Here is a 250908-nt window from a genome sequence, read left to right on the forward strand (position 1 = left end):
AGATCACGGAGAAAAGTCGGTGTTTCGTACGAGCACGCACAGTGAGTTGAACTGCACAAGCCTGTGGTCGGCGCCGCAGTCTTCAGTCTGAAAATCACGCCGGCCCTCAGACCCTCTTGCAGAGCGCAGAAATAGCCAAGCTAATGTGGAAGGCCGAGGGGGTAAACAGGAAATATTACAGACGTTAGCGCTGCCTTTATCTGCCGTTCATTCCCCCAGCAGGGCAGTCAAAACAACACACATGTCTCTTTGGTTTCTTAGGGAGAAACGTGTTGGAATCTGGATTGTGCAACAAAACAAATATTCGATACAAAACATTTTTTTTTTTTTTAAATCCCTCCAAAGTAAAACAACATAGCGAAGCGTTGCTGTTATTTTAGCCCACGCTGCGACCTTTTCCGTTGAGCTCTGCAATATTGAATTAGGGAGGGGGGGGGGGAGAGATCAGGAGTTCTTTACACAATTTGTATCCGTTGACATTTTATGGGCTCACAGGTTGCGCGCTGACCCCCACAACACCACCTCCCCACCCGCCCCCCCCCCCTTCACCGACAGAGAGAAAGAGAGCAATCAATGCACCTCAGCAGTTCTCTGTGGACCGGCTCCGCTCTGCTCTGCAGTACAGGGAGCGTGTTCACCGCACATGTTACCGTGCCCCCCACCGCTGCCGCCACCACCACCACCACCACCACCCCCCGGGACAGGTAATGAACACGCACAACGCCGCAGAGGTGAAAAACGTGGCCGAGATGCCGCTTTTCCCCTTTTCGCCATATTCCGCTCACGCTCCAACCTGTGTGTGCCCGACGTGTGTGCATGTGTGTGTGCGCACAGCTGACCCCTAAATGTCACGAAGGAGGGGAGGGGTAAGGGGGGCTGGGATGCGACACCTTATCTCCATGGCAACGCCGCCCCTGTAATATTTGATCCGATCAGCCAGAAAGGCTCCGGCGAGACTCCCCTCACCTGCTCTCTCCACCCCGCCCCTCCCAGGTGAGCGGACAGGAAACCGGCGCTAGATTGAGTCGGCGCCGCTCCGGGGAGCCGGAGGGATTAAGTTTTAATCTGGAGTTGCGAGGCGGAGGGAAGGCTAGAAGGAAACGAGCAACCCGACCGGTGATGTATCTCCCGACGATAAATCAAATGCATTTTAAATGCGTCGCACCCCCCCCCCCCCTGCTGACCCGTCGCCGGACTGCGGCTGTGTTTCGAGTGGGAGAAGTTCCATAGTTCCATCAGCATTCACCAGCGTGCGACTAATATCTTGTTACGGGGGGGGGGGGTGTTATATCACAGGTTGCACGTGCACGGTTTGCACGTTTTGCACGTTTACCTTTTTCTCTTTTCCTTCCTCTGCTTCCACCGCTGCCCTCAAAGGTAAAGGAGACAAAAGAAAGCAGACAAAGCGATGTCAGACAATAAACATATGAACATTGTACCTCTTTATTCCAAAGCATCCATGGCTTCGGCTGACATCATTACACCACCTCTACATCACCGTCCCGGCGCTTGTTAAACATGTGAAGTGTCACAGTGCACACTTAATTTCAGACTATTACACTGCATTTTTCACACACAATTATTATTATTTATTTATTTTTTAGAGTGAACACACTTCAGGCACTTTAGTACTCAATTTATCCAGCAGTGGTGGTGGAGGAGGAGGTGGGCTGAGAGGGGGTGTATGTGATTTTCAACCCCCCTTCTTGGGAAAGTGTTAATTGAGTCCAAATATACCAGTGAGTGGCATGTGAGACGAGCTCCTACACCTGTTCGAACCAGTCCCAAGTGATTCACCGGTGATGGGTCGTCTGATTGGACGGTTTGCCAGGAAATCAAGGTATCCATAATTAATGGCCGAGCATGATGCATGCATGATGGACGGTGTAGGTACAGAATCAGTCCGGGGCTACGGAATGTGTCCGGGGTCCTACGGCAACTCTTTTAGGACAAACCACATTGCGGTCTGATAAATAGATAGAAAAGTAGATAGATGGATGGATATAATCATATTATACATATGTATGTGGATAGAACGAACTAACAATAGATAGATATAGATAGAATAATAGATAGATGGCCTATCTATCTAACAACCGTTTGTTTGTTTTTCCGTTTGTTCGTTCGGCCGCTATGTAGTTTGTCGTAATACTTCACATAACATAAGTCTATTATGACAAAATGGCAAAAACAAATGATCTATCTATCAATCTATCATTCTATCTATCTATCTATCTATCTATCTATCTATCTATCTATCTATCTATCTATCTATCTATCTATCTATCGTTGGTTCATTTGTTCGTTCTATCTATTATATACTGTATATGTATAATATGACTATATCCATCTGTCTATCTACTTTTCTATCTATTTATCCGACCGGGATGTAGTTTGTCCTAATAAGTTGCCGTAGGACCCGGACACATTCCGTAGCCCCGGACTTATTCTGTACCTGCACCGGTCAAGCAGCGTCGGTGGGTTCGGGGTGGAGGTGGGTGTCGACTGATTTGCTCTTCTGCAATGAAGCAAGATGTTTTTTAATAAGGAAAAAAAAAGTCATACCGAAGAGCTTTCAGTATTTCTGGCCACAGACGCTCGTGATGAGAGTCGATGACCTCACATTGTTTTCCGCCATGTTTATACGAAAAATCCAGCACCTCTATTATGAAATGAGGAATTTGGAGGAACCAGGCCCAGAAACCTATGCAAGGTAAAGCTACTTAATCTTCCCTTAAATCCATACATGGCCTCCACTGGATGTTGGAGCCATTCCAATGAAATTATGGCCACACGGGGGGAAAAATAAAATCCCCAACCAACTCACACAGGGTTCCTACTTCCCGGATCTCTCTTACTGCGGGAAAAAACATCCCACCACACTGGGAATCGCCTTCCTTTGCCGTCGCAGCACTGCACAGTCACGGCTCTAATGCGCCTCGTGAATGACATCACTTCCAGAACAGCAACACCTGAGCTCCACAGAGCAACATCAGTTTCACCACATCCAATAAGAACCAGGGCCCCCTCCGCAGCCGCCTGCAATACGACCCCCCTCGTCTAGACGTCCATTACCTGCCTGCACCTAAAACAGCCCAATCAATACCGGCGCTGGGAGTCGTAATGGCCCAATTACTGTTTGTAAGTTTGTCAATGCGGCGTCTCCGAGGACGCCCGCTAAAGGCCACCGCGAGCGCAGCGGCGCAGGGAGTAATGCCGCCGCTCATTTGCAATAATGTAAGCAAACGCGCGTACGTGCGTGCTTGAGTGTGGGCACGTCAGCCAGTTTCTGTAGGTTTTTCTACATTCCAGCCTGTATCCCTGTGACATTTAAGAGAAGCAGGTAGCCAAGTCTCGGTTATATTGTTGCCCCACAGCTCCAAACAAACAACCAACAAAAAAACAAAACAAAAACAAAACGTTTCATGGTCGACTTATTTATTTTCAAATGTAATATAGAAGTCAGATTTTATTTCTCCTCCTCGAGAGGAAAACTAATGCTCGTTTCCTTCGAGTGAGTTAAACAGAGGGCTGGTGGAGGTTTTTCTTATGAAATTGCTACAAGGAAAAAAAAATGGAGACGTGAAATATTGTGTTATTGTGACGTAAAAATGCTAACGCTGCACCACGATGTATGGCGACTATTTGCAAACAAAGTGCACTCAAGACTTTGAATCTGACGTTCTTTTTTCCAACAGCCTCAGAGAGACCCTTTTCCACTGTATATTGAAAAATTGCCTGTACGCCCTGATGCAACCAGTGCAAACATTTTAGTGTACTGAAACCGTCCAGAAATTCAACGCATTTCACCAACTAACTCACACACCCCATACTGCGCTGACGTTGCACAGGAACCGAGCTGATTGGTTCCCTTCGCCCACTTGGCTTCTCTCTCTGTGGGCTTTTGGCCCACAAACATAAGACAACTCTAAAGGGCAAAGGAAATGTGCCATCTGGCGAGCCGGCGTTACACTTTGGTAGAAAGTCGTGTTTTTGCTTCGTGCAGAAAAAGAAACAGGCTCCTCGTGTTGAGACCGTTTCTTTCACCTCAGCACTTTGTGTTGCTCCGTTTGCGCAGCGCGAAACCTCTCCAGAGGTCGGCGTGAATGTCATTGTAATCGTTACTCTAATAATGTATGAATGAGAGTCATTTAGTGTTATACTATGTCATTAATTAGTGAGTTGCTGTGTGCGTGTGCGTGTGTGTGTGTGTGCTTGCCTTCCCTGAATCGGGACTTTTGCCGCTCTCCATCCTTCATCCTCCTCTTCCCTCGCTCCTCGCCCCTCCTCCCCCTCCCTCACCTGCCGGTGACGAATTGCCGCTTGCGAGCTGCATAAATCAACGCGCCTCCCTCCGTCTGAGGAACGCACCGCCCGACCCAACGTACGGACGCGGGAGCTGCAGCTAGAAAAGCACCTTTTATTCCCCCTTCCTCCCCTCCCCCGCCGCAGGTACCTCACCTGTGCTTGAGTGACGGCGAGGTGCGAGCAGCGGTGCGGACGCTCGCCAGCCCGCCCACCACGCCGCTGGAGGTGTAGCGTCCCCGCTGAGGCAGCCGTAATAGAACAGGCAGCCCGTAAGAGGCTTCTTTTTAGGACCATTAGTCAAAGGCTGGGACACCATCAAGGCTTTGATTACAATGGTGCTGCGGAATATTCCCCCGGGGTTCTCTCCTCTTCATTCATATTCTGCTCTTTAAACATCCCATTCATCAATTACCAGCGCCGCTGCCGCACCATTGTCTGTATGCCTTCGCAGCATCGCGCGCGCACTCAGACACACACACACACACACACACACACACACACACACACACACACACATGGGAGGGAGCACGCACACATTATGCAGGCTTCGCATTAACAACCCCCAACACGCGTGCACACACACACACACACACACACACACACACACACACACACACACACACACTCGTCTTTCACGGTATTCATGCAGGAGGGGTACAACAATTTTCAAGGCTGTTTATGAGCGTGTAGGGTCATAAAACAGCAGGATGTAGGATGGAATGGGTTTCAACCACTATGTGTATGTATGTATATACTCAAATAGTGGTTGAAACCTAACCCATGTTCTGTGTTTCCTGTCTTATTTTGAAATCTGGTTAGTCTGTTGTCAGCGTCGTTAGTTTTACTTCCTGTGTCCTTTTCTTGACGTTTGTCACCTGCATGTCTTGTTTTCAGCCCTGCCCTTGATTGTTCTCAACTGTTCTCCTGATCGAGTGTATAAATAGTCCATGTCTCCCTTTGTCTTTGTGGGATCACTGTGTTATTGTCATGCTGTTCCTCGGGTTCCCCAAGTGTTCAGTCGCTCTCTGGTCTGTGCTTGTTTTTCCTTAGTTACTGGTTACGTCTTTCTTTTGTACATGCCAATAGTTTACTTTGTCATTTAAAATAAACCTTTTTGTCTGCAAACCTGAGTGGTCCACATCTGGGTCCTTCCTCCAAATCCCCCAAAATGTAGGCGTACACTGAATGGCTACTTAATTAGGCACACCCAGCAAGTACCTGGTACCTAATCAAGTGGCCAGTGGGTGTACGCACCAAATATAGATTTTATTTTGTTTGGCACCAACATCTGTCAACTCTAGAGATGGTTGCAATGTTTGCGTCAGTAAGCGATCGAACACCTTGTACCTAATAAAGTGGCCTGTGAGTGTACATCCCAATTCTTCAAACCAGGAATCATGCTGCTGGATCTGCAGCGTAGCAGCGACTCTACTCTGGAACACGTCCGCTAGCTGTAGCGGCAGCTGGCTAATGTCCGTGTGTGTGTGTGTGTGTGTGTGTGTGTGTGTGTGTGTGTGTGTGTGTGTGTGTGTGTATATATAAAAACAAAAAACAGACCAAACAATAAAGCTCAGTGGCACCTCACGATGCAGAGCTGCACTTCCTGCTCCCTCTCCGGGCGGCAGCTTCAGGTTTCATTTGTCAGGCCACAGATCACTGACTCGTCTAAGAGCCACAGGGAGGCCGAGGAGCCGAACCTGGCGGAGCAATGTGACAAATGTGATGACGGGCTGGACGAATGGGAGGGGAGGGGAAGTGGGGGGTGTCAAGAAAGAGGAAGGTGTTTGAGATTTTGCGGAGACAGTTGGGATAATTCTTTGACTCTCTGAGGGCCTCATTGTTCTGCTTAGCTGAGAGAAATTATCGCTCACCCGAGGGCCTGAAAAACTCGGAAGGCCATTCTCCAAACACATGGTACATTTCCCACACGGTCATTAAAATAGTTTTGTGAAAAACGAGAGTCACGATTTCAAAACAACAACACATTAAGTGACATTGTTATCATGACAATGTTCATATTAAAATCCCCCAGCAACTGGTCCACCGACGGTCATAAAACAGCCTGGAACTGTCGTGACAGTGGCTCTTCACTTCGGTCGTGTTTGATTTTCACAATTTAAGATGAGTTAAAGTAGCAACACAGAGAATCATTTTCAAGACATTGTGGTTGTGCACTGCATGAACACCAACACAAAACAACTTTCAATCCACTAGAAGAGCCAAATCCCTTATTTCCTTGATGCATTTGTAACAATAACCATCATGATAATTGTTGTTGTTGTTTTTATGGAAATTGTCATCATCAAAAATGGAATTTTCTTCCTTGGTTTCACCAAACTGCTGAGATAAATGTTAAATCCCACTGTACCTTCTGATTTGTGTACAGAGGGACCACCGAGGCTGTGTTCAGACTGCAGGTGAATCTGATTCAAACCAGATTCCTCCTCAAGTCTGATTTTTAGGGGCTGACTGTCCACACTGGTTTTTTTTTTTTAGAAAATGCCCAAATGGGTTCTGGCTCTGTTCGGACTGGGCCACATTATTGACCCATCTGACAGGTTGCTGTGGCAAAGACGTCGGAGCGGAGGCGTCGTCCAGCGTAGCGTGCAGTGTGTGACATCATATCATTGCGACAGCGGCACTTGTTGCCATACATGGCCTGGAGCTTGGCTTGAATGGAGCTACAGTATCTCCCCACACACCGATGAGCCAATGAGCTTCCTCCTCTGTCCAGGGACTGCTGTTTTCTACTTCTTCTACAGCTCCACACCTGGAATGGCGCCCTCTGGTGGCGCATTGGGTCTTGCGTCGCGTAGAGTGACGTCACGGACAGTCAAAACCCGTCGGTGTGTTTGGAACTGTTCACACTGAGACACATCTGTCCAAATGCCATTTGAAACAACCTCCCGAAGGCGGTTTCAATCTGTCTTGCACAAATCGTATTTCATGTGATTTGTGACTGTTCAGACGACAAAAGAGCCATCCGGTTTCAATCTGGATGGGCTGAAAATTGGATTCTGGCTGGCAGTCTGAACGCGGCCTAAGTGACTCCCACACTAGAGAAGGCAGACGTGAAAAACAAGACACAGGTGAGGCTCATCAGGTAATCAACTAAAACAGGAAGTAAAGTGGAGACCAGTCCGAGGAGCGTCGAGACTTCAAAATAAAACAGGAAATGACTCCCTCCTGCTTTCCTGATCATCACCCGTCTCCTCTCCGTTGCATCGCAATGACTCACATTGTGCAGCCGGCAACAGAAGCTGCTCTCCGGGCGCACATGGAGATTGAATGCGCAACGCCGGTCGCTTTGCAAGCCGGAGCAACAATTACGACCATAATTCATCCGGGATACGTAGGGACTTGAGAGGACAGTCACGAGCAAACATGGACATATAGGCAATGATGTGCAGTATGTAATTCCTATGAATAATAGATGGCCCACTGACACCGACACAAACATGAGCCCTGCATAGCGATGAGGGCGAAGGGAGAGGCAATTAAAAGGGACTGTGTACCGGAGCAGATAAAGACGAGCCGCAAAATAAAAAGCAAACATTAAACCTGCGAAATGTTGCCTTGCTCCAACTTGGACAAACAGTCGGCGCCCCCCCCCTCTCTTCCCCACACACACACACACACACACACACACACACACACACACAGCGCAACCCCCCACCGTCACCAGCCTGTTTGCTCCTGACGTCACTTCCATGTGATGGCTGAAGTGCAGTTGGAGGACAGGAGGTCGTTTTCTGGAGCAGAAGCGGGCGAACAAGCACTCATTATGCCGAAACGACATGTCGACTGGATGTTCATTTTTTTTTTTTTTTTTATAACCACTGAGTGGTGGCCGAGATTATTGGTAACAAAAGGGCGGAAATGTATGAAGCAGAGCGAAAAACGGCCAGTCCCCACGTGTTTCATGTCCACTTTGTCAAAACTGCATTTTGCGGATTTGTTTGTGTGAATATACAAAAAAAAAATTACGTGAATAAATAATGGACGTTACACATATGTTCCTTTACTCTGTAGCACTGAAGTTACAGTAGTTTCTTTATTTGCCTTGGTGGAACTTTGAACCTCAACTAGGCCACATCTCAGTTTCCCTCTTTAACAAGAAAAACAACAAAACACAACAAAAGTTTGTTAAATATGGATATTTTGCCTATTCAGCACCTCATGTCTTTTATTTTGTAGATCAGATTTTTTATTAGTTGGACTCTTATGTTATGTCTCATGCATAATCTTATTTTTTTTAAAGACGTTTCATGGATGTACAGACAAAAAACAACTTGTGTGTTATGAACTGTTTCCATAAAAATCAATAAAAATTGAAATGATTTTAGAAAAATTGTTATGCTGTCGTCCAGGGCTGACGACCATCCCCACACAGGAAACAGGAAGTAGGTGGTACCACACGCTCTAGCCACGCCACTTGACTGTCCCCCCCGACCGTCTCAATCAGCAGAGAGCCTTCATCCAATCACGTCCTTCCTCCTCTTCCTCTTCCTCCCCAGACTGAAACCCTCTCCTTCATGTTCTCCGTTTATTACCGTCACTGCACCCCCGTCTCTCCCCCCCCCCTCCCAGCTTGTGCAACACCCTCCTCCCCCCTGCTCCCACCCCACCCGCACCCGCCTCTGTTTGCCTGCTCTCGGAGCCGCCCAGGTGGGCCGGACGTGGGCGAATCGCAGCGCGCTCTGTGGAGGTTTGTCTGTGGAGCGGAGATAAGGTTGGGGGTCAGGACTCATTTAGAGTAATAACACCTGGGAGGCCCCCTCGGAGCGAGGGAGCGAGGGAGGGAGGGTGGAGGGGGGGGCGTGTGTGTGTGTGGCCGTGGACATTATGGGCATCATTTATTCAGTTTTCGGCCTTTAGGTGGCCCACAGAGGAGGCGCCTCACCAAAACCCAAACCAAACAAACGCATGAATAAATTATACACACTCACTGGCAGCGAATCGCACAGGCCGACATTAAATGGAGCCGCCTTCCAGTGGTGGAAGTCTCGAATTGCGAAGGCACCGTTCCCATTTTTGATCAAATCCTTTGTCCCTGTTTGTGCTTGACTGTAGCCATTTCCAAACCACCTCCACTTGCACCAAGGATTCAAGCTTCTTCTTTCATCACAATCACAGCTTTCACATTCAAATGGCCTCACTCACTGATGTGATGGGTGACAGTGGGCAAACCTTTTGACTGGTGGGGCCACAATGGGCTCTGAAATTTGGGCTTAGGAGCCAGAACAGGAGCAGATGCATGGTGACCCATCATGTATATTATGGGATACGTAAAAAAAAAAAAAAAAAAAAAAGGAAAAAAAAGCTTTAATGTCAATTGAAAATGAAGCAAAGTGTTACAACAGTATTTAGCTCTTTATTGAAATGACTTTTAAAACACTAAAAATGTTATTTTATGAATCACTTTTTAACTTGCTAACAGCATAATTTCTGCAAGTTCAGCGGGCCGGATTAACAAGCTCAACGGGCCTCACATGGCCCCCAGGTCCGTAGTTTGCCCATGCCTGGCTGGCGTAGCTAGTTATCCACCTCATGCGGAGAGACTCAGCATCAAAGGTGGACGGGATTCGCAGGAGCTCGTGGCTCGTTTGACGCCTCCTCTTGAATCCACCTCCTCTCCTCCCTTGGTGTCAGCGGCCCGGCCGTCCAGGTCCGTGTCGAGTGTCCCGCTTTGAGAGGTTCCCGACGAGACTCCAAGTCACCCCGCTCCCTTATTTATATTTATTTCATTTCTTCTTCTTTCAACCACCCTCCACCCGCCACCCCCCCCACACACACACACACATTTTCCCGCTGTCACCTTTGTCTTTGTGTCTGCCACAGTTCTCCGCGTTTGACAGGCTGACACCAAAGCCCTGTTTTATTCCTGCTCCTCAAGCCGCGGCTGACACTTCATTCAGGTGGAGGGGCCTGCAGCGCCTGACACGTTACCGCCGACGAACAGCGGGAGCCAGAATATACATGATATTTCAACCCGAGGCGAAGCCGGGGCAAGGCGGTGACGGACGAAAAAAAAAGAAAGAAAAGAAAACGAAGGCTGCGGTGACGGAACGCACACAAAGGAAAGCAAAGGCTCGACCCAAGTGAAGGCGAAAGTGAGCCGCCGTTGACCTGAGCAAGAGGGCCCATTTCTTCCCCCTGGAAAAATACTGCACGTTCTAACAGCGTCTAACAGTCATCTTCCATGCAATATGTGGTTAATATATGTTTTCATTCTGGTTTCCAGTGAAACATGACCCACAAGATCAGTTTCAATAGGCCCTCTCTCAGATGGAGACAATTAAATCCTTTGCATTTAATTATCTCCATCTGGGAAGAAACCCCATTAGTAAATAACCTGGGGGGGCCCATTTAAAAACTCCTGCATCTGATTGGTTTAAACTATCTAAATAAAAGCAATCTTTTTTTTTTCTTCCCCCCTTTAACTCACAGTTGAGCCTTTTTTTTTTTTTTAAGAATCTCCGTTGTTCTTGCAAAAGTGCCATCCAGCTCTGACAATTCCTGTTGCGTTATTCCCCAGGTTCGTCGCAACTAAACGGACGCTGGTCAGAAACACAGCGCTCACACCGACTGAAAATGCTTCAACTGCGGCAGGGCCAGTGTGAAACGGGCAAGATTTTGGAGTTTAACTGCAGCTACCTGGTCGGGGCCTGACGAGACAATTGCATTAGCCAATTTCATTATTAATAATAATATTATCTTCTTCCCAGAAATACGAAAAGCCTATCTTTCACCTTTTTGACTTTTCAGAGGCAGTGAGCCACCGCAGCCACTTCAGGAAATTAGCACATGCTCATTCGACCCTCCTAAGTCCACCTGGTTCTTATTATCTTCCAAACATGTGGACCAAGTCTGTCCAAGAAGCCTTTTGCTTCTGCAAACATTAGCGCTCGAAATTATATTGCATAGTAATATATAGCTATATATTTCAGCGAATAATTTATGGCCTCATATTCTCAGTTCTTGCACACTAGGATTCGCATTCTTAAAAGGATTCTCAATGAGGGGAAGATACGTGACGGCTCCGCACCCAGCAGCCAATCAGAAGTCAGAGTGGCTGCTCTGCTGCTCGGAGACTGAGAAGATTGGCTGCCGTCGCCGGTCGCTGACCGTCTAGTCGTATGCGGACGCTAACTATCCCTGACTTGAGCCACTCATTGGAAATTGACTTCCCATCAGTTGATTAGGAAACCAACAGTGGCGAAGGAGAGTCCGTCTCCACCGCCCGGGACACCCGATCAATTAAAATCCCCGCGTCAAGGCGCATAATTGCGCCGGTTATTTAAATGGAAATCACCCCCTGTAATTAGGACTGCGGATCGGCCCCGCTGGGTTCCTGCTTCCTGTGTGCGGGTCAGGGGGAAATATCTTTGTTGCAAAGACGTGGCCTTTCAGGAAACACCTAATTGCTATTGGCTGTTTTCATTCAGCGTGACATTTATGAAAACTTTATAGACAGCAGTCGCTCCGGCGTGTGACATTTTGGATTCCCTTCAAAGCTGCAAAAATGACGTTTTCCTCTCTCTCTCTCTCTCTCTCTCTCTCTCTCTCTCTCTCCCTCTCCCTCTCTCTCTCTCTCTCTCTCTCTCTCTCTCTCTCTCTCTCCACCTTGTGGGCCACGGAGTTCCAAATGAAAACAACGTCAGCACCCACACAGAGTAAAATGAATAAATGAAAGCGCGATGACAGAGAAGATAGTGACATTGTTTTCAGTCTGTGAGGGAGGAAAAAAAAAAAAAGGCCCATAAATATGATGGATCTTGATGGAGACGACTCTCCCGCCGCTGAAAAGCCCCCCCCCCGTTCACAACGTAGCCGCGCCTCGCAGGTAATAGCCAAAATAATAAATGGATGTTCCAGCTTGTGAAAAGCCAAGTGTGATAGAACTTGGCTCGGGTCTGATGTGGGTTTGTGAAAAGACATCAGTTTGGGGGGTGAAATTGCATCAATTTGAATCTCGTTTCGCTCACGTTTTTTGACACAGCAAACCACTCCGGCGGCGTAATCGAACGTTTCCCCGGAGCCGAGGATGAAAGCCCGATCAGCTGTCGGCTTCTAAAGTGCCGGTTCCGTATCGTCTGAAACGGCTCTTTTAGCATCTTTCGCTCGGCTCCGCTGTGACAGATGGGGGCTGTAATCTTTGCAAAAACATAGAGGAAAAGTTGCAGTCAAAGACAAAGAAGATGTGGCTGTGCGGGGAAATAATGGGCCTGACTACTTCAGAGTAGCTTGGTGGTGGTGGGTGGTTGGGGGTAAGTGGTGCACATATCACTTTGGACATAGACGTTCTTCAATTTTTCCCATGTTATGCATGTACCAAAAATATGTCTTTATTTTCAAAGAACATCCAAGAATTAAGAATTAAGATTTGATTAAGATCCTTAATTAATAGGTAATAAGTCCACTATACGATGCTGATTAACATTATTATGTGTTTATAAGACTACATGAGTGTTAGCAACACCATTATAATATAGCTAAAATCAGACATCGATGCACTTGCTAACAGTTAATTATGCTTTTTGCAGCTACCGGATCTAAAGCGTTACAAATTCATGCTTTAAGTTTTTTTCCCAGCAAATTTTTTCCATGAAGCAACAATCTGTGCGGGTTTTTTTTTTTTTTCACAAGCAACGTCACCGTAGCTAAGTCGGCATGCAGCTCCTTGCAAACAGCCTCTGTCTCTCAGTTAAGACGTACAGCCAAACATTAGAGAGGCATTCATAATCCCGTCTCAGCCTTGAAAGAGAAAGACTGAGGATCTGCGGATCCACCGAGGATCCTCGGAGGTGCGCTGGCCGACAGACAATGGGGCCGTCAGAAAGGGGGGGAACATCATCTTTTAGAGTCCACAATGAGCGACATGCTAATTCATGCTTGGGGTCGTCTGGGGTCAACGCTAACGTTCCCACCAGCGCGCCGTCGTCTGCGTTTTCAGGGGGGGGTTTTTTGCGCATGTTTGGACGGCGCTTTGCCGCCGCCAGACACCGTGTCCAATGGGAGCGGTTGGCGTGACGGACACGGCGCGTTGGATCAATGGGATCCTGAACACACCGGCTTTGATATGGATCAGAGGGAGAGAAACAGTCGCATCGCCCAATAAAAAGAAAAAAAACCCGCGGTGGCGTCCCGTCCGGGTTCGACTGCCTGCCGCACAAGCTAGCTAGTCGAGCATCAGCTACTCCCGCTTCTGTCACCTCAAACTGGCTCCGCCGTTAGAAGCCAGTGGTGTGTTGGGGGCTCGGCGGAGTGTTTCCCCTGCATCCTTCATTTACATACTGGATCAGATTATATATTCCAAGGACGAGTCTCTGCGTGATGGATGCGCCGTGCACTCAAGTAATCTGCGCCAAGGTGCTACGTCCAGCCTCATATTTCTGCCCGGGAAAACCCAACAGTGCTAATGCGCTGCTATTGCTGCATCAGGGTCGAGACTTTAGAGGGAGGCTCATCAGTCAGGACCAAAAACACAGGCGGGGTTTACATCTTATTGTTTTAAAAGTCCAGTGTGTACATTTTCAAGGAAGCCCACCTGAGAGTGCCTTTCATAACAAGGGCACGGCAGGCAGGCTTCTTTAAATACCAGACTTCCTTAAAAATGGTTTGGCAAGATGGACACTAACTACAATAGGAGCAAGACCCTTGCTCAATGTAAATTCTTATATATTTATCTACACATATCTATATATATCTATATCTATATACATGAAAACTGTTCCATGGGAAAACCAAAATTACAGATTTTTTTGTACTGTATTTTATTGTAATGTAGACTTATTAATGTATTTGGGGGCAGTATGTTGAACTTCTACCAATATAAAATTCATGAATCAAGCCAAACTTTACACGCTGGACCTTTAAAACCCACACTGTGTAAATCAGTGCATGAATCGGGACAGAAACGCAAGCAGCCAGAGGGAAAAAACTGTTTTGTTTTTTTTCAAAATGAAATATGATTTATTAACAAGTTTATAAAACAGTGATTTAGTTACATAAATAAATCAGTGTATCAAATCTCAGTTTCAACTTCATCATGAGCATGTTGACATGGTTGTACAATCATTTTCTCTAACCAAACAAAGAAAACAAAAACAACTTCCAAACAGAACGCCGCTACAAAAACGCTTCTAATGAGGAGGGGTGGGGGGGTAGAACAGGAGACGAAACGGAGAAGGAAACACGCGAGGTGAGCTTTTTCAAAGCGCGGGACGCACAGCCGCTTCGGCTAAAAATATTAAAAAGACACTAGAGAGGTTTTTCTTTTTTCTTTTTTTCTTCTTTTTTTTTTCTTTTATAACCGAAAGACAGTCGGCGACGGCTGAGCAGAGTTTTGGTGGTTAGAAAATCCCATTTGGTTACTTTAAAGCGTTAAGACAAGGCAAGAAAGAAGAAGGCTGTTCTTGTGTGAGGAGTTTCAAGAGAGAAAGCAAGAGACATAAAAAAAAAAAAAGGATGTTTAGAGAGAGACGGGACGCAAAGGAAGAGGAAGAAGAAAAAGCGGAAGAGTGGAGGACCTTTAGTCAAGAGCAGAGGTGGGCAAACTTCTTGACTGGTGGGGCCACAATGGGTTGTAAAATGTGACAGAGGGGCCGGCCGGAGCAGGAGCAGATGGATGGATGGAGTTGTTTCAATGTAACAACAGTGTTACGACAAAATATGTGTCTTTGAAGCCCCACTGTGTTTAGTTTTCCATTGAAATGACCCCTAAAACGCTGGAAAAAATGGATGAAATACAGCTGTTTTATTACTTACTATGAATATAATTTCTCAAAAGTTTGGCAGGCCAGATTAAAAAGCTTAACGGGCCGCATATGAACCCCGGGCCATAGTTTGCCCACCTCTGGCGTAGAGCAACTTTCTGTCCTGCACAAAGTCGAGATGTCCGAAGAAGAAGGAGAAGAAGAAGAAGAAGAAGAAGAAGAAGAAGAAGAAGAAGAAGAAGGCGTGGTGGGACTCGAGTCCCTGCGGAGGGAAACACGAGGGCCTCCAGTCTCCAGTCACATGACCCAAAGGGCAGAGAGGGGAGGGGTTTGAGAGGGGAAGAGGGGGGGAAGGTGTGTTTGGGGGGGGGGGGGGTGCTGCATGCTTTGCATGTCCCACTTCCTGTCCACCACTGGCCACTTCTTTTGTGTGTCGCGTCGCCGGAGCGTGTGGCCCCGCCCACCCAAGTCCAACATCATCTTCAATGTCCTTCTGATATGTTGTCGTTTTTCCTCTTTTTTTTTTGTCCCAAAAGCCAAAAGTACTGCAGCTTCAAGTATTGTGCCTTACATAGAATATTTAGTCATAAATTAGTTAACATATACATTTTTTTTTTCTCAATACTCAGACATATACTTTCATATATACAGGACAATAAAATGCTTTTGTTTTGTTTTTTTCATTTCTCTACTTTTTCTCTGCCGTTTTTTTCTTCTTTTTTTTTTAAAGAGAAATCCCTGAGAATGTGCTGCTGACGGCTGCCAAGTCTTCTCACGAGCGAGCGCTGCGACAAACGTGTGTGTTTTATTTTTTTTTTGTATTTTTGCCTCGTCGCAAAAAAAAAAAAAAAAAAAAAAAAAACGAAAAAAAAAACCCCCACGTCTCGCAAAAACAAACACGCCGAAGCGCCGCCAAAAAAACAACAACAACAACAATCAGCCAATGAGATTGGGCGCACTGCCGAACCTCAGCTGATGAATTACGTCTCTTGAATTCGGAGCTTTTTTCCTCTCCAACTCCGACGGGCCGACGAGGGACCTCGAGGCGGGGGTGGGGCGGTGGGGGCGGGGGGCGGGGGGGAGTAAAGCTCGGGTTACGGGTAAGAGGTACTTGTCACTTCGGATGGAGTTGCTCCATTTGGTTTTAAAGCCGGTCTCGTCTTAGATCTTGAGGCTCTGAACGTTGCTGGGGGGAGGAGTGCAAGGTGGACGCCGCTGCCGCTGGACACGCTGGCGGTTTCTATTCAGTGTGAAACTCTTCCGACACTCTCGCTCTCTCGCTCACACGCACGCACGCAAAACTTCCTTCGCTTTACACATTTGTTTGTTTTTTTGATACACACTAATACTAGCTGCTGCTGCTGCTGCTTTTCCCGTTTTACAGTGTTATGCTTCCATTGTTTTTTTTTTTTTAAAAATTTAAAAAACAACAATTCTGAGAGAAAGTTCGCCCCTTAAAGCACATTTCGCATGAAATCCCACGGCGATCGGCGAGGAGTCAGTCTGCGCTCGGCCCGGCGGTGAAAAGCAAAGATTTCACTCGGGGCGACGCAACGTCTTCCTCGACTTCAGCTCCACGGCGTTCCTCACATTCGCACACAACGTTGTTTCGCGTAGGATTTTCACTTCAAGTTTTAAAAGAAAAGGACGAAGCGACGAGACTCAAGTAATACGGTTGGCTGAATCCAGCAGTTTGTTTGTTAGTCACTTTCTCTTCTTAGCCGAACCTCTCTCGAACGAGCATCATGAGCTTCTTCTTGCCCTTGTAGATCTGCTTCAGGTTGTCTATGAACTGCGTGAACTGGATGTGTCCGTCGTGCGCCATCAGGAAGGTCTCGCGCGCCTTGCTGAGGAACTCGATGAACTCGCTGTAGTGCCGCGGGCTGATGTGCGTCAGCCGCGAGTGCGTGGTGTTGATGTAGGCGCCGATGGTGGCGTCCAGCAGCTGGCGGAGCGGCGCCTTGTCCAGGGGCATCAGCTTCCCAGAGTTCCTCCGGCTGTGCAGCGCCACCATGCCCGGCGTGGTCAGCGTGCACCGCCGCAAGATGTCCGACAGCACGGTGGCGCACTTGACGCTCTTCACCACCAGGGGGATGATGGACGCCACCTCGTTCTTGCCCAGCGAGTGGCTGAGGGCGCACGCCCAGAGCACGTCGTTGATGGCCGGGTGCGTGTCCTGGTTGTAGCTGAGGTTCAGGTGCGCCATGGCCAGCGTGGCTAGCTTGTACGCCCGCATGGGGTAGCCGCGGTGCTCCATGTAGCGCGCGATGGTGAAGAGCTGCGTGTAGTTCATGCCCGTGGCGGCGGCGTCCAGCACGATCTGGTAGGCCGTCTCGAAGGCGATGTGGTCCTTCTCGCAGAGCGTCAGCGCCGACAGGGCGCAGTTCTGCGGGTCCTTCACGGCGCACTGCAGCGCCAGGGTGCGCGCCGAGTTGGCCAGGTTCTCCTGCTGGTGGCAGTCCAGGTGCAGGCGGACGATGGTGCTGTTGGACATGACCGTGCTCGCCACCACGCTGGTGGCCTCGGTGGGGGTGAAGAGGGTGAACCAGCTCTGCATGATGCTGTCCAGTGCAAAGACACCTGGTGAGAGAGAGCCGAGGTTTGGGAGCAAAGTTAGATTGTTCGTCTATTATTCAAATTCACGCCTTTTTGAATTTCCTGCAAGGCACCCATTTGAACTTGTAAAGATAAAATATGATGCCATTTTACATTAGACATGCACCTACACCCTAATGAGTAATCTTTCTTGTATTCCTTTGCTGTTAGTAAGCAGTTAAGTTAGTCAAATGTTGGTGTTTTCGGGTATATTTTGGTGTCCCTCACGGCTGAAACTTTGGTCCTTTCTCTTTGCTTTTATACATTTGCATTGGGTTTATAACAAATGAGTACCTAACGAGTAATCATTACTGTATTCCTTTGCTTAAGCAAAGTTAAATCATTATTGAAATTCTGCTGTTTGAGTATATTTTGGTGTCCCTCAAGGCTGAAACTTTGGTCCTTTCTCTTTATTTTTAGAGGTTTACCTGTACGCAACCTGGATGCCACGTTATGTCAGACGTGAACTTAGGCCCAAATAAGTAATTGCTCTTGCGTTAATCTGCTGTCCCCGATCCCGTACTCACCAGCCTCAGTGGCACAAGTAACGAGCCATCGCACCATCTCCCTCCTGCGCCAGTTCAGCGTTGACAGTGTCATTCTCATCACCTGCGAGAGAACGACACGGGGGGGGGGGGGGGGGGGGGGCAGGTGAGCGACGTGAAAAGACACGACGGCAGCTTTCCCCGAGTGTGAACGCCCGAGTGTGACTTTCTCACCTGAAGACCCAACTCCAGGGAGACCTTAAGCAGGGTGAGATCCGGAAGGCTGTCCATGAGGGTGGCGATTTTGAAGGCATCCTGGGCTAATTTGAAGATGTGTGACGCAGAGTGGATGTTTTTCTGGATGGACTCCAGCACTGTTTCTAACCAGCGAGCATTTCCTGGTTTAAAAAAAAACAACAAACAAACAGGTACAGACAGTTAAAGTCATTCTCTTCTCTTCAGCGTTCTTCACTTTTTAAGCATGGGAACACTGTGGTTATAAAGGGATCTTTGGCTCCCTACGGCATCCTGATTTGGAGCGGAGCCCGAGGACATTTGCCCTAAATTGTGCAACGTTGTCAGTTCTCCCAGGTACCTTTTGCAGCGGTGAGCATGGTAGAGGCCAATTCACACTGCTGAGTCTCGATGTGGCTCAGCGTGAACCAGCGTGGGAGGCGGTTGGGCACCACCGACACTATATGGTGAGGTCGAGACAAGTCTCCAGAGGGCGCTGTGGACTCCAGAACAGGCAACCTGACCACAGAAAAAGAAGAAAGAAGGTGGGGGGAACCGTTATCAGCTTTTTAATTGCACTTCAAAGCGGAGGAACAGAAGCTTTCACCCTCCAGAATATTTCATAAAGGTGAAGAAATTATCAAGGTATCGCGCTGCCCCCCTTTTTCTTTTTTTTTTTATAGCGTTGAAATCAATATTTTCTTCCTGAACGCCTCACCTCGTGCGGCTGCCTGCCTCAGGCCATGGACTCAGAGAATAAGCATGAGTGTAAAAATAACAGCTCAGCCGCTTTTCCTCAAAAAACCCACACCTGGTGTTCGCTGCTGCTAACGCGCTAAACGTTCCTGCCGTCTGATATCACAAACTCGGGGTCTGGGATTGAAGATTTTCGTGCCGGCGGAATCAAAAGGGGGCTTTAATTTGGGGGGGCGGGGGGGCAGGAAATAAAAGTTTTGTGGGGCCCCCGCAGCAGTTTGCGAGGAAACCAACAGCATTTATTTATTATTCACACATTTTATAAAACGGGTTTTTAGCTCCGGTTGAATTATTTAGTGAATATTCCGGCACAAGGAGGTTTTGTCATTAAACAGTGCCCCAGATAGCTCCCAAATCTGCTCTTCTCTAGTGCTCCCGCTCTCTTTCACACACATGCACACACACACACACACACACACACACACACACACTTGCAAGCAGTTACATTCAGAACAATCCAAAGCAGAAGATTGACCAAAAAAAACCCTGTATTCTAATAATACAATGAGGTGAGATCCTGATAAGTTTGCAGAGCAGGCGGATCGCTCGCGTTGCGACGCTCGAATCTCGCACTTCCAGAACGCGCGGCCCATCGGTATGAATTTTTTTCCTAAGCAGCCAATTTAATTTACGTGCGAATAAATTAGCCCGCGCGCTACTGTAGCGGCAGTTTAATCAGAACTTGATTAAATCTACACATTAAATGAGGAGCCATGAATAGAGATGAAGTCTTTCCTCTGTGGACAAAGCGATTCCACATCTAACCGGCTTCAGCAGGAGTTGCATTGAAAGAACGGCAGCATGTCTATGATTGTAGCAAACCCATCTAGGACACTTATTTTCCTGTTATTGGCTGCTGTATAGTATCACAAAATCACTTTATTGGACAAACAGTTGACAAACCATGACAACAAACACTTTTTCGCGGCCGAGACGAGAAAGGTTGGAAAGTAGGTCGGCGCACTGGCCCACTCACCGCATGGCCCTCAGTGCAACTTTGTACGCCAGCTCGGCATCGTGAGGTAGCAGGGAGGTGAAGAGATACTTGGCAAACGTGTGCATGGGGACGCTTTCCCGGTAGAGCAGCTCCCCGAGGCCGCTGTAAGGACCGGCTGGGAGTGGAGGAAGGGGGGGGGGGGGGGGGGAAGACACAGTGGGTTAACAAGTGCAGCTCGTGAGGCAAAGATTCTTTCTGACGTTGCCGGCGGGGAGCACCGACTGAACCGAGGCGTCGGTTTCCTGACAGACAGCACGAGCAACAAGCGGCTGGTCTGCTTTGCGGGGAAATTTTGAAGAGGATTGAAACACACTTGTGGACGGGTGCAAACAAACTTTGCCGTTCGACAATGGCATATCTCGTGTATTTAAGCCTGCATATAATATACAGTGCTGTCCACGTGCATCATATTCTTACAGCTTTTGGCACATTGAGAGGAAATGCAAACAATTTCAGCCGGTGATTAACATGTTGCTGCAAATATATAGACATTGAAAGTCCCCCCAAAAAATTGAAGCGACACAATATGAGTTAGAATACAGTAGCTGTGAGTGCAGAGGAGAGAGGGAGAGAGGGAGAAAATGCAGATTGGGGCATGTATCATTTTAAAGCAAAAAGCCAAATAAAAGGAGATTATTAAAGATTATGAAAGATAGAAAATGACGTTTAAGGCAGAAGTTTGTTGCTTCAAGGTATTATTAAACAATTTAGAGGGTTATTGTCTTTCTCGAAAGATTCAAAATATAAAACGCAAATTTATGCAAAGCTCGCTGGAGAGGCGGAGCCGCCACAGTGATTGGACGGTTGAAAGTAATGGAGGGGGGGGATGAATGAGGGTGGCCTTGAACAACGATGAGCCACATCTTACACACACACACACACACACTAGATTATTATCCCCCTGCTGTGAGCTTGTGTGCACAAACACACACACACACACACAATCGCACAACGTCAGCAAACACAGTGACAAAGCAAACAATGCGCTCGCACATCTGCGAGGGCAGCAACACAAACATCCAGGGTGTAAACGCACACTTGATCGCGCGGAGGCGACAAAAAAGAGAGAAACAGCGCGAGCGCGTCACAGATAATTAAAGCACAAAGGAGGCGCCTGTGGTTGGTGGCGTTAGCGGCTGGCGCGTCACTCAGAGGGGGGGGAACGTGTGAAGGAGCAATTTGACGTTTTGTGTCACAGAGAACGAGGATATAAAAAAAAAACACACACACACACACACACACGCAGCTTTTATGTAAGTAAGCAAAAAACGCAGTCCAGGGATTCGTCGACAAAACGACTCTCAACTCGTTGCTGTGTGATCGTCATCGGGCGACGGGGAAGGAAACGGTGGCAGTCGTGTCGTTGAAGGCGTGCTAGCTTAGCGACGGCGCTGCGCTTCAACCGGGCGTTTGATTGTTTGATAAATGGACCTGCTGGCTGTGGAATTAGACAATAACCCTCTAAATGAGCAATTGTAGGATGAAGAAGACAAAGAAGAAGAAGAAGAAGAAGGTTAGAAAATAAGCTAGCTGTTCATCGTGCTGCCCAGCGGAAGCTCTCCGGAGGCCCCTCGCTCACCTTCCAGCAGGGCGGCGGCTTGCTTCCGGAAGATTTTCACCAGCGTCTCGTCCAGGCTGACCTCCTGCAGCCTGGCCAGCAGCTGCTCCTCGTTGCGGCACACCTTCTCCTGGGCGTAGAGGCCGTCGGGCATCGCCCTCTGCTGGCCCAGGCCGATCAGGGCCGTCTCCACGGCCAGCGACGCCAGCGTCTCGCCCTCCTCCAGGTAGCCGCGGGCGGGGGAGCCCGGCCGCTCCGTCCTCCGACCTGTGGGGGGCGATGAGGGGGAGGGGTGAGGTGTGTGGCTTAGGTGGGAAAACGGCCCCTCCTCCTTTTGTTGGAGCCCCACCAGTATTGATAAATCAATTGGTCATTCTGTTCCTCTTTTTCCCAGCGTGAACTCTCTCAGGGACAGTAATCATGTGCTTTAACGGCTTAATGATGCCTTGGCAGACCTCACGCTCTGTCCCGGGAGGATTAGCTGTCCCTTGTGAATACACACACCCACACCCACACACACACACACACACACACACATCCACACACCCATATCTTAACAGCGGAGGTGCTCAAAGTCCTGATTCTCTTGCAACTTTTCTCAGCAGAGGCTCCGTCCAAAGAAAGAGAAAAACAGCCAGAGCACCAGGCCAGCTATGCCCCCCCCCCACTCCCTCCTCCCTTGCATAATTAATGCTTTTTAATTGGGGTGGTTTTCCTGACGCATCTCTTATTCATGAGCTGTGACTGGCGGAGGACCGGAGCGCTGATCGCCGCGTCGAGCCAAACCCAGGGGCCCCCACGGCCGTGACAGGGAGACGGAATCGAGTAGCAGGGGGGGGCGTAAATGTCGGAATCGCACTTGGGGAACGTGCGGATCTCTCCGTTGGTGCAGAGCGCCGTGCGTTTGTGTCTCCGGCGCTGCGCCGCGAGGACGCGAAAGGCGCATCGTCTCGGTGTTTCCTCAGTGTCGCCACCGAGGCCTCCACGGAGAAACGCTGAACTCGTGGTGCAACATCGTGTATACTATAGAATTTAAGATGCGATTTTTATACGCACAAAAAAAAAATCACATTTCACATTTCAAACTCAAAATCTACAGAAGCGCATTGCATTCACTGAATAAAAAAAAAATTAGGCATCAGGACCTCGGAATTACGAGAAAAGATCTCGTAATTACGAGATAAAACTAAAAGGAAACTTCTAAATCCATAATCAGTGGGCAATGACGCAGTGTGATGACGCCATCGCAGTTAAACAGAATTTTTTTTTTTGGAGGAACTTTATTTAGAATGGACTGACAACAAAGAATGTGAAACCAAGCACAGAGAAAAGCAATTCTATCTAGTTTCCCTCCTTGTGCTCAGTGATTACCGTAATACCTGATATACACAGAGCAAGCGGAAAGCGAGCGTCTGCTGGCTCGACCGCTTTTGCCGAACTGCTGGTTGGCTTGACAACAGTTCCAGAACGTCAGAACAATCCGAACTATTTGGGATGCCTGACGCAGTGTGGAGATACTAATGTTAATACCATCCTCAGTTACCAGAACTGCAAGTATTTCCCAGTGTCTCAAACCGAGAAGGTAGCAATGGCAGATTAACTGCTGCAGCGCCGTCGTTGCTTATTGATTACGGATTTAGACGTTTCCGTTTTTTTAAATTTTATCTCGTAATTACGAGAAAAGATCTCATAATTGTGAGGTCTTTTCTCGTAATTACAAGATCCTGGTGCCTTTTTTTTTTTTTTTTTTATTATTCAGTGCATGCAATGCGCTTCCGTAAAAAAATCTTCTTTCAGAAGTTATAAGAAATAAGTTTCACCACAAGGGGGAAAACCTTTCTCATGATTCATCTACGATACACAGCCAGAAACCTGGAGGATTTTCAGTTTCGCTGGACTGCGAGGTGGTTTTTTTATTTTCTCTTTATATTCACCAGGAGATTTGACCGCAGCGCACGGGCGGACGTGCACGTTACCACTTCCTCCCTGGTTCTGCAACAAAAAGCCCCGGGAGCGTCGGCCCTGCCGCCCACCTGCTGAATGTAGCATTGAAGAGTGGACGCGGCCTCTGCTGCCGGAACCGTGCGGATTCATCCGATGATGTGGAATCACTTTGCGACGCGCACGTGTGCGTGTGCGTGTGCGTGTGCGTGGGCGTGTGCGTGTGTGCGTGTGTGTGTGTGCGTTCGTACCTGAGAAGTCGAGCAGAGTCGCCGCTGCTTCCTCGCTGCCGCCGCTGCCGCCCCTCCGCGTCTCCGTCAGGGTGCTGAACAGGGTGCCGATGGGGTCCAGCGGGTGGCCCACCCAGCCCTCCAGGTTGGTGACAGACGTGACGCCTTTATGCAGCAGCTCTGCATCGAAAACGGTGTTTGAGTTTGGTATTCGTGGCGGCGAGAGCAAAAAGTCAGCAGCGGTAAGACGTTGGGAATGTTTCCAATTACACGCGTTGGTGATCGATGGGTGGAAATCACAGCTGGAGGAAAATTAATATTTTTCCGCTGTATATAAAAGGAAACGTCATTCATTGATATATTGTTGTTACTTGGACCGAGCTACAGGCTACGAGGCTCAGGGAAGAATTGATCAAGTAAAAAAAAAAAGGTAATTCGTTGCATAATAAAACAGATTTTCCCTGCTTTTACAGCTGCGGGTTTCACAGTTGGGAATTTCTTTTCGTAAAGAACAAAACTAAACAAAACAGAAAAAAAAAAAAGCCTCTTTCAGCCAAATCCACCGACACACCGGCAATGCCTTTGTAGTTTATAGCCGCGCGGAGCAGACGGAAAGGTCAATAAAAGAACCACAAAGGACGATATCAAAGCGCCAGGAGGAGTGAATCATTCCCTTTGTTTTTCTGCGCCCATCAAGAGCGTTTGGCGACTTTCGGCGTGATTTAGTTGCGGCTTTTCAACTCGCTCCGCAAAACATAAGCAGCGTCCCAGCTGCTGCTTTAGCGAAGAAAGAAACATCAAACTGAAGGGCAGACTGCGAATTCCACCTCATTCTAGACTTTAGATCAGAATTGAGCATCAAATGGTGCGAAGCGCAGTTTCAGGCTTCCACTGTGTGACGTGTCCTATTTTTTTCCTTGCATATCTAACTGCCATTATTCATCCTTTGTTTAAATGTTTTTCCCTCAAACCCGACCCTCTCTCCGTGAACGAGTCGCCAACGGACCTTTCTTGTGCGTCCTGAAGAACTCCAGCTGTTTCTGCTGCTGCCGCCGCAGCGTGTTGACGATGGCGATGGCCAGCCGCAGCGCCTCCTTGGGGTAGCCGTGCGACCTCAGGGCGTCCACGCGGGCGCACGCCGTCGGGACGTGCTCTGCGGGGGGTGGGGGTGGTGGGTAAAAAGAGATTTTAATATCACGATATTGGTGACTTGTCCAGGTTGAGGAAGCATTGAAAATGGATGGATGGATGATGGATGGATGGATGGGTGATGGATGGATGGATGGATGGATGGATGGATGGATGCATGGATGGATGGATGGTTGGATGGATGGATGGATGGATGGATGCATGGATGGATGGATGGATGGATGGATGGATGGTTGGATGGATGGATGGATGGATGGATGCATGGATGGATGGATGGATGGATGATGGATGGATGGATGGGTGATGGATGGATGGATGGGTGATGGATGGGTGATGGATGAATGGATGGATGGATGGATGGATGGATGGATGGATGGTTGGATGGATGGATGGATGGATGGATGGATGGATGGATGGATGGATATTCATTATATCAGTGGACTCCATTTCAGAAAATTGGAGAGAATAAAAAAAAATGCAAATAAATAAATAATAGAATCAAATTATCTTTTAATTCCATTCTCAAACACTGTTCATGCGTTGTGTGTGTGACTTGACGTTTTGCACCATTTATCAAGGTGATTTGCTCCCCAAGCTAGCCTAGACAGCGCAGAATGAAATGGCAACAGGTCCAAACAGGACCAAGGGAACAGACAAGACAGCCCAGCTTGCCAATCCAAGTATGAACTGGCCAACTAAAGTAAGAAAATATCAGGCAGAATATCCCAAGCATGGCTTTACAGCTATAGAGGAACAATGGCCAAGATTACCAACATGCTAGCTCATAGCATCCTTATTCTAAACAAGCGTTAAGGTTATTGAATAGCAAATAAAAGTAAGAAAAAAACACTTTAAAAGTTGATGATTCTTTAAATATTGGGTCTGCTGGTTTGCCAGAAGCTGACGCTCTTTGCTCACCGTGCCACAGGGGCCACCCCCGGCCGTCGAACAGCGAGCTGTCGTGGTTGTAGCTGTAGCGGTAGTGGGTGTAGCGGTCCTCGGTGATGATGTGCTGCAGGTGCGGGTCCTGCCAGTGCAGGTCGCAGGCCTCGATGGCCCGCGTGAACACCGTCCGGTGAGGCCGCGACAGGGAATCTAGCGAACAAACGCACAGCAGAGCGCACGGCGCGGTGAGAAGAAATGGGGGGAAGAAAAAAAAAAGGGGGGAATGAAAAAAATCCGCCTGATCGCAGGCGGTGATTTATTACCTCGAGATTCGCTGGAAACGGCCTCAGAACTTAAATTGCGTTATTAGACTCATTCTATTAACCACACGGAGAAGAGGTGGTGGTGGTGGGGGGGGGGGGGGGTAATAAGGCCAGCGGGCGCAGAGATTGAAGGAGGGAGTTGATTAAAAAAGAAGGGGGAGGGCGGAGGGAGAAAAGATGTAACGGCCTTAATACAAAACGGAAAGATTTCTTTTTGTTTGTGTAGAAAGAGGAGACAGCGTTGGGGGGGGGGGGGGGGGGGTAAGGGGGGTGCTGCGGCCTCACCTGGATTGCCGGCGGGGCCCTGGGGGAGCGCGTTGGTCAGGTTGCTCAGCTCGCTCACGTGGTTGCCGTCCTCCAGGGGGCACACGTCCACGTCGTTCCAGCGGCGGAGCTGGCGGAGCCACGAGCTCCTCTGCTCGCCTTTGGAGTGGGGGTTGAGCACGATGCACATCCACAGGGCGCCTGGCGAGACGGACACGCTGGACTCAGACAACCCGGAAGCAACCTGCGCACTCTCGACGACATTCGCGCAGTTTGAATGCTTTATGTTTGTGTTTTTTGTTGGGTTTTTTTTATTTCGGAGAAGGCGTCCGACAGAAACGTGCGTCATCGCATGGACGCGCTTTCATTCATTCACATTCATTGCGCTTTCAATGAATGTGACCATAAATGACTGATTTCACCTGGAATTCAACAGCCCAATACAACGACAGGCCGTAAAAAATACCGATTTAATTGTCCTTTTAATTCAATGATTCATTTTTATTGAATGAACTATTAAGTTTGATGCCATAATTGACGCTAGTGAGATAACCTGGCTTCACACTTATCGCACAGCTGGCTTAACACGTGTGCTTCACTCAGTAGTAACTGACCTCGCTGGATCTACAACCTCCTTGCAGTTCAAGTTCATCGCTGAAATTCATTGTAAAAAAAATCTTGATGTTAATGATGAAATATTGCAGTAATATGCTTTTATTACAGGCAAAACCCTCTCCATCTCAATGCTATATTCAGTACTGCATCTTATTTTTTTTTTTATTTGGTCCGCAGTCTGCAAAACGAAGTCTAAAGTGATTCCTCCTCTTTTGCGTTCCCAAGCTGATAAGAGTTTAGGAATCCCAGCGTGAGAGCCGTCTTTCCACCGGCGCAGGAGGAGAACGTCCGGGACTCGAACAATGGAAGTGTTTGAGCGCGAGGCGAGAGAAGACGAAGAGGAGGTGACGAGGAAGGACATGAGGCAGCATAAGGAGGAGAGGAAGTGAGGGGAGGGAGATAAGGAGGCAGGGAAGGAGGGAGCGTGGAGGTGGGGGAGGGGCCTCCTCCCTCATCCTCTTTGTTAGGAGCTTCAAGGACAACAACGGAGGGAGAGACGGAGCGGTGGGGAAGAGGAGGACGAGGAGGAGGAGGAGGAGGAGGCGACAGAATGCGGGAGAGGTCGACGGCTGTCTACCGGAATCATGGTCATAATCATTATCACTATTATGTTGTTTGTCCGTCTCCACAAAGGACTTTCCCAGGTGTTCTCTGAGTTCAGTGCTAAAACAACAGGACGGTGTTTTTTCCACGATGGGCCTCCGGGCTGAGGAAGAAGTCTGGCGCCTCCAATTGAAATCCACAGCGAAACCCTTTGATTTCTCTTTTTTTCTCCCCTTTTCAAATTGGGCAGTTTATTTAATTTTGCATAATTCAGCAGTGGGCAATATTAGAGTCGTAAATTGTTTGCTCTATTAAAGGCGGCGGCCCTGACAGCGGTTACAGCTGCTGCTCACTTTCATTTAGAAATGACCGACAAATCATCCTGAGAGGAACAAAGAACCGGGCTTCAGCGAATAAGGGCACACAAATTCATTTATTCCAAAAAAAAGATTTCCTATTTATTTTTCATAAAATTGCCATTATTATCATTCTCGTCATGATTATTACCATCCATTTATATTTGTGGTTCAAATTCATCTTCTTCAAGCTTTTAGAATGAATACAATAAATAATAATAATACTTTAATGGTGTGTGTGTGTGTGTGTGTGTGTGTGTGTGTGTGTGTGTGTGTGTGTGTGTGTGTCTTACCCAGTTCATCCCACAGCTGCCTGTACTTGTCAGTCATGGTGGTCCCCTGCTGCCTCCACATGGCCAGCCTGGGGTCGCCCATGAACTGCTCGGTGATCAGCGTTAGCATGCGAGCGCCGTTGGAGTCCCTCATCTTCAGCATCTCCCTCACCTGCGCACGGCAACCGGGCATCACGGGTAAACATGTGCACGCCACAGTGAGGCGTGTGCGTGTGTGTGTGTGTGTGTGTGTGTGTGTGTGTTGGGAATGACTGTGTCACCTTGCTGAACAGCAAGTTGAGCTGCTTCCCTGAGCCGTGGTAGCCGCCCTGCGAGAGGAAGAGCTTGACCTGCTCCTGAACCTGCTCCTCGTCCAGGTGCCAGCAGTTCTCGTCGTCCACGCTGGCGCCCGCCGTCGGGTCCGGAGCTCCTGTAGCCCCATTGCAGGAAATCAGTCAGCAACTTAATTACAAGAGCTTGATTGAGCTAACTGTTTTGGGGTCCCCCCCACCCCACCCCTTGAGAATATGACTTATATATTTTTTTTCTTGTTGAGAATAAGACTTCGCATCTATACACATTCCTGAGTCGGCATTTATTTCTTTATTTTTTTTGCACTTAACGTTGCAACGTTGCTGTTTAAGCCGCAGCATTGATCGGAGACAAAGTCTGCAAACGTCAGCAGCGCTAACGAGCCAAAATAAGGGGAAAAAAGCAGCACTGGACTTTCACAGGGGAGCCTCAAATCACTGACCCCCCCCCCGACAGGAGCGGCGCAGTCTGCTGCCAGTCTGCCGAGCAGCTTTTAACGCTGCTCGCAGACGTCAAAGTAACAGATGGAATATTGAGATATTAAAAAGACACAAGACAAGATGAACGCACTGCGGTGGTTTGAAGTGGGTGAGGGAAGAAGGCATGACACTGGCTACATGTGAACAAAAACAATGTAAAACTGAGGTGACTACAAGTGAGCGGATGATTGCCACGGAACATGAAAACTTTACAAACAATGCAGCGCTAACAGACAGTCAGTGGATAATTAGGAGGCTTTTAAACTTTTAAACTAATTCCCGGCCTCAGTTATATAGCGAGCTGAATAGTGGTGCATAATTTTACCATATCATGTTATCAAATATTCAAGAGTGCTTTTGCACACGGCATAAAAATATCAGTGCGAGCAAATTACCTTAAATCAAATTTGTTAATGATGCCGCAGCCAGCTGAGGAGAAACAGGAGGCCGTCAAAACGGCTGCTGCTGCTGCTGCTGCTGCTGCTGCTGCTGCTGCCGCGTCGATGCTAATTCCTTTAGCGGCAACTTGCGGCAAACGAGCTCCGCTTGCAGTGGCCTTTTCTTCCTGGCCCCTAACCCGTGATTCTTTCACACCAGCAAGTTGCACTCGCTTCCTGTTGTCACACTTTCAAATCCTTACCACCAGAGCAGGGGTCACCAACGTGGTGCCCGTCGACAACAGGTAGCCCGCAAGGACCACATGACTAGCACGCAGGTCCGTTCGAAAGTTAGCCCGACTCGTCGAGCTGCGACTAAAATGAGATTTTTATCCAACCCTGTTAAGTCATTGTCGCTAATTATTGAGAAATCGTTACCGTGAGCATTGTCTTCACATAGATCAGTAATAGTAACATTTAACTGAGAAAGTTTTTTTTTGAAGCAAACTGGTTGGAGTTCACATGACTCAGGGTCCATGAAGTAGCTCTCAGGTTCAAAAAGGTTGGTGAAGCATTGCTTATGCTTACTAGTGAAACAATATATCGATGATGCTATTGAATAAATAGTAAGTATGTACGTACAGTTATAATGCTTCTGTTTTTAATTGAATAGGCAATTTTGTCCATATTGTCTCTCAGGCGCCTGCACTCTGTCCATCTATCTGTCCGTCCAAGGCTCACAAGACCCTCTGATGGGCGGCCGAAACTCACCGTGCACCTGGTTGATCTCGGAGTTCTGCGACAGGATCTCATCGGCCAGCTTCTGCGCGGTGGGCAGCACCTCCGTGTGGTGCACCGTGATCAGGTACTGGACGAACTTCTGCAGCTGATCGCGGTTCATTTGAAACAGAGTCTCGGAGATGGGCAGCCGCAGCTTGACCTGCTCGGGTTTCCGCACGCGGTAGAGGGCGAGGGCCACCACGTGGGCGCAGTAGAAGATGTCCTTGTTGCCGCAGCCGCACGTCACCGCCGTGATCTTGCAGCGGTCGAAGCTGACGCTCACGTTGCAGAGGAGCTCGGGCTCGGCGGACGTGGCCGGCTCCCGCACCGTGCCGCTGAGGTGGAAGCCTGGGTGAGAGCAGAAGAGATGTCACTTAAAACCAGCTGCTTTGTTTTTGGTTGCTTTTGGAGACTGCTAGCATGGGCGGCATGGCCGCGCAGTGGTTAGCGCTGCCGCCTCAAAGCAGGAAGCTCACATGCAAGGAGTTAGCATGTTCTCCCTGTCTGTGTGGGTTCCCTCCGGGGTTCTCCAGCTTCATGACACAGTCCCAGGTACGAGGTTTGAAAGGTTGATTGTCTTTCTTTGTCTCTATGTGGCCCTGCGATGAATTGGCGACTTGTCCACGGTATCACCCTGCCTTTGCCCTGTGAGAGCTGGGAGAGGCTCCAGCAGACACCCACAACCCTGAGTTCAATGTATAAATGGATTGCTAGCATGTAGCAGTTGCGTTTAGCTACTTGTATGAACATAGATAGATAGACAGATAGATAGACAGATAGATAGATAGATAGATAGATAAATAGATAGATAGATAGATAGATAGATAGATAGATAGATAGATAGATAGATGTGAAGGTTCTCAGGCGTCCAGGTCATCTTAGTGTAGAAGTCTTAAGTTGAGGCAACTGTACCGGTTTTTGCTATCTTGCAGACGAGACGTATGGGGTATCACCCTGGGTTCACCCTGGGTTCTGCTCTATTTGCATATAACACCTTTGCCAATCGGAGGAACCAACAAGCCTTCAGGCCCAACTCCAACCTCCTCCTGGCGGTTGAATACGTGGGACTTTCCAACCACTATTTTTAGACCTGAGGAGGCCTCTCGGATGAGAGGCGAAATGTCGCCAAGACAGCAAAAAGCAGCCAATTTGCCTCAACTTAACCACCCTTGTTCACAGATAGATAGATAGATAGATAGATAGATGTATTTGCTTTACACTATTCCTCTGACCAAATCTGCTGTTTGCATTTAAAAAAAAACAAAAACAAACATCTAAGTGCAACAATTTAGACATCAAGGACATCCTTCTGATGAGCTGGTCTACAGCGCGCCGCACGGATGTATATATATATATATATATAAAAATAAAAAAAAACTCGACAAAGGAGAATTGCAGGGGCAGACGAGTGCGACGGATGGCGAGTGGAGTCCAGCGAACCCAAAATACTCTCATTTCCTCCTCATTTCCTTGCCACAACACACGGCGCGCGCTCCTGCCGTCGCCCCCGCGGACCTGCGCTCGGCTGGACTGACAGGTTCTTTTCAGCACGCGTCTGAAAAACCGGCTTTGTGCAGAGCGGACCTATATGGCCCTCAGTCATGCTTGAACATATAGGCAGGCCCCTGTGCGACTCGAGATAAACACAGACAATGAGGCGCGCCGTGGCTCGGCCGCGACCGTTGAAGAAGAAAGAATAAGGCCTCTTCAACCTTTTCTTCTTCTGTTGTTTTTTTTGTGTGTTCCAGTTGAGGTCCTGGAGTTCTGACAGGTTCATAAAAAAAAAAAAAACCCTCATGCAAATGCTGCTGGGATCTGAAAGAGGAGGATAAACAAAGCGCGCGGCCGGGCGGCGCTCGACTTTCATTTCTCATCTTCAGCAGAAAACAGTGACTAACGCTCGTCTGGAGGGGACGGCAGCTGCACGTGGGAGCAATGTCAACATGAATAATGTGTGATCAAACAAAGCAAACGGACGCGGGGCAGGTGCGGCTATCGCAAACACGTCGTTACACCGTGGCCGACAAAACAAAAATTAAGAAAAAAAAAAAAAAAAAGTAGGGCGAGCGGCGCGCGCGTGTCGGCAGTTGACGGGTGATAACGGAAGAGCCGTCCCCTTGTTCTCGCACTGCGGGTATTTTTTTTTTCTTTCTTTTTTGTTAATCTGACTGCGCAAACAGCCGTTAGAGGCACAACGGCAGCAAATGGAAGATATGATTTCCTGTTTGTTCAGAACAGCACTGAGGCTCGCCCGCGCACGACCGCCCCCCCACGCCCATCCGACTCGCTCGGAGTTTCGCGTGTTGGGGATGTGCGACGGAGTGCTGAGAGGAACAAAAAAACTAAACAAAAACAAAAACAAAAGAAGCCGCCGACGAGAGCCTATCGGGAAATATCTGAGAAGCACAAGTCGGCTCGGTGACTTGCTTTTCCTGCTGAGCGCGCGCGCACGTACGCACATACAGTGGAGAACACCAACCACCAACATCCTGTAACACACAAACACACACACACACACAGCGCTCTGTGTGTGTGTGTGTGTGTGTGTGTGTGTGTGTGTGTGTGTTGCTCTCCGTTACACAGCCCTGCCCCAGTCACGCCTGGCCCACAGCTGAACTACTGACGTAACAGAAACAGAGAGTGACTCGATGAGGAGGAGGAGGGAGGAGAGCTAAGAGGAGGAGGAGGAGGAGGAGGAGGTTGCGCTGCTGGAAAAATCGGTATGCCCTCAGCTGAGAGTGTGTGACTGTGTGCGCGCGAGTGCGAGCGCGCCCGCGCCCGCGCACGTAGGAGTGCAGGGCTTGGCGGCCGGCCAAAGCCCTGAGCTCAGCATTCCGTAATGCACTTCCTCTCTCTGTCTGCGCTCCGCCGCTTGCATAATACGGCGTGCTGTGCGCGACCAAAACTTAACTCTCGCGCTGCCGACGCGCGGCCCTACAGTGTGTCAGGAGGCGGGGGGGGGGTTGCTCAGGGTTCAGTGTGTCACAGGGCTGGAAATATCCCCGAAATAACACAGCAATGGCAGTGAGAATAAATGATTTAAAAAAATAAATAAAAAAAACTCCTGTAAAAGCTGAAAATTCAAACAAATTCAAGCATATTTCAAACAGCTAGCTTAACTTAGCTTAGTTCAGCTTAGCTTCAGACCTGTCCCCTGATTAGCTTTGCAGTCCCCCCGTAGAAGAAAGAAGAAGAAAGCTCAGGCTCGCGGTTGCGTTCTACCAGTGGGAACCTCTGTGCCACACAGGAAGCGACGCTTTAACGAAACCAAAAGCACGTCCTGCCAAAAAACACGTCAAGTGTGGGAACCGTACCGACGGTGGCGATGGCGTTATGACTCGGTGGCGAACACAGCGCTAAGAACTGAAAGAATCAGTGTTTCCATTCCAGCAAACAGTGGCGCTTCGGCAGGAAAACACCCATGCTAACAGCTGATGCGCAGACGACACAAAGTACCTAATTGCCATGCAAAGTGTGAGCGGGGTGACACGGTTGGATAAAACCCGCAGCTCGCGCAGCTTTCTGTGATATCTATATTGCATGCACGCACGGTGATATTGCGGCGGTGATAAATCATGGATGTGCAGCTTCCATCGAATTTTTTTTTTGTTCAGCCATGTAAAAACATGCTATATAAAAAACCTCTGAGCCGCAGGTTTTTTTTCCAGATACCTTGAGAACATAATGGGAGCTATTAGCTGAAGTCGTTGGGGGGGGGGGGGAGGATGTGAAACCTGCAGACGTGGCGAGCACAGAAGAATTCTAATTGGAGAACTTGCGGGCCATCGCATCAACCCGCTGAAAGTCTAACTGAAGGGGGGGGGGGGGGGGGTGTTCGTAGCTATGTGCGGCCAAGGGCCTCCGTTTCAACAGGACTCTCAGCGTGTGCACACAAAAGCCAGCTAGGCTCCACCCCCGCTCCAATACACACTGAAACAATGGAGGCAGCTACTCGGGCAGCGAAGCATTCAAAAGTATATGTGGGAGCTCCTCAGCCGAGGTGGGCTTTGTGTGGGCAGCACCGACCGACCACTGAGGGCAGGCCTGGGAATACAGTCGTTTGGATGCATTTTTAAAAACAGAAGCAGGCAGCTGATCAGCAGTCGCAGGGCGCCAACTGTTGTCAAAGGACCTTGGTATCTGGTTTTGAATCAGGTTTTCAGTCCAAACTTTGGAATCCAGTCACCAGTACGGTTGAACTTTCTCGGTGGTGTCAATCAAGGCATGGTTCACTTAAAAAATGAAGCACTTACTACTTTGGCATTTTCTATATTATCTATATATAAGGAGGATAAGTTTCTCTTTCTTCCTGCAGTGGTCAGACTCTATAATCAACACCAATAACCTCCCCAAACCGGACTAAGTGCAATAACCCTCCATCTATTTATAACGTGCAATAATTACTCAGCTGCGCATATTTTTCACTGTTTTTCTCTGTATAGGCTCTTGTTTATTTACTTTTTTACTTTATACCGTTTTGCACTATTTTAGGTTATTTTTATATGCTCTGTTCACTTTATTCTTGTTTGCCCTATCTTCTGGCTGTTGTAACACCTAAATTTCCCCGTCATGGGACGAATAAAGGTTTATCTTATCTTATCTTATCTTATCTTGAATATATGAAATGTATATGGCAAGTGTGTAGTCCAACCAAGTAAACGTGAGAACTCGCAGGACACAATAGAAGCCGACACAGCTAACGGAACTTAAACTGCAACCCGACTTAAGACTGTTTCTGTAGCCTTAGTCCTTGACATTATGGTCAAAATAGCCTGTGTAAGTTGAATATGAGTCTTTAATGGGGAAAAAAAACAGAAAGAAATGAAGACACGAAGCTCACTTTAGCTCTTGCCCTCTTTACCTTTAGCTAGCAGGTGCTAACCGCTAAGGCGTAGGAAAGAAAGGAGTTTAAGTGTGCATGTGTTTCGTGGGTGAGGCGGGGAGGGGGGTGTGCCGACATCAAAACAAGGTCAAAGAGGATTTGGGTGAACTGGGTCAATCCGTTTTCCTCTCAAGCAGTCGCTGAGGGCCTCTTACAGTAAGAACGCGATCATCAACGCTCCTCCAAAGCCCATTGTTGTCGCGGTATCCTTAATGCCGCCGCTTCTCCCTCAAATCCCGAGCGCCCTCATTTGAATCCCAACTCTAGAAGTGACAAACTGCGCTGAAATGCAACAGGGATGGAGTAGTGCCCCTCGACCGGGCCGACAGAAATTCCTCAGCTCTGTCACAAAAACAGGAGGCCGCCGTCCTGGCTCCTCTGGTGCTAACGCTGCCAAAGCTAGCTACGACTTTGGGGCTGAAACTTGGGGCTGACCGCTGCCATTCAGGCCTTGACGAGAGCTGAAAGGTCTGTAACGTTGACAGGGTTGGAACCTGGAACCTCGGTGCACTTAAAGACCGACTCTCCTACTTAGCGCAGATGCTCTCAGCAGTTCCTCCCGCAGCTGATCATCCTCTTGCCCACATAAACCAATTTCCTCCGCAGCAGTCAGCCGGCGAAAGCTGTGAAATGCATCTCCAATAAGACCTCGAGGACAATGGATCGTTTGTGAGTTACTGAGTCATTATTGAGTCATTTTATCAATATTTTTCCCTGTTAAAGACATATTTAGCATTGGTCATTATTCTCAAATGGAAAAACTTCCCAAGCAGTTGATTCCCTACAGAGGAGAGGACTAGACAGAGTGAATTATTAACCTTTTTGCATTAAAGTGTTAGCTCATCCATGACAAATTCCGAACAAAATGTTGCTGCCTACCGACCGCGCCAATAGACTAAATACAAACTAGCTTTACCAACCAGCCGTAAAATAGAACAGCAAAAAGCGTATTTACTAAAGCGTTCTTCCATTTGCTAAAGTACAAACGGAACATGTTCGAGCCACTGGGCTGTAATCCGAGGACTCCAAAGACAAACCACTTTGCTTCTCAGCCCCCATGACAAAACCCGATAACCTCCGCGGAGAATCGCAGTCGCGCACACACATGCAACCCCCGGCAGCGGTCGGACGTCAGCGGGACTCGGCTGAGGCGCGTAATGCAGCCATCGGAGGTTTTACATCAGACTCCTAAAGGGACCGGGGACGGGTTTCCCACCCGCTTGCCTTTCTCGGTTTTAAAAGCATTTCCTCCGGTGCCGCCCGTTCCCGATTTACCGACTTGCGAGTCATTTGTTTGGCCCCGGTGGACCAGGATCAGCGGGCCATGTTTTCGCCCTCCCTCTCCAAATGCATTTCGCTCCCACTCTGGAGATCCGGCGCGGGTCTCCGCAGAGATCCTCGCGGAGAGGCCGCCGCCGCCGCTAATGAGCACAGGAATCCCCACAAGGCGTGAATGAAATCAAATAAAGGCTTTTAGTGTTCGCTCACACGTTGAGACCACGGATACGTGTTGTTGTTGTCAGAGACGCGAGCTGGAATCACACGGTTGGCACTGATATTTCCTCGATCGGACGGACACGTGTCTGGAATTAGTCGGGGCGCTGTGGAACAGATCTCGCTAAGGATGAGATGCTAGCACTGGTACATGCAGAGTTAGCCAAAATAATGTATACACACATCAGGAAAAGACAAACTTGCATAAATAAATATTTTGATTTCTATAAGATAAGTGCTTAAATGCCTCTTTTGAAGTTTGATCAGATTTGCGATTTCACTGTTGTACGATGTTTGCCCAACAGATGGCATTACCCTCATGAATGCAGCGCCAACAAGTGTTGAGGTAACAATGTACCCAAACAGCAGCTGTAGACCAAAGGTAACTAACATTCATCTCCTGATGTCTGAATAAATTTGGATGAAATATTGAAGTTTTTCTTGTTCTGTTGTGTGTACACAGTGTTTTGGCTGACTGTGTATATAAAGGTTCCCAGAGGCTTTAGCCGCTCTTCCTGAGAGGCCACATATCAGGGAATGCAGATGAGGAGAAATTATAAATAGGACTTGTGTGCTTGATGACTTGTTCAGAATGCACAAGTGCAGACAGAGTGGGCCCCAATGTACAGGAGGGTTAAAATACGATTGCAGGGCTAATCAATTCCGTTTCATCGCACTGAAGTCACTTTGACATGAAGGGCATTGAAATTCTGAAGGGCAAAAAAAAAAAAAAAAAAAAAAAAAAAATGAAATGACGGTCTTCATAGTCAATTCAATTATTCAGGCTGCCCAGTTTAAATTCAAATATAAATGATTCAAATTCAGTTTCTAGCGTTAGCAGAACCCACCTCTAATCCTGTGGGGACTCAGACACGGTCCTAACACCTACACTAAGCCTCACATTCGATGCGGGAGAGGCTGGTATCGATGTCTGACGCGCAGCCAGCCAGCAAATGTTTCCTGATTTACCTCAGCATGGAAATAAATTGGATTAGCTGCAACAGCAACCCCCCCCCCCCCGAAAAAAACAACCAAAAATGAAAAAGAAGAAAAATGCAGACGCTTAATCTCAGTATCTATTCTGGCTCGAGCTGCAGCGATTGAAGAGAAGAACATCACGTCTCGCCGTACCATTTTACATGCCGGCGGAAAAAAAACAAGCCGAGAGTCGGAAGAGCCGGACTCGGCAAAAAAAAACAGAAGAGGGGAGAAAAGTGGATGTGGGAATCAAGCTGCACGCCAGCAGAACGGGCCAACAAAGGGAAGGAGAAGAGCATTCAGAGTGCTGACACTCTGTGGGAACCGATGGCTTGAGGAAACCTCTGGTCACCGAGTGAAGTTGGCTCAGAGGAACCTGACCAGCGCTCCGGCTCCTGTGGGAGAGTTTGGTGGAGCTCCAGCCTCCTTTCTCCACTCTCTCTCTCTCTCTCTCTCTCTCTCTCTCTCTCTCTCTCTCTGCATTTTGTTTCCCCCTTTCAAATGTCCCCGTTTCCCTGGGCTGGATCTGCACGGTCTCTGCTGCTTTGCCACGGGAAAGATTTGAACCAATGAGCAACTTGAATATTACTATGTTCTCTCCTCCAACTTTTTTTGAAACATACAAAAACAAAAAAGCCTAATTGGTGAATGAAGATGAGGATGAATATTTTCTATAAGTGTTACTACCAAGTATATCTGTTATTTTGACTCTTTTCAACTTATTATCAACTGTTATACACGCTTATTACAGTGCTCGGAACTTTCATTCAATCGCAGAATAATTCTTGATGCAGGGTGGATGTATTCTGAGTCAACTTTTCTTATCTGCGTTTTAGGAGTGTTTCTCAACCAGACTTTTACAGATGTCGTCAGGGCAGGGTGGAAACACTGAAATCCTGAAGGCCGTCAACTCTTGTCAGTTAGAAAAAATTGTTAGAGAAGCAGTTGATGGTCAATGTCGGGGTGTGGCATTAAGGAGGGAAATACAGCCCCGGCAGTCATGGGAGTTAGCGATACTCTACATACAGAAGGGATGAGGGGTGGGGTGTCCAAATCGATGTTTTTGTCATACCGGTCCAAGATTGCTAGCTAGCTACGCCCGTGGTTGGGGTACAATTTAAAGCAGCAGACGCTTTAATTTAAAGACAACCACGTGCACCCATTAAACGCTCACCGGGCTGGAGGGGACGTAGGGTGGTGGCGGGGGGGGGGGGGGGGGAGACTCGACTGTAAGAGAAAAGCAAGATGTGTCGACTGGCATGGAGCAATCATCGCTCAGCGAGTCCTGCAGTTACAGGAACGACGGGTTGCGTCCCCTGACTTTCCAGCGGCAGGTCCCGATACGTCTGCTCTCGCCGGATTAACCGACTCCCGCAACAAGCCCGACGGGCTCCGCCGGGGCGGCTTCTTTTGTTTGCCGCGGCCGACTCGAAAACCGCCCGAGCTCGCGACGTCACCGCGGCGCCACGTCTGGAGGTGGACGCGACACTTTCCTTCGGCGCTGTCAAAACAGGATGCAGGTTCGCGTAGCCGACGCGGCGACAGAGAGAGCACAGAGAAACACACGATCCCCCCTCCCCCATCATCTACACCCCCCCCCCCCCGCCCCCACCCCCGCTTTTTCTCAACAACCGAGCCCCGACTATATTCAGCTGTAGCTTTTTCTTCTTCTTCTCCTTCCTCCTTCCTCCTCCTGCGCCAACCAGTTCCTCTTATCGCCGCGACGGGAGCCGCCTGAACGAGACGTGCCCCGTGCCCCGCGCACAAAACGCAGCGGCGATAATGATTACGTCGACATGCAGCGCCAACTTCCTGATTCTTGTCCTTCCCTTTTCTTTTCTTTTCTTTTCTTTCTTTCCTTCTTTTTTTTTAATCCACTGTTTTGCAGATAGAGAGGAGGTTCAACAGGGACTGGTGCTTCTCTTCAGACTTCATGTTGTTCCCCCCCCCCCCCCCCCCCCAAACAGTCGGACAAGTTCGGGTTGAATAGACTGAATCCCGAAGACCTGCATGAAGCGCAGCATGTTTAGCCCACTGTTTGCAGCTGAATGCAAAGAAAAGTTTGGTTTTTAGCTGCCAAGGGGGATCGGAACACGACAGGTGGAAGAGAACACCTGGCAGGGGGGCGTTGTGGACAGCCCTCTGTGACATCACAGAGGGGCTGATTTGCAGAACTGAGCGCACACTTTGCGAAAAAGCAAACCAAAGAAGCAAATATAAAGTTCATTTTCTTCCACCTGGCTGACGGAACCGGCTCACAGCTCTCTTGCAGACAGGAGCCAACTAACAGAGCGAAATTTAACAGGAAAATGTGATCAGTCAGTGAAATCCATTGTTAAAAATCAAAGCAGCTCAAGGAGTCGACTCCCCCTCTTCCCCTTCTGTCGGACGGGCACGGCAGTGAACGTTGGAAGCGGCGCCGCCTCGGACGTCTCGGAGGAAAAGGTTTCTCTCGCAGTGGTGCATCGCCGTTAATCTAATATCGCCACACTGGACTCGGTACCAGTGAAACGTATCTCCGCAGTAAGGCTTTGACTCGCGCTGCTTTAAGTCAATTACAGACACGTAAGTGGCCGGCAACACTTTTCTTCTTTTACACCAGCTCGGAGTTTGAGCGTCTCTACAATTCCAGTCTTTCATTTGTTCTTTTTTTTTGTCTTCTCACGTCTGAACCCAGCCGCCCTGAAACACACTCATCCTCTCGCCGGCCCCTCCCCTACCTACCACTCCCCAGCCCCTCCCTCCACCGCCCCTCCCGGCCCGCAAACTCCATTAAGAGGGACGGTCGATACAGGTTTCAGGCGCATCTCGTTTCCATCGCGTGTACCGACATTAGTCATCTTTTCACTGATGAAAACAATGACTCAACTTGCAGGCACATGCCAGGCATACCCCCGTCTGCGCGCTGCAGGCAGAACCGGAATGGCCTCGCGAAGGGCCTGTGGTGGCTTGTGTCACCGCCGAGGTGCGCGAGCGCGCACATGTTTTTTTTTTGTTTTTGACAGCCTCGCGCGAGTGACGCCGCCGGTTCTTCCGAAAGCGACAGTATCGAGCGACGGCGCGTATATTGTTGCTGTCGATGTTTTTCTCATTAAACGCTTGCGGTGACGCTCGCCGGGGCTTTTGGGGACGGGACGTCAGACTTTTGTTGGCAGGTTGGACTGAAAACTTGTCGAATAATCTTTTCAAAATGAAACATCACGTAGCAGGAATGTCTAAACAGAGACTTTCTTTGTGAAGCGGAAGTGAAATAAATAGAGATTCATTTCATACTTTTTCCAGGGAATCAAAGAACATTTAACTCTGAGATCAGCAGACATTCCTGAATAGGTTCACCATCATACGAGGTGAGAACCAAGCTAACTACAACTCCCACGGTGCATCGCAGGAATTCCTCTGCGTGTGGTGTCAACAGAAGCCACGGAAGCGACGGGAGTGTCTGGGACAACCGGCCGGCCTCTGTTTCCACAACAGGAGCAGCAGCGAGGTGCGGCGAGAGGGAGGCCGGCAGTCAGAGCCATTTGCCAAAAACTATGAGACAAAGATCAAATCGTTCCAGTAGAGGCTTTAATTCCAGGGCGTCCTGGTCAATATCTGAACCGTGTGGAGTCCGGCGCTTCTTTTTTAAGGCCCAGCGTGCAGCACTGAAAGGGATCCATTGATATGAAAAGGTACTAATAAAAACGCACATCTGTGTTTTTAGTTGGAGCCAGCCAGCCTGACATCATAGTTGGCATGAGAAAGCTGTCAGAAAACAAGAATTAACATTAACACTGTTTACTGTACGCACTCTGCCCAATAGCTGCTGATACACCTCACACACTGGGCCTCTAAGACGAAAATAGTTTGAACGCTGCAGACAGTTCGGTAATGCATTTGTGTTTTTGTTGAATGCATAAGTTCACAACACATATGGTTTACATTACAAATAACTAGGCACACACTAGGCATCACATTGCCTTTTTTTTTTTTCATCAACTCTACCACTTAATTGAACTCTGCAGCACCGTTTCCTCTGTTGGTCCAGACTCGGTCACATTTGACTGGAAAATACTTCCCTAATCAGTCATAATTAGCACGGTACCCAGCAGCAACGAATACGTGTGTGACTTCTTTTTTTCTCACACAAGAATAAAGTCCTGAGAAATTTTCGACAGAGCAAGGCAGCAGTTTGCCTGCAAGTGTTTGGACAAAGAACGCATGATCAAATAGTTCCAGGATGCGCCTTAAAACTTGATTCCACTTGTCTTAATCTCAACGCGTCGTACCTGTTGGTCGAGCCGCTGCTGTTGCAGAGCGAGATGATGATGATGATGATGATGATGATGATGATGATGATAATGATGATGGCAAAATGGAGCAAAGAGCTAAAGCTAAGGACAGAGGGCCGGCCGTGTTTATAGATCCCGTGACTTCAGGTGAGGGGGGCGGGAAACGTGCAAGTGTCGCTCTGCAGTCAATAGAGTCACAAGGGGCGGCTCGCAGTCGGGCAAAATAAACGATTCTCTTCCCACACACACACACACACACACACACGCACACACAGGGGTCCTCTGGGTAACGCGAGGTTGCGTTGCATGAATGAGTTATTTTGCCACGGCGCTTCCATCGGTGAACCATTAGAGTTGCAAATGCACAATTCGCAGTTGGTTTGCATGGGACGGTTTATTTGAATGCGCACGCCCGCCGTGGAGCGCTTGAGGTTAAATCAGGTCGAAGTCGGTCTGATTTGGCGTGATGAGCGCCTTCTCTGGTACAGCAACCACAGTGGACTGGAAAAGAAAGCATCCGTACACGATCCCGTGGCTGCCGGATGAGTAAATTAGCAATTTTCTAGCAACACGTTCGCCTTGACTCCCTTTTGATTAAAAATATGGATGAAAAAAAGAAACCCCTTCAATTTCAAGATCCAACGTTTGATTTTCCTGCTCCCCTTTTGACCTGAACTTCGCTTTTGCGGGGAGGATCGCGGTTCTTAAGCTCCCTTTCTGGCTGTGTGCTCAGTTAGCAGCCGTTGATGGATGACACGTTTAAGCTCCTATTAAAAGGTAAGGGTTACTCGTAAGCACTCCTGGATTTACACCTGAAAGAGCCCACATTATTTTTCAGATCGTTATTTTTCTCTGCACAAGAAACTATGCTAAAAAAAAAAAAAAAAGGAATAATTGCAGAATAAATCTCTGTATGTCTCAAGAAGACAGCCGGTAACACAGCAGCTGCATGCCAGCACCTGTCACTGCTACAGAGGAGATGCCACTGCCCCTTGTGACATCACAAGGGTCTGAATTTCCAGAACAGTGCATTTTCCAGCGTGTTTCCCGAAAAGAAGAGCAGAGCGAGCGTTTATTTCTCGTGTACTAATTAATCTGACGTGCTGCTTTTGTGTGAACGTCTCCGTATCTGGGGAACCGGAGGAGGCCTTAGTGTTGAGGTTAGGTTTAATTAGGAGGAAATTAGGATCTGTTTGGAAATGTGCGATTGTTAATTAGAGTCTGGGCCCCTGGTTCACGAGATACGGACAGATTCTGGGGAGTCTTGTGCAATTGTATCTGTGTTTTAAATGATTTGTAAATGAAACGAATGAAGCAAAAAGAGCAGAGGGCTGAATTTTGTTATTTCTGCTCGGTTTATTGACACATAGAGACAATGATTAGTGTCAGTTTATAGTTCACAGTATGGGATATTTAAGGTTGTTCTTCACCTCATTACATCCACCATCAACAAGGACTTATTTTCCCCATGCACACACACTGTTTCAATCCCAGAATGACTGTGCTAAATTCATCTTCAGCACTCAAATCAATTTACCCGCTGTTAACCAGGGTGGCCCCGTCGGCAGCGCCGCCGAGGGCCAAGAGGGGCCGCTCCAGTGATGTGACCTCCGCCTCCCCGCCTCCCCCGCCCCCACCCTCCCCCCGCCTGCCCGCCCCACCATGCAACCCATGAGGCCCAGGGCTCCCATGAGGTGAGGGCCGTGGCAGGCTTTGACTTGCTGAGACAAAGCTGGTTAAATAAAGCTCCCCAAACGCCCCGAGGTAAAGAGTACACACCGCCGTTTTTACACAAACAAAGGAGGCTGCGTCTCGCGCTGAAAACCCGGCAATTAATCAATGAGATGGCCAAGTGGAAAATCGTCGGCAGCTGCTCTTCCTGTTTTTTCCGACTGCGCGTCAAGGCAAAATGGCCAACGCCAGAGCGCCGTTGTCCCCGCGGTGGTGTCGGGGGAGCCGCGAGGGGGATGGAGTTCACAGATATGGCAACAATAGGTGCGCGGGTGCGAGCGCGCACCGACGACGGCGTTCCGAGAGGGCGGCGGCGGCAGCCGAGATGGGAGCGAAATAGGATTTATCGAGCAGATCCAGGGCAGACGGCGGTAAACTCGTCCCTCCCCTCCTCCATCCGCCTCTCTGCTCCACTGCCTCCCCTCTCCTTTCCACTTGAAGGTTAATGATGAAGGAGCACGGCGGAGGAATACAGATCAGCAGACGCGGACGGGCGCGGAAAAAAAGAATGCCGAATCTGTGTTTGGGGCGCGAGGAGATTAGGAGTGAATGTCTGATGACTACAGCGGCTTAAGCCCAGGCAGGGGAGAGAGGGGTCAGCCGCTGACGGTGGATGGTATTTAGCGGTTGTTTGTTTGTTTTTACCGTTATTGAGGAATCCAACTAAGGGACCAAACAAGCAACATGAGCTCAAATGCACATTGATTCGCAGGTGAAAGTGGATCCAACAACTTTCATCTGTTTTTTTGGTTAGTTTTTAGTGCCGCAATACTGCAGTTTTCCAATTTGAGATCAATAATGTACATCTATTCTATCCAATTCAAAGGAAGTAAGTTCATAGGATTTGTACATATAGCATAGTTTACTTGTTTGCATCTGTAAAATGAATCATATATGAGGTGCGAGTTATTATTCAAAAGGGTATAAATATATATATGTTTATGTATATATATATATATATGTATGTATGTATGTATGTATGTATGTATGTATATATATATATATATGTATATATATATATATATATATATATATATATATATATATGTATGTTTATGTATATATATATATGTATGTATGTATGTATGTATGTATGTATGTATATATATATATTTAAGAGATAATTATAGAAAACATGTCCGTTTACTTTGAGCCGTAGCCAGGAAGCTAACATCAGATATCAGTCGCCGGCCTGATGCTTGATTCCGTTAACACATTACCGACCTGAAACATTTGGACGCAAATCCAAGGCTCCCGCCTGCAGCAACCATGAAAGCAAACCCGGCTGAAGCGCAATGGAGGCATCAGTCCCCTTGCTTTCCGCCAGTGTGGGCACCGCCGCGTGTGACCATCCTTTAAAATGGCAGCTTTTGCCAGTGACCGGTCTCTGTGAAATCCAGCCAAGCGCCTCGTGCAAAGCACGAGCCCGATGTAGCTCCAATAAAAATTGATTGGGCAGGGCAGAGGCATATTGAGGTGCTATGCATACACCATTAATGCTGATCAACAACCTACAAGGCTTAGAGCGCGGCGTGCGCTTGTCTATGTGTGTGTGTGTGTGTGTGTTTGTGTATTTGTGTGCGCGCGAGCGAGCCATCCCTGACCGTACTTTCCAGGCTTTGATTCATTCAATAAATGTGCGCAGATTCATTGATTCTTCATAAAATTGCAGATGAGAAAGCAGGCTGCCAGTAATCAGTGGATGAGGCTCTACGGTTGCATCAGTGTGTGTGTGTGTGTGTGTGTGTGTGTGTGTGTGTGTGTGTGTGTGTGTGTGTGTGCGTGCGTGCGTGTTTTGCTACCTACTGGCTGATCTATCTGGCATAAACAGTGACCTTGCCGGGAACGCTCGTCCTCACATGGTCGAAAGATCAACCGAGCCAAACGCAGCAAAGCCAATTTCATGCGAAAGTCGGGGTTTCGGTTCAACCAGGCAATAAGAACTGAAGCCACTGACGCGTTACGAATAGCAGGATGTCTGTTAATCCGACATTTACCAGCACGTTGGAGGTTAAATCCGGCCTCAGTCATACTCGTTAGGGTCTCTGATTTATTGAAGCATTAACCTTTATGGTTAACAGCAGTGATACACAGTTAAAGCTTGCGGTTTTGTCGGAGTCTTACCAGGCAAATTGTTTGGTATTCTCTAAAAAAAAAAGGAAGAAGAAGAAGAAGAAGAAGAAGAACAAAAACAGCCTGAATTTTGAACGTGAATCTAACTCTATGCCGTGACTGAATTGCTCAGATTCCAAGTCTAACATCTAGCCCATCCATTTGCTAACTTCCAACAGACAGCGTTTTCCACTGGTCTTTAAATACTTGCGGCCATTCGCCTCCCTTTATGGATAAGGAGCTATTCCAGTGGAGATACAAGGGTGAGAAGCAAACGCTCCAAGCCACTCTGAAAAAACTACGGAGGACGAAACACAGCAGATGCTATTAGAAGATGTAAACATTAGCTAATGCTAGATGCAGCAGCAATGATTTTTATCAGGACTGGATGGCATTTCTGCATTGAGAGGACATAAAAACCACACTGACGGCATTTTTTTCTCAGTGGGCAAAGTTGTTTTGCTTTACTCCCACATGCCTTTGCAAATTAGCCTAACCGGCTAACAGCAGGCCAACACATGACCTGCATCCTGCTCTTGTAAATCTGATCGTTCCACTTGAATTTCTCCAGGTTTGATTTAGCAAAAAAAAAAAATGAGGACCGTAATGTTGATGATGACGGTCTTTGTTTAAAAGAAATGCAGACCTCCAGGTGAGGTAAAATGTAAAGCTATCCAGAGCACCCAGCTGAAAAGGCCGAGGAACTTTTCACAGTCTGGAGGATTCCAGTCGGGCAGATTTTCACTGAGGCTTCACAGTGAGCTCCCAGAAGCAAGAGAGGCCCCGAAATATCACATGAAGAAATGTGAGGAAAACTGCAGACAGACGAGAGATGGTGGACGTGCTGCAGGATTCCACGGGCCGGCCCCGCCTCCCTGAAGCAGCAGGCCTCCGACGGACTTGAACACCGAGTCTCAAATTCTGCACTCAGGTGCACAGGGGGGAAAGCAGCGTCGGCGTCAGCTCACAAGCTCGGCTTCAACAACGCTGATAACGGCAGTAAGAACTTGCTGCATTCTATTGGTCCATCGTGCTTTTCAGCGTCTATCTGCTTTTTCTGTGTTTGTATGCAGATGTCAAGGAATAACATTTTTGCAGATGCTGTGAAGTTTTAGTGTCTCCATTGCAAGTGTTTCACGGTTGCCTTGGGTCCAAAATGAACTGCGGACCTTGATCGATTGACCTGAAACTTAAAGGGATAGTTCAGCTAAAATTCATCGAAGGAAGGATGGATCACGGAAGGATGCTGCAGCAACAACGACAAAAACAAAGAACGACACGTCACTCCTACGTTCTGCTCGTCCAGCATCGTCCGTGCTTCCCAAAAACTCGGCAGCTACAGTCTGACTCCAGGCACTGCCGCCATCGGTCAAAGCATCCGCCACCGTGGCCAACGGCCGCGATCAATTCCACCTTCTCGCGGGCGCAGAACACGCCGGCAGAACTGGCCGTACTTGCAGCACTCACGCGAACGCGGCTGCGATATTTTGGCGCTTCTTCAACGCAAGACAAACTAGGTGGCCTCGCCCTCCAGACACTTGGACGACGACGCACGGGCAGCATGAAAATGTGCTCTGTTGTATTTTTTTACGACGGGGAATCCCAATCAACGGTACCCCCCCCCCTCCCCTCCCCCGCTGTGAAACTCTGGAATGGTGATATGGATTGAGAGTTGGAACCAGAGTCTCCAGCAGCATCGGGGTCTATGGTTGAGTGGTTAGACATCATCCATAAGAGGAGAGGCCTCCGCAGGTATAACTAGAAACTCCTGTGACATGCCGACAGCCGGAATCTGAACTAAACGACTGGGTATCACAGGTAATCAACAGACTGCAGCTTATATTTTCAGCCTATATATAGAAAGCACAACATTCCTCTCTCAAATGTGTGTTATTTACATCTTTACATTATTTTCCGCCTTATATTTTCAAGCTGTTTTGACCGCTGCAGATAACCATACTCGGGCTGCGTGTAAACACTGCAGTCTATACTTTGACGTGCCACCAAAGCCTATATTCAGCCGTACATGTCAACATGCCCTGGCAGTCGGTGGGCAGATTCGGGCACTCGGATGCATCCCGGAGGTTGAAACCCAGGGGCAAGCTTCGCTGGTCTCGTCTGAGGGACGGTTGGTTTATCCAACAGCGGAGTGGTCGGTCTCGCTGTGTAATTCGTACAAGAATCGAGGCCCATAGGAGGGTGTGTTCGTTCCTTCGGGGTGAAAAACAGAAAACAAAGGGGAATCGCTGACTTTTCTCATTGTGCCACCATGAGGTCAGGGTATTTCAGTGACTCAGCATCATATTTGTTTATAATTAGCAGCAGCAGGAGCTTGCGGAACTGCAATGTCAGCGAGTTTGAGGCATGACTGCAAATTTGTTGTTTGTTGTTGTTGTTTTTTTTAGGTTTTTGTACTGTTCTATTTTCGTCCACGTTTTTCATCCGTACAAAAAAAAAACCCAGCTTTTTAAATGTTTCATTGGTAAGTAAGATTTTACACTTCGTCAAGAGTAAAAAAGTTGCCTTTCATAGTAGTGAACTCGTGCCTGACAGCTGAAACAATGAGCCTTGTTCTTATTTTGATAAAGCAATACAATGCATTCACGGTGAATATCATAAAAGCTCTCAAAAGTGCGTTTTCTTTCTCCAAATTTCAGTGGGAACAAAGCGGCAGCGACGGTTGATGTTGCCGACACATTTGAACGGAAACCTAGTAACAGATATTGAGCTGAAACCTGTTTTGAATTACAAACAGACGGCACTAAGCGGTGACGGAAGATGACTTCCGTCACCAAAGGCATCAGAACTCTTGGGTTTCCGGCTCCGCTCCTGACGTGAAGTTGTCAGTTTTACCGGACGCTACGTCACATCACGACTGTAAAGACTCTTTGGGGGGGGGGGGGGGGGGGGCGACAGGAATGAACCGTGTTTATTTTTTAGCATCATCCGATGAAGATCTTCTTTTTTTTTTTTACGATTGAGGTCACTTGGAGACATTTTAATTTTCAGTAAGAAGACGTAATCTATTACCTGGTAATGGATTATCTGAGACACGTTTACTTAAGTTAAGCAATTCTGATTTTATTTGTTATCATTGTCATTAAATTCGAAAATTCCAATACATCACATGAAAAAAGTGGCCACTCAAAAAACGGGCACACACAAGTCAATGGCTACTTGTAAAGATGTCTGTTTTTCATTCTTTCCATTATTTATAATGGGAAAAAAACACACACACACACACAGGATGCGACGCAGGTTTCTGGCCCTATGGGTGCGATACACACTTGACGGAAAGGCTTTTTGACGTTGCGCATCTAGATGCTTGTCTGCATGAAACCCACTGCAACACCTTCCCACCAGATAAGCAGGCAGGTCTTCTGCTGTGACTTTAAGAAGATGGTGGATGTTGTCGAATTGAGGTCAGTAACACGAGGCAGCACATGAAGGGAAAATCCTGCCCGCTTTGCACCCTGTGAAATATTACTGGGTTTCAGTTCATCTCTGAACCGCCGCTGAAAGTGCAGTAAGTTTGCTTTTGGTGTCGCCGCACCAACTTCAAAACATCAGAAATGTTCGAGCACTTAATTGAAACACTTTAAACCACATCTGCTTCATCTGCATCATCAGTAACAATCTATATGTGCCGAAAACAGAGTTTTAATGTTTTGGAATTAGCTGAATAAAGCAGATTTTCAGCCAAAACGGACCTTCCACATGTTTGGAAAGGGATTAAAAACAAGGCGATATCTAGGGGATAAAGGGCAGCTGGCCGGAGGTGTCATCGCCGCCCTTTGTGATGTCACAAAGAGTCAGCCTCCAGAGCGGTGAGAGAGAACGAAAGAGGGACAGAGGAACAAGCAGAAGAAGCGAAGCATCGACTTGCTGTGAAGAGTCCACTGACAACTATTGATCCATCTGTGATGCATCACCTTGATGTATTGTTTAGTCCATAAAAACCTGCGACGCCACTCTGAAATGATAACCGAAGCAATATCTTCAACCGCCAATTTCCGGTTGAGCAAATCTAAAAATATAAAAGATAAAAAAATAAAAAGTTGCATCCATCGCAAAGTTGAATAAAAAAAAGAGTAGAACACGGCTGCATGAGCATTTTTCCTCCGATGACCCTTTGACCCCCCCCATGCACTCTTCCACTACTGTTTGATATTGAAGTGGCAGCAGCCAACGTGTGCTGAGGCTGTCGGCTCCACGCCGCAGTGTCATCATCGCCCGGTGACGGTGCCCACCTGCAACGGGGGGGGCGGGGGGGATTCCACAAAGCCGCCCGCAACTCCAAAAAAAACTGGCACACCCCACTGTTTGCTTTTTCCAAGGGAAAAATGGCTTCCTCTATCTGCGCGCTTGATTAACGGCGATGGGGGCGGGGTGGGTTTGTTGTCGTGGAGCAGCGCCGGTGGGTCTCCAGCGAAAAGGTGCGCCGATTCATTTCCTCGAGGTGCCGCCGCTCGGAGGAAGAAGGAAAAAAAAGGCTCCCTCCTCCGGTGCGGCCCACACATGGCGAGATTACATCTTTTATTTATCACTGCTCGGCTCTATTTTTCCAGCAAATTCCAGGATGGGGGGGTGCAATCAGCCAAGAAAGACCCTCCCTGTGCGTGTGTGTGTGTGTGTGTGTGTAAAAGAGAGAGGGGGGAGAGAGAGAGGGAGAGAGAGAGAAGGCACCACTGTTATTCTTCTCTATAGCACCTTCACTCTCTGGCATAAGCGCCCAGATTCTGTTTCGCCCCTGCAGAAACATTTGCCAATATCTTGGAACCTATAGGTGCCTCATTTTGCTCAGAAAGAGGTGTGTGTGGCTTTGTGCGTGTGCGTGCGCTCACTGTGTCCACTCACAAAGCTCACATGCTTCCCCAGCTTTTTTTTTTTTTTTTTTGGCGGGAGGGACGGGATATTGGACCGCATTAAAAATTAGCCATGCAACAGTAACGGGATTACCAGCCATCGCCGCTTCCGCGAGGAGGCATCGCGACCCACAGGTGACACACAATAACACACAACAACGCGCAGATACCACGACCAAATGAAACAAAACAAAACAAACAACAACAACAACAACAACAACAACAACAACAACAACAACAACAACAACGCAGCAAAAGCGGAGCTCTCCATTCCTGAAAGTGATTTCCACGTCTGCGAGAGTCTCGCGCGCCGCTTCCTCCGTCGCGGGCTCTTCGATCGCAGAAGCGCGCAAAACACGCGCACAAAGACGGCGCAGCGCGAAGCAGTTGGCCCCTGCACCGGTGTGAACCGAGGGCCATTTCGAAAGGAATCACTGCGCCCAATGCGCTTCCTCCTTCCAAATCCCTTCTACTTAACAAGGGGGTGAAAAGATGCTTTTGTTTGCCTCCCTTTCGGCGGGCGGCGGGGCGCTTGAAAGACCCACATGAACATGAAAATGGGAACAAAGTGGCAAACTCACAATGGGAATGCGGGGGCATTCGTTACGTGGTCATTAAAAAAATCCGAAAGGGGGCCGCGCTCTGAAATATCACACGGTGAGGAACATTTCGGGAAGTCAAGTGGCCAGAATGTGGCGAGAACGTACAAGAGTGTCGCGAATGCAGCGGCACAGACAGAAGGGGGAGGGGGGGGGGACAAAACAAAAAAAAAACAACCACGTTGTCACGAACTGGTGCTTTTTAGTCGGAGGAAAGCTGTCAAGCACAGCACGCCAGCGCCTGTTCCTGTTTCACATCACCTTTTTTTTTCCCCCGACGCTGATAAACAACCAAATAAACAGCCAGATTCCGTTTGTCCGTCCTTTGTTTTGTTTTGTTTTTCACCGGGGCACACAAACTCCGAGTCACAAGATAAAACACACACACAACAAGAGACCTGCCAGCGATTCTCCCGAGGCAGTCTTGCCTGTTCGCGCAGCCAGAGTGACGCAGCTGGACGAGCATTATTATCAAAAACATCTGAAGCCTTTCGCTGCACGGAGCGACTCATTCAATCGCAATGTGTGTCAGTTGCAACCCAACCCAACACTCAGCACTTCCCTTATTACTCAACAGTTTTGTGTGTGTGTGTGTGTGTGTGTGTGTGTGTGTGTGTGTGTGTGTGTGTGTGTGTGTGTGTGTGTGTGTGTGTGTGTGTGTGTGAGTGCGCGAGGACGGTCTATGACTGATTTACAAGGTCCGCTTCTTTGTCCGAAAGCGCCGCATGGATGGTGGAACAATCTGATAATGTCACGTTCTGTTGGTGGTAAAAACACTAAGTACGAACCTCGTCTCTAGCGGCAGGTCAACTTTGGGGATTTTTTTTTTCTTTTTCCCCTTTTACTCAGATTAAAGACAAAGATCTCCGGGTCTCGCAGTCCTGACCGTGTGGCAGCTTTTAAAAAGCTCCAGGACTTTGAGTGCTGAATTTCACAGCAATTCATCAAAGCTTTTAAAAAGAAGCAGCGGAGAGAAGACGAAGGCCTCCTGACAATGAAAAGTTTCTCACTGGTTGGTGTTGAGATTTGGGAAATGTGAGAATTCCCCCCCTTTGTTGGAGCCACTGGCTCGATTTTAAACTCAATTAGAGGGTCCCGAGGCTTTGTGCCCCCCTCCCCAACCCTCCCACAATTCACATTCAAAAAAAAAAAAAAAAAAAAACTGGCCCCGAGCAAAACAGGATTTAAATGCCTCTCTCACACATTCCCCATTCAAGCGCCCAGCAGATTTAAAGCCCCCATTGTAGCCTCTGTGTGTCTGACGCCTGACCACTTCACCCTTTGTTGTTAAATCCTGTTTATTTACCTTCCCATATCAGCCCTCTCAGCCAGGACACGTCCACACACCTGGGATCGTTTGGTTGTTTTATTCCGTGTTTTTTTCTTTTTCTTTTTACACATCCAAAATAGGTTAGTTTGGGTTCTGTTTCTTGATCGCATCACTCACCCACTTGGAGAACATTGTCTACGCAGCCGCTCTCCAGCAGAGCGATGCCCCGGCGGAACGGCAGCCGCGTCTCCTCGCCGCTCTCCCCGCTACTCCCGAGCTCCTCGCCGCCGGTGTTGAACGACGAGTACATGCAGATCTCCCGTTCGCTCCTCGGGAAAGACCAGTAGACGATCCGCCTCTGGACGGGCTCCGGGATCCGCTCGAAGCGCTCCTCCACCCGCTGGAAGGGCCACTTTTCCGCGACTTTCCTCGCCGCGATGTCCAGCAGCGTCTCCGGGTTCTGCGCCTTGCTCGACTCGCCCTGGCCGGACGCGGAGCTCCCGCACGGAGCCCCCGCGGCCCGCTGGCCTTGTCGACACGTCGAGCCGTAGCCCGGGCGCCAGCAAAGCCGCTTGGCCGGGGGCTGCGGTACGCGCTCCGCCATGATAGCTCCGTGTTCGCGGCGACGTGTGGCGGAGGGCTCGGGGTCGGGGTGGGGGTAGGGGAGGGCAGTCAGCACGGCATATGAAACTGCGCTCGGAGAGAGAAGAGAGAGAGAAGCTGACGGTCGACCGGCCCGGGTAGCTGGCCCGTGTTTTATGGAAACATGGGGGCAGGGCTTCTCCCAGCTTGTCAAACCCCTTTGTTGACAAATGAAGGGAGGGGGCGGAGCCTGAGCATACAGCCAGGCGCTAAATAAGGACCGCGGGGCGGAAGTGCCGAGCAGCCGCTAATCCTTTGTCGGGGGCGGGGCGGGAGGGGGAGCACGTTCGAAGCGCTGGCGACGTGAAAAAGCGCGTGGTCGTAACCCCTCCGCCCAGCGAGCCTCGAGCCGTGGCGTCGTGCGGGCCGCTTCCGCGTGTCGCGGCGGATAGGGGGGAGGAGCCGCCGGAGCTGCGGAGGCTCCGGGGAACCGGAAGCGCCGGCCTGGCTGGGCGGCGATCGGCCTGTCAACACTGGAGCCTCGTGGTTTTGGAGGGGGAGGGGGCAACGAACTCAATACCGCCCCCCCTGTGACGTTTAACACCCCCCGCCACACACACACACACACACACACACACACACACACACACACACACACACACACACACACACACACAACGTGAATGGGTGTTTATAAAGAACACAGCTCTTTATGGGAAACAGCTCGCCGGAAGGGAAAGAAGAACCTCCGGTGTCTGAACTGTGTGGCCTTGTGTGTAGGAGTAGATAAGACGTAAGCACACAGCAGGTTTCAGTACGGCATCTTATTTTGCTTTTTTATACATTCCAAAATAAAAGCAACCACACGACGTGTGGTCTATGTCGTTAACATTTCGTTTTTGTTCACACACACACACACACACACACGCACAAACACACTCAGTATGGGCTGACGAGAAAAACTTAAAAACTGATATACATTTGTAATAAAGGTATTGAGGAAATAAATACAATTATCTGTAGTAATAAGCAAGAGAAAATATAGTCTTTAAAAGTCAATACTCAAGGCCAGTCAGGCCCTCCAGGCTCTGGGAGGTCTGTAGCGGGATTATCAGGAAGATGGTTATTGATATTTCATTTGATGATTGGACTACTTATCATTACATATACACAGCATCTAATGTTAGGGTTAAGACTGAGCTACATTTAACCAAATAACACAGTGATGGGTATGCTATTATGTTATACACTGTACAATTCCTTATATTAAGTTTTTTTAGACTTTTTTTTTTAGATTAGAATAGTAGTAGTAGTGGATTTTTCATCTCTAACTGCATTTCACCCGCAGTCGAAACAGTAGCCGCAAACATTTAGCATCATTTTACTGGTAATGATGCTGCATCCTATGAAGCATGTTGTCCTTCGACTTGATCTTTTGCTGTCTTTTTTGGGGGTGGGGGGTTGAACACTTTCAATACGGCTTTTGCTCAGCAGAGAGAAGCTTCAAAGAAAAGTTAAGTTGTTTGGAACACACGTCAAGCTGAGACACAAGTCATTTCCCTTAACATCCCACATCAGCGCTCGTGTTTATTTTAAACGGCGGTGCATCATCACTTGGTGAGGAGAAAACTCGGCGCCTCGACACTCTTTGAGATTTGATATCTCCTTTTGATCAGCGCCGGGGGAACGTTCCAGCCATCACTTTAAACAGTTTTATTCATGCATAAACACACTGTTTGTCACTGTAATGACTTTATCTGTCTTTTTTTTTTTCCTCCCCTCCCCCACTTACAGTACCGCCTGCTGTTCCGGCAGGACAGTGTTATCAGAAGCCTCATTTCAGCACACTATGCTCCATGCTGTGTAAATGATTCAGACCCCCTGGTTGAAAATCTTGACTATTGTCTCATTTTACTCCGCCGACAGCTCAGCTGAGGCGCAGTAATGACTGAGCCGATTCACTCAGCGTGGAGGTAACAGTTGGTGGTGCTGAGAGAGAAGACGGCAGTGTGACACGCTCGCTGTGTTCCAAATCGCACAACTGCCATGGTCTGTTCCAATGCAGTGTGCTTCAATGCAGTACATTTAATAGGGGTTGAACTAATCTGGGTATGTGTGGTGTTATCCCAAGTGTTTTGATTTTGATTTAACCTTTATTTATAGACGTAATGTCAATGAGACCTGGCCACAACATATTAGAAGAAGAAGAAGAAGAAGAAGAAGGAGAAGAAGAAGAAGAAGACGAAGAAGAAGAAGAAGAAGAAGAAGAAGAAGAAGAAGAAGAAGACCATTACACATCCCACAGTGGGGAAATTTGCAATGAAATACAATATGCAAAACAGAACAACACAACATATGAGTGAAATACAGACACAATCGTTACAAGATACAAATATTCACATAAAAAGGAATGAACTCATTATTTTTTGATGACAGAGGAGGGGTAAGTTCCAATAGATGATCTTTCCAGGATGTTTAAGAACATTTTTAAAATGGGAACTATTTACTATTTACTATTTACTATTTACTAACACTAGCTAGCGTGTTATAACATTTCACTGCAGCCTCGACGTGGCGTTAGTAGACTGTCCATCATCTCGCACTGCATTATCAGTGCAGTTGTGTGAGCAGCAAGCTGCAATTTTGCTCGCCCCTGCGTCTGATTACATATTTAGCGCAGAGATATTTGATTTGTTGCGCACCCAAATTGTCAAAGGTTTGTATCTTTAAAGAAATGTGTTTTACGACAATAATTTGCAGAGCATATTCACTCTAAGAGTGCATATTCTAAAAAAAACAAAACAAAAAAAACATTTAAAACACATGCTATCAGTCGAGACGCGTAAAACAAAGATTTAGTTCAGCAAAAATCCATGCGTTGCCTTTGTTGGTTTGTTTTTCATCATCAAACATCGCGGCAACCGTGAGGCACATGAGAGTCGCTTTTTTTTTTTAAGCAGTCACCCGGTTTCTGTTTTTGTGATGTTGTTGTATTTTTAATTAAATTTTCTTTAGTGTCAGAGGAAAACAGACTCACTTCACACATTCCCACTGTAGTGTATCTGTCTGTGTCGTGTAGACAGATGTTACTTCAAACACTGGAGAGGATAAACAGAGCTGCTGCTACTGCTGCTGCGGCGGCGGCTGCTGCTGTCTTCTTAATGTAACTGAAGGGATTGTCATCACACAAAATGTCATCATGTCATCCTCTGAGTTTGGGCTTCTGCTCTTATTTTCTACAGACTATTTTGTTTGAATACTAAATACCCCCCACCCCCATTCAATGACAACTGTGAGCACACACAGTGCACAAACAGAGCAGCTTGCATTGTTATTTGTTATTGTGTGTTAAACGTACTGTTAGCTGAGGGATTTGCAATCGCTAGCTTTGATGTGTGTATGCAGGGTTTTGTCTTTGTCTTTCTGGGGATGATAAAGGTCAAATAGGAAACAAAAGAACAAAACAAAAGAACTTGGGGTTTCGGTAATAGCAGATTTATGAAGAATTAAAAAATGAACAATATATAGAGAGATGTATGCTCAAACTCCCTGAATGCAAGCTTTAAAGTCAATGCTTTTATTTTATCTTCATTGCTCAGTGTGGAGAATTACAGCTTAAAGACGTCAATAAACCACCTTGCTTTCCAGACAACTGAAGGCATCGCGTACAGTTGAATCTTTAAAAAAAAAAAAAAACGTAAAGATTTTCTTGCAACATCACAGCATTGTATGCTGAATAACATTCAGGTTTTTAGGGCATCGGAGATGCACCAAGACTGTCATTAACGTGATTTCCATGGATGGACTCTCGCGGCTCAGCTAAGATGGCTAGCGCTGGTGATAATGACACTCGGGCTCACTCCTGGGGATAATCACACACACACGCACACACACACACACACACACACACACACAGGCGAGCAACACAAACCATACTATCCTTTCACGCTGGGTTCATTTGCATTCTCATCAGTATGCATGAAATTTCTCGCTGAACTTTAATACCCTAACTGCTGCATAATACACTTTAATGAGCATAAAAGTGAGCATGACAATTAAAACTCGCATTAATCACTAAACGCTGAAGGGTGGAGATGAGGGAGGGAGGGAGCGGGGGAGGGTGTGGGAGGATACCGAGGACCGCGGGGATAAAGAACGCTCTGGAGGGGATGGAGTGAGAGGGAGAAAAGAAACCGAGGCAGAGGAGGAAAAAGATGAAGGGTAAGGGGCACGAAGACCGGGGGGGTGGGGGGGAGAGGAGTGAGGTGAGAGCCCTCGTGCTGAAGTGTTGAGGAGTGGGCTGAGGGGGTAGCCAGTAGCCAAGGGAACGGCACATGAGCGATGTGCTCGGATCCCAGAGGTGTCTTCCCATCTCACGCCTTCCTCTCGCCCCTCACCCTCCGAGACTGACAGTCCGGCTCCTGTGCGGGGCAGATCCCCGCGCCGATGTCGGCCCCGTGCACCTCCTCTTTCACCCGCGCTTCCCATTTCCAAGATGGTCTTGTGTCTTTCCAAACGCGGATCATTCGGGGGTTGAATATACTCAGAGACAAGGTCGGTGGGGGAGCTCAGCGTATTGAACATCTGCTCCATTTACCCGGAACAAACACCAGCAAGCCAAGCTGGGAGTCACACTCTCCTTCAGATTGTGATTATTACAATAGAAGTCTGCATTGTTCTTGAGGTTATTGGTGCTTAGCATCATGTTCAAAGGCCCCATATTGTCAGATCTTTATTTTCCTTACAGGACTATGTTGGAGCAGGCATACTTTGTCATCTACAACACATTAAGATGCACTTTGTTGTTCAATTCTTGTATTTTATTGGTACTTATTGTTGTATCCGTGTGTGTATTTTGTATTTGCTTGATTATGCGTTTTACTTTTTAACTGTACAGCACGTTGTATGTCTGTGGTCGTGTTAAAAGTGCTCCATAAATAAACTTTGACTTGACTTGACTTGATATATGCATGCATAACAGCATGCTTGGCTCTGTGTTTACAGCCTCGTGCAAAAATACCCATTTTAAATATCATGTCAAAGCACCAAGAAAAGGACAGAACACAGCAGCACGTTTTCCTCACCGGTGAGATGGAGCAAGCAAAAGAATGAATGGACATTTCTTGGAAGTTCAATAGCGGAACGGAAACACGTTTACCACATTTTACTGGCGTTGGTGTGCACAGTGTGAGATTTATAGAGATTTCTGGGGTTTTTTAAACTAAGAAATCCTCAGGTGGAGCTCAGTTGGAAGTGCCGGCCACCTCGCGTGGAAAATCGTGCATAAGAGGCCATTTATGAGGTCAGTCAGGAGGATGCGGGATTCATTCCAACCCCGACTTCTCGTGTGGAGTCTGCACGTTTTTCCTGTGTCGGTCTGGGGGTCTCTCAGGGTACTCTGGCTTCCTCCCACAGTCTAAACACATGCACATTAGGCTAGCTGGCAACTCCCAATTGTTTGTCAGAAGCGGAGGATAGAATTAGATGGAGGCAGGTGATTAGCTGCCCCCCCCGCCCCCCAAAGGGAACAGCTGTAAGGGGAGGAAGAACGTAAGAAAATATGCAAGTCACGCTAGAGCCCTGGACGGAAAACAAGAAACGAAAAAATGGGAGCTCCCGAAAATATTCCGTGTAAAATCTCCCCGTCTGTGAATGAATTTCTTGGGGCAAAGTTCGATTTGTGCTTTGAAAAGAATTTTCATGCAAAGCGTTTGTGACAGGCCAGAGACTGCAGCAAGCAGTCTGTGCCATAACATTTAATAATTCATGCTGCAATGCTAATATAAGACTATTAATATAGTGACGACGAGAAAAAAAAATGTAAGCTATGTAGCAGACATGATTTTTAAAATGAGCTGTCAGAATGAATAATTCAGGACGTGAAGCCGGTTAATAAATGTTTTAATATTGCGTGTCTGGTTAAAATCTATAGAGTAATGCAGCTGAATGCAGAGTGGCCGCTGCCGCCGTGTTGGATTATGGGTAGAGAGGTAGTCACAACAGTTGCGGCCCGCATGTGTTTGTGTTCTTTCCAGTGAGGAAAAACTGCAGCATCCTCTGCTCGAAGATAACTAGGAAAGTTTCCCAAAACAAAAAAGTTTCTTCCTGCTTTTCCCCCCCCCCCTTCTCTCCGCCATGAGGGAAACCCCTGCGAAGATGTCGTCAGCCACCTCCTTGAGAGTTCTCACCGGAGACAGACCAGCGTGTTTCATGTGTAAGTCTCGCCCGGTCTGATCTGGCAGGCTCGCTGCAGTGGAATTGATCCCTGTGGTAGGAGAACCGGCAGTGTTCAGATGAGTCAGGGAAGAAGAAGAAGAAGAAGAAGAAGAAGAAGAAGAAGAAGAAGAAGAAGAAGAAGGAGAAGAAGAAGAAGAGATGGGGCTTTCTGTTTGTTCTGCCTCTGAATAATACAGCACACTGACAGCCAGCAAACAAAAGCATTTGTGTAGCAGATGAATGCTTAAATTGCCGGTGAGGACGGAGACGTGTCGTCTTGTCTGATGTTTTGTTGACTGTTAAACATTGATGGGAGGCAAACCGGCGGGGACGCGGCTGGGGAGAACTCGAAAAGCGTGTGACCGGCGAAGGGACCGGAGGCAATCGACTAAGAACTCCCGGCTCCCTAACAGACAAAGCTTTTTTTTTAATGTTTTGCTCGTAGAAAAAAAAAGAAAATAATGAAAAAAATCCACACTTAATTATATGGCTTTAGGGTGAAGGAAAAAAACAAATGTCAGCCGAGGGGATTGTGCCCAAATCCCCTGGTTGTGATAATACATAAATGTGTAAAGTGTTGCCGGGCCTTGAATAATTGACAAAGCTGGATTGTATCGCTGTAGGAATTACGCTGCTTTAAAATGCTCATTTCGGTTCGGCATGTGTTTTTTTTAACGCTTGCGCATCTAAAAAAATAAATAAATAAATAATAATAATAATAATAATAATAATAATAATTGAAGGGGCCTGAGCTCTGCTGAATATTTAATCCCCCTCCTCTCCTCCACAACCGCCACTTCCCCCAACTCTGCCTCCTTCTCCAAATTTTCACAGGCTGAACGATGGCTTTTGCACCCAAAAAAGAAGAGCATAAATTTTTCAGCCATTTTAAATAATTAAGACCAAAGTGTTTGGGGGGATGGGGGCGCGGGCGGGGGCGGGGACGGCAAAGCCGTGATAAACTAATCTGAGGACGAAGGAGGTATTGGGGGAGGGGGGGTCCAAGAGTGGCATTAGAAATTTATTATTTTATCAGCGGCTATTTATTATTAACACAGAGAGATCCCATTAGCATTCATAGACAAAGGGACTCCTGGGAAGATGCCCTGTGGAGCTCAAGGTGATACTTTAAGAGGGAGAAGTCAAAAGGAGAACAGCGTCTCCGCGGTCGGCGATATCTTCATTGTTTGTTTTTTTAAAAAGGATTGCGTGAGCCGATTAAGGCCGTGAGAATTAATCATTTCTGGATCCTCGCGTGACACATTCTCGATGGTTCTGGCTCTGTGCAGCCGCCAGGATGTGGACGGCTCACATTTCAACTCTGAAATCTCACTCAGCCGGCCTGCGGGAACAAACACACCTTCAATCTGCCGAACTTGTTTCACAGTTTTCGCCACCGATCGAGTTCCATCGTCGATAACCATACACAGACAACTGGGTTTTAGCTCCAAGTTGTGAGAAGAAGCCGTTTGGACCATTTGTAACCGGCAGCTGCTGATAATTGGGCGATCGGCGCCAGTGCTGCCCGTCTATGCGCTTGCACCAGAACTCGGTGTCAAAAGAAAAGAAAATCCACCAACGGTTTTTCCAGTTGAGCGACATGTTCCTGCTGTACTTCTGCCTTGGCCTGAGTTTAGTTGAACACGGTGGCACATAGCCACAAGCCAAGATGCACCCATGTGTGGCTAATGTCACTCTAAGCACCAATAGGGAGCTTCGGTTTCAAACTTGAAACCGGCAATGCGAATGTCGAGCAGCCAGTTTTAAAAGTGAGAGCCAGGTGCAGATCAGCTGCCCAGTTTCAACCCCCGTCTATATGAAACCTCTGCCAGAGACATGTGTGAAATGAATTCAAAGGATCACAGCATCTCAGTTCTAGAATGTCCGAGGAACAACGCCAAGGCTGTGTTTTCTTTCATTCTTTTTTCCTCCTCTGAATTTCTCTTCTTCTGCTTTGTCGCAATTTTGAATTCTCAAACCGCGTTAGCTCAGAAGTCGAACCTTTTTGAATTTCTATGCGATCGCCGAACCAAGAAATAAGGCGTCGGGGTTTCCAGCTAATACCTTGTGTAGCCTTGATAGAAATTTCTGCCACGGTGGCGGGCAGGTAGACGGCGTGTGGCCGGACGCTACGAGCGCTTTGAAGCCTGTCAAGATGTACAAGGACTGTGGGAGGTCAGGCGTGTCCGGTGAGAGAGAGGTGAGTGAGCAAGACAAAAAAAAAAAAAAATGTTTTTAAATAAAATATCCACCTTCCTCCTGCTTGATGTAGCTCTACGTTGATGGGTGGAGGAGGAGTCGTCCCCTTCCTATTCAAAATCCCTGAAGACCAGGGGGTGGGTGGGTGGGTGAACACCCACACACACACACACACACACGCGTGCCTTTAATGAAAATAACCCAAATTCAATCATCATCTGCAAATTTCATGAGCGGGCCCCGTCTCCTCCTCCTGAATTTCTTAACAGGGTGTCAAAACAATCTGAGCCGTGACATCTGACACTCGGCCCGCTACTCCGGACCGAATCCCCCCCAACCCCTCCTTCCCTTTCATTAATGGACAAATCTGTTCTCCGTCTCGCGCTCGCACCGCCACCCTTGCTCAGACAGCGACCTTTCCTTCTGCGTCAAGCCCCAAAATCTCATTACACTTGAAGTCGGAGGGGAGGAAATGTAACACCATAGGATTGCCTATTATCATCATCTGGTGTTCTGGGGTGGGGGGCAACGAGCCCGCAGCCATTCCTTATGCCCGCCCCCCCGAATCCCACAACCTCCTGCAGCAGACAGCAGACAGCAGCCGTCTTCCGCTCTCCTCTTTAACATACACAAACGAGGGCAAATTGGCGGCATCGTCGGTGACATCATTTGGAGCCGGAGAGTGGTGAGGTCATCGCGACCCGCTCCTGCTCGGATCAGACGTCCACCCGACTCACTCCGCTGCTGAGACAGCTGAGCTGACGTCAGCCCTGCTGAACAGCAGCCACCAAAGTCATCCAAGTTGGAATTAAAACCAATCCAATCAATGTTTGAGCTGTAATACAGTTTGTCGACTGTCCTGTTTTTCTCTGGTTTTGATTTGCACTGCCAGAAAACACAGATGTTGGCATGCTGCAATGTCACAGAAAGCGCCGATACCTATCCGAGATAGCCCCAGCCAGGTGCTCGTACTTTGCCTTTGCTCCATTTCTAAGTTAGATGTGTCACTTGTGGCAGGAAACTTAAAACGGAGTGCTTTTTTTTGCAGCAGATTGTAAAAAAACAGGACAAAATGACATGCAATGGCACAGAAGGCGGTATTGGGTAGCAGGTTGAATATGGGCAGCATGGCATGTGGTCTAAAACACTGTTGATATCAGTTTGCAGTATGTGACCGTATGTCAATCAGGTGGGTTTGCTACGTTAGCCGTTTTTTTTTTTTGTGTATGAGACCAATCTGCAGGATGCAGTGGGGTTTGTATGAGGCTTTTTCAGTGATACTGAATGCTAACCAGACTATCTGATGATAAAAAATAAAAAAAAAGTCATGATAAAACTCTGACCCTAACGACTGGGATGGGCTCATTTATGAGGCTCGCAGAAATCGGCTGTTAATAGGTTTTATGACGGCTTTTAGAAAATTAAAACAAGCCAAGACTAACAGCTGCTGAGATCTTTCGTTCTGGACCAAAGCCACTGACCATAAGACTGCTGAACATGGCTATAACACAGTGGCATTAGACCAACATGTCCTCATTTGCAATCATGTTTATTATTCGTGACTGAGCCTCAGCGAAGGCCTGCTCTCATTATTATTATTTTTTTAGTTTCAGAGACATTCTCTTGCATTCTTCAGAGTTTTTGAATGTGCAAAGAATATTTTCCAAAAAAAACAATTTCCCGAAGATGAAAGCCACAGCTCACTATTTTTGTTCCTGACCTGGGCCAGCGGTGCCGTGGATGCTGGGTAATAATGTCAGAGGACACACACACAGGGAAGTGGTAGAACCCCTTTGTGACCAAATACCAATCTCCTCGCTCACGCAGAAGAATCCATTAATATTTTAAATTCATGCAAATAACCTTAAATTATGAATAATTGCCCCCATATCCAAATGCAATTACTGTTAAACACTGACTGATTGAAAATTGTAATTTTTTTGACAGGCTGAGAGGGACAGACAGGTAAAATATGGGAACAAAAGGAGGACATAATAGGGCACAGTCTTAATTTTTGTATTCTGTTATGGAAGTATAACTTTTCCTGCTGTGAATTATGAAGTGCATTTAATAGACATGCCTAAAAATATTAATAAATGCACCTAGATGCAGGTTTTGGATAGTCGACTGACTTTATTGTACGTGTATTTGATCCTTTACATAATTACAATAAAGGAAAAAACGTTTATTATTCTTGAAGTAAAAGTATGATGCAGTTTTTTTTTTTTTTTTTTTTTAAATCGCATGACCGTGTCAACTTTTATGGTTTATTTTAATTCCCTCTTTAATTTCACGTTGATTCATTGCAGCGTCATTATTGCCGATTCATTACTGAGTTATGGGAACCATATGTGACAGTGTAACTGGGCTGGACGAGACGAACTGATGGGGAGTGCTGGCAAGTGCTGATGGAGGCTGTCAAGCGGGGTCGACTTCCGGACCAGTAACAGCTTGTGTTGACTTGAAATGTATCGCTTGTGCACTGACCCTTTCTACTTTCTAAAAGAGAGGTCTCTGGTGCGACACAGCTCATTGCTCTCCGAGATTCACGCCAACTACGAAAAGCACATTTAATTGAACAACAGCGCCACTCTCAGGCGGCGTGCCTGCGTGACATACCCCACGAAACAGTCGCTGTGTGTAATGAACAGCAACTGAGTGCTGAGTACCGTAAGTTGGGACAATTTTGTGATAATGTCGTCACAGGTGGATGACGTCACGTTTATGTCGAAACACTTCTTGGCTCCTTTAAGAGGTCAAAGGTTACGAACAGGCCCCGATAAACTTTATTCTTTCTTGAATAATTCATCTAATGCACTATATTAATTTTGGCCATCAAGATTTTAAGGAGTACTATTCTCATGAACTGAACTTGAACTGCTGAACCTCTTACCTTTCCTGACCCGCTGCCAGAGCAGTTCCTTCCACCTTTTCATCTCACCCTTCCCTTATCGAGCTTCCTCTTCTTCTCGCTCCGAGATTCCGGCCAGGAGAGCGTTTTTACAGGCTCTCTCTGATTGTGATATTGGGTTACTGTGGTCATCCTCGTCTTTAAATCCCTCATTCTGACCGAGCAGCCGGCCTTTTCTTCAGGGGCAGCTCGGATTTCAGAGCCAAACTCAGGCATGCTTGAAAAAGGTGAAGTTTTCCTGCGTTTGCCTCTTTGATTGTTACTTGGGCAACACTTGGGCGACTACTCAGTATAACTCAAGAGGGAAATGTGAACTCTCCAGACGTAGCGGACTGCATCAAGTCCTTTGTTCCAAAATGAGGGCTTTATGCGCGTCACAAAAGCGCCACAGAAACAGGAGAACAGTGTGTGCTCAGTTAGCTTCGCAGCACATTATCCGTTATCAGAGATAAAAAATATAAGCGCAAATTATTTCAGTCCTCCAGTTTACGATGGCAAGAAATTCAGTTTCAGTGAGTCAATTCAGTCAGTGACCGAAGGCAGCCACAAGATGGCGTGAAAGGACGCAAGGTGCCGCCGAAACAAGGCTTGGAAAGGAGGACGAAGGCAAAAACTGTTTATTTTAGGTTCTTTTTATGTGTATGTTTGCACAATGTGGAAATCGTTTAATTTGTGATGAATATAAAGGGAGGAACCATGACTTTAAATTATGTCACACGATCATTAAAATCACAGTAGGTCCAGGAAAACAGCCTATGTTTTGTGTAAGTGCCACTTTAGTTGCAAATATAACAAAACTATATTTGTAGCTCAGGGGAAACCAGAGCAGGAATTAAGCAAATGAAAATTATCCTTGTTAGAAGTGCCTCACATTTTACGACTACGTGCTTTGGAAGATAATTTTTATCTTGCATAATTTAAAGTAATGCAATACAAAAGTAATGTATTCAAGAGTGAAAAGTGGGAGCTGTCGTCTTCAGAGTGCGTTAGCTTCGCGTACATTTAACGTGTACGTTTAGTGTCAGGGTTCTCGGGTGGTCTTTCATCTGGGGGGGGGGGTCCCTGTTGTCCACTCGAGTCTTTCTGGTAGTGTTCTGTTCCCCCACTTTTATCACAGAATTTTCCTCAGGCTACTTAAGGACTCCAACACTTCGTCTCTTTGCCAGAACTTCGCTTCCCATGTACGGATTTCCCACTACCGCTAGCCTACCGCTATCGGTAGCAAACGAGCCGGGCTGTTTATCAAAAAAGAAGGGAGCGTTGCAGTAGAAACCTGCTGCACGCTCCCACCTCCCCAGAATAATAATCAGGCGTCGGGACCCATGGTTCACGGGTCGGGACCGGAGCTGGCACTGATGAAGCTGGTTGTTGCCTGGATGACGTGGCTGCAGCGCTGGCGCTCCCCTGGACCGTCACAGTTGATGAACGCTGGAAGTCAACGCTTGGACCGAGTCCATGAACTGGCATGAGAAGCTGCTCGTGCTTCCCCAGCAACGAGCTCTGGAGGTTAACGGCATGATGCAGGGACTGTGTGTCCGCTGGGTCCATGTCCACCGTCAGAACTCAGGTGGGGACCGGCGTTCCGACCCAGAAGCGGACACAGGAGGCTCAAAAGATAATTAAAAAGGTTTACTTACAAAAGGGTCAATGAAAGGACAGTAGTGACCAGGAAAAACTAGATACTACTCGAACACTGGAATCAAGGAGTCACAAGAAAAGTGGGGAATCGGTACATGGGAAGCGAAGTTCTGACAAAGAGACGACGTGTTTGAGTCCTTAAGTAACCTGAGGAAAATTCTATGATAAAGGTGGGGGACAGGGAACTCCCCTAAAGACTAAAGTGGACAACAGGGAACTCCCCAGATGAAAGACCACCACCTGAGAACCCTGAGCTTTGACGCTGGAACTGAAATTCCAAACAGTCATGGGAGGAGCGTGGAGGCAGGACCCAGATGCAGATTTCAAGAAAATGGTTTATTTTAACTATGAACAAAATTAAACTAAAGGTGTCCCAAGAGGGTAACTAAAAACAACAACAACAACACACTGCAAGGCTGAAAGAAAAAAAGACAATGCGGGTACGAAAATCGTAGCAAGAAACTAAGAACAGACCTGAGAAATACTTCACGTGAACAGCATGGCATGAACCGGGACAGGAGAACACAGGTGAGAACAATCAAGGGCAGGGCTGACAACGACAAACAGGTGACGCGCATTAAGCACTAAACACTGTCACTGATGACAGAACAAACAGATTTCAAAATAAAACAGGAAATACATGGAACATGACACAAACATGTATTCAGTTGGCATCCATTGTACGAACTAAATTGTTTTAGTGGTGACTAGTTATAGCACAGATACATATATTATTTATTATATATTACATATCTATTTGTATCAGGACTCAGTGAACAGAGGGCTACGGACTTAAGCATAGTTCTATCAATTATATAAGACTGACAATTATATAAGACTGCCAACATAATCACTTTTCTCCACTTGTGTACGTTTTCAGGCCGAGATGTGTTCAGCCACCTGGCCATTAATAAAGGAGATTTCCTTATTGAGTATAGAGGACATGTCATAAATAAAAAGGAACATAAAAGCAGGTTGTCTATATTTGTAGCCATAGATTTAAATACAAACTCTGCTACCTCACTGTCAGTGAATTCTAATTATGAAATGCAATAATAGATGAGTATTGCAATTTTTAGTTGCTGAATATTATACATTTTTGGATGAATGTGGTTGCAACATGACAACACTGCTTTTATTTGATCCTGTTCCCTTATAGAGTATAATTGTTTTCTTGATATTTTAGTATTGATGCTGCCGGAGAGGATGGTTCACTAGGGAGACTTGTAAACGATGAGCATGTGAACCCAAACAGCAAAATGAAAGTCATAAGCGTGGAGGGACAGCCGTATCTTTGTTTGTTTGCCATTAAGGACATCTCTCCAGGGGAAGAAATCACATACAATTATGGTGATTCTGACTGGCCATGGAGAAGCAAGGTATTTCCCCTGCATTAAGTAAAATACATTAAAACTGTAATATTTTATGCTTGTTCACCTTGGATTTTAGATATTCGATATTCAGCAGGATGTAGCAGCCTATTTACAGCCTATTTACAGTATTGCAGGAGTGACAAGTAAGCTTACAGTCCATTAACAATATGGGTTAATACAAGTCAAATAAGACTCTTGAAATTGTTGAAACTTTGATCTGTTGTACAATGACAGATCATCTGGGTTTTTTTTTTTAAACCTGACACCAAATGGTTGCTATTGATCCCAACGGTTTTAAAAGTGGAAATACTCACTCGTGTTTTCATGGCAAAGTCCAATCCCTTAATGCTGCACACGTTTTGTTTTTTAGATTTCCAAAGAGGTGCCTTGCCAGCTTGCCGATGTGTCCATGTGCAGTCCTGACAACAACAATAACCAGGTGAATAGCTCACCACTGACCTTGTCCATTGATTTTTGGATTTCAAATTGAACAATGTAAACTTTTATTTGTTGACTCTTATTATTATTTATTATAATTAAATTATTATTATTATTATTATTATTATTATTATTATTATTATTATTATTATTATTATTATTATTGTTATTATATCCTCAGGTGTCTAGGCATGTTTACTGTCTAATGTCCAGATGGACCAGTGTTCACATGACATGTGTAACTCGACATGTCAAAAAATGTCCATCAAAACCAGCTGGAGCCAATTCGGAGACTAAGAACTAGAGTGGAACTTTGGCTGCGATGTCTGAATCACCCATGTGTCAACAGACATCTGCAGGTGTGCAGGTATCTTAAGTGTGAATGAAAGATGATGAGACTGAACTGATGAAGTCCGCTGAGACTTTTATAGTCCTATAATGCAAATGCAAGTGGTGAGAACTGATTTGTCACACGGCTTTAACTACGTTGAATGTGTGCCATTTTAACAAGCCTTCCACTCTACCATTCACAGAAGATGTGCGGCGTCTTCACAAACATCTTGAAAAGATTGCAGAACAGGCAACTGAGGACTTCAGAAATGCATTTTCGTCACCATCATATGGTGAACTGTGCAAAGCAACTATGGCGAACCTATTCTTATTTAATCGAAGACGACAACAAAATTTGAACTTGAACTGTGCAACCACTTCAGTTGTGTGGAAATTAGGGGCAAGAGAGGACGAACGGTTGCTGTGTTGCTGTCACCAGATATTCTGAATGCCTTGACACTTTTGATGAATTAAAGAAAAGACTGTGGCGTAAAAAAAAAAAGAGACTCCCTCCATTTCTGTCCCTTTTTGTCAAGGTCACGGTAGACCAGCAGTCTTGTGTCCCAGGGCTCTGGACACTGCGAAACACAATGGACAAGTTTTTCCTCCATTTTTCCTGGACTTTTTTTTTTGTTTCTTCGGCTCTACATCCGAACGCTGTGCTTGCTGCGTTCAGTGTGAAGGCACCTTAACAAGCTGGATTTACCTACCTTCATGTCATCAGCATCCAGGCACGATGAAGAGGAGGTTTCACTGGTTGTTATATTGTGCCTCTGGAGCCAGGATTGCAAGTTTATGAAATGTTTCGAAACATTTGCCCCACTGCGTGTGCTGGAAAAGACAAAAAAGCCGTGATTAGGACCATGCCATCAAGATCATCCAAACTGACTGCTGCTGTGAGAAGTTCAAATATGTGCTTTGCCAGGTAATAATGCTTTGGCGCACTGTGGGATACAAACCAGAGTTTTGAAAAAGAAAACTTGCATGCATTGAAATATGCTTTGACAACGAATGATTTAAAAGTGTCAGAGTGTAAAAAAACAAAAATCTGAATTTACATTTGCTATTTTTAAGTGTGGCTTTCATATTCTAAAACGTATTCAGGACGACATCTCTGCATTATGTAGGCTTACAGGAATGAAGACATTGCATGACATTATGAAGACATTGCATGACATTACTTGGCAACAAAACAACTGAGCGAGAATGAGTTATGCTTCTTCATTATGTGGCTCCGACAGCAGTGAAGGGTGGGAATATTGAAGTCAGCCAGCTTGGCTTTTCCACTTGCAGTGATGAAATTATGGTTTAGTGTGTCGATGAGATTTTTTTTTTTTTGGCAAAGGACAAACATATTGCCTGCATTAGTACAAGTGAACCGTCACACATTATCATCTGTGGTGTTGGAAACCCTTTCTTTCCGAAGCATCTTCTGGCATCAGTAAGAAATGCCTCTCGCAAATAGGTCACTGAGGCGGTGGCGTGATCACTGGTGAGATACATTGCCACAGGAAATGGAGGGGCAGTTTTTTGGGGAGTTTCTCAAAACAATGTCATAAATGTAAAAAGGAGGGTCTCCTTCCTCCTGGCACCACTGCCCCCAAAAAATTCTATGCTCTATAAAGACCAAAGCATCACTGCTTTGGGGTTTAAAAAAAAAAAAAAACCTTCTGCTGGACAAATTCATGAGCATTAAATTTTTTTGCAACTTCATTAGTAAACTAATTGTTTTGTTATTATGTAGTCAACTTTTTAGTTTGATTTCTCTTGTAATAATTTCAGGACATGTGGAGAAGGCCCTTCATCTCGGCAGCCAGATTTAAACACCTCCTCAGTAAGAGTCTTAAGGTCTCTTTCACGGTCTACTGTTACAGACAACAGAGACACGACAGTCCTTGAATCGGCAGTAGCCCTGGCATTTGAATTCTGCCCCCGTTCTTTGTATTTGTTTTTCAGGACATGCCACTTGAAGGCAAAGGAACAATAGGGCTGGAGTGTCCTCAGTCCCTTTGCCATTACAGTTGTCCATTGTATCAACAAATCCCTCTTCATCAGGTGACTGATTGTTTTCCTGGAATTAAAACAAAAGAAAAAAAAACATTACTTATGCTGACATCTAGCGGGTTCAGGTTCAGTCAAACAATTAATTTCATAAACGTTCATGAACTAAAATAAAAACTAAACCTTCAAAGACCTTAAGCATGTCGGCACTGTATAGACATGAGTCCAAATCCAGCATCAAACTTGCCTGGTCTGATTTCAACGGGTCATGTTCTTCACTTTGGGCACATGTTGTTCTTGGAGACACTTCAGGCTCATTCTTTGTAAGAAATAAAATAAATGTATACCAATAAATGTTTATAGAACTGAAGTTAAAAACATGAATATCAAAATAAATATTTACACCATAGCCATGTGTAAATAATATTTTTCATTGATTTGTATTACACGACTAAGTGTGGGAAGATTGTGTATATGCGTGAGCTTAAGTAAGGCTCTAAATATGAAGCGATTGTGTTATTCCCGTTGTGGATTTAAAATTCCCTGAAAAACATCAACCCGCAATGGCGGCTCCTGTTGACATCCTCCATAACTTGCATGGTGTTATCCACTTCATGCCAGCAAAAAAGAAATTCAATGTTATTACTAGAATATTCACACAAGAAAAGAAAAATCTAAAATTGGCAAAATAAATATTTACACCATAGCCATGTGTAAATAATATTTTTCATTTATTTGTATTACACTACTTAGTGTTGGAAGATTGTGTACATGCATGAGCTTAAGTAAGGCTCTAAATATGAAGCGATTGTGTTATTCCCGTTGTGGATTTAAAATTCCCTGAAAAACATCAACCTGCAATGGCGGCTCCTGTTGACATCCTCCATAACTTGCATGGTGTTATCCACTTCATGCCAGCAAAAAAGAAATTCAATGTTATTACTAGAATATTCACACAAGAAAAGAAAAATCTAAAATTGGCAATGGGCCACCAATGTTTGAAGGGTTGCATTGGAATTGGAAATCCCAAGATCAGTGCAACCGTAATCCAACAAACTGAATCCATTGGAAGAAGGTTTACCACTAAATGGAACACCTGTTTGAATCAGGTCCTGGACATTTTTAAAAATGTCTTGCAAAGTAACCTTGCAATGGTTCTACGAGGAAATATTTTGAAATAAGAAAGCCTGATTATTTAATTGTTAAATGTAACATAATCTGAACATGACACACTTACCATTACCAAACACGTGAAATCACTTCCTCCCAAATAACTTGAATGTGTGCACCCTACAAAAAGGAACGAAAGTTGAGGATTTGACACAGGCTTTAACCATTTTCATACATGTAGTCAGTAGGTAAACTCGGTGCATAGTACATGTAAAAACATTACAGTAACTCTGGAGCTGTAATTATCGGTAAACTAACAAACAAATTAACACATCAACTTATAAAAGTTTGTGCTAACATGCTTGACATAAAGAGGGTTAATGCCATTTTCCTTGTATTTCCTGTTCTATTTTAAAGTCCGTCGCTTTCCTTTCACTCCAACGTCTGAACCATGATGTCTGAACCGTGCACTGAGACGTCCCTGTCGGTTGGCGCATTCTGGCGAAGTTGGCCAGTGCGCGGACTCCGACGACAACATGCGCCATAGCCGGCCCGTCTGCGTGTATTTATTTTGCAGCTTCAGCCAATCAAATTCGCCGTGACACCCTGCCAGAGCTCTTCATTGTCCACAGCCCGGCCAGCACTGACACGGTCCAACTTTACATCTTTTTTTTGTAGGTTCTTGTGTCGCTTCGAGCCCGTCAACTACAAAAATATATTCTCTGGCGACACCCGGTGGAAAATAGTGGCGTTGCAGTTTTTCTGTTTTTCTACATGACATAAGCACAAGCAGGAATAGCATTTATTTAATCGAAAAACCATGCACGTACTTATTTGTTAGGGTTCACTTCACAAAAAAAAAATCTAAAATTGTTGTATGTGCTTGTTCTTTCAGTAGGAAAATGCTCTCATTACATGTCTCATTACAAATCCAGATTAACGTGTGTGTGTGTGTGTGTGTGTGTGTGTGTGTGTGTGTGTGTGTAATCTAAACTATATATATATATATATATATATATATATATATATATATATATATATATATATATATATGTATATATATATATATATATATATATATATATATATATGTATATATATATATATATATATATATATATATATATATGTACATTAACAAATATAACGTTCATGACACACCTTCTTAATCAAAGTTTTTACTTCATACACGAGGAAAGATTTTGACAGATTTGATTGTATCTCACACAACATAAAAAAAAAATTAATAACAAAAGGCACTGACCACTGCCTTTAGACAATGGCGGGGGAAAAAAGTTTCTGATTATTCTATTTAAAATAGAAGCATTATGTCAATTAAACAGATCCCTTTTGTTCTTTTTTTATTTTTTTTGGAATGAGGTTGGCCTTCGCACTCAAAACACCAGAGGCTTTGGTTTTTCCCAGGGGAATTCCTCTCTGCCAAAGTGGCCGTAGCAGGCAGTGGCCTGGTAAATTGGCCGCTTCAAACCCAGCTCTCTGTTCATAAAAAACAAAACAAAAAAAAGAGTCAATATTAGACGGCAATTCCGCAAAAGACAGTGTAATTTACAGTATGAAAAGCTGCACGTACTTCACGATAATCCCAGGCCTCAGGTCAAAGTTCTTCTGCACAATCTGCAGCAGCTGGTCTTCGTCCCTGTTGGATGTACCGTAATCAAACACAGAGATGGAGAGTGGATGGCTCACACTGATGGCATAGGAGATCTGCAGGGCACAACAGAGATGGGATGACGTATTAACGTTTTGCTATAATACAATATCAACTTTATAATTGATGTCTGAACCAAACGACTGCACTCACTTGTATGAGGACTCGCCTACACAGGCCAGCTTTAACCAAGGACTTGGCAACCCAGCGTGCCGCATAAGCTCCGGAACGATCCACTTTCGAATAGTCTTTCCCAGAGAAAGCCCCTCCCCCATGGCCACCCCATCCTCCATATGTGTCCACAATGATTTTGCGCCCCGTGAGTCCCGCATCGCCCTGGTGACACAAATACGCCGGTTTAACTCCAATTGTAATATACAAAACAAACACTTTAATCTGTTCTAAACGAATCTTCACCAATAGCTAAAAGTCTCACTTGTGGACCACCCATAAGGAACAGCCCACTTGGGAGGAGATGGTAGACGGTCTTGTCATCCAGGTATTTGGCAGGAATGACGACTTTTACCACCTTCTCCATCAGCTGACGCCTGATCTCTTCCAGGGTGATGTCTGGATGGTGTTGTACGGAAATGACAACAGTGTGAACATGAAGAGGCTCCATGGCCCCCTTGTTATCTTTATACTCTACTGTGACCTGCAGAAAGAGAAGTTTAAAATAAATGATTAGCACTGCAATAAAGATGTGAAACGTAAAAGAAATACTAAACTGCTTTGGGAAAATTCTATGGCAACAATTGAAAGGAAATTGAGGGCCTGTATGTGCTCCACATTGATTCCACTTACAAAGTCATAATAATGCAGATGGAAGTGCTGTGGTTGAACTGAAAGCAGCAAACATGGACTTCCTCAGAGAAAGACGTTCGATTGCCCCACCTTCATGTCATGCTAACATTAGCAGGTTACATTTTATAAGTTTATATACTCACACTGGGTGCAAAAAGAGGCTAAGATCAGCCAGGATTTTTCGACAACAGTAGCTCACCTGTGATTTGGAGTCTGGTAATATCCAGGGACAATCTCCATTTACTGACAGCTGCTTCAACTTGTGGTTGAGTTTGTGAGCCAAAAGGATGGTTAAAGGCATACACTCCTCAGTCTCGTCTGTAGCGTAGCCAAACATCAGCCCCTGAGGAGGAAAACTCGAGCCATTTCATTCTGACGTAAAGTAAAACTTTTTTTTTATATTTATTATTACAGATTCTTAATTCAAACCCTATAACTGCTGTGACTAGATTATTGCAGGAGCCAATAATACCTCCAATATCAGCATGCGGACATTTATTGTTCGGGGGAGGGGGGAGGTGGGGGTAATCTTTAATGGAAAATAATGATTAACCTTCAGGGCCACTGTGACTCTACCAATTGTCCTGGGTAAGAAAACTCACTGGTCTTCATGACATTTCACCGACAGACCTGACATTTGATCTTTATTCATTCATTTATTTATTACCCACATAAAACCCCCTGAGAATCATACAATCAGCCATACTGTTGCATTATCAGTTTCTCAAACCTGGTCCCCGGCGCCAATGTCATCTGGGTCCCGATCCCCGAACACACAGCTGGATATCTCCATGACCTGAGGCTCCAGGGCCACCAGCACGTTGCAGGTCTTGTAGTCAAACCCTGCACGTCATTAATGGACATCATACACCTCATTCGTGATTTGTGACTTGTTAAATAAGAACATTAGCGTGCACAGTAAAGCACCTTTTGAGGAGTCGTCGTAACCGATCGACTTGACAGTATTTCGGACCACTGACTGGAGATCCACAGTGGCCTTGGATGTCACCTCCCCAACCAGCATGATCATGCCCGTCTTCGCCACACATTCTGAAAAAAGATTTGAGGATTTAACAGCGGCAGACTCTGATCTCAGCGAGTGTGATGAATCGGAACAAAGGTCTTACCACAGGCCACTTTGGAGTCAGGGTCTTTACTCAGGTAGGCATCAAGAACGGCATCGCTGATTTGATCACACATCTTATCTGGTGGATTGAAAAGCACATGTGCACAACTTGTAACAAAACAGCAAACAATTATCTAATAACACTATTTCACATCATGTTTTTCTGATAACTTCAACATGCAAACTAAACAATAACAAGCAGGCAGACATGGTTACATAGGTAAACACTGCAGTGTATTCAACTTAGAATTAATAAAGGCTTTTTAAAATGATAAGATATATATATATATATATATATATATATATATATATATATATATATATATATATATATATATATATATATATATTAAAAAAAATAGGCTACGTCAAATTTCACAGCTGCTAGCACATTTTAGATGTAGTTTCAAATAATTAAACGTGATTAAAACTATTCTGCTCGAACATTTTGAATAGGAAACAGTGCTGTTATCTCTGTACTTTTCACAACGACATTGACAAAGTATAGTGCACATCCAATTGATGCGCAACATCTCCAGACATGTCGACACAACATGTATTTAGTGCTCAAGAATCAACGTGCGATACCAGAGTGTCCTTGTCCCACAGACTCGGACGTGAACAGGAACGTCCTGCCGCTGCGGCTGCTTCCGCTCGGGTTCATCTTCAGGTTGTCTGACGGTGCCGGTGGGGTAGAAAGGAACAGGAACTTTTAACAACGTTTATAATCACGTATATTCGCTTCAACGGCCTTCAATGTGGCGAGGTAGGCACCGAAGTAATAAAAGTAGATACACTCTGACGTTTTACCCACGACGTAGTCAAGTTGGCCAATAATTAACCGAGTGGGTTGAGCCAAAGGGGGGGAGATGGAGTGTCTAGCAGCGCCCAGGCGTTCCAGTTTAGTCTTAGAAAATGGTGAACGGCTGACACGGCTTTTTATAAGTCGATGTCTTCAACCCCCTGCAAGTTTGTCCGCACATTTCCTTCCCCGTTTCACTTCCAATAAGTTAAATCTGACGTGCAGAGTTCTGGGACGACCATGACAGAGCGATGGACGTTTCTCGTCCACGACGTGCAGTGGGCTTCACGTCACAGTTACGTAACATTCATGTGTGTGTGTGTGTGTGTGTGTGTGTGTGTGTGTGTGTGTGTGTGTGTGTGTGTGTGTGTGTGTGTGTGTGTGTGTGTGTGTGCCTCAAGATGGCGTCGTTGCAACACGAAGCAAGTTGAAAAATTAAAGTCTGTCAGTACAGACTTCTAGGTTTGAGGCTAACTCCGCCTACTTCCTGACAACGTCATTTCCCACCACAACTCGGGACGCCGATGTGGACGATGTGGACGCTAAATGCAATGGTTAAAATGAGTCACTTTTTTTTTTTTTTTTTATTATTATCGACGTGAAAAATTTTCCATCCTGGGAAATATGTATGTAGCCAAAAAATGTTTATAGAACTGAAGTTAAAAACATTAACATCAAATAATTATTTACACCATAGCCAGGTGTAAATAATATTTTTCATTCATTTGTATTACACGACTAAGTGTTGGAAGATTGTGTACATGCATGAGCTTAAGTAAGGCTCTAAATATGTAGTGATTGTGTTATTCCCGTTGTGGATTTAAAATTCCCTGAAAAACATCAACCGGCAATGGCGGCTCCTGTTGACATCCTCCATAACTTGCATGGCGTTATCCACTTCATGCCAGCAAAAAAGAAATTCAATGATATTACTAAAATATTTACACAAGAAAAGAAAAATCTAAAATTGGCCATGGGCCACCAATGTTTGAAGTGCGCACCTTATGACGCGTGTATTCTTTGAGAAGCCTGGGTTGCACTGGAAACGGGTTGCATTGGAATTGGAAATCCCAAGATCAGTGCAACCGTAATCCAACAAACAGAATTCATGGGAAGAAGGTTTACCACTAAATGGAACACCCGTTTGAATCAGGTCCTGGAAATTTCAAAGTATCCTTGAAATCACTTACTCCCAAATAACTTGAATGTGTGCACCCTACAAAAAGGAAAGAAAGTTGAGGATTTGACACAGGCTTTAACCATTTTCATACATGTAGTCAAGACAAGTTGAAAAATTGAAGTCTGTCAGTACAGACTTCTAGGTTTGAGGCTAACTCTGCCTCAAACCTAGAACAACGTCATTTCCCACCATAACTCGGGACGCCGATGTGGACGCTAAGTAATGGTTAAAATGAGTCACTTTTTTTTTATTATCGACGTGAAAAATTTTCCATCCTGGGAAATATGTATGTAAGAGAAGATTACACTTTACATAATATGAATTAATTGTAAAATTGGATTCTTTTGTTAAAAGTAAGGACAGAATTTGGACAAAGTTTATAGGTAACTACAAAATATTTTCGTATCATTATTTTGACATGATAAACAGAAACAATAAAAAAAAAACAATCGCATTAATTCTTCTTTTTTTAAGCAAAAAAAGATATAACAAGAGCAAATTAAAACAAAATTGCAGGAGAGAGTTGAGAAACTAAAATCTCATTGTTGTTGGGTGAATTGGGGGCATAATAAATCATCGATCCCAACACACTAGTATTGATCTGATACCGATACCAGCTAGGGATGGATATGCACACATCTCACAACTCTACCCGCATCGCTGGTGCAGCTTGGGTTTTCATAACTGCAATGTCCTATAATCAAAGATGGAGGAAGTGGACTAGCATTTTTATTGCTGTTAAACTCCACATCTAAACTAACTGTAATTAGTTCCAAAGGTATCATCTGAACTGAATTTAGTGCAAACACCACAGGTAACCAAATGCAACATTAGCATAACCAGCACTTCCTTCAGGCTGCTCAAGTGTATAACCAGCCCTGCTGAGAAACTCAACTATATATTTTATGCTGTCTTTGTATGGTTATGATATTTCTTTGATACATCCATGTTCCCGCACATTCTGTGATTTACCTGCTGACCTACTAACAAAATTTACCTAATCTAGATGTTACCTGTGTGATGTCTGTACACAGTGACCTCAAGTCTGCTCACACAACTTTATTGATCCAACAGCGGTTAATTTGGAGCTTCCTAGTCCTTATGAGACACCTGTTGTACTTAAAGTGCCAGAGGAGACTTATTAAAAGCACAAGACTCTTCATGACAGCATGTATTGTGTTTTGTACAAAAGTATTGTGACTTTTGCACACTTACCCATACATGTTGTGTAGTTGTAGATCACACTCACAGGTGTGTTTCTTTGTCGGCCCCGCCGACTACCTAAAATGCCACTTTTTCCACAACTCCTGAACCACAGTAACACCCTCCTCCATATTCTCAGCTACGCCTTTTCTGTTTCTTGCCTCGTTGCAAAAACCCATTGTCTGCAAAAACAGAAGTGGCCTCCGCGACCCACACCTCCTTCTTTGCAGACTTTAAAGTCAAAACTTGAAAGCCCTCCGTGTGCTTTCAGTTACTCCTCTTATACTGAGATCTTGTACCTTCCTCTTTTGCATGACTGGTGACCCTCTCATGTGTGGCTGTTGTGTTGCAATGAATGAGTGAGGAAAGGATGGCGCAAGAAGTTTGCAGAGGGATTTGCCATTGACTTGTAGGACCACCTCTGTTGCAGAAGCATGATGATTTGTCTCTTTTCTTTTTTTTTTAATTTAGACACTGACTTGCTTACAGTTAGCAGTTGCCATGCATGTTTACCTTGTTGATGATAGTAATACTGTAACGTATTAGCTTTAAGAGTACTTCCTGTTGAATGCCTAAATATCTTTTTCAAAACACATGAAAAATTACCTGGTAAATGTTGAAACACCAAGTTGTTACATTTAAAGGCCCCACATTATTCCCATGTTCAGACCCTTTTTCATCTCACACTTTGATGTTTTGCTGGATTAATTAGTCAGAGAAACTCCATGGAACATGGAAGGCATCTATAGCCCTGTTGTTTCCACCCAGTACTAGTGGGCATAACAACCACCTGGGCTGGGGTTGTTGCCATGAACCTGGAAAAGGTGACAAAGGGCTGGCCGCCCCTGTGCCCCTGTGTGACATCACAAAGGGCTGCTTCTCAGAACATTTTGAAACACTGTAGCTGAGAAATCAGTAGAAGTAAAGCACAGATGGCCTTTTGCTGTCTGGCTAGTTTATAGACAATCATTGTTTTAAAACGGCAAAGGGAAGTCCTTAGTTTACACATCAAAGCCTCAATTGTTGTTAATGCAAAAAGTGAGTCAACATGTAACGATTTTCTGCATGTTCTCTTTTCTTTTTTTGAACCCTGGCTGTCAGACCTCCCTGGAAAAAAAAACAAAAAAACAAACAGGCTGCACGGCGCAGGATGAGGAAATGAAGTGAAGCAACAGTGGCTTCACCCGTTTATTGCCTTGCAAATATCTGTGTAGGAAGGAGAGTCCTGTGCCCACACCTATCAGCCTCGCGCTTGTCCTACGTCTGCTGCCTGATCAGCTGATGGTACGTACACAAAACTTTTTTGTGAGCCTGCCGTCTTTGTTTCCACACCCAGGGGCAGAGCCGGTGCGAAAGTTTCAAGCGTGTGTGATGATTTTTTTTTTTTTATTTATTTATTTTTGCCGTCTCGCCTGTCAATGAGAGGAAGGAAATGAGTAGAACCGCCCCGTTGGTGGAGCGCGTACCGTTCAGTGATGATGTCTGACTGCCGATAATCCAACCAGACTTTGACAGAGGGAAGGGGGGGGGGGTTAATGAGTAACGCAGAAAGGTGCAACCTTCAGCAGACGTTTGTTCAGCTCCGTGTGACTCACACTGAGAGCGAAGCTCAAGTCAGACTTCTGAGGTTTGTTCAACTCTGGCAGCCAGTTAACAGGACTTCTGTGGAGGTTTTTCATCGTCGGTCCGAAGCTGGATTGTGTTTGTGCTTCGCTCGAGTGAGACCATCAGTGCTGCCATGGTAAGTGAGCTGTTTCAGTGAGGAGTCTTTTCACCAATTTTTTTTAAAAAAAATTTTGTTTATATATTTTCTTTTCCTCCATCTCACAATTATCTTAACGCGTTCATGAGCTTCAAAGCCAAGAGGATCCAAAGTACAGGGACTCTTCATGTGACAGTCACACAGTCCTCTGTTTTTTTGATGGCGCTCTTTTCCTGTTTTCTGAGTTAAAGGAAGTGAAGTTTCAACGCCACCACAGAGGTCGTCAACGGCTAGAGTTGCACTGGCTGTGGTCCTCGTGTTTGATATATTTTTGTCCACTTTCACTCTACAGGCTGAGGCCGATCCCCAGGCGCCGGCACAAGGCGCGGCCAAATTTGACCAGGTGCAAGGCCAGGTCAACGAGGTAAAAGTGATCCTGAAAGACAACATCAACAAGGTGCTGGAGAGGGGGGACAGGCTGGATGATCTGATCGGCAAGACCGGTGACCTACAGGCTTCTGTGAGTATCTGTTAATGGTGGGACAGCGGGGAGAGCCTTACCCACTTATTTACAAGCTACATTGAGTTCTGGATATACTTTAGCCAAAGTCTTCCGCTACTTTGTGCTTCTACCTTTGAACTTTTGAGCGAGAAGAATTCTAATTCTACTGACAGATTTAAGTCTTTTTCTTCTTTTTTTTTATTCATTAGGATTTTAGATAAGACTCGACTTAATCATAAAATAAGGTTTCAGACTGTGTTTGTGCCTCAGTAAGCGTTACCTAAGGTAATAGAATATCACAGCCGATATAAAGACATGTGAATAAGTGGGATATCGGAAAATATTGTTAAAGTTTGCTATGTTTTCCCATCATTAGATGCTACAAAATTGTTCACAGTAGGCCTCTTAAGAAGCCAGCACAGGGCTCTAAGCAACTATCTAGTCCAGACAAGGACATATTTCAAAATGTTTTTGTTTGTTTTCATATGGGTCATAAGAAGACAGTCAGAGGCCACATTTACTGGACTTTGACTGATGTGTAAAGTTAATTTATTACCACTATTGTAAACACCAGTATGCGTCTGTATCTTTATTGGGCTTGCGTCGTTTCTGTCTTTCAGGCGGATTCGTTCCAAAGAACATCCACGCGCGTTGCCAGGAAATACTGGTGGAAGAACATCAAAATGATGGTCATAATTGGTGTCATTGTGGTGATCATCCTTATCCTCATCATTCTGGCTGCCACAGGCGTTATTTAAAAACAAAGCGGCACTTTGACCCAGGACTGAAAGCACAATTCTTTCGACGCCCATCAAAATTTTTTAGCAGAGCAATTCATTTGTAAACGTAAACCGTGAAATGTCTGCCAATTCAGAAGGTAAAAATGATGGTGCACCATCTGGACGCAACCTCGGATACATGAGGAAGAATTGCTCCGTGGCACGTTTCCCTCTTATTTCGTGAGAAACCTGGCTGAAATACTTTCCTGAACACACTCCAAAGATGAATGATGAAATATGAAATTTCACAGAGGATCAGAGATGCAAATGAGAGTTTATGCTTTTTATTTTGACACATTTTGATGTATAATTACCTGTGTGTGTGTGTGTGTATATATATATATGGTATGTTTATACAGTAAATGTTGACCTGTAACTCGTATCTTTGCTACCACATTATTGTATATATGCGTGATCTGTTCCAAACCAAGCTAAACATTTCAGTAACAGATAAAACAATGCACAAACTGCATTTAGAACAGCAAATACAAAACAAAAATAGGGATGGACAGAGCTTCCTAATCACCTAAAACAATGCAAAACATCCAAACGGAAAAAGAGTCAACAGATACTTGGTAAGTACAGAAAAAAAGGGGCCTGTAGGTTATAGTGATCCTTTTTAGGTTTTGTCTTTTTTACACTCAGCGAGTGACCCTTGCCGGAAACCATCTCGTCTCTGGCCGAAGCCCTGCCAGCCCACGGCTGCCTTCCACCGTCGTGGCACCTGCGAAAAACATACAAGAGCAAATCAGATTAAACTGAACAGCAACAACTACGTTAGAGTATAAATAGATAAGGAATCCCCTGTGTTTTTAATGTCCAATGTAAAAAAGGAAAAAGCAAATTGAGAACAATTATTTTAACATTTTTACAGTTAATAAAATGTACTCCATAAGCTAGAAATCCTGAAGTGTGTAAAACTGAAGAAGTCAAAAGCCCCGAAAAATATTAAATGGAAGAAACCTCTGTCTGGTTACAAGTACACATTAAAGAAGGCATTGCATGCAAATTTCTGGAGATGTGGTGACACTCGTGTTTACAAAAGAGGAAAGTTCATTACAAGAAAATTACAAAAGAGGAGTCTTTTCCATCGCTGTCACTAAGACAAAACAGAGCAGTACATATACACAACGTAAAGCACTTTATCCCCCAACGCAGTAGAGTCCAACTACGAACCAGGTTCTAGCTCATGGACTACTGGCTAAATAAAGAAAAACATTTAAGGTAAGATTAGAAGTGCATATATTAACAATAGGAACTGGGAAGTCCAGAGAATGCTGTACGTAATCCTTGAAAAGCAAATAGTTACAATTACATAATTAGAATCATTACTTGTGGGGGAGTAAGGGCCTGTAAAAAATGACAATTACAAGTGTTTATGTTTTAGTTTTACATTACAAAACAGTTGCAATCAAAAATTAAAATGTGAAAAGAAAGATGACAAAAGCTGGACGTGTCCCATATTTTTTTTTGCTTTGATTTCTTTTCTCTTTTTTTTTTTTTTTTAGTTTAGAAATGCTGATACAGGATGTTGTAAGACCATACCAAATGGCAGCAATCGAGAGCGTATGCTTCTCGTACCCGGTCCGCATTGAGCGGGCCCTGAGAGTATCTGGGAGTCAGCTCATGGCCTGCAAGGAAGCTCCGCTGGCAGGTACAAACAAGGTATGTCAGAGTTAGGAGACAACACACTTCCGTTCGTTTTCCTTGCACATCCTCAACTTTGGCATCCATTTACTGTAGTAGCAGTACTTTACCTGTTAACTTTACAGTTAAAAAAAAAAAAAATGAAGAAGGTTCATAACGAGGCAGCAGAAGGCCGGCTGTTAAAAGTAAACGGCACAACAGTGTAGCCTCTATGTTACCACTACTGTAAAGCACATGAGGGTGCTGAGAAAAAGAAAATATACAAGAGAAAATTACACATTATGTTACCAAACAAAGTTAATGTAACTACTTTGCATCAAGACACAAGAGTCTAGAGTTTTGCTCTGACATACCTACTTGAGGACAAGCATCTTTCCCCTTTAGTAGGGCTTGTAACTGTTGGTGTGGCCACCACGCCGTGGTGACTTGCCATATCCACCAGATTGATCTGCAAGTATGGGAAAATTAACACTTGGGAGTGAACAGCACACAAAAATCATGAAGGTGTTTAAATCATGGACGTGCTTACCGTTGTAGTTATCGTATCCGTAGTAGTTGTTGTAACCAGAATAATCATAGCCACCGTAACCTCCATAACCTTGATTATTGTTGTAACCGTAATTTCCGTAGTTCCCAAAACCTTGGTTCCAGTAGTTGCCGTAGCCCTGGTTCCAGTTTTGATTGGGCCCTGCAAAGATCGGGCAGGCAAGGAAATGCATAAAGTAGCATAATAAATTATGTGTATTTTATATTTATTATTAGATCAATACATTCTACTAGGGATGCGTATTAATTTTTTGTATTATTTCTCCTGAGAACCTCAATTTCACAATGAAAAATGTGTAAGGAACACATTATTTATAATGTTGAGGCTCCAATGTGACCCATTTTTACATTAAAGAACAGTAAAAATACCCTCAACATTTCTCCTCTGACTTTAAGTTGACTTCTAATGGCTCACATTTCAACTTTTTTTTTTTTTTTTTTTTTAAATATAAGTTGTTTAAAAGTCACTTGTTCTAGGTATATTATGACCATCACAGTATCTACAGGTGAATTGCTCTTTCCTGTCACTACACTAAAATAGATCTCTAGCACTACAACAGTATAAACAACTTTCCTTTACAGTTTTGAAAAACATTGTTGGCACTGAAGCAGAAAATTCTGGCGTGACATTAAATTAAAAGCTAAGACAAATCAGCGGACAGGAGGTTGCAATTCAACGTGTCATCGTTGACTCTGTCTTCAGCGCGTTCATTTTTTTTCTTCCTTCCACCCAACACCACCTCTACCTCGAGACCTGGACGAGTATCCGCCGCGGCCTCCCCAGTACTGCTGCTGCTGGTACTGTTCCTTCGACATGGCTTTTTTAATTTCGCACTACAAGAAAGACAACACGCTTGTTTTTATTTCCAAAAGATGCATCAGTTGTATGACCTATTAAAGTGTCCAACCAGTCAGCGATGACTAAAGAGTGGGGTGGATGCCTGTACCTTGCTCAGTCCGATATTGTGGTACTTTTTCTCCATGATGGTTTTGACCGGCTCCTCCTCTTTGAACGTGATGAAGCAGAAGCCTCTTCTTTTATTTGTTTTGTTCTCCATCGGGAGTTCGATGGACTCCACCTGGTCATTCGATCACATCACAATTCATTCAAGTGCCGGCCAGGTAACTCTTTGTAGCAGGCCTAACTGCAAAATCACCCTGAGCTACATCTCCAGAATTATATATTGACAATTACCTCTCCAAAGGCACCAAAATACTCTCGGACTTTCTCCTCGGGGGTATCCGGAGAGAGACCACCAACAAAAATCTTCTTCACTGGCTCCTTGCCCTTCATTGCCTTGGCTTTTTTGGGATCAATGACTTTGCCATTGAGTTTATGTTCCTTCTGTGTAGCAACCTTAGAAAAATGGGAACAACAGTTTGAGAAGCATTGTAAATGTACACCTTTATTTGCAGGTTTCATTCCAAAAGAGTCCCACAGTAACTGGGTTAGGATTTGCAAGTGCTTTACATGCCAATACCTTGTCAACACTTTCAGGATCTTTGAAGAGCACAAAGCCAAAGCCCCTCGAACGGCCAGTCAGGGGGTCCAGTTTTAAAGTGCAGTCAACAACCTCCCCATACTTCAAAAAGTAATCTTTCAGGTCCTTCTTGGTCGTGTCCCAGCTGAGACCCCCAACAAACATCTTCCTGCAGCAAACGGCAAATAAACCCTCGATTAGAGACAGAATTTCCCGGTGTCTACTTATCTTATCATTGACGTTGACGTAGCCGAGATGTTACCCCTCATCCTCTTCGTTTTTGCTGGCGTCAATTCTCGATCCCTCGGCCTCACTGCCCATCAGGCCACAGTCCCCAGCGGCAGACATCGGATCGTCGCTATTAGCCTCCCCATCCTCCTCCATTCTCGTCATGGCCATGTCATCGCTAAATTCGTAATCTCCAGACATGTTCGTTTCGCGGAAAGCTGACTAAGGGGGATGTCAACCAAAATAAAACACAAAAATCTATTGGATGCTAAGCTAGTTGGGATGAAGCCTATTGCTAGCAGCTAGCCAATCAATATTCTGATTCCAGACGTCCTAATACGTCACTGCTCTTCGGATGTTATTGTTTTTTGTTGTTTTTCTTTTTTTAAACACGCGGACGTCTGATCCGTTTAAATAAATTAGCTATATCAATGACCTCCAGTAAAGCAAAAACAATGTTATTTTTATGCAGAATTTGTTTCCTGACGCTGCTACGCTCACTTGCAGAGAGCCGTCAGAGATGGGGCAACGTCGTTTTGTTTTCAGCACACTCTTCTTCGTTGCCTCTATTTTTTAAGACTGTGCTCAGTAGCGCCCCCCGGCCGCTGATGGAACACACACAGGCCAGACTGACAGTTTTTGAACATGTGCAGTGCACTAACCTCTGCTAGCAGCGCGACGTGATGGAGATGGTAGCTCGCGAGCCAGGCACCATCATCTAACTGGCTGCTACATTTCCCGGCACCGAGGAAGTGTTTGGTCCGATTTACGTGCCAGCTTTGGCGGCCCAGACGAGAGGAGCGCGTCTTGCCTTCAACGCGGCGTCGCCGCTAATTAAGCTAACGTCAAGCTAGCCAGCTGCAGACACCGAAAAATGGCTACTGTGTCCATCCCTGCAGGCACCAGTGCACTTTTGCTGGATATAGAAGGGACGACGACGCCGATCACCTTTGTGAAGGTAACGCATATTAAGATTGCCGTTTTTCAGCCAAGCCTGTACGTTGAATTGCAAATAAAGCTAATTAAATGACGTCCCTCAGGCAATGGCCATGCTAAGTAGCGTCAAGCTAAAGAGCCACAACCCTGATCGGTCATTCTGGAATCATCATAATTGCAGAAATCAACGATACTTTTCTCATGTGTCGTTGTGTATAATATAGGACATTATTTTCTCTTAGTTTAAATAAATGAATAGTTTGTTCCATTAGAATTTGGAAAATAATTCAAGTAACTTATTGAACACAATTACATGCTCCTACATTCACGGTACGTCAATAAAACGATACTGTATTTCTACGAAGTTAATTCAATTTCTTTCTTTAAAAAAATAAAAAAAAAAAAATCTGTGTCCCATCCGCATTTATTTAGAATAGAATATTTTCGTTTTACATTTTTGTGTCAGATTTCTCTTTCTTAGCAGCCTGGGAAATTGTATTTTGATGACTTCTCTGTTGTCTCCAGGATATTTTATTTCCATACATCAGGGAGCATCTGGAGGACTACTTATCAGCTCATTGGGAGGAAGACGAGTGCAAGCAAGATGTTCATCTCGTGAAGAAACAGGTAAGAGCGGTGCACGTCATCGCGCCTCAAACTTCTCTGCCTTCCTGCATCTGCCAAATGACAACGTCAATCGTGTCTTCCGCCCCGGCCTGTCACGGCAGATCGAAGAGGACATGAAACAGAACCGCTCGTGTCCTGTGCACACTGTGGACCAGACGGTGCACACAGACGAGGAGAAGGCCATTAAGGAAATAGTGGATAATGTGCTCTGGCAGATGGCAGCGGACAGGAAGTCGACGGCACTCAAGCAGCTCCAGGGTCACATGTGGAGGTCCGCTTATGCCTCTGGGATAATCAAAGGCGAGTAAGTACATCCATCGTTCTCCTTTCATTCAACAGACAAACACAGACTCTTGTTTGGGGGTGAGTGCCGCTGTAGGTGCAGAATTTGTCCGGGGTCTTTACGGCAACTCTGTTAGGACAAACTACATCCTGGTGGGATGAATGGATGGATGGATGGATGGATGGAATCATATTATATATAATAGATTGAACAAACGATAGATAGATAGATGTCTCTCTATAGTTTGTTCGTTCTTCACAACGACGTCACATACGGCAACTCTATTAGGACAAACTGCATTGCGGTCGGATAGATAGATAGATAGATAGAATCATATTACATATAATAGATGGAACGAACAATAGATTTCTGTCTTCTATCGGTCTTCCCAACAACGTCACATACAGCAACTTTATTAGAACAAACTACATCGCGGTTGAACGAACGATGGATAAATATTGTTTGTTCGTTCTATCATAAATAGAGTATGATTATATCTGTCTATCTATCTGTCTATCCATCCATCCATCTATATCTGTCCGTCCGCCCGCCCGTCTGTCTGTCTGTCTGACCGCGATGTAGTTTGTCCTAATAGAGTTGCCGTAAGACCCCGGACACGTTCTGCACCTACACCGCTTCTCTTTCACCAGTCGAGCGTACTTGAAACGGATCAGATTGTATTTCTCATTGCCGTCGTCTCCCACACAGGCTGTACCAGGACGTGATTCCCTCCATCAAGAGGTGGAAGGAGCAAGGAGTGAAAGTCTACATTTACTCCTCCGGCAGCGTGGAGGCTCAGAAGCTTCTGTTTGGCTACTCGGTGGAGGGAGACGTTCTAGACGTGAGTACGGGCGCCCCTCAACCCTCGAAGCCGCCACGCGTTTCCTTTTCGACGCTTTTCCAACGACTGTGACCCGTCGATACCGCAGGTGTTCGACGGCCACTTTGACACGACCATCGGGGCCAAGGTGGAGTGCAAGAGCTACGAGCGGATCACCGAGCGGATCGGCTGCCCGGCCGAGGAGATCACCTTCCTGACGGACGTTGCTCGAGGTCGGTACACGTACGGAATATATATATATATATACGAAATATTTTAGGGCTGCGACTAATGCTTGTTGTGTTCGTCGACTAATATATCGTTTTTTTTTCGATTAGTCACGATTATCTTTTTTTATTTTCACCACCTGTTTTGGACTTCTGTTAAAACCTAACATGCTTAAATCTTCATACCTGTGTTTTTCTGTTGTACGCCGATGGCATGTTTTCAAACAAATATATCAAAATAATGACACACATAGCATTTATCTGTGACATAGTTGTAATATAGGTATATAGGTATATTCAGTCACAATTTAAAGGTTATACGCAATGTTTATCACAGTTAAATACCTTTTAAAAAATTTCTTACAACTTAAATATTGAATTAATGTGCTCTAAATAACACGGTAGAAAAGTGACAAGTGAAAGAGAGTTACAGTTCAGTATAAACGCGAGTTTTATTGACAGAGGCTGTGATTCACTAATTACTGCCGTGAAGTAGCATTTACCTCAGTGAACTATCGTTCGTTAAGCTAGCTTGTTCCACAATTTTCCAACGTGTGAAAAAACATATTGTGTACTTGCGTCGCAGGCTGATGATAAATTAACAAAAAAAAAAAGAAGACCACACCCACTCACTCACACGTTGTTGCCACTGCAGAGGCCAAAGCAGCCGAGGAGGCGGGGCTCAACGTGGTGGTGGTGGTCAGGGCCGGGAACCTGGAGCTGACGGACGACGAGCGGGCCCACTACAGCCTGGTGACGTCCTTCAGCCAACTGGAACTGAGCGGACGCGTTTAACAGAGACCTCCCGTTACACCGACCCAGCCCCCCCCCCCCCCCCCCCCTTCCCACACGCCCTCCTCACTTCTGCCCACAACCCCTCCCCCACCCTCTCTCCTTTCATCTTGGTTTATTCCACATTTAAAAAAAAAAAAAAAGTCGGGCGGGCGACACTCGCTGCCCGAGCCCCGGCCCTGTGGCGGCGGCGGCGCCACGTTTAAACGGATCTGCAAGAATCGGACGCTGGCCCTCGGTGGACGGGGCGTCTCGAAGGAGCAGCGCACGACCTGAGACTTTTACCTTTTTACCTTTTAGATGAACTTGTATGTGGTTTCTCCTCACTGTTACCGACGTTATTTACAGCCCGCGTCCGCCGCGTCGACGTCCCTGCTGCCGTCTTCCCGTGTTCTTCCTCCAGCGACTCGCCCGTTCAACATTGTACCGTTTTAGAGAGTAGAGACGCCGGATGACGGGGAGCCCTGATGTAAAAGCTACACTCCGATGTTCATGTTTGTCCCGCAGGTGAATGGTGTCTGTGTCAATGTGCCATCGTCAATGCTCATCTGTAATAATGGTGCTGGAAGGTTCTGATTGGAGGATTTGTTGTCGTGACGAAACGGTGTCAATGGGAAAAGGATGACAATTGGTGGGGAGGGGGGGGAGGGGGAATGAGAACTACTTCCAATAAAAGCCTGGTTTCATTCAGAAGCTTGTCCTCTTCAGTCCAACAGCCAAATGCTTCCCATCACGTGAAAGCACATTTGTGCCATAGTTGCAGCTGTATCCCCAAGGGAATCAATGATAATTTATTTACACTTGAAACATATGTGATCGCTGCACAGCTGTCGCAGCCATCTCGGCTAACGCAGCTGTATTTGCAAAACTCTTTTCCAAAACAGACAGCGAGTCTGATTAACTACAACTAGAAAGACGGTTAAGACGGTCGTCAAGAGAAAATGTGGGAAAAACATCGACCAAAAACTGAACATCCACTGAAAAACTTGAGAAAACTGCTCCGGAACACTTTGGAGCAGGCAAACTACGGCCTGGGGGCCACATGTGTCCCCTTAACCTTTTAAACCCGGCCCGCCCAACTCGCTAATGTTTAAGTCTCCCTGCATTCCTCACGTTTTCTGCCACAGTGATATGTTGATGATGTGCTGAAGAATAACGCAGCTCTAAATTACTTTCAAAATAGCAGTAACTGTTAGTATTAGAAAAAGCTAAGCTAATGGATGTCAGAGATATTTTGCTGTAGTGTTTTTGTTCAGTTTCAATTGACATTGGTGGGTAACAAAAACACTCCATCCATCTGCTCCTGCTCCATGGTTTGATGATGAAGAATTCCACCTTTGAGTTAAGACAAATCAAAGCATAGTTCTATACCAAGGAAACATGGTTTAACTCGTGAAAGTTAAGTTGTATGAGAAGGAATCCAATGGAGAATGTGTGGAGGGGCCGTGCAAGGAAGACCGTGTCCAGAGAGGAGCGGCGACGTTGAGGTGGAGGAAGTTCTCGGCCATCCAGGGGTTTGTGGAAGTATTCCTACTACAACTACAATCACTGCATATGAGGCCAGTGTCAAAATCATTTAAGAACGCGAATCAAGGTGAAATGGAGAAATGACAATGGAAAAAGGACATTGTAAATAAATACTATTTATTGAAAATATTGCATGTCGTCAATCAAAAACAAAGACTTGTTTTCCTTGGTCAACAACATAAAGCGAGGTACGACGGCCCTTCTTGTAGTTGTGGTAGGGGTGAGGGGGAAATCAAGTACAAGTCTTCCTCCAGTTCCTCAGCGAGGCCTGATTACAAAGCAGATTAGAAACCTCGAATGCCATCATAGAAGACCGCTAGTGCGTTTTCTGTCTTTTGTTTCTGTGCATGCATTCCTTACAATTCCATAAAAGCACATTTTTCAAAATCTTTTTTTTTTTTTTTAAACTCTTGCCTCAAGACTCACTTTTAACACTGCAACAGACATAAAAACAAATAAAGTGAAACTAAAAGAACAACAAAAAACAACAACAACAACAAATGGGACAGCACCGCTTTGGCTTCGTTCCTAGCAACAACAATGTTGGTCCAATGGTTTTTAGTGTCGTGACACCAGTGGTGAAAGTTAGACAGCCCAAGCGTGGGAAGGGTTTTTAGAGAACTAGCAAAACAAAGCAAAACACTTCCTTCCATCTGGCATTCAAATCCTAAAGCTCCTCCTCTATTCAATGTCCCGTTTATTTAATCAACTGCAACGGATTGTTTGCATTTAAATTGAAGTTCTGTGTAAAATAAAAAAAAGAATATCGGAACGTATCTGAGCGTGTTTGTAGTGTGCACGTGTGTTGATTATATGGAGACAGAGCAGCGAGATCCTCTTCGCTCTCCGTCGCTGCTTGTGTGAGCTAAAAATATGCCGCCGCTATTATTGTCTAGACGATTTAGAATGGCTTCGTATTTCATGTAGACGACATTCACAATGATTATCTTAACACTAGTAAATAGAAAAGCCCTTCGAATTCCTGAATCTCCTGCCACTTTTTTTTTTTAAAGGAAATCTGACGTCGAACGAGACCTGCTGTAGATACAGCGGCACTTAAAGTAAAACTCCTGCGCCCCCTGGCGGAGGGATGAGGATTTCCTCTCGCCACTGAGCCGAGCGGCGTCGCTCGAGTTGGGAGATGTGAGTTTAAACGACGACAAAACATTAAAAAAGAGAGAGAGAGAAAGAGAAAGAGAAAGAGAATGGCACAAATAAGACTGTTAGCATGATTTTAAAAAAAACAACAAAAAACAAAAAAACAACAACATCTGCAGCTTTCTGTGAAATGAGCCTGAGGCCCGACCGCGTCGGTCTCCTCCGTCCCACCGTCTTGTGTCTTGGAGGAGCTTTGGGGGACGGGTTTTTAAATTCATTTTATTTTTTAAATGGAGAAGCGAAATCAGACGGCCAGTTTGTTGGCTTGCGTCAGCACCACCTTGAGGACGGGCATGAAGGCCGACGTCTCGCTGAAGTTGCTGTTGCTGACGATGTGGGTGTGGATGTTGAGGCCCTCGGTGTAGGATCTGCTCTCGATGCTCCTGGCTATGTTGTGGAGTCCTGCGACAATGGCGGGGGAGAGCTGCAGAGCGCGACAGTGGGTGGATTTTTAACAGCGGGACTCAGAAGAGGAGAGTCGGAAACGATGTGAAGGTCGTATGTCATTTAAAAAAATAATAAACCCAAAACAATTCAACGATAATCTACAGAAACTCAAACTCCCAGGAGATTTGAGAAGGCCATCATTTCTTTTGAACTGTTAGCTCTATTGTGATATCACTAAGGTTGCAAATAACTTATTTCTTTTGTTTGTGACAACATCTATGACAACATCAGTGGTTGCAGGAGGCATATTTGCATTAAAAGAGGAACAAAACCAGCCAAAAAAAGATAAAAGCGAAGTGGAAGTTCGACCCAACACGCTTCACTGATTGCACCTGGATTTACAAGTGCTTTCCCATCACATTAAACCACTAAGGGCATTTTTTTGTACTAAAACAGCCCAACGACAGAACAGTCGACAGTTTAACACCTCCATAAAATGTTCTGCCTTCTAGCCGTTTGTTCTTTTTGCACAGAACTATCTATATTTTGCAGGCTGGACCACATAAACATAAACAGATTTTACTTTCTGCGCGCTGTCTCTTTAAGCGCAGCCGCGCGGCACTCACCGTCTGCTCTCGGAGTTTGTCGTAGAGCGCCTCCAGACGCTTGTTGGCATCGTCCAGTTTCCTCTTGGTTTGCTGCGGAGGGAACACAAGGCGTCAGCGCTTGCAGCTCATCCACCGGCAGGGAGACGAACTTCGGGAAAATCTGTTCGGCCTCCGCCTGAGCGACTCACCGGGTCGGTGGCGACGGCCAGGCACTTCTGGATGAGGGCCTCGAACGTGGTCTTCAGGACCAGGTGCTCGTCCGGGATGGGCTTCTTGGTGATCTTCTCAGTGGGGATGGCCTGCAGAGGCTGAGACGGTTAATGGGAAATCAGTTACAGACAGGTCCGTAAATATTGGGACAGCGACACAATTCTCATCTTTTTGGCGACACGACAGCGAGTCGCCAAAAAGACTCGCCACGACAATGGATTTGAAATGAAAAGAACAAGATGTGCTGCATCTGCAGACTGTCAGCTTTAATTTGAGGGTATTTAAAAAAAAAAAAAAAAAAAAAAAAAAGAGCAGCAGGATGAATTCTGAAGTATTTCAGGCAATATTCCCCGCTCATATTCAGCCAAATGCTTTAGAACTCATTGGATGGCGCTTCACAGTGCAGATGGACAATGACCCGAAGCATACTGCCAAAGCAACCAAAGAGTTTTTTCAGGCAAAGAAGTGGAAATGCTATGCAATGGCCAAGTCAATCACCTGACCTGAATCCCATTCAGCATGCATTTCACTTGCTGAAGACAAAACTGAAGGGAAAATGCCCCAAGAACAATCAGGAAGTGAAGATGGTTGCAGTAGAGGCCTGGCAGAGCATCACCAGGGATGAAAGCCAACGTCCAGCGATGTCTATGTCTATATGTAATTGACTGCAAAGGATTTGCAACCAAGCATTAAAAAGTGAAAGTGATTGTTAATTTGTCCCATTACTTTTGTGGTCCCTTAAAAAGTGGGAGGCACATATACAAACTGTTGTAATTCCTGCACCGTTCACCTGATTTGGATGCAAATAACCTCAAATGAACGCTGACAGTCTGCAGTTAAAGCACATCTTGTTCGTTTCATTTCAAATCCATTGTGGTGGTGTTTAGAGCTGAAAAGATGAGAATTGTGTCGAGACACGTACGACCGCGTCTCAACAGGAAACAGAAGATTGCAGCAGAGAACAGGGAGTGATTTCTCCACTGAGGGATGACTGATCAGCTGCAGGCAAAATACCTGAATGACGTCGCCGGTGGGAGCACCCGGCGGCCCCTCCATGCTGGTCGTGGGCACTGCTGGGTTCATGGCTGGAGGCGAGAACTGCTGCTGCATGCCCGAGTAGGGAACCTGGGCACCGTGGGGCCCCTGGGCCCCGGCCTGGGGGCCCCCAGACGGCACCGGCTGCGCCTGAGGGTCGGCGCCCAGGGGAGACATGATGGGGGCCGTTATGGGTGCGGGAGGGGTGTAGCTCCCCGGAACCTGCTGGATGACGGCAAGCCGCGGGTTACTTTGAGGGACTACACCGCTTTGGTTGTTGGAAGTGCAGAATCCAATTGCCACTAATCAACACTTATTAGGATATTTTAATGAAAAAAAACCCCACAAGAAATCACGGCTATCTTTCAAACCTACCTTCTTCTTTGACGCTCTGTTTAGGGCTGGAGGGTCGTTCCAGCCGTTCTGAGGCCCTACATGGGAAAAAACAACAACATCGCAATCATTCACTCTGCCTTGGAACAAGCAGAATGCACCGCGCTGAATTTAAATGACTGATTTGATTTGTGAATTTCGTAGCTGTTAGCTTAGCCACACGTAGCAAAGTCTTGGAAAAAAGGTAATATGTCTCCAATGGAAATATTGGCTACTTGGGATTCATAAGTGGGAAAATTTAGGTTGTTTATATTCCAATATTAAAAACATAAACGCAGTGTATTTCCCAAATGGCGTCTGCGGAGATTCATTCATCCAGGTAGGATTTTATTTTAAAGCACTGGACGTACAGAACAAATCTATCTCTGGCTCACACACTGGGCTGTCATGTGACCCTTATGTTATCTAGAACTGCCAGAGCTGCTTCCTGCAGACCAAACACCTGATGACGGTGATGCCATCAGATGTCTTGTCCAGTGTTTTAAAATAAAATCATTTTCAGAAGTATTTCCCCAAAATCATTCAGCACTGAAGGCCTTCAAATCGACGGAGACGTGTTCATCACCACATTGCTGATCGTGCAATTGATTGCAACATCGAAACACTTCTCCATGAAAGAGCATAAAGCAGCTGATCAGCCCGAGGAGCAACCCAAGCCGTGCAAATTTGTCTCTGTGAAAACGCCATTACAACGTTCAACCCTGAGTTAAAATCACTCTCTTGTTACTTTCAATTGCAATGTAATTAATGGAGTCTGATGAGGAACATTCATCGGCTTTTGTTTTATTGATTTGCCTGGGCTATTAGAAACACCCTGCAGTGACCTGCTGAAACATTTGAACTTGTTGCTGCAATTAACTGAAGTTCAAAAAAATAAAGAGGAAGTGAAAACCGGAGAGGTTTCAGTTTGTGAGGAGGAGGAGGAGGAGGGTTGATCAGAGAGGCATGCAGACCTGTTCTCCGAGAGGCCGGGGTCGGCCAGGGCTCAGAGCTATGCTGTGTACCTGAGACTCCGCACGGTGGAGGTGGAGGAGGCATGTATGACACAGGAGATCCTGGACCGCCATGCTGAAAAGAGGCTCCGGACGACGGCGGAGCGGAGTAGGACGAGGAGTAGGACGAGGAGGAGGAGGAAGGAGTGGGAAAGAAGGGAGCGTGGGAGGAAGGAGAAGAGGACAGGCACTGGCCGACGGGAGGCTGTCCGGGATAGGCCGGAGGCGTCGGCTGAGAGGGGACGGGCTGAGTGTACTGAGAGAGGAAGCCGGGGGGCTCGGCAGCAGGAGGATGAGGATGAGGATGAGGATGAGGAGGGGCGGCGGAGGAGGAGTACTGAAGAGGCTGATAGATAGAAACGCCCCCAGCTCCAGGCGGGTACTGGCTGACCTGGGGGTAGGCTGCGGGTCACACAGAAGAACACGGAGGCCAACAGGTTAGTGGACAAGCGAGTCATGCAATGGGACAAAAGTGTTTCTCTACTGAGTTAAGAAGACGGCGCATGCGAGAGTTGGAGAGCATGAACGCGACACTGTGACCTAGTGAGAAGAATGAATGCAAACTGCTCATATCCAGGAAGCACGACACAACAGGACTGGGTTACAACTGTTTGGTTTAGCAGGTCTGTTTGACAGCATCTGTTCGCTCTCGTGGGTTTTATTGTCTTTTTTCGTCCAAAATAAAACTGACGTTATTGCATGGCTGAAGGACATGCAAGTGGGTCGGTCCACTAACGTTTCAATCAGGTTTTGCTGTCTGCCTAGTGTGGTAGTACTCGAGTCTCGCGCTCATCTTGGAGGCATTTTCACTTGGTCTTGTCTCAATCTCGGAATCTGGCGAACTCTGGATTTTTTTGAACAAAACAAGTCCGGACTCAGCCGACACTGCAATGACGCGATAATAACGAAAAAGAATCCAGCTGCTGCGGTTTACGCTCTGTTTGTGACACCCAGAGTGACGCATCCCCTTATTCCTAGTTTATTATTATTATTTTTTAATTTTATGAAGCAAAGCTGTTTTTTTGAAAATGGTTCAAAATAGTTGGCAAAGCAGCAAAACTTTAAAGAAAATTACTAAAAGAGACCTTGCTGCCATTAGATTTAGAAGCAAACTTGAATTTAAAAAACATACTGGCCATTTTTTTTCTGTTTTGTTGTTATTTTTCTTTGATATATAAACTTTTGGTCTTGTCTCGATCTTGTTACTCTGTAGTCTTGATAATGTCTTGGTGTCAGTTTGGCGTGGTCTTGACTACAACACTATGTCTGCCTACATATCAAATGAGCAACACACAAACTAGACCCCGACTCGATCTCCAACAAGCTGCAACGCATTTGAAACGAAGTGAACCAAATGGACCGAATCGTTCATGTCATGTCATGTGACACAACCTGGGTGACTTTCCGAGGAAGGCAGAAGCTGCCATCGAAACATGTCAAGGTACGAAGAGACCATCTAAAATAGTCATGTGTTTCTGTTACAAGAGCAAGAGATAAATGACTCAAGGCCTGAGCCTTTGTTTTTTTTTTTAGGAGACTCCAGCTTCAAATATTTTTCCAAGCTGTGGGAAGATTTTCAGGCGTGAAACACTCACGCTGGTACTGATGGGAGAACATGTACGCAGGGGTGGAGGAGGGCGGGGGCGCAGCGGCAGAGCCCGAGGGCGGCATCCCGTAGAGGGGCTTCGAAGGCTCCACCTGTGGAGACACATTTAGAAGGGGGACGTGCTTTCACCTGGGTCATCACCTGGGTTCATTGACACACTTTGATGTGAATGGGAGGATTGTGGAGCGACAGAAAGACACACAGAGCAACGAGGAGCGGGCGCGACAGGGTTGCAGGTTCCTCCCTCGCTAAACTCATCCCCAGCTGGAGGGCCAGCAAACCTGCTGGTGCTCACAGTGGACGGCAACAGAACGGTGGGAGGAGCCTTGTGCCGAGTTGCACAGCTGGGCTTGGTTTACTCCTTTTGAATAGAGCACTAAACAGAAAAGTGGACGGATGAGGTCCCGCATTAAATCCATCTTCCAGATTTACACTTGACCAAGAAATCTGCATTTTTAGCCTTCTGCATCGTCTCTCTCTCTCTCTCTCTAGAGAGAGAGAGAGAGAGAGAGAGAGAGAGAGAGAGAGAGAGAGAGAGAGAGAGAGAGAGAGAGGAATATAGTCAGTGTCTGGCTGGGGGGTATCAATGAGCAATCAGCTCTCTGTGACATCATGAAGGGCGGGTACCCAGCAGTCATTGACAGGCTGTGGACACATTTTACTGTTAGAAAGCGTCGCTACAGAGAATCTTGCATAATATGGGAATATTTTCTATGTATTTATTTAACTTTTTTTTATGTAAAGACTTAATTTAATTTGATAAATTACCTGACAGTGAATGCAACATGCCGATATCCGAGAGATGCTGCCAAGCTAAATTTTGTTGTATTCTGTACAATGACAATAAAGCTTCTTCTTCTTCTTCTTTAAATGAGCAAAGTATCAATACAGTAACACTCAAAGCTTGAGCAACGTGAGAAGCATTTCAGCAGAAACAATACAGGAGAATCCTGCAACTATTTGAATGTGTAAATATGCACATATTTGCATATTCACTTATGTAAATGCCAAGCCTTAAAGGTTTTCGTAGCCTTTGATTAACGCTGCCCTCTTTCTGCAGTGGGGATTATTGCATAAAATGAAATGCAGGGAGGAGAAAAAGCAGGAGAGTTGGGCCAAAGCATCAGCAGAAGCAGCAGAGGACATGAGTGTGAGGGCACAGTGGGCGTTGGTAGTACCTGGTGGTCTGGGGCGCTCCCTACTTGAAGAGGAGGAGGAGGGAGAGTGGGGAGGGCAGTGGGAGTTTGATTACTCCAGGAGGTGACAGTGGAGGCGGCCCCCACCTGAAGCACAACAGAGACACATGGCGCGCACCGGTGATCATTGGCAGGGAGGGGGAGGGGTTGGGACGGCGACAGGTGGAGGGAGGGAGGAACCGCAACGTGTAGCAACGCCACAACCAAACACGACGCCAGGGTTCAAATGACACGAGCACAGTCGAGCCAAAACTGTCGAGGGACGACAAGGTTGTTGTTTTTTTTTTGCACTCACGCAAAATAAAGCAGCGAGTGTTGACGCTTCGTGTTTATTCAGCGATCAACATGTGATTTAAACCCTGGCGGGAATGGAATATCACACTAATGGAGTGACTAAGACATGACAGCGATGATAGCACCACCATGTGGTCAGGGTGTGATCTGCAGCAAAAGCCCCAGTCTGTCCCCCAAGTTGACTGAACCCCTTAAAGCTAGAGCAGTGTAAATCATGGCGCCCCCTGCTGGTGACTTGCCCGTTTTCCTTTTAAAACAGGTTAAAAAAAATAATTACTGCGGCGTAAGAACAAGAAAAAAAAAGAAATTAAAAAAACCTGCATGTGTAAACAACGTGAAGGCGGAGGGACTTACGGGTTGGTAGTACAGCGGCGGCTGAGCTGGCACTGAGGCGGCAGGCGCTGCTGGAGCTGCAGCTGCGGGCTGAGGCACCACGGCGGGCTGGACGGGAACGAACGGATGTCGCACCACAGGCTGAGTGTGGGCGGCCGGCTGAGGCTGAGTTCTGTGCTGCTGGGCTTGCGCCGGGGCGGCCGGGGTCACCGGGGTCGGCGCCTGCTGCGGGCCCAGAGCCCGGCCGAGACGCTCGCGGAGTTGCTGGATGGCGACCTGCAAAAGGAGGGTCACGAACCGAGGTCAGGTAAGAACGATAAAATGATCCATCGCTGCCTTCATGTCGACCCCGAGTGTGCTTGTGCTGTGTTGTACTACGTTACCTATGCTGTGCTATGTTACGTTACGTGTGCTGCACTATGTTACATTATGTCACGTGTGCTGTACTATGTTACGTGTGCTGTCCTATGTTACATTACATTATGTTACCTGTGCTGTACTATGTTAAGTTCCGTGTGCTGTACTATATTAAGTTACATTACGTTACGTGTGCTGTACTACGTTACGGTACATTACGCATTCTTATGCTACGTTACGCTACGTTATGTTACTGAATGTTATGTTAGCTTACGCTACGCAATGTTATGCTACATTGCGTTATGCTATGTTACGTGTTACCTTAGTTTAGTATCTTATTTTTTCTTAAAAATACGAAATGAGTGTGATACTGCAGCCTGTTTTAATTAGCGAGCTAAGCCACAGCTGCAACGCCACGTGGCATTTACAGGGTTCCCACTCATTTTCACTGACAACATCTCAAAACTTTTCCATGACCTTACCTGCAACCTGTACATACAGAATTTTCATACTAAAAAGACCTGAACCCTTTGCCAATGACCCCATAGTAGTTTTGTTTGGTCTTCAGTGTAATAAAAAGCTGATACTAAACTAAGGCCAGCGCATTGCCTCCGTTAGGGTAGAACAACAAACAGATTCTGCTAGTTCGTAAGAGGCAAAGTCAAATATCACGACCTTTCCAAAACTTTCAGTGATTTTTGAAAAAGTTCCTTTCCACCTGCTTTTAGAAAGGCTCAAATCTGCCGCAAGTCGCAGCAATTTAAATACTGCAGCAGTTTGTGCTGCAAAGAAGCTTGGGATATTAATTTCTGAAAAAGAGTCCCTGATGCACATTAAGACGTTATATATTTAATAGGATTTAAAATGGTACCCCAAAGCGCTTTACAATGACCTCTCGTTCACCCATTCACTCACACACCAATGGGTGGCTGCTGCCATGCAAGGCGCTGCCAGCCCCATGGGAGCAATTTTAGGGTTAAGTGTCTTGCCCAAGGACACTTCAACAGACTGGGATGGAGTGGGATTTGAACTGCCAACCTTTCAGCTCTACCTTCTGAGCTACATGATAATAGTATTTTGAAACCTGCAAAAGGCTGGTAACAGCGGAGCGCATTGAGGAGTTTGCTTCCCCCACCTGGTTGGTGTTGTCAGGCAGGTAGCTGATGGCTGTGGACAGGCTGCCCTGGGACGCCAGCAGGTTGGCGTACAGGCTCATCTTCTCGGCCAGTAGGATGCCGATGGCGGCGGGGCCCGACTGCTTGGTCTGCTCCACAGCGCGCCGCAGCACCACCACCTTCTCCACCAGGTCCTAACAACGCATTAGTCACATCAGTACACAAAACACCTCTGGTGAAAACAGGCTCCTGCCGGTTCATTTTTAGGTTGTCCTGTTCTAACACGACTGCATAACGCTGGATAAACTCAGCTGGCTTCCTTTAGACAGGAGACAGCAATTTTATTGCTGTCAATTCATTTTCAAATGCATTGATTTTGATTGTTGTTTGACACAATTTTTTGTTCCATATGTACCTAGATATGCTCTGCAGAGCTCTGTCCTTTTTTTCTTTTTAGTTCCCTTTGCTTCCAAGGAAGTTGAAAGGAAGGATTTTATGGCCCAAGATCCACCTGATTGGAATAGCTTGCCTCTGACTATCCGTCTTCTCTGCTCTTTTCCAGTATTCAAAAAAAGCATTGTTTTCACATCTTCAATCCGAGTGTCGGTGCCTCTCATAATCAATCCTGACTGTTTTCTCAAGTCGCCTGTTGAACGCCCCTTTACGTTTTGAAAAGTGTGTTTCCAGGCTGCTTTAAATGATCCAGTAAACAATGTGAAAATGAATTAGTAAATTGAATAGGGTTGCTACTACTTACTGTCCTGTTCTGTTTTTGTTTGTTTTGTTTTTGTCTTGCTCTTTGCATGTAACTTTGTCTGACATTGTTGTGTTGAGGTATTATGTTTTGGACCGCCTTGAAAACAAGATGGTGCATCTCGAGGTGTTCATCCAATCTCACCTGAAGTGAGAGTGGGCACTGTCCGTCCTGAGCACTGGTCCAACACACCACCAGTTTCTCCACGTTGCCGGCGCAGATGTAACACAGGCAGGCCTGAGTTCGCAGCTCGGCATCGTCTGCCGCCTCCAGTCTGTCCCCGAGCAGGTCTGTGAAGGGAGGGAAGGTGGAGTCAGGGGGGGAGGTGGTTGGGGGTTTCCTGCTCAGATTGCGTTTGAATTCTGGCACTGACCGCAGAGCGAAGAGAACTCCTCAGGCTGGGCGTAGGTCATGACGGCAGCCAGGGCCTCCTTCCAGTTCTGCAGGTCGCACGTCTTTAGGATGTCGTGCCAGTCCCTCATCACCACTGCGCTGATCAGCTACCAGAAGTAGGGGGAGACAATGATTAGCTCATCTATAATAAAACTCGTCATCCAAAATCTGTAGGCAATAAAAGTCTTCTGGTCGTTACTTTGGTTATCTTGCTGTGCGTTTTGGCAAAGTATTTCTTCTGGGTTTTCTCCAGGAGCTCCGGCCCTCCAGCAATGGCCAGGATGATGCTGTCCGCCATCCTGTTGTCGTGCAGACAGAGCTCCACGGCTCCCTCGTAGTCTCCGGTCAGCAGGGCCTGCGTGATCAGGCCGTCCAGATCTGACGGAGACGTGGTTTTAAAACAGCTTTTCCACGAAATACGGCCAAAGGTTTAACTCCATATATTCTCGGGGGAGGGGGGGAAGGGTCGTCACCTTTGCTAATGCTCAAGCTGACGCCGCTCTGCGCCGGTGTTGGAGCTGCAACCTCGTTGGGCTCCTCTACCGGAGCTGAAGCCTCAGCGGGGCTGGGCTCCTCCTCGACCAGTGCCACCGTCTCCACCGTCTCCTGAAGCACCGGAGGGAAAGTTCTCATTCACATTTGAAACACTCACAAGTGCAACCCAAAGTTGACAGGAGTGACAGTGACTTGAATCAGAGAAAACATGTGGTGATAAAAGTACACTAGTAAGCTAGATGTACAGTACTGTACCGCTCAGCCTTGCGTTTCATTGCAGGTGCATCAGCTAGAACTCACTGCGCTCTGTATGAAACTGTATAGTGGTCCTCCCTCATGCATTGATTTTTATTGCTAAGGGGCTCATTGGTTAATTTACTTAACGTATCAAATTTCCTTTTTTTTTTTTTTTTTTTAACCACAATAGTGTTTACAGCACTAGATAATCAACTAAAATATTATTAAGCACACCATCAACAAGAACAGAACAGGGTAAAACAGCTTCTTTTTCATCATATGCACCAAAAGTCTGGAAATGAATTTCAAGCCATTTTAAATCTGGAAACTGTTCCACCTCTCAGCACTTTTAAGAGTCTTTTAAAATCAACCTTGAGTGAAAAATGTAACTGTTTTTTAATCTTATGCCTTTTAAGAGCTGTTGTCTGTGTTAGCTTGTAATACCTTAGCTAATTATCAGTATGCTCTAGTGTGTGAAGCATGTCATCTGTGAGCGTGTCTTTTGTGTATCGTGTAACTCCTTGCCGTTGTCTTGGCCAGGACTCCCAGGAAGAAGAGTTCTTGTAACTCAATGGGAGCCTTTCCTGGTTGAAGAAAGGTTAAAGAAAATAAAAAATAAAATAAAACACACGGCACCTCTGCTAGAAGGATCTCTTCCTCCTCTTCTGCTTCAGCCTCGGCGGGACCCAGGTCTACGTCTTCTTCCAGTTCGCTGTGCAGCTCCAGCGCCTCCGCCGACTCCTCGTCCTCAAGGTCGGGGTCGGGGGCGGAGTCGGGTTCCTGTGCCGCCTCCGGCTGAAGGTTTGCAGCGGCAATCATCTCAAACGTCGCCTCGGGGGTGTCGGTGAGCGGCGCAAAGCCGAGGTCCGGCAGCGGCTGCAGGCTCACCGGTGCAGGCTGCTCAGCCTGAACCTTCACAGGGATGAGAGTCAGGCAAGAGGAAGTAACCGGGAAAAATTAAAAGAGACCAGAGGCTAAATAAAGTGGCGGCAGTTCTAGTATGACAAAATACCTGTGGAGCGGCTGCAGGCTTTTCCTCAAGTGCTGCTGATATCTGACAAAACCACAGGGCACGGTTATCACAGGGTGCTCAGAAACAATTCATAGATGGATTTCTTTCTATTTAGGTTTATATTGTCACACAGATAGGCTGTATATTGCACATTTGTTTGCTTTTTTTTTTTATTAACTTTTGTTGACTACCTTCTTGTTTTGTTTTGTTTTAACGCTAAGTAGAGAGAACAATGATAAACCGGAGTCTGGAGTTTGGAATGCACAAACTTGGCCAATAAAGCTGATTCTGATTCTGATTCAGTGTGCAGTAAATACTAGTTTAGAAACTTACCTTTAAGGCAAGCTCTTCTTTGTTGTAGCCCAGGAGTTCCAGGTACTTACAGCGGATATCGCTCTCAAAATTGGCCTGAAAACACAAGACAGGCAAAAACACGCAATCGCTATCATGGCTGCATTGACTACAATTGTAGTTTAAGGGTCATTCAGGAAACAAAATCTTTCTTGACACCTTGAGAAAAGACCAGACGGTCTTTTCAAACTCGTTTCCGGCAGCGTCGATCTTCTCCTTGCAGAAGTCCACGAAGCTGCCGGCGCCCAGGGTGGCCTGCAGCTGCTCAGAGCGCTTGAGGAACTCCGTCTCCGTCACCACCTGACTGACGTAGACCACGTGCGAGCTGGGCTGCTGAGGCTGCTGGGTGTTCGGTTTTGCGTTTTCCAGGGACACCAGCTTCCCACCAAACTGAGGAGAAAAGAATTTTAAAAAAGGGGCAAGTTGAATTGAACTGTTTACGACATTCGTGAGAAAGGAAAGGCTGAATGGTAAAACTGGACTCACGGCAAACGTAGCTCCAACAGGTCTGCGGATCCACTTGGGAGGCTTCTTCAGCGGCACGCTGATGGCGGCGGGGGCAACAGTCTGCGGCAGCTGCAGGGGAGGCAGCGCTTGTCCAGTTCCGAAAGGATCCATGTTCCCGAAAGAGTTGCTTATCTGCGACAGAGACCGAGAGTCAAGTTGGACACAAGGAGAAATGCAGGAGGTGCTGAGGCGAAGGACATCCAGGTTTAAATGTCCCGCAATGCTCTGATTTGAGAGGCTTCAGCTTCCTGTTAAAACGTGATGCTTTGTTGCACACATTTAAATAATTTTGCATTTTTCATGGGACCTTAAATGATGATGCTGTGCAATGGTTCTGAATTGCCAATTAAAAATAAATGGGTTTTTTTTGAGGAGATTTAATGTCACCTGATCCGCATGTCTCTGACTCTGCGCCTGGCTGCTGCCACCCATGATGGAGTAGATGTCGATGTGGCCGTCAAAGCCTGCGGCCGACAGCACGGCTGGGTTCCTGGGGCACCACTGGATGTCGAAGCACCACTGACTGCTGGTGGGCAGCTCGTACAACACCTAGACATCATGAAAAATAACGGTCATATAATAATTTCTCAAGCGTGGAAAGATTCATGAGAGACTGAGGGAATATGTTTGACCACAGTTGGGATCAGTCGTTACCTCTGCTGTATTAGGATTCCAGCACAGGATCCTGCTGTCTTTACCACAACTGAGAAGAAGCTCAGGATCGGCCAAACTCCAGGCAATGGCAAGGACACCCCTGTTCATAAAGGCCGGTATTATTGCAGTTATCACAGGATGCTCAGAAACACAAGGCCATTCAAATAAAATTAAAAAAAAAAATCACAAAATAAATGGACAAGTGAGTAATTTCTCAATAGTTTAAATCAGATTATTTTCATCAATATTAGAGCAGATTAAAAGCTTGACTAATATTGCCTATGCAGCCTTGGTTAAAAAAAAAAAAAAAAAGTCAATAGGATCATTTACCGGGTGTGATTCTCCAAAATCTTGAGAGGCGAGGTAGCAAAGCGCAAGTCCCACATCTGAATGACGGGCATTCTGTCGTCCTCTGATGCCAAGACCAGCTGAGTCGCCACTTCTGGGTTCCAGGCCAGTCCAGAGCAGTGCATCTAAAAACAAGGACAGGCAGATGGCACAAGGCAGTGCAAGATGAGAATGTGGGAAATTTCTCCATGCGGCACCCGAGGTGAAGAGAAATCACGTACTCGGTTGCTGTGGTCGCTGACTTTGATGATCAGGTCGTTCTTGCGGAGGTCCCACACTGAGGCTTTCCCGCCTGGACTGGCTGAGGCCAGGATGTGTTGGACTTGTTTGTTCCATGACACACAGCTGATGTCCTCCACTGGCTTTTGAAACAAAAACATTTTAGAACATGATTTACAAGCTAAAGGTGACGATAATCCGGTTATGGAACAGCGTGATGGACAAAAGAAGAAGATTTTTTTTTTTTTGCTCAATCCAGATTTTTGATGTTCTACTAGAGTTTTGGATAAAAAATAAAAAGGTATTTTAAAAGAGGGTTTAAATGTTTGAAAGCTAAAACATGATCGAAAAAATGAAATGAAATACCTGAGTTTTCGGTCCTGGTGCCATTGGAGAGCCAAAGTTATTCAAGTCCCAAATGTAGATTTCAGACTCATTTCCACCCGACGCAACAAGATTTGTCTAGAGGATAAATTTTTTAAGATTCTTGCGTTCATCCAAAAATGCAGATATTACATTATGAACACATTTCACTTAAAAACGACAGCGATCTCAGGCTTACTTGAAACGGGTTGATGTCCAGAGCTCTCACTGGTCCTATGTGCTTGTCACTTTCAGCAATGATCACGTCACTCTCTCCAGCCATGATCTTTGCTGGATCGTAGAGGATGACGTTGCCGTTCTCGCCTCCGGCAATGAGGACGCCAGATGGGTGGCCGCCTGCGTCCATTCCATAAGGACCCCAGACCAGTTTGTGGTATCTGTGGGTGGAGCGCGCATGATGAACAGATGCACTCAAGGGAAAGAGTCAACAAGAGGAGCGTGCTCAGCAGTTCTGGGGACCTGTGAGAGGAGGAGAAGCTGCCGCATGACTTCATGTCCAGTGATGGGTCACTCAAGTCCAGCTCAAAAAATTCCAGGGATGCATTGGTGCTGAAGGAAGCATCCAGCTGCTGGGCTGATGTCCCTGCAGAGGTAAGAGACGGGACACTTTAAAAACATAACACATTATGTGCTCTAGCTAAGAAGTAAATACAGAGGCGAAAAGCAATAATAATCATTTCAATAGGCATATATTTCAATCATCAAATAAACAACAGCAATTATATGTTAAATGCAAACTGTAGCTAAGAAAACATGGACCAGAGAAACAAACAGATAAGGAGTGAGCTCACTTAAAGTCTGACAGGTTTGACTGAAATGACAGATCTTGTTAAAACACCAGAGAGACTCGCAGTAGCAGGTCTATGCCAGTCGCTTGTGGCGTGCCCGTACCTGTCGCCAGGAAGACGGGATGGTGCTGTGCAGGACTCCAGCTCTGGATGGCTGTGCGGTTGATCTCTTTGAGTTTCATCCTGGAAAAATAAGCTCAGTGAGGACTACAGAGCGCTAACGCGACAATGTCATGATTTTATTTGTATGCATTTCCATGTTGTTGCAGCAGGACCTACCAGAGCTTATCACCTAGCACAAAAGGCTGAATGTTTTCAACTACAATGTGTTGCTGTAAACTCCTATACACTATAATCTAAGACCTGCATACACACATTGTCAACTAGGATTAAAACAAACCAACAAAATACAGAATTAATGCAATTCAAAAACATGGAAACCCAATACCTTGTTAATATTTTCGTTATTCAATTAAAATTTGTTCAGCTATATGCCTTTCTATTACCTTGACTAACATTTATTTCTAAAGAGGTCCATATCGCTCTCTCTCTCTCTCTATTTTTTTTTTTTTTTTACATAATACAAATGCAGCATCATAATATCTCATCATAAACATGCAATACCAATGAAAGTTGCCCGAACGGACCGTGTGTTGCTACACTGTTGTGTCTGTCTAGGTTTTAACGATAGGTCAACGTTAGGTGGCAGGAAGGGAAAACGTGTTTTCTCCGAGAGGTCGTAAAGAAGCTTACTGGTCAAGATGTGGCCACTGGGTAAGTGGTTTATTAACCCTATCCGTTACACACAAAGGCCCGGTTGACCCCGGCTATTATTGCAATATTTATATGTGCACTATACGGCTACCTTGCAGCAATGACATTACACGTCTTGAGCTTTAAAACGACACGTTAAGGAACCGGCGAAAGCATTGCGACCAAAGGTTACCACTCGCCGAGGGAAAAAAAACTATATAACCAGCTAGCAGGAAGCTAACAGCTGACTGACCAATTAAAAGCCTCAAAGCACCGCCAATAAGGAGCAGCCGGCGTAGAGACGTGAAAAGTCCAAAGGCGGAAATCGACATAACGCCGGTAACTTTTTTATAAACCTAGAATTGAGGGCGTAGTGCGTGTACAGCATGTCCTACACAGCTGAGAGGCATATGCGATGTTTTACGCAGCTAGCAGCCAGACGATAACAGTGAGGAGTGTCACACACTCACAGAAAACCATACACAGTTCTCATTACTTCACTCAAGCCGCTTACCTTCCTGTGTTTGCTCCTTCCTTACATGAACACACATATACAACTGTTGACGAGCACAAACGCCCTCCACGCGGAGTTCCCCTTTCGGTTGCTCGAGAATCTACGACCGTGAAAAGCAGAAGTAGGGGCTACCAGGTCCTTGCTACGAACTCAAGATAGACTTCCACGTCCCCACTGGTCTCCATCAACGTGGCACTAGGCAACAGTCTCCTCCCACGAAGAAGAACAAGTTCCGGGGGACGTCTACGCATGAACGGCAGCTAACATGCTAACTGTGAAGTTTGCATTTTTGCCAAAGGCGTCCCTATGTATTTGCGATTTACCCTTATAATTTGGCAGGGTAGATATAGTTTACGCCAGAGTAAAAGTGTAGTCATTAAAACACAAAATAATATCTCGAAACAAAACAGGGGTTTGAATGATACATTTGATTCATACTATATATTCGACCCCTATCTAAAGTATCGTCTTGTTCACTTCTGCAGCATCGAGAGTGACCTCCAGTCATGTACCTGAACCTCACCTTGAGACTGGTACGATAAAATGCAATAACGCATTCTCAAAATCACATAAAGCCAGTTTTATGTGAAAAATTATTTTATTAATTTACAGAGTATTCATTCATTCAGTTAAAAAATAAAAATAAAAATGTTAAAATGACTACATACAACTAGTAGCGATCACTAGAGGGAGCCCTTACCCTAGTCTTACTATCATTGTCTGAGACAGTGACAGAAAAGTTTCTCATAAGGACTAGAGGGCTTCACAGTGGTTCTATGGTTAACATGTACTTCCTTCCAAACCTTTTACATGTAAAGACCAATTAGACTATGATTCCTTGTGGTGTATGTTCAGTAGTTTTCTAAAGCGATAACACTGTCACAGTTGTGCGTTTTGGATTATCCATACACTGATTCTCATAAAGTTAGACACTTTTTTTTAACTGCTCCTTGATAGCTCCAAACAAATGTAATGCATGCATTTGTTTTATGTTTTTGTGGATAATTGAGATACATAATGTAATCATTCAACTTGGTCCAAAGTGATTACTGATACATTTAAATGGGAATAAACAGAGCATTTTACCTGAAAACCAAATCATTCTAACTTTATGCAACAGTTATTTCCTCTACCTTTCTACATTTGCCTTAAACAGCTCTATTTTCAAATACTTTTACCATTAGTGTTAAAACGTATATGATCTTTTTTTTTTTTTAGGGTGGAAGACCTTCTTAAAATGATCGACTGTGCTATGTGTTTCAAGTTTATAACAAACTTTAATTAATTCATAATGGCTATTATTCTAAAAAGGATGTTAAATGTGTGTTGTTGTTTGACCTGTATTTGCATCCCATTTTTTTCTTCCATTAGCCGAAACACCCCTGAGGCACTTAAACTGAACCAGTCTGCAGGGTGTAGCTGAACTGTCACTTTTACATCATAATGGAAATCCTTGACTTCTTGCATTCAAGATTGAAAATTAGAAGTTTGGAGTGCACAACTTTATGTGTCGATCTTTGTCTGTGATTCAGCAGTGAATGCGTTAAAACGCGCATCAGTTAAATAAAATTGATTGATCAATTCACATTGATTAGCTTAGTCTGATTACTTTATGCTTTCTGTCATTCGCTACCAACATCTTAATTCATTCATAAAGTTCAGGTCATTCTATACTGTCTGTCTGGTCACTGCTCCCTGTGTTCATCTGGATCAGTCCAATTAGAGATGAGATGGTGCCCATGAGTCCCACCAGCCAGTTGGGGAAGTGCCCCGCCCACAGGAAGCCGGGTGGCATCCAGTGGATGGCGTTGCTGAGGTCGGCCATGCTGCTGACGACAGACAGAAGTTCCCGTCTCATCTTTCTGTGGAGGTGGGAGTGACTGCCAGAGGGGAAACAGACTGTCATGTCCTACACTTCCAAACAACATTCCATTGTGGGAGAATTCTGCTCCACATGAGCAGCAAGCAAAAGTTTTGATAAGGCACCTGCTGGCCCTGCCGTCACCCTCGTAGCTCCTCAGCTTCTTCTTTAGCAGCATCAGAACTCGGAGAGATCTAAAAGGGCGAAGCACTGACGTGACTCAAGTATATACTTTGCACCATGAGGCAGCAGCTGGTTTTACAGTTTGATGTTTGCCGTTTGATGAAAGCTGATGTCACACCTGAGTATTCCCAGTAACAGCGAGCTTCCCCACAGGACTGTGCAAAGCAGCCACCACTTGTCAGACTTGACCTTGATTAGTTCGGCGTCGGCGGCCCACGCAATGTGCTCACATGGGTAGTAGAGCTGGTCAGCCACGTTGGTCAGCACAGAGATCCAGCGGACGCCAGCGTCTGCCTCCTTTAAAGGGAAAGCATGGATAAATTCTCCTCTAACTTTAAGGAAAGTTGCTATGAGAGCTTTGTGCAAAATGCTGACTACATTGCAGCAAAAATAATCAGTAAAATTTTGTTGAGAGGGTGTGCACTACTTGAAAACAGAGAAGTGTGCTGTTACCCCAACTCCGGTTCCATAGCTATGGGAGTAGGCCAGCATAGACAGGTCGTCAAACAGTCTCAGAACAGTTCGGCAGTGGCTAAGCTGAGCAGAAAACAGCAGCAGTCTCTTCCCCAACTGCTGCAAAGAGACATCAGCATCTGGCTTCCTGGAGAGAACTCCACCAATCAGCTGGGAGCCATAACAGGCTGTCCTGATCTGGGAAAACAAACAAACAAACGAACAAAAAGAGATTGCACCAGGTAACAGATCTGTTCAAAATGTTTTTTTTTTTTTTTTTTTTAATTTAAGCCTTTGCCTCTGGCAAAGCTGTGGTTTTTGTAACACTGGAGCAAATTTTTTCCCTCTTAGATCTTCACTGTATTACATGGTTATGGTTTGCTGGTAATTGCAAATAAACAAACAAATAAATAAATAAATAAAAGGCTTTACTGATGCCCATGCTCATATATGATGACATCAACATGTACGCACATTATGATTTTATGCAAAAGTTCAGATTGTTTTGACTAAGCAGCTTTAAAGCTGAATTGCATTTGTTAAAGCAGCAACCTTAAGAAATGAAATGTTTTCCCCCCTTGTGCAGCGCGATAGTACTCACCACTTTGTCTCTGCCTCGGTAAGACTCCAACAGCCGCACAAGTGACTCCATAGACTGCTGTATTTCAGCCTCTCTCAACTCTGACCCAAAGGCTGCCGCACAAACATCTCCAGTTAAAAACACGACTAAGCAGGCAGGCTGTCAGCTGAACTTTGAAACAGGAAGTAGCAATGTAGACCAAAGTTTAAGTCGAGGATTGTCGATTTAATCGAACCGTTGCTCCGGAAGGATCCTGCGGACACATGTTATAATGGCGCCCTCTTCAGTTAGGATGACACATTTTCTCAATTTCTCTTTGACTAATGCAGTAAAACATACGTTCTCATAGTGCTCCGTTTTTAAATTGTGTTTTGGACTAAAACCACTTAGCTTTTGTTTTTTCAAATCCACCCATGAAATGTGGGAATCTATGACAGCAATGTAAAGGGACTAATCGATGTATGAAGATTTTTAAGGAGAAAAGTTTCTTAGAATATTTAGAAACATACATGGTGTGCAAAAATTTGAAGTCGGTTCATAAATGTGATAGCCAAATCAATGCATGTGTGGCAGAGCTGTTTATTTATTTATTTATTTTTTTAAATCAAGCATGAAGTTCACGATTTGAGGTAAACAACTGTATTTCAGCCACTCAAAAAAATATCTGTTATATGTACAACACAACGTTGAGCATATGGGCCTTAACTGTACCCAGGTATTCAAAACTCATTAACAAACATCACCAGAAACAGACAAAACTTGTATTTATTTTATTGAGAAAAACCTATACAAATACAATCAACACAAACAAGTCATATTTTAGAGCAAGGAGTCCAGACATCAGATGGTCAAACCTAAAAGAGACAAGAAAGTAAAAGAATAGAGAAAGGTTAAAAACAACAGCATCAGGCAACAACTGGATCTCTCTAAATGGACACCAAACCCTCATTTTAAGTACGTCTGTAATCTCTCCCAGACACAAGAATGGGTCAGATGGGTAGTGATTGGTATAATCATTGGGATAACTCATTCATTAATATTCAAATGATCAAATTTCAATACATACACTTGAAAAAGTATTCCCGGTCCACAGCCACTTCTTCCAAACCTGTAATACAAATTAACAAAGTAACACATTTCGTTTTAGACACGAGTAATCAAACCTGTAAACGTATATATTATTAAGCCTGATTTTACTGTATTTTAGGTCGAACACTTGGTGCTAACGCCAGAAAATAAACAAGGCAACTCCAGAGCAGTTTAAAACAAGATTTGGCAACATTTAACACTGATGAGATTTTTCCCAGCCACGTGGTCTGTTCACGGAGTAAAATAGCGTCTGAATTTGCTTCTACAAACTGAGCAAAATGAGATTTACTCAAAAACAAATGTTTTTTTTTTTTTCAAGAAGAAAAAGGAAGGGTTAAAAGAAAAAGAAAAAAAAGCGAAAGGCAGTCAACTTTGCCACATGTGCCCGGTGTAAAATAAGGTGAGCTCTGTTACCTGGCAACTATAAACAAATATATTATACATACATAAAGAGAAAACCAAGCGCTCTTCTCGCATGCTATGAGGGTAAATCATATTTTAAAAAAATTAACAAACCTTTAGTGGTGGAATTCAGACAAACGTGCTTCTCCACCATTTCCACGTCCCGTTCCAGAATGCAGAGCTCGTCTTCTTTCCTAGTTCCTTGAAGCTGCTATTTATGGTGCACTACTGCCACCTGCTGCTTCGGAGTTAAAGTCCTCGTCCTCTTGTGCTACTCACAATAGCGCATGAAATCACAATTTTAATGTTTTTTTTTTTTTTTCATTCCCACTACTTGAATTTATTGTACCTGGTAATGTACAATCTACCTATTTTGAGATATAAGATATGAGATGAGCTATGACTCACAGGTACACAGAACAGTTGTGAAAGACATAACAGAAAGAACAGAAAGAAAGTGAGGGTTACTGTGGTGTATAATAACGACAAAATAGGCTGAACTTTGTGACTTTTATTTGTACAAAATTAATTTAGCTATTAAAATTGTTTAGTTCAACAAAAAATGTTGCAGTACGTATTGCAAAATTATTCAAGGAAGTGATTGCACATTGGCATTTTTTGAGATATTTACAACAATTATTTGGCAATACCAAGACCAATAATGACAGTGTTATATATTATTTGGTTGACCGGCAAGTTAATGTCTTGCAACTTTTATGCCTAGTGTGCAGCAGTTCATAGAATTCCAGTCCAAATATAAGAAAAACTATAGTAGACAAATCAAATTAGCATCTTTACACTCAGAAATATACATATATATATATATATATATATTATTATTATTTTTTTTTTTTATTAAATAGTGTATTTGGCCATGATGTTGCTGTCAATGTTATTGATGCTACAACTTTGAAAGAGTGCTGTGTTTTTTGTGAGTTCCAGTTCATGCCCCTAGAGCCTTTAAAACTGAGGAGAGGAGGCTTTAGTGCTGAAGGAAATATCTCTCCACCTCTATATTAGGGTTAAAATGTTTATAGAAGTATCACAGTGATGTGTTTCATAGGACAAACTCAATGAATTAGACGTTCATGTTGACATCATCAATCATAGACAATTTACTGTCGATTTTCTTAGAAGATGTGTTTAAACATGACTGAGCGGAACTGATTCACAAATAGTTACACCTGGTTACTACTGAAATACAAACGTCTCCAGTCTGGTTTGACAAAGGATGTTAAATTGTGTTCCGTGTTCAATTAAATGTTCTCAAGGCTACAATGTGTTACTTGAACGTGCTCACAGCAGACTCCAGGAACGTTTTAGGGCATCCCTAATGAAGTCAAAGAGAAGCCCATCTTGAACTTTCTTGGTAGGGAAAATTCTGCAGAAGTTTCTCAGATGTTCAAACAATTTGCCTGCAAAAAAAAAAAACCCAGAACGAAACACCATTTGAACGTTAACAGCATTCAGCAAGCATCAAACAACTCTGGCGAATTGAAGCGTCCTAAAAGTGTGCAAAAACGTCTCACCAACGGTGACCCCCTCTGTGACCAGCAGCTGGTAAATCTTTTCCAGATCTTCCTTCAGGGTTTCATCCATGAAAGTGAAGAAGGCCAACCCTCGCCTTGCCCTTGCTGCTGCCATCATTTGGATCATGGCTTGAGAAAGAGAGACAAAAAAAAGGTGTTTTATTTATTTATTTATTTATTATTACAGATGTGTTGTGGGGAGGCACTGGCTCAGTCTCACATTCAGAAGGTTACCTTTGAGTTGAGGGTCTCCGTTGAAAGCTCCACAGCCCCACTTGCCTGTGGCAATGTCAGGTTCACCAGCACAAGTTGGCCGGAATCCACAGTAGGCCTTGAGAGACAGAATAAAGGCATGTAAAAATTGATATATATACATATATATATATATATACATATATATATATATATATATATATATATATATTTTTTTTTTTTTTTTTTTTTTTTTTCTAAATGAGAAATTACTTTTCAGGCGTTTTAAAAAAAGAGAGACAAGAACCAATTAATTTAGATTCCGTGCTTCAAATCCAAATAGTTGTTTTGGGGTGATTTTTAATGATTTATTTCTATTGTACGTTTCGACAACATTTTGCTCTGTCTGGATAAAAACATGACCTCACGTTTGAAGGTAGTGTTGGGTATAGTTTTGCATTTTAAGGTCAGATAATACGATGCTCAATATGTGAGCATATATTGAATATTCTACTTTGGTAAGTTCCCTCAACACGCTGTGCATGTTGTACTGCTCCCTCCCTTGGGTGTAGTGCTCAGCGTCAATGGCCAAGATCTGCCTCCTCCTGCGGGCCCACTCATCCCTGAAAAAGGAGAGAGCACCAGATTAACTCACCCCTGCAGAGTTAAGACACATGCACTCAGCTTTTTGTCACAAAAGGCAAGGACCTTGGAACGGAGTCCTCGCAAGGCCCCGCCCACTCGAAGGAATCGCCGTAACCAGTGGAATTACTGAACTTCTGAGAGCCTGATGAAAGACAACGATTATTGTCATTTTTGTTTTAGCACTGAGACACTCAGAGGTCACATCTGAACATCTGACAAAAATGTTTCCAGCTGGGAGGCTCTCCAGAGGGAGATTGATTTTAAGACATGGTGTCATTATCACCTGTGATAATCAGACACTCGTTGTCTGCCAGTCTCTCTGTGAAGAGGCGGGATACAATCAGCTCCGGATTCATGAGGAACAGAATCTCTTCCTGCAGCAAACCAGCGCTGAGGACACCTCCACCTATCCAGCTGGACGCAAAATCCACCTGCCAATTGTATATATTAATAGAAATGAAAAAGAAAGAAAAAAACAGAACAAAAAATGCCTTAAATGATTAATGGAAACAAGCCTCCAAGGCTTATCATTGCTTCTGATGGGTTCCCACCTGCAGCAGGCCTGTGCCTTCATTCTCAATGGTTCCATGTGAGGTGATGTGCATCCTCGGCATCACCTGGTCACAGCTGTCAAAGGTAAACAAAAAAAGAGAAAGAAACTTTTACATTCCGTATACAGGGGATACTTTTTAAGGACCCCTTGAAAGTGTACAATGAGTCTGACGATGGTCCAACTGCAAAGTCACAAAATACAATCACCCAAAGCCCTTCGCAGTTATCCACTAGCTGTTGTTTGTATGATCATGACAAGACAGAGATGACACCTGAGCATGGCACCTGCCCAGAAACACTGTAACATTTATCTGATTGGATGTACTGAAATCTAGGAAGAAATGTTGAGCCAGAGTGTTGGCAGGTGTGACTGTGTGCAGCAGCTATATGGCAACAGGACAGCTCATATTTCAACTCTGAAATCATTCACTCATCCATCTTGCCAGCCTCCAACAGGAAGAATTTTAAAAGGGTTTTAGTTTTACATTGGATTTTATTATTACCAGTTTGTGTTTATTAAAGTTAAGAGTACGTGTCAAGCCCTGCGTAATTTGCAGACAGAAAAAGAATGAAACTGCAGAAAATGTGACCTTTTCCATGTTTGCATATCTGTGTCTGGGAGGCAGCGTCTCTCGAAAGTCACCAGCCCATCTAGCTTTGTGTCTGGAATGGGGGGAGTGGGAGAGAGAACTGGTCACACACATTCACTGAAATGATCAGACACATGGAAATAGTTTTCGCATTGTCTCACTCTCATCGGTGACCACTTTGAAGTAATGCATGATGGCTCTCAGCTTCTCTTTCTTCCTCTCTGACCAGTTTCCAAACAGGCTACGTGAAGGATGAGAGTGCAGAGGTACCCGCTTTAGGATTTGGCAAAATTCAATTCAGCAAAATTGACCCTTTTTGACTAGCGCTTCCTCACCTGTTGAAATTAATGGTAGGGAAGCGGTGGTACTCTCCGCGAGATGAAGTGGTGTTGCGGTGGGGGAACGTGCAAAAGAATGCATTGGCGAGCAAGCAGGCTATCTGGACCTGTGACAAAGTGATGGAGGCGGGATGTCCTCGGTGAAGCATCGGGATGGCCTGGGAAGATGGACAGCAAAGTGGTCACTTCCTCATTAGTATGCTAGCTACTGGATAACCTATTGTACGTTAAGTCTTCGTACCTTCTTCACATGTTCCGGTAGCTTCAAAGCTAATGCAGCTATCTTTGGAAAAAGTGAGTCAAAGTAGTTTTCGGTTTTTGGGATACGCTGGAAGGAAAATTGAAATTGTTATGAAATTGCATCTAGAAGTTAAAATTGAAGTGCACAAACACACTGACCATGACAAATTTGTCGAGGGCATCAAAAGACCAATGAGCTTTATACTTCTGGTTATACATAAGGATGGCTTTCTGAAATAAAATAAATAAAAAATACATAGATTAACACTCCAGGCTCCTTGGAGATAAACAACATTTTTGCCAAATTAATGCAAACAAGAATAGCTTGTGGCTGCTGACTGACCTGCACATCCTGGACGTCAACTGCTTTCTTCTTAGCCAATACTTTGAGTTCTTTTGAAATCACTTTCCATCTGATGACGTTGGTCACTTCCTGTGAAAGCGAATGTTCATTTTACAGTGCCAACCTTCACATTGTGCATGATGGAACTTTCTGAAATTCAGCATTTTTTTCCATCCAGTAAAGTAGTTCTACACATACCTGTGAAATGCCCTTACGTACTGTCATGAGATTTGATGATGAGTGAGGCATTTTCACAACAACACTGGACCAAATTTCCATGCCTTCTTGGGGTTTAATTATTCTTTTACAATTGAATTCTTCCACCTAGGGATAAAAAAGATGTTCCATCAAGATGTGATGCTGCTGGAAAAAGTTTTTTTTTTGTGAGGAACAATGCAATATGACATAGTAAAAAAAACTCACTGAAATAAACAACCTCACGATTCCCAAATTAAGCCAAAAAGATTTCGCTTCAACATTCGTCACTGTGTAAATGTAGCTTCTGGTGGCATTTTTCAGTCCACGTATCTGTTCTTTAATTTCACGAAGGAGACCCTTAGAAGTCTACTGTGACTAGGACGATATCCATCCAACACTACGTGTTCCATACACTTTTTTGATATTTCAGTACACATGCAGCAAAACAATCCATTGATTTGGCATTGCTGAAATTATTTTCCTCCATGGAATTTCAGAGCTGTCAAATCGATCACAAAGTCACCAGAAAGTCAACAAGTTTCTATTTATGTAGTGCTTTGTTGTACATTTGGAATCCTCATAATCTACTAATCTATCTAATCCTGAAGTGAACCTCAGTAACTGTGAGCCATTTTCATCTTTTTGACAGGGATATAGGAAGTCGTGGTCTTACGTTTATGAGAACAGTGTGTGCCCGGTTAAACATCAACGGTCCCAGATGACACTGACTCTCAGGAAGTTTCTTCATCTTGTCCAGTGTACAAGTTGTCGGGCCGAAATCCCTTTGGGGGGGCCCTGGCTCACCCCATGGACGCGTTGCTCCGTGACTGGAAGGTGCAGAGAAGGCGGTGGTGGGTGAGCGGGTGGGCAGAGCAGAGGGGGAACAGAAGAATGGGCTGGAGGACGATGCCGGGGAGGAGGAGGAGGAGGATGCTGAGAGAGTGGAGGGCACAGAGGTGGGGAAGGATGCAGAGGCGGAGGCAGAAGAGGAGGCGTCCTGACGTTCTTCATCGCCAGACTCATCCCTTGGCCTGTGAGACCTGTCAGGCTGGAGCACCTGTGCCATCTGGTCGCTGTTGTTGTGACTCCTTGGCATCTGTGGAGGTTTTGAACACAAATGAGAAGAAGTTAAATAAATCTAAATGTTTGCTTTTTTTTTGGTAGTGTGTTGAGGGCAAATAGGCACCCCCCACTGTGGACTGACGCACTTTCAGTTTCAATTTAGTTGAGAGGATTGCTCATACTAAAGACTTTGTATGTAATAAACTCTTCTCAGTTCTTCTATGTTAAAATCTGTAGCTTTTAGGCGTATTCTGATGCAAGCGCTATGGAATTAGCACACCCTTTTTTGTTTTTCCTATTCCGTGAGTTTCGTCCAGCGCAGACGTATACGCATATATCTGTATTTCAACGAAATAGACTCACCTTTTTCACGAGATCGCCACTCATTGCGTTCGACAAAATAAGCTAAAAACCGCGCACTGTTGCTCAGTGTTGCGAACAACACCACGTACGGACTTCTCTCCCTCCTCAAAACGAAAGTAAAAGCAGTACAGTCGTCATACTGCGCCCCCTGGGCGGAGCAATGGGCGCGTGAATTAGTAACACGTTTAACTTTTTCGTGGTTGAAAACCGATGAAAACGTTTCCGCGTCAGTGACATCTTAAAGTCATAGCTGTAGCGCTTCTTTGAAAGACACGTATTCCGAATTTTTAGGTTTCAGATTATTAAAGCCGTAAATTGAAACACACACACACACACACACACACACACACACACACACACACACACACACACACACACACGCACACACACACACACACACACACACACACGCACACACACTGACACAAACGCACGCACGCACGCACGCAAGAGTCACGTCGTATAGTAACGTTTCCTTGAGTCGAGGCAATTGTATGTAGCATGCAATACAGCACTGGCAACACGAGATGGAAGCAGTGAGCCAGCACGGACCTGTTCGACTCGCTTTTCACACGACGACACAGAATATCTGTGCATGATAATAGAGATCACTTACATTACTGCTGCTAAAACACGGTGCTTTAAACTTGAATTGTTTCCACAGTGAAAATTGTGTTTACTTCACTGTGTACAATGTATATTAGTACGTACAGAACTATATAATAATAATAACAACAACACCACAGATGAACCCAGTACAAATCCTCCATCCTTAGACATCCAAGTGATCCAGGACTCCTCTTAAGAGCCTTAACTCTAAAATGTTTACATATCTCTGTAATTTCCATCATTAAACCATTCAAACAGAAGGGACATTTTCATTTGTGACAACAGATGGTGGTATGAGAGGAGTGTGCCAAGTGGAGACTTAGAGGTTGAGGGGTCAGGAGAATAACTGGAGTTCAATTGGGACAAATTGCTCTTAAAAGGAGAGAGGAAAAATATACTTGACTGTGCCAACGTGTCACCCTTACAGATGTTACAGAGATCTGTCTATCTCAGCTTTTGAGATGTGATGGAGCAGTAAGAGAGCAGAATTGTTATTAAAAAAAAAAGAGTATATTAAAAATATTAATTTTACATTTTACCCATTGCAACATCGTTTGAAGATTATGCAACAAATTCTCTTGACTAATGTTTCCTACCTGTCAATTGTTTCTTTCCCTTTTGCTTGATGCAAGTGTGTGCGAAGTGAAAAGCCTTATACAATGTCACAAAGAATACTAATGCCTTGCTGATACCTGTCCCAATGAAAACCCCCAGCAAGGTGTTTGCTTCTTCCTATAAGTTTTCTGGATCGTTGCACAGTTCACTTGGACAACTAATTGGGTGAGGATGTTCCAGAAAACTCAGGGGTGTCAAATGAGATATCTGAAAAAAAATTGTGTAATATTGGACCTTTAAAATTCTCTATAAAACACTCGCCACTCGTGACTGCAAGGACAATGAACATACTTTTCGCCGGGCTTTGCTTGATTTATCGACAGCATGCGCGGTGAAAATCGACATTTGTATGGTTTGCTGACACGACAATGGAGTTATAGAAAAGCTGAGGGGCAAACACTGTCATGAGTTCTTGTGCTGAGAGTCATGTGTGTCGCCGTCCAGGCTGCATGTGCACGCTTCGGTTTGATCTATGCGTGGATGCGTGTTTCCCCTAACCCCAAAAACATCGAGCCGTCAAGAGAGTAAAAATGAGAGTGTAACGCAGCCAAAAGGGCGGAGGACCTCCCTTCTTAGTCAGCCACCCTGCCTGTGTGTGTGTGTGAGTGCGTGCGTGTGTGTGTGTGTGTTATTCTGGGTCAGCCATTTCCCTGGAATGTTCTGCCTGCTGCCAAAGAGAAAAGTCACCACAATGGCATGCACGCATAACACTGCAGAAACACTAGGATGACTTAAAAAGGCCTGAGTGAGGAGACACGGCCAGTGTTATCGTGTGTCTCCTGTTGAGCCAGTATTTCTGTTTCTGCACGCTCTCTCTTTTCAGTGTGTGACTGGTCGTAGCAACACTTAGTTACGATACAGAGGTATGTGGGCTCATACAGTCAATAAAGTAAAGTCATTCTGTCCTCTTTTTTTTTTAGTTTCTAATTGCTGATAGTGTGCAAGGTCATTTTTACACTGAGCTTAGCAAAACCTCCAATCGTCTCTTCAGCGCACGAGACTTGGTTAAGCTCAGAGGTTTGCTCCAATTTCCCACTGAAAGTTCTTTTGTTCAAACTCTGCTTCAAAAAATAAAGAAATAAAAAGATATCCTAGAACGGAGGTCATTAAAATGCTGGACTGATTGTAAAACACCTCAAGGCAAACGTTCTAATTTGCAATCATTTTGATTTTTATTAATAGAAATTGCCTCGGCTTTCTTTGTGCTCACCCACACAGAGAAAGCAAGATGAGCCTCAGAGTGCAGTGTCTTTGTTTTTTTCTTTTCTTCCTTTACTCCCACCAGTCCTTGATTTCAGTTGTTCCCTCTTTGTCTTCTCAACACTCCGCATCTCCCCCTCACTGTTTTTTTTAATTTTTTTTTTTATTTGATTCCTCCTGGGGTTCAGATTGTTGCAGCAACGATGGCTGCTCAACATCAGAGCAGGAGTCAGACTCAGGTCAACGTTGATCACACTTCTCATGTTGTGTGTGTGTGTGTGTGTGCGCGCGCGTGCGTGTGTGCGGTTATGTCGCCGACGATTCAGTTACTCTGTCCTGTGACATTGTGAAATGGCTGCAGTAGATTGGAAAATGTGTGCAAAGTGTGTGTGTGTGTGTGTGTGTGTGTGTGTGTGCAGTAATGCGTGTGTGTGATTGTACTATGCGGCAGGTCGTGGGGGAGGAAGCAGCAAAGCAGGCAGGCAGGCAGCAGCAGCAGCGTGGAGTGGAGTGTAGTGTAGAGGTGGTGTTGGCAGTTGTGGTGGGGAGCGATATGGATAGTGTCGAGAGGCAGAGCGAGAGGGAGAAAAAAAAAAATGAAGAAATGAGAAGTCTCTGCACCTGTTTCCAGGGCAACAGAGGTCTGCAAAAACACAGGCAGGTTGGACTTTTTTATGCTCCACGCTGCACTGCCCTCTGGCTGGATACTGCAGACCCTTCTAATGACTCCCCAGTACTGGTTGCCCACCTTGTTGTTGTTGGAACATAGGCTGCCTTCAAGTGACACACACACACACACACACACACACACACACACACACACACACACACACACACACACACACACGACCCACCACCACCACCAGTGTCAGTTGTCTGCACGCTGCCAAAGAGGTGCTTTTACATGACACACAACATTGCATGTAGGTGTTAAAGGTATCTGACAGGAAACCGCGGACCCGGGTTGTATGCAAGAGACGTAAAGACGTGATAATTTGCAGGTGACGTCATAGCTCACCTCCCACCCACCCCACCACCAAAACCTCTCCTCTGAAATGATCTGCAGTCAGTCAGTCTGACTGACTTGTAGGTGGAGGGTTAGGAAAATGCTTTCTCTCTCTCTCTCTCTCTCGCTCTCTCTCTCTCTCTCTCCGTGGGAGACATTAGCCGTGTGATCTCATGAATATATTATACGGGGGTCATTGTGCAATGAGGAAGGTATACTGAGCAGCCATGTTATGGCCCTGACAGACCGCAACAAGCGTCTGTCTCCTAATTAACTCAGCTACCCAATTAGTCCCAGGCTAATTAATCGGCATTGCTAATAGGAACCACTTGACGTTTTTTTCCTTTTCCTTTTCCTTTAATACACAACCTACAGCGTGGTAATATTTGGGGCGTTTAACGGCATACTTACTCCTGAGCGTAGCCTGTGAGGCAAGCGAACGCAAAAAAAAAAAGGTCACAGCTCCCGCGCATTATTATTAATAATTACGGCGCTCCGTTATCAAACAGCCTCGTCTCGTTTAGCCCCGGCTGCGCCGCTAACGAGCTAGCTTAACGCTAGCTCACTTAACTGTCTACAGCGGTCCAGCGGCTGGGCTTTTTCTTTTTTTTTCTCCTCTCTTTTTTTTTTTTTGCTCGTCGTCTGGCAGCTGGGAGCAAGCAAGCAAGCAAGCAAGCAGGCGCAAGGTAAGCTACCGTTACGTCGGCTACCGAACGCGGGGAGTTGGGCTCGCCTTGAGACGCCGTGCCTTTACACAGTACAACGGTCGTCGCGGCGCGAAGATCAGACGCCGTGACACAAAGTTAACAGCGCAGAGTAGCAGTCAGTAGCTTAGCGGTGCCAGCGGCGCAGCCAGCAGCGGCGGCGGCGGCGGCAGCAGCAGCAGCGACGGCAGCTCCGGTCTCTACCCACACCTCCGCTGACACCACCGAAGGGAACCACGCATGATTCAAACTTGAGACTTTTTTTTTTTCCCTCCCTCCCTCCCTCCCTCTCTTCTCTGTCCCTCCTCCGAGTCTACGCGGGATGTATGCTTTTGTTTTGGGTTAACGTTCCTTAACCAACATGCTCGCTTTTTTGCGATGAGCGTCAAGACGACCGTTGACCGGCTCGGCCAGGTAGGTGAAAGAAACACCGTCTCATTTTCCCAGCGATGGGTGATACGCACTCTCTCTCTCCCTCTCCCTCTCTCACACACTCTCTCTCTCTCACACACTCTCTCTCACACACACACACACACACACACACACACACACACACACACACACACACACACACAGGGAGACGCTGCACTCCTTCACACAGCGACCACATCGCTTCTCCAACGCTTTGTTCTGCTTCTGCTGCAAATGTGAGCAGCGTGTTTTGTTTTGTGGCGCCTGCTGCTGCTGCTGCTGCTGCTGCAGCAGCGTGATGTGCGCCGCTCTGATCATCACCGTCTCATCAACAGATGATCTATGTTATCATTAGAAATGTCTAGTTTCGGTTACAGGGGAGCGAAATAAGGCGGGTTTTTTCTTTAGTAGATTTGTTCCACATCTGGCTTTTTTTTTGTCTGCGTGCGTGTGTGTGTTGTTTTGGGATACGTGTATTATGAGGTGTCCACTGCCTGTTTTTGTGCTGTGACCATGACTTCCTGGATGTCTCATGGTCGCAATAACATGTTGCCTTGGCTGGAGTCCACGCTGACTTAGTTTGGGGTCAGTGTTTGAGAATGGTTTTTTTTTTTTTTTTTAAAAAAAAAGGTGTCCGTGAAGCCTGAGAAGCAGGGGAGTCCTTGTGTGCTGTCTTGGATGTTTTCTTCTAATTTCCCCCCCCCCACCTTGTTCCTCTTCAGACAGGCACGCGAAAAATGGTGATACCGGACGCTTTAAAGCAAGACTAGTTTTTGTTTCAATGTTCCCTTACCTGTTAAATACACCTCAACTTGGTGTCAACGAGGCACCTGTGGCACACAACTCTCTTGATACGTTACGCTCTCATTGCCAAGCACACCACAATCACCGGGATCCTCTTGCTTTTAATTTACAGTTTTATTTTCCAGTTCTGCGCCTTTTGTTTCGGGCTCTTGCTCCTCCGGCTGCGCAGGAGGAATCCTTCCATTCTTGTGTGCGCTGGTATTACACAGACTATTAATCAGGGTGATCTCAGATCCCACGAGACTCATAATTAGTGCTCCATTAAAAGCAGGTGCAGTGCGAATCAACCCTTCCAAGCGTGCGCGTGTGTCTACTGTTATCAAGCGCATTGTGTTTTCATCCCGCAACCTTTGCCATTAATTCCTTTTTAAGGAATCCAACCCCCAGACATTATTGTCTGCTGGTATTTGCTTAACAAGCCCCTTTCAATTATTCAAGGTTGCCAAAAGGCTTTGCTGTTTTAATCACAGCCGAGGTTCTCTGTGTCAAACCGCTTGACTCGCTTCTTTCCAGTAATTTGTGCTTCCCTCAAATTGCGGAATTGGAGCCGAAGTCGTCGTCTTTTTTTTGGTTGCTGTCGCTGTTAACTTCGACAGGAGCGAATCTCCCCTCTGCGAAGCTGCAGCCTTGAAAGTTCAGTGCTGTTGAAAGATATTAGAGGAATAAATGTAAAGAAAGAAGAAAGTGTTAATCTCCCACTTGTCTAGTCCTTGTGAAAAGGATGAAAACATCAGGCCCCGAGTGTTGATAAGTAGCACAGAAGCAGGCACTCAGTTTCTACTCTGCAGCGTTGAACTGGTGAATCGAGTCTTCCTCGTCAAGACACACAGTTCGGGGAAAGTGTCTTCACACGTCACGTATTTATGTGCAACGAGCAACATTTGTGTAATTTAAACATATTTTCCCCTAGGTTTTTTTTTTGTGTGTGTGCGTAAAAGTTGTGATTCGTAACCTCTGTGGAGTGCGACTGGAGTAGCTCAGGTCTGCCACTCGACATTCCACCACTAGATAAGTGGATTCCGCAACAAGAGAGCCCCTGAGCTAAGAATCCATTTACATGAAGGTGAGGCTGCGCCTCGGAGTTGGGCTGAGTTTGTGGCTAATGGATCCTAATCTTCTGCGCTGTGTTTATGTGTTACTGGCTCTGGTAGAACAGGGAGCGTTTAATCGTCGGCGGGACCGGCTGCCAGCCTCCTTTTGTCATCAAGAAATTCATACGCGCAAAGCGGCACTGAACACTCGTTAGTCTCGGCTTGGATTAGTTATCAGGTTAATTGAATTTGATTACAGATGTAATCGGCAGCTTTAAACTAATCTGCCGAGACTACGGGCTGTTTGGGTTAGCTGTTAATAACAGCGCGGTGTACTGTTGAGGTTTTCAGTGTCACATTATGAGGCTGCTACTGTGCATTAGTGTCAGACAGGAGTCCAATTATTGGGCCTAACAAAGGAGGCCACCTTCGCTGGAGGGAGGGAGGGAGAGATGTCTTAAGCTTCAGTGCAAGCATGACTTGTTAAACAAATTAACAGAACAAATAACAAAAGAGGTTTTTTTTTCCCCCGACGTGTGTGTGTTATGATTTCTCTAGGAAATGTGGGCAGCTTTTGCTTTAGTCCGTTTTAAACGTCCCCACATTCAGCAATCAGCTGTGAATGGACTCGTATTGTGACTTGGAAGACAGGCTTATCATGTTGTCTGATACTACAACATAATAAGTGCTTTATTGTCCAAGACACTTCAAATTATGTCCCATTAATCTGCAGAGGGAAGAGCCATTAGCTGCGTCCTCTCATCCATCTGTTGACGACAAGCTTTTTCAAGTCTGAAGTCCAACATGGAAGCATTTCATCTGCATCTTTTAAGAGCTGCTAGAATCCTTCGGGGAGTTGCTTTACTGCAGACGATCGTCTACTTTAATCTCGAAAGTGAAAATGTCGACATTTCTTTTCAGATGTCGCTGTTGACTTGCGTTATGTGTTGAATTGAGCTCTACTGCGCGCAATTGAATTGTTATGCTTAATGAAATCTAAGGTCTGATTCTCTGCCGTTTGACGGCTCTCTGAGGAAAAGTTAGGATGCCAAATCAGGGCCGTGACCCGATCCAGGGCTTGGCCACAAACTATGATTTGTCCAAAGAAACAAACACAAAAGATCATTTGTCCACTTGTGCCGTTTGTCTTTTTCCTCACTGAGTCAGAGCCTCTGAAAGAAGACTAGTCAATAACCTGTGAGGGGAGGGGACGGGGGTGAGGGGGAGAAGCCAACTGGGACGAATTAGAAACCAGATGTTGCATATTTTTACAGTTAAATATAAACAAAACAGTCCCCTGGGGCACGAGGAATATCGAAAATGAAAACCAGTTTGTTCAGTTGTGGCAACAACTGCATAATCTGTCACACAAGACGTGCTATTATGGGACCGAGAGGGTAAAAATGTGCGAACTCCGTGTTTGTTTTTCTACAGATTTCACGTTCGCTCACGTGAGAGTCTGCGAGCTCTTGTCTCTCCGCACGGCAGCTGCGTGGCCCGGGCCTTCCGGGTGCCGTTTCAGGAAGCAGCCAGTTCACCAAATCCTGAGTCTGAGCACTCGACTCCGGGGCGATCGAAATAAAAAGCTTCGACTTGCTGTTGCATTTTTTTTATTTTTTATTTTATTTTTTTCTTCCCCGGGTTTGTCTGATATTAATTTCTCATGGCTGACTGTGAACCAAATTGCCCTTTGGGCTCAATTCAGTTTCTGGTTTTCTAGTTCCAGAACTGCTGATTCAGAACATCAAGATAAGGTACCCCTCTGAGTTAAGGTCATGCATATACAATGATTAAAAAGTTCTCATTAACGGAGACTCGATCTTATGATTCAGCGTGGCGAATGAAGGGGGGGGTCTGCGTACTTTATAACACTTCAATTGGAAATACTTATGTGTGCTTCCATCGAGCGCGACCGAACGTTGATAACAGCTGTGGCAGGACAGTTTAAGTTTAAACGTCTCAGTTTATTTCTCATTTAGCCTGACTGTACCTGTTATATCACAAGCTGAGTCCGGCCCCCGACGGGCACTTAACCTGAACCTTTACCTCGTTCATCTACAAGTCCCATGTAACAATCTGAAAATGAAGCCGTGAAAACACGGCGAAGGCTTTGGCAGAGTGGGCATGGCAGTCGGTGCCAGGGGGTTCTGTGATTTAGCGCCATCCTTTTGTATCAACCGCTGCCAGTGAAGGAGTTGGTGAGACGGCGCCGTCGCTCATGACATATTGTGCCTCTGAAATTATGCAGAATTCTCCCCGCAAAAAATCCACTCTGCCTACAGCCTGACTCCTCTGCTCGCAGCAGCCTCGCCAACATGTTGAAAGAAAGAGAAGAGGACACCCCTCCCTCCCAAAGTGTCTGCTTGGATGTAAGAACATGGAGGTCTGTGTATGTTGGTGATGCAGACTGGGGAAAAAAAGAGAGAAGAAGACATCGGAGTGCTTTGAGTCGATGTCTGAGTAACAATTCCAGCTATCTGGGTAGCACCTTGTTTTCCTCTTCATCAATAGAGCAACAGATTGAAATCACTGAGGACTTGACAATTGTCTAGTGTGTGCGTGGCCAGTCTCGAAGAATTAAAGGGCAGTTTTCAGAGTGTCAGAGAGTTCTTGTGGTTCCTCATGAAAAAAATTGTTACCGTCTTCTTCTTTTTTCACTCTCTCTGAAACGAGCAGACCGGGAATAAATCGCTGCAGCGGTGGTCGAAGCTTTTAACAATCTCGATAACCTTGAACCTGGAAATTCTTCTGCTATCTGCTGCATCTGCTCTTGAGCAGAGACACACGCTCGCACAAATCAGTCCCATCAAAACAGTGGGTGGTTGGTTCGGAGGGGGGGAGGGGGGTCAGCCGAGGGTTGATTGAGCGCCTCCGGGGGGGGGGGGGGGGGGGGGGAGAGAGAGAGAGAGAGAGAGAGAGAGAGAGAGAGAGAGAGAGAGAGAGAGAGAGAGAGAGAGAGAGAGAACTCTCTGCCTGCCGGAGAAAAGGTCAGGAAGTCGAGGTGAAGCGGGAACAGCGTGTCTCAATCGTTCCGCAGCAGGTACAGCGTGTGCCGCTCACGTTCGATTCCACCAGACACACGTCTCCCACCTCCTCCACCTCCACCACCCTCCCCTTTGTGCGCCAACGCTGGCGGTACTTACAAGACGAACGTCTGAGGGCTGCCAAAGCCCTTTGTGGAGAGGCAAATCAGCAACCGCCGTCATGTGATCTGAGCAACACCCCCTCACCACCACCACCACCAGCAACACCTCCCTATACTTCCTCTAAAAGATGCGGGGTGTCTGACCCAAATCTGCAGCGTGCAAAAAGGAAAGCAAAGAGACGGGCGTGAGGAGGATGGAGGAAGGGGGGTGGGGGTGGAGGTGGTGCAGTTAAGGAAATCATTAGTGGTAGTGGGAGTTCGCAGAGGTGCAGCAAGAAGGAGGAGGAGGTCGGGGTGGTTTGTAGGAAAAAAAAAAGAAGAAAAGGCTGGAAACATCTGGCATTCGGGGAGGGTGGGAGAGTTAAATCTAAAGAGCGCAGGTGTGTTATTAAATTAATCAGACGGGAGGAACGGGACGATTCCTCCCAGCAGCAGCAGCAGCAGCAGCAGCCTGACGGGAGCTGTGTGTTTTATGTGCCGACGCGCTGCTGAGAGAGGAGTCTGCCTCTTCACATCTCCGTTCTCTTAAATTCCTTTTGAAATCAGCAAGCTAAATTTAGCATTCGGCACCCTCCCCCCCCCCCCTCCTTTGAGAGGTATCAGAGCTCCGGCAGTCAGCGATAGGCTAACGTTTTGATGCGCGCGCTGGCGGGCGAGCACGCGCGCACGCCCTCGCGCGCTCGCGCAGATTAAAGTGAGTGGCTCGGCTGCGAGTGGGAGGGCACGCTCGTCTTTGTGCTCGCAGTGTGGGCTACAGTGATGATAAATTGTTGCCGCGCGGCAAATGAGCTCTGAGTAACCGTCTCTTTATGTGCACATCTTTATCCCTCTCAGGGCCGCCTCTCCAAGACAGTGGGGGGCGCCGTAATGATCCCCCCGTTCATCTGATGAAACCCCTCAACTCCATGAAACCCTCCCTGCCTCCCAATCCGCAGAGGTACGATGCGCAAGAGGCGCGCGCGCGCACACTCCAGAGTGAATGAGGTTCCCCCCACCCCCCCACCCCCGTATTGCGGCCATCTTCAGATCTTCATCTTCCGGTCGAGCACCGCCGCCAGTATCTGAAAACGTAGCGGCAGTAAACGGCGGCGTTTAGCCTTTTGTTGACGGCGCCCTGCAAAAAAAAAAATGTTTGATTTCAGCTTCATCGACACCTGCCGGTGGCCACCAGGCAGACTCGGATTGGGAATAGATGCCTCTTTAAATGCGTGACGGCAACTAAGGTGCCAGATCAAGCAAGGAAAATACCAGAAGTCTGTCTTCTTGCTTGTTGAATAACTGTTTGTGACAAAGCCTGGCAGATATTCGTCAAGACAGGACAAGAATAATAAAAAGAAATCTAAAAACCTCGCTTCTTCTCAAAGCAGAATTCTTCATCTCATTCACCCATTGGAGGATGGGTTAGTGTCATTACGATGAACGCATGCTCAGAGGCCACCTCGGCTATTGAGATGTTTTGCTTTGAAGGAACATGAACAACTTAACAGCACAGATCTCCACCTGCAAACTGGAGCTCATTTTGGAGGCGCTTTCGATGTAGCCACGCGCAAAAATTATTGCAAAAACCAAAAAGTGTTCCTCCTCCTTCTTCTTCTTCTTCTTCTTCTTTTTTTTTTAAAGCGCATAGGAAAAGTAATAAACTGCTCAAAGCAGGGCCTGCCGGTGTTTCTTTAATTCAAGAGCCTGAACACCAGAAATGAAGCCGCAGCGAGACCAGGGGAAGCAAGTGGAGAGTATTCGTCCGGAGAGATTCTCTTCTAAAACGGCTAAAGGAAGGAAAAAAAAAAGAGAGCGAGAGTGTTCTGACAAATAGCGTTCCGTCAGCTTCCAATCCTTAATTACAAACTGTTAAGGCAATTGCCTGTTTAGTGTTCTCGGCTCGGCCTTTTGGAATTGTCTTGATTAGGTGCACTTAAGGCTCAACACACTGTAATTGAGTGCGACCACAAAGCCGGTTGACTGCTGTTTTTTTTTTCCTCTCTTTCCTAAAAGGACTTGAAAGTGTTGTGTTGACAGTCGAGCTCAACGGTAATTGTTTCGGCGTCCACACGGCGATGCGCGTTAAAGAAATGACTATAACACGCGACTCCACAGCTTGTAATCGTCGTGTCTTTTGGGGCAAGACGAGTGCAAGCGAGAGCCACTCGATCGGTGTCTTCCGCAACATGACGGTTGTGTTCTCAAATTGCTCATTAAAAAAAAAAAGAAAAAAAAAAGAGAATATCTGACGATGAAACTAACAGACTTCTTGAGTAGGGCATGAAAATGCTGACAAATTCTTGCTCGTAGGTGTGTGTCGTTCTGTTGCGGTAGTTTCCTGTTCAGTGCTAATTTTCTTAAAAAGCAGGAAGTTGAAGCTAAAATAAGCTCCTTTCTGATTACAATGCGGCGGAGGGGGGGTGGGGGTGGGGGCTTACATAACGTTATTTTCTGTACAATTCCGTCTCTGTGCTTTTTAAAGAAAACCTTCAGATTTACACAGATTGTATGATTATTATTTTTTTTTACTGAGTGATACAGTGAAATGATTGCTGCCTGAGCGAATGTTCCCCTGAACCTTCCTACCCATCGCTGTAACTCAGATTAATATCCTCCCTCAGCAGTGACGGCCCCTTCCTAAATGACCCAGTCTCCTGGCAACCAGGCACCAATCAGCACGCGGGATCTCTCTCAGTAGTAACCACAGTGTGGGGTGTGACCAATCCCACACACAGCCAGGTAACACGCGTGTCAGCACCGACGTGCACTTTCATTCCTTTTCTTGCTTTGTGTGTCCGTGCGACGGCGAAACGTACGCTCGTCGTCTGGCCTCGCCGTATTCAGTTACGATTTCCCACCCAAAACGATGTGTTTTACACTATTCACAATAGTAGGAAATATAGATGCAATGTAGAAGAGCTAAATACAAATGCATTCATTCACCTGATTTCTCCTGCACTCAGCGTTGTGGCTGTAAATACAAATATTACATAAAATACATAAATCAAAGTGTGTATTATTTCAGTTAACGTATGCTTGAAATAGACACTGCTCACAAGGAGTGAGACTTTTTGGGTGAAATTTATGTAAAACAGCTCACCCCTGTGTTTGAGATCGGCTTGTTATCCAGTGAGCGCTGAAAGAGTGAGCGGTTGCTTTTGATTTGATTTATTTGTTTATTTCGAACAAGCGTATAAAAAAATATCGGAATAACAAAAATCAGAATAAAAATACAGACCGGGCAAAAAACATTTATACTGTTTGAAAATGGAATGGGAAGAAGTATCAACTTTTCTGAAAATCCCTTCCCTTACATATCTGCTTCTGCCTTTACCAGCCTATCCATCTAACAAATGAAATGATCCCTCCTCTGCCATATACCGATTTAGAAGGAATCGTTTGTACTTTTAAAAAAAAGTTAAGTTTGCGCTTCGCTTATTTCTTGCTCCGAGCTATTCCATAAAGTCACCCCACAGCTTGACACGCACATTCTTTTAAATGTTGTTCTGACCTTCTGTTTTTTAAAGTTTAGCTCTCTTCTTAGATTATATCCCTCTCTTTCTTTAAACATTCGTAAGGTTTTAAGGTTTTGTGCATTCATCAGGTCAAATTAAGGTTATAGTACATTTTGTTTTTATTCTATATTTATTTGAACACATAAGCCCAATACCCATACCATTTTATGAGAGGAGTATTTCTTGGAAATGTTCAAGTTCATTTATTTTGATTGTCTGCTTCGCTCCCTTGCAGGTGTTCGGTGGGCCCATGGGTCCAGGTGAGAACTCTGGCAACCACATGATGCCCAGCGGCAGCCCTGGTATGGGTCCAGGCATGGGCTCGCAGTTCATGGGCCAGCAGTCGTACGGAGATGCCGTCTCCAAAGGTTACGGCCAGCCCGTCATGTACGGGCGTCCCGGTGCTGCTTACAACCCGGCCTCGGCCTACGGTGGAAGGTACGCGTGTCTCTTTTGCCTTGCGACTTCGGTCACTCTCCGTTTCTCTCAGCAACAAAATGACTCGACTCTGAAGGAGATGATTTTACACACACGCGTTACGAGTGGGAAACCTGCTTAAAATGCAATTTAGCAAACTATAGAACTCAACTCTTTATCACCAGTGAACGCCTTTAAGGTCAACTTCTGACTAATGCCTTGTCCACAGACACGTGGGCTTTTTTAAAAGTGCAATTTTTAGCCTTTAAAACTCCCCGGACTCACCAACAATGTTCCGTAATAGTTTTGACCACGGCCAAACTGCACGTGCAGGCCATGGGGTGATGTTTAGTGCCTGCCGAACCAAGAGGTGCTCTTCAGTTTAGTGGGAGAGCAGATGTACTGTACCTTTTTTTTTTTTTTTTTAAATGGACACGTGTAGAGCGGTTAAAAGTGATGCTATTTTTGGGCATGTCTGACATTTATCCACTGTTGCTTAAGAGATAAAGTACCAGAAACAAAACACTGTGGTCAAATTAAAGGAACCAGTCAAGTAAAAGGTGAACTTATCATGGGCTGTGATCTTAGTAATAGAAATCTCTTTATGTAAGGACAAACACCCACACATCAGGTTTGTAAAAATACACACATATGGACCTAAGTTTTTCTTAAGCTTAACTCTTTTTTTTTTTTTTAAACTGAGTCCGAAAAAAACATTTTCCTGTTCTCAGCTGAATCATTCACAGTTTTTTTTTTTTTTTTTTTTTTTTTTTGTTACTATCCTAAAAATCTAAACTCAGCCGCTGCTCCCAGCCATGGAAGCAGCCTGTGCGCGACATGGATCGGCCCGGTGCGAATTTCTATTTATTTCGAGCTCTTTCCCGCCAGGCCTCGCATCTCCATATGTCAACGTGGCTGTTCTCACCCACTGTTCTGACTCACGCTCATGACGAAACCCCGCACGCTCGTACACTCAGTCCCCTGCCCACTCATCTCTCCGTCTCCCCTCCTCCAACCCCCCTGCAGTTACTCTGGTAACGGCGGAGGTGCCGGCCTGGGCGTCCGGCCTCCCTCAGACTTCACTCAGGCGGCAGCCGCTGCCGTGGCGGCCGCCGCTGCCACGGCGACGGCCACGGCGACAGCCACCGTGGCGGCAATACAGGAGAAGCAGAACCAGGAGATGAACTACGGACAGGTAAATGTGTCTGGAAGGTTCAAGCACATGGAAGGGCTGTGATAAATGGCTTGACTCTTATGTTTATTTTCATTCATTGTGGGTTTATTATGTCTCTTTATCGCCAAGAAAAAGCTTTTTGCCACCTGAATGAAAGACTTCTCTCAGCTCGGAAAATCAGAGTCTGTTGGCAACGCCAGGCATAACTTTGGGCAGCAGTTGCCAGAATAAGCAGCTCTGGTTCAGACAGTTTGGTAGCCCCGGCGTACCTCCGGTACAATGCAGGCACTGTGTGTGTGTCTGTCTGAGGTATGAGGCAGAATGATATCACATGCTTACCTTTCTGCTCCAGCGGCCGGCCTATTGGCAAAATGATTAGATCCCGGTGGGCACCGCACATCTTCATTTGATGCGCCGCCGTGTTTAGCGAACTGGAGATCGTTGCGCGTGTGTCCATGTTAATGAAAGGTCCTGAAGTGGATTCAGAGGGGACAGCGGAGCGCGCCAGGGTGGCAAGTGCCAAGTGTTCAGGTCCAGTGTCAACTGCGCAGGAACTAGCACACTGAATAATAGAGAAGCAGCGGTGTTGTCTGTGTTTTTCTGTATTTTGAAGGCAACTGAAGTGGTGGCTCAGGGCAGAAGTGTAAATTTTTTTTTCCAAGGTCTTGCAACGCAGGAAGTACAAGGAGAACCGCTAGGAAAATGGGAAGCACTCTTCCCTTCAGCGACCTGAAGTCCATCATCATTTGTCGGGCACAGATCTAGCAGTGGAGTGAAAGTGATGAGGAAGAACAGAGTGACATTGAGTTTGTGAAACTGCCGATGCTCTGAATATCCAGCGTTCACTGTGCAGACGTTGCTGGACTGGAACTAAGCTCTCTGTCAGCATATTGGAACATTCGACATTAAAATAAATGAATAAATAAATGAAAATCAATATATTGGAAGAAATAGGCCTTGAAGGTGCTTTTGTGCCTGGTAGGTTTGATCTTGTTCCATCCTTCCATCCCTACATGTATAAACAGAAAATGCAACTGTACTCAGAATTTTTGAACCACTAAAGAAAACTGTCTAATTAGCAGCTAAGCTGCTCCCTGGCGTCGCTGTGAACGCCCTGCCAACAACCCTGTACCCTCTGCACAGTTTCTTTTTCATTTTTTTTTCCGTTTTTTTTTTTTTTTTAAAAGTCCCTGCTATTGTGCTTCCCTTCCCCTCCCAGATGGGTGGAGCATCCTCCTACAGCACCCAGTTCCTGTCTCACTCGAGCCCCCGCGGCCCTCCTCCCGGCATGGTCTCTCCCCGGCCCGGACCCCCGCCGAACAGTGGGGGCCTGTATCCCTCTCACCCAGCCCAGACCCAGAAGATGTCCCAGCATGGAGGCTATCCGGGGGGGCAGCATGGGCTGAAAAGACCCTTCCACTCCGAGGTCAGAGAGAAGTTGCCTTGTTTTTATTATCAAAAAAACAAATATGGCAATTATGAGGAATTAGTATATTGTTTATATGTACTATATACTACTGATTTGCAAAAATGTGGAACTCACTATCGCTGCTGCTTTTGTACGCCGACGTTGGCCGACAGCAGTTTTGCACTTTATTTCAGCTCCTCAAGACAGCCCTTTGTGACGTCACGAAACGCAGTAGGTCCAAACTGTTCAGCATCCTCCCATCCTGTCTTTCCAGGGCTTTCCCGTGCAGCAGTACGGTTCGGGTGGAATGTCTGGCTACCCCAACCAGCCTCTGCAGTACCCCGCTGGGCCGCAGCAGCGCTGTGCCCCCTCGCCATCGTACCCTTCCAGTCGGCTGCCCCTCATGAGCCAGTACTCCTCCGGATCGCACAACCCTGCGCAGTTCCCACCCGGGGCAGGCCAGCCCAACCCTCCGCAGTACTATAAGGTGACAACTGAAAACGCATGTCAGAATCGAATGGTGTGTGGTTCTCTAAAAATGAAGGTTGTCTCTGAGGTTGTGACAATAACGGAATGGACACTGCGGATTGCGATAAATAAAAAGGATGTTTTATTATAACAAAGTAGATACATGTAGCACATGTGTCCCAATCAGAAGTTGCCACGTTCCTCTGCTACCTTGAGAGGCAGAAAAGAACAGCTGTGAACCACATTATGTGTGTAGGTTTAGGCAGCGCCTTCACAAAGTCTATTCTTTAAAGTGTACATTGACCACCAGCTGCATCTCCTGCAACACACGGTGACTCGCAACATGGTTTTGTTCTCCAACAAATGGAGTTGAGAATGTCCATGCGTTGCAGGATCGAGGCAGTTTGATTGAAATTGTTGCACACTTGATGTGATGACTTGTGTTGCATGATATTTGCCTTTATTGTCTCCTTGAGAACTTTGTTGTCTGACTGATGGGGGTTATGCAGGGTTTCTTCATCTGATGGAATTAAAGCATTTGTAACGCTTAGAAATGAAATTTACAATTTTGCTTATCAGAATAAACCATAATTGAGTTATTGCACTTGGAGTACGTTATTTGACGTATAAAGGAGCGATGGCACTGATGCAGTCCATCGCAGTTACTTAATGCTACAGTGCTACACAGCAACCGGGGTAATGGTTGAACTCCTATTCTAGAAATATTGACGGGTTCTTTGTGTCACGTCTCCCGTCCGTGTTGTGCAGTCGGAGCCATTCAACGGTCAAGGCAGCCTGCCGTCGGGAGGATACAACGCCTTCACGCAGGCGGCGGTGAGCGGGGTAGGCCACGCACTCCGTCGGCCCTGTCAGATTAAAAAAAAACAAACAAAAAAACCCACAGGTGTCCGCTCCACGGTGCTTTTGGAATCTAAACACGCCGTCGTCTTTGTCTCTCAGCCAGGTCGGGGTGGAGTGATGCCCGGCTACCCGAGCTCGCCCATGGGAGGGAACCCAACGCCCCCCATGACGCCTGGGACGTCCATGCCCCCCTACCTGTCGCCAGGCCAGGACACAAAACCGCCATACCTACCGCCGGACATCAAGCCCAACATTAATAATAACCAACCACCATCCACAGGTAAGAATTCCAACTCTTTTTTTTTTTGTATTTACTTATTAAACTCACACATAAGTGAAAAAACTTTACCGTAGCAATGTTTAAAACAAGATGATCAATAACCAGCATCAAGCAATCCAGACATGGAAATCATCATTGGAGATTAACAGCGCTTCTGATTGGTGTTTCCCGTCATTTGTCACGTTGGGTCAGGTGTTCCGGCTGCATCGACCAACAAAGCTTTGTCGTCCCACGTTTGCTGTTTGATGGTCATTTGCATTCAGCGCTGGCGCAGTTTGCCCGTCTCAAAATCCTTAGACCCCTTGTTGGAAACACGCCCGATCTCTTCTCTTGACTCAAGGTAACCCCAGCGACGACCTGCGGCTGACCTTCCCCGTACGGGACGGCGTTGTGCTGGAGCCGTTCAGGCTAGAACACAACCTGGCTGTCAGCAACCACGCCTTCCAGCTGAGGGATTCTGTCTACAAAACACTCATGACGCGGTAAGAAGAGTTGACAGTCTCATCATCATCATCATCATCATCATCATCATCATCAACGTCTCGTCCGTCTTGTGTTTGGAAGTAAAAACATTTTAAAGTAAACAGATGAAAACTTGCTCATCTTTTGCTCTTCACAGGTTATTGCATTTTTTTTTGAAAATGTTTCAAACTTGACATCATAGATCCCTGCAACTCATGTCTAGCTAAACCTAGCTAAAGGTTATTTGCACAATCTTGACAGAATCCTGCCAGGCACCCGGAACAACCTTGTCATAGTCAAAGCAGTTGTGCTGCACTGTTGCATGTGTTTTATAATAGTAACACGTAGGACAGGCAATGGTGAACTGTTGCTTTGTTGAGATCTGTCCAAAAATACCAGGAAATAAAACTCTACCTTCCCCTCAGTTAGGACACTAAACAAATCCCCAGTGATCCAAACACAAGTGACCTCTTTATATAACTGTTCTCCTCTGAGGTTGCGGCTGTCCCTTTAAGAGATAAAATCACGACTTTCTGAATCATCATGTAGCTTCACTGTGAATTCGCAGAGAAACACCTCCGACCATTTCCCCCCGACTTACTGAGAAAACACCAGAAGAGGAAAACAAATGAGGAATGTTTGATAACCCCACCCAGCCCGGCCTTCACGACTGTGCTATGCCTCCCCCTGCAGGCCTGACCTGGAGTTGCAGTTTAAGTGTTACCACCACGAAGACAGGCAAATGAACACTAACTGGCCCGCCTCTGTTCAAGTAAGTGTCGGTGTCATTATGAACAGCAAATGCAAAATCCCCTTGTGATTATTTGATTGCAAAAAATCTTGCCAATTTGCCTTAATGTCTCAGTCACCGCTGTTCATGATAATCAGTGATCAAAGCATTAAAAGTTCAAGTTGTCAGTGTTCCATCCAGATTTTAAATGGCAGGCTAAGCCAAGCAAATGATTCAATGAATACTCATCAAAAATCTGTCGATGTCGATAAAATATTATGCAGCTACACTCACATCCCTGATATTCTTATTTAACACGGCCTGCTTTTCTTTTCATCCTTGTCAGGTCAGTGTCAATGCCACTCCATTGTGTATCGAGCGAGGAGACAATAAAACCTCTCATAAGCCCCTCTACCTGAAGCAAGTGTGTCAGCCGGGACGTAACACTGTCCAGATCACAGTCACGGCCTGTTGTTGTGTAAGCGGCCTCCTCGTTCCAGTTCGACAAACATCCATATGTCTCACATCATCGCATTCATGCTCAAACACTTTTCCTCTCCTTCTTTCCGCCTGTAGTCCCACCTGTTCGTACTGCAGTTGGTCCACCGGCCGTCCGTCAGGTCTGTGCTGCAGGGTTTGATGAAGAAGAGGCTCCTGCCGGCTGAGCACTGCATCACTAAAAGCAAGTCGCAAATTCAGCACTTTTAATTGGAAGTGGTCACATTAACTGAATGAAGAAGAATCTTGTTTTATTGCTTGAAATCGACCCTAAATGTCTTCGACTTGTGGATGGAGGGCTGTCCGCTCTGTAGTCTAGCCTGATCATTCTCTCTCATCTTTTTTCCGCCTCAGTAAAGAGGAATTTCAGCAGTGGCACCATCCCCGGGACCCCCGGTCTGAACGGAGAGGATGGCGTCGAGCAGACGGCCATCAAAGTGTCTCTAAAGTGTCCAATCACGTTCCGGCGGATTCAGCTGCCAGCCCGAGGTCACGACTGCAGACACATACAGGTGCAGTGCTTCCCCGTTTGTCAAGACTGAGTGAACTGCCGGTTATAATGTACAGCCGGCGAGCCGGCCAGTGAGGCGCAGGAGCAACCCCTGGCAGCTTTTCATTCGACACTAAAATGTTCTCACTCTTGTGAAGCACGTCTTGAGTGATTTTTAATGCACTCATAATGATCGCAGAGCAGAGTTTTATTCCTTAAAACTGGTTATAATGGAGTTTAATACTGTAATTAACAGGTGACGTCCTATACTGATGAATGGTAGCGTACATTTGTACTAGGAATGGAATTATCGATTCATTCGTTAATCGTTTTGATTGATTGACCTTATCGATTGATTAACGATTAATTGACAATCGACAATTTTTCCTGAGAACCTAAGTTTCACAATGAAAAATGTGTAAGGAAGACATTACATTTCTCCTCTGATTTTAAGTTGACTTCTAATGGGTCACATTTCAACTTTTTTTTCAAAAGTTGTTTAAAAGTAACTTGTTCTAGGTATATTATGACCGTCACAGTATCGACAGGTGAATTGCTCTTTTACTGCCACTACACTGTTAGAATGATATTAACTACCTGTGTAAATTTTTTTTTAATTAATTGTGACTAATTTAATTTAATCGATTAAATTCTTAATCGACAATTAATCGATAATCGCGATTAATTGTTAACATCCCTAATTTGTACCCAAAACAGCTTTCCTTATGCTTGCACTCTTGTTTCGTAGTGTTTCGACCTCGAGTCCTATTTGCAGCTAAACTGTGAGAGGGGGACCTGGAGGTGTCCAGTGTGCAAGTACGTGTCGCATCAATGTCTCGACGCACCTGTTAACAATCTCCTGAACCCTTCAACCTCAAATCAATACCTCCTCTTTTCCCGCATCTCCCAGCAAAACAGCCCTGCTGGAGGGGCTGGAGGTGGACCAGTACATGCTCGGCATTCTCGTCTACATCCAGAAGTAAGTCAAAGTGAAAGAAGAATGTCCCAAAGGCTCACGTTTTGATCTGAAAAATTCTGGAAAAATTCTGAAAATTTGTTTCGCTCCCCCGCAGTTCCGACTATGAGGAGATCACCATCGACCCAGTGTGCGGCTGGCGACCGGTGCCGGTCAAACCGGACATCCACATCAAGGAGGAGCCCGACGGCCCGGTGCTGAAGCGCTGCCGGACGGTCAGCCCAAGTCACATGGTCCTGCCCAACGTGATGGAAATGATCGCCGCCCTGGGCCCGGCGTCATCGCCCTATCACAGTCTGACGGCCGGAGGCAGGAGCACGCCCGAGTACAACAGGCCAGGTACTTTCAAAGGCTTTGCCGTGAGTCATCGGCACAATTGCACGCATGCACGTGCAGTGACCCGGACGCGGGTCGTTGCACCTCCTCCATTCAGCGTCACGTTAGACGGCGTGTGCGTCAGTGACGGCGAGCGGGATCGTAAGCAAGAGGAATACGCAAGCAAGCAGCTCTTGGCTCTCCAAGGAAGATCTCGATAAAACAATGATTTTTAACTCTTTTGTCTTTTTATCCGAGGCATACAAGCTTGCTGGTTCTCGCGTTTACTTTACAATCTTTTACAGATTAAATAAAAAGAAAAAATACGAAGTTGGAAATGTTTATAATCCCCCAAAAAATGATTTATCTCCGTTAGCGTCACTTATTTTCACTGTCTTGCTGCACAGATATCCATTTCTCTCTTAGTAGAAAGCTTATAAAATATTCACCATAAGAAATATTTCACACTTGAGGGCTCAAACTTCAGTGCACAGGGTCACTGGCGGCATCACAGCTAAACGTCAACCTTTAAAAGAGCTCTTCAGAGACTCATATTGTTTTACTCCCTTCTTGTTTTAATAAGCAAGAAAAATAATTCAGGCGTTTTACATTGTCCAAATACATAGAAGTGTTTTTCCTTCCCGCTGACTGAAGCGGGGGGAAATCGCGAGCGGCGACCCGCGCTCGTTCGGCGCACAAACACACTTTGAAGTCCAGTGAAACGGATGATCTTCTCTTAGAGGGGACGTGACCCAGAGCCGCGTTTCTAAAGGCAGAGCAAAGTCAAAGAGAGTCAACTCCCTGCGTCCCCCACCGCCGGCGTCTCCGCACAGCCACCACGCGGCCCTGCTCTGCAATCCGTCAGGTCCGCCGCACCCGCCGGGTCGTAACTTGTATTTTTTGGGTTCTCTGCTCTTGCAGGGAGCCAGGGATTCTCCAGCCAGGGCTTCAACGACTTCCCCAACACGCCCGGCACCCCCACGCTCGGAGAGTACGCCACCTCTGCGCAGCCGCCGCCGCCGCAGCAGCAGCCGCAGCCGCCTCCGCTGCCCTATCCGTCGGAGCAGGTTTGACTCTCGGATCACTTCTTTACGTAACATCACCGACGCCGCCCTGGAGGCAGCCTGTGGAGGATGGTGATCTTTTATGCACGGCCCACTCGGGACGTTTTCCTTAATGGTCGAGTTAGCATCAATGAGAATGTGTGTGTGTACGTGTGTTTTGTGTGTGTGCGGTGTGAACAGAACACTGGCAGAAAGCACCGCCGCATCACATCGAGGACCCAGAGCCGAGCGCATCTGTTACACAACTCAGTCTGAACCACGCCTTGCGTCAACGTTACGAGCGAGAAGAAGCTGTAAAATGAAGGCGCTCGATTCTTGTGCTTTAATTAGCGTTTTATAAAGTGGGCTCGTTGCAGTTATTTATCGGGATTTGATCATAAAGTAGTGATTTGACTGGTTTATTTAGCCATTACAGATTTGGCAATGGCTAAATAAACAGATCGTGGTAAAATGACTCATCACACCGATTATATAAACATAACACAAAAAGTATGAACATTTTGTTTGCTACATTATTTCTTCATTGCAACAATGCTTCTTGGAAATAAATCATATATCGTTGGAAAGCCTGTTTAGTCCCCTTTCAAATGGTGCCACACTTGTAAGGAACATGCATTTGTGGGGTGAGCAGCAGAGCAAAGTATCTGGGTTGCGCCCGTGAAAAATGTGACAAATCTTCTCTGCCGGGTCAAACAGCTCACTCTGCTGTTGCTGTTGACTGCCCTTTTTTTTTTGAGCTTCTGGTACCTCCAGGTGCTGCCAACCAGGTGCTGCCAACCAGGTGCCTGAGGAATATTATGTTCCGTGATGAGTCCAGGTTCTGCCGACGGGCAGCTGGATCGTAGGGTCAAAGTGTGGAGAAGACGTGGAGAACGCTATGCTGATTGATGCACCGACAGCGTAACATCTTCTGGCGGAGGCAGTGTGATGGTGTCGGGGGAAGGGGGGGGGGTGCAATCTCCCTCACTGGAAAAACAAGGCCTGTCAGGTCATCTCAATGCAGAGAGATATCGAGATGAGATTCTGCAACCAGTGGCAGTCCCATATCTCCAGAGTCTGGGACCAAACTCCATCCTCCAAGATGACAATGCTCGCCTCCACAGAGCCAGGTTCATCTGAGACGACCTCCAAAGTTTGGAAGTGGAGAGGGTGGAATGGCACGCGTCGGCTGACTTGCAAACAGGCTTCCGGCGATATAAGAAGCATTGTTACCACAAAGAAAGAATCTACCAAACACAACATCCCTTACTTTTTGTGTTATGTTTACAATCTATATTATAGACGGTCTAGAGAGCTTTATCACTGTGTGTGACTAATGCAATGTCTTTACAGCAACATGCGTGACGGACTTTGGGAAAAATGTCCCTTGAAGGCCTCACGTTCTACCTATTTACAGACCTTTGGTTGTCTTTGGGGCATCGTTGAAATGGTTATTATAGAAACTTTATGGGTCCTGTAATTAGCCCTCGGTTTCAGTCTCCAAAGTGCCAAAGTGTCCATTTGTGGCTTCCCTCTGGAACGGACTGCCCTCCAGGTTGGACTTTATTTTGGAAAGGTTGGACATTTCCTCTTTTCTGAGTTCAGACTGGTCACAGTTATTATTCTGCGACAACACTGGTGAACCTCATTTTGCAAAAAAAAAAAGAAAAAAAAGAAAGTGTTGCGCAATATAAACGGCATCACCATACGAGACGGCCTATATAGACGGCCCTCTATATTCTAGACGCCGGGGGGGCGACAGCTTTGCTCGTTATGCTCCGTTCTCTCTTGCTTCGCGCACCAGCCGGTCACGTGACCCATCCCCGTCTGCCTCCGCAGCCAGAAACGGAGCCTCATTGGTTATTTATAGAGGACGGAGATAAAAAATGTGCTCTGCGCGCGTCGAGCACGGCCCTTCTAGCGGTTGTGCAATCGTAATACGCCGACGCTGCAATTATAAAAAAAAAAAAAAAAAAAAAAAACCTGGCTGCAAGCAATTCCAGGGAGATGCGGATTCGACCGCTGCGGCGTCTCGCTCTGGCGCTGTCGCGCCGGGGCGATCGTCTGGGCTCAGAAGGGGGAAAACTGATGACGGAGCTGCGAGCAGGTTGCAAAGAGGCGACCGTGCCAACCCGTTACGCAACGCCGACTTGTCTTTTCCTTCTGGCCGCCCGCGTGCCCCGGTGAAGAGCCTTGAGCCGAACCTGAAGTAGACAGCAGTGGCTGAGGACGCATCCGTTCTCAGGGTGGCGCCACTAAAGCCCCCGTCCCTCCCTGTCGCAGGCAGCTGCTCAGCTGTCTGCTGAGGGCTCTGAGGAGAAGGCCAAAAGTGTCGACCCGCCTCTCCTGCCACACTGGTGCCTTTCTCCCCCCCTAAGAAACACAGAGGCTGCGTTCAGACTGCAGGCGAATCAGATTCAAATCAGATTCCTTCGCAAATTAGATTTTTCTTTTTTTTTTTTAGGGAATGACCGCTGTTTTCAGCAAGTGTCCAAATGGGATCTGGCTCGGTTCCGACTGGGCCACATTATTGACCCATCTGACAGGTTGCTGTGGCTGCAGCTCGTGTAGTGTGTGACGTCATATCATTGCGACAGCGGCACTTGTTGCGATACATTCCCTGGAGCTTGGCTTGAATGGAGCTACAGTATCTCCCCACACACTGATGAGCCAATGAGTTTCCTCCTCTGTCCAGGGACTGCTGTTTTCTACTTCTTCTGTCTGCTCCATTACGTTACAGCTCCGCACCTGGAATGGCGCCCTCTGGTCTGGCGCCCTCTGGCCTTGCGTCGCGTAGAGTGACGTCACGGACAGTCAAAACCGGTCGGTGTGTTTGGAGCTGTTCACACTGACCGAATGCCATTTGAAACGACCTCCCGAAGGCGGTTTCAATCCGTTTTGCAAAAATCGGATTTCATTTGATTTGTAACTGTTCAGTCTACAAAAGAGCCACCCGGTTTCAATCTGGTTGGGCTGAAAATCGGATTTTGGCTGGCAGTCTGAACGCGGCCAGAGCTGCACTCTGTGCACTGCGAAGACAAAACTTGTTATGACGATCAGAAAATAAACCTGTCCCCCCCCCCTTTTTTTTTTTTTTTTTTGCTTGCTCGTCTCTCAACCTTTCCGCTCCGTCCTCCTCAGGCGCCTCACTCTGGTCGGATGGAGCAGGCCCATAACATCCTCCCGCAGCACGGCTCCGCTGTTCACGGCAACCAGAGTCTGTGTGACGCCGGGAGTCCGCTGCCGCAGCGCAACAACAACAGTACCCAGAATTCCCGGCTGCCCAGCGAAGGCTCCTTTGGTCTGGGAGGCCCCGGAGGGCCCGGAGGAGAGGGAGCCGACCACGCACTAGATGTGAGTGGGGAGAGGGGTGTCTGAATTTTTGTTAAGTCATTTTTTTTTGTTTTGAAGTTTGGAAGGGAAGTAGTTCTGCTGCATTTTCTACCCAAAGTCAAAAAAAAAAAAAATCTGCCTCATCTCTCCCCCTTTACGCCATCAAGCTTCTTCCTGAGCTGACCAACCCGGACGAGCTGCTGTCCTACCTGGGCCCGCCCGACCTGCCCAACAACAGCGGCGATGACTTGCTGTCCCTGTTCGAGAACAACTGACCGCCTTCCTAACGCTCCGTAACAGCTGTCCTCCTCCCGCTGTCCGGCCGCCGCCTACCTGCCGTACCTCTGCGTTCCGTCACTCGAACGCTGCATCGTCTGCGTTGGCAACCCGCCATCCGTGTGAGTGCGCGCGTGTGTGTGTGTGTGCGTGAGTGTGCGTGCGTGTGTGTGCGTTTGTCTTTTTATTTCATCCTGCTGACACACGTTGAGAGACCCTCTCCAAGTGCAAATTTGACCTTTCACCCTTTTGTGAACAACACCACAGATCAACACTCTGCACTACAACACAAGGCGCAGGCTGAGGGATTTACACCTAACAATGTATTTATAGATTTAATTTACTTGGGCAGATGATGAAAGCTGGGGTGTGTTTGTGAATGAACACAGACTTTCAAACTTTTTCAAACCCAGATATGTGTTGGACTAAAGTCCTCTTTGTTTAATACTGCCGTTCGCTTTATGCATTAATCTGACTCCATTTCAATTTGAACATCACAGGTGGCAAACAGCTGCAACTTTAAGGCATAGTTTATGAAATATTCCAACTGGGGTTAAAAGAAAAAAAAGAAGAAAAAAAAAAGAACACCAGTACCTGCACAAAAATTTCAACTTCTCCCCAAAAAATTATAATGAATAACAGCTTCTCTTGAAGTGTGTGTTTTTTTTTGTTTTGTTTTTTCAAATCTGAGCCGCATCCCAGTCATCTATTGAAGGAACTTCTTTGGAGAGCCAGACATTTTGGAATGAGCTTCCTTGCCATTTACAAAAACTGCTTGATTGTGCTTAGCCTTGGCTGGCTCATACACGAGTTTCCTGCTATGGGATACGTTGAGAGGTGACGGTAGCCACGTCACTTCTCAACATTCCAACCGCCTCCCCCAGAACTGCTGTATCTTTGTGCACTTCCGAAGCATGAAGACTCCAATCCTTCAAATGTAGCAAAACTCAGTTATGCACCAGGGACGCCCGCAAGTGGGGTATATCGCAAGAAGGCACGTACATTTCAGAGGGGCCAAAGAGAGCTTTGTAACTGTCTTGCGGTAGAACGTGTTGACATTGTCTCATTCACTGCAGCCGTCTCTGTCTTTGAGACAGAGAACACAACACACCCCTCTTCGACTTCAGGCACAGGCTTCATGGTGTTTTAAACCAAGTGTTAGCTACACTTTAATAGTATTCTGATTGAAAACAAGGCTCTTTGGACAAAACTCAGTTTTAAGAATCAACAAATAGTGTAAGGTACAAGTGAAAGCATTATTAAAACAACAGCATACAGACATCAGTATGACTGAGGCAAAAATATATCAGAATGTGTGTGTGTGTGTGTGTGTGTGTGTGTGTGTGTGTGTGTGTGTGTGTGTGTGTGTGTGTGTGTGTGTGTGTGTGTGTGTGTGTGTGTGTGTGTGTGTGTGTGTGTGTGTGTGTGTGTGAGAGAGAGAGAGAGAGAGAGAGAGAGAGAGAGAGAGAGTCATCATGTCTAATGGCTACAAGTGGTTGAATCTTTTCCTCGTGGAATTTGATTCCAAACACAACATTTTTAGAATGACCACAAGCCGAATTAAAAAGAAGTCTAATTTAAAGCGATCGCATTTGGTGATCAGTGGTGATTATTCCGATGGAGAAAAAGAAAACATGTTACAATCGCATGAACATTGGCCGAGTTTCGGTTCACCGTCAGTCAGCACTGTGAATCATAAACTCCCACCGTGGCCTCTGTTGGTTTGGTCGTTTCTACTGTAAATATGTCAAACTATGTGTCATGGCATTTTCTGCCAGTTGCTTGTTTTGTTTTTGTTTTTTTAACCATTTGACTTGTATAACCCTTCATGACACGGGTTTGTGTACTGTAAATCAGCTGTTTTCATTAGAGAACGTGTGTGTATCAACAGAAATGTTAATCATGGTAATTTTATGTTATTAGTTGGATAATGGATCATTGTCGGCACTGTGTACATGGCATATGTTTGCAAAGTTATAAAGCAATTTGTAGTATTAAAAATAAGGCGGTCATGCATAAGTATACATGACATAAAGCAGTCAGCAGACATCCACTAATGCAGTTAAAAATCTAGAAATTATTCTTATCGCTTTCTAAAGCCGAGGCTTTTTTACTATGACAATTTTCAGACTGGTCTGTTTGTAAACAGACAAGGCCCGACCAGAAATGTTCTTTTGCCAATCGGGAGAACACCATGATAATATATTTGGAAATTATGGACTTTTAAACTGCAAATCTGAAAAAAATAATTTTGTTTTTAGATGAAAACGAAGATCTGTAAAAACGAAGAAAAAAAAAAAACTCCACATATTTTGTAACGCATTGTAATTGCCATTATTTTCTATTTATTTTTTAATCATGATCATCATTGCACCAACAGTTTCCTTGTTCCTTCTCTGAGAATCAAAAATAAAAAAAATGACTTTATTCGATGGTTTCTTTTGGTCTGCAAATTATTTTTTTCTTCTGTGAAATGGAGACACGTGTACGTATTGAATGACACAGATATAGTAATTTTACTAGGATATAAGTGCTGCTATTTGTGAGTGTGAGTCTGCGACCCTACATTTTGGTCATTAAAGACTTTGTGTGCTTTGATAATATCATCATAGCAAAAAATATATATACATATATCACTGCTAGAGCAAAACAAGCATGTCTTTTATCTTTTTCTCTTATGGTTCCATACGATATTTATATATCTATATTTAGATATAAGCTCAGTGAAGACGACACCTGACGCGTATTTAATCATCCGCGAGCTGTCGTCGCCATACCTTCGACTGTGCCCCGTTACGATAAGTACCTCGATTGGTTTATCGGCACGCTTATCGAGGACCCCCGGACGTGATTGGCTCTCGGCACGCCCTGACGTCACCGCTCGGTCGAGTCATATAAACAGAGACCCTAATAGAAAAGAGCGACTCCGACCCGCTCTGCATCCGTGCCGCGCCTCCTTCCATCCGCAGCACTCGGCTCCCAACGGCCCTCCGATCATGGGAAACCCCCGAGTTTTCTTTGACATCACCATCGACGGCGACAACGCCGGCAGGATCATCATGGAGGTAAGGCGAACACACCATAATCATCATCATCAGCACCAGGCTGCAGTGGATCTCGCACCTGTCACTCAGCGTTATTTCTCACCCATCTGTGTCAATCTAGCAAAAAAAAAAAGAAAGAAAGAAAGGAGAGGGGGGGGGGGGGGGGGGGGGAATCTTTATTTGCCTCCACTTTCTCATCGCACTCGATCCACTTCCTGGCATCTTTTGGTGCACCTGTTATTCTTTTTTTTATTGTTATTTTTGGATACCTGAACATTCAACTGTGATCATGTTGTGGTGGCAACGCCCAGCAGCCAGGAGGAACAAGCTGTAGTCAGGCTGTCTGCATGTGATGCATCAGTGATGCATAACAAAAAAAAAAAAAAAAAAGGTGGCAAAAAATATTAACTTTTATCAACTATTACGACAACATCATCAAGGAATTGCACTGTGATGCACTGTTGGATTCTGAATGATAATTCTGCACGTGTGCAACACTTTAAGGTGAATTTCTGCCGCGGCGATTGCAGTTTATTCAGTTAAGCAGTGTGAATGAAAAAAAAATGGACTGATCTTAGTCCCTCCACACTTGCTGTGACCTCTTTTCTTCTTTTTCTATCTCACAGCTCTATGCCGACGTGGTCCCAAAGACAGCGGGTAGGTAAGCCTGAAGCCTCGCATCTTGACTGCACTGCATGTATAGCCTCTCAAGTGCAGGGCTGCTGCGTCTGCTCTGCCCTCCCGCACCCCTCCACCCATTTCTGTCTTCCCTCACATCCAAAACAGGCCTGTGTTTCGACGTGTGAACCCATTAATCCTCCGCGGAGTTTACTCTGAATATGGGCCGAGACTCGCAGGTGTTCGACAGCCAGTTATAGTGCTGCGATGGAGGGAAGAGACGGTTGCTGGCTATGAATTCAGACAAATAAGGAGTGTGGGATATTTCACTTGTGCACAGCACAATCCGTCAACCTTTGTCTCCTAACTGGACTGGGAATTTGCCCAACAGATGACAAAACGATATTGGAAAATACAGAGGAATGGAATGAGCTCTGGTTGAATAATGTAGCTCTCCATACAAGTGTTTTGGCATTTTAAAAATCGTTTTCAAGTGTCAGCTCAGCTTGAAAGCTGTGCCGGAAATATCCACTCTGCAGCGACAGCACAGATATGACGTCACCCTCCACCACACCGGAGTTCCTTGACGTCATAGGGCCCTCCTCGTCTTGTGTCATGTTTTTTTTTTTTTTCTGACTTTGTCACCTTGAATGGACTCTCACGCGACTGTCTCTTTACTTTTTGCAGAAAACTTCCGCGCGCTGTGCACCGGAGAAAAGGGTTTTGGCTACAAGGGCTCGTCCTTCCACAGGGTCATCCCTAAATTCATGTGCCAGGTACTGCGGAGACAAGGAACCAGACCCGATTGCATTCCCACGCGGTCACATTTGACCCATTTTAATTACAGCAGTTGAATTCCGCTACTTTTTCGTGTCCAGGGCGGCGACTTCACTAACCACAACGGAACCGGAGGCAAATCCATCTACGGCGAGAAGTTCAATGACGAGAACTTCCTGTTGAAACACTCGGGCATGGGCACACTGTCCATGGCCAACGCCGGGCCCAACACCAACGGATCCCAGTTCTTCATCTGCACGGCTTCAACCGATTGGTGAGATCCAGGCCAGGCCATTTTCCTGTATGCAGCAAACTTTAAGGTCCCATATTAAGTATACAGTATATATTAAGAACTACAATTATTCTGGACATTGGTGGAGCAGCATTGGACAGTTCAATTAAAAAAACTAAAAAACTAAAAAAAACGAGCCACTAATAAAAAAAAAACAAAACTTAATTTTAGCTTCCTGCTAAAAGTTTTGCTCTATTGCAACTTCAATTTTTGTAAGGCAGAAAATACTTCTAGATGTGCATGTTCTATATATATAAAGGCATTTCTCATTTTTGGGTCTATTGAAGAAAAAAAATTATAGAGAGACACGTGATGTTGGGTAGAGTAAATGTTCTTTTTCTTCTCCAGGTTGAACGGGAAGCACGTCGTGTTCGGCAAAGTCGTGGAGGGCATCAACGTCGTCAAGGCGATAGAGAAGCATGGCACGAAGAGTGGCACGCCCAAAGCCAAGGCCGTCATCGCCGACAGCGGCGAACTTAAGTAGTGTGGCGTCCGTCTCTCCTCGAACCCGGACGAACCCGCTCACGAGCACGAGCCGGTTTGATCTCAAGCATGGCGTCCACCGTCTCCGCAGCGTCAGCGGGAACGCACCTTCCCGCCTAAAGATGTGTCCCTATACTGTGTTGATATTTGTCGTGAAGTTTTTTTTTTGTACCTTCTCCTTAGCAAAGGACTTCTGTTTTCACAAAGGTCTGATGTTGACTGTGTAAATAAAACAACGTGGAAACTTGATTTGAGAACGCCTCGCTGTCCTTTTTTTTTGTGTCTGTTGTTGTCTGTCTTGATTTCAGGGCTAAAAATGGTCAACACTGCGGCTTACACATTTTGTTCTTGAGGTTGTTTATGGAACAGAACAGACCTCAGTCATTCTATTCCATATTTAAAACAAAAATAAAATAGACTGTACTGTCATTAGCCTTCCCAGTACAGGTAGTTATCTATTAGGCATCTGCACTGTATCATTAGGATCATTATTATTTCCCTGATCCATGTCACGTTCTTCTCCCTCGCACTGAGACTCGTCACATGAAGTCACATCATGGACCAGCAGTTAGATCGCGGCGACATCTACTGGTCAGTTTCAGTATTAAATATATAGAGGTCCTTAACTGAGTAATTAGGGACTGAGCCCGCGGAAGACCAGTTCAACGGGTCTTTCGCAAGGGCGAAAGACCCTATTGTATTTGCTCCGTTTCTTTTTATTCGGGGCTGAGCCTCAGCGAAGTCCTGCTCGTTATTCTTCTTACTCGGCTTTCCGCCCCATTTTGACCCCCTTCCCATATGTTAAAAGTCTCCAAACTTGGCACGCAGGTAGAAACTCGCGAAAAATTTGATAAAATGAAGAGAAAAACGCAAAATTCCACTCTCTAGCGCCCCCTAGAGGCGTCCAAGCATGTTTAACTGCCGTATAAAAAAAGATAGAAATGGCCCTAGCTTCCACTAGGAAGGTCCAAAAAACATGGGGAAACATTCCACGCGTTCGTCTCGTCAAGCCCGAATTTTGTACGCTCTAACTTTTGTCGCCTGACAAACAGGAAGTGAGTTATTTCCACTTTCATTTTGCCTTTTTTTGCCCTTTTTGCCAACCTATTTCCTTCTAGGAAGGTCGTAGAGACATGGGGCCAACACCCACGCGTGCAGGCAATTTGGTGCTATTTGCTGATATGCTGACCTTTGACCCCAGACAAACCGGAAGTGAGCTAGGAAGGTCGTAGAGACATGGGGCCAACACCCACGCGTGCGGGCAATCGGTTGCTATTTGCTGATATGCTGACCTTTGACCCCAGACACACTGGAAGTGAGCTAGGAAGGTCGTAGAGACATGTGAAATGGAACAGAGTGCACAAAGATAAACAATTTTTCTTTCTTTTAGACTCCCCCCCCTGTTTCAGTTTTTGACTCTTGTTTGTTTTGTTTGGTGAGATTTCCTCCCATCAAATGTTCATCCTGGGCTGCAAGTACAAGAAGAAAAACGAAAATGCAATTTCAACTTTGTAATTTTCTGATAGGTCAAGAAAAAATGCAATTTATCTTTGCAGAAAGAACAAACCTGAAAACTTCTTTTGGTGTTGATGTAACTTTGATGATGTATTTTTTTCAATGTATGTCAAGAGCAATTGTGTGATAGAGTTTGAGAAAATATGGTGCCTTATGCAAGAGTTGTGTTATGTGAAGGATAATACGTTTTGTGGTCATATTTTGAATTGACCAAAAAACGTTGTTTGTTACTTGTCTGCTTCGTATTGTTTATCTTTAAACATTTTTGAGCAAATAAAAGATTTCTCTCTGTTACTCTTTAAAACCGACCATAATTTGAATCATCATCACAGATCATGGACAACAAATAGATACCTAGACAGGGTTACTGACTGTTGGGAAGCCAAAGGAGAACTCCTACCAAAAACATACAGCAGCATGTCAGTGTTGCTGCTCCGGTAATGGAGGAAGAAAATGTTGAAAGGTTAATAAAAGCACTGATCTGAATAATAAACAATCCTGTCAATAAGAATAGAACAATGACTCCCCAGACCCTTTGGCAGATGATGAACATGGTACGATCTAAACAGGAAAACTGTTCTGAACTTTCTTAAACAAATGCATGTGCCTTAAGTATGCTTATTGAATGCTACAAGATAAAAACAATTTGTGACAAAGGAAAAAAAAATGCTATATTTTCTGTGAACACCTCATACACAGTAACCAAAAAGAGGCTCTCCGCTCCGGCTCTGGATATATTTTTAGTCTCTGTACATGTTCTGTCTTTACCATTTAGAAAAATTGACAGCAAAGTTGAGTTTGAAATAATCCAGCGGAGGTTTTGAATTGTTGGTATCTTGGTCTATCTCACACCTTGTCCATCAAAACTCATGGTTCCTTAAGCAACAGATTGCCTTACTGCGTGATATGATAAAAACCTTCTGGCCAAGTTTTAAAACTCTGCCCTTCTTCTTTCTAATTGGCCCCCTCTTCTGTCTTGTCTGTGAACCTGGCAGTGTGACGGTCTGCAGCCTTCTACGTCACTGCTCTACTGAGATATATAACCAAGATCCAGAGCGGACAGAGCCAAACACGGCGTCAGATTTGTCCAAGTGTGAACTCCTCTTCAGAGCCATGGCGTTTCCTCGGGTTTATTTTGACATCGAAATTGGTGGAAAGGCAGCTGGCAGGATCGTCATGGAGGTAGGGTGACGATCATGTTGACTGCATCTGTGTAGATGCACTTTAAAAAACAATTGTATTAATTTTAAACATTCTGATGTTATGGATGTTGCAGCTTGTTTGAGTATTTATTAAAGGCAAATGTCTGTTTTACAGCTCAGGAGCGACATTGTCCCAAAGACTGCTGGTATGTACACTAACTCATGTTCAGTGTGAACACGCACAACTGCGAGAGCGGTCGCTTTGCTTGCAAGATGGGGCAGGACTGTGGGTGAGATGGGAACTTGGAATCTGAGGAACCAGTTCTGCAGCCAAATGACACACTGAGGTTCACATTTAATAGAGGAAGCGGAAGTTTCTTTTGTGCCGCAGTTGCTGCAATCACCTCAATTTACTCTGTCGACCTGCGTCCGTTGAGCTGGCTGTGGTTCTGAAACCAGTATTTTGTGACTTGAGTGCGTTTCATAAAATGGCTGTCTTCATCCCGCAGAAAACTTCCGTGCCTTGTGCACTGGGGAGAAGGGCTTTGGCTACAAGGGCAGCCGATTTCACAGAATCATCCCTAATTTCATGTGCCAGGTAAAGTAAAGGCAATCCCTGTCTGCACCGCTTATCATCAGGTTCTTTTCTCAGCCAAGAATCCAGGAGCAACTTCCTGCAGTTTCAATGCAGCTGACCACAGTGGCTCGTTTGCTTTCTGTCAGGGTGGAGACTTTACCAACCACAACGGAACTGGAGGAAAATCCATCTATGGGGAAAAGTTTGCGGATGAAAACTTCACTCTGAAACACACCGGATCTTTGATACTGTCTATGGCCAACGCTGGGCCCAACACCAATGGATCCCAGTTTTTTCTTTGCACAGCAAAGACTAAGTGGTAAGCTGGAGCCTGGCCTACAAATTGCAACCCACCTGATACTTGTAGACTCTTTAAACACTTCTTTTCTCTCTCCAGGCTGGATGGGAGGCACGTGGTATTTGGTCGCGTAGTGGAGGGCAGAGAGGTTGTTGACAAAATGGAGGCAGTTGGCCACGAGTCTGGCGAACCCACGGTGAAGGTTACAATCGCTGGCTGTGGCCAACTATAATGTGACGTCTGCTCCCTGGTTTCAGCCCCCTTCACTTGTTGGGTCAATGTTTTCCAGTTAAGCTGTTGGTGAATCTTCAGTCCACCATGTTGAATCACGATGAAACTTAAAGAACCAAAGTTTTTCCACTGATCTTTGTGTATTTATTTTCAATGGACGTTTCTGCCATGCTTCAAAATGTAATTTTCACCCATCAAATGTTCATCCTGGGCTGAAAGTACAAGAGAAACGAAATCAACTTTTCAATTCTGTTCGGTCAAGCAAAAATGGCCATTTATCTTAGCAGAAAGAACAAACGTGAAAACTTTGCAAATGCTGAAGGGTTAATGAAAGCACTGATCCCAATGACAAACAATCCTGTCAATGAGAATAAAACGATGACTCCCCCGCCCCTTTGGCAGAAGATGAACATGGTACGATCCAATCAGTCACCAGCCCTATTGAAGCAGGCTTGGAAGTTCCACATGTCGGCATTAGGCAAGGATGCCCTGCTTCACCATACTTTTTTTTAATTTTTTACTGGTGGCTCAACTCTTGGCTGATTACATCAAATCAAGCAAGGTTAGAGGATTTGCTATCACAGGCAGAGAACTTACTATCACCCAACTGGCAGACGTCACCACCCTCTTTCTTAGGGATGAAAACCAAGTCCTAATTGCTATAAACACCATGGCTGAATTCACCAAGGTCTCAGGTTTAAGTCTCAATATGAATAAATGTGAAATTATACCCATTAAGAATTACGTAAAATCCATCTATCTATGGAATCCCAGTCAAAGATGAAGTTGTTTACTTAGGAATCACAATTACCAAGGACAAAAAAAAAGAGATCTTTCACAAATTTTAACCCTATCGTACAAAGAACAGAGAAAAGGTTGAGCCAATGGCTGCTACGAGATCTTTCTCTCAGAGGTAGAGTCTTATTATCAAAAGCAGAAGGATTATCACGATTAACATGCTTCTCTCTCTCCCTATGTGGACAAAAAAAGTATTACTCAGATAGACAAACTACTTCTTAACTTTCTGTGGAAGAAAAAAACACACCACATAAGAAAATCTGTTCTGATAAATGATTATGAATCTGGTGGTCTAAATTATCTTGATTTTTGCATTTTAAATAACACCTTTAAGATTAACTGGTTGAAACAATTTTTCAGAATCCCCAACGCTATTTGGAACATTATCCCTGCTCATATTCTGTCTAAACTGGGTGGACTAAAGTCTGTAACTACAATATTGACAAAGTACCAGTTAAAATGTCAGCACTTCACCGAGAAGCCTTCCTCGCATGGTCCCTTATCTTCAAGCACAGTTTTTCGCCTCATAACTACTATATTTGGAACAACAAGGACATTTTATTTAAACACAAGTCTCTTTTCATTGAACACTGGCTTGCTAATAACATTGTTCATGTTGCACAGCTGTTCAACAGAGATGGTCTTCTTTAGTCTGATAATGAGTTTTTATCTGTGTATAAAATACCTGTTTCACTTGCAGACTTTGCTAAAGTGTTTGCAGCGATACCATCTGGTGTGTGCATGTTATTCAGATATCAACCAAGAATGGAAACTCAACATCTCCCCCTGTTATCATTATCAGACACCCCTGTTGGCAAAGCTTGCTTGACTAGCAACCTTGGTAAGAACAACAACTTAATTAGCCTCCTATTTAAAAGGGACATTACCACAGTTCCATATGTGATTTCATATTGGAGCAAATACATAGAACAGACGGACTGGAAGAAAGTCTGGCTCCTCCCTCGCAGATAACTGTTAACTAATAAGGTTATGAAATTTCTTTTAAATTAATACAGAGAGTTTATCCCTCCAATGAACACATTGTTAAAATATTCAAAAAAGATGTGGACATAAATTGCACTTTTTGCTCTGAAGGTACTGAAACTGCAACCCATTTATTTTGACACTGCCCCTATGTGCAGACATTTTGGAATGACATCTGTGACTATAGCCAACAATATCTATCATGACTTTGTTTTATTTTGGAGTAATGTACTGTTTGGGCTCTCCAAACTGGAAAATAATAATAAGAATATAACTTTCATTATCAATCTGATCATCTTGATAGCAAAATTTCATATACATAAATTTAAATTTACGAGAAAAAAAAAACTCATTCTCTGCTGTCAGTGGAGAGCGCAGACAATACATGATCTCCATCAGGTTTTCGAGAAACAAAAAAGCAATTAAGACCTTGAACACATGTGACGATCTAAACATTTTTCTGTAAACTCTCATGGCTGTGTAAATATTGCACTTCTCTCCCTTTCTTTTTTTTCTTTGTAAACTCTTTATGTACCCCCTGGCGTAGTTTTCTTTGTGCTCTGATCTAAACCTTTGAATAAAGTTTCTTTAAGGAAAAAAAAAAAAAAAAGTTCCAGATGTCTCTTGATTGCTGACAAGAGGCTACAGCTGCAACCTCATCAGGAACTGATAACTTACAAATGAATACTATTGGTTATTTTGGTGATGTGTTACATATTATGCATGTGCACTCTAAACAGGAAAACTGTTCTGAACTTTCTTAAACAAATGCATGCTTATTGAATGCTGCAAGATAAAAACAATTTGTGGCAAAAGAAAAAAAAACAAGAAGCTATATTTTCTGGGAAGCCCTCTTACATAGTGACCAAAAAGAGGCTCTGATGTTTTTTTTCTGCATACATTTTGATCCTCTGCACATGTTCTGTCTTGACCATTTAGAAAAATTGACAGCTAAGTCTATGTCATACCTTATACATCAAAACTCATGGTTCCTTAAGCAACAGATTGACTTACTGCGTGACATGGTAAAAAAAACACCTGGCCTCGTTTTAAAACTCCGCCCTTCTTCTTTCTAATTGGCCCCCTCTTCTGTCTTGCCTGTGAACCTGGCAGTGTGACGGTCTGCAGCCTTAAAAGTCACTGCTCTACGGAGATATATAACCAAGATCCAGAGAGGATAGAACCAAAGACGCGGTCAGATTTGTCCAAGTGTGAACTCCTCTTCAGAGCCATGGCGTTGCCTCGGGTTTATTTTGAGATGGAAATTGGTGGAAAGGCAGCTGGCAGGATTGTCATGGAGGTAAGGTGACGATCATGTTGACTGCATCTGTGTAGATGCACTTTAAAAATAATAATAAAAAATTGTACATTCTGATGTTGCGGATATTGCAGCGTGTTATTTACTGAAGGCAAATGTCTGTTTTACAGCTCAGGAGCGACGTCGTCCCAAAGACTGCTGGTATGTACACTAAGTCATGTTCAGTGTGAACACGCACAACTGCGAGAGCGGTCGCTTTGCTTGCAAGATGGGGCAGGACTGTGGGTGAGACGTGAACTGGGAACTTGAGGAACCAGTTCTGGAGATGAAACAGCGAGAGCCTAATGAATAGAGGAAGTGGAATTTTTTTTTTTTTTTTTTGTGCTACAGTTTCTGCAGTCACTTCAACTTGCTCAGTCGACCTGTGTCTGTCGAGCTGGCTGTGGTTCGGAAACCAGTATTTTGTGACTTGAGTGCGTTTCATAAAATGGCTGTCTTCATCCCGCAGAAAACTTCCGTGCCTTGTGCACTGGGGAGAAGGGCTTTGGCTACAAGGGCAGCCGATTTCACAGAATCATCCCTAATTTCATGTGCCAGGTAAAGTAAAGGCAATCCCTGTCTGCACCGCTTATCATCAGGTTCTTTTCTCAGCCAAGAATCCAGGAGAAACTTCCTGCAGTTTCAATGCAGCTGACCACAGTGGCTCGCTTTGCTTTCTGTCAGGGTGGAGACTTTACCAACCACAACGGAACTGGAGGAAAATCCATCTATGGGGAAAAGTTTGCGGATGAAAACTTCACTCTGAAACACACAGGACCTTTGATACTGTCTATGGCCAACGCTGGGCCCAACACCAATGGATCCCAGTTTTTTCTTTGCACAGCAAAGACTCAGTGGTAAGCTGGAGCCTGGCCTACAAATTGCAACCCACATGATACTTGTAGACTCGTTAACACTTCTTTTCTCTCGCCAGGCTGGATGGGAAGCACGTGGTATTCGGTCGAGTAGTGGAGGGCGAAGAGGTTGTCAAAGAAATGGAGGCAGTTGGCGCAGAGTCTGGCAAAACTAGCAAGACCGTTAAAATCACTGACTGTGGTCAACTATAATGTGACGTCTGCTCCCTGTGTTCAGCCCCCTTCACTTGGGTCAATGTTTTCTGATTAAGCTGTTGGTGAATCTTCAGCCAACCATGATTAATGATGACACTTAAAGAACCAAAGTTTTTCCACTGATCTTTGTCTTGTGTATTTATTTTCAATGGACCTTTCTGCCACGCTTCATAATGTTTTGCACTTGCACATTAAGATTTTAAGACCATGGAGATGGGGAAAATCAGGCGGGCACACCTGTACAGTGATGTGTTGCAACAGTAATGTGAATACCCGTTAGTCTGAGAGTTGCAAATTTACTTTAATTAATGTCTAGCCAATTGAAAGCGAGCCTAATGTCTGCCAGCTCCAGAACTCTCAGTCCCTACATCAGGAGGTTGACTTGTCTTTATAGTTTAAATGATGTGAAGGAGTTGAAACCTAATTTTTCTGTATACACAAGGGTATTAAAATGGTCCGTCTGGAGAGAGACCTGGTTGCAAAGGGATTGGAGGTTATGGCAGGCAATGTAAAAAAAAAAAAATCCTCAACCAGGTGCGGCTGTGAATGCAGGTTCAGACAGAGTGAAGCCGACTCGCGGTTGTGGTGCAAGACAGACTGGCAGGTGTCCAAAGACATTGAACCGGTTGAGTCAAGCCACGGGGCAGGTGGGAGTGGTGGAATGGGGAGTGTCACGATGGCTCGTGGCCATCTGGAGGCCTTGTGGTGCGATGATGTTGAAAACGGCCAAATAAAAACTTGAATCCTTCAATTACGTTGACCGTTTTCTTCTGTTGGTCTCACATAGCAATCAGAAAACCCCGGTCTTTACTTCATGAGCTTAGTCCAGTTTTCAGCAAGTGTTTGCTAAAACAAGGTTCTGAAAATGATTCATAAAGTTTTATCTGTGAACCCACTGCATTTCCCATTGTGATAGTTTTAACATCCAATAGGTTTGGGTGAAACTTTAAGTATTGACCGTCTTTTCAGTTTGTTTCAGCTAATACTTTATGTGGGGTGCTGCAGGACTGACTGCATGTGAGAAGTGATGTGCATTTTACAGGAAGTATATTTCAATAATATACTAGCAATTTATATTCCTTTTTTTTTTTTTTATCTGTGGTGAAATTAGTAAAAAGGCTCACACAGTATGCAAAAAAACTTGCAGGTTATTTATTACAGGAGGCTTCTAAACAGGCTTCTTTATTTTTTTTTAAGTACATACTCATCAGTACAAAGTTATCAATGCTCAGATATTGACCATATAAGATATTTGCCATAAAATCATGAAAACAAAAGCCTAAATCCCAAGGTGAAGTACACAGATTAAGGCATCGACGTTTCCTTTGTCAGTGTCTCCTGCAACAAATTTTCAAAGAGTGGTACAAAAATAAATTCAAAAGAATTCAGTTTTTTTTTTTTCCTCCTATAGAAAGCTCTTTGTACTGTATGAAAACAAAGCTGCTGAGGGAATCTGAACGGTAACAGTGAACGACAACTTATCAGGGCACAGTAAATCCACAAATACAAAAGACTCCGATCCAATGCAGCAAAGGGAAGGACTGCGCTGACTGAAAAAGACCTGTTCATTAATAATACGTACAGCCATGACACTTTGCCCTCGACATTTGAACTGAGTACACTCCGGAAACAACTGTGTACTCTGACGGTACAGACATTGCGAGGTTTTTCTTTTTTTTTCTGACACAAAAAGTAACCAGGGACATTTCTAAAGTACCGGAGGCAACGGCGTGTCTCAGACCAAAATCCAAACATCGAACAATTAAATAAAGAAAGGTGGGTCATTTATTGGTCCCCAGGCCAGCTGTAATGACACTAAATATAAATTTTAAAACACACAGGTATCACATTATACAAACATTTAGTAATCCATTCAAGACTGATGCTGCTCAGCCCTAATGCCAAATGTCATTGAAAAAAAAAACAAACAGAACAAGACCCAAAAACGTTTTAATACCAATATAGTTTTTGGAAGGATATATGGAGAGAGAAGACCAATATGCACCGATAATAACAATAACGCACCAAGAGAGCTAGCTTGGATGAGCCAGTTGGCGACATCTGTTTGCTACTAAATCACTAAAGCGTCCTTTTTTAAAAATAAAATAATTTCATCATTGTAAAGAAAATTCACATGAGCAAAAGCTAGTTCCCTTGGTTCTTACTTCAAGCAAACAGACTATAGAGATTTCAGTCTTCTGGTCTAATGCTCACCAGGACAGCAAACAAACACTTTTTTTTTTTTCCCAACAACACATCAAAATATCAACAGCATGTACAAAAATGCTTCTTATTTACATAGCATATCTGCCCACTGTCTTCATCTCAAATACCAACCTGAGCTGCCGGATGGAATATTTCCTAAAGCCTTTGTACTTTACACCTTGAGATCAGCCAGGTAGCTACAGCTGGAGGCAACATTAGCCACGCATCACCGCCCCTTGGCAAATACTGATGCACTACCGTGTACTCTTGCCAAAGATAGTTGGTAGTGAAGCAAACACATTTTCAGTTCTCCACTCCTCTATAAATGCAGCCAGTGTCTGCTAAACATCTACACTCGTCGGCTGTCTTATTTAGCAAGAAGCACTTCCCGGTTTTGTCACGACTGCGCGAAAGCTAACTGCCCGTCTAATCCCAAGCGGAAAAAAACTCCACTTGCTACGTTGGCAAGATGAATGAGCAAAAAAACTTCCCAGCTGCCGCACGAGGTCACCGCAACAACTGAGCGCCATATTTGCAAACGGCGCGGAAAAAGACCACAAACAAATTCAATGACACTTGAGGTAACCGTGAACAACGCGCGCGCATAAGGGAAACGGTTGTCGCGCTGGACTCTCTGTTGTTGAGGACGCGGGACTCGGTGAAGAAGACGGGTCGGAGGCGGCGTGCAGCACTGAACGTGCAAGACGTGCACTCTCCTGTCCGCCTGGCAGTTTGTAGCTTTTGCAACGGCACGTTTGCGGTGTTGTTCCCAACTGCTTGTCTGTTCTTGAACGTCTTAAATGCTGGCACTTAAAATAAAGAAATAAAATTTTCTTACTACCAGAGCTTTATTTAAGATAGCTAACAGTCACTGCACAGCTGACCGGGAGTCATGACAATATAATGCCGAGCCCAAAGCACCATTTGGGAGACTTGGGGGAGAATTTTTGACTGCATTCCATGCATTCGAGGTTCATTTAAGAAGGCAAATTTTTCCACTGCATAAATTTTTGTTTTTGCCTTAAACTATAGGATTCAAACTTGTAATTATTTCACTTCAGACTGTCCTTTTGCAGTCATAATTGTGTCCAGATGGGCTTCACTGTTGTCAGAGAGCACTACACTACATTACACCAGAGACGAATAAAAGTGCCGAGGAAAAGTGACAACGTATTGGGTTTAAGAACACTAATGTAGATAGTTTTAGCTCAGCTTGCATGTCGTCATTTTAGGGGCCGCGCGTACAAAATGTTGGTTGTGGCCCCTTGAAAGCGAGTCCTGAGTTCCGGGCAGTATGACGCTGAAGGAGGAGCCTCCCATGAGAGGAAGCAGAGCTCTCTCGCAAATCTTCACTGGTAATACTGAGGGAATGTGGGCGTACTGCTGGCAGTGAGTAGTAGTGTGGGCGTGGCCACTTCGACGGGGATTATTCATCATGCCGAATCATGCTGAATCATGCCTTGCACATGAATAATTCATATTCCAAAAAACCATCCCCAGATGGCAGGACGACGGCTTTTTTTGTAGTTTGCGGAGGGAAAATCTGGACTATGAAAGACGAGTATCATTTAAATCTTAAGAAAAGCAAGAAGGGTGTAAACAATCAGGCCTGATCAGGTGATCATGGATCACTTCACTGCCCCGCCAATCTGGAATTTGGCGTTGGATGGGGGAAATAAATTGGAAACAAACTGATATCTTTTAAAACTTTGCTCAAAAGGTTACAAATGCTGCAGCCACAGATTCAAGCGGCGCAGAAACTGTTTTTCAGAGGCCTTTTAAAGTACTGAGCGTCAACAAAAGGAAAAATAACTCCCACAAAGATATTTCGCTACTAATAAATTCCTACGAGGAATTTTGACATCTTGCAAAGATCATGTCGGGAGCCACGGCCAGAACGTAAAAAAAAACACCCCAGTAAGTTATACAGGTTCACTGTGGAACTTTTACAAGTTTGAGTTCATACTGAGAGAATCGACTCCAAAATTTGGTCAATAAACACTCGAGGAAGTGAGCGAGGAGAAAACGAAGGAACAAATCTGTGAAATCAAAAATTGCTTGGTTTTGGTCCCGTTTATGCACCTCAAGCGCGACCGGACTCGCTGCTGCTACCTCCGCCCCTGTCCGCGAGGGCCGCGACGGAGGGAGCTCTCAGCTCTGCTGGGACATCTTGCGACTCTCCCTCAGGATGCCGTCCAGGCCGTTGAGCTGGCGGAGGAAACCCCGGTTGGGGATGACGCCCCTGTGGTCCTTCACTGTCTTGATGGCCTCCACCAGCGTCAGGTTTTGCCTGATCATCAGGTAGGCGAGCACCAGAGTGGCAGAGCGGCTCACTCCCACGGCGCAGTGGACCAGCACCTTCCCTGTATTCACACAGAGGAAACACACTCAACTTTGACGCCATGAATCATCTGCCTCCTGCCAGGGGTGGACTGGGCAGTTCCCGGTGGGCTGCGGGGGTTGTGAAGCGGTCACTGACCCAGTACCGACGGTGAACGTAGGTGTACTGCCACCTGCTGGCCTGCTTCTATACTGCTACAGGACCACCCCTCACAGCAGGGACACTATTAACCCCCTCTTGGTGCAAGTCCACCCTTGCCTCCCGCTATGCTTCATATTGGTTTTTACTGTGTTTTATTACCGAATGTACAGCACTTTGGTCAACTCTGTTGTTTTAAAATGTGCTTGATAAATACATTTGATTTGATTTGATTTGATTTATAAAAAAATAAAAAAAAATAGAAAAATAAATAAAGCACATTCTTTGCAATGATGAGTGGAAGTGAGGGTGCGCATCCAAAGCAGAGGGAGTCACTTTAATGTTGATTTGTCAGACTTTCATCAAGGCCTTTTCATCGCTGCGAGTCATAACCAAGTGGGCGGAAGCCTCTGCTTTGAAAATCAATCAGGGTGTGACAACAACTGTCAAAGGTGTCATTTTTGTTAGACAACACTCAGTAAACGATCGTGTAATCGCACATGTTCCGTTATTTGCTGTTCGAACTGCTGGCGGTGGTGGTGTGCACTTGAAGAACGGGTCCAAAAAAAAAAGCGGGCAAAACAGTGTCAAAAGTGTGTTTGAAAATTCTTCAATGGAGCTGATGTCACACTGAGACACTCAAGACACATCGCAGTCGACACATCATCTCTGTTGCTATTGAAGATTCCCAAGCGCCACATGAGTTAAAGGTTATTCCGTGAATTTAATTCAATGGACACACACACCCCCCGGGCTAACTAACCTCCGCTGGTGAGGGCTTTGTGAATGAACTCGGCCGCGGGGTAGAAGTTGACGCTCATGTCGAAGGTGGGCGAGTCGTGGGCTTCGATGCCGTGGTAGGTGATGTTCATGCCGGCGTAGTGCTCGGCCCCGCCGCGCCACTTGCTCTGGGCGCAGTTGAGGACGTGCGTGATGCCGAGTTTGGCCAGCTCGCGGCGATCGGACGCGATGTCCCTGCAGAGGGCAATTAGGAGAGAACGTCAGCTTTGGTGCGTGCACTGATAAGACAAACAAACAAACACACAAACAAACAAACAAACAAACGGGATTTGCACGTTCAACGCAGATGAAATTTTTAAATAGAAAATGCACAATGGTTGCATTCTGACATTGAAAGCTAAACTATCATTATATCTTGGTGCATGGTGTCAAATCAAACTACACATACACCATTACACTTAAAAGTGTGTATTAAAAATTCAAGTAAATATATATGTATATATGAAAAATAATGTGCTTTCATTTTCTTTTCTTTCTTTTTTTTTTTTTTTACGTTTCATTACAGCATTTCTTTAAAATGTCAAAGTGCATTTCTGAGCATTATGAGTAGGTATGAATATGCATTTTGTAGCACCACACCCGCCACTCATGCTTACTTATACGCGCCAAATGGCAATTCCAGCACCATCTTTAGTTGTTTGTTGATGCAATTTTTGATGTGTCCACCAGGTTATATCAATGGTTTCACCAGCGGTCCGTCCCACCTGTTGTTATCGATCTTTGCAGTCAATGTGTCAAAGTGTTTCTACTGACACAGCGCCGCTGCAAACCATTTATCTCCTGGCGGTATTGGACCGAGCCTTTTCTGTTGCGTTCGCGTTCTGAGGACAACCGAGCCTCGGTATATTCTTCCACAACTGCTTAATATCAGCTGTCTGAGAGGGGTTATGTAAACTCACTGATCTCCAATGTAGAGCCGTGGCCACACTTCGTCTGCATGGTTACAGGCCGTTTTGCCCGTGTAGAGGAGCCTCTCCAGCTCGGACACGCTCAGGTTCGGGGAGGAGCGTTCGGCGTCCTTTCGGTTCGGAGACCTGGAGCTGCTCCGGGACCGCGAGAACCGGGACATGAACGCCATTTAGACTAGAAATCAAAGGAGAGAAAGGGGGAAAAAAGCCACTTCAAAAAACGCAAATCAATTAAATAGCCTGATTATGCAGTCAATGACAAATAGTAGGGAAATCCTCTTGAGACAATCGTCTGATTACATAAAAACCTGTGGCTTTATTAGTATTATCATTATTATTATTTTGTAAATACTGTCTTTGGAAAATTGGAGAAACATTCCAATAAACGAGACCAAAATAACCAATCTATTTCCCGGTCAATCGTTCAATTATTGTTCAAAAAACAAACAAACAAACAAACAATCCACCTTTGTTGTTATCTTTGCGCCTCAGCGGCGGTACAGTGCGAGATGCTCCGCGGCCATGTTGACTCATGTATTTGCTGTGGAAGCAGGGATCACGGCTTGATGAGAAGGCTGCTGCTCAGCATCCAGCAGACATCTTCACCTCCGGCCGCCGCTCAACAAGTCCTCCTCCTCCCTCGGTGTCAGGCATCATTCCCCGGGCCGCGCGTCTCCATCGCGGACGCTGATATTCTCATCCAGCTGCCACGAGGGAGCTCCTGGTCATCGGGCAGCTTTCAGTTATCCCCTCTTTATTTAAATATATACGCGTAATCATGTTCTATATGACGTCGGGATTAAATCATCAGAGCGATTTGTCGCCATCAAGCGGACAAAGGGAGGACCAGCCGCTGAAAATACACACAAGGGCGTGAGATCATCGACAAGAAAAGGAAAAACGAGTCACCGAAATAATGATACGACCGAAAGTGCCGTCTTGGAACTTCAATCTTTACATGCAGCTCAGTTGCAAACTGAAAATGAGAAATCCAATTTTCGTTGACGTTTGCCTGTGGTAAAAACTCGAACGTGGTGTTTTTTTTTTTTTTGCAAAAAACAAAAACAAAAACAAAAAACAGTGGCGATGAAAAACGGAAACCATAAAGTCGGACCGAGAATACAGGACCATGAAGGCGTCATGACGCAGTAATCCTGCGACGCACGTGTTAGGAGTGAAGTGAGGTGGAGAGATGGCTACCGAAAGGCTCCAGTTTCATGAAATGGGCATAGATGACCGTATTTTAAAGGTAACCAACTGGTTGACATTGTCCGGGAACCGTGAGCGGGCAGTTTATGAAACTGTTTGACGGCATTTGATGAAGGAAAACTGCGGAGAGGTGCAGGAATCTCGGCCAGAACACACGGGGGCAACTCACGACTGTGTTAGCTCGCGACAGTGTTTACGTAAAGACTCAAACGTGTATTTACTACTGCGATGTTACTACGTTCCCCCTCACATCGGCCGTGTAGTTCGCCATTTCTACTTCGGCAACACAGTTCTATGTTATATGTGTAGCGTTTAAAGATATTTCTCATCGGTTTCGCAAGTCTAAGTAGATCTTGTACACGATTCTAACGACATAGCTCTACTTTAAACTGTCTTGTATGTGTTTCAATTCAGATCCCTAAGAACATTCTAGGAGAATTTATCTCGATTATGATGTCTTTCTTAACAGTAGTTACACAATCAAAGGGGTCTTTCAGAGCTTTAACGTCCATGTGTCACAAAACCCCACATGTGTACAGTTTCAGATCTGCTGCAACTGAAAGCTATTGTCTCACTTGACTCTGACTTATGAATATGTTTGACTTTCCTTTTTTCCAGGCGGTTGCAGATCTGGGTTGGTCCCAGCCGACCCTCATCCAGGAGAAAGCTATTCCTTTGGCCTTGGACGGCAAAGATCTCCTGGCCCGGGCCAGGACAGGGTCGGGAAAGACTGCCGCGTACGCTGTACCTGTCATACAGCGCATCCTTTCCTCCAAACAGGTGAGGACAACACAAATCTGGCCAATTCTCATGACAAGGGATTTTTCCTTCCTTCTCGTCCTCCTGACCGCTTCTTTTGTGTCTGATGTCCTCAGAGTGTTTGTGAGCAGGATGTCAGGGCTCTGGTCCTGGTCCCAACCAAAGAGCTGGGCCAACAGGTCCAGACCATGATCAGACAGCTAACGGCGTACTGCTCAAGGGACGTCAGGGTGGCCGACATCTCTGGGAAGGCTGACTTGTCGGCGCAGAGGTCAGCTCATCCAGACATTGTATATAATGCAGCATTGTCTTTTGTCATGAACCGTGACACTAAGCGCGTAATCTTTAAACAGGCCCATTCTAATGGAGAAGCCTGACGTGGTCGTGGGGACGCCGTCCCGCGTGCTCGCGCACCTCAACGCCCAGAACCTGGTCCTGCACTCGTCCCTGGAGATGCTGGTGGTGGACGAGGCCGACCTGCTCTTTTCTTTCGGCTTCGAGGCCGACTTGAAAAACTTGCTGTGGTAAGAAAATCAAAAGACATTTCTGACTCTGGCTAGTAGAACTTTTCAGATTGAAATGAAAGCTCGAATTGCCTCAGAAAGTTACCCATCATGTCTCTAGTTGTTGCAGTAGTCATTTTTTTGCCATCAGGGGACAAAATTGATTGAGTGATAAATGAATAAAATGCGTATTATTATTATTATTATTATTATTATTATTATTATTATTATTATTATTATTATTATTATTATTTTTGGTTCATCATCCTTTAGCATATAAATTACAGAAAAATATAATAATACAAAAATATTAATACAAAAAGGCAGAAAACATAGCTTACATATTGCCTGCTTTTTTTCATTTCCTTCCAAGCCACCTTCCAAAGATCTACCAGTCGTTCCTGATGTCAGCCACTCTCTCTGAGGATGTTCAGGCCCTGAAAGAGCTGCTGCTGCACAACCCCGTAATGTCCTCCTCACGTGCGCAAGCCGCAGAGCTGCAGTGGTGCACGCGCAGCGATTCGGCCGCACGCCTTTTCCCCTTACGCTGGATTCCATGTCCCCCTTTCAGGTCATCCTGAAGCTCCAGGGCTCTCAGCTGCCAGACAGCAGCCAGCTGCAGCAGTACAGCATCAGGTGCGAGGAGGAGGACAAGTTCCTGCTCATCTACACGCTGCTCCGGCTGCGGCTGGTTCAGGGCAAGACGCTGGTGTTTGTCGGAGCGCTGGACAGGTGCTACAGGCTCAAGCTGTTCATGGAGCAGTTTGGCGTTCCCGCCTGCGTGCTCAACTCGGAGCTGCCCGTGCACTCCAGGTGAGACAGATGCTGAAATGCTCTGCACAGGAGCCTGTTTATTTTTACATGCAACTCAAGGCTGTCGGCTTGCTAAAACAATAAGTACAGAGCAGCTGTGAAGAATTTCTCCCGCAGCTGAATTTTAGCGACACTGTCATGCTCCACTAGGTGCCACATCATCACCCAGTTCAACCAGGGCTTCTATGACTACATCATTGCCACCGACGAGCAGAGTTTGGCCGACCCCACCGCTGCCGCTCAGGCACCCGCGGCCAAAGGGAAGAAGAAGAAGACGACCACAGAGAAAGCTGCAAAGTGAGTCGGCGGAAAGCTTTTTTTTTTTTTTTACTGGATGTGACATATTTGTGTGTCGTTTTAAAAACAGTGGCCCTAGGTTGTACCTGGTCATTTTTTCAGAGCATAGGTGGTAATATTAATAAGTCAACGTTGTCTTTTTGTAGTCGACACTTTATAACCTGATACTAGCATTTATTTCTATAAGTTTTGTTCCGAGGTTTGTCCTCTTATTGCCTTTGAACACCTGCCCTTTTTGTCGCCCGCTGGCGAGAAACTTGTGTTTTCATGCAATGCTCATTGCAGGACCAAAGACAAAGAGTACGGCGTCTCCAGAGGCGTGGATTTCCAAAACGTCTGCAACGTCATCAATTTTGATTTCCCCACAACCGTAGAGTCGTACATCCACCGAGTCGGGAGGTCAGTGTGGTTTCGGCAAAGTCACATTTCAGGATAATTTTTCCTCCAGGTGTCTCTGACTCCCATGTGTATGTTTTTTTTTTTGCTTGTAGGACAGCGAGGGCAGACAACCCAGGCACCGCCCTGTCCTTCATCGCCCACACAGAGCAGGAGCTGCTGACGGAGGTGGAAGAAGCTCTCGCAGGAGGTCATTATTTTTTAATGAATTATATTACACCATATAATATTTTATAATTGTGTCATAGAAGGGTCTCGGTTTTGTTTTAGTTCCAGGTAATTAATTCCATTTGTCCCCCTTCTAAAGGTGTCACTGCATCACCTGCCACAGTGCCTTGAGAATTAGCTAAAAATGTGACATGATCCTGAACATCAGACTGTTTTGCTCCTGCTAAATAATAATTAAAAAAACCCACATCTTTGCGTTTAGACAATGCTGATACTGTGCTGAAACCTTACGAGTTCAAGATGGAGGAGATCGAGGGCTTCAGGTACAGATGCAGGGTGAGTGTCCCTCAGTCAGAGGAGCAGCTGCTTGTTCTCTTTCCTGTGAATCCTTTAAGATGTCGACGCGCTCCACTCTTCTCACAGTAAGTTGCTAAAGTATGCTTTTTCTTTTTTTTCTTTTTTAATTTTTTGCTGTTTCTCGTTTCCGCGCAGGATGCCATGCGCTCAGTGACCAAGCAGGCGGTGAAAGAGGCCCGACTGAAAGAGATCAAGCAGGAACTGCTCAACTCGGAAAAGCTCAAGGTGAGCTGCGGTTACCCGGACGCGGCAGAGGATTTGCGCAAGCGTTTTGGGATTGGATTTCATTTGGTGCTTTATTTTGTTTTGCAGACCTATTTCGAGGACAACCCCAGAGATCTGCAGCTGCTCCGACACGACAAAGACCTCCATCCCGCTGTGGTCAAACCCCACTTGAAGAACGTGCCCGAGTACCTCGGTGAGCAGCGCGCACGCTCACACACAGAGACTGTAAATCAGAGGTCTTTCATGACTAACTTGAAGTTTCGTTTGACCTCTTTAGTTCCAGAGTCCCTGAAGGGTGTCATCCATCCAATGTCACGGCGGGGCAGGAGAAAAAGGAAAGAGAAATCCAAACCAGAAGGAGTCTCCAAACCCACTTTCAAGGTGAGTGTTTGAAAGGTTTGGTGGAGCTCCTCGTCTTCCCTGAGAGTGTAACATACGAGTTCTTGCATGTTGTATACGGGGAGATGGCAGGACCGCCCTCTCACTGCTCTTTGATCTGCCATCTTGAGCTCAGTCAAGCCTGTTTCACGTATGGACTTCGACAGTATCACGAAAACTCGTTTATAGCTGTGTTTAAGTTGAGCTCGTTCCCATATGCAACAAACATTATGGAATGCTCCAGGTGCGATGTCTTCGCATTTGTCAGAAAAAAAGGATGGCGAGATACATATTGGCTTTATGACGGTAATATTAGTCAGAAACTCTTTTGTATTGAGGTGACTACCTCTAATTTTATATTAGGTGTCGCAATAAATAGCAACAAGTAGCATATGGCTAATGAGCCAAACCAATTTGTAAAGTGACCATCAACATCAAACGGCAGCAAAGCATTTTTGAGCGTGCAAATGAGGACACGCTAGCTGCTGGCGTCACCAAAGCAAAGCACGAGGTGGTCACGAAGGAACCATCCCACTGGCTGCACACTTCATCTTCTTCAGTGCCCCCAGCCTGGTTGGAGGGTGGGAGGTTGGCAATGTAATTGCTTGGTTGGTTCATACTGATGTCTTGATAATAAGATTTTGAACACTGCAAATTTTAGGCTCCTAAAGTTTAAATGTTATCAGTAGTTTAAGCTAATGTTCACTCATGATCGAACCTGACAAATGAAGCGGCCTTTCAATTTTTTTTAGTCTTTTAAGTTTTGCTTGCTCATCCTGTCCTTTTCTCTTGTAGAAGAACGTCCGGGGGAAAAACCCACTGAAGAGTTTCAGATACACGGGAGGAAGAAACAAAAAAGGCCAAAAGAGCCAGTCATAGTGGGACCAGCTGGACACACGCACCTGTGTCATTTGATCAGAAGGACAATTTGCTCTCCGCTGTCGGCCACGGGAGAATCTTCAAACGCATGGATTAACTGTTTGGACCTTGGACAAAATGGACATTGAAGACGATGGTTTGTGGTGTTGTTGGTGCAATGTGGAACGAAAGGCAGCCATGTTTGTTACGGTGGAGAAAGTGACACCTCTGTTCTTGATTCTCAGAAAAATAAAATCATTCTTGTAATTCTTGTATATTTCTGTCAAATCTTTCTGTTTTTTGGGTTTCTTGAAGTTTGATGGATGGGTTTTGTTTTGCCCTCAAACCTCTTGAGGAATTTGTTTTGTTTTTTTGAAACCGAAAAATAAAACACATACGCAGGTTAACGTAGAAAATAGCTTCATTTTAATCAAAAGCAGTCAGCAGATTAACTGAGGCCAGCTATCACGCTGTTGCCATAAAAAAAACACAAAAACCTTTATTCCGTCGGACGCATTTCATCTTTTTCGTGTGTCGTGGCAAAAGTAAGACTTTCATTTTAAAATCTGTGATGTATCGTCTCTGCTCAGCAGAAGCTTTTCATTCCAGATCAAACTCTCTGTCAAGGATTTTCCAAAAACACAATTTATCCGACGGACGCTCTTTTCAAATCCATCTTGTCGGCACTAAACGAGGGAACTAAATTGTAACTTTTGCCTTTGTAAACTTGCAATGCTGTGACGTTGCAGCGGTATCAAGGTGTCGCGTGACTGGAGACCTCGAAGCGATCAGTCGATGGTGTATTCAAAGGGGTAGTCCTGCGTGGGCACCGAGTCAAAGTTGAGACTGTCGAACGGGTTCTCGGTGGACCAGCTGTCCACGGGAAACCAGGAGTCGTACCAGGACGTGGTTCTCTCGGTTTCGGGGGGCGTCGTGGGGGCTTGTGTGGTGGTGGTGGTGGTGGCGGTGGTGGTTGTCGTCGTAGTGGTAGCTTTCGTCGTTCTCAGACCCCCTCGTAACCTCTGCAATCGCAGCCTGCGCAGGCGCAAGATGCGCAGCCTCCTGAGTCTCTCCGCCCTCTGGGCACTGGCGTGGCTCTCGGTCGTGACCACGTTCTGCTCCATGGCGCTGGCCGCCGTCGTCCGCACCGCGTTGGGCCTGGTGACGAGCCGGATGGGCCGGTTGCCGTTGAGCGCCATGATTTGCTTGATGCGGTCCCAGTTGGACTTGGCCAGGGTGAAGCTGCACGAGGTGGCCCCGGAGTCGTAGCCCACCATGCACAGTTTGGTCTGAGGGGTGTGGCCGTCAGCCTTGGCAGTCACGCGGTACTCCCCGGGGTTTAACAGGCGCCAGTAATCTCCGCCGGCAGCTAAAAAGCAAGGGGCAGTGGATTTTGGAGTGCGCGTTAAGTTTGTGTGACTCTTCAGCTTGCAGACATTGTTTTTTTTTTTCAACGCGTGCCCAACCTACCAGCTTTGACATCGTGTCGGATTCCCTCGACTGATATGGTGGCATTAGGAAGTGGATTACCCTCCACATCTCTCACGATACCCTTAATTCCTCGGTGTACCTGCAAGGAAAACATCCTTTTGTCACTTTCTGACCTAAACAACAGACTGCTATTTTTTGATTATTCTTAAAAGTGACTGGGATATCTTCTCATTCTCAGTCTGAGTTCAACTTCTTGAGTTGAAACTCAACCAACCAACCAACCAACCCTCTGATATAAAAACCATCAGCCTGGTTCTTACTTGTTCAATGAAAGACAGAAGCGACTCGCGGTTGTTCTCCCATTCAAGAGGAAGTTCGCTCTCGTGCGGAAACTTATCACAGCCCAAGAAGATGGACAGCTCGAAGCAGTTGGTGTGCAGATAGCTGAAGTCGTTCATGCCTGCAGGATAAAGATACATTTCAGAGGCTAAATTCTGGTCCAAGAATCACCCTGTGGATTAACAGTTCCTATTCCAGAGCCAAAACCTCCCACTTTCTCTTGCGCCGATGACTGTGCCAATACTCACTGCCCACCACTGGCTTCCAGCTGGCTCTGTTCACGATGCCCTGTCCCCCAGTGACATCGTCACCGTGGCAGGACCCCCGGTAGGTCTCGGTCATGGTCAAGTGACTGTGGGCGTATGACATGGCCAGCCATCTGAACATGGCGTCGTCCGGGGTCTCCCTCAGTGCGCCCTCGTTCTGCCGCTGGATACGAGCCCACGTCTCCTCGTTCATCTCCGTGTTGCCTCTCCAACGCCGGCTTTCAGTGTACTAGGACGACATTGGTAGGAAAAAGGATTGGTTGGACGATGTGCGTTTGAACTGTGCTCTTCCTTTGGTCAAATTCTTACAGAAATTGGTGGGCGCTGCATGTCGAAAGGGTATGCCACCAGTTTTTCTCCCCCTTGCAAGTTAGCACCCAACACAAATGGGCTACGCTCCATCCAGGTGATGATGGCCTTGGTCTCAGCGGCCAGCTGTGTGGACAAGAAGGGGACAGCCACTTAGATTTCATCACAGTTTGGTGTCGCCTTGCACGATGCTGAGCAGGGGCCTTCAGGTGCCGTGTAAACCGACTCACAGAGCCGTTGAAGGTGTTTTCCGGAAGAGGGATGTGATGATTGGGGACCACGCGAGGTACCCAGCCTCGGTCCTCTGCCCCCCATAAGACGCTGTTGAGGTCAGGGAAGTTCTCAAAGATGTCATATCCCTCTTCAGTCCAGTGCCCCAGTGCCCAGTTTCCCATCTCTGAGCCCTAAAAAAGCCACAGAAAGATTTGCCGCAATACTCAAACTTGTGACAGATTAAAAGATTATCTTCAATGCACGAGACATCAATGACATTACGGTTAATCTCCAGACTTGGAACTGGACCACATCCAATTTGTGATTGACGATACCAGTTTCAGTGTTGTTGGGATTACTCCATAAAAGTAATCCAACTACTGATTACTGATTACTCCTTTAAAAGTAATCGAATTATTTCTTTAAGTACTTTGTTTCATAAGTAATGAATTACAAATTACTTTAGTTTAAAAAAAAGATAAAGTAACAGTTGAGAACGTCTTGTTTCCTGCACATAACGTACAACGAAACACAATATTCTTTCATTTAGATGAGATGAACTCAAAATGTTAATTTTTCCAGCTATCAAACGCAAACACTGTTTTTTGTTTTGCCACCGCCATGCTTGTTTTGATCGCATATCGATGACGTTGCATGCACGGCTGCCTCATCAATCTGCAACATCGTTGTTTTTCGGTTGTTTTTCTAAATTTCAGACATTTTGTGGATAATAAGACATTTTTAGCTTGCAAAATATTGCAGAAAAGTAATGGAATTGTTACTTGATAAAGTAATAATGATGTAATCCCATTACATTATTTACGTCACTTAAAAAGTAATCTAATTACAGTAATAGATTACTCACTGACCAGTTTAGTAGCAGTGAACTTTGTCACAGCTACAGCACAGGGCACAGAAAAGGAAAGGCTTGAATTACCATTTCAAATGCCAGCTCGTGGGCATCGGGATTCACTGATGGCACCAGGTGTATCCTCACTCCATCCACCAGGCGGTGCACTCTGGGGTTTTCGTCATTGTACTCCTTGCACAGGAACTGCATGAGCAGGAGAAGGAGCTCTCGGCCAAGAGCCTCATTGCCGTGAAGGCCTGCTGTGTACCGAAATTCAGGCTCACCTAGTGTCAGTAAAGGAGAGAAAACAGGGATTCATTAACAGCAAGACAGATGGAAAAAATATCACATGACATAATACACATTTTAAAACTTGTGCAATAATTGTCTCACAAATTACATAACCTAATAAATGTCCACCCAAAACTTCAACCGTCTCTTTGCTAAGGATACTTTTTTCCCGAAATGACTCACCAGGGTCCGTCTGTTTATAGACGCCTAAACTATCCACTGATCCACAGCCTTATCAACAAATACACAACGCAATGCATTGCTGCGCTGCGTGTCTCTTACCTGTCTCGTGCTCTCCGGGATTGTCGGAAATCTCCATGGCGTAAATCTTCAGCCCCTTGGAGCTTTTACCGATGTTGTAGATCCGGGTGATGTTGGGACACTCTTCATTGACCACCTTCATCATCTGGAAATAGGAGATGAGTGGCGCTGTTGATGACTCCTATTGTGGCAAGTTTTTTTTTTTTCCAACTAATTAGAGTGAAAGAAATGGAAACCCTGACCTGTCTCATTTCTTTGTAGCTGTGGTGTCTGAAGTCCAGGTCATCTGCCGTGTGCACTTCATTCTCGCTGCGGTAGCTGCCTGCAGAAGCAGATAAAAACACAAGATCGCTGGAAAGTCTGATATGGTTATTTTTGTTGCAGTGTGAAATTACATCATGCAATATGTGTTTGTTTATGTGGAGACATCCACTGTAATTTCTAAATGAAATTGAAACCCTTTGTTTGCATGTAGCTACTGTATGTACAGCTGTTTTGTTTGCTCTGATCGGCTAATACTTTCATACTTTGAGCAAGGTTTGGTTGAAGTATTTGAAATACAATTTAAACTAAATGAATTTAAAACTAGAAGTATTAGGCTTTGCAAACTCAAAGTATTGTGTTATAATATTTGCTTGGATTCTGGGAACAGTTCCTATTGCTGAGACGCTTTTCGTTCAACACTGTGGCACTGTGATATTGTCCGTGTGTGTTACTGACTGGGAAGTTGACAGGCCAGGATTTCGGCTCTGAGGCACAAGCTGCCGTTCCAGCTCTGGGGCAGGATGCGAATGTAGCGCGCCACCACGGGTGTGGAAAACTGAGTCATCACTGGTGTGTCCTTATCGACGTTGCCGTAAAACAACTGCAAGAGAGGAACACACACAACTGAAAAAGCAGCTGGATTGCTGAGACTGCAAGTCTGAAATCTCGCCGCTCCATCTTGAAAAGCTGCCATCAGACTTTTGATGGGTAAAATATGATCGTGCCATAAAGATATAAGGGTGGAGTTTAGCTGTGACCAACAAGCTGTTAGCAAGAAACCAGTCTGGACGGAAAAGGTTCTGTTCCACCAATCTTCAATGTTTTTTTTTTTTTGTCACATGGATGTAAAATAATTCTCATTCCATTTGGACTTTCTGGTTAGCATCTTTCTTTTGATCTACAGTTGTGCTGTTTACATGTCACTCACCCACTCTGCATAGCCATCATGCAGTGTAGTCCAATCACGGCTGTCGTTACTGAAGGCCACAAAGTAAGACGACACAAAGTCTTCCCTACAAGAAAAACAGATGGATGAGACCAAATTTCTGCCTGAGTGACAAACAAGACAAGAGGTCTACATATTCAGTATATGTGTGTATACATATATAAATATATATAAATATATATATGTATATATATATATATATAGACTCACTGTTGTTCCGAGTTCCTTCCTTGAGTGATCACCCCGGTGAACTCCACCTCCCTGCGGGCGTCGACCTCAAACCAGTGGTTAGTCTCCTCCGGCTCGGCGCACCACCCGCCGCCGTACAGGCCATCGTCACTACCGGAGCCCTGCAGTTGACCACCACTCCTCTGAGGCAGGGGTTTTTCTCATCAGCCTCGCCCATCCGCCCAAAATTATCCCTCCGCCCCCGGGGTCGGTGGGTCATCTTTACCTGCATGTTCAGGCGTCCCCTCTGAGCTGAAAAGCCATGGTGGGACTGGGAGGAGGCCAACAGCTGGTCGTCCTCCACCCGGTGGGACTCCACGCCCAGTGGGGGACACTCTGAGGGGGCAAAGTCACGTAATCTGCTGGATTTATGTTATATTTTTGTTTTGTTTTGAGAAAAAAACCAATGTTTTTCTCATCTGCTTTTTCAATCAGTTGACTGCGTGTGTGTGTGTGTGTGTGTGTGTTCAAGTGTGTTCTCTCACTCTTTGGCTCAGTGGGCACCGATATCTGCCTCAGTCTCTCCTCCTCCTCCTCCTCCCACTGCTTCCTCAGCCGCTCAGCTTCAGAGTGTGATGGGAAAAAAACGTGCATCAAAACACTCTGAACCTCCTGAAACATTTTCCATATGTTCCTCCATATGTTCCTCCATGCGTTCCCGCCCCCTTCCTCCACGTGTCTGAGCATGACGTTTTAATATACACTACTCAGAAAATCAGGGACATCACTAAAATACGGTATAATCTGAATTGGATCGTCTCTAAACTTTTGACTCCGTGTTATCAGGACTCATTGCATAACGTGTTGTTCTCTGACAAGATGATTACGGCAACATCCCAAAACACAACACAAGGGTCTGATCCGCTAAATGTTCTGGTTCAGTGACACACTGGTACACATTTTCCATAAAGAATTTCCCATAAAAATCCCTATTTTCTATGAGTAGTCTATGTTCTGTCGGAGAGTTTGGATTTCACGAGGAGAGATCTGCAACTTTGTGCGCGGCGCCGCTGCGAAAGCCAAATGTTGCACAAGAGTGGAATGGACTTTATCAAGCTGACCTTCGCCGTCACCCTCCTGCCTGCAGACTGACATCATCACAACATCAGCCAGCAGTTTCATAAGCACAGGAATATAGAAAACACTCTCAAATAGAGTTTTAATTATAACAAAAGAAAGAGAAATTATTATTTATCTCATATTGACAATTTAGTTACAAAATCTGAGTAACACATTAAAGGGGATTTGCATTCAGCAGTCTCAAAAAGTAGAAGCATGAAGTGATGCAATGTGTCAGTAATGTTACCGGGATTCTGAACCACTGTGGAAGACGCTCAACATTTCTCTGGAAATTCTTTTTTTTGAACGACAAACCTTTTTCAGCCTTTTCTTTACGCGCTCTCTCCTCTTCCTCCTCCTGCTTCTTGGCAGCCACTGCAAATAATAAAAAAAACAAAACAACAACCGGCGGTCACGATCAAGGGGCCCCTGCTGCACGTGGTGACACATGCTCATTTGGCAGGAAGACCTGTCTGGCGGTGACGTACAGTCGGCGTAGTCGTACTCTTCATACCAGGGGCCGACATATGGCTCGCTGGTGGTCTCCTCTGGAAGCACAAGCACATGATTGCGAAGTGAGCTTTCCTCTGCCTGCATCGCACATGGAGCGACGGCAAGAAACTATAAATGACAGAATTTTAGCTGCTGCGATGAATTATGAGAATGATGACATATTAAAACACATGAAATTAATTGAAATGATCGTAATTATCCAATGAAATCAGTATTTTTTTTTGTATGTTCTGCCAAACTCAAACACTAACTGCAAAGACACGTTCAAAATAAACAGCACGGAAATGGAATGTGAACACAAATACATTATTTTTTATCCTAGAATGAGGATTGTTATTACAGGACTCTATGGCCGTGTGGTTGAGCCCTAAACAAAGTTTGTATAAAGCTGCCAAAGTTTCCCTGTAAAAGCCCAACCCATTAAAAAAGAGCCAGAAATTGTATCTATTTTTTCCAACTGAGATGTTAATTAACCCCTCGGACAAAAATCATTTTTTTTATTGTTACATATAATTTCGTTTATGACATATTTTTCTCTCGCATTTGATACTGTTCATGTTTTTGCCAAGTTTCTGTTTGCAACAATTTAACGTTGGAAAAAGTAGAAAAAGTGGTTGTGCCAGTAATGTTGAATTATTAGTTTGTCCTTTTGTAAGCATAATGTAAATAATAAAAATCTTTACTACTACTGCACTCCATGACTCATGTTGTTAAGACAGAGGTCTCACAAACCAACGAAAGAAAAATATGACACAAACGGTTCCTCAGGGTTATTCTCTGCACCATGGTATTTGCTATCTACTGATTTTCAACCCTCTCATTTTCAGCTATGCATTTTGACGCAAGCATTTGTTTTGCGGCCAAGCTCTTTTTTTTTGATGTGTAATGAGACGCTGGAGTAAGTGCGTAGCGTTCCTCTGAAGTGGAGATGAGGTCACAGTGTCGCAGTGTTTGTTTTGGTTTTCAGCGGCAGTATGGCTGTCCATGTTGACCGCACAAACAAGCCGCATTGACATCATGACCCTTTTCTACAAAAAAAAAACCCTACAGTGTGAGACGGACGGATGTCCCACCTGGTATGTACATGATGGCTTCAGTGGTCGTGGCCTTCTTCTTGTTGGGGTGCACAGCCGGCACCTCGTCTGTGGGCAACACAGAGCGTTACAGAGCAGCAAAATAGAGAAGTTCCAAAGTGTTCCAAAGTTTCCAGCTTTGGTCTCCATGTGATGCTCCCCTCGAAACCAAAGTTACAACTGTGACTACGGTTCTTTGAATCCCAGATGGCCTCCAGAGCCTTCAGTCACTCAGAATCCTTGTGGTGTTGAAGATTCAAAACCACAAGATTTGAACAGAAGATTCTAGAGAAGGTGTGACCAAACTACGGCACGGGGGCCATATGCGGCCCAGTAAGCTTTTTAATCCAGCATGTCAGAATTTGAAGAAATAATAAAGAAGTAAGTAATAAAAGCTGTAAAAGCTGTATTTCATCAATTTTTTTCAACTCTTTTAAGATAATTTTTTAGAATTTTTTAGAATTTTTGGGGTCAAAGACAAATATAACTTTGTGGCCCACTTGTACAAAAAAGTCTACCCCTGAACTGAAGGAACAGACACCAAAACCTACAGCCTTATGGGGTCATATAGGAGTCACATGTAACTGACTGTGATTGAATATGTGTGTCGAGACAGAGATCCAGTGCTTGAAGCACTGCCATCGGGATGAAAAAGAACCTCCATGTTTACACCCAGCAGCCAAACGGCCTCATAAAAAGCCCTCGTAAAACTTTTTACGTCTGGATTAAATGGACGTTGACAAAACCTACGTCCGGCGTCCCAGTAGTCGTACTCGCTGACTGGTCTTGAAGGAGGCGTTGGTCTCTTGGAGACGTCGACTGCAAGATGGGACAGAGGGAGGGGATGTGGAGTTACTTGCCGTCCTTAAATCCAGTGGGATTTCTCTTGTTTCACAAAGTGGGATGGCAGTCAAAAGTGTTCACTGCCACTGTGTAACTCACCTAAACCGGGCTCGATTGGCTCCGCCCACCTGGGGATGTTTGGAGTCACGGGCTGAAACACTGCAAAGAGGTGGAGATATCCTTTTAATGCGAAACAAGACCCAGATGCGACACTGCCGACCCAATCAACTTCGAACATTAGGTTCTAATATAAAGCCGTGCACTTTACGTACATGTGTCCCAGATACTTCCAGTCACCGGCTCCGCCTCTTTGCCCCCCAGGGACGGACTCGCGGTGACGGGCAGCGCCGTGGTCGTCACCTTGGGCTTCTTGGTGGCTTTGGGTGCCTTCGGTTTCTTCGTGGGTTTTGGTGCTTTTGGTTTTTTGGTGGGTTTTGGCGCCTTGGGCTTTTTTGTCGGCTTGGGGGCTTTCTGTTTCTTTGCTTTGGCTTCCTTCTCTGCCGCTTTCTTTGCCCTGGCTTCACAGAGATGAGTTTGGAAAGGAGAAAAAGAGTTCAGTTTGAATGAAATCTGTGCACGTCTCGCAGCGAGGATGATATTTGGCAGCGGTTAAGGCCGCTTTCAACATTTTACTGTGGATTTTACAAATGCCAAACGTTTGTTTCACTGGAGTCTGTCCTCCCACACACCCGAATGTAGTCGGCGTTTCAACTATAAAACAAGTGTAAAAAAAACACTGCAAACATCATTAAAGGAACACTTGGACTTGGTTCTGAAGGAGAATTGGTCGGACTCAGTGTTTGACTTGGTCTTGGACCAAACAAGAAACCCTGTAAAATTCATTTCCAGACAGTAATGTTCTCCCCTGAGGTCGTCACTTTAATGCACATAATGGAGTAAACAGTCTGCTTCGCAGAGTGCGAGGAAAGCGTATGACCTGAATTATTATTTAAATATTCTAAAGTTACATAACAAACCATTCAGATGTCTATGCTGTGAATGAACTCCCCTGATGAAACAAATTCCCAGAAATGGAACAAGCCAGTCTTTTACTTCTTATTGCTCTACTTTTCTCAAAGTCTTCTGGAAGCTGTCCCCTTGTTATGTCACAAAGAGTACAAACAAGGGCCTTTCATGCTTTATTTGGCAGGGAAATTACCCTTTGAAAAATACAATAAAATACACAATAGATAGTTTGGGGTTTTTGGCTTTGCTTTGGCTTAGTCAAGGGAGGATAGTGCAGAAACAAACTGATCTGCCTTTGTTGAAAACTTATGTTGTGAATTGTGGATTGCGTGGATGACCCTCAAATAGGGCAAGCAACCAATTAGAGCTGGATCCTCTGCTTTGACACCTGGAACTTTGACCTAGTAAAAATAATCTTCATCAGTCACAACACTGACAGTCTGTTGATTTTCAAGCTGATTTTTTTTTGTCATCAGCTTTCTGTTCATACCGAGAATGAAGATGGACAGCATTAGTTGATCTCAGTCTGATTACAAACTGTTATTTCATTGTGTCCCAATTTCCCAAACCAGTGTGAAATAGGCGGTTTCATCAGGAACTTGGGGGGATTATTACAGAGAGGAGATGGTCAAAACCGGTCCGAGGGTCAGTCAGTGTTTTTAATCCTCTGCTTTCCAGTCGGCAGTCTCCCAGACACAGAGGCGGCTTGTTCTCATTTGCGAGACATGTTCCTGATGTTCCACTGGTCCCAAACACAACACCTCCCCTCCAGCATGTTCATTACTCACCCACACACGTCAGGAATCACTTTGCCTCCCGTGTCACAGGCCTCAGCTTCACATTACAAGATTAAAGCCTTAAAGGAGGGTTGTTGGTATTTTCTTTTTCCATAGGATGTCTGCCCTCGCATCCGGCGTTTGAAGCACGCCGCAAAAATATTCTGCTGTTGTTTACGCTCAGCCAATTATGGTTTTTGCAAGACGTGGTTTCTGTGTGCAATGACAGTGTGACGGCAACGCACAGAATCACAGCAGGGTATAATGAGGAACAACAGGTGAGTTTGTAGAGTTGTGGTTGATCATCTATTCATTAAGTTCGTTCATCAGCGGCTGTCAAGTTTTACCTGACAGATTTGGGTAAACATATAGAAACACATGTTTTCCATAGCTAGTCTGTGTAACCCTTTTCGAAAAGTTTTCTCTTGAAATTCTGCTCACTAATCTATTCTGCTGGATGCTGTTACTGTGAGATAACCTAATCTCAATTTTAAGTTAGCTACATGCTAACAAGAGCCTTCCAATGTGTTGCGAACAATGTTGGCAAGTAATCTATTACTAGGTAATCCACTACTGTAATTAAACTACTTTCTTCGTAACAGAGTAATTACTCTGGAAGAATTACTTTATCAAGTAACAATTACATTACTTTTCTGCAATATTTTGCAAGCTAAAAATATCTTATTAGCCACAAAATGTCTGAAATTTAGAAAATGACCGAAAGCAATGATGTCACAAATTGATGATGCAGCCATGCATGCAAGATCGCTGATTTGCGACGACGCACCAAAACAAGCATGGCGGCGGCAAAAGAAAAAACAGTGTTTGCGTTTGATAGCTGGAAATACAAGCATTATTTTGAGTTCATCTCATCTAAATTAAAGAATGTTGTGGTTTGTTGTACTTTATGTGCAGGAAAAAAGATGTTCTCAAGTGTTACTTTATCTTTATTTTTTAAAACTAGAGTAATTAGTTATTGATTACTTATGAAACAAAGTAGTTGAATAAGTAATTAGAATACTTTTTAAAGGAGTAACCCCAACAACACTGGTTGAGAATGTATTTGCAGGTAAGGCGATAAAATGTTCATCAGGCACAGTTGAAAATTTTGAGAAAAGTTTTCAGCTTGGTGCTTAGTCCAACGTGACTCCTCCTGCAAATTTTGCTCATCTGTCTTATCAAACGACCTACAGAAAACATTTTCACTAGGTTTTAGGATCATACAGCCAATCAGCATCGTCTTATCTGTGATGGAGCCAAGAAGTGCCGACCTCTAGTTGCCCCTAAGAGCCCCAGAAGAAGAGACACAGACACAGAAGCCTCGAGCTGTAGCTACCTGGCTGATTCCAGCATGATATTATTCACGACAAGCTTCTTTTTTCAAATTCCTCCCCTTGTGCTAAATCTTTCCTTTCCCAGATGGCGGTGTGGATTTCGTGAGCGCTCTAACTGGCGCACAAAACTTGACGGAAAAATAAACACCTGAACTTGTTCATTTGAATACTTGTGATAGTTCAGTTACTATAAAAAAAATGTTGCATAATGATTTACAACAAGTAAACTGACCACGAAAAATGGGAACATGGAACATCATCATGAATGTAATACTTCATTGTGTTAGGCTGTCAAGCTTTCAACCAAACTTAAAAAAACAAGCTTGGAAGAAATGTTTTGGGTTTTGTTAATCACAGCCTTTTATGTAACCTTGACCAGCCACTCATGAAAACCTTTGGCCGCTTGCCTCGTGGTTTTGCTGAATGCAGTGGAAAGTCGACTCATGAGTACATGATTGCCGTTGCATCGGCATGACTGAGCGTGGGCCCTGTTGTAAATCATGCCTCCTCACATATTCCCGTAGTGGAAATTTGCCTGCAGTCGAGACAGACTTTACGTTCCACAGCGGTGCCCCGGTAGCAGCTGCGAGCGAGGATAATTGTGTTTGACCAAAAACAAAGCGGTCAAACTCCTTACTGTTGTGACACAGGCCCGTCTTCCTGGCATAGAAAGCAGGTCATGTAAGCAGTGTTGCGGTCGGCGCTGCCAAGAAAACGCCATCGTCATCGCCGTCGCTGAATCACTGCGGTGTTTTCACCCAAACTGAATTCCACTGATCTTTCCCCTAACGCGGCTTTCAAGTCCGCTGCAGCGCTTCGCTTTGCGGGAGCGCCGCAGAGAGTGAGAGCTGGAGAATCCTCTGGAGGGAGGCAGATACAGCGGAGCAGATAAAAAAAGCAAAACAAACCGTTTCCTGCAGGGGTGGGGAGATGGATTGCAGCCTTTCCTATGTGCGTGTCTTGGCTGCAGGCTGAGACTGATTAAAAGCCAAGGGAACAGATATGCCAAGAAAATTCCTATTCAACGAAAATATATGCTGTTACATCGCCGGGATTTGTCCCATTCCAGCTGAGCAGCTTACCTGCTTCAATTTCCTCAGGGGTTTTCTTCTTCTTTGGCTTCGCCTGCTCTGCTTCCACCGCCTCGACAGGCTCGTCCGACATCGGCACCGCACCCTTCTTCACGGCACCCTTCTCCTCCTCCTCCACCTGCCCGCCGCGCTCCAGCACTCCTCTCGGCCGTCTCACCTGGCCCAGGTCTCTGGAGGCTTTGTCCCCCTGCGCATCCTCCCCGGCGCACAGCAGAGCGCAGCAGAGGGTGAAGATGGCCCAGAAGAGCAGCGTCTCGGCCCTCATCTTCCTCCCTCGACCTCGAGTATGTTCAAAAGCAGCCTTCGATCTCAAACTGGTTGTTTAAAAGATCCGACAAGCGACATCTGACCTGCAGATGCACAGATTCGGCTGTCTCCTGTCCTCAGGCTCTGGAGACCCTCAGATGTCTTGGAGGACTTCTTTTGTTGTTGTTGTTTTAAAGGGAGCTGCGGAGAACAAAAAGAAGAGCCCGGGAACGTCTGGAGGGCTTCCTCTGCACTCGGTGGTTAAAAGGTACAGAAAAAAGTGCTTGAGGCTCGGTGGATTTAGAGTAGCCGGCTGGTCCTGCTGAGGATCCGTCTGGAGTAGATATTCAGCAGCAGCAGCAACAGCAAAGGAACACGCCTCCCTGCCTCGTCTTGCTCCTCCTCCTCCTCTTCCTCCTCCTCTTCTACCACATTTTCCTTGGTCACATCTCTCCCTCATGGCCCTTCACCCCCTTTACCCCTCACCCAACTCTGTGCAGAGGGGGAGGAGCATCTGCCACATGTGACATTCCTACGCGGGTCGACGGGGAGTAGCAAGGAGAAGAAGAAAAGGAAAGAGGAGCAACTCAGCAAAACAGTCAGACAACAGAAAAACATCCCTTCACAAACAAAACTGTTTATTCCCTCACAACAGCTCAAGCCAGATCATTGGTTTGTCTTCCTCGTACCCGTGAACAAGCCAAGAGTAGAACACGACCAAAAGTTCCCTAAGTTTGCAATAAGAACTCAGACACACTGTGCATCAATAAACCAACAAAGGAATAATTTAATAAAATACAGCTAAAATTCATTGTACAGTACCACATCCAATGATGGCAAAAGGTTAAAGGTTTAATGACGGATTTTATGCGCACACGGGGCAGCAGAGGGGCTAAAATCCAATCTAGAGAAAGACTGTTAATTAGGTTAATCAGGCACAGCAGCCTGTTTTGTTCGAATTCCGGGATGACAGCACAGTCGATGATTATAAATCCAAAACACAAAGCTAAACGGTTCAAACACACAGCCCAGAGGAACTAAAGATCCCTCCCACTTCCTGATTGGAACCATTACTGTTCTATGTACCGACTGCGGTGAACATCAACTTCATGGAAGCAGCAAAGTCATCTTGAGTCCAGATTTTTGTTATCTATCAATTATGTGAATGCTGACAGTTTGGTTTACTCTATCTAGCCAGATTATTAGATCTAGATTTCAATTCTGAGTACCGGGAAAACACATTTCTGCCTCACCGGTGGTGTTTTCCCAAAGCTTGACTGGCTTTTGCCACACTTTGTTTAATGCAACTGCTGCCCATTTGAACAAAAATGCACTCTGACAACAATTGTGGTGAAAATATTGGCAAATCTTCACACTACCAACTTCTTGATTGTGGTCTCAATTGTTGCTCAGTGACAAAACATTCCTGTCGGTCAGATAAAGCAAATCCAGATGCAAATTATTTCGACTTCATGAAAAGAAGTGAGTCACAATAAAAGGCCGGCAGATGGGCATTCTTTGCTGCTTCATCATGGTGTGTGCGGTGCTTTGATTTTGTTGGACAAGATAACCAATGGGGCTGATTGTGTGCTAAAAAACAAACAACCAAAAAAAGTAGAGTTTAGGGATATATCTGATCAATATGTTAACAACAATGCATTTGTTAGAACGCTTTAAATGCTTCAAAATGATGAATTGATTGATAATGTTAAAAAAATAAGCTTCACTGAGGTTGAAAAGGTCATTAAGTTGGATTTATTGCCGATCAGGAAGTGACCATCACACTAAGGCTCTCATCCAGGCAGCAGGCCGACGGCAGCTGTATTATCTGGCTTAAGAACTGCCCAGAAAACCTTTAAGACATCACGCACTGTAATTTATGAGCTTTTGTTCCTGCAGCGCTTTTTGCTTAATGACAATTCCTTTCACACCAGTTGTTTTATATCAACTCAGAGGACATTTCATTTTTTCCCCCTGCCTTTTAGATATGGCTGTGACAACAATCCAAAAGCAACTTTTTGCTTATATTCTGCTAATAATAATAATAATAATAATAATAATAATAATAATAATAATAATAATAATAATAAAAAAATAACTTTTCTTGTTTGTTTATGCCTTTGGGGGAATGCTGCATATTCCATGATTATTTTCAGAAAATCACCCATCTGTCTCTTTTTAACTAAAATGACAGACTGACTGCTTGTCTGGGTTTAGAACGTCCTGACATCTGAGGAAAAATGTGTGGGGGCTTAATCACGCACAGATGTGCGCAGGAGTGAGTGTGTGTGTGTGTGTGTGTGTGTGTGTGTGTGTGTGTGTGTGTGTGTGTGTGTGTGTGTGTGTTTCGTGCGTGTGTGTGTGTGGTTATGAGTGTGCAATAATGACATAAAGATTAACATTTTTTCAAGTTCAAGTTATGAGGGCCTAACCTTGACTTCAATTTATTTTCCATTTTATTATACGGCCTAGCGCAATTTCTCAACTTACTTGCCAAATATACAGATTTACGCCTAAGATGAATCAAAAACACCTTTGGAAAGTGTCCATATTATTACATTACATAATATAATCATTCAGAGACAGCGTCCTCGCTAATGATTCTATTTTATTTATTTATTATTATTATTTTATTTTATCTCCTGGAATAAATGTTGTGAGGTTTACTTCAAATGAACTGAATCAGCCTGATTTATGATGCTGTTGCCTATTCTCTGTTATATTAGGTCCTTTCTTGGTTTATTACACCTGCAAAGCCTCATCAAAAATACATCAGCAGTGGAACGTGTAAAAATATAAATATTTTTTATTTTTTCCAACAACAATAAACATACAAGTGAGTCCTGACATGTTAAGAACAATCTACATTTCCTCTCGCTGTCAAAATAAATTATCAGAATGCACAATGAACACGCTGAAGCGTTGCATTGAAAATATTTAGTACAATAAGTTAAAACGCAATTTCATTTTTGCTTTTTGACACCCCCAGTGTTCCTCAAAGTAGTGCCAGTTGTTTTCTAAAGGCTGATGCTGGAAACCTTTGTCCTTCTCCATCATGTGCTAAGTCTCTCAACACCGATTCGCGCATCATCTGTAGTAGTGGTGATAAGGCGCCGGCGGCGGCAGGTGCGCAAACATCTGGATCGGTGCGCGCTGCTGCTGCAGCTGCTGGCAGTAGAGAGGAGCGCAGGCGAGGGGCGCGAAGGCGGCGGCCTGCATTGAGAAAGACGCCGCCAAGCTGAGCTCCTGCTCCGCCTGCTCCTTCCCCTGCGGCCGCTCCTTCTTCCACTTGGTGCGCCGGTTCTGGAACCAGATCTTCACCTGGGTCTCGGAGAGTCGCAGCGCCGAGGCGATGGTGTGGCGCTCCAGCACCGACAGGTAGTGGCACCTCTGGAAGCTGCGCTCCAGCGTCTGCTGCTGCTCCAGCGTGAAGGCGGTGCGGATCCGCCGGCGGCGCTGCGCCTCGGACGCGCCACGGTGCTTTGCGTCCACGTCGGTCGCGCGGCTTTCGTCGCCCGGAGGAAGGTCTTTGGGCTCGTCTGTGGCCGAAGCTCCTGAAACAAGCGAAATTAAATGAATGAATGAATGAATAGGATCGTGGATCTCTCGTGCAAATGCACACCCTATAGGTCTTATAACTTTCAAAAAGTTCGATTTTCTCACCTGCTGCCGCCGCCGATCGGTTTAACCGCCTTGTGAATTTGGTGGGATCCAAAATATCCTCCACGGAAAAGGACGTCCTGTGGCTGAGTGGGAACTTGGCTGCGAGCGGCTGCATCTTTAGCTCGGGGTCTGCCTGAGTGTCTGGGGCCCCCTTGCGAACCCTTATATAGAGAGTCCGGCCGTGCACACGCCGTTGCACATTTACATTTCATTCACACACACACAAAAAAAGTAAGATGCGTCTTTTGAGCGTTTGCATTGCGCGCAGACACGCTTCGGCCCCGTGGGACCCCCGAGTGGGCACTTCAAAATGTAAATGCGCACTCTCTCAGCTGGGTGTGTGTGTGTGTGTGTGTGTGTGTGTGTGTGTGTGTGTGTGTGTGTGTGTGTGTGTGTGTGTGTCTGTTGGGGGGGGCTGCTCCAGTTATTTATTGCCGGGCATCTGGTTAAAATGTGCCCTTTTCTGTCGCCCCGTGTCCTGCATTGTGCCGCGGCTTGTCATTATTTGCTAATGCGAGACTTTTACGCTGGTAGGACACGTGAAGCGCCATTGTGATGCAAATTGATGGACTCATCAAAGGGAAAGTTGTGCGCTTTATCCCCATTGCCTCTCCAGTTCCAGTTTGCATTGCGACGTTTGTCCTCCTGTCGAGGACAGCGTCCCCACAAAAGAGCCCTGTGTTTAATCAGAAGCCCACCAACAACTTTATGAGGGCTGATCATTGACTTCAATGGTCCTGCGGGTCGGATATGGGGACGATCAGACGGATTCTGATTTTATAGCAACGCTGTAAATTTAATCATTAGGAATCATCAGCACGTTGTTGGCTCTGCACTATGCAAACCACCCAAAAATGGTTTCGCCTATTTTGCTATAATTAGACGTTAGGATGGTGCTAAATGATAAACAGGTGAGAGAAGATGATATAGAAGCATTTTACACACTCATCACAGCATTGGCATTCAGTTGAGATGTGAGGGAAGGACGTCAAACATAAATATGAAAAATGTAGAACATATAAATTTAATTAAAAGCTGGATCAAGGCGGTGGAAAACAAACAAACAACTGGGTTTGTTTAGTCAGTCAGTCAGATGAAACATGAAACAGACCTTCAGCGAAATAAATAAATAAATAAATAAATAAACACATAAACAGCAATCTGTGTTTTCGGGTCTACATCCCCGTTTGTCCCCCAGTTTGTTTGTTTATTGGAGGCCTTTTGTGTTTTGAATGTAATTTGGAGAAGTCAGTGCAAAGAATTGTCCATCTAGTTGCACATTTGTTTACTTTTTTAAAAACTTTTGTTGACTATCTTTTTGTTTTGTTTTGTTTTTTTAACCTAAGTAGAGAGAACAGAGACAAACCGGAGTCAAATTCCCTGTTTGGCATGCACAAACATGGCCAATAAAGCTAATTCTGATTCTGATTCTGATTCTGATCTAAAAATTGAATATATGTACAACACACACAATTGCATGATACCCTTAATGGTAAAGTGTTTGATTGAGATTATTCATTGACGCTAACCTCCAAAAGTGCTTGCTTAGAACAGTTTCATAAAGATTTAGCTACTTCTTGAAAATCTCTTGTTTCCTCTCGGCTTTAAATGCTCTGCCGTCCCACGTTTCACCTTAATCTATCTGCTCTATTCACCTCACAATTTGGTTAACAGTCCTATCTTTAAGCCCACATTATCACTTATAGTTTTCCATTGCTTACATTGATGGCTTCTCATCACGTAATGGGGAGACCTCAGGGGTCCTGTGATTGGAGGGGGGGTGTAAATGGTCCAGCGGGGGTGAAACCGAAACCGTGAAGGTGGCAGCTGCCAGTGTGCTCCCTGCCTGTAGACACCTACGGAGCAACTGGTATTGAGCAGGACAGAAGAGGCGGGACCATCAGGACAATTAGCAGATGTCACCAGTGGGCCTGACCCTCTCTGACCCTGGGCTTTGTATGGCAGGACAACAGGAAGTGGACATGCTCTGTGGATGTGATGAGGTGGATGAGTGTCTGGGTTGACGGCAGAGTTATGAGCATCACCGCCACCACAGAACACGGCAATGCTTGTTTTTTTTTTTGTTTTTTTAAGCTCCTTTTGACTTTTTCCTCTGATGTTTTCCCTTCGTATGAAAGCAGTTTGCATAAACCTAAAGTATATAGAAATAGAAATGATAGGCTCAAATGTGGATCTGCTTGGAGTTTTATGATTTCATTCTGGCAACACAGGTGGTGTAAGAAGGATGTGAAATGAAGTGGTGAAAAGTTGTGGCTGAAAAATGCTTTTTCCAACAGAAGATGCTCAGTTTGACAAATAGCTATTTTACTGTCAAGCATATCTCATAGATGCAAGCCAGTTTTTACATCAAGCCCGAATATTATAGCAGAAGCAAAAACAAGCTTCCCGCCCTCCCATTGTCTAAAGGTTTTGTCAACTCTGAGAGAATGACCTTGTGTTGAAATAGCCTCTACTCTCACCAAAAAGGAAAGATTTGCTTGGTCGCCGTCGCACAAGGATATACTGTTACAAATTTCCTGCGCTCCAGAATCAGCTTTCACCGAGCACATTTGTCAAAGCAGACAGATGGAAAGAGACTGTTTATTTTATATACAGTGTCAGCAAGAATCCGCCCTGGACTTCAGGTGATGCCAAAGTGTAACAGTCAATCTAACAAAAACCCTAATGGTTCAGCCAGAGTGCCCTACATACACAGAGAAGCGACAGATAATAAAGAACAAACCGAGAAGAAGAACCACTCGATGGATTTTGCACTTGGCTTGGATCAAAACAAAAAATGCATGGAAAAAATGTATACTCTTATGACATGTACAGGGTTGTACACTGCAGAAGGAAGCGGGTATAGAAAATGGATGGGTAGATATGGAAGAAAGATTACATAGTATAAAGACTATGGGATGTGAATCATTATCAGGGTTTAAACCCATATAATGGACATCTGAAAACCCACAGCGGAACAAATGGAGGTCCTCCACATATGAAAAAACAAAAAGAGTCAGTTATAATCTGATCATCAACAAAACGAAAGTATCTGTGGATATAAACTAAAGTATCTGTGGATAAAAGCAAAGCATCCTCCGTAAACAGGTATGTGGTTACAATGTAACCGCGTCTTCCACCCACTCTCCCAACATCACAGATGTGTCTTCATTGCAGGAGGATAGGGGAGGAGAAAACACAACTATTATCCCCCATACAATGCCCTAGAAAACATTTATTGCAGCACCCAGGGGTGTTCTCAGGATTCCTTCGCTCTTTTGTGGGACGTCTGCCGGCACACTTGCCTTTGTGCTTAACGCATTTTTATTGCCGATTGAACGGCCTACGCAGACTCTAACGTAAAGTTTGACTGCCAGAACGTGATCGGGGTGGTCTCTTCAGCGCACAAAAACTTTTATACGACTCTTTACTCTGTAAACACTGAATGGTAATGTTGAAAAACAAATCAAGTGACATTTGCATGTTCAAACACCTGATCAGCTGCTTGGTGTAAAACCCAAGAATAAAATGTAGAGTGGAATAAAGGAATTTAGAGTATTTACCTAGCATTTGAAACACTTAAATATAATCAATTTTAGTTTTTTTTTTTTTTGCTACTTGCCAAACAGTAGTTTTGTAAATGTGTGTACTTATAATATGGGATGTTTAAGGATGTATTTTAAATATTTAAGCTACAACAAAAAAATAAATCCATTGATATAATAGCAAATACATCACTCTACATTTTTTATGGTTTATTCCAACTGTATCAAAGAGTGAGTAGAGATGAATTCTGATGTCTTCTCCTTGCTATCAGCAATTTAACCACTGGCCTTTCATATACAGTAAGCTGAGACAATTACAAGCATACACAATACCGCAATTCAAAGCATGGGTGACCCATTTCCAATTTTTGCATTTTGGAGAACAATATAGAGCAGTATGTGGAGCTTCCATGTGTTTCCAAAACACTTTAAAAAAAACTAACAAACAAAAAAAACAAAAGCAAATAGTTGACCTTTATTGTTGGCTCTTATTTGCTTTAACTTGTTTGTCATGTTTGTTCTCATTTACTCTGAATACTCTTGCACCCAAAACGATGTTACATGTCAGCTATAAAATTATCAAACCACCCACCCACCCGCCTTTTTTCACATTTTCCATTTACTCTATGTCCCTCTTTAAACTTCCGTATTACTCAACTAACTTGTTAGAAAGAGCCCTCTACTGGTCAAACATTTGAAAAATGCTTGTGTCAGATTTCCAATCTTGGTCATTTCTAAAATACAAAAAAAAAAAAAAAAAAAAAAAGTAATCAAAAAGACCGAAATAAAAGGAGAATTTGCTTATATACACTGTTACTCAACAAGAGAAGCTGTATGATAATAATGAATACTCAATGGTAAAATTAAAACATTTTTTTTCATTGTGTTCTTCTGATTGGTAGAGATAATAATATTTTAAAAAAACACAAAAAACGTTTTATTTATTTATTGATTGATTACGTTTAGTTATAACGATTGATAACTTGAGCAGTTGTCGATGCAAAAAATATTTCTTGCGAGGAGGAAAAAGGAGGCAGTTCCGTTTGAATCCTAGGGTGTCGCTGTTTGGTTTCCCACCCCCCCAGTAGCAACCCGGAAGTAGAATTGTCCTGTCTCTCGCTATGTTTTTTTTGTTGTTTTCATTTATTTGAAAGATGGCGTCCGAAGGAGAGGCGGGTAGTGCTGCTACCACCGACCCAGAGCCCGTGGAAGGGTATGGTTTTCCACTGCCACATATTTGTTACCGTGCTTCGTTGGTTTTGCTTATCTAAATATATGATTACCCAGCGTAAGCACCATTAAAACAAACTTAAGCGTGATTAAAAAGAATGGTTTAATACTCGCTAGCTTTTGTTAACGGTCTCGACTGACAGCCTAAAGGAACCACCAATGTTCCGGTTCCGATGTTGTTGTTTTATTTAATCCCACTTCCCCTTTACATAGGTCAGAAAGAGAATTCTATACATTAAAGATTTTGCGGCTATAAAAATAATAATAATTAAGAAAATCGATGTAATTGAACATTTTAACTCAAACACTGAGTGTAGGAACTTTTGCGTATTTTTGAGTATATTTCTCTGTTGTGTGTGTGTTTAAAAAATAAATAAATAAATAAATAAAATAAATAAATATATATATATATACAAAGCAAGTTCTCCGCTCTATAATATTATAATCATTAACAAAGTCGTTGATGTTGGTTTCCAGTGATGCTACATTTCGGGACCTCCCCGCCAGCATGGAGACAGAATCGTCAAACGGCAAAGAAGGAGTGGTAATGTCGACGTATCTGATTGATATCATCATTATTTTGTGTAGCCTGCGGGTTTTTGCCACCCGCACGCCTTTCTGTCAACCAACGTATATTATTGTTGTCTCTAAACATCTGCTTTCTGACAGGAGGCGGGAGCTGAAGGCTCCGAGGCTGCAGACGCTCTCACCGGCTCTGGCGATGAGGAGAGTGGGAGGCAGCTGGGGGAGGTGGAGCTGCAGTGCGCCCTGTGCATGAAGTGGTTCACTGCGGACACGTTCGCCATCGACACCGCGTATGTACAGAATATCATCATCATCATCATCATCATCATCATGTTCACCCGTGCTGTGCACCTGATGGACCGTGCTCACTGTGCACCCCTCTTCCCTTCTACGACAGGACCTGTCTTCCCTTCATGACCAACTATGTGTTCCACTGCAACGTGTGCCATCACAGCGGCAACACGTACTTTCTCAGAAAACAAGCAAGTAGGTGTTTAGTGTGTCAGAAGCAAGGTTAAATCAACAGCGAGTTGATTATCGGTGTTGTCGGACCCGCACTCGACTCAAAGCCACGTTTGCCTTCTCGTGTCCCAAGATCTGAAAGAGATGTGCCTCACTGCCCTGGCCAACCTGACATGGCGGTCTCGAACGCAAGAGGAGCACCCAAAGACCATGTTCTCCAAAGACAAGGTGAGCAGGTTTTTTTTCTTTTGTTTGGTTTTTATGAGCTTGACTGTACTATAATAATCTAAACAAATTAGGGACTTATTTTTTTTACACAGATTTTCTTCATACCCGTTTAAACGCTGTTATGGTGACAGATTAGAATAGAGTGTTTTCAGCGACGTCACATTTTTGCCAGTTACCCGGACGCGCGGCCAAATTGGGGGGACTCAGATGTTGATAATACGATGAACAGCGCGATGAATATGCATTTTTTGCTGAATTTAAAATGTCAAAACAAAAGGAAAGCCAAGAGGAACATTTGGAAGCTGCAGAAATATACAGAGAGAAGGACTCAGCCAGCTGCAGAAACAATGCATGAAGAATTACGGTTAAGAGGAGGTCAAGATCTGTCCAAACTATCCCCCTCGTCTTGGAAAGATGACCCAGCTGTGTGTGTCTGTCCACTTGCCAAATTCATTCATGCACCAGTGTTTATCTTCTGTTTTTTCCCACTCCACAGGATATCATACCTTTCATTGACAAGTACTGGGAGTGCATGACAACTCGCCAGCGGCCGGGAAAACTCACGTGGCCCAACAACATAGTGAAGACAATGGTAACGTTTTGTGTGGAAGAGAGGAATGAATCCATACGTTGGAGGCTTCAAAATAGCTGCTCTGAATGCTGAAACAGTCAATCAGGAATTGACTTCTGCACAAGAAATAGGCTCTGCTGCTCTGCTGACATGGAATGTATTCAAGTGATATGTAGTGAGAGCTTTGTTGATTTTCCCTTTGTTCCAGAGTAAAGAGCGAGATGTGTTCCTCGTCAAAGAACACCCTGACCCGGGCAGCAAAGATCCCGAGGAGGAATACCCAAAGTTTGGCCTGCTGGATCAGGTATTGAACGCCATGCTGGTCATCAGCACGTCAGATGGGTTGTGCAGACTACTGTATATGTACGCATATGAAGTATAACCTTAGTTTCTCTCCCGTTGTTGAAGGATCTGGGAAACATCGGACCCTCATACGACACACAAAAGCAAACCACCGCTGCTCCTACCTCTGGTGGGCTAAACGGTGAGATCATAAAACCTTATGAAGTCTAACATGGACGTAACAGAGGCTGCAATGTCTGTTCTTAAAAAAATACTCGTCAGAAGAGACATTTTCTTACCCCAAAATGAGACTGCGGTGTGTAATGTGATGACCATCATGGCAATTTTGTGCATTATGTTCCAGGTGGATCTGCTTTTTCAGGTGACTATGTGGTATTTTGCCATCAAGAGCCGATCACTGTGTTTTTATGTTCTGTAACGCTCTGGATAGAAGTTGACCCTCAGGTTTCTAATCAGGCCTTGCAATTCGCTCCAACTCCCCCACCCCCGTGTGTCAAAACGCAAACTCGAGCCAAACTTTAGCCAAGACTCTATGGGCAACTTCATCCACGTCCAGCTGCAACCTCCCTGTCTGCTCTCAGCATCTGTCTGGTGCCCCTCCCCCTCCCCCACCCCCGCCCCCACCCACCCCTCCGCTTCAACGCTTTGGCCGCTCTGATCAGTGATCAAACCGCTGCTTGCCGCTAATCAACTCCTAAAATCCTGTTCACAATCTGCACCCGGCCCAGATGACCCTCTGCCCTCTCACACCTGAACACAGTGAGAGCAGAATGTCACCTTTGATTTACCCTTTGCCTCCATCGATCAGCCTCATCTCTGCTGGGCTCTCACCTGTGGCCTGATGTAATTGGCTTCCTCCACCATGTTTAGGTGTTGAAGGTGCAAAATTCCCTTTCACCAGTGTTTTCTAACAACATTGCCTCCCTTGTCTGACACCCAATTGAAAAATGGCCTTGACTAATCACTAACCACCAGCCAGGTGACCAACCAAAGCTCTCTGTTTTTTTTCTTATTCACAACCTGATTAACGATCTAATCAGATCTAAATATTGAATCAGGCTGCATGCAGAGGACTGAAATGAATAGTTTTCAGGATGCTTAATCGTGCAAGGGTGAAAAGTAAACATATGTAAATATATAGGTGACCTTTGATAACAACAGGACTATCAGATTGTAAGACAAACATTGCCAAATCTGATCTCTTACTTTGAAATATATACCATATACCATATAAACACTCTCAAGCACAAATACATGCTGTGGTTTTTGGCCCAGTTAAGATCCTTAGTTTCCAGAAAAAACACTTTTAACTTGTATAAGAATGCAATCACATCACATATATACACTTTGTTATGAGAGAGTGCAGTATACAGCGCCAAGTAAACACCACTGTCCAGCCCTGCCGTTGCATGATGCAGAAGTAGGCGCGCGCCTCCGCCCAGTCAGTAATGTTTGGCTTTCGACGTCGTCTACTTTACTTTTGCTTCTGTCCATCTGTCTCTCTGTCACCCGTCCATTTTCTCTCATCGCTTGTCCTCGAGGTTGCTGGAGCCCTTCCCAGGCCAAGTATTATTTTCCACCTCAAAGATTGTTCGAGTGTAATCAAGAGAACCTGATTAAGTTTTATATATTCATTTAAGATCGAGGAGGGTTTTTACAAGAGGCTGGTGCTGATTGGAAAAGGCCTGAGGAATTCATTCCTGCCTCTTTGTGCCTGCTGGTTCTCTGTAAACGCCTGTTAACCACCGCCACTGTGTTGCATTATTTTTCTCGGTAGTGGAGTGAGAACATAGAGTTGGTTGCAGTGGGGTGTAAAGTGTTTAATCAAGTGTGACATATCTTTACTTTTATTTTTATGTTTCTGTTACTGCGTATAGTATCAGGGGGAAAAATAGCTTACTAGAGTTTAATACGTTTGAAGAAACTGCATTTGAATTCTCTTGGACTCGTAGTCCTCTACACACATTTATCTAACCGAGGTTAAGCAGGGCCCCTCCTCTGGTGTCACATCAACTTGTCTTTGCTCCTTAAGGTGCGCTGGCCCCCGGCCCTGGGAAAGGAAGAGGGGCCAAACGTAAGCAGCAGCAGCAACAGGAGGGGACTGCAGCGGGAGCGACGAAGAGAACCCGGAGGTAGGACGTCCATGTCCGACGCGACGGCTCTACCCTCTGTATTGCCAGGTGTAAAAAAAGAAATAAAAAAAAAAACTAAACTCAAGCCTCTTCTTTCCTCTGTCACTTCAGCGACCCGCTGTTCTCAGCCCAGCGGCTGCCCCCCCACGGCTACCCGCTGGAGCACCCCTTCAACAAGGACGGCTACCGCTACATCCTGGCCGAGCCGGATCCTCACGCCCCGGACCCGGAGAAGCTGGAGCTGGACTGCTGGGCGGGCAAACCCATCCCTGGAGACCTGTACAGGGCCTGCCTGTATGAGAGGGTGCTGCTGGCCTTGCACGACAGAGGTACGTCGACGCCCGCGCACGTTTTCAGCGGCGGCTTGTGCAGCGGGATTGAGATGTGTTTTCAACCGACGCTGCAGCGCCTCAGCTGAAGATCTCCGACGACCGGCTGACTGTGACCGGGGAGAAGGGCTACTCCATGGTCAGAGCCTCGCACGGCGTGCGGAAGGGCTCCTGGTTCTTCGAGGTGTCCATCGACGACATGCCTCCGGACACGGCGGCCAGGCTCGGCTGGTCTCAGCCGCTCGGTGGGTGGCACCTCACTCCTTGTTCACTCCTCATCTCGAGGCGATTCATTGAAGTTCACCCCGATGCCCAGTTTCACTTCTTCATTTTAGGGCTCCAACACTCAGTCGATGTAATTGATTACATCGACGACACAGAGACACAGCGCCTGTCAAAGCTAGCGTTTATACTGTATTGAAACACTCTTTCACGTAGCACTTATTAACTGTTATTTAGGGAATATTAATTCGACATTCAAGTTGTAAGAAACTTTAAGATATTTAACTGCGGTAAACATTGCACATAACCTACATATTTTACGTTGAAAAAAATATAACGGCTATGTCACAAATAAATGCTTTGTGTGTCATTATTTTGATATGTTTGTTTTGAAAACGTATGCTGTCAGAGTACAACATTATTACTTATTGAAAAAATAATCTATGGATTAGTCGACATCAAAAAATCATTAGTCGTTAGTTGCCGCCCTACTTCATTTTCTATTGTTTATTTTCTGCATTTAGTGGCATGCTCTAAGCGATATACATAATGACCACTAGATGCTGCTATCGCCCAACCTTCAGAATTTCATCAGCAGTCCAACGCTTCAGGATTAAATAGAATTCAGGTTTAAAGTGACCTGCCTTGTTTATGGTCTTTGGGAAATGCATATATTTTCTCCTCTGTTCTGTATTTCTAGCGTAGGATTTTTATTGATACTCATCCCAACAATCCACACCGTGATTCCTGATATTTTCTGTCTGTCTCTCTCCTCTGCAGTCTTGATTAGTTTGGCTCATTTTCAGAAGGTTTAACCCGTTTCCCCCCCTCCTATTGCAGGCAACCTTCAGGCACCGCTGGGCTATGACAAGTTCAGCTACTCGTGGCGCAGCAAAAAGGGCACAAAGTTTCACCAGTCCATCGGGAAACATTACTCATCAGGCTTCGGCCAGGGAGACACTCTGGGCTTCTTCATAGAGCTGCCCGACTTCACGGAGACGGCCAAGTCCCTGCCTGACACCTACAAGGACAAGGTAATGACCAAGACACGAGGGTCGGGGGAACCTACTCCGAGCAGACAGCCAAACCTTAATCTGTTCCGTCTGTAGGCACTGATCAAGTTCAAAAGCTACCTGTACTTTGAGGAGAAGGATCACGTGGACAAAGCAGAGAAAAGTCTCAAGCTGACGAGCCCAAGCAGGGTGAGGAAGCGCTTCGCGGGAGAAGCCTCAGTGAGCCGAGTGTTGAAGCTCACAGATCCTGTTTCATTTTAATATTTTTTTTTAATACATAGATGATTTTCTTCAAAAATGGAGTGAGCCAAGGTGTTGCGTATGAGGATCTGTTTGAAGGCCTCTACTTCCCGGCAATCTCCCTCTACAAGAGCTGCACGGTGAGTCACGTGTTTTTTTTTTTTTGTTTTTTTTTCCCCTTCTTAAAAATAAAGTTCATGCTTTCACACCCCACCTCTTGTTTTTTTTTTTAAGGTTTCTGTTAATTTTGGCCCACATTTTAAACACCCGCCAAAGGACCTCAAGTACCAGCCGGTGAGAGCTTCCCTCCTTCCCCGTCCACTGGATGTCGCCAACGTGCAGCTCACGTCTTTAGAGGCGTGAATTCATATTTTCATATTTTCAATTAATACTTTTTTTTTTGCTCTTCTTTTTCTTCGTCCCCTCTCAGATGAGCGACATGGGCTGGGGAGCCGTGATCGAGCACACGCTGGCGGACATGCTGTACCACGTGGTGACGGACGTGGACGGGCGGAGCAGCCCCCCGTGGGAAGGGTAGAGTCCGCGGCGAAACCGGCGAACCCTCCCAAGACGGAACATCTCTCCGCCGCCGCCGCCAGTACAGTTTATGCGCCACACGCTGCAGCCAACTCCAGCTCGACCCGTGCCTATTCTGATGCTGCAGAAAGCCGAAACTAAATAAACCTGTTGTTCACGTTACAGCTCGATTTGCCAGCGGACGGCTGCATGTCGTCATTTGTCAGTTTGCCTACTGGTTACATTCCTTTGTGAATCTTAGTTGACTCTCAACTGTTAAAGGCGGGGGGGGATTTTTTTTTTTTTTTTTTTGATCTGATGCTGAGGTGATGCCACAATGTTCTACTAAAAGGATCCATGCGGTTCTGAACGAAAGACTCCATCCTGCAATTCTGTAGTGTGTTCTGTCTTTTTGCTTATTTTGTTCTAGTATGTGTGTCAGTTATCAACTGTTTTATACTCTGAATTAAATAAATAAGAAAAAGTACCATACTCGGTGTTCCTTCTTAATTTGGCATGAGTTTTGATGATTCAGAATATGAGTAGTAACAGGCTGTGGTTGGATGGTGATGTGGCTCGAATAAAATGGATTTCATCCAAAGTCTGAAAGACGTAGAAGCTCTACTTTCAGCTGTGACGGGTGTTTCTGTTTTTGGTTTTCACCTGCGCACCAACGTCCATCTGGTTTCAAGTGCAGGTTACGAGACCAGACAGCGGCCTCATTTCAAATCATTAAACCTGTATCTGACTTGGAGCAACAGACGTACCTGCAGATCTGATTCCATACCGTTCACACTGCCAATGAATCAACTCAGATTGGGTTCGCACGTTGGGCGTCTGATGCCTTGCAATTTCATTAATGTCAGCAGCAACATAAGAATATGAAATCACCAAATGATGTCTCACTTTATTAAAAAGGGGAAACAGGTGTTGCTGCCGTAATTGTCTGAACTCTATTTTCCAAAGAAAAACAAAACAACAATGACTGTGTTATCGCGTTAGTTCAAACGAGGCGCCTGGTGTGCATCTGGATGCCGATTGGTCGGCTGTATCTGAAGCAGTTTGAGTGATGCCACCGCTCTCAGAGGGTGTTGCTCATGTAGGTGTCTGAGGACATTAAGCCGTCCCTGCTTTCATCATGCGGCTCTGTCGGATGCTGGCGGGAAGGAAACAGAGAAACACTCAACCGTGAACACGCACGATGCATCTGGCCGAGGAAACACTCACACACTCCACTGGGCTCTTACGTGTCTGCGGAAAATTCGGCGCAGCAGGCTGCGTTTGGAGCTCTCGGGAGGCTGAGAGTCGTCCAGGTCAGGAGTTCGGGTCCCCCCGGGGCCAAAGACATTCAGTTCCTTGAAGCATCCCGTCTCTATGAGCTGCAGAGGAGGGAGGGGAAGGGGTGGCGGGGCCGGGTTGGCAGGCTTTCCATTTGAACGTTGTTACGTTGCGTCGCTCAGAAGCGACAGTGTACCTCGTTTTGCCAGGTGATGGGAACACTGCCCGTGTTGAATTTGGAGTAGAAGTTGTCGTCGATGTGGTCCAGGGTGACTCCCCGCACCACGGAAAACTCCTCCAAGTCTCCGATGTCATGGCAGTACACCAGCCTGGGCTTTTTTTCCCCACCCACACAGTAAAGCAGATAGGAACGAATAGCAAAGCGACACAAATAAACAAGTGTTGAGATGCATCTGTCCCAGTCAGTGGGAGAAAAGAATAAAGTTGTGCAGTCGTGCAACACTTTTGCCGATACTACAACTCATTCACATGCTTACATCTGGTTTAAATAGAGGCTCGACAAGCCCCGCTTCCAGCATCCTGAAGTTAATTTCCTTGAAGAAAGGGTGTGACTGGACTTCCCTCCCTCCTGAGCTCTGGCAACCCAACCTCTGATAGGGATTCTTGGAAAGCAGCTACAGTTCGAGGAAACAAAACTCATCCTTAATAAAAAAAAAATAAAAAAAAAAAAAAATAAAAAAAAAATCTCCAACTTGCGAAGCAGCAGCTCCATTTGTTTTGGAACTCACCCTTGAACAGAGATCTTTCACGTCCGTGTCAAACGTTTTTCCATACTCCTCCACCTCTCTCCGGATCCTTCTCTCCATCTCGGAGGTTTTGGGATGCTCCCCTTTACCCCGGAACGGTGGCCGCCCTGCCGTCATTTCATAAACGAGGCAGCCGAGGCCCCACCAGTCCACGGCCAGCCCGTAAAACTTGTGGCTGACCACCTCAGGAGCTACATTTTGGTTGAGATAAACAATCAGTGGTGGTTGTGCGATCACACAATATTGCATTTTAAATAGGAGAGCATTTCAAAGTCCAAATGAAGTGAAAGTTGGAACGAAGAGATGGGACATCTTGGTCAACACAGCTGCTTTGACGGGCATTAGTATTAGCCCCGGATATCTATTTAGCCCATTTACTCGGAACTATGACAACAGTCACTTTGAAGGCCAGGTAGAATTTTCCCAAATCCTTTGGAAAGAGTCTTTCTAGCACACAGCCCATAAGAGGTGTTTGTGAGCAGGGGGGAAATCTTGGAATGTTATCAACTCTGACCAAACATTACCGCCAGGTTAGCCGCGTTGCTACAGCTCAAGGCTTCCTAATGGTGCGTGCAGGAGATTAGCTGCACGTCACTGCTCAGCGCTGACTACCAGTACTGTGTTTTTCACCTGAACCCTTGGGAAGTAAAGGGAGAAAAACCTCACTGCACTTCACATTACAAAAAAAGTTTATTTGCTGTGAAAACTTCATCCATGCCATAATTAACGTTAGCAGTGAGGCTTGTAGCCACTTCATGTTTGTATTTTTTTTGGGACGTTTATTTCAATTTTTTTCAGGCACTTGTTGGCAGCTGCTTCCTTACGGAGCCCCAGATATGACACGGGGGGAAAAAATTAAATAAACTATAGCCACAATATAGATATAACGTGTGCACGAAATACTAATTTGTTCCCACGAAATACTAATCTGTGGCCACAAAATAGTATAACATGCGCACGTTATACTGAATATTAACTGTTAATGATTCCTGGACAGCTGGGTTAGCAAATCGAGCGCAGCTTCTTCCTGATTTTAGACTGAGCTTTTCCTTTTTGAGATCAACGAAAGCCGATGAAACCCGGCCCCACATCTTCTAAGAGTGAAGGACAATGCTTCCTATGAAAGGTCGGCGTGATGGATGAGCGATATTTCAGAACTGAAATGTTAGTGATCCAAATTTGTCTTGAATTATGAGGTGTATACATACCCATGTATCCCAGCGTGCCCACCCTGCCTCGCACCTCAGTCTCTGCGGTCAACCTCACAGCAAGGCCCAGGTCAGAAATGCGAATGTGTCCTTGGGGAGATGAAAAATAAATCAACTGAGCTGGTTTTCATGTTTGGATGCATTGCAGCTTAGATTTTTGACTCCATTCCTTTCTCTCACTCCCTTCTCATCTTTGCAAAAACAGGCTGAACTAGCAATTTCGGAGCTGTTGACCAAGATATGAGGAACAGGTGCACAGATGGGAGTGTCAGGAGTGTCATCACTCCGCCTGACTTCCTCGTGTGCTCAGTCCGCCTTTGTTTGTAGAAACTTCGTAAATGCCTTGAAGAGCTAAAAATAGCAGCTGTCGAAGATGGAATGGAAAGATTGCTTCGTGTTTGGCCTATGACGTTAGGCATTCGAGTTATTCACTGACTGGAGTTTGTTATTGCTTTTACCGTAGTCATCCAACAATATGTTCTCAGGTTTGAGGTCCCTAGGAAATAAGAAAAAGAACAGACAATATTCAATTCACTCTGTAAAATGTGAAGAAAAGTCATTTTTTTGTCTATTATTGTTGCGGCAATGAGAATGCGGCCAAGCGGGATGGACGTGAGTGAGCGCTGGCGGCGGCGTCCTGCTGACCTGTACAGTATCGACTCCTGGTGCAGGTGCATCAGACCGCAGCACACTTGCGCGGCGTAGAACTTCACTCGGTCTCTCTCCAGACCCGGCTCTCCGATTTTATAAATGTGGAACCTCAGGTCCCCGCCGCTCATCATGGTCAGAACCATACACAGGGAGTGTTTCGTCTCGTAGGCGTAGGCCAGATTCACCTGAGGGGGGGGAGGACCAGGAAGTTCGCACAAAAGAGTTGAAGCTCCAAACTCCGGCCTGAGATCTCACAGAACTCGTAAAATCTAAATTTAATCTGGTTCGCCAGATTAGATTTCGAAAGGTCGCCCGACCAGTCGGGCCGATTAGACCGATCAAGTCCAAAACAGGAGCAAATAAGTGGGTTTTTCCTCTTTTGTGTGCTCTCACCACAAAGCGACTGTCCAGGCCCTCCAGTATCTTTTTCTCATTCAGGGCCATGGTTTCTCCCTTCCTCTTCTTCACATGAGTCTTATCCAGCTTTTTGCAGGCGTACATCATTCCTGTGGCTCGCACCTGACAAGCCCACACCTGGAGACAGCAGAGATCACAGTGGCATCCCTGTCTGTCTGTCTGTCTGTCTGTCTGTCTGTCTGTCTACTCAATTTGAACTGACTTTAAAGTGGTGATATCCATGACAGGATGTTCTTTTTCCAAATGTAATTTCTCACCTCTCCAAATCCCCCCTTGCCCAGCAGTCTGTATTGTCGGAATGCTTGTTTGGTGATGGGCTGCCTTGAAGAGAAATCGGAGGCTCAGTTTGAAAAAAGAAGAGGAAAAAAGACAAACCAATCACCGGTGTCAGAGAAAAACGTTCGATGCGCAAAAGATGGGAATCCTCTGACCTCTCCAACGTCTTCCACTGCAGGAAACGGTCAAAGTACATGCTGTCCTGGTACTGCGCGAAAGGCTCCCCGCTGAGGTATTTATGAAGGTCTCTGCATAAGGACGTGACTTGTCATTCCCCTTGGACAATTGCATGGACGGCGGCAGGGAAGGGAAGGAAGATGTGCGGACTCACTCTCTGCAGTCCCGGAAGACGTCCTGGCAGGGGTCGAGCTCCAGACTGCGCGTGCAGTCCGGTTCGTGCTTGGCCAGGATGGGGACGCACATTTTGGACTGAGGAGACAGAGAAAGCGCAGAGGCTGCAGCTGCCGTGAAAATCTAGGTGTGTGTTTTTCAAGCGGGCGTGCAGCAAATCCAAAGCTGTAATCTGGAGGTTCTGAGTGTTTCAGTGTGACTAATTTAATTATAGTTTTATGTGTGTGTGTGTCACCCTCAGACCTGTTGGACGAGGAACTTCCTCACGATGCTGAGGCCAAAGTCTCTCCTCTCCCCGTCGGACGTTGTTTCGAAAGCCTCCTAAAGAAGACGGGTAGGAATCAATGCACACACAGGTCCGTTCATGTAAGTCAAGGCAATGGGTTCTGTCTGTTCCGTGTTTGAGAAACTTTTCTTGTGTTGTTCCCACGTTTCTCAACTGTTTCGCCATAACCTTTATCGTAAACACTTTTTAAAAGCAGGATTTTGTCCATATTTTGTGAGACATTTAGACATGAACGCTTGTTGCCCTCGCTTACTCCAAATTCTGAGTAAAAGAGTGCAACGTTTAATTAATCAATATTATCAATGGCATCTTTCAAACTCCCTTTCTATTTGTGGCTCTGTAAAAATCACCAAACTGTGATCAGGTTATATCAATAACACTGGAAGAATACTGTGTTTTTTTTCATCCCGACTGTGTGTTTGTACGTTTGAATGACTTCAGTTTGAGTTGAGCTTCAGTTAAGACCCAAAAGATTTTTCGGACAACTTTTTACTTTTACTCCCTATATTTGTACACAAATATCTGTGCTTTCTACTCCTTACATTGGAAAAACATGCTGGTTACTTTTGTGCTTAAAAGATACTGTACATATTCTGTTCAAAGTAATTTGTTGTTGCTTGAAGTGGAGCTATTTGAACTCTGCTGTTGCGTAGTTGAATATAAATGTGGATCATATTTTAGAGTAGGATGGTTTTTGAGTACTTCGGCCTTGGGGTCAGTTCAGTCCATTTTACTCTGTTACAACTTTTTCACTTTTTGCAAAATTGTCAATGAATGTATTGTTTCATTAATGGCCAAAAAAAACACAACTTTTTATTTAAATACATTTCAGAACTTCTTACTTTTGCTTGATTAAAGGTGTTCAATAATGACTTTTACTTTTACCAAACTATTTTTTTACCCAAGTATCCATACTTTTACTTAATTACCTCTGGACTCTGGATGCAGCTACAATTAAGTGCTCGTCCCATCTCGGCCTGCGCTCGGTTTGCCTCAGTGCAATCGGTTTGCTCGGTCCAGAGGCAGACGAACTACAAATTAAAAGCGTACCAAAGCGTCCAGGAGCGCGGTGCAGTTGTGCAGATCGGGCCGACTCCGGCAGAAGAGCTGGAAGAGCTTCTTTCCGATGGGCTGCTTGGTGCAGAGACTGTGGTAGTCCCTCTCTGGTGGACAGAGACAAGGTGTGAGGGAGGCGCTCACGCCACGGCGTGAAGCCGGCGAACCGATTCGGGAGACGCAGCAGATTTTTTTTCATGCACCTATGCTCGCGGCCAGGTCGGCGCAGTGGCTGACGTGAGGGAAGCGGAGCATCTCCTTCCACCTCCAGCTGCGACCTTTGATCCCTCCATCTGCAGGAGGCGGAGAAGGGAAACCGCTCGCGTGTGTGACAGACACTCAGTTTCATCACCGTAATGCTCGTCTGTCCCTGACTGACGCCGCCAGGCAACAATTAGCAAAGAAGGGCGTACAATGGGACGCCAGCACGCGCACACGAGCTGCCGCTGCCGTTGAGGAAAAGCGCCGCGCCGACACGCCTGCAGTAAAACGCCGCTGCACGGGTCGTGCACGGCGCCGCGCGTTGCTGAACCAGTCGAGTTTTTTCCCTTGTTCTTGTTCTTACACAATAGCATGCTGCAACACAGTGAATGAGCTATTTATAGCCACTGGAGCTCAGGTAAGCAAAGCCTGTGGGACCACATTACTCTGCAACTTACTTTCACACACCAAAATACCTGCGACGACTGCGTCTGAGTTTCCGCCTGTGTATCAACCTGAAGGAACTAAAATTGAACTGCGAGAAAGAAAAGCCTGGTTCCTGCTTCCTGTTCCTGAGTTTTGTGTGCTCCCCCGCCCCTCAGACTGATTTGTCAAGCAGTTTCATTTGCTCCACTAACACAATTTATTCTTCTCATACTCATTAATCCAAAAGAAAAATCTCACTGGCCCGTCAACTTTGGTAAAGCTGTCGCGGGAGGCCTGAGAGGGCCACCTGCATTTCGATGACCTCAACTAAAACACGACTCAAGACGAAGCTGCATCTCGCTCAGCTGACACTCACACGTTGTTGTTGTTGTTGTTGCTGTTTACTGCAAATCTGCCCGACGAGTTCAGAAAAGTGTTTGACGTTCAAGTCCAGGGGACTCTTACCTTCTCTGGCTCGGACGAGAGCGCTGTTTGCAACGATGCTTTCGATCTCCATGAAGGACTTTCTCAGTTTTGCTCCGTCTGTTTATCCCCCAAAAACTACCTCGACAAACCGGAGCTCACGCGCTGGGCGGAGCCGAGTCGAGATTCATCTTCCCCCCGCTGGAAAAGAAATACCACACAACGGTCGAGACGGTCGAGTTAAGATCACCAGCCGTATCACCAGCCGGCCGTCCCAACCTGCAGTCGATCGTGACTCAGTGATGAATGGAGCTGCAGGTCGTTGCACCTGTCAACACACTCGGCAGCAGGACACTCCTTCCTGAAGGAGGCAGGGCCCAGGAGGCTGGCAGGCTGCTCCACTTTCATCATCTTCAGCCAAGTGAGGAAATGTGATTCACTCCCAACGAGTCGGGCGGGGACCAGCATGCAGTTGTCCTATACGTCGCTCTTGTTCAATCAGCTGGCATCGAATGCGGATGAACCAGATCTGAAAATCAGGGTTTGACTTACTTTTCTGCGTGTTTTTCACGTTCCGTACAAGTTGAATAAACAGGCGCTGAGACGCTCAATGTAGGTCAGACGGTTAAACTATCCGTTAGTTCATTTAGTTCATCCATTTGTTTTCCATCGCTGCTTACAGTGCACGCACAGTCGCAGTGTTTGTTGGGGCCTTCAGCGGCTGTCCAAGGGTCCAAGGCCAGAAACACACACCCACGGACAATTTGTTGACGGCTATGAACCTGATTTGCATGGAGGAAGCAGGAGCAGGAGTACCTGAAGAGAACTGGACCCCCCCCCACCCGACCCTACCCCCCAGGCCAGGGAATCAAACCCACAACCTTCTTACTGTGAGCCGACAGTGCTAAAATCAACCAGTGCAGCACCTTGATAGGATGAATTTGTTTATTATTTACTCTTGAAACATAACTGAGTTATATAGTTATATAGTACTGATTTATACAGAGTTACTGTGTATAGCATTCTTGTTCTTAATCTTCTTCATATTGACAGACACGAGTTATACAAACTATCCCAAAATCGACCTGTTTGTCGCAGTTGTAACTACTGGCGTTTATGCCTGCTGGGCTGAAACTCAATTCCTCACCTGGCCAATAGGGACGTGGCAGTGAGGCAGTGGGATGGGCGGGTCCACCTTGTGTCTATTTTAGTCCTGCCACATGACTGACTGAGCAAAAATAGAATAAAAAGCCCCAATTCTGCAGCTAAAGTACATTAACACATTATTGATAATAATAATAACACAACATAGGATCTGATGGTGATGATGATGATGATGATGATGATGATGATGATGATGATGATGATGATTTGACACTTGGCTGTTGATGTGTCTTTTTTGAAGTCGTGAGGAACCATATCTTAGTTAAATTATTACACCGTTATCATATATTTAACAAATATTGTTTTCTTGCAAAGAGTTGAACAAGTGGTTTACTGCAGGTCATTTCTTGGTTACACAAAGTTCCTCAATATGTCTTTTGAAGTGGTATTTGTCACAATTTCCTCGTGACAAATGTCTCAACATTCACAAGGAAATGAAATGACTTTGTATCACTTGATGTGATGTGTGCATTCTTTTGTAACGCTTTAGCACAAGTCGAAAGTCCTGATCTGTTCTAAAAATAGAGGAACAGAAGAGGAATAAGGGGAAGCCCAGCTCTTTAAAAACACACACACACGCACGCACGCGCGCACGCACGCACACACACACACACACACACACACACACACACACACACACATTTCTTTTCCCTTCTGCACTTGTTGCTCAATTGCATCACAACATTTGTGGATTCTTGCCACCTTGGCAACGTGGTCAGTGATTGTTGTTGTTGTTGTTGTTGTTGTTGTTGTTGTTGTTGTTGTTGTTGTTCGAAAAGGACACAAAACTTGACGGATCCTCCAAAGGCCACTGCAGAGCTCACGGTTAAAAGGTGCAGTAATTCTGACCTCTAGTGGACAAACGAAACCATTGTAATTTGATCTCCTCTGCATGTAAGGGAGACGTATTCCCTAAATCTGTCACGATAGAAGCTCAGAATCCCGGAAAGGAACCTCGGACCGTGCATTTCTCTCTGGGCGATCTGCTTTTTACGGAGCCCCTCTGGTGACATGGATGGGGAAAAAAGTAATGTGTGGCCACTGAAGGTAACATTATGTTTTAATCGAGATGCTTGAGCATAATCATATACTCACTGATATAAATATGCATAATTATATAATCATTGATATGAATATGTTTAATCCAGTAAGTTAACCCATTCATAAGATGGGAAATGTATGCATAACATGCTTTGTAAGCTTTGTGCAGAGCAACATGATACCTAAGAGAGGACACAGGAATGCGGCCATCGTAAAACAGTGACTTTAGGTGGCCTGCGGTACCAGGCCGAGAGAGGATGCAGCATCTCTCTACCAAGCATCTCAACCTCGGACCTCAGCCTGCATCTGGGAACAAAGGCAGCAGCAACATCCAATGAGACTGCGGTGCGGAGACCAGAGAGCCAATCAGAGGAGGACGTAATCTGAGCGCGCCAGCGAGAACAACTGGATGTTCTCTATCTAATAGACTGACCAGGGGACAAAGAGTCAGTCAGACTTCAGGACCTGATAGCACCTGTTGATGTTAGGCTTGAACTCGACCCAGAGCTCTGTATACTTGTATTCTGAATTGATTTGCATACTAAAGATAAAATCAGCATTCTTCTCCTAAGAAGACTCTTCATTAAACGGACACGCGGATCGTCAGCACGACACTAGAAAATAAGGCGATCCAACACCACCCATTACTATGTCGTGCCCACGATATCATAAACTCGTGCCCACGAGATATTTATTCTTGTGGCCACGAGATGATTGTTGCCATTCCCACCCTTGCCTATAAAAACGGGGTATAATTACCTTTATTCGCGATGGCTAATCAGCATCACTCCACTCACACGGGCACACCAATTCACCATACCGTGGCCACGATATAATAACGCGTTGGCACGCATTCATCATCTCGTGGGCAAGCTATAGTGATGCTATAGCGAGCATTGCAGGATGCCGCACATTATTATCAATACATATATATATATTTTTAGCATTGCGTGGCCGCACGTTATTTTTCCCCCTTTCATGTCACCAGAGGGGCTCCGTACTTAGGTGTTCATTTCCACTAATGTTTTAAAGTTATCTAAAGATTTGTTTTATTATTATTATCATCATTATTATTATGATTATGATGTTTCACAACTCAGGCCCGATGACACAAACTGACTCAGTTTTTTTTATCATCTGACTCAGCAGAATTGGGTCTTTGCGTGACAAACTCGACAATAAAACGCTGATTCAGATGAAGTGGTGAGAAAACAGAACTGGGCACGTTTGCTTAATTTCACCTTTTTGTGCGTGTTTCGGTTACAAGAAAATGGAAAGATAACAGATGGGTCTTTACTTCTTAAACAGCTGGATGCCTGACTGGGATCACTTTGAGTCAACTTTCATTCATTTGCCATACCCGCTTCTTCCTGCACTCAGATGACAAACAACCATTCACACTCACATGCACACCTCCGGAGAATTCAGAGTGTTCAATTGACCTCACGTGCATGTTTTTGGAGTGTGGGAGGAAGCCGGAGAACCCCGGAGAGAACCCACGCAGACACAGGGAGAACATGCAAACTCCTCACAGAAAGGTCCCAGGCCCGGAATCGAACCCACAACCTTCTTGCTGTGAGGCGGCAGTGCTAACCACTGCGCCACTGACTTTGAGTCGACACTGACCCCTAAACGATACTGCAAATCTGAGCAGGACCTATTTAAACTACCTCCAGGAGACGTTAAAGAGGCTTTGAAAGGCTCTCATGTCACCCTCTTTTACATGCTAGACATCATTACCAGCTTAAAGACGACAAAAGGTTAACATGGTATGTATCAGCAACTTGTGCCCATTTATACCCGTCAGTGAGTCAGATTTCGATTTCTTAATCCAAACCTGCACAGAACCTCTGTGTCTATCCACATAGGCTCACTGTTGTGTGCAAATCAGAAGAAAGTGACAGTGGCTAGTAGACCTCGGGTCGGTTCATGTAAATGTATGGAGAACCTACATACAGTGTGCAACTGTCACTGTACCACCTGCATGTATCTGTGCCGCGGAATCTCCCCGCGCAATCAAAGTCTCAAGTCCAAAAGTCTATTGATGGTTTACGAAGCACTCAGACACGACTCACATGGTTACATGTGCGCGGCGCAGCTGAATGAACAGTCGCAGCTGATCACAGTGAGGAAAAAAAAAACATCCTGCATCATTAATTAGCCACTCGTATTGGCTGAGACTGGCCGTGCCAGAAACCGTCAGCCTCAGGGGTTTGTGGATATTTTTGCTGTGCTGATTTGCTGCTGCACAGATGTGCCTTCACCAGCTGCAGCAGCAGCAGCAGCAGCAGCAGCAGCAGGGTTAACAGCAATTAAGCACATTTCATTTCAGAGGCTGAAACTGAATTGTGATAATCGTATCAGTTCTCAGGCAGTTGGTGAAAACAAAGCTGCAAAAATAAAAGTCAGTTTGTTTAATTTGGGTTTAGGTTTATAAATTTTTTTCCCCAAGATATACATATATTTTTATATGTATATATAAAAACACATTCCATTATCAGCTTCTGTCCATTCAGTTTGTTGCCCGTGTCCGAATGTTGTCAGTTCAGCAGAATCGCGAACCTTTTGCTAAAACTGCTGATCAAGAAGAAAAAATGCGGGAGGATTTGTAAGGAAAAGAAGGAAATTACTGGCCAAAGTTCATAGTCTAATTGATAAGATGTGTCTGCCGGCTTTCACACTTAATTTTGCTCTTAACTGCATAACCTGTAGGATAACTTGATTTTTAGAAAGAGGTCTTAGTTGCCCCATCGCGCAAACAATACTGTTCTCATTCACCTGTTTTTGCAATGAATTTTCACCCTGCTCTCTCACAAGCAGACAACTCTTTTTCTCACGAGGTCACTGGATGGGAGCCTGTTGGTTGCGACTTGCACTGAAAAGATCAGACACAGACCCCCAGTGGACAGCATCAAAGCCGTGCTCACAATTCCTTGTGCAGTCGAGATGACAAAAAACCTCTGAAAGCAAAGGGCTACTGCTCCCGGGTGACTGCAAATGACAAAAGTTGGCTTTGGAACGCCGTCCGGCCAATTCGTCCTTCGCCTTTGGTGACTCGCTGTGACATTAACTCCTTTTCAAAGTACATGATGACTGCTTTAAAAGCTGCCAATACAATGGGACCAAAGGCCCATTTTTGTTTAAAGACTTCCCTTTTAGCCGATCTCAACGTCAGCGTTTAGGAAGGAAGACATGTGAGAACCTCGCTCTGTTCCGACCGAGAGCACAGGCGCCGCATTCGGAGCCCACGGTGGTCTGGGGGAGAGTTGGAAATTTCACAGGGCAGTCAGATGAGGGGCTGTGGTGGGTCCCTTTAATCCGTGCGAGGCGATCATGTGTACGTCAGTAAGAGAGAAGCTCTTCATCGGCTAAAATTCACCAAAACCATGGATAAAGACAAGGCGGCGACTGAATGAATAACGCTGGATTCTAACTGCCAGGATTCACGACAGTCGTTTGACAGAGTCTTTATTCATATCGCCGACAGTCACAATTTTTTGTCATTACATGCCGTCCAATTAGCAACGCTTAGACGCTTCGCTAGCATGCAATTAGGTTTGTACGATGGGGCGCTGAACGCCACGGTAGCATAGCCACCAGCTATTTTTCTATCCCACAAGCACGGAATCTGATGCATCTCCCGAACGCTGTGCCGTCCAGACTCTGAGGGTCTTTACACATCCGCCCTGCAACGTGACGATGTGGTGATTTTTTTGGCATTTTTTTTTAAGTTTTAAAACAAAAAGTCTGAAGCAACTAAAGGGTGAGGGTGTTCATTGAAGAAAATGAATGGACAGATGGGTGGATGAATAAAGGAAACTTCAGATTTGATAAATGAATGAAAGTCATTTAGTAGTAAAGAAGACAGAGTATGAAAAAAATTGTGCGTTAGCTTGTACAGTCTGTCTCTCTGTGGCACTGCTGCTCGGAGTCGTGATTTGCAGCTTCTGGATAATTAAACCTTCTGTGTGATCAGGAGAAGTGGAACTACTTTAGGTTAGGTTATTATCACCGAGACTGTATTTGAATCCCATCAACGACGACATATAAAGGTGCTTGTTTCCGCCCAGTCACATGTCACGGAGAAACAAACGGATGTTTTTCAACATCACTTTTTAGTGAGTAGTACTGCGAATAATGCCCCCCTTTAAAAGCATGCGCGACAGTTTGCCCTCGGCAGATCGTAGTTATAACTGCTTAAACGAGTCTTTCATCCACTTGAAACTTCCTCTTACGCCGTCTGAACCGTTTTCTCACCAAAGGTTTTCGAGCATTTGGGATTGGTGTGGGCGTTGGCCGCTGGATAACGGCTTTTTCCCAAAGCCCGATGTTCTTTGAACTTTTTTTATTCAAAGAAAGAAAAAAACTTGATGGTCAATCATGTGACGTCATCTAACTGTGTGCTTTAAAAGAAGCATTTTGGCTCATCTTAAACATTGAAAAAAACACGAAGAAGGAAATAACACGTAACAGTTTGGGCTCTGCTAGCACCAAAAAAAGTCAAAGTCAAGGTCTTCAGCGTTTGTCAATGGGCTGAAGAGGACAATAGATGGAAGTAAGTTGGATTCTGTATTGTTTAATAGCCAAACATTTTCAAGGATGCGAGCCCTGAGAAATGTCATAATGAAGCAGCCGCTACATTCCCATAACCTGCAAGTTGGCAAAAACAACACTACATTTTTCCAGCAAAGTGTCTTTGTCCTGTGAGCCCACCAGCGTTTTAACCTTTGATAACCTGTATTATTGGATTTCTACTTATGTCGCTGACCAGGTCTTCTTTTAGTGCCCCGGCGCTCAGGGGTATTGTTTGCCTGCCACCGACTCTCTGATTAAAAACTATTTAAAGTTAAAGTCCCAGTGACTGTCACATCCTGAAGGATGCGAAACTTGTCGTCCGCATTTGACCCATCATCCCCCGAGGGAGCGGTGGGCAGCTGCAGTGCTGCAACCAGGAATCATCGGGTGATCTAACCCCCCAATTCCAACCCCCAACACTGAGTGCCAAGCAGGGAGGCAACGGGTACCATTTTTACAGTCTTTGGTATGACTCGGCCGGGGATCAAACCCACAACCTACCAGTCTTAGGGCGGACACTCTACCACTACACCACTGAGCTCTTCATCGGTTCGGTGCGGCATTTGATTTCCATACAGGATGCATACATTTCAAATTATGATGCATTTTAGCCGGACAAGTCAAAGATTGATGTTCACTCGCTCATCAGGTCTGTCAAAAGTCACGTTTCCACACGCGTGTCTTGCTTTTGTCAAGGTATCATAAAATCCTGATCACAGGGCTTGCTGAGTACAAAACAACAGATGACTTCTCTTCCAAATGACTGTGGCATTACGCATCGAGCAAAAAGGGCCTTTGAGTATTTCACAATTTAGCCATGAATAGTGCAACCCTGAAGGAAACAGCCCACAGGAGGAGGAAAAGATCCAGGAAAAATTCCTAAGTCTTATTGTCAAATGTTACTTCTTCTTTTTTTTCTTTTTTTTTTATTTTTATTCAGCCCTGCTACCTGAAAGCTGAACCAATTTTAATTCTTTTTTAAAAGAACATTCTGTCATTTTCTTGTCATTGCCATTGACCAACACAGCTGCACTCATTGCATTTAGACAACTTTAACAGTCCAACTCCATTCACACCAGGAAATATGTTGTGCGAATTTCCACATGTTGTATTCAAACAAACAAACCAGCAAACCAACAAACAGAAAATGGTTTATCTCAAGTTATTCAGTGCCAATTGTCACATCAAATGAACAGCTGCTTCAGACGATCACCACCAACCCCCCACACCTTGAGGCCTGCATGTGCAGAAAAACTTTGCAGTGCAATAAGAGCAATGGGAGGTCGGGGCCACAGGCACACGAGAGCCAAGGGGTCAGGTTATGTAATAGCCAGACTCTAGGGGAGCATTTGACTTCACACTTTTTATTACGACACCTAAATGATCTATTCATAGCTGCTTCTTATTTTGATTGAGCAGGTTTGCGGGTAAGTTTTTCCCCTCCTGAAGTCACTGGAAGCAGAAGCCAGAATGTCAATAATACATTGTTTTGTTAGTACAAAAAAAAAAGAAGAGAAAGCTCAGTCACTTTTGCCCATCTAGTTATGTCACAATCATTCTTGTTGATCACCAAGTGTCATCTGACTACGGCGTGACTGGCATGAATTATACATTTAAATAAAAGAAGATGGCACAAGAATACGCCCTTCGGTGCCAGTGGGAGGGGTCAGCAAACTATAAACTCAGAGGAGTCCCCTCACTGCAGCCTCCTCTCCCTTCGGATTTTAACTTACCATCCTTGTCCCGTCAGTCATACTTCAACTGCTGTTTAGTACATTAGGCTGCTTATCAGCTGCTACTGTTTACAATCATGGCCATCACTAAGGCCAAAGTAGCCATAGGATTTATAGTGGCAGGGATCCTGGCTGTGGTCTCCGGAATCATTCTCTTGTTTGTGGGTCCGGCCATAATGAAGGATCAAATTATCAAGGTAAGTTCTGTCACAGTTTGGAAACTTGACCGCTGAATCCTGTTTATCGTGTCTGTTTTGGTTGTCTTTAAGGAATCAATTTATGGGCTGACCATTTTTTTTTTTTTTTGTAAATTAGTTTACACAAAGAAGTGTAGAATATCAAATAAACATGTATTTGTCTGTATACCTTGCAGTATAAGTGTCCCATGTGCTCTTTTTCTCTGTACGTTCAGTTTTGGAATGTACAGTTTTATGTTTCTTCTGGTTGCCTCAATATAATGTTGTTTCATCGGCTTATGTGCTTTGCTCTGATGGTTACATTTTTTTTTTTTTTTTTTTACAAACGTTTGTAAATAAACTAAGGCAAGTACATATGCATTAAAAAAAAATCCAATCAAACTAACTTTGTTAATTATCATAATGAGGGAACGTTCCGCTTGTCTTGTCTTGCCTAATCAGAATCAACTTAATTGGACAAGTTTTGTTCAGGCGACAAGGAATTTGCACAGTTCACAGCACTGAAAGTATCCAATGAATAAGAATCCTGTAAAAGGAAATCAACAATTACAGCTACAGTACAACTACAGCCAAGCACAGGTAGAATAGTGCAGCTAATGAGATGAGCCATAATTGTGAGACTGGACTTTTTATTTGTGAGAAAACAGACTATTGGTGCCTCTCAAATTTGCATATATTTTCCACTGTCCCATTCGTGTGCATTGATATCGAGAATTTTTTTTTTTATAGATGTCTAAAGTATTTTTTATTTATTTAAATATTAATTTTGACAACATTTACAAACAAACAGCAATGTTTACCAAACATAATGCCGGTACATATTAAAAAAAAAAAAAAAAAAAAGATATCACACTACTGCTTATGCTCATTATAAATATTGTTTTTTAAAAACTCCTCAGCACTTTGCTATATTTTTTATATTCTATTTTCGAATAAACAATTTGCTTCTTTCGCCGGAGCGAAGCCCAGAAATCACAGCGCTCCAGTCGACTCTTGTCCGAACAGCGACAGCCGGAGACGAGCTCTAGCTAGCTAGACTTAGGTGGGGAACCACGTTTCCCAGAATGCTCAGCGCGGCGGAGGCGTGACGCGAAATTATGGACACGGCAACAATGAGATCGGGAGCACGACAACAACAACACAGATACGCGTGATTTAAACAAGAAGGGGGGGGAAGTGCGCCGTGCGGGCGCAGACTTTAACCTGCGGAGGCTCCCTTAAAGACGGCCGGCACGATGCAGAGGGAGATCAGTGGTCAGCCGTGTCGCTCCGAGTCGCCGCGGTCTGTTTTTTGCACGAACGAACTCGTACCTCGGATAGTCGGCGTCGGCTGTCAGTGAAGCTCGCGGACATGGCAATTCATAAAGCTAATGTCGCGATCGGGTTTATGGTGGCCGGGGCGATCGCAGTTATATTAGGGCTTGTTTTCACTTTCGTGGGACCCATCATCATCGATGACCAGGTTGTGAAGGTAAGCAGACTGTTCAGTTTGACTTTTTTTTTATTTTTTTTTTTTTTGAGCGTTGTCACTCTGCCGGTGAAGTTTGTTCTTTCTCAGACGCTCTCAACACGGACGTGTGTTGATGACAACAACACGCCGGCTGCACATGTCACACACACAGTGGATGTGTTATTACTGCCAAAAAAAAAAGTCAGAGTGTCCACAGATTTCAAATTTCCCAGGGAAATTTGTCACTTTCTTTTCCGACAGCTGTCACCGCGCGCCGGGTAGAGAAGATGGGATTGGAGTCCGCAGTCGGGATGGGCCACTCCGATGTGCATCTTCCAAAAAAAACCACAAAAAAAAAACCCAACATGACCAATCTTAGTGAGCCGTCCAATGCTTAAAGCCTGGCCGATGGCCTTGAACCCAAGGAACGTCTGGGTTGAGCGCAGAAACAACCAGTTGCCTTCAGTCCCACTCGTCACCACATAGTTCACCTTCGGCAGTCTTTTTTTTTGTTTTACTGGCAATTTCAAAATGTACGCAAGTAGTCAGAAAGAAAAACGAAATACATAAGCGGCCTGTAAGACGTCCAGAGGTCAAAGAGATAACCCTGCGATGTGAGGAAATTATTGGTGGTGTCAGGCGCATCTTATCTCCTGCGATAGTTCTGATCCCTCCACATAATGTCACAAATCCACATTATCTGCTGCGGCATGTTGATAGATGATAGTGAAATGGTGTCCATAAAGTTGAAATTGCTGCACGTTTACACACACACACACACACACACACACACACACACACACACACACACGCACACACGCACACGCACACAAAAACAGTGTTTTGCCAATTTAATTTACCGGACCGACTTCCTCACTGACACCAACTGAAGAGTCAAAATCTTTATTTGACATCCGTGCAAACAGGAAGAAGTAGAAAGTGGAAAGTGCCAATTTTCCAAACACTCCACCGAGGTATTAAAGTTACAACACAAAAATATAATGATAATAACAATTAAAGCTGCAAGCAGGGTTTGTGGGACTGAGCTGCCGTGGCCGCCGCCGTGTCCGCCGCCGACCCCCGATTACCCCCGACCTCGGCCGACGGCCGGTATAGGCACTAGCTTACGCACCAGCTTACACGTTAACACGTAATGACAAGTCTACTGAGACTAATTATTATTATTTATTTATTTATTTATTTTTTACAGTTTATAGGTAGAGGAAGGAATTCAGTGGTGCTCTTACCTTGCCGAAGTTAGAAAATGTTTTTTCCCTTGTCTGACAGGGTATTTAAGTGTCACAATTTGGACATTCTGTTCCCCCACTTTAAGTCTTTAAGAAACAAAGCAGTTTCAACCGGGTCTTCGCCTTGCGATGACCTGCTCTGACTTCAGAGCTGGTCTATCGCCGGGGCTCAGTCCCCAATGATATAATAATATGATGAATAATATTAATAACATTAGTATTATTTGTACTAGTGCACTTTTAACAACGTTGAAACGTTTCAACAAAATGCTTGACATTAAAAACTGAGGTTCATTTGCATTCATTTGCAAATGATAAAGTACTGCTATGTCGATGTTGTCTTTGTTTTGAAAAAAATCCGAAATTCATCAAATCAAAGACAAAGTCATGTGACAAATTATTTATTTGTAATTTAGTTTATTGTGTTAAAAGTTATGGTAGCATACATGCAACACGTTCAAATGTGAAGTTTATAACACAACCGTGCCAAACGAGACTGAAGTTTTTAATGAATAAAAGTGTTCATTTCTGAAGTGAAAACCTTTCAAAATAAGGTTCCCTCTGCTTACTTTTTCTTGTTGATTGTATTTGAACCTAAGTGTCAAAATAACTTGGTCAAATTTTATTTTAACTAATTAACTGTGGTGAGCTGCTACTAAAATGATGAATATTGATCATTTTCTGGATTTATTGTTATAAACAAATTCAAATTTTTTTTTAGGCACCATTTGTGGGAATCAATGCATTTTCGTGGCCAACATATCCAGAAAAAAACAACAATGAAAAAAGAGATGCCGCTGGTTTAATTTGAAGGTGCGCTGGAATAACTTCTCTCCCCCTTTCTTGCCAGAACACAGTGATCGACCCAAATAACGACTTAACCTACACCACGTGGAGGGACGTTCCGGTGCCGTTCTTCATGTCCGTCTACTTCTTCAACGTCCTGAACCCAGATGAGATTCTCAAAGGAGAAAAGCCCATGTTGGAGCAGAGAGGACCTTATGTGTACAGGTACACAACGTCTCCCTTTAAGTTTCCGCAAGGTTGAAAAAACAGGTTTAGAGGCAGGCTTGACAATATGCATTACCATGCAAAACGCTTTACTGTGCATGAGTTGACGTGTTGATTCATAACAAACCAAATTAGGCCCCTTAAATTTGGGTAAATTGGGGTGAAAACGTCTCTTTCTTGTGTCGTTGCCAAATTTAAACATCAAATTGTGCCGTGTGTTGAAGCCTCTCTGTGTCCTACAATGTACAGGCAGCATTTTCTTTCCTTCTTTTCATGGAGACATGTTCTGGCCGCCGTAGTGTTTCAGTCATAGCATACTTCCGCATATTGATGTGTGATGAATCGTTGTTTCGCTGATGTTGACTGTTTTTTTTTTTTTTTTTTTTTTTTTTGCAACTTCAAGTGCTTTTAACCTTCAAAGCAAAAATCACAAGACACAAATGTCAGTGATGAACGTGGAAACTCGATGCTTTGCCATTGGCTGTTGTGAAAAACTTGCACGAGACATGTAGAGATTAGGCATAGAAAACAAAAAGGAATCACTTTGTAACATGCTAGTTCTACACATACAGGCATTGGCCGTTCAATGAAAAAAAAAATAATTTTGCTTCCTGTCATCTTCCCTATCTCTCTTATCTGTCTGTCCTTTTTTGTTGATTGCCCTACAAGGTGAAGTTTGATGGTGTTTCTTCAACAGGGGTGAAGGTTCACAGATGGAAAACTTCGTAGCTTTTCTTCCGTAAAATGATCTGGTTTTTTTTTTTTTTGCTAAATGTGGCAGCCCTGTCATTGGCGTTTTTTATTTTTCTATGTAATACTCAGAAAAAAGTTAGCAACATTCGACTCTTGGGTGGAAAAAGTAAAATGGAATCTGCAAAATGGAAACAGTTCAGGCCAGTGCGATGTTATGTTTTGAAAGTTGAAACATGCTGTCGCCATGTCTTCACCTCAAACAAGAGTTTTTTTTTAACGTCTCAATGACTTCCTGGGTGAACTCTTTGTTTCCGTGTCTTTGACTCATGGTGTCAAAGTGTGAACAGCCTGATGAAGGGGACTGTTTCAATACAAGCTGCCACTGAGACCAGAAGATTTAGTGGATCAGTTAATTGTGTTTGGGATTTTTGCAGTTAATCGCAGAAGGTTATGCAATAAATCCCGAACCACTAAGCGGTTGGGACGCATGGATTCATACATTAAGAGAAATAAAATGAATCTGCAAAAATATTCTGAAGATTATAAAACGTTTTAGGTGCATTCTGAAATTCCCCCTGAAAGCCAAATATCTCAAACTTTTGAGCAGTGACCTTATTTCTGGTTGGTTTCATACATTCTCAGTTTCATGTAAAACTACTTCAACTCCTTTTTTTTTTTCTTTTTTTTTCAATTTTTATTAATTTATCCAGAAAACGCATCCAGAAGGACAACATCACCTTCAACGACAACTACACAGTGTCCTACATGGAATACAGGAGCTACTACTTTGAGCCGTCCATGTCTGCCGGGAACGAGTCGGACATCATCACCATCCCCAACATGTTGGTGATGGTACGGCCCCGTCGCTTCCGCCTCTGGTGTCGCGTCTTCGGGATCCGCCGCCGGCCTTTGGTTTCTCACCCACGTCTGTGTTTCCAGGCCGCGGCAGTGATGATGGAGAACCGGCCCATTTTCCTCCGCCAACTGGTCAGCTCCACCATCGGGTATTTCAAAGAGGAGGCGTTCGTCACCAAGCCGGTGGGCGAGCTGATGTGGGGTTACGAGAGCAAGCTGGTCAAATTCCTCAAGAAGTACCTGCCGGACCTGCCCTTATCGGAGAAGTTTGGCCTCTTCAGCGAGGTAACAGCCGCCGAGCGTATCGAGGGTTCAGCACGCGACTCGCAATATCCTTTATGATTTTGTCGTCCTAGTAAATAGAATGAGCTTACCTTATCTTCCTGCGTCATAAAAAGAATAGAATGTTCTCCAGGATGAGGGCCTGTTTGATAAATATACAAACCAGCAGTTTATTCAGTATTTATTACATTCAAGTCCAGACCAAATCATATCTGGCTAACGACTGTTAGCAGCCTGAGAAACACTGTGTGATGAGTTAAACGCAATGAATTGTGGATGCCGGAGATATTTTTTTTTAAAAACTTTTTTCTTTAATAACATTGAGTCTATATGAGTTTATATTTTAAAATACATTATTTTTCAAATTTCTGTGATTGTCCCATCTGTGTTTCTCTAACAAGGCTTCTCCGTCTCTGAATGACTATCAAGTTTTAATTGTGTTGATTTGCACTGTTTTCTTCTTTATTTTGTTTTTATCTGTAGCACTTTGAGATTTTATTATGAAAAGTGCTTTATAAATACATTTTAATTGTATTATTATTGTTATAAGGTCAAGCAATTTGTTTGTTTGTTCATTTGTAAATCTCCTTTTCTTTCTTTTCTTTTCTTTTTTAAATACACAGTTCAACAACTCCAACACAGGCCTGTTCACCATCGGCACAGGAAAAGACAACATCAGAAATGTCCACAAGGTCCACAGCTGGAACGGCCTGACTGCTGTAAGACACTTATTCCATTCCAGAGTAGACACAATTTCATGTACATTTTTCCGGGCTGCTATAATCGTAGATTTTCCTTTTGTTTAAATAAAAAAAAAAAAAAAAAAAATTGAACTGAAAAGCTGCCCTACTGGAGGACTCCCCAGTGCAACATGATCAATGGAACAGCTGGCCAGATGTGGCCTCCCTTCATGACACAGGAGAGCACTTTACCCTTCTACAGCCCCGACGCCTGCAGGTGAAAGTCTGCAAAAGTTTTGGTCCTGGCGCTGAACGGACCAGGTCACCCACCGCCCGACTGCGTGGCTTTCTTTCTCCTCAGATCCTTGGAGCTGGTTTACGAGCGTGACGGGGACATGCAGGGCCTCCCCCTATACCGATTCGTGGCGCCCAAGACCATGTTTGCCAACGGGATCGACTACTTGCCCAACGAAGGCTTCTGTCCCTGTCGCCAGTCCGGTCTGCTCAACGTCAGCAGCTGCCGATTTGGTGAGTCCGCTGTGCTGCCTTCAGACTGGGGGTCTGGCTCAATGCCAAGCAGTAGTTTGGAATTATATGTGGAAATAAATGTAGATTAATCCAGATTAATCCCAATGGGTCACTTTGGACACTTCTGTCCTTAAAGACTTAGGTGTATAGTATATAAATTAAACTGACATTTCAGGGTTAAGCAATGTCTAAGCAATAGAGCTTAGAAACTATGTAAGTGGTTGTTACTTTTGTCAACATTTTCTGTAGATTTTTTTTTGAGGTCAAGTAAAACCGTGCTCTTAAATGTACTTAAATGTTGGTTAACCTATTTGGTAAATGCGTTTACATCTCCCGAACTGCACCGCAAAAGTAGTTTCAGTTAAAACGAACGAAAACGAACCCTATAATAAGATGAATTTAAGAAAAGAAGAAGGACATTTTTGGTGTTTTTTTAATCATCATCATTTGTTTGAAATTTTAGTGTAATTTTTCTTGGCATAAGCCAATCATACGTTTTTTTCCCTACGTTTTTTTTTTTTTTTTTAAGATAACAAGTTAATTTCCTTTTGTCCCCCCAAAATCTAAACATTTTTTCTCATCAGAAAAACTGCAAAAAAAATTGACAATTTGATGAAAGATGTGGCAGATCTATATATATATATTTGCTCTATTTTCTTTTATCTTCACTAATATTTGATTTTAATTGCTGTTCAGCACCTTGAGTTGCAAGTCATTGTATGAAAGGTGCTATACAAATAAAATTTGATTGATTGATTGATTGATTGATATATATATATACACATATATATGTATATATATGTGTATATATATATGTGTATATATATATGTGTATATACATATGCATATATACATATGCATATATATATATGTGTATATATGTATATATACACATATATATGTATATATATACATATGTATATATATATATATATATGTATATATATATACATATACAATTATGTATTTTTTTATTATATGATATATATGTGGCCCTGCGATGAACTGGCGACTTGTCCAGGGTGTCACCCTGCCTTCGCCCTAAGACAGCTGGGATAGGCTCCAGCAGACCCCCGTGGCCCTGATTTCAGGAAGAAGCGGGTATAGAAAATGAATGAATGAATGATATATATGTTTGTATATATGTTTATTATTGGCACGCGAGAAAACCAAGTTGCTGTGCCAAAACTCCGCTGCGAGACGTTCAAACCACCTTTCTCTTGGTTCCACAGGCGCTCCGATGTTCATCTCCCAGCCTCACTTCTTCAACGGCGACCCAAAGCTGCTGGACTACGTGAATGGACTTAATCCGAACAAGGATGAGCATGGACTTTTCATCGACATCCATCCCGTGAGTGAACGGCCGCAAACGCGCAGACATTGGCTGGTGGATTCGTGGAAACACCCTAAAAGCAACAAGCATAAAAAAAAAAATCTTATCGGTAGTGATGGCTATTTTTTTTTTTATGGCTAGATATTCTAAGAGGCATAAGTGTTATTTCTAAGAAGCAATTAAGCCACTAAAATGCACAATCAAGGTGTGATAGCTGATGCAGTCAAGTACATGCAATCCCTTTGACATTGTAATAATCAGCTGTTTATTGCCGGAAGGACTCAGTTCGAGGGTGGAAGAATTTACAAGTGGTCATATACTGTTGATACGAATATTTGGTGGACGCCTCAAAACTGTTCACGTTGTGAAATGCAGGAAACAAAAGGCCATCAGCAAAGCGACATCTGCTGTCATGATGACATGCCTCCGTGACTTCACAGAAACAGCGCAGCGCTGTCCGTGTTTGGCATTGGGCGTAGCTTATGTTTGATACCAACACTAGGGTATTGTAGCATTGATTATAAAATATTGAATCATGATTATATTGCCAAACATATAAGTCCTCATGGTGGCGCCAACACTCTGACTCGATGGGTATTTATCAGCTTGCCTAACTCTCGTTTAATCGTGGATGCAATCTCTTGGCTATCAGCAAGTTGGGTTGATAACCACCATTATCTTGTTTGTTGGTGTCACTGCTAATTGGCTAAGCTGTGCACTGTGGGCCTGCGGTTAATGTTTCTCCACGTGGTTGGACAACAAAACGAACAGAATGACCCATTAGCCATGTACAGCTCCCATCAGGCTGCTTCTATTTTCATATTTTCATTGTCCCAACTTGTTAGATTTAACTTTGCGTGTGTGTGTGTGTGTGTGTGTGTAGATGTTTCGTAGGCGAATTAGCCATTAGCAACAATCAACTGCTTGCTAACACAAATAACTCATCAGCCAATCACCAAAAGACGACCTGTTAAAGTTTTAAGCGGACATCAGAATGGGGCTAAGACATTAGATGAGTTGAGATGAGAGGAGACAAGACATGTGTCTTGCCTGGTTCCGGTCAGGTCATGAAGACCCAATTGAAGAATGAACTCAAAGGTAGTGATTTTATTGCGGGACAGTAACACAGTAAAAGTGTGCTGATGTGTCAGATAAGTGCAACCGCTGCGGGACAGATAAGGCCATTGCAACGACCGCCACATTTCACCTTGATTCATTATGCAAGTTGTGTAAACCTCGCAGAGGCCCTGTCGTCAGCCGTTATCAACGTCGCGATAAGGTAATTGGAAAATCAGCCATAGGACTTTAATTGCACTTTTTGTAGTTTAACTGCGTCGCAGAAACAGTACGTGCTTGCCATAAAAAGTACAATCACTGTTGATAAGAAAATAGGTTTTGGCCTCCCTTCTTGAAGCTTTTGCATGCTGGTTTGTAGCAGTTACAGAAGATGATACGTTTCCCAACTGTGATTGGCGTTTTTTTTGGTAACTGTCTTGGAAAGGGCCTATGAAACAACCTGCATGATGAGACCCGATCCAAAAGAATTTGGAAGGTGATGGGACGATTTACACTCAATTCTCTTCCGTCTATCGAACCTAATCTAAAACAAACAAAAAAACAAGTAGCAACAACAATCAGATTTTGGACTCCAGTTGAGCAACAGCTGATACCTGCTGCCCGTCTGGAAGCCTTCATTGTGAAAACCTGCTCTTTTGAAGGGATACTTTTGCCGTCTAACCATCCCAAAGACATCGAAAGGAATTAGGGCTGTCAGTCGATTAACATTTTTAATTGTGATTAATCGCATGGTGTCCTGAGTTAACTCACGATTAACCGCAACTTAATTGCAAATTATTTTTTTTTACACTGCTCTATATGCGGGCTCTGTTCCTCTGTGTGAACCAGGCGTTAATCGCGCGTTAAAAAAAAAAAAAAATAGTTTGAGTGAACTTCGACAGCTCTAAAAGTAACGTTTTCTGTTTCCTTTTGTCACGTTATTCCAGCATATTGCTTTTTTTGTTGGTCCTCGAGGAAGAACTTTCAGGATATCCCACTTAAGGAGACAATTTGTTCACTGCGCTGCATTTGCTGACTGTGGTAAAAAAAAAAAAAAAAAAATCTATGTGCTGCAGCATCTTTATAATTGGTTGCAGAAAAACTGGGAAATCGGACATTAGTGGGGAATTCATGGCTCATGGTATCGGAAGAAAAGTAACAGCTTGGGTATACTGCTTAGTGCGAGATTTAAGGCTTAACATGTTTTCAATTACAGGGGCACGAAATGAGCACTCAGTGACTTTACACTGGACATGACTAGTAGCAACGATTTTTTTATTTTTTTAAATTTGTTTTTAAAGTGAAGTTGCGACAAGTTAACGGCTTTAATGGTCTGTGGAGAATTTCTTGCCACTCGTGTCGTTTTCGTGATCGCTGCTCGCATCGGAGCCCTTGCATTTCGTTGCAAGGAAGGAACGTGCCATCTGCTGCTCGGGGACATTTAATTTCCTGCTGTTTCAAGTAGTGAACGCTCGATTCTTTCCGGATCTCCGGTGCCAGAGAGTCATAAAAACATCAAAGTGAAAACATTTGTGTGACATAAGTGCCAGGTGGCCGAAGAAATACGATTGAGAAGTCACTGTACTTACGTCACTTGGTCCAGTCTTTCAGACTGGAGGTACAGTTGGACTGTGCTTCCAACCACGAGTGTTGTGTCGGGCTGTGGATCATTGTTTCAGACATTGAAGTAGAAAAATAATGAAGAATAAAATTGAAGTAGTAATGTAACCAAACTAAACAAACTGTTGCAAGTGTTTCAAAGATTTTTCCCAGAACATGTTCTGTACTTTCATTGTCTATACAACACTTTACCAATGTCGCTAGTTAGAAGCAGAAAGCTAAAGCGGAGGCTAAATACAGTGGGCTGTTTTTTTTTAGAGAGAGAGCAGTAACTAGTGGTGCACAGCTGCTCCACTTTGGACCTGAATGAAATATAAAGATCTGACTTACAATATCAGTTGGACATTTTTTTTTTTTTTTTTTTGCATACAGTTGCATAAAAATCCTTTCATTGGATATTGACAGCTTTCAATATTTCTCAACCTTTGCTTTAAACCAGCAGCATCCGTCTCTGCTACTTGGTAACAATGCGTCAGTAGAACACCATATTTTCCCGTGTAGGCGACGCTGTGTTACTCAAAGGTGTCTCTGTCAGGGGTTCCCACACGCATGTGCCAAGATTTCTGCTTTGAAGCGACTTCGCTTCATCCTGGAATCCTTGGAATCGCACCGCCACTCGGCCGTTCCTCCCATTGTGACATTTACGTATCAGTGGCACTCTGCGTACAGGGTGGAGGAAGCTGAACTCCCCCCATCATGACCCAATCACCTCGTATGTACATGATGTCAATGTACAATGGCTTTTGAGCTCTCCCCCCCCCCCCCCCGGAAATATACGATCTGCGGCGCCTGGAGGAAGTGGGGAACATAAAAGCAACGTGTGCAAGCGTTAGCTCAAAGGGCCGCTGAGTTTGCGATCGTAAAAGGTCCGGTGTTATACCTACGGGGGCCTTGCATTAGACATCCAGAAAACAACATATTTAGCCCTCTGTTTACAGCATCCTGCAAAAAAAAAATCAAAAACACGTCACAGCTTCCTGCTGCAACCGAGGCAGATGAGGATATCCCTCTTCCGTTTCCGATGTTTGTTGGGCTGGAACTTCTTTAACAGTCAGATGGGGGACGATAACACTTTTACACTTTACGCCCTTTTTTAATTCTCCCCCTGTGAAATGTGTTTTTACAGTTGACGGGTGTCCCCCTGAACGTAACCATCCGCCTGCAGCTCAACCTCCACATGAAGAAAGTCACGGGCTTTACGTAAGACAATAAGTCCCTGAACGCCTCTCACCCCACACGTATTGTGTTTTATATCAATTTATTGTTCCGTATTCATTGTTCATCATCTGCATATCCTTCCTTTATTGCTGTCGGACTCGGCGCCAGACCTTGGTGATGCCAACATGTTTTTTTTTTTGTTTTTTTTTTGTCCTTTTAGGCAAACTGGTAACATTGCTGAAGTGGTGACGCCAATGATCTGGTTTGGGGAGGTAAGTGTGAGTCTTTTACAGACTGGGCTCACTTATGAAGTTATTGTTAATAATAACATAATATATACATATATATGTACATATATATGTATATACAAATATGTATATATATATATACGTATAAACATATATGTATATATATATATATATACGTATATGTATGTATATACATATACGTATATATATACGTATACGTATATGTATATACATACGTATATGTATATACATACGTATACGTATATATGTATATACATATATACGTATATATATACATATACGTATATATATATACATATATACGTATATATATATATACATATATGTATATACGTTTACATTACATATTTTTACAAAGTGTAATAATAGATTTTTACACTGATCTTATGTTTCGCTAAGTTTAGCATAATACCGTAATACCTCACAGTAGATTCCTGTTAATATGCTGTATTCACTTTATGCCTCTGTGTATAAACTACTTCAAAACTGTTTTGTAAAACTGTGGAGGGAAAACATTTCATTTAAATTTAAATAAAGTTTCAGTAATTGTTTTTTTGCCCCCTATTTATGGAATAAAAGTGTTGTTGGGATGCCTCCTGTCCAATCAATCAAATTTTATTTGTATCAGAATTCATGTTTTGAACGAACTGCTGTATAACTTCAAGTTATGTTTTTATGTGTTTGCCTTTGTCTCCCCTGTCCAGAGCGGCTACATCGACGGGCCCATCCTCCAAACATTTCGCACAAACCTGGTTGTCCTGCCACTTGTCATGGAGTACATGCAGTACGGCTTCATCGCGCTCGGCCTGGCAACCATCTTAATCGCCGCATTCGTGTATCACAGAGAGAGGGTAAGGCGGAGGAAACGCTCGCGGGCCTGCTTGTTTTCTTAACTGCACGTTGTAGAGTTGGCATGTTGCCCCACTAACGAGCGTAGAGTAGCAGCAGGAGTCTTCAGTGGAGATGCTGCGTTGCCAAACACAGGAGGGTTCACGTGACGTACATTACACACTTTTACTGGAGCGCTGGAGGTTCATCAATCTTAAAACTTGTTGCAACAAACGTCTTTAAAAGTCTCACTTTAAACCGAAGGTAAAAGTGTAAGTCGCCCTCATGTGTGTGTCTCTGTTATCGCTCTGGTCATTCCTCTCCATGTGTGGCCGTCTGATGATGGCAAACTGCTGCAGCCATTCAGCAAAGCGAGGATCAGATGGCTCGATTCCAACTGGTTTTGGTCTTTGTGTGTCTGCAGAAGTTGATGAGTAAGGCGTCACTGTCTTCGTCAACAGTCGGGGAGAACCAATGGGTTTGTCAGACTTTTAACTGCTACAAAAAAAAAAAAAAATCTCTTTTCAACAATCCAAATCAGTCGCCCTCTGAGCCCCATTTGATCCCAAGCCGTTCGTCTCACAGCAATCAGTAAACCAAAATTATTTGCCAAAATTATTCTGATGTCAATGTTCGATTTAATTGATCGGATGTATTTTTGTTGACTTTAATATGCTTTTTTAATTCGGTAAGAAAAGAAGAAAAAAAAAAATCAGTGTTTACATGTGTCAAAATTCTACATCGCATCCGGAGCGACAAAACCTATTACTTCTATTCAGTAAAGGTGCGTTTCTCTGCAACATCTGATTTGGTCTTTGACCTTGATCGATCAGTCTGCCCTCATTGCCGGGAAGCCAAGAGAAGCAACGACAAATGATGAAGACTCTGAATTAATCAATCACGCCTCTTCCCCACACCTGATTAACTGCATGGTTGACTGGATCAGCGCCGAGAATGAGCGACTGCATGACGCCTAATAGCTCTGCACCTCCCGCCCCCAGTCATGATGCCCGAAGCTGCTGGTTTTACCCAATTAACGACCTCATTCAAGACCGTCCAGCTGATCTCTTTTTTTTTTTGCTGTGTTTGCTGACTGGCTGACATGTGAAATGATGTGGTCGCTTTCTAGGTCTCCGATAGCGAACAGATAAAAAAATCTGACAATGACACAAAGGAGAAATATATCATGAACTCAGGTGGGTGCATGCACGAGAGTAGACACGACAAGTATGACTGCTTTGACATCTCTGTGTTTGTCCTGCAGGGCCTGTGGCAGGAAACTGCCCTTCTGCACTGTTTGCGCAAAATAACTCTCGTATGAAGTCAACAGGTTTTACAGTGGCGCACACATGTGAATGCTCGTGTAGTTTCTCTCATGTGTGACGAAATTGTGATGACATGATTCTTTTTCTCGACAGCACCCCCCCCCCCCCCTCACCCCCACTATTTAATTGAATTTGTTAATTTAATTTCTATGGCTCAACTCTTGACGCATGTCAAGGCGCTTGATACGTTACCGCTAGATTAAACCCACAGGCCAGCAAGCTAGCGAGCAACACAAGTGAAAACAAAAACAAACGTCTTTGGGAAGAGGAAAAGTCCCAGTGAGGAGGCAGACGAGCTCACGACTTCCAAGAAAAAGAAAGCATTGTTTAACAGACAATACCAGGAGTCCTACCGCTAACTAAAAAAAAAAAAAATTCACATAAAAGTCGAGCGACGACCTTGTTGGTGCGTACTACCTGTACGAAAATCGACCGGATCACTCGGATTTTAAACTCTGTCATCTGGCTCATCCGTCTTGACAACTCCTGGGCGGAAAGCATTTTTTCAGTCAGCCTGAAATGTCCAGTGCGTTTGTCACCAGCCTGCATCCTGTGAAAAATAAAAATAAAGAAATTATTACTTAACGTGAGCTTTAAATGTCCAGTGCGTTCGTCACCAGCCTGCTTCCTGTCAAAATAAATAAATAAATAAATAAATAAATAAATAAATGATTATTTGATATGATAGACAGGCGGTTTTGAATATAAAAATGTTTCAGCGACGTTGGTAAATGGACCCTTCATCCATTCATCTAGAGGACTTTTTCTTTTCCAGTCATGTACATTTTTAACGACATCCTCCGAGTTTTTTTTGTCAGCTTTCTCAAACGTCGTATTAATTGTGTGTTTTCTTTCCCTCGAACAGAAAAGTAAGCGCGACCGCCGATCAGCAGAGGGGGTGACGAGCTCATCGGACGGCGAGAGAGAACCTCTTCTGCATCATGACACGCACTGACAACACTGAAACACATTCCCACACGCACACACACGCACACATACGTGACAATGAGGACAAAAGACACACTGGTGCTGCGCAGCCCAAACAGTCCAAGGTTTGTTTTGGAATGAAGGGCTGTCAGGAGGATTGATTTTGAATGAATCATTTCACGTTAGACTGTACTGTGAAGTTGATGAAACTCTCAGCCAATGACTCTTTATGGGCAGAAATATACATATGTATATATGTATATATACATATACATATATACATATACATATATATATATATATGAATATATATGTGTGTGTCTCTTAAAATGGAAACAATGTTTGAATTGCACCAACTCAAATAAATGCATATCATGATGAGAACTGGACGCTAAAGGGACAGTCCAACTTTTTTGGCAAGCTGGCCTGTTGCCATGATCCCACGGTCAGTTGGGCCACAAAAAGACCCACAACGTTTCAGTGCGCGCCAGGCTCTTGCAATGGAACACGTGTGTTATTTTCCTGTTAAGCGATACAAATCATCTGCTACATTTCACCGTTTCCCTGCTCAGGACTTATGTTTACTTTGTGACATCTGTTTGCATTGAGGCTGTTTGGGTGGAGACGGATCTTGATGGAGGCAATAAAGGTGCCCTGTCGCTGGATAATTTAGTTCCATTATTAGAAAAGGGGTTAAAGGTTATCGGGTACATGATTTTAATTGCCTCTGTACAAACACCAAGGGAACATATCCAGTATTTCACTAACTAATGTGCCCTCTGTTGGGCAGAAACCAACAAACCTGCTGTTCTCAACTAACAAACTTCCTTGTATTTCTGAAGCGCTCAGGATCACAGAGCAGAATGGCTGCATCTGTTTGCGGTGACAATCGGAGGCAGAAACAGATGCGCTCTCCTCTGTACTCTTACTTTTCAATGTAGAAAAAAACCCAATGAAAATGAACAATGAAAATGCAGGAAATAAATCATTGTATGACCATGCAATGTTATCAATGAATAAAATATTTTGAAAACTCCAAATCACGTTTGGCTTCATCAGAATATCTTGCATTTCTTTACAGAAAGACAACCTGGTGTCTTTAAACCCACCAGGTTTTGTCAAAAGAGTTCTCCAGGAAACCTACCCTTTTGTTACTGTTTTTTTTTTTTTTTTTTTTGAAGGTGGTTTTGAAAAGTTTTAATGTTGCGGGACTGCTGATCTTATAAGAATATTCTGAGACATGATAAATATCCTAAAAAAAAAAAAAAACATACCCAAATGCGTATAATAAAGATTCACTTCCAATACTTCTAGCATTTGCCTGTCAGAGAGCTAAACAGAAAAGGCCATATCTTTGTACTGGACCACAGTTGTGTAATCACCCCCTTGTGAGGTGGCAGAGGGCAGACCAGGTAAGCTCCTGAAATCCCCCTGTGTGCCAGTGTGTGTCCACCCTGTTTTTGCCTCCGACCAAACTTGCTGTAGAAAGTCCCATAAAGCTTCACTTTTAGTGGCTAAAATTCAGCTGATATTCAGTGTGGCTGTCTAAAGATTCCTGGAGTTTTTGGGTCACTTGTTATTGCACGAGGGGCCTATGTGATGAACTACGAGTCTGTGGAAATCTGAAAAATTAAAACAATTTTAAAAGTTGGCAGGATTTTAAAAGAAAAAAAAAAAGTCAGTTGTGGCCTGCAACCACACCTGCCTTCAAATAGTCGCCTAGCTGCAGCGCTCGTATGTGTTCAGGAAAAACACCAATATGAAATGCAAAACAGATAACGTCGTAGCAAACGTTCAACACTTTTATTACTTCGTTTTTCATCGAGGTTACTTATTGGGTCACATTCCGTCATTTTATAATCTTATGTATTTGTAATAGCAGTATGTATGACTGCCTCTAAAAAAAACAAACAAACAAAAAAAACGTGTGACGTTGCCGTATAGTGGTTCGTCCAGCGTGTCGGGTCGCGCTTGAAAGTTCCGCGGTGCAGTTACAGCCGCTGTGACACCCCCCCCCCCCCCCCTCGCTGCCGAGGCGGCACCATTGATCCTATTCATCGGTTATGTACCGCTTTACTGAGTTTGGAATCGTAATTTTATGGTCGAAAAGTTACCTAGAGCTGCTTTAAGCGCGCATGGCTATGACCCGGGAGTCTGGGGTTCGAAGCCCGCGCGAGCCCTCTGCGCCTTTCCACACTTGGTCGTTTTTCTTCTAGCGGCTCCAAAAAGTGTGAACACACTGAACTCATTTTCCCGAGCGCACCACGCTGGCAAAGCTCGGACCGTTAAGCCTCTTTGAGCACTTCCAGGGTGGGGCAAGCAGCACTTTAATGTCCCCAGCGTGATATTTAAGAGGTGTTGGCGTCAGAATTCTCAAATCCACCAAACTCATAAGCGCTGACGGTTTTTTTTTTTTTTTTTTTTGTGAACGTCGGTATGGGCAGGTGTGATGTGGTTCAAGGCTTTGCGAGGCGGCCACCTCACCTCACCTCACCTCACCTCACCTCGCCTCACCTGAATCGTGGCCAAACGCACCCGCGGCAGTAATTATTCCTAATGCGGAGGATTTTGACCTCGTTATCTTTCCCGCTAGTTTTTATCGTCGTTGATAATGGCTTCCATTTCCAAGAATCCCCGCAGTGGCGTCGCGAGTCAAAGTCTTTCCTGTCATTGTGTGTGTGTGTGCACGCTCGTTACGCGGCTGATATTATGAAGGGTACAACTCGGAGAAGATGTTTTCAGAAAGTCTAGACTCTAGAGTCTCTGTTAAACGTCAAGCGCAAGGCAAGCATGGTGAATTTTGTTTGGCACCTCGGTCCAACACGAATGGCTCGGCTCGGACGAATCAGCCACTTTGCAACAGCTGGAGTGTCTCCGCTGGTGTGAAGGCGGACGTTTGGACGCGAGTCACCGCCACACTGGGAGCAAAAAAAAAAAAAAAAAAAATCGCCTGATTCTTTTCCCATTTTCGTCCTCTTTTTAAGAACAGCCTGCTGTAGTTGTTTTGTAGTTGTAGTTTTTGGCTGAAAATTCTGATCGTCTTGGCCGTCTTCACTTCCTTTGATTACCTCGAAGTGTGTGTGTGTGTGTGTGTGTGTGTGTGTGTGTGTGTGTGTGTGTGTGTGTCAGATCCAGGTCATAATGAGCTGCTGCTTATTTATTTTAGTTTTCTGTCAGATTGCAACAAATCTCGTAAAACTTCAACTTTTTGGGGTGTGGTGGTAACACCTGGTTTTATTTTTTAAATTCACTTCTTAAAAAAGTATTTTAAAACTAGGAAGAACTGATTGGTCATTGAAATCCACTGATATTCTTAAACTGGTTGAAAGTGCTTGATGTGGGCTTTTGAGATGGAAACATGTTTTCCTTGGTCCGAAGGAAAAGGCTTATCATGCCATTACACATAAGAATTTATTATGGAATATACACTATTGTGGTTTTCTATTTAATCCACGTCTATGTCAAGGGTCATTTGACAACTATAGCACTGATCCAAACAGAAAAGATAAAGGTGAGAGCCTTTTTTTTTTATGGACATCCATAAATCCCTCGACTCCTACAGGCCCCATAAACGGACAGATGTGGGCCCCAGCCCCCCCAGTGTTCTAGCTTAAAATCTCTCGCTGAAGTATTTATTGAATTTTTGACCCCAGAAAAAAAACATACCATGTGTTTTTATTTAATTCCAAGCTTGACACTCTGTTTCAGTGAGTGTCAGGCTGATTAAAGTTTATCTTTCTTTTTTTTTTTTGCCTCAGGAAAAAACAAGTTTTTTTTTTTCTTTCATTTTTGAACTGGTTGGGATTTTACATTCTACTAGTCTGTCTCATGCTGAACTATGATATTGGTGAGGTTTGGGTCAAAGGTAGTTTTTTTGTCCCCCCAAAAAAAACAGTAGCTAAGTATGTACTCCCCCCCCCCCCCCCCAAGTTTCCAACATGTTATGATTTTGCTTGGAATAGCTCCGTCTCTCTCATGCTATGCTAACATATGACGTTGTTTTTGGTGGGTTTTGCAGTTTGCAGCTCATATTAAATCTCAGCAAAATATCAATAAAATGTCAATTTTATTCACAATACAATATGGAATAACAATGTGCTGTACAATAGCTAGAATTCCATCACAGCACAGTATAAAACTTTTACATACAACTGCCACTAGTAACACAAATAGTCCAAAAGTACTAAGCAGTAGTAAATCCATACATCACTTCTTTTGCATACTCCACAGAAAATGTGCGCTAAAACCAGGTGTTCTTCAAAAGAATCCCTTTGTGATGTCACAAAAGATACTAATACTCGCAGGCGAGTTCCAACACCCTCAGCTAGGTTTTTGTTCTGCCCAATGGCCCCGCCTTCATGTCTTCAACATTTGGAAGGTCCAACAAAGCATCAATTTTACCAAGGTGTTTTTTGTGCCACCGCCACAAACAAAGGGCTAAATACACTCTTTAACATACCGTTTTCTGAAGATCTGCTCACTTTTGGGATTATTCATTGAGTGAGGCTGCTTCAAAGATCTGAAATAAAACACAGTCACATCAGAAGATACATAAAAAAAAAAAAAAAAAAAAAGCCATTCACGTCGGGCAACCTAAACATCATGGGACATTTTCACCGACAAAGTAAACTCATCGGTGAAAATGTGTACAACACAGAACGATAGTACTGGTCCCTTTACGTCTGCATGCATAAAAGGAGCAGAGCGGCTAAATAGGTGAACCGGCGCGGCACACTGGACGTGGACGTTGTCTCTGCGAGTTTGTGCGGGGGCTGTTGTCTCCGAGGCCCCGCCGCCACTGCTTCAGCACTCCGATGACGCACAACTCACCCCGGTCACTCAGCTGCACTGGAGCGTGCAGGTGGCTCACGCGGGGCGAGGGTCCTCACCTTTTTTTTTTTTTTTTTTTTTTTGCCTGCCCCCACCCCCCTTGTTTTTCCTCTCGCACTTCATCAAGGGCTCCGTGTGTCTCCAGGTCCCCAACTCATCTCCTATATTTAGCCGGTCTGTGACCTGGCTGCTGCAGACTTGAACCCTGGCGCGCCCATTGTCGAAACACGGCCCCCGTCTAATCCCATGCAACAGGTGCTAGGTCCACACATACTCACCTTCTGTCCCTCCCTCTCTCTCTCTCTCTCTCTCTCTCTCTCACACACACACACTACACACACTACACACACACACACACCTTATCGCATTGTGTCTCCTTGTTTCCACGCAGCCAAAACCTGTCATTAGAGATTCGCACTTCACACCACACTGTAGCCACAGGGAGCCGAGGGTTGTTCTCTAAAAAGCACACGGAGAATGCTGGTAGGAGGATGGGGGAGGGGGTCAAGCAGTGCCACACAGCGACCTCCCCCAACCATCACCACCACCACCACCACCACCACCACCACCACCACCACCCACGAGTCGACATCCAGCAGCATTAGCTTCTGCAGCCTTTTTGGTGAGTCTATTAATGGAATATCTGCCTGCGCGAACGCAGGCGGGAGACCAGTTTGGTAGCCGCTTGGCAGCCCATGAGTACAATGACGTCCTTGTAAAACTATATCAGAGTCTGATTGGACATGCTGCCTTTGAAAGAAACTTTGGGTCGCGAAAACACCTACGCGATGCCAAAAATATCAAGGACAAACAGAACCACACAAATGTATATGTGAATCTATCCTACTATCAGAGGTCTCAATGTATAGACATACATTGTTACTGTGCTTAAGTAGATTTTTCAGGTGTCTGCACGTCACTTGAGTATTTTACTTTTACTCCCTACACTTATGCACAACGATCTGTACGTTCTACTTCTTAAATTGGAACAACATGCTTTTTACTTTTGTATTTGTAAGATAGAAATTCTGTTCAAAGTAACTCACTTATTATGTATCATAGTTGTTAGAAGGTGGGGCTTCTTGAACCTGTTGTGTAGTTTAATATAAAAGTGCAGAGAAAATTAAAAAAAAAGAAAAGAAGAAGCGGTAAATGCAAAAATGGCTCCCTGCAAGAACTCTGGTCAATTCAGTCCAGATTACTCTGTCACAACTTTTTCATTTTTGTTAAATTATCAATAAATGTACTTGTTGAATAACAGCAAAAAAACAAAAAAACAATTTTTTGTTTAAAAGTACATTTCAGAAGCTGTACTTTCTTACTTTTACTTAAGAAGGAGTGGAATCAGTACTTTTTTTTTATCCATACTTTCACTAAAGTATAGAATGTGAATACTTTTGCCACCTCTTCCTAACATATGTACTAAAATTAAATTTGAAACAAATAAAATGGAATTACATACAGTGACCTCGTTGATTTCGCAATACTGCACTCAGCTTCCGCCCATGTGACCGCCCAGACATCCCGCTGCCTTTAAATGCTCTCCACTGGCAGGCGAGGGAAAAAAATACCATGACCTGAGCTACGCAAATAACCCGAACGTCCTCACAGCGTCTGCGTGTGACTGTTCTTTAAGTGTTAGAAGCGGGCGCCAAACAGGGCTCAGCCACAGTTGCACATTTCGTTCTGGTAGCACCGCGTGACTTGTGTTTCCGTTATGACGGGGAGCCGTCAGGGTTCTTGACGGGAGGCGCCTCAGAGGCGGAGCCGTTGGATGTGACCTTCCCAACAGGGCGGCTGCAGGAAAGCGACTCTGCCGTCGTCGGCTCCTCTGCCTCAAGGTTGACGACTGTGGATGCCACAGTGTCCGCTTGGCTTCCTCGGTACATGCTCACCTTGGAGAGACATGTGAAAAAAGAAATCTGTTAAAGACACACACACACACACACACACACACACTGAGGAGCAGTGTTGGCGAGTAATCTATGACTAAGTAATCCACTACTGTAATTAAACTACTTCTTTTTTTTTTTAAAGTAATGAAGTAATGTAACAGGATTACTGTGGCAAAACTGCTAATTATATCATAATTACTTCATCAAGTAATGATTCCATTACTTTTCTGCAATATTTTGCAAGCTAAAAATGTCTTATTATCCACAAAATGTCTGAAATTTAGAAAAACAACAAAAAACAACGATGTCGCAGATTGATGATGCGGCCGTGCATGCAACATCACTGATACGTGACGACGCACCAAAACAAGCATGGGCGGCGGCAGAAGAAAAAACAGCAATTGAGTTTGTAGCCGGAAATACAAACATTATTTTGAGTTCATCTCATCGAAATCAAGGAATATTGTGGTTGATTGTACGTTATGTGCAGGAAACAAGATGTTACTTTATCTTTTCTTTTTTTGAAGTAAAGTAATTAGCAATTGATTACTTTTGAAACAAAGTAGTTAAAGAAGTAATTAGATTACTTTTTTAAAGGTGTAATCAGTAGTTTGTTTTAATTTCATGCGAAGTCTTCTAGAACCTAGTTCTTACAGGTTGGTGTTGAGCTGAGTGTTTTGCACCGGTGTTGTAAAATACACCTCTAAGAACACCATGCGCCATGTATCATTTCCAAAACCAGATGGGAAAAACTCTGAACCAAAACTGAACTCATCAGGTGCGGTTCATGGCAATCAAAACAGCTGTGATACCGAGACGTGTTTGTGATGGTCACGGTTTACACGCACCTGCGTTTGCAGGTAGCGCGGTGACTTGAGCTCCAGCTCCTCTTTCTTGGCGGTGGGAGGACAGCAGCAAAACACCTGCTGGAAACCTGCCCTGAACCTGCGGAGGGCAGTCGTCTCTTAGCAGGATGCATTCCAGGAGATCAACGTTACAAATGATTGTAATTATTCATTCAGTCATCTTCTACACCCGCTTATTCCTATTCAGGGTCACGGGGGTCTGCTGGAGCCTATCCCAGCTGTCTTAGGGCAAAGGCAGGGTGACACCATGGACAAGTCGCCAGTTCATCGCAGGGCTGATTGTAAATATATAAAGTAATAATAACAAGAATAAAAATTCCCATCTATATCTATTTTCAGATCTTAACTTTTCAATCCTGACACCAGCAGAAACGCCTCACTGCATTATTAATTATATATATTTCCTTGTATCTGTGTTTGCTACTAGTGATTTCAACTTGTCGTACAGGTACAGGAGAAGCGAAAGGGGGAACGTTGCCTTCCAACTGTATATACACATGAGTGGATGTAGCCACATTCAGCGACAACTTGGTGCCAGAGAATGTGTTTACGCACTTACTTGCTGTTGAGGCAGCAATAGATGATTGGGTTGTACATGGTGGAGCTCATGGCCAGCCACATTATGGCCAGGTAGGCCTGCTGAATGTAGCTCGGATGCATGAAGTCTGGGAAGAACTCGTTCAGCAGGAAGAAGACGTGGTAGGGAAGCCAGCAGACGGCGAACGTGCACACGACCACGATCATCATCTTCACCGCCTGCCGCAAAACAAAGCAGGGGGCGACCTTAAAGTCATCTTTTCGCACTTTTGTGTTGAAGTGGGGATTTAAAAAAAAATAAAAAATAAATTTCAACGTATACACTGTAGGTATGTGTGTTTTAACCACCTTGCGTTTGGCAATGAGTTGCTCCCTGTAGTGCTGCGACGAGTCGCCCGGGATCTGACTCGCCCAGAGGGTGACGCCCACTGTTGTGTAGGCACAAGCCATAATGCAGAGGGGCAGGAAGTAGATCAGCAGAAACATGCACACATAATATCTGTGGGATGAAACGAAGGCAGAAAGAGCGAGTCAAGCTAAGTCAAAGGCGTTGCGGCGTCCACGCTAACATCCGCGGCGGCTCTCACATATTTCACTTTTTCAGCTCCGCAGACATTTGCAGGAGACGAAGCATACAACGAGAACTGTCGGATTAATCACCTGCACAGGAGTCACAACAGCTGCGGGGTCTATTTTCACAGATACTAAATGAATCCCTGCAGGAAGAAAACTGCCTGCACGCTGCAGCAGCTAAGAGCAGCAGCTCTGCTGTTCTATCCAAAAGGAGGCTCTTTTCTAAAGTGAAGCACCAATCAGACCGTTTATAATAACAATGAAAAAATAAAAATAAAAATACAGTTTTTGGTCCCTTTCCTTTAAATTTACTTGGAAAATCAGCTTTCACTGGGTCTGGACTGGTCATATTTCCACTCTGAAATCTTGCTCATCCCTCTCAACATTCAACAAAAGAGCAGTGACAAAGTGTATTGGTCATTTGGAATGTGATAGAACAGTTGTCTAATCGTTTGTTTTTTTTTCCTTCCAAATGCATTCTATGGATTCTTTACCACGGATATGTTGGATGAAAACCACAGAAAAACATTCCACCTGGTGAGTCCAGTTAAGGAAGGATGTCGGATTAACGCAGTAGAACACTCGTGTAGAATTATCTTCCTCTTCTGCTGGATGTTCCCATCAGGGGTGGCCACAGCCAATCACCCGCCTCCATCTAACCCTCTTCCTCTGCATTCTCTTCCCTCACACCAACCAATGTCTGGTCCTCTTTCGCTGCACCCATAAATCTCCTGTTCCTCTGGGCCTCCCCTGCCTGCCACTTCCAACCTCAGCATCCTTCTGCCAATTATACCCACTGCCGCTCCTCTTTTTCTCTCCTTATTTATTTATTATGCTATCTTGTTTTACTGACACAAAATGCGACACACACACACACACACAGCAAGGAGAGCAGACCCTTGCAGCATCACATGGCATCAAAAGCTACCCACATCTTCTTGAAGTCCACGGTGGTGTACTCAGGCCAGTCGATGAAGCAAACGCTGCGCCCCGGCAGCATCATGGTGGTCGAGTAGTAGTACTGAGGGAAGGCTAGCAGCAGCGCCAGCATCCAGATGACGGCCATCACCACGCGGGTCTTCGTGGACGTCAGCCTCTGCTGCAGTGGGTGGATGATGGCCATGTACCTGACCGCACAGCACATTCTGATTAACATCAATGTATTCAGGGGCAGGGGTTCTGTTTTTTGTTTTGTTTTGCAAAAAGACACAGAGGCTAATATCACTGTATGCTTACACACAGGCACTGACGTGGCTATTTCGGTTGATTTGAGAAGCTAGCGGCAAGATGCCACCCAATATAGCCACGTCCCTAATTTTCACTAAATTACAATTCAGCCACATGAGAACTACACTGTTTTCAGTTTTTGATACATCTGTCGTTCATTCATTCGTTCAAGTTCTTAATCCAAAAGCAAGTTCACTTGATGTTACTGCATTTTTAATTTCAATTTCATTAGCCTTTTTTTTTTTTTTTTAGCCCTTCGGTATGCGCTAGAAATGTTATATTCCCGTCAGTTTTGGATGCGGTTTCATTGTTTTTAGCTGTCGAAAACTTTGCTCCTCTTTTGTTTTGGCAAACAGCACTTGATTAACTTAATTATCATTGCTGCAGCTATTAACCAGGGGCCCCACAAAGGCTCCCTGGTGAGCATAAACATGGACAGCTGCAACCCACTTCAAATGTACAGCGCTTCTATTTATACCTCTTTCTGGAATCTCGGAGGAAGTCACATATAGAAAAAGAAAAAAAAAAGACTTGGTTTGTAAATATAAAATAAATATCACACACACCTGTCGAGGGCTATGGCTGCCATGGAGTAAATGCTGGCAAATATGGCTGCGATGGGGAAGAAGTTGTGGAAGCGGCAGTAGACCAAACCGAAGTACCACTCGTTGTGCACGGCGTAGACAAAGTTGATCACCGTGTTGAACGCCGACATGCTGGCCTCAGCAAAGGCCAGGTTCACCTGCAGGGGAGGGCAGGTACAGCTGAAGATGTTCACAGTCACTGGGGAAATTTCTTCAAAGACTCAGTTTTGCCTTTTCGTGTGACGTACAACAGTTTTCAGCAGCACTGAAACCGACTTCCCTTCAGGTCTGGTGTCTTTAAGAGTGGCTGTTCGAGATCAAGCATTTCCACACATCACTGCTATTCTCTGTTTGAATGTTCATGCACTTAAATATACTTGGGTTTTTTTTTCATATGAATTTGAGTTAAGTGCAGTGCTGAACAAGTTCACTAGACCACCCACAAGAAATCTTTCAAAAACGTGTTCCGAGCATAGTTTCTTCCGGCAAAGAAGAAACTGAAACAAGTATTTTGGATTCAGTCATATTTTCTACACAAGAATGGGATTAAATAACTTGTAGTCGTAGCAGTAGTGGTAGTAATAATAACAACAATGATAATAATTATAATCATTTGACACCTTTATCAAGAAATACCAATGAGAGACACATTAAACCAGCATGATGCAAACAAATCTTTCAACAATAACGAGAACGCATCTGACTGGGCACAACTGAAGAGTGAAGAGCATCCTTCCAGTGGAATTTCAGGTTACACATGCCCCTCATTAGAATCTCATGCAGCAGCAGAGGTATACAGTTGTACAAACTTTTTAAATTAGTTGTTTAATGTCAAACAAGTGTTAATTTGTCGTGCTTGGCTTTCATTTAATGCCATGTCGTATAGAAGAGCTCCAACAGATGGATTAGAGCAACGAAGAGCAGATGAGAAATCAGTGTTTTTATGTTAATTTCCATCCTAATGTCATTTAGTCTTTAACGATGCACGTGACTGAATCCCTCATTAAGGAAAAATATGTACCGTTTTCTTTTAATATATAAAAACAGAGGCAAAACAAAACAACCAAACAAACCGCACAGACACACGCACACCATGCAGACCCAGTATTTACCAGAAAGTAGTTGGTGACGGTCCTCATGCGTTTGTGCGCCAGGATGATCCAGACGACCACGACGTTTCCGACCACGGACACCGCTACGATGGTGCAGTAGGCGACGGCCCACAGCGTCACCTGCCAGGCCGGCTGGACCAGGCGGTTGGAGTCGCCGCTGAAGTTCACCGCCGCGACGGCGGTTCCGTTCGCGGCGGACGGAGCGGTGGCGTTGTAGGGAGGCTCCATCTTCTGTGCGTCGGCTCGTTTGCGCGAGTCGGGGGGCTTGTCAAAAATAGATGGCGGTGTCTCGTTACCGGAGGGGGATTCCAGGCGAGGTGAGCAGCGGGGCCGCATGAGGCCGCGTGGTCCGGAGCGGAGCGCGGCTCTCGTGTGTTCCGCTGAGGGGAGCCGCGTCTTTTACGCACGGTGCGTAACTTCTGCCACGCAGCGAACCCCAAATAGCACCCCCACGGGAAATATAAATAAATGAATAACTAAATGAATAAATAGATAAATAATTTTGCGAGCGTTGATCTGGGCAGAAGTGCTAAAAATCGCCCTGAGTGGTCACAAACAACAAGATAAGTGGCATGAGCTTAGTAGGATTAGTCCCGCATCTGATGATATTGGTTTATATAACACCACTGACTTGATCCCACACAGGTATATGATGAATATAGTGAGTGGCACGCTGAAGACCCCGGTTCCACCGTTGTCCTGAGCGGATTTGTGCCTTGATCCCATCCATCACTACAGCGCAGTACACACTATCATCTATATCAATATCAATCACACCCATTTTCTAGTGTTCATCACAAGCCTTAGCATCCCGTCCAAACGGCTGCTTTGTTATGCCTTCCAATTGTTTGAAAGGTGACAAAAACAAGGAGCACGCTAACATCAAGTTGTGCACTGTCAATAAGCTGCGGATGACGTGACAGAGCCTTAAGCGATATCACCAAGGGCAACACAAAAAGGGTTTCGTTTGTGAAAAGTGGAGCAAGCAACGCATGGACTTGCCTCATTTCTGGGGAGCTTGTGGACGACTAGAGACAAATACCGTGAGTCCGCATCGGCGAGGCCAACTTTCGTGGAGCCTTTTAGGGATACATCATGCAATCATTAACGTACATTCCTACTTTTACACTGCTTTTTGAGAACATTACAATAAAGAAGCGTAACGCAATGACGATGTCCATCATCCGCTTTGATTGATCTGGGCCGCTCGTCCACCCTGCTGATTCGTCGAGCCAAATTGCAGGTTCACACGCTTCGTGATGTCTCTGAGGACACCAACACCCCAGACTGCTGCATCCTACATCCTTGCATCGCCTCACTTTTGTATCAATCACTTAGGGATGAGGACATCGCCATTGTATGCTTCTACTCAACTGTCTTTTCACAATATAATGCACGTCAGTATTTCTTATTTTCTATAAATTTCACCCCCATAAGTTGAATATATCCCAAACTTTTTGTGAGTCCTGTGGCCTCGGTGGCACTGCGTAGGAAGTGGAGTGCGTTCGTCGCCCCGGCCCAGCCACACAAGTCTCCATCTGTCGCATTACATCTGGGACGAGCGAAATCTGACGCAGACGAGCCAGGAATCGACTGTGGTTCGGCACCTGCCTCCTCCACAGCTGCTGCATCGCGGGCCACTGAGGCTCCCGTCAGAACGGGTGATGTGACACGAGGACGACGGGGGGTGGGGGGGTGGGGGGGTTGGTGTTCTCCGTCTGTCTGATGATCTGCCAACTGGCGTCGCGTTCAAACTGGAGAGCGAGATGACAATAACATGAAGGTGGGAAAACTGCAATTTGGGACAGTGAGCAGCCACTCTGAGAAATGAGAGAATAGACACGTTCCACTTGAGAAAAAGTGTGTGTGTGTGTGTGTGCGTGTGCGAAAATGGTTACAGGATCTGCTGCAAAGCATCCATGTAATGTAAAAGAAGGGCAAGAAACACTGTACACTGGCCTAGAATTAACAAGGACATTGAGAATATGATAAGTAGATGCAAAACATGCCAGACATATAGGAACAAGCAGACTAAAGAAAACTATGCTGCTGCCTGATAATCCTATAGCACCATGGCAGGAAGTTGAAATGGACTACTTATCTATCATGGACAAGACAACAAACACTAGATGACGAGTCTCTTCGTGCTTTGTGTGAGGTTGAGGCCATCAATAACAGTCGCCCACTTACCTCTATGTCAGATAGTCCCAGAAACCTAGAACCTCTAATGCAGATCATCTTTTACTTCTTGAGGGTCAAATTTCACTCCCCCGTGGGTTACTTTAGAGATCAGACTTGTATAGCAGACGCAGATGGAAGCAGGTACGGTAAGTGGCTGGTATATTCGTAACACCATGGGTTAGGGAGTATCTTTCTACAGGAAAGACACAAATGGTTAAAGCAAAAAAAGAAGATGTTGTGTTAATTGCGGACCCTACAACCCCGATGGGATCATGATCAAGAGCAACATCAAGATGTTGGGAAGGGTTATTGACACAACGGAGTTGTTCGTAGTCTAACTCTGAAAAACAAAGACAAGCATCGTGGATAGACCAGTGGCTGAAGTTTGTTTGTAGTTGGAAAATGACATGTAAAATGTAAACAATGTTTAATATGTATTCATGATTTTACTTAGCTGAGTAATTTGACCGGTGTAACTGCACAGGAGAGGAAGATTCGTACACACCTGACACAGAAGTGCAGGAATGGACTTTTGAACTGCACTCAATGTGAATCATGGCAAAAGAGAGTCTCTCTCTCACTCACTCACTCTCTCTCTCTCAGAAATGAGCTGACACTACACGGAACTTATGTACAGATGTCTAATGTCTGATGTTGAATTTCAGCTCAATTCTGATTAGTCATTTGTTGGAAGCGGTGCATGGTGCCATATTGTTGCTTTCTTTGTTTTATTGTACCTGTCTAACTGGTACCAATAAGGGCGGCGTGTGTATAAGTTTTGTATTTTGTATTTGTTTTATTTATTATTTATTTTTTTAGTTTCACTTTGTCAAGTCGTCAGGTTCATGACCCCTGCTGGCAGTTGTTGGTATGACACGTTACCTGTGCAAACATGATGGCAAACAAAGGCCAGGTTGGAATAATTATTGTTGAACACAATGAATATTGCAATTGGAGACGCCAGCAGCCAAACGTTTTTGTATTCGTGTTTTAATTACTTTTTTAAAAAATAAAATCTGTTTAAATTATTCTATTATCAGTTGTATTTTTTTTTTTTTTTGCCTTTATGTACCTTTTTGTAATTAGTGAACACACAAATAATAAGATCCTTTTCACTCATCGTCTTGACAATTAACTTTGTTTTGTAGTTTTCTACAAATGGATCACATTGAAACCAACTTGGCGTTGGCATAACCACAAAATTATATACAATGTAACTTTATGTTTCTAAACCTAAGTATTTGTAACCAACTAGTGAGTACAACATAATCGCGCAAACAGGATAAAAAGCTTCACTGTATTCCTTCTTTGTCAATTTATTCTTCTTTCTTTGGCAGTTGGCCCCCTCAGGCGCTCATTACATTTCCTCCTGTGCCCCAACCTAAGTGGTGGCTACACAGAGTGAAAACGAACGAAACACTTGTCGCATGCTGCCGTAAATTGTTAGGCTCAGCTTATTGGTCTAACATGCTTTTATATAAATTACATTCAAATAAATAAAAACACAATTTTGCAATACTTGATTCACTCGGTTTGGCTCTTACCTGCGGTTATAAGAAACATATAATGCATCATTAGATTGTTAAAGTATTATATTACAATTGAAAAGTTGTCGTTAGCAACGATGGTAGTAATGCTAGTCTATGATGTTGGCTGTCTTTCGAAATTTTAGAGCCAGGACAGTGAATACATGAGGCCCAGAGGAAGAGTGGAGAGAAGATTTATGGATGTGGTGCCACAGGACATGAAGTCAGTTAGTGTGTGAAAAGAGAATACGAAGGAGAGGGTTAGTTGGAGCCAGGTGTTTGGCTGTCGTGACCCCTGAAGGGAACCACCCCCCGGAGAAGAGGAAGATCAAATGCAATTTACTTTATAGTAAAAGCAGGACTCAACTACTGTTTGTACTGCACTGTCTAATAAAGCACAGACAATGCAGAGAATAAATACAGGAAGCATGTTTGCGCAAAGTTGCTGTTAATACTGTATATAGAAGCTGGCAATCATTAACACCAATGTGTTGTAAAGTATGGGTGTCCAGTTCAAGACATCTTTTTCACCCTACGTAAAAAGAAAGAAATTACACTGAAGAGAAACCTGCAAAAGTTACTGTGATTTGGCTGACCTTAAAACATCTGGACACAGCAGTTACATAATTGGAAACACTGTCCCCCCCCCCCCCCCCCCCCCCAAAAAAAACCTTGCACTTTGCATTTGGCTTCTGAGTCCAGTTCTGCACTCGGTGGGGTAATGAATGTGACCTCTGCCCTGCACGACAGCCAATAAATTTGAATTATGCAGCCGAGAGGAGACCCCCATAATAAATTAAAGCACTAAAACTTGCACGTTCCTGCTTTAGTATTTCTAAACTGACAGCACTGGACAACATCAGTATTTTAATCCACACTGACAATACGCCTTTTTGAAAATTCGCATTGGAATTAAAGGAAATCCTATTCCACAACTGTGTGCGCACTTTAGCGATTTAGTGCTTCGTCATTTAATATGAAACGCAGTTTTATTTAGCGACACCTTCTTTGCCGTCTTCCTGAGAGAACAACGGCTCTTCAGTGACATCTAGTGGGTAAAACCCTCATACTGCACGTCAAGGCCGAGTTGGCGTTGCCCTGTGTTTAGCGCCAACAGATTTCCTGAATGAAGAGCACGAGCGCACGCACTTTTGTCTTTGAGGATTTAAATAAAACACAGGATGTCCTGCATCTCTGTTTTGCATGAAATAATCATAATTAAAAAAAAGGATTTGAAATTGATTATTAAGTGGTTGTTGTTGTTGGTTTTGGACCTATTGTGAGATAAAAACACTTTTGACTACGTTAAAAGTTATAATGTGAAAAATGAGAAGAACATTTAGGACACCAGTACTTCGGACAGATTGATTATGTTCATTATGTCTTCATTGTTCATAGTAAAAGAAACAACGAAAACTAAGTACTTTGGACATGTAAATACTGCATAATTGGTGCAGTCCAGAAATAAAACGTGCATGAATGAATGTACACACACACACACACACACACACACACACACACACACACACACACACACACACACACACACACACACACACACACACACACACACACACACACACACACAGCCTGCAGCATCGTCCGTCCAGCATCCAGGTCTCACATTGTTAAACAGCCACTGAGAGAGAGCAGCAGCTTGGTTGAGGTTTTGAGGTTCAGTTGCAGTGTTTTGCTCAGCAGGTAGAAAAAAAAAAAAAAGGGGGTGACAGTTTAACTCTGACCGTTTTATGCTTAAATTTTTCCATTTACATCAAAGTATCTCGGTGATTCCTTGATCTTCTGTTCCATCTTCTGCATCAGGTAAGGTTTAAATAATAATGTCTTCAGCGTATTTATATATATTTTTCGTTTTGTGTGTTTCTGTTTTGAAATTACTGAACGCTGTTGTGGTGTCTGGAGGAATATTTGTCACAGAGTGGTTTGGTAAACTTTAAGCTCAAATATTAGAGACTCCTGCACAGGATGGAATATGAGTTCGCTTAATTTGTGTTCTAATTGAATTATTTTTGTGTAACAGTAAAAATACATTTGTTCTAAGACATCCTTCCATACATTTAAGTGCATTGCGTAACTATGATTGTGAATATTGTAAATGACTGAGCGAAGGAAGAATTAATGACTCCTGAAAAAAAAAAAACATTTAAAAATGTGGGGGGACTGTATAGCTTTTGGGACGCTTATGTGGGGAAAAATAAATTCTGCAAGCACTGATTTGTTACCATTTCATTGACCAGAGGATGTTGGCCTCATTCCAGTCAGGATTGATTCCTCTGCAATGATCAACTGTATCAGAGTGGGGCCTTTTGGCAACAGAACAAAAAAAACAAAAAACAAAAAACAAACCTTAATGCCAGTTTGCAAGTATTGCTTTCACATTAGTTGATATTTAGTCTTATTTGTAACATGGATAACAGACACAAATCGTTAATCCTCATGCTTTAATTATAGTACTTTAAAGGTCCCTTATTATACAACATTTCTTTCTTCGTTTTCTAGCTATAGCTTCACCCGCTTAAAAAAAAGTGTGAAATTGAGCCTTTTATGATGTCAGAAGGGGCACTTTCTCTCCACGACACCCTAAGCCAAGTTGTGGGTCTTTTCTCTGAGGCTAAAAAATTAATTAAAATCCCAATATTAAACTGACCCAAGAACATACACAACATAGGCCATAACAACTGGTTTAGATCATACATGTGTTTTTTTTTCCACATAATGACTTTTTTTTTTTTTAAATTTCATTAAATTACTCAATTTCCTGAATGGTACTGACAAAGTACTCTGATTGTAATAATCAGTTTGGATAAACATTACATGTGGACAGACATGTTAAACAAGGCACCAGCCAGCAGACAGAAAAATGAAAATGCTCCGCATCATAGTGTTCTCATTACTCACTGCATGTGTGAGTGTGTGCTTGTGAGTGCCTGACTGCACTCATGTGACTGTCCTTCACAGTCAGTGATCAGGCCTCAGCGGCTAATAAGCAAATTAGAAATGACATTTATTGATCAGCTGGCAAACAAGGAAAAAACACCTCCCTCTTCGAAAGGAGCTACATCATGACGGCACAGAAACGCTCGCCGGACATGCTGCAACACTGAAACAGTGCCTCTGGATGGCGTCACAGCAGACACATGTGACTTTTTTCATAGTATAGTTCGCCATAAGTGATTAGTTCTTTTTTTTACTTTAAAAAGCTGAAAAGGTAAAGTTGTAAAAATGTAATGTTTTCATGTTTTGAACCGCATATTTTGGGGCATTCCAAAGACCCACTGCAATTTATTGCAGTGAGATTGCAACGGAACTGGCCAATGTGCATAAATAAGAAGATACTAAAAAACAAACAAAAAATAACAGTTAATGAGTTAATAATGAGCTGAGTTAATAACTGTGTTGTTGTTTTTTTTTTTAAATAACTTGTTCGTCATTATATTGGTGGGTATGATAATAAACCTTCAAAAGTCACCATATATGGTTCCTTACCCAATACGTTAAAATGCATCATTTTCAGTCTGTTAATTGTCAAGTTCATACTAAAGTTAGCGCGGAGGCCAACATAACCAAAACGTGACAGAATATACAGTATTTGCAGAGTTGTCAATATTACGTGGGTACGCCAATATTATCTTGTGTACCACAAGTAATAGTATTACACTACTTATTATTGTTTACAATAGTAACATTATTATTACGTATCATATTACCTCCTATACCCAACCCCACAAAAAGTGACGTTCAGGTGTTACTTTGGTAGCACATATACTAAAAGTGACGTTCAGTATAATGCATGCGGTCAGTTCAGTTCAGACCTGAACAACAGAGTCACTAATCAGCCACTTGTACTATTGCATGCAACACTATTACTGCCTTCTGAAAAAACATTTCAGGTCACCGTTTGCACAATGCACTTTTCCGTTGTGAATGCAATACACCCAAAGTTGTTTGGGAGCACAACTTTGGTATTTCTTTCGGAACCACTTCTTCCGGGTTCCATCAGATTGAGCCGCAGTCTGCTGCTGCTGCTGAAGGGCAGTTGAGGATTTTCTATTGAGTTTTCCTCTGCTCATCCATTGATATGCCGAGGCTGCTGCGGCACGTGTTTCCATACGCCTCAGCCTTCACCTCATGGGGCGTCAGGGTCAGTGTCGGGCTAGAAGGCTCACGCTACACGGACGAACGTCGCGAGGTAGTGACACGGTTTGATACTTCGGGTTAACGGCGGGTGAGGAATCGGAGGGTGCAATTGTCTGACCTTCACGCCGTTTTCGAAAGCCTTTTCTGATCCCCGCATGTCTGTTTCAGGATGGATCACCATGATTGGCAGCGAGGGAGAAACAAAGGTCACAGGCACTACGAGGACGAAGACGGTGAGGAACAAATCTTCAGCAGGGAGGCGGCGACGGCCTCCGAGCTCGTTAAAGCCTCCCCCACTCGCAGTGTTCAAACATTGCTTTGTTGATTCGCGACAGCGATGAGCAACAGCGCAAGGAAATATTATATCGGCTAATATTGGGACACTGCGGTTGTAAATGATTGCTCGCATCCAATATTAATGCTATCGCTCTGATTCATTAAAGTTCAAGCCTATTCAGCTGCTAAACGAGCGATTAACTCGGCTGCCTTGCCGCTAATGGTGTACGACAGCCAATGGTTACTAATCCTAAAGGATGCTCCTCTGACATTCTTTAGTGCGGCAAACAAATCATCAGTGTTGCGCAGAATTGGGAATAAAGGCCCACACTGGAAGATTTTTGTAGCACCTAGTGCTGAGAAATATATATATATATAAAAAAAATTGTCTCTGGCCACAATGTCACTTTAGATTTCAAAATAAACCAGGCCATGAGACTGGTGGGTCAACAGATGCTCCACATTTCATCTGGAAAACTCCACCATTAATCTGCGTTTTCTGTGCAAATAGAAACGCTCATTAAAAGCGAAAAACAGCTTTTTGCTTTTAGCAACTTCACATCCCTGAATAGATGCATTTGTATGCTATGCCAAATGTGTGGTGTTTTGGTTCTTTGCAATGCCTCTCCGGTGGAGTCACATGTTTCCTATTTGCAAACAAGAGCCTCAGTCTCAAATGAATAAACAAAATTGAAATATCCCTTAATGTGCTGATGTCATGCATTCCTATTGGCATTTTAATGCTGTTCAGGTGTATTGAACCTTCCAACATACAAAAGGAAAAAAAAAAGTTTTCTTCTTGTCTCTCAGAGCCTCAGCCGGTCTACATCGGCGTTCCGGCCTCCCACAGACGGAAAAGGCGCAGACATCACTCGTGCGCCAGCGACGCCGACCGGGCTGCGCGGCACACACACTACGAGCACCACTCGCACCGCGAGCACTCCCACCGCGAATACTACCACGACCGGGAGGAGCACTACGAGGATGAAGAGGGCATCACAGGGCATCAGGAGCACACCGACCCCTCAGGTTGGCACCTTCTTGTCTTCAAAAGATGGTATCGGTTCCAAGCGTAAGATGCAAACTTCATTGGATCTAGCTCGAATGCTCCAATATGAACTTTCAGCAGGGGGTGCCAAGTGGCCTCAAGGCCTTTTTGCACTGCTGACAGGAGAGTTCAGCTCAACCCTGGAGTGGATTAGGGCTCCCTATGGCTTACAGTATGCCCGACACTTGTAGGAGGCCTCCTGTTATTGCCAACACAACTATCAGTGAGGAAGCCTAGCTGGTTAGAAAGACAAAGGATTTGTCTTTATTTCCCAAACATTTCATAGGGGCTCTATTCAACATGGAGATGTGAATGAATCCTCCTCAATCGCATATCAATTTGACACAATCGCGTGAACTACATGGAGAAAATTATTTCTTGTCTTTCAAAAAGTGCGACTGCATCACACAGACACAAGCAAATGCAAATTGTGTGCTTGTTCACAAAAACAATGGCGAAACTAAACGCGAGTACTTGCAATGGTGGTGCTGCCTAGTAACGTCCAGTTTTGACCTGGACGAAAAAGCACACGTGCAGAAGGTGTGCACGTGCAGAAGTCGTGCAAGCGGGTTGTGCACGCCTGTAATAAAAGAAAGGGTGCGAGGAAGGCCCGATAGCCGATGTCAGTTTTATAGCTGCTGGGATGAAGATCTGCTTCTTCTGTTAAATCAATCTACCTCATAAACTCGCATACAAAATCAATACCTCTGGGCACTGATTTTAAATGCAGTGAGTACAGTCTGGTTGCAAGTTTCAATTTTCAACAGCAGTGGGGGGAAAAAGAAGAGAGAAACAGCCCTCAACTCTGTACGTCTATTGAACATGCCAGCATTAATCTGCAATACCTCTAAATAAAGAAAGCCAGCTGGAGGTGTGCGATGTGGTGAGAGATGGTAGTGCACGCATGTATGTGGACTAATGTTTTGGTCCCAAGGGGCCATTAAGTCTGAAGCTTGTAAGCTGATTAGGCCCTAGGAACTCAGAGCTTTGTGTGTGTGTGGGAGTGTGTGTGTGTGTGTGTGTGTGTGTGTGTGTGTGTGTGTGTGTGTGTGTGTGTGTGTGTGCACACGCGCGAGGGCACTACTTGGGGTGAATGTCAGTTTGGTATGCAGAATGTTTTGCATGTCTGTTTATTCCATTCACAGCTTGTTGAAAAGGTACATGCAACATACATGAGAGCTGAGGCACCAGAGCATCAACTCTGGGCTCACTTCAAGGGAGATTTCTTTCTTCTTCTTTTTTTTTAAATGAATTAATTTAGGTCAAGTTGCCTTTTCTTTTCTTTTTTCTTTTTTTTTTTTTTTTACAAAACTTGCAGGCATGTGCAAGTTTGTAACAATGACTGTGTGCTCGTGGACTTCTGGGAGGAGAGTACTTCAGGGCCCTGTGGTGTGTGTCAACCCTCTTAAAGCCCTTTGGCTCTTTGCTGCTTTGGAGATTTCAGTGGATTTCTGCCGCAGCTTAGAGGAGAACTAGTTATTTCTTCAACAGAGCGCTGGAAAAGG

General features: G+C 44.8%; 21 protein-coding genes and 1 long non-coding RNA gene across 57 annotated transcripts in view; 10 read left to right on the forward strand and 12 right to left on the reverse strand.

The window, feature by feature from the left end:
- Positions 1-7349, reverse strand: part of LOC142890545 (uncharacterized) — an 88187-nt gene extending 80838 nt beyond the window's left edge. Inside the window, exon 1 of the long non-coding RNA XR_012927086.1 lies at positions 7079-7349. This is a non-coding gene — a long non-coding RNA (uncharacterized LOC142890545). The remainder of the gene's footprint in view (positions 1-7078) is intronic.
- A 9095-nt stretch (positions 7350-16444) lies between these two features.
- LOC142890534 (zinc finger SWIM domain-containing protein 6-like) lies at positions 16445-53227 on the reverse strand. Its single transcript, XM_076029669.1, has 14 exons — positions 52557-53227; positions 30169-30525; positions 28511-28659; positions 28251-28401; positions 26465-26644; positions 25890-26066; positions 24829-24975; positions 23844-24002; positions 21673-21918; positions 20073-20208; positions 18702-18859; positions 18341-18504; positions 18149-18230; positions 16445-17606 (listed from the first exon to the last, which is right to left on the reverse strand). The coding sequence occupies exons 1-14, from the start codon at positions 52981-52983 to the stop codon at positions 16744-16746; spliced, it is 3396 nt and encodes a 1131-aa protein (XP_075885784.1). The 5' UTR covers positions 52984-53227; the 3' UTR covers positions 16445-16743.
- Positions 53228-72348: 19121 nt separating this feature from the next.
- mat2al (methionine adenosyltransferase II, alpha-like) lies at positions 72349-78125 on the reverse strand. 5 transcript variants are annotated; one of them, XM_076029674.1, is made up of 10 exons: positions 78008-78125; positions 75365-75451; positions 74778-74855; positions 74578-74700; positions 74381-74493; positions 73850-73993; positions 73283-73501; positions 73000-73182; positions 72769-72902; positions 72349-72674 (listed from the first exon to the last, which is right to left on the reverse strand). In XM_076029674.1, the coding sequence occupies exons 2-10, from the start codon at positions 75438-75440 to the stop codon at positions 72572-72574; spliced, it is 1173 nt and encodes a 390-aa protein (XP_075885789.1). In that variant the 5' UTR covers positions 75441-75451; positions 78008-78125; the 3' UTR covers positions 72349-72571. The 5 variants fall into 5 exon arrangements, with proteins under 5 accessions (XP_075885789.1, XP_075885787.1, XP_075885790.1 ...); XM_076029672.1 differs by lacking the exon at positions 78008-78125 and adding an exon at positions 75591-75856; XM_076029675.1 differs by lacking the exon at positions 78008-78125 and adding an exon at positions 75587-75856 and having other exon boundaries at positions 72769-72834.
- A 938-nt stretch (positions 78126-79063) lies between these two features.
- Positions 79064-81326, forward strand: LOC142890538 (vesicle-associated membrane protein 8). Of its 2 annotated transcripts, none has more exons than XM_076029682.1 (3): positions 79064-79245; positions 80016-80183; positions 80786-81326. In XM_076029682.1, the coding sequence occupies exons 1-3, from the start codon at positions 79243-79245 to the stop codon at positions 80921-80923; spliced, it is 309 nt and encodes a 102-aa protein (XP_075885797.1). In that variant the 5' UTR covers positions 79064-79242; the 3' UTR covers positions 80924-81326. The 2 variants fall into 2 exon arrangements, with proteins under 2 accessions (XP_075885797.1, XP_075885798.1); XM_076029683.1 differs by lacking the exon at positions 79064-79245 and adding an exon at positions 79474-79702.
- On the reverse strand, positions 81213-85356 carry hnrnpd (heterogeneous nuclear ribonucleoprotein D). 6 transcript variants are annotated; one of them, XR_012927084.1, is made up of 9 exons: positions 84881-85356; positions 84619-84787; positions 84333-84494; positions 84085-84216; positions 83884-83971; positions 83121-83279; positions 82949-83039; positions 82490-82591; positions 81213-81668 (listed from the first exon to the last, which is right to left on the reverse strand). XR_012927084.1 is itself a non-coding variant. In XM_076029679.1 (8 exons), exons 1-7 carry the CDS (start codon positions 85045-85047, stop codon positions 82972-82974), a joined length of 945 nt encoding a protein of 314 aa, XP_075885794.1. In that variant the 5' UTR covers positions 85048-85356; the 3' UTR covers positions 81213-81668; positions 82949-82971. The 6 variants fall into 6 exon arrangements, 4 of the variants coding, with proteins under 4 accessions (XP_075885794.1, XP_075885793.1, XP_075885792.1 ...); XR_012927083.1 differs by having other exon boundaries at positions 82945-83039; XM_076029679.1 differs by lacking the exon at positions 82490-82591.
- Positions 85357-85473: 117 nt separating this feature from the next.
- Positions 85474-89224, forward strand: enoph1 (enolase-phosphatase 1). The gene is made up of 6 exons (XM_076029680.1): positions 85474-85804; positions 86308-86409; positions 86511-86713; positions 87401-87533; positions 87622-87745; positions 88395-89224. The coding sequence occupies exons 1-6, from the start codon at positions 85721-85723 to the stop codon at positions 88532-88534; spliced, it is 786 nt and encodes a 261-aa protein (XP_075885795.1). The 5' UTR covers positions 85474-85720; the 3' UTR covers positions 88535-89224.
- Positions 89225-91417: 2193 nt separating this feature from the next.
- On the reverse strand, positions 91418-107361 carry sec31a (SEC31 homolog A, COPII coat complex component). Of its 10 annotated transcripts, none has more exons than XM_076029686.1 (28): positions 107152-107361; positions 105988-106067; positions 105556-105679; positions 105275-105473; positions 105079-105174; positions 104715-104855; positions 104476-104618; positions 104146-104245; positions 103879-104040; positions 103471-103623; positions 103144-103374; positions 102967-103041; positions 102634-102675; positions 102258-102527; positions 101363-101495; positions 101089-101267; positions 100870-100996; positions 100641-100786; positions 99763-99936; positions 98292-98546; positions 97626-97730; positions 96437-96539; positions 94803-95243; positions 93832-93887; positions 93436-93681; positions 92400-92510; positions 92230-92301; positions 91418-91640 (listed from the first exon to the last, which is right to left on the reverse strand). In XM_076029686.1, exons 2-28 carry the CDS (start codon positions 106064-106066, stop codon positions 91461-91463), a joined length of 4143 nt encoding a protein of 1380 aa, XP_075885801.1. In that variant the 5' UTR covers position 106067; positions 107152-107361; the 3' UTR covers positions 91418-91460. The 10 variants fall into 10 exon arrangements, with proteins under 10 accessions (XP_075885801.1, XP_075885802.1, XP_075885804.1 ...); XM_076029687.1 differs by having other exon boundaries at positions 92400-92519; positions 101363-101483; positions 107152-107360; XM_076029689.1 differs by having other exon boundaries at positions 92400-92519; positions 93436-93678; positions 94854-95243; positions 107152-107360.
- Positions 107362-107630: 269 nt separating this feature from the next.
- pex11g (peroxisomal biogenesis factor 11 gamma) lies at positions 107631-110464 on the reverse strand. Its single transcript, XM_076029699.1, has 6 exons — positions 110250-110464; positions 109649-109846; positions 109314-109492; positions 109138-109206; positions 108719-109031; positions 107631-108688 (listed from the first exon to the last, which is right to left on the reverse strand). The coding sequence occupies exons 1-5, from the start codon at positions 110298-110300 to the stop codon at positions 108815-108817; spliced, it is 714 nt and encodes a 237-aa protein (XP_075885814.1). The 5' UTR covers positions 110301-110464; the 3' UTR covers positions 107631-108688; positions 108719-108814.
- A 511-nt stretch (positions 110465-110975) lies between these two features.
- On the reverse strand, positions 110976-118171 carry LOC142890546 (poly(ADP-ribose) glycohydrolase-like). 3 transcript variants are annotated; one of them, XM_076029703.1, is made up of 19 exons: positions 117772-118097; positions 117387-117442; positions 117020-117173; positions 116347-116472; positions 116149-116238; positions 115965-116036; positions 115807-115893; positions 115563-115723; positions 115389-115468; positions 115228-115300; positions 114637-114712; positions 114369-114516; positions 114149-114227; positions 113955-114063; positions 113483-113579; positions 113249-113377; positions 111834-113134; positions 111295-111336; positions 110976-111082 (listed from the first exon to the last, which is right to left on the reverse strand). In XM_076029703.1, the coding sequence occupies exons 1-17, from the start codon at positions 117793-117795 to the stop codon at positions 113016-113018; spliced, it is 1680 nt and encodes a 559-aa protein (XP_075885818.1). In that variant the 5' UTR covers positions 117796-118097; the 3' UTR covers positions 110976-111082; positions 111295-111336; positions 111834-113015. The 3 variants fall into 3 exon arrangements, with proteins under 3 accessions (XP_075885818.1, XP_075885817.1, XP_075885820.1); XM_076029702.1 differs by having other exon boundaries at positions 117020-117442; positions 117772-118149; XM_076029705.1 differs by lacking the exons at positions 110976-111082; positions 111295-111336; positions 111834-113134; positions 114149-114227 and having other exon boundaries at positions 113334-113377; positions 117020-117442; positions 117772-118171.
- Positions 118172-121270: 3099 nt separating this feature from the next.
- Positions 121271-145919, forward strand: LOC142890549 (zinc finger MIZ domain-containing protein 2-like). 6 transcript variants are annotated; one of them, XM_076029708.1, is made up of 20 exons: positions 121271-122319; positions 128131-128233; positions 129897-130014; positions 131026-131228; positions 132234-132402; positions 133601-133807; positions 134064-134276; positions 135026-135100; positions 135218-135398; positions 135739-135880; positions 136554-136632; positions 136937-137068; positions 137167-137272; positions 137443-137600; positions 138327-138394; positions 138489-138557; positions 138652-138893; positions 139791-139936; positions 143054-143266; positions 143413-145919. In XM_076029708.1, the coding sequence occupies exons 2-20, from the start codon at positions 128184-128186 to the stop codon at positions 143518-143520; spliced, it is 2679 nt and encodes an 892-aa protein (XP_075885823.1). In that variant the 5' UTR covers positions 121271-122319; positions 128131-128183; the 3' UTR covers positions 143521-145919. The 6 variants fall into 6 exon arrangements, with proteins under 6 accessions (XP_075885823.1, XP_075885825.1, XP_075885824.1 ...); XM_076029710.1 differs by having other exon boundaries at positions 129900-130014; XM_076029709.1 differs by having other exon boundaries at positions 121271-121887.
- Positions 145920-146226: 307 nt separating this feature from the next.
- LOC142890551 (peptidyl-prolyl cis-trans isomerase A-like) lies at positions 146227-148982 on the forward strand. Of its 2 annotated transcripts, none has more exons than XM_076029718.1 (5): positions 146227-146586; positions 147192-147222; positions 147871-147959; positions 148062-148234; positions 148601-148982. In XM_076029718.1, exons 1-5 carry the CDS (start codon positions 146518-146520, stop codon positions 148734-148736), a joined length of 498 nt encoding a protein of 165 aa, XP_075885833.1. In that variant the 5' UTR covers positions 146227-146517; the 3' UTR covers positions 148737-148982. The 2 variants fall into 2 exon arrangements, with proteins under 2 accessions (XP_075885833.1, XP_075885832.1); XM_076029717.1 differs by having other exon boundaries at positions 146451-146586; positions 147192-147226.
- A 2243-nt stretch (positions 148983-151225) lies between these two features.
- On the forward strand, positions 151226-152671 carry LOC142890547 (peptidyl-prolyl cis-trans isomerase-like). The gene is made up of 5 exons (XM_076029706.1): positions 151226-151432; positions 151568-151598; positions 151902-151990; positions 152116-152288; positions 152367-152671. The coding sequence occupies exons 1-5, from the start codon at positions 151364-151366 to the stop codon at positions 152497-152499; spliced, it is 495 nt and encodes a 164-aa protein (XP_075885821.1). The 5' UTR covers positions 151226-151363; the 3' UTR covers positions 152500-152671.
- A 2712-nt stretch (positions 152672-155383) lies between these two features.
- LOC142890548 (peptidyl-prolyl cis-trans isomerase-like) lies at positions 155384-156770 on the forward strand. Its single transcript, XM_076029707.1, has 5 exons — positions 155384-155580; positions 155709-155739; positions 156047-156135; positions 156262-156434; positions 156512-156770. Exons 1-5 carry the CDS (start codon positions 155512-155514, stop codon positions 156642-156644), a joined length of 495 nt encoding a protein of 164 aa, XP_075885822.1. The 5' UTR covers positions 155384-155511; the 3' UTR covers positions 156645-156770.
- A 3842-nt stretch (positions 156771-160612) lies between these two features.
- dusp26 (dual specificity phosphatase 26) lies at positions 160613-163816 on the reverse strand. Its single transcript, XM_076029716.1, has 4 exons — positions 163508-163816; positions 163032-163215; positions 162095-162306; positions 160613-161215 (listed from the first exon to the last, which is right to left on the reverse strand). The coding sequence occupies exons 2-4, from the start codon at positions 163208-163210 to the stop codon at positions 161004-161006; spliced, it is 603 nt and encodes a 200-aa protein (XP_075885831.1). The 5' UTR covers positions 163211-163215; positions 163508-163816; the 3' UTR covers positions 160613-161003.
- A 320-nt stretch (positions 163817-164136) lies between these two features.
- ddx56 (DEAD (Asp-Glu-Ala-Asp) box helicase 56) lies at positions 164137-169278 on the forward strand. The gene is made up of 14 exons (XM_076029721.1): positions 164137-164289; positions 164868-165029; positions 165125-165279; positions 165362-165532; positions 165885-165975; positions 166083-166324; positions 166475-166621; positions 166907-167020; positions 167113-167207; positions 167448-167521; positions 167678-167767; positions 167855-167960; positions 168045-168148; positions 168941-169278. The coding sequence occupies exons 1-14, from the start codon at positions 164233-164235 to the stop codon at positions 169022-169024; spliced, it is 1692 nt and encodes a 563-aa protein (XP_075885836.1). The 5' UTR covers positions 164137-164232; the 3' UTR covers positions 169025-169278.
- Positions 169279-169406: 128 nt separating this feature from the next.
- aebp1a (AE binding protein 1a) lies at positions 169407-182655 on the reverse strand. 2 transcript variants are annotated; one of them, XM_076029719.1, is made up of 21 exons: positions 182048-182655; positions 178162-178407; positions 177989-178048; positions 177797-177865; positions 177047-177115; positions 175949-176008; positions 175776-175835; positions 174887-174964; positions 174628-174737; positions 174384-174523; positions 174156-174240; positions 173684-173828; positions 173206-173285; positions 172985-173108; positions 172499-172695; positions 171579-171752; positions 171349-171474; positions 171022-171268; positions 170755-170894; positions 170474-170573; positions 169407-170372 (listed from the first exon to the last, which is right to left on the reverse strand). In XM_076029719.1, the coding sequence occupies exons 1-21, from the start codon at positions 182319-182321 to the stop codon at positions 169792-169794; spliced, it is 3165 nt and encodes a 1054-aa protein (XP_075885834.1). In that variant the 5' UTR covers positions 182322-182655; the 3' UTR covers positions 169407-169791. The 2 variants fall into 2 exon arrangements, with proteins under 2 accessions (XP_075885834.1, XP_075885835.1); XM_076029720.1 differs by lacking the exon at positions 177047-177115.
- A 2274-nt stretch (positions 182656-184929) lies between these two features.
- pnx (posterior neuron-specific homeobox) lies at positions 184930-186252 on the reverse strand. The gene is made up of 2 exons (XM_076029727.1): positions 185966-186252; positions 184930-185856 (listed from the first exon to the last, which is right to left on the reverse strand). Exons 1-2 carry the CDS (start codon positions 186078-186080, stop codon positions 185390-185392), a joined length of 582 nt encoding a protein of 193 aa, XP_075885842.1. The 5' UTR covers positions 186081-186252; the 3' UTR covers positions 184930-185389.
- ash2l (ash2 like, histone lysine methyltransferase complex subunit) lies at positions 185570-197773 on the forward strand. Of its 3 annotated transcripts, none has more exons than XM_076029724.1 (17): positions 185570-185680; positions 191218-191284; positions 191410-191555; positions 191663-191751; positions 191861-191955; positions 192452-192547; positions 192735-192830; positions 192935-193010; positions 193173-193190; positions 194862-194961; positions 195073-195290; positions 195368-195535; positions 196353-196546; positions 196622-196714; positions 196807-196905; positions 197000-197059; positions 197196-197773. In XM_076029724.1, exons 1-17 carry the CDS (start codon positions 185655-185657, stop codon positions 197301-197303), a joined length of 1749 nt encoding a protein of 582 aa, XP_075885839.1. In that variant the 5' UTR covers positions 185570-185654; the 3' UTR covers positions 197304-197773. The 3 variants fall into 3 exon arrangements, with proteins under 3 accessions (XP_075885839.1, XP_075885837.1, XP_075885838.1); XM_076029722.1 differs by lacking the exon at positions 185570-185680 and adding an exon at positions 190637-190723; XM_076029723.1 differs by lacking the exons at positions 185570-185680; positions 193173-193190 and adding an exon at positions 190637-190723.
- A 403-nt stretch (positions 197774-198176) lies between these two features.
- grk5 (G protein-coupled receptor kinase 5) lies at positions 198177-204940 on the reverse strand. Of its 2 annotated transcripts, XM_076029725.1 has the most exons (16): positions 204664-204940; positions 203775-203864; positions 203566-203678; positions 202473-202550; positions 202210-202307; positions 202034-202126; positions 201860-201923; positions 201579-201719; positions 201180-201370; positions 200993-201030; positions 200535-200624; positions 199309-199517; positions 199057-199194; positions 198756-198893; positions 198529-198660; positions 198177-198437 (listed from the first exon to the last, which is right to left on the reverse strand). In XM_076029725.1, the coding sequence occupies exons 1-16, from the start codon at positions 204713-204715 to the stop codon at positions 198363-198365; spliced, it is 1740 nt and encodes a 579-aa protein (XP_075885840.1). In that variant the 5' UTR covers positions 204716-204940; the 3' UTR covers positions 198177-198362. The 2 variants fall into 2 exon arrangements, with proteins under 2 accessions (XP_075885840.1, XP_075885841.1); XM_076029726.1 differs by lacking the exons at positions 203775-203864; positions 204664-204940 and having other exon boundaries at positions 203445-203573.
- An 8190-nt stretch (positions 204941-213130) lies between these two features.
- On the forward strand, positions 213131-229683 carry scarb1 (scavenger receptor class B, member 1). 5 transcript variants are annotated; one of them, XM_076029729.1, is made up of 14 exons: positions 213131-213331; positions 216879-217039; positions 218443-218584; positions 218672-218872; positions 219493-219588; positions 219711-219826; positions 219911-220077; positions 221310-221428; positions 225213-225286; positions 225465-225516; positions 226218-226364; positions 226766-226819; positions 227471-227537; positions 228532-229683. In XM_076029729.1, the coding sequence occupies exons 1-14, from the start codon at positions 213212-213214 to the stop codon at positions 228537-228539; spliced, it is 1524 nt and encodes a 507-aa protein (XP_075885844.1). In that variant the 5' UTR covers positions 213131-213211; the 3' UTR covers positions 228540-229683. The 5 variants fall into 5 exon arrangements, with proteins under 5 accessions (XP_075885844.1, XP_075885848.1, XP_075885843.1 ...); XM_076029728.1 differs by lacking the exon at positions 213131-213331 and adding an exon at positions 214423-214802; XM_076029733.1 differs by lacking the exon at positions 226766-226819.
- A 5099-nt stretch (positions 229684-234782) lies between these two features.
- On the reverse strand, positions 234783-241178 carry tacr1b (tachykinin receptor 1b). The gene is made up of 7 exons (XM_076029734.1): positions 240218-241178; positions 239088-239263; positions 238227-238421; positions 237070-237220; positions 236744-236940; positions 236167-236263; positions 234783-235318 (listed from the first exon to the last, which is right to left on the reverse strand). Exons 1-7 carry the CDS (start codon positions 240551-240553, stop codon positions 235139-235141), a joined length of 1332 nt encoding a protein of 443 aa, XP_075885849.1. The 5' UTR covers positions 240554-241178; the 3' UTR covers positions 234783-235138.
- A 6819-nt stretch (positions 241179-247997) lies between these two features.
- Positions 247998-250908, forward strand: part of slc4a5b (solute carrier family 4 member 5b) — a 22793-nt gene continuing 19882 nt past the window's right edge. The window contains exons 1-2 of the mRNA XM_076029735.1: positions 247998-248312; positions 249166-249384. Coding sequence (XP_075885850.1) covers positions 248249-248312; positions 249166-249384 — 283 coding nt within the window. The 5' untranslated portion in view covers positions 247998-248248. The remainder of the gene's footprint in view (positions 248313-249165; positions 249385-250908) is intronic.

This window comes from Nelusetta ayraudi, unplaced genomic scaffold, assembly GCF_046127955.1.
Source record: "Nelusetta ayraudi isolate G7.1 ecotype Tasmania unplaced genomic scaffold, CSIRO-AGI_Nayr_v1 ptg000026l, whole genome shotgun sequence".
NCBI classification, from domain to species: domain Eukaryota; kingdom Metazoa; phylum Chordata; class Actinopteri; order Tetraodontiformes; family Monacanthidae; genus Nelusetta; species Nelusetta ayraudi.

Excerpts from the sequence above, each read along its gene's own strand:
- LOC142890534 (XM_076029669.1), bottom strand. The coding sequence starts at position 52,983 with ATGGCGGAGCGCGTACCGCAGCCCCCGGCCAAGCGGCTTTGCTGGCGC. Across the intron at positions 21,919-23,843 it reads GACTCTGCTCGACTTCTCAG|GTCGGAGGACGGAGCGGCCG; the intron begins GTACGAACGCAC and ends CGCCCCCCACAG. Across the intron at positions 20,209-21,672 it reads AGCCGCCGCCCTGCTGGAAG|CCGGTCCTTACAGCGGCCTC; the intron begins GTGAGCGAGGGG and ends CTCCACTCCCAG.
- mat2al (XM_076029674.1), bottom strand. The coding sequence starts at position 75,440 with ATGAACCCGAGCGGAAGCAGCCGCAGCGGCAGGACGTTCCTGTTCACG. Across the intron at positions 72,903-72,999 it reads GTAGGCGAGTCCTCATACAA|ATCTCCTATGCCATCAGTGT; the intron begins GTGAGTGCAGTC and ends TGTGCCCTGCAG. Across the intron at positions 72,675-72,768 it reads AGGCCTGGGATTATCGTGAA|AGAGCTGGGTTTGAAGCGGC; the intron begins GTACGTGCAGCT and ends TTTTATGAACAG.
- LOC142890538 (XM_076029682.1), top strand. Across the intron at positions 80,184-80,785 it reads CCGGTGACCTACAGGCTTCT|GCGGATTCGTTCCAAAGAAC; the intron begins GTGAGTATCTGT and ends TCTGTCTTTCAG.
- hnrnpd (XM_076029679.1), bottom strand. The coding sequence starts at position 85,047 with ATGTCTGGAGATTACGAATTTAGCGATGACATGGCCATGACGAGAATG. Across the intron at positions 84,788-84,880 it reads AAAAACGAAGAGGATGAGGG|GAAGATGTTTGTTGGGGGTC; the intron begins GTAACATCTCGG and ends CGTTTGCTGCAG. Across the intron at positions 83,972-84,084 it reads ACAATATCGGACTGAGCAAG|TGCGAAATTAAAAAAGCCAT; the intron begins GTACAGGCATCC and ends TCTTTCTTGTAG.
- enoph1 (XM_076029680.1), top strand. The coding sequence starts at position 85,721 with ATGGCTACTGTGTCCATCCCTGCAGGCACCAGTGCACTTTTGCTGGAT. Across the intron at positions 85,805-86,307 it reads CGCCGATCACCTTTGTGAAG|GATATTTTATTTCCATACAT; the intron begins GTAACGCATATT and ends TGTTGTCTCCAG. Across the intron at positions 86,410-86,510 it reads TTCATCTCGTGAAGAAACAG|ATCGAAGAGGACATGAAACA; the intron begins GTAAGAGCGGTG and ends CTGTCACGGCAG.
- sec31a (XM_076029684.1), bottom strand. The coding sequence starts at position 106,066 with ATGAAACTCAAAGAGATCAACCGCACAGCCATCCAGAGCTGGAGTCCT. Across the intron at positions 102,528-102,633 it reads AGCCTGCAGCCGCTCCACAG|GCTGAGCAGCCTGCACCGGT; the intron begins GTATTTTGTCAT and ends GTGAAGGTTCAG. Across the intron at positions 96,540-97,625 it reads GGAGCGCCCCAGACCACCAG|GTGGAGCCTTCGAAGCCCCT; the intron begins GTACTACCAACG and ends GTGTCTCCACAG.
- pex11g (XM_076029699.1), bottom strand. The coding sequence starts at position 110,300 with ATGGAGTCACTTGTGCGGCTGTTGGAGTCTTACCGAGGCAGAGACAAA. Across the intron at positions 109,493-109,648 it reads GCTATGGAACCGGAGTTGGG|GAGGCAGACGCTGGCGTCCG; the intron begins GTAACAGCACAC and ends TTCCCTTTAAAG. Across the intron at positions 109,207-109,313 it reads CTGTTACTGGGAATACTCAG|ATCTCTCCGAGTTCTGATGC; the intron begins GTGTGACATCAG and ends TCGCCCTTTTAG.
- LOC142890546 (XM_076029702.1), bottom strand. The coding sequence starts at position 117,795 with ATGAGTGGCGATCTCGTGAAAAAG. Across the intron at positions 116,473-117,019 it reads CACACACTGTTCTCATAAAC|GTGGAAGAATTCAATTGTAA; the intron begins GTAAGACCACGA and ends TTTTATCCCTAG. Across the intron at positions 113,135-113,248 it reads CACAGAGGGGGTCACCGTTG|GCAAATTGTTTGAACATCTG; the intron begins GTGAGACGTTTT and ends TTTTTTTTGCAG.
- LOC142890549 (XM_076029708.1), top strand. The coding sequence starts at position 128,184 with ATGAAACCCCTCAACTCCATGAAACCCTCCCTGCCTCCCAATCCGCAG. Across the intron at positions 131,229-132,233 it reads GCCTCGGCCTACGGTGGAAG|TTACTCTGGTAACGGCGGAG; the intron begins GTACGCGTGTCT and ends ACCCCCCTGCAG. Across the intron at positions 135,881-136,553 it reads TACAAAACACTCATGACGCG|GCCTGACCTGGAGTTGCAGT; the intron begins GTAAGAAGAGTT and ends CTCCCCCTGCAG.
- LOC142890551 (XM_076029718.1), top strand. The coding sequence starts at position 146,518 with ATGGGAAACCCCCGAGTTTTCTTTGACATCACCATCGACGGCGACAAC. Across the intron at positions 146,587-147,191 it reads CCGGCAGGATCATCATGGAG|CTCTATGCCGACGTGGTCCC; the intron begins GTAAGGCGAACA and ends TCTATCTCACAG. Across the intron at positions 147,223-147,870 it reads CGTGGTCCCAAAGACAGCGG|AAAACTTCCGCGCGCTGTGC; the intron begins GTAGGTAAGCCT and ends TACTTTTTGCAG.
- LOC142890547 (XM_076029706.1), top strand. The coding sequence starts at position 151,364 with ATGGCGTTTCCTCGGGTTTATTTTGACATCGAAATTGGTGGAAAGGCA. Across the intron at positions 151,991-152,115 it reads TCCCTAATTTCATGTGCCAG|GGTGGAGACTTTACCAACCA; the intron begins GTAAAGTAAAGG and ends GCTTTCTGTCAG. Across the intron at positions 152,289-152,366 it reads TGCACAGCAAAGACTAAGTG|GCTGGATGGGAGGCACGTGG; the intron begins GTAAGCTGGAGC and ends TTCTCTCTCCAG.
- LOC142890548 (XM_076029707.1), top strand. The coding sequence starts at position 155,512 with ATGGCGTTGCCTCGGGTTTATTTTGAGATGGAAATTGGTGGAAAGGCA. Across the intron at positions 155,740-156,046 it reads CGTCGTCCCAAAGACTGCTG|AAAACTTCCGTGCCTTGTGC; the intron begins GTATGTACACTA and ends TTCATCCCGCAG. Across the intron at positions 156,435-156,511 it reads TGCACAGCAAAGACTCAGTG|GCTGGATGGGAAGCACGTGG; the intron begins GTAAGCTGGAGC and ends TTCTCTCGCCAG.
- dusp26 (XM_076029716.1), bottom strand. The coding sequence starts at position 163,210 with ATGGCGTTCATGTCCCGGTTCTCGCGGTCCCGGAGCAGCTCCAGGTCT. Across the intron at positions 162,307-163,031 it reads CGGCTCTACATTGGAGATCA|GGACATCGCGTCCGATCGCC; the intron begins GTGAGTTTACAT and ends TGCCCTCTGCAG. Across the intron at positions 161,216-162,094 it reads CAAAGCCCTCACCAGCGGAG|GGAAGGTGCTGGTCCACTGC; the intron begins GTTAGTTAGCCC and ends GTGTGAATACAG.
- ddx56 (XM_076029721.1), top strand. The coding sequence starts at position 164,233 with ATGGCTACCGAAAGGCTCCAGTTTCATGAAATGGGCATAGATGACCGT. Across the intron at positions 165,533-165,884 it reads GACTTGAAAAACTTGCTGTG|CCACCTTCCAAAGATCTACC; the intron begins GTAAGAAAATCA and ends TTTCCTTCCAAG. Across the intron at positions 167,021-167,112 it reads TACATCCACCGAGTCGGGAG|GACAGCGAGGGCAGACAACC; the intron begins GTCAGTGTGGTT and ends TTTTGCTTGTAG.
- aebp1a (XM_076029719.1), bottom strand. The coding sequence starts at position 182,321 with ATGAGGGCCGAGACGCTGCTCTTCTGGGCCATCTTCACCCTCTGCTGC. Across the intron at positions 174,241-174,383 it reads GGAAGGAACTCGGAACAACA|GGAAGACTTTGTGTCGTCTT; the intron begins GTGAGTCTATAT and ends TTTTTCTTGTAG. Across the intron at positions 173,109-173,205 it reads GCTACAAAGAAATGAGACAG|ATGATGAAGGTGGTCAATGA; the intron begins GTCAGGGTTTCC and ends TCCTATTTCCAG.
- pnx (XM_076029727.1), bottom strand. The coding sequence starts at position 186,080 with ATGCAGCCGCTCGCAGCCAAGTTCCCACTCAGCCACAGGACGTCCTTT. Across the intron at positions 185,857-185,965 it reads CCGATCGGCGGCGGCAGCAG|GAGCTTCGGCCACAGACGAG; the intron begins GTGAGAAAATCG and ends CGCTTGTTTCAG.
- ash2l (XM_076029722.1), top strand. The coding sequence starts at position 190,665 with ATGGCGTCCGAAGGAGAGGCGGGTAGTGCTGCTACCACCGACCCAGAG. Across the intron at positions 195,536-196,352 it reads CGGCTGGTCTCAGCCGCTCG|GCAACCTTCAGGCACCGCTG; the intron begins GTGGGTGGCACC and ends CTCCTATTGCAG. Across the intron at positions 196,906-196,999 it reads CCCTCTACAAGAGCTGCACG|GTTTCTGTTAATTTTGGCCC; the intron begins GTGAGTCACGTG and ends TTTTTTTTTAAG.
- grk5 (XM_076029725.1), bottom strand. The coding sequence starts at position 204,715 with ATGGAGATCGAAAGCATCGTTGCAAACAGCGCTCTCGTCCGAGCCAGA. Across the intron at positions 202,127-202,209 it reads GTCTTCCGGGACTGCAGAGA|AGACCTTCATAAATACCTCA; the intron begins GTGAGTCCGCAC and ends GTCCTTATGCAG. Across the intron at positions 200,625-200,992 it reads CATATTGTTGGATGACTACG|GACACATTCGCATTTCTGAC; the intron begins GTAAAAGCAATA and ends CATCTCCCCAAG.
- scarb1 (XM_076029729.1), top strand. The coding sequence starts at position 213,212 with ATGGCCATCACTAAGGCCAAAGTAGCCATAGGATTTATAGTGGCAGGG. Across the intron at positions 218,585-218,671 it reads TCCCCAACATGTTGGTGATG|GCCGCGGCAGTGATGATGGA; the intron begins GTACGGCCCCGT and ends CTGTGTTTCCAG. Across the intron at positions 225,287-225,464 it reads AAGAAAGTCACGGGCTTTAC|GCAAACTGGTAACATTGCTG; the intron begins GTAAGACAATAA and ends TTGTCCTTTTAG.
- tacr1b (XM_076029734.1), bottom strand. The coding sequence starts at position 240,553 with ATGCGGCCCCGCTGCTCACCTCGCCTGGAATCCCCCTCCGGTAACGAG. Across the intron at positions 238,422-239,087 it reads GCAGCCATAGCCCTCGACAG|GTACATGGCCATCATCCACC; the intron begins GTGTGTGTGATA and ends CTGTGCGGTCAG. Across the intron at positions 237,221-238,226 it reads ACCGTGGACTTCAAGAAGAT|ATATTATGTGTGCATGTTTC; the intron begins GTGGGTAGCTTT and ends TTCATCCCACAG.